Source organism: Podarcis raffonei, chromosome 7 (genome assembly GCF_027172205.1).
Source record: "Podarcis raffonei isolate rPodRaf1 chromosome 7, rPodRaf1.pri, whole genome shotgun sequence".
Lineage (NCBI taxonomy): Eukaryota > Metazoa > Chordata > Lepidosauria > Squamata > Lacertidae > Podarcis > Podarcis raffonei.
In genome coordinates, this window is record NC_070608.1 from 23,346,888 (window position 1) to 23,567,970 (window position 221,083).

Below are 221,083 nucleotides of genomic sequence, written 5' to 3' on the forward strand. Positions count from 1 at the left end.
GAAATCTTACACAGAAATGGGAGTGGACAATGGAGAACACACTTTGACCAGGGTTTTGACTTGGGCCCCTCAGCCTTGCCAATCCCATTCCTCATTCAACTCCTAATCCTTTTCCCATTTATGGTGCTTGGTACGAATCCCTGGAACAGCGGATGGATTGGGGTGGAGTGGAGGAGCATGCAAAAAGCAGTTAGTTAGAACCAAGTCTTGTGGCCACAGATTCCTTGTACCTGGACGAGGGAAACGTGCATGAGATCTGAATTGCTGCTAGAGGAATAGATTAAATACGTTTATAAATATGTGTCCCAGTGTGTGTTTTCCATTTTAATACTAAGGTATTTATTAGAACTTGAACTTTATTTACAGCTGTTTTGAAATAGGGCCATATTTAAATAATGTCAGCTGATGCTTCTTAAATTCTGCCTTCGCTTTTCTTTAGAAGGGAAGGCAGAATCCATTAGATCTTCTTTTGATCTGTTGATCCCTCAGCTAAACATGTGAATCATAGGCTCTACAACTGAGCTACAGTCATTCTCTAGTCATTCTAATGGGCTTTCATCACAGGGCGACCAATAAAGCAGAATAAATCCATCACTAGCGCACTAAGGTAAAGGTAAAGGTACCTCTGACCATCAGGTCCAGTCGTGTCCGACTCTGGGGTTGCGTGCTCATCTCGCTCAAGAGGCCGGGAGCCGGCGCTTGTTCGCAGACAGCTTCTAGGTCACGTGGCCAGCGTGACTAAGCCGCTTCTGGCGGACCAGAGCAGCACATGGAAACACCGTTACCTTCTCGCTCCCCACCGGAGAGCGGTCCCTATTTATCTACTCGCACTTTGAGATGCTTTCGAACTGCTAGGTTGACAGGAGCTGGGACCGAACAACGGGAGCTCACCCCGTCGCGGGAATTCGAACCGCCGACCTTCCGATCAGCAAGTCCTAGGCACCGTGGTTTAACCCACAGCGCCACCTGCGGTCCCTCACTAGTGCACTATTATTGTGTTAAGAAGATGTTGGAGAACCCACCTGCAATAAAACACAAGTCTGGAGGAACTCCTAAGATTCCAGGTTGTCCTTCAGGAAATCTCCAGTCCCAGGGTATGGTGTGAAGGGACACGTAAGGCCACAACCCCTCTGAAGCTAAGCAGGTCAGAGTCCAGTCAGTCGTCTGGATGGGAAACAACCTGGGACCCACAACTGCAGTACCTTGGGCTCCATGGTGGAAGGACATGTGTATGAAAAAAAAGAATAAAGAAGTCTGAACTCTGCTCTGAACTCAGTAGATAGTGTTAGGTGAGCCTCTCTTTCTCTCAGGCTCGTTCTCTACATCTGCAGTATGGGAGATACTGCCTTTGTTGTAAGGACTGCAACTCTCCATAATGTATGCGAAACGCCTCAAATATTTGCTTAAAAGCCCTACACAGGTACAAATGCTACTGCTATTGTTGTCTATAATGGCCCACCAAGTCGTAAGGAGAATTTTATCACCCCTGCTTCCCCAGATTTCTGATCAGGTGCAGATGTGTAGTAAGAAATATTTCATCAGCACTTGGTAGGGATGGTCAATGGCCATCTGGTGATGAAGAACAGACAGTTGTCTGTCTTGCCTGTGTATGTATGTATGTAGCTAGCTAGTTGGCTGAGGGTTCTGTCCTCTCCCCCATGCTTTTCAACATTTACATGCAGCCACTGGGAGAGATCATCAGGAGGTTTGGGCTGGGTGTTCATCAGTATGCGGATGATACCCAGCTCTACCTCTCTTTTAAATCAGAACCAGTGAAGGCGGTGAAGGTCCTGTGTGAGTGTATGGAAGCGGTTGGAGGATGGATGGCGGCTAACAGATTGAGGTTGAATCCTGACAAGACAGAAGTACTGTTTTTGGGGGACAGGAGGCGGGCAGGTGTGGAGGATTCCCTGGTCCTGAATGGGGTAACTCTGCCCCTGAAGGACCAGGTGCGCAGCCTGGGAGTCATTTTGGACTCACAGCTGTCCATGGAGGCACAGGTCAAATCTGTATCCAGGGCAGCTGTTTACCAGCTCCATCTGGTACGTAGGCTGAGACCTGATCTGCCTGCAGACTGTCTTGCCAGAGTGGTACATGCTCTGGTTATCTCCCGCTTGGACTACTGCAATGCGCTCTACGTGGGGCTACCTTTGAAGGTGACCCGGAAACTACAACTAATCCAGAATGCGGCAGCTAGACTGGTGACTGGGAGCGGCCGCCGAGACCATATAACACCGGTCTTGAAAGACCTACATTGGCTCCCAGTACGTTTCCGAGCACAATTCAAAGTGTTGGTGCTGACCTTTAAAGCCCTAAACGGCCTCGGTCCAGTATATCTGAAGGAGCGTCTCCTCCCCCATCGTTCTGCCCGGACACTGAGGTCCAGCTCCGAGGGCCTTCTGGCGGTTCCCTCACTGCGAGAGGCCAAGTTACAGGGAACCAGGCAGAGGGCCTTCTCGGTAGTGGCGCCCGCCCTGTGGAACGCCCTCCCATCAGATGTCAAAGCGATAAACATCTACCTGACATTCAGAAGACATTTGAAGGCAGCCCTGTTCAGGGAAGTTTTCAATATGTGACATTTTAGTGTATCTTTCATCTTTGTTGGAAGCCGCTCAGAGTGGCTGGGGAAACCCAGCCAGATGGGCGGGGAACAAATAATAAATTATTATTATTATTATTATTATTATTATTATTATTATTATTATTATTATTTTATTTATTATGAGGTCTGTGTGGTAAATTGAGTAAGGGGCTCCAAGGAAAAAGAAAAAAATTAATCTGTACTCTGCCAAATTTCTGTCTTGTGAGGGGCATCAGTTGTCCCATGGAGGACAGAAACTCACAAGTTATTTGCCTTTCTTGCATCTTTCTTGAATTGCCCTGTCCTGGGCCAGGGGCAAGAATGCACATGGTCAGCCAGTATTTCAGTTGTTATTCTTCCCCCTGCCCTCTCTCCCCACTGTCCTTTGTTCAACTTAGGGCTGGGAGACAAGTAGCTGCAGTTCACTCTCTTTCTTGGCTCAGAGAGGAGCCTAGCAACACAGCCTGAGAAACCTCTCAGTAAAGCTAGCGGCTCCTTTTTGTAAGGGAGAAGTAATAAGCACTGCAATACTACTGTACAAAACAATAGACTTTGTTTTTAGCTTGCCCACCCTATGTGTTTTGAGCCAATAGTGACAGCGTGAAACAAAATTCATGTCAAACTCTTTGTTGCAGTCACCACTGATAAATATCCAGGGACTTTCCAGGAGTTCACCGCCATCACATAAATGTGTCAAATTTCCTTTCTTCTGGAAAGCAGGGAAATCTGTTCTAGCTTTGGGGCAGGGAAAGGAAAGGAAATGTGATGCATTGCATCATCACCATTATTTTGTATTATTTATCTTGCCCAGAGGTTTCTTTTATATATATATATATATATATATATAATTTTTATTCATTTTAAAAACATTTATATTGTTATACATTTTACAAATTTCCATCTCTTATACAATCTTTTGGACTTCCGTCAGCTCCTCTGATGATCTCCCATCTTTAAGATTTCTCCTGCATTTCTTACCTTTAACCTCATAACCAATCTCATCCTTTTTGTTCAGTAAGGCAATAATTCAGATTATTCCCCCTACAAGACTTCCTGCAAACCTACAAATGTAATCACATCATCACAATTACTTTTCATATATAGTCCGTAAATTTACGCCAGTCTTCTGTAAATCTCTGGTCCCGCCGGTTTCGAATTCTTCCCGTTAATTTGTCCAGTTCTGCATAGTCCATCAATTTCATCCTCCACTCTTCTTTCGTCGGTAATTCTTCTTGCTTCCATTTTTGTGCCAGTAAAATTCTTGCTGCCGTCATTGCATACAAAAACAACTTACAATCATTTCTATTTATATCAGTTCCTACAATGCCTAATAAAAATGCTTTGGTTTTTTAATAAATGTATATTTCAACATTTTCTTCATCTCATTATATATCATTTCCCAGAAGTTCCCACCACATATGGTAAAATGTTCCTTCTTTTCCTTTTCATTTCCAACATTTATTGCTTACCTTATACATTTTTGCAAGTTTAATGGGTGTGATATACCATCTATAAAACATTTTTATCACATTTTCTTTTAAGGCATTGCATGCAGTAAATTTTAAACCTTCTTTCCATAATTTTCCCCAATCATTCAGTTGTATATTGTACCCAAAGTCTTTAGCCCAGTTAATCATAACCGACTTTACCTCTTCATCCTTTAAATGCCATTCAAGCAGCAATTTGTACATTTTCGGATCTTGCCCAGAGGTTTCATACAGCTGTTAATCGGCATGGGGGAACCAGGTGGAATTCCTGCAGGACACTATAGGATGTGGCCCTCCAGGTGTTAATGGACTCCAGCTTCCATCTGTCCCAACCAGCATAGTCAATGGTCCTGGATGATGGGAATTGTAGTCCAACATCTGGAAGGCAATGGGTAAGCAAGTCCTGCCCTAGGCCAAGTATAGAACAGGAGTCCCCCCCCACAACACCTAATTTCCGCCAATTTATTGGAATATTCCCATATCAGATAAATTCAAATTTACAGGAGACAGGCATCAAGATTGGTGTTAAGGGTAGCACCATGTGGAATATGTTGATTAAATGGGAACGCAAAAAGCTGCAAACACTCAGTAATTTCTGGTGTGGACAAGTCCTTTTTATGCCACAAATGTTCTGGTTTTGTTTGTCTTTTGTTCCAGTTTTGTTGAGCTATAGCACAAGAGAGCCCCTCTGGACAGCAACAAAGCAGTATCATTGGAGAAGCATACGGAATGATGTGTGGATGCTCCGGCATAAATCCACCACTATTGCATGATTATTGCATCAAGGACTTGTTGAAGAATCCACCTGCAAAAAGACCCTTACTCTCAGGTACCCATGCATAGCCTTACAGTCTGAGCAAAGTACAAGAATCATTCTGTTCACCAAAGCTTTAAGAAGCAATTTGAGAAATAAATTCCCACTCTCTCCCACTCAGAAGCATAAGCTAGAAATCAAGGTTCAAATGACTTTAAGGAACAGGTTTTTGGTGTGACATGCTGTGTTTCCAAGCTGTGTTTTTCATCAGAAAAGTAGGCCATCCAACTATAATGTTTGCTTCTATTTTGGGGCCAAACGAGAAATCAGTTTTATGTAACAACGTTCATCCTTCGTGTATCACAGCCTGCCTCCTGCAATCTGAAGGCAATGCTGCTTTTTTCTGTTCCTGAATGTGGGGAGGCAGTAATTGTGGGATCAATACAGTTTTGAAACTTCAGGTAGCATCTCTTATCTCAGTTAACAGCTGTTTTTGCAGTTCAGGACCTCAAATCATCCACCCTTATAGCTGGAAAAAGAATTCCCTTATGCCTTTAACTTGTGTGAATCGATTTTGAATATCAGTCTCAAAGCTGATGATATGTGAGCCTCTTTTAGAGATGGAATTTATATAGATCCTGTTTGATCTTCAGACAAGATTTGCCCCTGATGTGACTTACAGTTAAAACCCGCACAAAGGATTTTACATCTGGAATGCGTTATATTAGGGGTGAGGGCGACTGACAGTCTTTTTTGACATCTTGCAATTGATTACACAGGCTGTTACTATTTTGGAGTAGGATTCAATCTTTTATTGGCAAATTTTAGTTGATTTGGAGCTCTTCCAAGGTGACCAGCTTCCTTAAAAAAAAAGGACTTTAATAAAGACAAGTGATCAGAAAATACACTCGGAAGTGTGGGATAACATTTGCTTGATGCCATCTAACCTCTGTAATCTCCCTGAAAACACATCAGAATTGATACTCAATAGAAAGCTGATGTTGTCTAACCTTCCCAGAAGCCTTGTGCAAACAAATGAGGATGGATCCTCAATAAATAGTTAATCTGGAAATCCAGGTTCTCCCCTCTAAATGAAGAGGGCAGGAGCTGTAGTTGGAATCAAAGGTTGACTAATACGCTACTGACTTAAAATGCTTTTTCAGAAATTACAAGAGGCACGATAAACGACCATCCCAGAAGGCAGGACCACCAACCTGTCAAAACACCTGGCATCATAATGAGATCAGGTGACCCGTTTTTGCCTGCATGATATTTGAACTCAAACCATGCAGACAAAGGTACAGGCCACAAAGTGCTGATTATCACTTGCAATGCCCCTTGCAAAACACTCCACCTGACCTGACAGTTAGCTGATGGTTGGGTCTTACAAATCGCTGTGCACAGGGTTTTGCAGGCACTGCACAGAACCTCCATGTCGAACCCAACTATTTGTGAGCGACTTAATTTTATTTTAAAAACCGCACAAACACTGAAAGCAAAATGGATAGACCATGTGCCATTGGCACCAAGTGTGCTAATGGGATTTCATCTAGTATGAGAGCAGTAGGAATGCAAGACATGCAGATTTCTTCATCTGCTCTGTTGTCTTCAAAGAAGTACAGACTAATTGACAGAAGCCCTCATTTCCCATCCTATATCGTACAAATCATTTTGCATGGGACGTCTCCACCATTGACTCAAGAGTGTGCATTATTCCCATTTCCATTCCTGCTGAAATGAAATATAGCCTGCAACAGCTTGATCACTTTGCAGATGTCTTACTTGGGTAAAGAGGCAGAGGGGAGAATGTTGGGAGCACTTCTACAATAAGAATAATTCATTTTGTTCCTCGCCGCTTACCGGGTTAATGCGCTCAAGACTAGAATTAGAAGGGCTGCCTACATTTTGCAAAAGTTTTCCCTCCTTGAACACTAACAGACCTTAAAGGCTAGCCAAATTCCTTCCACTTGCCATTGATCTACCTGGCTCTCTGCCTGGGATAAGAGCAAGTTCTGCTTGCTGAGTCATGCTTGTTTTCTCTGAGCTACTCTTGAGAAAGGCTCAAATTGCTTGTTTCTAGACCAGGGAAGCATCACCCCCACCCCGTCTAAAAATGTCATGCTTTTCTGTTAGTGCAGGTGAAGTGTAAAGAACAATGAGTACAGTGTACAAAGCTAGATTCATGGGGATGGCACTGACAAGAGTCCACAGTTGATCCAGGACCCAGGAACCTGGAGCCAATTCTGCAACATGCACATCTTCAAGAAAGACTGGTAGGTCCAGGATTCTCAAATTGTCAGGCAAACTTTCTTATGGATGCTGCAAAAGCAGGTGAGACTCTATCAGAAACCTCTCTTCCATTTTATGCATACATTTCTGATGGACAGATGCTCTTCATGACCACAACATGTGAAATGGCCATCTCCAACGCACCCACTTCGGCTTAACTGTGGGTTAAATTTCCAAACTGCAAGGCAGCTGGTTTGAGAGAAAACACATGAAACAGCAGTGTTTCTCAAGAAGCTACAGGACAGATGCTGTTGCACATCACCCCAGTCTCTGAGCAGTCAGACTCACTCAGTAGAGACTGTGGTGTCTTTAGGATATATGGTTTTATTTACACATATATACAACCTGAGCATAGGATGGAAGGGCTCACAGCATTGGCAGCCCCAACAGATCTTGCTTCCCCATTCAGTTCCCAGCAGAGCCCCAGCACAGAGCAGCACAAAGCTAAATATGTGTCTCTGCCACTTCTTACATTCAGCTTTTCCAGCTCACTCACTCACACAACTCTCTAGACCAGTTCCCCTTGGACTATTGTTTTCCATCACTCAGCTGTAGCTATTGCAACCTCTTTGGACGTGTAAATCATGTTACTTAACTAGTCAGCCAAAGCCATTACCTAGACCAGAGGCTTTCAACCTTTTTGAGTCTACGGCTCCCTTGACCAATTACATTCTTTCTGTGACACCCCTGTGGGGCCCAGGAGCCCAGTTATGTCACCCCTTGCCTGCAGAGCCAGCAGCCTCTCACCTTTTTTCAAACACCCTCCCTTGTGGAGTGTTCCCTCAGTCTCCTCTCAACTTCTCCTTGGGAGTCCTCTGAGCAACCACAGCTGCCACCCCCTGGTCTCTGAGCTGCTCCGCCTGCCCCAAAGAGAGGTGCCTCCTCACCATGCCCCACAGGGGCTTGGGAAGCACCCCCTGGCCAGCCCCAGAGGTACCATTCACCTGGGGAGCTTGTAGCCAGGGCTGCTGCCACAGACAGCTGTGCAAGCCTTCGGGAGGCAGAGACGCGAGAGGCACTGGCAGACGAAGGTAGGGGCGGGGGGGCGGATCACCCCGGGTGCCATCCAGGAGGGGAGATGACATTGTGGCCACCCCTGCCCCCGCCCCCGCCCCCTGGGATGCTCAACGCTCGACGTGACCCCCCCAATGCACACCATTTGCTGCGCACACCCACCCCCCCCGCTGTGCACCACACCCCTGGGATGCGCGCCAGCCACACCCCCAGATGTTCGCCACTCCCGGTGCTGGAGCAGATAGCTTCGCCACTGGCGATAGGGCATCAGAGGAGGGAGAAAAAGAAAGAGGGACAGAGGCCAGTGTTGAAAACCACTGACCTGAACAAAGGAACTGGTTTGGCAAGCTTGGCCTTATACATTTCTTCCTTACACACACACACACACACACACACACACACACACGCAGGATCACAGTTTTGGAAGGCATGCAGGGTATCATCCAGACTACCCTTGCCCAGAAAAACTTCATAACACAATGGACTGTGGCTCCAATGTGCTCCCACTGGTAGTGTTTGAAGCTTTGTACGGTACATGTCATGTGGACAAAGCTTCAAACACTACCAGTGGGAGCACATTGGAGCCAGAGTAAATGGTAATGTATACTCAGCTTAGTAGATGTGTACAGCAACAGCTAGCTATCAGCCATAAAAGCCCACTAAAGAAACCTATTCAAGCTACTAGTTCTCACCGAGGACACTTCTTTAATTATCAACTAAACAACAACAACAACAATAATAATAATAAGGGCGTCTCATCCCTTTGTGGCCTTGGCAGTATTATTAAAGAAGATCACAGTAATATGGGATAATGTCAGCTCTGGCATAGTTTCCTTCAGAGTTCATTATATTGAACAGAGCAGGCAGTTCCTTACAAACAACCAGGTCTAGGTATATTTTGAGCTAAATTGCTGGAACATTGCCAAGATGTCTGCACAGTTCCCAGGACGTCTGATAAATACAGGAGACTTTGTTCTGGGTGGTGCCAGTGGCATTGGTTTTAGAGCATACAAGCTACAAAATATGCGGAAGTCCTTGCTTCTTGGAAAGAGCAGAACGTGGCATGTTGCCTCCTCTGACTATTTTTTAAGCCATGCATGAACTCTCACCTGCTTCTGAACTGGATGGCAATTTATAACACGGTCAAAGCCTCTGTTTTTGGTGTAAATGATTAGGATTAAAGTAATCACAAAACATTTAGCAAAGCCAACTAGAACTGATGTCGTGAATCACGTGAAGGAAATGTGACCTCTCTTGCTTAAAAGAGAGCGATTTCGTTCGGCCTCTTTTAAGCTTGTGCATGCAAATATGGGGATTATGGTGAACATAGTATGCTTGCCAAACCATTAATTCTCAAATGCGGGATGGGATCCATCAGAGGGTCATGGTGAGGCAGCGATAAACTGTTGAATCGGTCTCAGCTGTTAATTAGCAGTTCTGTCTTTTTGGGTGCTGATGGGTGACTGAGCCATTTTGAATGTTAGAGCTTCCTCTAACACTATTTATTCTGCTGGTTGGCTTTTGTACTGACCATCAACTCAGGTATCATCACAGATTCTTTGTGGCTTGACCGTATCAGATATTACGAATCGGCATGTCTGAAAATGCCTCCAGACTCTCACTATTTTGTGGGTGGAATTCTGGCACCTACTAGACTGTTAGGTTTCTACAAGTGGACCTAGTGCAACAAATCCACTTAAAAATAGATCTTTTCTTTCCCCCAGCTTGGAAACTTATGGGAAAATGCATTGGAAAGTGTGTGATGAACAAATCACTAATTGGAAGATGTGTGAACACCCCACAAGCAAATCATAATAAATGCTTCGTTAAACTCCAGATTATAATCTAACCTCCATGTAAACTTTGTGCAACCAAATCGGGTTGAATGCTCAACAAATAAATTATCTGGAGGGACTCTCGCAGTTGCAAATCTGGAAGCATGTTATCCGATTATACTTTCTGTCTCTCACTCTCTGTGCTTTCTGTCTCTCTCCTTGTCTCTCTCTGTCCTGCCACATCTTCTATAAAGAAACCTCATCATACTGGGTCTATGCCCAGACAGCAGCCAGGGCTTCCAGCTGTGGAGTCCCTTCTCTGCTGAGTCATGGTTGTCATTTCCCTGCAGAAACAGGCTGAGCAGAGTGGAGTGATGATCCATGTCAACCATCAGTGGATGCTAAGCTGGACTTACAGCCTTCCCGTTAATAACAATAATAACGAACAAATAATTGAATAATAACGTTCACAAATGAAGTACACTCCTTCTGGGATCCAGTACTTCCTTAAATCAATACGCTCGTTATATCAGTCACATGATCAAGCAGAAGGTGATTTAAAAAAACAACAACCAACTCAAATTCTGTTCAGTGATGAGGGAGAACTGTAGATGTAATGTTTGGAAGTAGCCAAAGATTGAATTCCTACTTTCTTCATTCCAGGAAACAAAAACTGGGTGGTAAGTGTGTGTGTGTGTGTGTATAACAAGTTATGATTTTATCCAACAAGCTGGCCTCTGCTGGGGGAGGGTATTCAGAGGCTTTGGGGAAGAGAGCAGAGAATTACCAACACGGCCCTTTTTGTAATTTCTCTTTTACCTTCAAGTTGCTGTGTGTGATTTACACATGCACACACACACACACAGTGTTCAGGAAGCTTCATAAATCAATTAACAGCATACTAATGAGAAGGGGGAGAATTTGGACTACCTTCAAAAGTGTAATAGAAACTTAGGCAATAGAAACTTTTATGCTGTCTTGATCTGCTCTCCACTTGCATTTGTTTATTCGGAAAAAATCCTGGAGCATCCTGTTCTGGAATGATTCTTATCTATTGTTCTTATTTATAGTTTCAGCTGAATGACCTGCAATTGAATCTGTGTTCTTCCAGCTCTGTTTCCCTTTAACTTTGAGAGAAAATTGAATCCCCTGTGTATTTAAACAAACAATGGGCTGGTTTTCAGACATCTGATTTCCGAGCAGGTAAAATGAGTTTACGGTCTTTACCTCTTCAATTTCTGTGTGCTTGTGTGGAGCAGGGCAATCCAGTGCCACATGCAGAAGCCGGAAGTTTCCGGCAACTAGAGAGAACGATCAGCCTCTCTGTCACGATGAGCCATTATTTCATGCCTGTGCGAGGCAAACATTTTCCCACACAAAACTGAATAGTGAAATAACCAAGTTGGAAGAGCTTTAACGGCCTCAGAAATCATCACAAAAAAGCAAAGAAAGAAAAGAAAGAAATCATCACTGAGACTTGGATCTCACATTATTTTACCACAGGGTGCTGCCAAAAACAGCATGGTTTGGTAAATTACCCATTTCTCATATTGTAGCCTATTACAAAACTCTTACTATGCAGAGTGAAGCTGTCATACAATGAGTTCCCCAACCCCATGAATGCACAACATGATTCCTGCACTCCAGCTTAATAAGTACATTAAAATGGTCGCCTCTGAGGAGTGCTGCTTTCTAAGGTCAGCACTGGCCCAGATATTTGAAGCTGCCATTCCTCTCCAGGACTTTGGTAACTGTAGCTCTGCTACAGCTTCCAGTATTCTTTGGGGAAAGTAGCATGCTTTCAAGTGCTTTAAAATATATGGTGTGTACTCAGCCTTCATTTCCTCAAAAAGGACTGAATGTTATGCTTTGTCTTGTATCTGTCGGTCAAAATGCATATTAAAATAAGAGAGGACAAAATGAAGGCAAAGCTTTGTCAAGACGCAGGATCTATTGGCGTACATATTTATTTGTTAACAGAATAACCTTGCCATCCAAACCAGTGCTTAAAATGACTTACAACCAAAGACTTAAAAACAACAGTACTAATCTCATAAAAGTCACAATAAACATCAAAAAAACCTCAAACACAATTTTTATTTTTATTTTTCAAAAAGGATGATTTTAAACGGTTAAGAACTCCTGCGGCATAAGAACACACGCAGAATGTTTTAGGAAAATTGGTTTAATTTTGTGTAATGTTGGGCATGCTCCAAAATGAAAGACAGATCAGAAACCAGGCTCCGGGCTAAACTGGCGGCCGTCTCTTCATGGAAGGCGCATGTTAAAATAGCTATTTTATTTCCAGCGCTACTGATGAAACGAGATCCTGATCCTGCACTTGCAGGGTTGGGCACGTGGCCAGAGAAAACTCTCTTCAAAAAAAAGGCGTTCCAAATAGGATGTGTGTCAGATCATCTGCGCTGCAAAGAATGGAATGCAGACCTCCGGGCCTCCTAAAGGAGCGGCAGGATTAAGTGGACCCACATTGCAAAATGCAGACAAATAAACATCCACAGGAGCCACTCCGGGACTCTGCAACTTGTGACCCACCAAGAAGAATGGTCAGCTGGCTATGTCTGCAGCCTGCCATGTCGCGGCCAGTCCTTCTGGCTTTAAAGTCTCAAGCAGGCACCAAAAGCTGCACATTTATAGAGAGCCATACAGTCGCTGGGGAACATACACGGGAGAGTGGGCCACCCTCAGTACAGAATGCAGGACTAGATTGGCCTTTGGCCTGATCCAGCAGGCCTCTTCTTATGTTATGTGCCCATGATGAGACTGGCATCAGTTGCTAGTTTCCAGTTCCTTATTCCTAATTCAGATTCCTAACTGCAGATGGTGACAGCAGTCATGAAATTAAAAGACGCCTGCTTCTTGGGAGAAAAGCAATGACAAACCTAGACAGCATCTTAAAAAGCAGAGACATCACCTTGCCAACAAAGGTCCGTATAGTTAAAGCTATGGTTTTCCCAGCAGTGATGTATGGAACTGAGAGCTGGACCATAAAGAAGGCTGATTGCCGAAGAATTGATGCTTTTGAATTATGGTGCTGGAGGAGACTCTTGAGAGTCCCATGGACTGCAAGAAGATCAAACCTATCCATTCTGAAGGAAATCAGCCCTGAGTGCTCACTGGAAGGACAGATCCTGAAGCTGAGGCTCCAGTACTTTGGCCATCGCATGAGAAGAGAAGATTCCCTGGAAAAGACCCTGATGTTGGGAAAGATTGAAGCTACCAGCATGAGTTTGACCAAACTGCGGGAAGCAGTGGAAGACAGGAGTGCCTGGTGTGCTCTGGCCCATGGGGTCACGAAGAGCCGGACATGACTAAACGACTAAACAACAACATTCCTAATTCACAAGGGACCACAGGAACATAGTTCCTTATACCAACTCAGACCAGTGGTCCATCTAGATTACAGTGGTACCTCTGGATGCGAACGGGATCCATTCCGGAGCCCTGTTCACATCCTGAAGCAAACATAACACACGTCTGCGCGGGTTGCGTTTTGCCACTTCCGCGCATGTGTGTGACGTCATTTTATGCGCATGTGCAAGCGGCGAAACCCAGAAGTAACACGTTCAGTTACTTCCAGGTCGCTGCGGAGCGCAACCCGAAAATGCTCAACCTGAAGCGTATTCATCCCGAGGTATGACTGTAGTATTGTCTGCCCTGACTGGCAGCAACTATCCAGGGTTTCAGGCAAGGGACATTCCCAGTCCTACCTGGAGATGCCAGGGGTTGAACCCAATACCATCTGTATACAAAGAAGGTGCTCTGTGACCCTTCCCCACAGTAATAGTAGTAGTAATTTATTGTTTGTACCCCATCCATCTCACTGGGTTGCCCCAACCACTCTGGGAGGCTTTCTGAGCAGTAGAAGGGAGGATATTATTTGTGCTGGGTAAGGATTTCTATGAGCAGAGAAGAGCCAGCAGGAATGTGTGGGAAGACATTAAAAATTGTCTTCAAAATAATTTTATTATTAGGGAAAAGAAGAAAAACAAACAGAACAAAAAACCAACAACAACCAAAAAACCATCCTCCAAGATTAGACCAAAGCCAAACCTGAACTGCTTCCAAAACACTATGAAGAGAAAAACGTCCAAATTTGTCCATGCTTATCGACTTTGTCTTGTTTTCTATAAACTGTTCTTTCTTTACTGATAAACCAGCTATTTGCAGTAGCCACTCTTGAGCTGCTGGAATGTAGTATGGACATTTCCATTCCCTAAAGAGCAACCTCTTAGCAACCAGCAGAGCAGTTTAGGTTACAAATACTTTCTGCCTTTGTTAAAAGGCCCCGTAAAAATGGTAGAAAACCTAGCCAGTGCTGAATTACAAAGGTCTCCATTTCTTTTAAACCTAGTTTGCATCTTGGCAATGGAAAAAAACCACCACCATACTACCCTCCTCTTTCTTGTTTCTCATTCATGTCTCTTAATTATTCCTGATTTTCCCATACATGGATTTTGAGTTCCTATTATAGGAAAGAAAGGGTGAATAAGGTAATTAGGATTTCATACTGTCCAACTTTTTCTTACCTGAAATTGGGACACACATCGGGTCACATGCCCCGCATTTTTGGGGGTGAGAGTAAGGCATGGGTCGAGAGAGCACAGCACTGGTGCTCTGGGTTTGTCAGAGGGTCGCGCCAGCCAGACTGCTGTATCTTCAGCACTCTGGCGCGACCCTGCTCACAAGTGCCAGACTGAGAGTCTTTTGGTCCCATGGTGCAAGGACTCGCACCAGAGCACCGGACCAAAAAAATGGGACACCCAGGAATTGAACAGAAGCTGGGATTGGCTTGTATGCTTCTGGGGTGTCCTGCTTAAAAACAGGGAAGTTGGTGGGTAAGTGATTTGCATCCTTCCAGTGTTGAAGGCAGTATGTCTCTGAATCCCAGTTGCTGGGAGTCACACATGGGGAAAGTGCAGGCTTCTCAGAGGCCTGTGGTTAACCATTGCGAGAACAGAATGCCGGGCTAGAGAGGCCTTTTTGTCTGATCCAGCCGGACTCTTCTTACGGTTATATGATTTTGACTTTTTAAAACATGGTTAGAGTTAGGAGACTCTGAGTCTAGCCTTGGCATGCGGTGTTTCCTACCCTAGCTAGACAAGAATGGGTTTGTTAGATTGCTAACGTATGCAGTGAGGGGTTATGATTTCCCCCCTTCCTCACAACGAATGCATACATTGGTGCCCTCCATTCCGCTTATTTGGAAATCTTGTCAAGCTGGAGCTTGAATGTTAACGGAAATGTTAAAAATAGTCTATTGTTGCTGGGCAACTACAGTGAATATTAAGTTGTAAACTGAGCTGAACGCAATAATGTCCTGTGGTATGTTTAGCAACTTTTACCCAGTATGATAAGGGCCTACGGATCTAAGGATTATGTGATGCAGCAAGAGGTAGAGGGAAAAACCAGCAAAAAGGTCAAGCTTATACACCAGCTGAAACATGGAGCCATTAGTAAAACAACAACAACAACCCTCCTTTGTGTGCACCCTGAAGAAATTAAAACTACACACCAAGGAAACCCAATTTGTGACCGAATGAATAATAAATGAGTTCTGCGATGTATATAAATGGTGCAAATGAGGCATGTTCTCTATTTTGCTTATTCTCCACCTTGTGAGATTTCTCACTTCTGATAACTAAGGAAAAGGGCAAGAAGACTGCAGCCTTGGGCCTGAATGTCTAGAATTCCTGCTGAAGTCACTTCTAGTTTTGACTATTTCATCAGATGTTGCTAAACCCATTTCAATCCCACCTTCCAGTGACGAAGGCTGGAAACATTCTTTTTAAAAAAATGAAAAACCACTGAGATTTCTCAGAACTTCAGGTTTTGCACTCCTTGCCAAGTTCTACATGACTTTTGTGCTTCTGTAGAATCGCAGCACGCACCCACAGCTATTCTAAGGCAACATGCCTTCACTTGTTCAGCAGGTAATATTCTTGAATGTCCACTGTGGGCAGAAGATGGGAAAGACTGCCAACTCATTTTGGACCTGAATCAAACTTCCCACTGTATTTATCTATTGAAACTCACATTTTGCAGTTTACACAGCCCTGTGATCTGTTATTACTAAGTTTTATGAGCTTGTGTGTGGCCAAGCTATTCATGAGACACACAGTACATATTTGGGGAACTATCCTCAGCCTTACATTCCACCACGAGTTGAGTCACTGCAAGGCGCTGAACCCGTTCCACAGCCTGGAAAGGATATTTGCAATTAACTGTGTGGCCACCCAGCCCCAGCAGGATGGTGACTACAGGAACACTTTAAACCCTGGCATTAGAGCAGCCTGAGGACATGCACCCATAGGGTTCTGGTTGGGATGGCACAGGGGCACAAGGGGCATTCTTTCAAGCAAGGGAATCAAAAGCTTAAAACAATAGGAGGCTACAAGGATGTAAACATGAATGTGAAATGCAGTTGGTTAAGTGATTCAGCTTTTACTCAATTCTGCCCCAGTCCTATTTGTATAGGTGTTAAAGAAAGCTCCAGTAGGCAAATGGTGTTTATTACAGAAATGTTGCTTCAACTGATACACACACACTCACTATTTTGATAAAGAAAAGGTGAAGGGGAGCTTTCTGAGCCACTTGGGCTTTCCTATCGGAAGGTCAGTGGTTCGAATCCGTGTGACGGGGTGAGCTCTCATTGCTCTGCCCCAGCTCCTGCCAACCTAGCAGTTCGAAAGCACACCAGTGCAAGTAGATAAATAGGTACCGCTGCGGCGGGAAGGTAAATGGTGTTTCTGTGTGTTCTGGCTTCTGTCACAGTGTTTCATTGTGCCAGAAGCGGTTTAGTCATGGCCACATGACCCGGAAAGCTGTCTGTGGACAAACACCGGCTTCCTTGGCCTGAAAGTGAGATGAGAAACAGTTTCCTTCAAGATCCACAAGAATTCTCTCCAATCCAAACAGCTAGGCTTGGCGTGTTTGTTGTTTCACAATGCTCTTGACCATTGCAAAGAAGGACCTGAGGGGTGGGGTGCAAATTCTAGACTAAGCTTTGGGCTACCAAATATAATACACTCCCATCTCCAGAAAACTCACATCAGCTGGCTCAGTGGACACACGCCTCCTATCCAAACCGAATTTCAAGATACATGAGGATTTCCTGGGCAAACTGTTTTGCTGTGCTGGCTGGTGTGGGTTGTCTGCCTGCTTGTGGGGTAAAAAGGTTGAATTGTGCAGAAATGTTGACGAGGAGTGTGCTTGTTGATAGCCCATGTCTCTGTAGTCAAGCTACAACAGATAGAAGGTCAACATAACACTGAGTCGTTAAGCCATAGCTAAGCCTCCTGTTGACCACGACTGACACCCCATATCTCCACATTGTGAAAATGAAGGAGATAATAGTACAGCAAACACTGCTTTGACTCCCTGCATGCAGTGATAAGGCCAGGAACACAGGTCAAAGCTGCCCACCAGGCCTGACTCATCTCCTGTGCAGGGAAGTGTTGGGTGCAAGGCATATAAAGCAACAATAAGGCAAAGCCTGTCTGTTCAGGCTCCATTATGCACTGAGTTACAGTACAGTGGTACCTTGGGTTACAGACGCTTCAGGTTACAGACTCCGCTAACCCAGAAATACAGTGGTACCTCGGGTTAAGTACTTAATTCATTCTGGAGGTCCGTTCTTAACCTGAAACTGTTCTTAACCTGAAGCACCACTTTAGCTAATGGGGCCTCCTGCTGCCGCCACGCCGCCGGAGCACGATTTCTGTTCTTATCCTGAAGCAAAGTTCTTAACCTGAGGTAATATTTCTGGGTTAGCGGAGTCTGTAACCTGAAGTGTATGTAACCTGAAGCGTATGTAACCTGAAGCGTATGTAACCCGAGGTACCACTGTACCTCGGGTTAAGAAATTTACCTCAGGATAAGAACAGAAATTGCGCTGCGGTGGCAGCGGGAGGCCCCATTAGCTAAAGTGGTACCTCAGGTTAAGAACGACTTCAGGTTAAGAACAGACCTCCAGAATGAATTAAGTTCTTAACCCAAGGTACCACTGTACTTCCCAATTCCTAGAATCCTCTGTAACATGAAAGGATTCCTCACAATGCTTCTCCGGGCATGATGGCCCTTGGTGAGTTGTGAGACCTGCCCACAATACAGCTTTTCCCAAGACATTGTGGGAAGTTTAAATGGCAGCTCTCAGATCCAACTGATCAGAGTCCTTCTGTTGCCTGACAAGCCTGATGAGGTTGGAAACTGATGCTGAACAGCCAGAATCCAAATAAAGGAAGGTTTATATGGTATTAAACATTAAATAAAATAATGTCAAATGTCCTAAAAGTTAAGAATAAGGGCCTAGCGCTTTGTGAGTAATCACACTGCCTCATTTGTACTCACTGGGCAAAATACTGTGAGCAAGTTTAGGCGCAACAAAAAAGCCAAGAGACAGAAGTTTTCTTTTTGTTTTCTAAATGAAAGCTGAAAATTCACAGAGGGTGGACTGAGCTACGGGACCGACCCCCCATGGGCCTCCAAGGGGTTACAGTCCAGAGTTTAGCCCTGTCCCTAACACAAGAGGGGAAATTGATAAAAATTAAGTTGTTTATTTAAAGGAAGTAAACATCAACTTGACCATTTTTTCACCCACCAGTGCCTAACATGGACGTGCTGAATATAGCTACATCTTGCTAGAGCAACTCCATTTCTATTATTCCCACTCCTGGCAATGCCATGAGGAATGGCTCATTGCTTGCGCTTTGCTTCCTGCTGTGCTGTCTTCCTTTAGCAAGCCCTTTCTTCAATGACTTGCCATTAGTTTGAGAAAGCAGGGGTGTTTTACAAAACCAGGGCGCTTTTGATGGGCTATTGATTGAGGACAAGCATGCCTGATAGTTTACTCAATGGGGATCAAAGAGAAAGGGGATCCGGACATAGGAAATTCTGGGTGGCCTTGTTTGCGTCTGGGTACTTAGAAAGATAGCTAGAAATTGTCCCTGCATAATTAAATCTGTTGTCTCTTCCTCCACCAATCAATTTCCCAATGAGAACAAATCCTCCACAGCTGTCACAGCAGCGACTTCCTAGATTCTTGAAGGAGAAACGCTCAATATTGTCTTTAAATAGTAAAACAAGTGACATGGGAAGCAGCATATACTAGCTCTGCATTTTTGGAAATGCTCTCCTTACAGAATCATAGAATTGCAGTGTTGGAAGGGGCCCTAGGGGTCATCTAGTCCAACCCCCTGCAATGCAGAAATCTCAGCTTGAACCCAGCCAGGCTGTACAATCTCAAATGGCGAGTGGAGTCTGAATGGTTGACTTCCTATAGTGCCTTCAGTACATATGGAGGTTTCCCCCCCGCAAAGCAGGACACTTGCCCTAGGAGCAAGCAATCAGAAATTTGAGAGAGGAAAGAGAAGCAGTGGTAGCAGTAAGAGAAAATATTTTAAAAATTAATTATGTTTATATTCTGCCTTTTATCGTCAAAGGAATGCAAGGTGATGTACAGAGTTCTCCTCCCCGTTGTATTCTCACCACAACCCTGTGAGGTAAGTTAAGCCGAGAGTGCATGAGTGGCCCAAGGTCACCCAGTGACCTTTATTGCTGCTTGTGTTATGCACACTTAGGCTTTGTTTTACCCTGGAGGGGAGGATTGGATATGTGTGGAATTTACCCATCATTTTTAGCAACAGAGTGAAGCTACTAGAACAGGTGTGGTTCGCCTTTTGCAATGCCTTCAGGGCAACCACTGAAGGGTCATGTGCCAATGGTGAGCAGGGCCAGCAGCCAAAACCAGCAGAACAACAGAAGCAAATAATAATAATAATAATAATAATAATAATAATAATAATAATGCAGTGGTACCTCTGGTTGCGAACGGGATCCGTTCCGGAACCCCGTTCACAACCTGAGCAGAATGCAACCAACGTCTGCGTGTTGCGATTCACCGCTCCTGCGCATGCGCGTGATGTCATTTTTGAGCATCTGCGCATGCGCGAGTGGCGAAACCCGGAAGTAACCTGTTACGTTACTTCCAGGTCGCCACGGGACGGAACCTGAAAACGCTCAACCTGAAGCGTCTTTAACCCAAGGTATGACTATAATAATAATTTTATAATTTATATGCTGCCCATCTGACTGTTGCCCCAGCCACTCCGGGCGGCTCCCAGCAAAATAGTAAAAACACAATAAAACATCAAACATTAAAAACTTCCCTAGTCAGGACTTCACTATACATGCCCACACCTCCCACTCTCTGTATCCTCCCTCTAAGACAAGCAAGAAGCAGTACCAGAACTCAAGGACATATTCCAGCCAGGCATAGACACCCAAGGACTGTGTGAAGCAGGGCCGGTGAGAGGGAGAGTCCTGAGGACCAGACAGAAAACATCCACATTTGGCTCTCAGGCCTGTGATTAGCCACCCGAGTTAGAATGTAGAGCAGCATTAGGAGACACATCTTACACTTCAGATGCCATCAGCCCAGCCCGCATGGCCAATGGTGGTTGATGATGGAAGTTGTCACTGTTGGCATCCGCCTGTCTTAGGAGACAAAAGAGGAGTGCACCTTTGGCTGGAGAGTTACAGCAACTGCTGTGCTGTAGGGACTGATATGAGAGAGACATGTTTTGTTGCAGCTGGGGCAGATGAAGGTGTCCAGTTGTGCTGCTGCAGATGCACCATGGCCTTTCTTCTCTCTGTGCTCCTCTCAGCGGTCGTTCCTCCTCTGGTCGCTGCTATGGAAGCATGACCTGACTGTCTGTCTCAGGCACTGCAGCCGGTTCCAAGGACTTCCCACATAGCACGGCCAATGTTGCCAGCCTTCATGTCTTGTTTGCAGACATCTTTGCAACGTAGAGTTGGTCTGCCAATGGACCTGGTGTCTGAAGCCAGCTCCCCAAAGAGCAAACCGTCTTCCATTCTGTGGACATGTCAACATGATGGAAGTTGAAACAAACTAAAAAAATTCCTTCCAGTAGCACCTTAGAGACCAACTAAGTTTGTTATTGGTATGAGCTTTTGTGTGCATGCACACTTCTTCAGATGCACATGAAAGCTCATACCAATAACAAACTTAGTTTGTCTCTAAGGTGCTACTGGAAGGAATTTTTTTAGTTTGTTTTGACTACAGCAGACCAACACAGCTCTACCTGTAACTAGAATGATGGAAGTTGTAGTCTAGCAACATCCAGAGATAAATGGGCAATCCGGGTTCACAGAGTTGTTGTAATGATGGGGGCAGGGGAGAACATTGCATGAACATTGCCATGAGCTCCTGAGAGAAAAGGTTTAAAAGCATTTAAAAAATAAACCCTGCTTAGCTGTGGTGAGGCTGGCTCTCAACCTAACCAATCTCACAGGGTTGTTATCAGGCTAAAACAGGGCTCTTTTGTCCTTGGAGAAAGGGTGAGATACAACTGGGGCAAATATTTTCAGATGCTGAGAGCTGGGGAAATGTTAAGCTGTAAAAAGTTAATTCATGCAATCTCTGTTAATGTAGTTAATCAGATAATGCACACAATCTCTCTCTGATGTTTACAATACCCTTCCAAATCTCACCGAAGATCTATCCTGTAATGAGCTTGTCTGGGTTTCTGATCAAACTTTATTATGAGTAGACACATGTACGATGCACCCTTTCCTTGGTTTGATTTTTAATCATGTGAGCTACTTGCAAGAGAATCCCCCTGGCTTACAGCCAATTGTGAAAAGCAGCCCTTGTTAAACCAGTCCTGCAGACTGGAGACTGTCTTTGGTATTCAACTGGGCAGAAAGAGTTCTTAGTTAACCAGAGTGAAACCAGATATTTTGGAGAAGGAAGTGATAAAGTGGGGAACTTTGGAACAGAAGGTCACATTCTAGTCTCCTATTAGAAACCAGAACAACCTGTCACATATTTTCTTAATTATCATACTGTGGAAATATTAACAGGCTAGTTCGGCAGAGAGGCACTCTTATTCTTTCTAAAATGAATGCTCAAGTCAATGATAGCTCTCTCTCATGTTCAGATCCAGTGGAGAGCTGTTTGGCAGTAGGTTCTGAGCTGACAAAGGGAAGTACTCCCCCCCCCACTAAAAGTTATGAGGGTGCCTCCAGACTGTCAGTATTTTGCAAGAGGGATTCAAGCACATTCCACAACTTTAGGATTTAATGTTTAAAGTGGATTAAAGTGCTCTGTTGCCTTAGCACAAAAATGAACCCACTTTTTTTAAAGACTTTTTTTTGCAGTTTGGAAAGTGATAGGGGAAAGTGTGGGATGAATGACTGATTAATGGGGAGATGTGTAAACACCCTGCAAGTATTTCAGGATATGAAATTCAATTTTAGTTCTGTAATTATATTTCAGCTTTCAAATTGCTTTGCAGTTGGAGTCTTTTAGAAGTTTCTGCTTGCAAGCTTTCCACAGGCAGGTGTGGGTAGCTCAATCGGTAGAACACAAGACTCTTAGCCTCAGGGTTGCAAGTTTGAGCCCCACGTCGGCCAAAAGCTTTCTGCATTTCACGGGGTTGGGCTAGATAACCCTTTGTGCTCCCTTTCAAGTCTACAATTCTGTGATTCTAAGCTCATTGTCATAGAACCACCCAGTAAACAAATCAGAATGCATGCTCAATAAAGACTGGACATAGGCTGTGTATATACACCCATTTACTCTGAATGCATTGCATTCCCATCACTGGTTTGCGAAGTGGTGTATAAATAACATTAGCTGCAATCCATAGCTATAATGTTATTTCTTATGCTGTCCTGCACCCCACCCTCAAAAAACTAGCTTTGATCTGAATTGTTTTAAAAGTTGTACACTGCCTTGATATCTTTTGATGAAGGGTGGTATATAAATTGTAACAACAACAACAACAACAACAACAACAACAACAACTCTGGAATTCCCTCCCACAGGAAGTAGTGATGGTCATCAACTTGGATGGCTTTAAAAGGCTTATCTTCCATCTATCTGAATGGGTGCATGTGGATGTTGTGTGCAGGGCATAAAGGTAAAGGGACCCCTGACCATTAGGTCCAGTTGTGGCCGACTCTGGGGTTGCGGCGCTCATCTCGCTTTACTGGCTGAGGGAGCCGGCGTACAGCTTCTGGATCATGTGGCCAGCATGACTAAGCCGCTTCTGGCGAACCAGAGCAGCGCACAGAAATGCCGTTTACCTTCCCACTGGAGCGGTACCTATTTATCTACTTGCACTTTGACGTGCTTTCAAACTGCTAGGTTGGCAGGAGCAGGGAGCAAGCAACTGGAGCTCACCCTGTCACGGGGATTCGAACCACCGACCTTCTGGTCGGCAAGTCCTAGGCTCTGTTATTTAACCCACAGCGCCACCCATTTTGCATTGGCTCCTCCTGCACATTGCTGGCATGCAGCCCCAGGAAAGTTAGCCATAAGGGAATGCAGTGCAGCCCTTGTATTAAACCACTTAAAGTCTCCACTGTAGATATGCATATTCTCTTATTAAAATCACCCCAGAGCAGTTCATCAGTCTTTGAAATATCCATCAGTCGCTAACAGATGAAAGATGGCCCTCCCAGAACAGCAGGCTTATTTTCATCTCCAGTGAAACACTTCTGCATTCTCAGGCTGACTCATCTCTCCTTACTTCATCTGCAAGAGAACTCTTTCAAAGGGAGCTAATTGTCACTCTATGATGAGGGTCTGCCACCTTGCCTGTGTCTGGTGGATTGGCAGAGAGTAAAATGTTCCCATTGTCATCTCTGTCAATACATAGTTCCCTCGTAACCTGCAAGGAAATATTCTGATGGGTACCTGTTAAATACTCCAGACTGGGGTCTGCATTGTGCTGACAGATGAAAGGCAGAGGCGTTGAGGTGCCTTTTTCAGAGGGAAGAGACAGAGAAGGGAAAGCGCTGCAAGCCATTTCATTCATTCTCAGCAAAGGGACTGTGTACACCAGGAAGAAAGGTTGCCTGCTGTAGCCCAAAGCCAAACAAAATATAAAAAAGTACACAGCTGGCAGTGTGCTAGAAAAAAAATGAAAAATATATAGAAACACTTAGCATTTGTATTTCATATTTATGGTGCACAAAGTGCTTCAGAATGCATACACTGGTCCAATGTGCATTCCACAATAAACCAGTTTCAAACAAACAATGGTTTTAATGTGAACAAGCAGCACAGTGCACCCTGACAAAAGATTATGCAGTGATCTTTTTCTGCTTCTCCTTGCTCTGCAGCTGCACTGTTGATGAAACAAACCAGAGTTTGGCTTATTGTGTCATCTGAATCCAGGTTTTGATTTGCCCCCCCAAAACAAAGCAAGAACAAACCTTGGTTGCTGGTTGTGATTTGTCTGGAGGAAACAAACCATGGGCCCTGGGTTCAGATGAAACATCAATTTCAATTCAGGCTTGTTTCAACCATGGCGCAGCAGTAGTTGGGGACAGTCTAGCCTGATCACCCCACTTTCTCCCGCTTTGAAACCATCCCATTTCCTTCAAACCCATTGTCTTCAAACCCAAGTGGACTTCAGACATCAGCTAAGATAACGTGTGTCTCTTTGTATCAAAGAACAGTGTCAGGCTTGACCTTTGGGGAAGGACCATAGCTCAATGGTCGTCCAGTGGTACCTCGGGTTACAAATACTTCAGGTTACAGACTGCGCTAACCCGGAAGTAGTACCTTGGGTTAAGAACTTTGCTTCAAGATAAGAACAGAAATCGCGTGGCGATGGCGCGGCAGCAGCAGGAGGCCCCATTAAGCTAAAGTGGACCTCAGGTTAAGAACAGTTTCAGGTTAAGAACGGACCTCCGGAATGAGGTACCAGAGGTACCAGTGTATAGTGCATGCTCTGCATGCAAATGATCGCTGGTTCAATCCCTGGCATCTCCACATAATTCTGGGTAAGACTCCTTTCAAAACACCCTGGAGAGCCACTGCCAGTCAGTGTACAATGCACTGCACCAAACATATTAAACGATAACGAGTGTCCTGAAGTTCAGATTCAAAGAATACATGGGTTTTTCTTTTCTTTTTTAACTTTATAACCATTGGAAAAACCACAGGCTGCTTGATATATATATAAATATAGTGATTAGCACCTTCTCAATCGCTCAATAAGCAGAGCGGTTTTGATGTAATCTTTGGATGGTATCCAAAACACCTATATAAATTGCTGTTGCTAAGGCCTGGCAGCATTTATTGCTTGCGAGATAGCCTTGTGTCTGCTCCAGCTTTTAGAAAGTCTTAGCAAAGAATTTAATAGTCGTTGGAAATGTGCATCTAGATTAGATGCGGCCAGTTAAGGTACCTAAAAGGGAAAAACCATGAAAGTACTTGTCCAGTTTGTTGATTTAGTATATACAAAGCAGATTGGCCAGGAGTCAAAAATGACTGCTCTTTTTCTTTGCTTGTTTCTACAAGATCAGCTGGCTTCTCATGCCTCAATATTCTTAGGAAGAATGTTTGTGATGTACACTGTCAAATACAGAACAAACATATGCTGTATAGCTGTATACAGATAGATACAGATATCTTTTTTAAAGACCCCCGCTAAAAAGTTTTTGAAGTGTATTCTTTCTTAGCAAGAAATAAACTCAAGAGTATGCAATCCAGTTCGGGTTGACTTTTTTTATTTTTTAACGAAAGCAAAAAATAAATTCAGTTAATTCCAGGAGGAATGTCTGTAGTTTAAGGGTTGTCATCTTTTTGTTACAGCTTCAGCCCTGTGCCTTTAAGAGCAGCCATTTTGCAAAGTGTGGTGATTAGCAAGTGGTAAGACCTCACTCCACAGCTTCTGCTACCAAGACACAGGATGCAGGTGAGATCTTTCTTGTTTTATCTTTATGCCTCAAAAGCATTTCCTCTATCATTATCGTAAACTGCTTGGAGCAATCTATAAATTTTGTTAAATAATAAATACATACATTGGTTTGCATAAAGCACAGTGGCAGGGCTTTCAAAAAAAAAGATTGCAAGTCTGATGTCTGATCACATACCTTTCAACATATCAAGGCAAAAAACGGGATGCCGCTTTGTGGGGTTTCATCACATGACCCACATGAGATGAAGTGAGATCTTGGCGCCCAAAATGGCTGCCATGCAAACCCAATGGAGGGGGCTGGTTTTGCCTGTTATAAGAATTTTAAGGTCTTAGATATATAATAAATGTTCATAAATGTACCAAGCAAACACGTACATAAATATATAAACCACATGTCTGAAGCAGAACAGGAATACAGTCCTCAAACCATTTTGACTCCCAAACTGACCAAATGGTTTCTCCTTAAGGAGGGAGGAGGTGAAAAAACCTTCCCATTGTCTCAGGAATTAAGTAATTACCATCTCAAAGGAATGGCCAGACTACCAGGAAAGGCATTATCAGATAACCTGGCAGACAGGAAAAAACAACATTCAAATTTCTATTGCAGACCGCCTTTTCTGTGATGTAGTTGTGATGTTTATGGGGTCTTGGGCTACACCCCTTCTGTGATGTATGTATGATGTATAGAGGGGTGGTCTTCAGCTCCAGGGCAGGGAATTTCAAAATGGCTATACGTACAGTATAAGGACAAGTGAACACGGTTCCTGGTCCTCCTCCTCTCTCCTGCGTGTGGGGGGAGCACCCTGTTGCAACAGTTTAATAAAGCTGAGGATTACTAGCTGCTTTGCTTCTCAATAGTCTCTGGTTGGCCTCTGTTATTTTCTCCTACCGATGGAGACCCTACAAAGGACTCTATAAGGGCTCTTGTGTACCCCATAAGGGAATAAGGGCAGATTTTGTTTACAACATGCCCGTTAACCTTTTCCTTCCAAGCCCCAATTTTATCAGCTCCAATCTTTCGGAAGCAAGCAGAAGGCCAAAAGTTCAATCTCCAGGTAGGCCCTGGACAGATTCCTAGTCTAAAATCTTAGAAAGCTGCCATTTGGCATAATAGACAATACTGAGCCAGGTGGACCAGTGGCCTGCCTTAATATAAGGCAGTATTCTATGTTTAGAATCAGAATAAATGAGTTGGAAGGACCCTGGTCTTCATCCAATCCAACCTCCCAGGCTTAAAACAGTAATAAGAAATAAACAACCCACCCATTAAGCATTGAAGGCTACAGGCAAAAGTGTCTCCCAGCTAGTGGCGTCTGTCTGTGAAATGCTTTCCCTGGGAGAGGCTTGCATGGTGTCAGGTATTTTCTCAGACTTTTTAATAATATGTACATTGCCTTGGTGCTGTAATTTGAGTTTTAGTGTTTGCTTTTAATTCTGCTGATGCATTTATACTGCTTGGTGTGTGCTTTTATACTGTGATTGGCTGCTCAGAGCCACCTGTCAATTATCTGGGTCAAGAGCACTGAAAAATGGAATGTTGCCAGCATTTCTTCACCCATCCCTCATCCCTCTGATCATCCAGGATGCTGTGTGACTTATGAGTGTGTGTGTAAAAGCAGCTGCAGAGGGCAGGTAAATTTGAAAAGTTTATTTTCTTTCATGCACTGTTCTGCCTTTCCCCCTTCGCTCTCTTAAAACCGTGCTCTTAATAAACACTCTTAAAACGGGCTGCTGGGGTTTGCTGTGCATTTGTGACCGCTCATGGGAGATTGTATTCTCCCCGCTGTGCTTAGATCCCTTTGAACTCACACTGCACATTTGTGTCTAGGGAGAATTGGAGGAAAGCATGCTGCCTTGTCTCCCAGAAGAGGAAGAGGAGCAGGCTGGATGCTCCTCATCTCCCTGACTAATATAAATATTTTGTGGCCTTGAGAATTGCCCTGGGAAGGGCTGGTGACAGCATACCTAATGGTTGGAGATGTGAGCTACTCCTGATCCTATGCGGGGAGAAGGGAATTCTCAGGGTCTCTGCTGAGAGTACTTTCAGAGGTGTACTTATGATGGGATGTGTTCATGCATGAAGGTGTTTCTTTTCTTCGTCTTTTTGCAATGTTCACATGACGTCAGCATCAAAAGTTAATCTTATCAGGAATCCAAATTACCCATTTGCGACATTAAGCCCCTGTCCGGGAGTAACCCTTCATTAGGCCATTGGTCTATCTAGCCCAGGGGTCAGCAAACTTTTTCAGCAGGGGGCCGGTCCACTGTCCCTCAGACCTTGTGGGGGGCAGGCTATATTTTTTTGGGGGGGGGAAAATATAAACGAATTCCTATGCCCCACAAATAACCCAGAGATGCGTTTTAAATGAAAGGACACATTCTACTCATGTAAAAACACGCTGATTCATGGACCGTCTGCGGGCCAGATTGAGAAGGCGATTGGGCCGGATCTGGCCCCCGGGCCTTAGTTTGCCTACCCATGATCTAGCCCTATATTCTTTTACAGTGACAGATAACAGGTTTGGGGCTGGAGTCCTTCCCAGCTGTATTCAAAGATAATAAGAAATGAAACCGGGACCTTTTGCATGCAAGGCATGTACTCTGTAACTGACCCACAGCCCCTTTTCTTTTGTGACTACATAATGTACCTTTGTTAGAGAAAGTACTTTGAGAAGGGGCTCTGTGGAAGATCTTGAGGCACAGGCGGTCTGGAATGGGAAGAGGTGTTACCCATGTGGTGTTATGTGGATTCCAGGCCATTTTAATGTGTTGCAGTGTGATTTTTAATATTTTGTAAACTGCTCTTAGGAGCATTGAAGACAAACAAATAAAAATATAGCATCAGAAATGGGAGGTTCTGAAAACTGGAGGGGAAACATTTTAGCCTCCTAGATCACTCTGTGGCTGCATTCACATGATAGTTAATTCCATTTCCCTAACTTTTAATTTTTCCATTATATTTCACACAATGTAAAAACCAGTGTTCAAAACTCCCCTTATTCTAGGCGCATTTTGTGACAAGGAATTTCATTAGAGCGAGCAGTTTCTGAGCTCTGGGCGCAGTACTAGTCTAAGATTTCAGATTAAAACTGCAGAGTGGAAGGAAAGGAGGACCTTTTTATGCCTTCCCACTTCCAGCTACTCTCTGAAAACTGGAGAAGAGGCCCTAAAGAGTGGTAGGGGGTGGGCAGTGGAAGGACTAGATCAGGCATAGGCAAACTCCAGCCCTCCAGATGTTTGGGACTACAATTCCCACCATCCCTGACCACTGGTCCTGTTAGCTAGGGATGATGGGTATTGTAGTCCCAAACATCTGGAGGGCTGGAGTTTGCCTATGCTTGGACTAGACCATGTGAAAAATGAACATAATATTTTAGCTGCAGTTCATTCATTATCAGCTTTGTATTCTTGTTATTAAAAGTGTGCTTAGATATTCCGTTGTGGTGTCATTTAGCGCCTAGCTTTCATATCTCAGTTTCTAACACTGGTAAAAGCCCTTCCAGAAATGTAGCACAAGGTTAGTGCTCATTATTTGCTTCCAGAAAAAGTCCATTTGCAAATAACACGGAAATGAGCACTAAAGTTGCACTATTGGGTTGGGGTTTTTTTGGGGGGGGGGGAGCGGTTGGCATCCGCCTGGAAGTGGTGTTTACATCATGTGGCTCAAATACCATGTGGAAATTAACAATTGGGGAAAGTCAGGGAGATGGAAGAAACTGCTGTGTGAATTCAGCCTGTGATTTCCTTTCAAGCCACCATTCTGAAACGGCAACCAAAACGATCCCGAAGATAGAGCATCTCTATTAGTTCGGGGGGCGGGGGGAGGAAACGCAAGTAAGAAGGGACATGGAAGAGGTTATAAGATTATCCATGATATGAAGAAAGTCACTAGAGAGATGTTCTTCTCCCTTTCTCGTAATACTGAAACCAGGCTTCAGCCAATTAAGCTGAAAGTTGGGAGATTCTGGACAGACAAAAGGAAGAGTGCTTCTTCACACAGCTATGGACTTGGCCCCCCACAACGTGGATGGCTTTAAAAGAGGATTAGATGGATTCATCTTGGATAAGGCTGTCAATGGCCATTGACCATGATGGCTATATTACCCCCAGTAGTGGAAGTAACGTGCTTCTGAATACCAGACGCTTGGGATCGCAACCAGGTTGAGTGCTGTTGGGCTTGTGTCCTTGCATCCCATAGGCATTGGGGTGGCCACCGCGAGAAAAGAAATGTCGTGCTACAGGGGTCTTTGGTATGATCCAGCAGAGATCCTCTTATATTCTAATGAACAATGGAACGTCAAAGAGAGACTGCCCTAGGAAACCACTGAATCACAATTCATCAAAAGGCTCAGTTGTACTTTTTTTTGCTTGACACTGGAGAAGGATTTTTTCCCCATTGCACTACATGTGTTAATTAAATGCCAAGGTGTCTGTGTTATCACCAACAACTGTTTTGTGAATGGCCACTGTTAATAACTTAATTATCACTCTCTCTGCTTTCTGCACTTCATTTTCTCTGATTTCACTCTTTATAGTGTGTGTGTGTGTGTATTCAAGATAACAGTCCATGTATCTGATGAGGTGGACTGCAGTCCACAAAACCTTCTGCCGTAATAAATTTGTAACAGAGAGAGATACATTCCTATAAAATTCAGCTCCAGGGCAAGGATTTTTCTGTCTCTAATGATCTTCCTTTTGCCCATATGCACTTCAGTTTTGTGTTTTCAACACCAAAATCTGCAACGTGATTAAAATTCAGGAGAGTAACAAAGTTAGATTTAAGTAATAAAGGGTAAATTGTCCCGGGAATGCCTGAATCCTACTTACATTCTTCTCTTGCTTTGTGTATGCTGTTGCTCCCTCCACCCATACTGCCAGTTATAGCCCCGAAAACTGTGGATTATCTTTCTGCCTGTATGCTTGTTTCGTCCTTTGCAGATTTTGCATTAATGCTGTTAAAAGTATTTACATGAACTGCTTGCTCCTGGCTGCTGAGAGTAAACCACTTGCGTCGTCTTTAAAGCCTCAGTTTTAAATCTGAAGCAAAGAGCTTTTCCTCCCCTCTGCTATTTTTTGCTACAAAGCACATCAAATAAGCTCTTCCTGTTCCGGGGGGTGGGGGGGGAATGCAATCATTAATTTCTCTTTCTGTAGACCTCGTCATGTGCTAACATCTTGTACGTGCAAAACAGCATTTGGCTTAGGCTTACTTCACATCATTTCCCTCTGAGCGACATCTGACTTGGAAGCTGCCATAGGTCCATCTAGTTTAGAATTGCCTACACTGGTTGGCAGCAGCTCTTCAGTGTTTGAGGCAGGAGTCTCCCCAGCACTGACTGGAGATGCCTGGGATTGAATTTGGGGTCTTCTGTCCGCAAAGCATGTGATGTGCCATTGAGCTATGGCCTCTTCCTGTTAGAAGAAGCAGTCTCCAGTTTTGGATTAAGAAATGGTCAAGTGAGGTTTTCACTATAATGCTAATAGCACAGTTACATATGACCCAGCTGTTCCGATTTTCCAGAAGTGGCCCCTGTTTCCCTGCTGTCTTGATTCTGGTGTCTCTTTTGTCTCTGTTTTGCCTTTCCAGGGATGTTTTGGGGGTACCTGTTAAAACTTTTGTTAGTATGCACACTGGCACATCAGCTTGTGGTCGTTTTGCTTCGATCTCCCCATAACTAGCAATTGAAGTAGTAAATGTGTTGGCTGTTGCTGCCATTCTGCAATCAATACAACCGGATCTGCTTGGTGATTAAATAGGCAATTGAAAATTCCTAGGTGGTTGGGTTTTTTAAATAAAAGGAAACTGTTATGCTTCAGAATCCAGCAAAAGATGGGTTATTTCAGAGTCAATAAATACAGGGAAGAACATCCAGCAATTCATAGTAGCTGGGTGTGCGGAGTTAAGTGGTGGTTTGGACACAGGGATGTTACAGGCATACATGGCTAACCTTTTTTCGTCTGTGAAATGTGGTGGTGAACATGTAATCACAAGCCATATGATCCTCTTCTTAGGTAGACTGATGGTGACCTGTTATCCTAAATCTCTGGGTGGATTGTGCAGTGAGTGGCATGTGATTAAGTCAACCATGTGGTTTCCATATGCTCACTTTCACATCTGAGCTGTTTCAGTGCACGGCCAAAGTCATTATTCCTGGTCTGTTTCCTCTAAAGAGTCAGCAGAAAACTGTAAAGCAAAGCCCTATGTGGGTGTCCTCCCTCATATGACTAACAGGATCGTAAATCACAAGGTTGTAAATCACGGAGAGCCTGTGTGCCGTACAGCAGGTGTGTCCTTCCAGTGTGAGTAGCAGGGACATGATGTTTCAGCACACATCAGGGCCGGCGGGTGCTGCCTCCGCTCTCACCCCCTCTGCTTACGTGTTTGTTAATTGTGAGAGGGAGAATGCCCAAATAGGGATAATATGGGAACAGACTGTCGGACTGGGAAGAGGTGGCAAAAGAAGGCAATGTGAATATTGGGTGGAAGCCTGAGGAAATGAATGCTTGATTGGCAAACTGCATTATATGGAAATATGAGCAACAAAGCCCTGATATTTAAAAGAATGAAAAGCAGATTTGGGTGTTTGAGATTCTGAAAGAGAAAGTGCATTTAACCCTTTCCCCCTTTCAGTCATTTCCCCAAAGTTGTTTTCACTTGTTTCACTTTTTAATATATATTTTTAAACGCACATCATTTGCTCTTTAATAACTTGAGATAGGAAGCTAACTGTATGTCTGTAGGGCTCTATGCACATCTGTAGCTGAACATGTGGAGGCCATGGGTGGATGAAACTCAGGGCATCACCCTGATCCCCTCCCTGCTCCACATATTAGCTGCATGCATGATTTTCACATGAAGAGGGCTTGGATGTCGGGGGGGGGGAGAATAAATATCCCTGACAGCTAGTTTTCTATGCAGGGGGCTTGTTTGTCCGTCTTGAGGAAGCCAGAACTCAGACACAACCAGGGTGGAAGGAGGGTTGGTCAGTCGACTGGGTGCTGGAGATAACTGGGATCAGCAAACCAGACAGTTCAGCAAGGGTAGCAAGCAGGCAGGCATGTCCAGGGCCTGGAAAATAAGGATGATCAGACATAACACTTGCAGGATCACGCACAGATAACGGGGAGTGAGAAGTGAGTTGTTCCAATTGAGGCCTTTCATCTGTCTTGCCCCAGGCTGCCATGCCAGGGTTTGACACCCTTGCTGAGAAATGGAGTTCCTTGAAAGCATAGTCAGGCTATGGGCAGGCAAACTAAGGCCTGGGGGCCGGATCCGGCCCAATCACCTTCTAAATCTGGCACATGGACGGTCCAGGAATCAGTGTGTTTTTACATGGGTAGAATGTGTGCTTTTATTTAAAATGCACCTCTGGGTTATTTGTGGGAGCACAGGAATTCGTTCATTATTTTTTTTCAAAATATAGTCTGGCCCCCCACAAGGGGACTGGCCCCCTGCTGAAAAAGTTTGCTGACCCCTGCTCTAGATTCTCTCCCCTCTTTGCTGCTTCTCACCTGGTGGCTCCTTGCACTGATGCGTGGCTATTGCAGATAGGATAACCAGATGTAAAAGAGGGCAGGGCTCCTGCAATTTTAACACAATTTTTAATGCAACTATTAGAGGTGCAGGAGCCCTATCATTTTTTTTGCATCTGATCCCCAGGTCTGACATAAGATCCCGCCAGCTCATCCAGCTCCTTCCCCTCCATCATGCTGGTTGAATCCTGGCTGCTACTTGATGCTGAGATTGTGGCAGAAGCTCATTCGGTCTTGCGACCTCCAACCAGCAGTCTAAAGTGGCAGAGACCAGACACAGCTTTATGCCCTCCATGAGAGCTAGGCCATAAATATGGTCGCAAGTGTTGCTGCTGCAGATTCATCTCTTGCATCGTACGCAGCTGACGAAAGACATTTCAATTCTTATACGGCAAACCAAACTATGTTAGGCCACATTTTGAAAATGACTCTTTAGCTTCTTCAGCTTTTTAACATAGTACTGCTATATGCGTTCTGTGACATGGGATATCCTCTTTCATTGCCGGCTAAAGAGGATGACATGGTGGCACAGATGTTGGGGCCCTGAGGCCAATGGGAGGCGCACTGAGTGGGCCGAAGAGCCACAGGCTTGGCAGCAGAGGGTTGGTGGCGCAGGCCTGAATAATACTTACGTACCCCTTCTTCGGTGAGTAATGAGAAATTCCAGGTCTGCAGTACTTATTTACTTTCAAATAGACAGGTTGACTATAAATAGAGGCAAAGCTTACGCACCTCTGTAGACAAACAACTGGACATTGCACCCATATAAGATTTGAGCCAGACCCTTACAGATCCCTGTCTCTTTGTTTCTGACTCATACCACACACACAGCCTGTCCTTTGCACACAGACACCTGGACCGCATCAGCCTTTCCTGGAAAGTGGGAATGTCTGCTCATTTTGAATATTCAAAACATTCCCCAAAAGATCCTGTATCAAGAGGCAGTTGACTAACTGTTTGGATCCAGTGGTGATGTATCACCTGTAGTTTACCTAACCAAAGGATACAATCAGCCAAATGTGGCCCCTTATCAATCTCTTGTCCACATCCCTAGGCTCACAGCAATATTTTAATGTGCTCCCCATGTTAAGCACACCTGATCCCACCTGAATGTGTTGCTGCTTTTTGCCACTCTCTTAAAAGGGTGATTGTGAACAAGGTATATAACTTCCAGCTTGACATTTGATGTCCCCTTCCTAAGAAGAAGAAAACACCCATGAGTTGCCATCAGTGGAATAAAATGGACACCTGGAAAATTACTACAATGCAGTTAGATCTCTGAAACTGTATGGTTGGAAGGAATTTAACTTCTGTGGACCTGCCACAGAAAGGACTGAGTTTCTAGCGTGCTTTTGCAAGCCCTCAAAAACTGCATCAGACTGGTCACGTGTTCCCAGTAGGTTGCTTTGAAAATCAAGGATTTCAATTCTGAGCACAACTCAGGGTGCAACCCTAACTCCTACCTGCTACCAACAGGGGATGGTGGGGAGGTTGGACCACTGCCACATCTGTAGCCCTTTTGCTCACAGTGGCTGCAATAGAAGGTGCAGGAGGATCAGGCCTGATCTGTACCCAGTCAGTTAGATTGGGCCTGATGCCATTGTATGGCAGCTGTGAAACTGGGATCCTGCAAATCCTGGGCCACCTCAGGCCCACCCTGTCCGCCCTCAAATCACCCCATTGCAGGACTTCTTTCTGCTAACACCTATTCCTGTATTCAGGGAGAATCAGGAGGCTGAAAGGGCTTGGCAGAGGGATACCACCACCTACAGTGGTACCTCGGGTTACATACGCTTCAGGTTACAGACTCCGCTAACCCAGAAATAGTACCTCGGGTTAAGAACTTTGCTTCAGGATGAGGACAGAAATTGTGCTCCAGCGGCATGGCAGCAGCAGGAGGCCCCATTAGCTAAAGTGGTGCTTCAGGTTAAGAACAATTTCAGGTTAACAACGGACTTCCAGAACGAATTAAGTACTTAACCAGAGGTACCACTGTATTTCAACACACACAGCATCCCAGGCTAAGGGAAGGGGGGTTGGATTGTGCTGCCCGCCAGATACTACAACACACACTGTGTGTTACAGAATTGCTGACCTTCCCAGGTGCCCCCCCCTTTTTTTGCCACTGCAAGCATCTATACAAGAGCAAAGGTATCATTTATTCATTGAGAGAGAATCTAGTGAACTTTGAAATAATTGTAGGAGAATGCAGCAGCCTACTGAAATAGCATTTCAAAAAGACTCTAATCTGTGGAGTGATAACCTCCCCAGGAAAGATCAGCAGCAGCAGGTACAGTGAGGATTATCAGAATTTCAGTGCTTCAGCTCCCTCGACATTAGAAAGAGAGAGGGGGGAAATCCATGAAAACATCTGTGATAAGCAGATTATTCGGACCTGTGTCATATATAACCAACATGGTTTTCGAGTATGTTAACTCCTTCAAGAGAGGTAAATGCTCCCAGGTGGTTGAAAGAGTGTCCATTCTGCCATCTGCGTCTGCTTTAGAAATGCATTTCTGCTGTTTTCTGTGGTTGCTGAGTGCTTTTTTTGTTTGCTGTTGTTATTGGACGTTGGCTTGCTTTTGCCGTTGGCTTGCTTTTACATTTAAATTAGACCTGTAATGTGAACATGGTTTGTTGTATTTATTTTTGGAACATTTTACTGTTGAGACGCGGGTGATTTTTATAGAGGAAGTTCACACAGCAATTAACAGAGGGGAAGCTTTGAGCAAATGCATATTTCTTCTTGCTATGCACGAAGAACTCGGAAAATCTAGTGACGTGCCCCATGTGGCTATTATTTCAAGCACTCTGCTTGGAAGCTGCTGGCATGGGGAGCATTTGTTTAAAGAGAGAGGCTCTGATGCAACCACCAGCGGTTATTATACCCGGGTGATACTCTTCTTGCATTACTTTTCCAGGTCAACGCTCTCCAGAAGTCATCTTCTCCCTTTCTGTCCACTGTTCTACAGTAACTTGGAGCAGGGCTTTCAGAGTAGCTGGCCCCATTTTGCAAAACAGCATCCCTGTTGAAATGCGACAGACACTCGCTATTTGTCCTTTCTGAGAATTGCTGAAGGCCTTTTTGTTTGGACACACTTCCCAAGCTGGATGAAATGGCCTTGGGTGTTATTTTTGTAGTGTTTTAAGACCTATCTTTAGTTGTTGCATCTGCACTGTTTTAAAAACTATTTAATCTGTTTTGATAATGTATTTGTAAATGGCCTTGAGACACATGTAAAAGGTCTCTCATCCTCACCAGTAATGAAGGAGAAGAAGACAGGCCCGTGTTTCTGCTCTAAATATGGGATACATTCTGCTTCCACCTGCATGTGCTTTGCAAGAACTGATAGCGGGTGTTAGCATCTGATTTACCAGCCCCTTTGCTATGAATTGGGGGTGGGGAGTTCAGTAAAGATTTTGAAGAGCTGCCCAGCTAAGAGCACTCCAAGGACCACTATCTGGGAAAAATGGGCTTCTTTCTTATACACACTCTCTTAAATACCCAGCCTACATTACTGTCATAATCTCTATGTGGGGCTGCCTTAAAAGACAGTCTGCAAACTTGAGCTGGTGCAAAATGCAAGCCTGTTTGATTATATCACCCCAGTTTTGCATCAGTTGCATTGGTCGCCCATTCATTTCTGGGCTTAGTTTAAAGTACTAGTAACTAACCTTTGAAACCCTGAATGTTTGGGAACCACATTATTTGAATGTTTCTCTACACCCATATGAATCTGCCCAGGTCCTCAGATTGGTCTTAAGAGTGCCCTGCTATCTGTTGTGCGCCTCTGATAAAGCGATCAGCTTAGCAGTTACCAGGAACAGGGCCTTTTTCAGTGGTGGCCCCCACACTTGTGGAATTCCATTCCTTGAGAATTCTGCTTAGCTCCCTCTCTTTCAGGTTTAAGTGGACCTGAAAGAATGGTTGATCCTGCTAAGCACACACACATATATATGTATATATATATATCTATTTGATAAAAGTTTGATAAAAGTATTTGATAAAACTATTTGATAAAAGTTTTCTTTAGTATGTTTGTCCGTTGTCTTCTAACATTTTTTGTGAGCTGCCTGAACAGTTGGGTAGAAATAAATTAAATAAACAGTATGCAAAACACTTTGAGTTCCTTGGAGAACTAATAGGATATAAATACACCTTGTATGTCTTGATAGACATATACCTTATAAAGCTGCCCCAGTATGTATGCACATCTACCTGCAATCTCACTTCTCTGATGCCTGATGCACTTGCTCAAAGAGGCTGTTCCCACAATGGTCCTCTATGAAGTTGCCACCCACCATGACATGAGATGAGTAGAACTACATTATATATGTTGGGAGTCAGGGTGGGGAGACTGTAGCTCTCCACATGCTGCTGGATTACACCTCCCATCCGCTCAACTAAGCCAACAGGGCTATTGGTCAAGGATGATGTGAGCAGTGGCACCTGGGGCGGCACAGCCCGTACGGACTGTGCATGTGCGGCATCCCACGCATGCGCACTCCATACGGAATGCCGCACATGCGCAGTCCATACCACACATCTTTATGTGGCGGTGTGAGCGGGGGTGGGGTGCACCTGCACATTATAATACTGCATTGCTATTAGGGAGTACTTTTTATTCTAGTTGCCTTATTTCTTAGAAGATGTTATTCGATACAACGAAGCACTCAGCAAAGGAGCCATTTGGAGCAGAGGCATCTGAGCCAAGGTCCTGCTCCTGCTGGCCTTATCATTTATTGATCACGGGGGTTGTTTTTAATACATAGCATTTCTCGATCTTTCTTTCAAGAAGCTCAAGAGCAGCTTGTGTGGGGCTTCCAGGAAGTCTCCTATCCAGGTGGCAGGTGCCAATATGAGATATGCTTATGCAATAACAACGTGCCCTTGGAAACTCTCCATCTCATCTTCTTCTGGCTTATACGAACTCGAACAAACAGTATGCTATAGAGGCATCCTCCATCGGTGCTGTCCTGACCCCAGTGCATACTGCAGTGGCATAGCCAGGGATGCACCAGAGAACCACATGCTCTCTCCTTTCACATATTCTCTCTCTCTGTAGCATGCTGAGAAATAAGAACGCTTTTCTAGTGCACAGAGAGGAAATGCAACAAGAAGCCCACGGGAAGCAGTGATTGCCACCAACCTAGAAGGCTTCAAAGGAGGATTAAACAAATCCATGGAGGAGAGAGCTATCAGTGGCTACTAGCTATGATGGCTATGCTCTAATTTTCTTGCTGCCTTTCCAGTAATGCTAACAAAATTCAGTTGCTGGAAACCACAGGAGGGGAGAGGGCTCTTGTGCTCAGATTCTTCTTGTGGGTTTTCCCAGGCATCTGGCTGGCCACTGTGAGAACAAGCTGAACTACATGGGCCACCATCCTTGGCTGGTGATGATGGAAGAGATGGTCCTCACCACCAAACTCCACTCCTTCCATAGGACTGTTTTCAGCTGAAAAGCAGAAGCAGAGCAGCAGAGGAGATGGTGCTTATGAAGAGGCTGGCAGCATACATGTCAAGTGGGAAGGAGGAACAGTTGTGCACGCAAACACACACACTCTCTCTCTCTCTCTAGATGAGCCACACCCCCTCCCCAATTCTCAGCTTTTATTTGGAGGAAAAACCCCAACCCAAGTCTCTAGCCCTTGTAGAATGCAAGTTATGAGACACACATTGTGTATTCACCAAATTTGTTTTGGGGGAAACTAGGCTATACCTGCCTGTCTGCATTTTTAGTCAATGAGTGAAGTCTGAGCAATGCCTGACATTTAGGAAAGCAGCTAATTAGACAAAGAGAAGGCTAGAGTGGAACACCCGTTGTCCAGACTCTAGAGAAGGAACTTCCTGGTTTGTTTTTAAGCCTTCTGTGCTGGTGGTGAAGTGATTGCCACCCCACGGAAAACAACTGAGGGTTTCAGTTGTGACTGGAAAGATGTCTAGATGCCAGAGCTATGCATAGATGGGCAGCAGGTCTACCCACTAAGAAACTATGTAAGAGGTAGATCTGGAATACAAGTTTCTCAAAGGCCATGTTTAGCCAGGCCTTGGCACTGCCCATTCACCAGATACACTGCTCTCTGGTGCTTATTATTATGTATGGATGTCTGTATATTTACCTATTTGCAATATATACTTAGCCCCCACCCCCGGGCCGGCGGGGAGGGGAGATCCTGTGGGTGCTCATAGCTGGCAGTCCAGATTGGTGAGGCCTGGCAGGCCAGCTTTGACCAGCAGTCAGGAATTCCCCACCCTTGTCTTGCCCAACAGATCCATAGAGCACTGCAGGCTTAGGAACCCTGGGGGGAAACAGCAATGCTAAGAGTTCTTGAAACCACCAGTTGATCTACTCTGAGTAGGGCTAGCATAAAATGCCTCTCAAAGATGTTGATAATAGACAATTGCATAATACTGCACATTTCTAAAATGTTTGAACTAACAGATGATAAACGTGTTTTGTATTCCCTGGCACAGCTGATTTTCTCACTCATTTGAGGTCCAAGAATCCCCAAGTGCGAAACAGGCTAGTAGCAAATAGGTGTAAAATTGTGTAAATGTGAATCATGTGCTAGGATCAGGGTTACGACCCAAACTGGGGGTTTCTGAAGCTGGCATAGGAGTAACCACATGACCCAGACAATCCACATAATTAGTGCTTTCACATTTTATCAGAGTGATGTAGGAGCCTGGCCATGGGAAGGCATCTTCTTGTTAGCTACTGCATCACAAAATAAATTAACTGGGCCCCAGTGGCATGACGGCATTCTTAATCACATCAGGCTGGAATCTAGACATCTTGGCTTAGCTGCACATCAGCACATAGCCAACACGCAATTGTCTCATGATTTGGTGCAGCTTATGAAGGTTGGCTGAGCGCTGGCATTCGGCCAGTATTTAACAATTCCTTCCAGCATTTTTAAGCGGGCGCAGACAGAGCCCAAGAGCACTAATCCATGTTGTTCACAGCAAGAGCTGTTGTAGAGGAGTCAAAGCTGTCACCACCCTCAAGGCTCCTTCCTACAGAATCCCCCCCACCACAGAACTTGTATTGTTCTTTGCTCTCTTAATTACAGCCCTGTTGCCAAACTTACCGTTACCTTTAGTGACAGTTCCGTACTTCTCCTTTTGTGCTTAAAAGGAAGAAGAATAAGTCCTTACTCTCTTCTGCCAGCAGGATTGTTTTGGCATTTCCTTGCAACAGAATTTGTTTAAAGTGCATTTAAAAGGAACGGAACAGACAACTTACTACTAGACCCTGGACCTGATGGGGCAGTTGGAAACAAGCAATGTGAACTACAGAAAAGAAATGATCTAGACAGAACCTACTTCAAACTCCATCTCATTATAGTCTTTATAAGCTGACCCAATTTTTTTGAACATTTCAGGTCAGAAGGACTGGGCATCCCAGGGTAGGCGATTCAGCCATGCCATTAAGCACAGCAAACTCTCATGGCAACCTCTCTTGCCAACCTCTGACAGACTGAAATAAGCAGATGGCATAAATTATCCTTGAGTGCCAGTCTCCTCCTCCATCTCTCTCATTTTTACATTACCATTTTTAGAAAGCTTCAAAAATGTATTTTCCAATGAAGTTCAAAGTTCCAAACTAAACAAAGGGGAGATACTAATAGTTTCAGCTGACTGTTTTTGATGCAAAGTTGTTTTAACTCGTGTAGAAATGTTTCAACTCGTGTGTAGAAACTGGATCAGGAAATTGGCACCTTTTATACTCTATGGGAAACGTAGCTTCATGGGCCAAATCAGACCTCCTGGTGGGCCAGGATTTGTTTGCAAGCCAGAAGTTCTCCACCCGTGTTTTGTAGAGAAGCGACCAGAAAAATCTGCTCTAAAAGGGCATCACTCAGCCAGAACAATAATTTGACAATATTTAGCTCAGCAACTTAGGCTATTATTACATTTGATTTTGGAAAGTTTTCAGATGAAGAATCACCATAGCAGCTGAAACCAACTTTAATGCAATTGTGGGTAAATTGGTAATACAAATCCAAGTTTGTGCACAGCAAACCATGGCAATTTAAATTTCATTTCTCTCTTTACAACAGCAAAGTTCAGGTCTAAATCTGGTTTCACAATTCATGGGAATGTCGAGCAAGTTCCATTGCCTTTGTTGGATTATTAATAATTTCCTTATATTCTTCAAGATTTCTGCCTTTTATATCTTTAGTAAGTTGAGTTAATCTAGAAATCATTCTTTTTAGGAGCTTTCATCTATAGGGGTAAAAAGCAGCCAGAAGGATACAATCTCTGGTAAGGAACTATCTGAATTCTTTTTAAAAAAAATACATTTATTAATAGAAGAAATATCTGAATTCTTCTGAGTTACTTATTTTTGTGCTTGCACTTGCTACAACACAAATTTGTGGAGCTGAATGACAAAGCTGAAACAGCAGGTGAATAAAACACATAGCTTATAGGTTTGTGTGTGTCTGAAATTAGCAGTTTGTTAACAATTGTTAAGAGTTGAGACAATAAGCAGAGCCCACTCTAACTTCAGTGGTTATAAAACCAGCACAAGACCTTAACAGTGCCAGGATTTCCATGTTTGGTACCATTAGACCAGGGGTCAGCAACCGTTTCCAGCTGTGGGCCGGTCCACTGTCCCTCAGACCATGTGGTGGGCCGGACTATATTTATTTTTTTGTTGGGGGGGATGAACAAATTCCTATGCCCCACAAATAACCGAGAGATGCATTTTAAATAAAAGCACATATTCTACTCATGTAAAAACACCAGGCAGGCCCCACAAATAACCCAGAGATGCATTTTAAATAAAAGGACACATTCTACTCATGTAAAAACATGCTGATTCCCGGACTGTCTGCGGGCCAGATTGAGAAGGCGATTGGGCCGCATCCGGCCCCCAGGCCTTAGGTTGCCTACCCCTGCATTAGATCAACAGTTACTCTACATTAGCATTCTTTCTCATGGCAAAGTGCTAGCCAGATTCATCAAGGGGTAGTTTTTCCTGAAAGATGGTTTAAGCAAAATAAGCATTCCTCAGCACCTTGTAGTTCGGGGTATACCGATGCTGAACAGAAAGGTTCTAGTTTTTGCTTTCATGGCAAGCAGTTCATTCTAGTCTTACTACTAGCTAGTGAAAGGTACCAGAAAGGCAATGGCCCAGTGACAAAGTGAATCTTTTGCACACAATTCGTTTCAGGTTGAGCCCCCATGCTAGTGTTGGTGGGAGCAATCCCATCTGAAATTCTGGAGAGCAACTGCCAGTCAGAGTAGATAATACTGACCTTGATGGACCAGTCTGACTCAGTATGAGGCAACTTCTCCGTATTCACCTACTGGTCATCATGGCATTTGTGTCAATTTGCTCTAAAGGTTAATGGTGTTATGTGAAAAACATGAGGTTTACACTCAGGTAAGTAAGTAAAGAATTGCAGCTGGGAGTTTGCAGTCTCCTCTTATATTAAATTTTAAGACTCTGGCTACATGTAGACTTTGTGACTTCAACATCAAGCCAGCTCACCCCTCATTTTGCTCATAATCCAGCCTCTGTGATTACTAGTCAATCCAGTTTAATGGGTTTGCCTTCACAGAGGCATTTCTACAAATCTGTTCAACTGGACTGCAAAATTCTATAGATTTTGCATTCCTATGAACGTTTCATAGGATTTTCATGCCTGTTCCTTCAATGGAGTGTTCTCCAAAAATATTTCATCAACCTTGGTCCTTGCTGGTGATCTGTTTCTATACTTCATCATGCCCAGGAAAAAACCTAGAGGAACAAACTTTCAAGCTACATTTTGAAGCATGATACAGTTATTTGTGAAACAAAAGGTATGGCATGAAAACTAAGGAAAATTGTGTTTTGGCATGTATGGTTTTGAATTTTTCTCTGTTTTTTTTTATCTCTTTGTAAACCACTCTGAGGTTTTTTACAATCAAGCAGTGTATAAATGTTATGAAATAAATTAAATGTAATAAAAATCCAATTAGCAGGTCAACAAGTACATAACAATATTGCTTTATTCAAGTATCAATTTTTCTTCTGTACTTTTACTTATCAGTGAACATGAGGTCCAAAAGTAATTTAACTACTTTGAATTACTGTTGTAATCCTTAAAAAGTCGATATGATACAAGAAAAATATAAATCTGACTGCACAGTTATACATACGGCATGGCTATACAGCCTGTGTTTTCATTACACAGTTGCATCCCCAACTATTGTTTAAGGCTGCATTCCATGTATGCAAACTTACTTCTGGTGTATTGATTGATAAGGAACAACAGAAGGCCTGTGGGGGGTCATACAGTTTTCGGTATGTACATATGGTTAATGCCACAGGTAACAAAGGAAAGTAAATTTAATTTAAATGGTAGTTCTAAGAAATATGACTAATTCAATGATACAGTGATTACATTATTTCCTGTTGCTCTCAACCAGTTATTATTAAAGTTATGCATTATCAGTCACATATCACACTATGTGTTACTTAGAAATGCATAGGCATACAGTATAAATGTTGCTTTTCCTATAGGAGGAAATTATGGAAAGGCAGTTGTCAAAGAACAAAAACATTAAGATTTGAACATGTATTAAACAGGGTCACTGTGTGGTGTCATTGTACGCATGCAGGAAATACAAAAAACAATGAACACAGGCTGGTTTACCAGGAGTCCAGCTTCACTGGGGAAGCTTCACACACCTCCAAGGATGTGTGCAAAGAGTCAGGATTAGCTGTTCATAAATAATATAGTTGGGTATGTGTGTAATTTTAATATTTAGTCCTCTCTACTGGAAGTTGACTTTAATTTAGAATGGAAATTCTCCATCATGCATTTACTGAGGAAACACAAGGTGTGTGAACTAAAATCAACAAGTGGAACAACTTTACAAAATATTTTTGAGACACTTTCACTGTGGGCATGAAGTAGTATGGCCTGTTTGGAAGTATAAAAGAAAATTATTCTGAGATTTACTCATAAATTATGAGTGCGCAGACCAATAATAAATACACTTACTACTGGTTTATAAACTAATTAAAGTGCACTTCTGAGAAAATGTGGGTGTGAGGAGGTGGTTTATGGATGATGGAACTACTGGGTTTTCTGTTGTCTCACCCACATCGACACTCAGCCTTGCAGAGAGGAGAGTAATTACCGTATTTTTTGCACCATAACACTCACTTTTTTCCTCCTAGAAAGTAAGGGGAAATGTCTGTGCGTGTTATGGAGGGAACGCCTACGGGTGGCATGCCTACGGATTTTCCTCCTCTAAAAACTACGTGCGTGTTATGGTCGGGTGCGTGTTATAGAGCGAAAAATACGGTAATTATAGTTGTGTGATTGAGAAAGAAAAGAGACATATACAGTATTTCAAACTATATGCATACCAGCATTTCCAGTTTCCCCATAGCAACCATGGAACACCATTCAAGAAAACTGAAGGGCATTTTCCAAAAGTTGTAAGGTCCAGTAAAATCCATCCAGTAGAATCCAGTGACTAGTACTTGCTGGGAAAAACAGGTAGAAGTTGACTTACTTGAATGCTCTTCTTTAAAACAAAACTCCCTTGTGTGGAGAATGGCTCAGTTCAGCTTTCTCCCTGGCATGTTATCTTTTTCTGTGTGGAGCTGTATTGAAACATAGGAACACCTATCTGCATCCTGGAACACACTATAATCTGGGTATAAACCAGTGGAGAAGGAAAGCGCCTATTTCTTTTTAAATATTTAAAGACCAAAGTTTAACCTTTGTGAAAATGTCCAATTCAACATTATTACTAGAAAATAGGAAAATAACTCTACAGTATAAAGTTTATAAAAGAAACTACACATCATTCTTCAGTAAGATAAGTTTTCTTTTATTCTTCTAATTCAATGTATTATAGGGCATCTTATACTTTACTAGGTTGTTTTACATTGGATTAGATTGCTAAATCCTCCTTCCCCAGGAATACTATAAAAGTTGCATACCAAGCAAAAATCCAGCTTTTCCCATGGATGCCTAAGCACACTTATTAGGGGAAGACGTCTAACTCTGCATAAATATGTTTAGGAGAGCACCCCCCCATGTTTTAAAAGTGCACTAATTTTCAGCTGACATAATGCCGGAGGCAATAAATAAAGCCTAAATTACTATGTAAATAACTAAAAATAATAATTTGGGGGCACCTACCGTCAAGGCTTAACAGACTGTGACAGGAGTGGGTTCCAGTGCCAAAAAAGGGGGTGGGTGGGCCACACGCCGCAATAAAACCTCTTCTAGAGCAATCCTACTCAGAAGTAAACCCCACTGAATTCAATGGAGCTTACTCGCAGATACGTGGAGGAGCTTGCAGCCCTAGTCCTTGAGACTCCGGGTGTGCGAGCGTCAGGTGAGCTTAATCCCCTGGCAGAGCAGCGCGGCTGCTACCTCTCAGGTGTCGGCGAGGTAAAGGAACCAGGAGCAGCTTCCGCCCTCCAAGGCGCGGGGATAAAAATGCCGCCTCCTTCTGCCCCTTTCTCCCCTCACATCCACGAGACTTCCCTCCTCCCCCGCGGGACGGACACCGGGTTCAACCGCTCGGCGGCCCCGCCTCGTCTGTGATCTCAGTAGGGGGAGAAAGAGAGGCGGAAAGAAGCCTCCTCCCGGCCGGGCAAAGCCCAACCCGAGCCCTGCCTGGGGCCTGGTAGCTTCGCTTCGCCTTGCGCCTCCCCCGCCCGCCCGCCCGCCTCCCTCACACGCTCCGCTTTCTTTTTCCTCCTCACAGGCACTTCCTGCGCGGGGCCGGGCCGGGCCCAGTCGGGTGGAGAGGGGGAGACTGCTGCTGCTGCTGCCGCCTCGGCGGAGTTAAAAAGGTATTGGGGAAGGGAAGGGACAGGCGGGTGTCCGTTGACGTTCCGAGGGCCTCTGCCGTGAGGGCTCGAGGTGTCGGCAGTTGGTCGCGGGGGGGGGGCGGAGGGGTCCCCGAAGAAGCCGCCCGTCAGGGAAGCGGGCGGGCGGGAGTGGCTCCCCGAGCGAACTGGCGCCTGAAGCGGGGGGGGGGAGGCTTCCACCGAGGGGTCCCTCCCAGGCCGCCGCTCACGGGCGCTCAGAGGGGATTAGTCGGCGGCGGCCGTTGCTGCTGCTGCTGCTCCTCGCATTGCTGGAGGGTGAAGTCATCGTGGCCATTGTCTCCCCTCAGCTCCCCGGCTGGGCCGCCAGAGGGGGGAGGCCAGCAACCAGCCGTGGGGCCCGCCTTGTTCTCCGAAGCCGCCGGGTAAATTCTCTTTCCCACCCCACCCCCGGGGGGGGGCAGTACTGGACAGACTTTGAAACCCTCATCTACTCCGCGGGCAAAGTCCGAGGAGAAACTCGGGGTGGGGTTCGGGGGGTGGAAACTCCATATTCGATCGCTTCCACACCCCAATAAGTTGTGTTTTTTTTTCTGAGGGAAGGACTTTGGAAAAACGCCCTCTCGTTTCTCTCATACAGCTTCGGAGCGTCTCTATTTGCACTTCCTTCTTGTAAAACAAAGGTACATTCTCCGCCTTGGGGTGGGGTGGGGGGCGGAATCTGTGGAAAAAATAGTAATTTTTATTAAAGACCCCTTTTAGAAGTTGTGACATAGAACCGTTTTCTGTCAGAAATGGGGCTTTCTGTAAAACCGAAAGCGTTAGAAAGACACAGTAACACACGCACAGCCGAAACTACGAGGAAGTTCACTCCCAGGGGAGGGGGAAATTTTCCACATCCACTCCAAATTGGGGCGAGACTAGCTAACTTTTGTCCTATAAAGGCTGCAGTGCTGCTACTGCTGCTGCTGCTACTTCTTCCCTTTCCCCTCGGATTACAGTTTATTGGGAATGTGGATATTCCGTCGTCCTCCCCTATCCTGCCTTTTGGGGCGGTTGAATAAGCTGGGTAGCCTTAAATGTAATCTCTTTAAAGAAGCTTGTGTTCAAAGGGCAGTCTGACATATTTAAATACTTTATTGAACTGTACAGTATTTCTCAGTGGAGGAGTATTTAAAAAACGAAAAAGGCAACTACAATGCAACTCACGCTGTAGGTGGTCACTGGCATTTCACTACTTATGCCAGGAACTCCTTTGAGGCTGACTTGGGTGATACCAGTGTCTGAAAAGTTTTTAATGAATAACAGCACAGCTTAGTAGCTTGCAGAAGTGGGATCCTTTTCATACAAGTGGACATGGGAGCTTTAACAATAAGCCCTGAGAGCTACATAGGCATCAGAAGTACATCTAAAAAGCTTAGGTCTAATGAAAGGAGAGCTGTTGCTGATCAAATGAACTGCAGCGAGAGTTCAATATGAAGTAATGTGGAATTTCCCCATAGTATTTCACCGGCAACCACAACTGTACTGCCTGAGGGATCTTTTTGCTAGTTTCTTGGTTTGAAACCAAAACTTCAGAGTGTGCTTTCAGTGCCCAGATTGGAATGCTGCTGATTGTAAGAGTGTGGGGGAGAACTGACAATAGTATAACTTCTACCACAATCCACCTTTATTTCCACTTGGTGGACACAGAATTTGCTAATGTAAAACATTTTTTTTAGGCACTGGTGTGTCACATCAGTGCAGTTAAAGTCACTGAGAGTTGCACAAAGGTCAGAGGGGACTGTGGAATTGTAGGACTGAATGTGCTAATCTTACATAGCCCCAGAACCTTGTTGAAGTTCTGTTAGTCTCTCTTTAAAATAAAAACTGTTGTTTTTAAAAAGTGCAAGTAGAAGGACTGGTATTTGAGTTTTTACTTTTACCCACTATAAAGTATTTAGTGTTCATGATAAGCAGATTCTGACTAAACAGATTAACTGTCTTAATTAACATGTTAAGAAAGATGGAATAGTGAATGAGAACACTTCATTCAGTCACTATTTCAGTGAATTTGTCCAAACTAACAGGCTTAGTTTAGAAGTCCAGCTTTAGTCTTACGAATTTGAAATAAATTAAAATGAATGATCATAGGCACTGGCATTTGAAGGGGAAGGGATATAGCTCAGTAGTAGAGGACCTGATTTGCATATAGAAGGCCCCAGGTTCAATTCCTGCATCTCCAGGTAGGGTTAGGGGAGACCTCTGCCTAAAATGCAGAAGAGCTGCAGCCAGTCAGTGTGGATAATAGAGCTAGATATACCAAAGTTTGGCATAATAAAAGGCAGCTCAGTGTTGTCTACACCCTGAGGTTTTAGGCAGCAGTTTTAATAGCTCTGCCTGGAGATGCTAGTGATTGAACCTGGGGCCTGCTGCATGCAAATAAGATGCTCGGCCACTGAGCTATAACTTTTCTCTTTTAAATACTAGGTTGAAAACAGAGAGAGGTCTATGATCACTGGTCATCAGTTCAGATTCATAAAAGTAAAGTTAGAATTCTGAACTAAGCCTGTTAAGATAGATTTACTTAAACAGTGAAAGAACAAAGTGTTCTCATTAGCTATTCACTGTACTCCTCGAATTATTTTTTGCATCACTGTTGTCTGCTTGCATTTCTTTTGTCAAAGTTCATGTTCCCTTTTGTTCTCATTTGGAGGGGGGCTTCCATTTTCTGAAGAAAGTCTTCTTGCCTCTTAAAAGCTTCATTGACTCTGCTCATTAATTATGGTGACATACCTTTGGCCTTGATGGTGCCTTTCCTTGTTTGCGGTACTTGTAGCTTGAATAACCCTAGGTGCTCTGGAAAGATGTGATGATCTTCACTTTTCCTTTCAACTTCCTTTTTACCAATCCTCTTTTTTAAAGAAGTTTCCTCTTTTGAAGTCAGCTGTGACTGTTGGATTTTTTTGGCAATTGTCCACTTACATATATATAGAATTTGAAAGCACTGTGTAGTTGCTGTGGCCAGTTGGTTTGACAACACCTATTGCATTAAGTCTTGAGCACTACGTAAAAGTCCAGGCTTGTTGCCCCTCTGGTTCATTCGATGACCGACTATTTTAGGTACAGTCATTTTTGACAATGGAGTGTGTCTCCAGGGGTAAGTAAAGTCAAACTTCTGGACAATCACCGCACCTGCTACGGCTGCAGAGACTGGTGACTTAAAACTGCTGCCTCACACATTGTTTTTGCTGCACTAGTGACCTCTACAGGGCCCCCTCTCAGCATTGTGGATGTGTCACATGCTGACAGCTTCTGGGTACTACTCTTCTGCTGACACCCCATACACCCCACATTACACCTAAACACACATTTAGGGATCTAGAAATTCTACCTCTTTGTCATAAGTGGTACATGCATGTATCCAGTCTTTAGAAGGGTAATTGAAGTTTCCTGTTACTACAGCAAGGTCGTCTTTTAGGGACGTTCTTGATTTATTAGCCACCTGAAGATCATTGTGGGCATTTTGGTCAGGGTTATCATAGTACGTCCCCAGTATTGAATCACACTTTTGCCCTTGGTATTGCTACCCATATTGGTTCTGTGAAGGTGGCCACCCTTTTTGGGGATATCTAGCTTGGTCTCCTTGATGTATAAAATTACACCATCTCCAGTCCACCCTTCCCTTCCTTCCTATGGAATTTGCATCTACTGCTTAAGACATTTTTTGTGTATTGTTAGAGGGGATTCCTTCAATTGTTCATGGCTTAATGCTGTTTTCTCCTTTTGTTTGTATTTCAGCTCTTAAGTTCCACTTTCACTTAGTTGCCAAAAGATATAATGGACTAATTCAACAGATGACAGCATTACAAGATTGAGCATGATCTTTAAGGTTCCCCGGCTTAATATGTACATCTGACTGGCACATGGAGGTTGATTTCCTCCAAGAAGGTAATGACTCTTGAGTTGCATTGTATATATCACTCCATTTTTCCATAAATTAATAAATTTTATTTTCTGTATTGAAAACACATAAACTGTGTTAAATAAATGCCAAGCTTTGCAGCTATATCTTGACATGTATCATTCTTTTGAGATACGATTCCTATTTAAGATATGATTCCTAAGCTACCTGCATTTTGTTCTTTTTCTAGCTGTTCTGCTTTCTTTCACTTTTAACTTCTCAAGACCAAAAACCTCTTATGTCTTTATAGCTCAGTTTTTGCACAGCATTAATGCAATAAACATAATTCCTTAAATTGCAAGTTGCAAGATAAATATGTAAGCCGCTACCTTTTCAAGACTTTTGCTAAATCTGTCATTAGGCAATCTGACCTGGCATAGAATTATTTTATGACCTACAAATGGAACATTCTTAACATGAAGCAAAACCATGTGGCATATATCACCAAAAGGAAATATTGTATGGATATAGAAGTCTCTCCCATCCAGTATTCTGTGTCCTTACTTATGGCAGTGTCAGATTCTGCTGTAGAAGGCGGAAAGTCCTGTGCACATAGGTGAAAGAAAACAAAACTGAATTCACTCTTAGCCTTGTGTAGCCACAACCCTGGAAATGTAAGATGCTTGCAAATCAGTCTAATTTTTAATAAAAATATTTAAATACACAATTCTGTCTTGTAAGTAACTTAGTAGGGGCTTTAATAACACCTTTTCATATGGTGGATTTATTTGCTTCCTTGTGTTTGTGTAACTTCCTTCCCTGGAGAAAAGATACTGTCCTGAAGAGATCCTCAGCAAAAAGACTGGATGACTTCCTTTATGATTTGGGAAATGGCAGCAGAGCCTAGGACTTGTCGTTCGAATCCCCGCGTCGGGGTGAGCCCCCATTACTTGGTCCCTGCTCTTGCCAACCTAGCAGTTCGAAAGCATGTTAAAGTGCAAGTAGATAAATAGGTACCGTTCCGGCGGGAAGATAAACAGTGTTTCGTGTGCTGCTCCGGTTCGCCAGAAGCAGCTTAGTCATGCTGGCCGCATGACCCGGAAGCTGTACGCCGGCTCCCTCGGCCAATAAAGTGAGATGAGCGCCACAACCCCAGAGTCGGCCACAACTGGACCTAATGGCTAGGGTCCCTTTACCTTTACTTGTTAATCATATTTAACTTCCGTGTACATTTCCATAGGGAAAATTTCTAGATAGCAGCTTATTTTATCTACATAGCATAGAGCTATTCTACCAAATTCTTCCTACCTTTTTGGCAGGTATAACACAACGTAAGCCTGCCTTTTTAAAAACTGTCATTATTATGGCCACCTTGCTCCTGTTTCATCCCTTCAATAATTGTACATTTAAAGGATGTGCCCTGGAGGCTGCTTTGGAGAGAAAAGGGGTTGCTTTTCTGAAATAGACACTGCACAGTAAAAGCTACATGTCACAGTAGAAATGTGATGGCAGTATTTTGAGTTGAATGCACCCAGGTTAGATGATATAAATTCCTACCTCCATTTTATCACAACAATAGAAGTACAGTAACTTCATTTATTTTACACTAGAAAAAACTGAGGCATTCAGATATTTAAAAATTACTCTAGCCTAATGTATTGGACAACCAACAGACAAAATTGTCTAGAATTTTTAAAAATAAACTTATTTTGGATTTAGTTCACCTTTTTGTTTCAAGAACAAAGCAGTGTTAGAAACAGATACGAAAGCTAGGGGCTAAATAGCACCTTAAACCTAAGTTATGGGTGCAACAATGGAATGTCTAGGCACACTTTTTTATAACAAGAATACGAAGCTGAAAATGAACAAACTGCAGCTTAAATATTATGTTCATTTTTCACATGGTCTGGACTCTGGTCCTTCCCCTGCCCCGCCCCCCTGATATTCTTTAGAGGGTCTCCAGTCTTCAGAGAGTAGCTGGAAGTGGGGAGGCAGAAAAAGGTCCTCCTTTCCTTCCACTCTGCAGTTTTAATCTATGCTTTTTAGCATATCAGTAATTATCTTAGCTTATTAAAAAATTGTTTCTTGCATCCAGTTATATTATTCAGTTTTGCTTTAACAATTATCACTACTCTCGCAGTAAAAATGGCTTTGTATTTCATTGTTTATGCTCTGAGAGTCACTGCACTTTAAGTGAAATATTTTGCCTTTCCCTAACCCCATAAGGATGCTTCAGTTGTTTATTTTTATTATGCTTGTATTTACATATGAACTACTATTATTGAGGGAAGTCTCTGGAATGGTGTTTTTCTCTTTTTATAGACACTGAAGGCTGTAATCCTATACACTTACCTGGGAGTAACTTGGTGGGACTTAAATTTCGAGTAGACATGTATAGGGTTGTCATGCAAACTTGCTTGACTAATTGATATCCATAAGGACTCATTGGCAAGTCCTTAATGTCATAGAGGTTATTTTTTCCAGATGTTGTACAAAGACCTTGGCGTTCATGTGGCGTTCATGTCCCTAATGACCCTGTAATGAATTGTGAAATTACATGTATGCTTCTAATGGCCATGTGTATAGTACTGTTTCTGTACCATCTTATCTTGGAATATAATGTGCTTATGGGGGGGCAGGGGGATCATTGGGGGAAGGAAGAAGCAACTTTGGGAGGAAGCTCTACATAAATGAAATGTTGCATGGAGGACGCTGCACATTCTGGAAACAGGGTGGATTGGTTTTTAAATCAAGTTTTCCATTTTGAAATTTAACATTTCCTGAACAAACATCTTGGTTAGCTTGTGTTCTTGATATGGCATTTTATTTAATTTTTGGAGCCTCTAGAGAACATGTTGGGCAGTCAAACAAATATAGCAAGTTAATAAATATGGTTGCTATAGCAATTAAAATATATAGAGCTTTTATACAACCCAGGAACATAACCCGAACCTTCAGTCATGTAGTTTGCACACACTGCAGAATTATATTTGCTTAGAGGCAGGCAGATTTTGGTTTGGCTGTCTTTGTGCAGGAATATTAGGCAAAATTATTTAGTTAAAGATTGGGCCCAGAACTTTTTCATAAGCCATATCAGTTACTGTACAAACTGCCATTACTTCATGAGTTGGGAAGTAAATGTTCATTCTTTCTGGTTAGTAGAATCAAACAACAAATTGCAGAGATTAGCTAGTTGAAGGACCTAAAATAAGAATACAGTTGTTCAATGGATTATTCTAGAAATATATGGATGGTATCTCCTGGATCCCAGCACCTGTTACTATTTGCTAATCAGTGGGTCCTATATGAAGCCCACAGTAATACCATACAAAAATTTGGCTCATTTATGCATGTGCTAGTGTGGTTCTGTTAATTGTTGATTTTAAATATTTACCCATGATGCCGTATGTTCAAAAGTTTTGGAAATGGGAGTTCCAAACTTGAATCTCCAAGGGCTTACTGAGTCTAAATATTAAGCAAATTTTACATTTTCATCAATATCTCTTTTCACTTGAGTTTTTTAACACATTTAGTATCAGTGTGTTTATATTATCAAAACCCAGAAAGTCCCCTAAAGCTGCTAGGAAAATCATGAATAAAATATTTAACTGTAGGAAGCATATATCCTTACAATAATTGATACTGTGTTGCTGTTGCCCTGCAAAAAAGTTGCAAAAAAGTTTTTAGTTTTTAGTTCAAAAAATTTCAAATGCCTTGAATAGACTGGGATCTGACTTGGGATAGTTAGATTATTTAGACATTTAGTTTTACTATTCCATCCCATTTCCAGAAATGGGCTGGAGATATGGATATGCAGGCATGCACAAGGGTAGGCAGGCTGTGATTCCTAGGAACCTAAAATATTAAACTGTATGTTTGAAACTGCAACTTTACTGTTATTGTATCAGTTCATTATGTTAAAACAATTTTATGGAAAAAATGTCCTTTTAGAAATGGAACATTTTTTAAAATGGAAAAATATAGTAGTAGAAAACTTCCTACGGAACATTTTTCACCCCATATTACTACATGTTGGTCATAGGTTCCAAGGCATTTTGGGCTTCAGAATTTCATGCTGCTTCTGCTTTGCTCTGATCCCCCAATAGGCCATTTATCCCTTCCAAAAGGTTTGAGCCTTTAGCCATTAATTTACTCCATTTATCAGCTGCTTAATAACAAAGTTTCTCTTGGATGTTGTATATATTTGAAACATTCAGGTAAAATTTAAAACCAGTCAATGGCAACACAAATACACCATAAAACAGAACTTCAGCAGCAATCATAACATAGAGAGCCATAAGAAGAATACTTCTAGAACAGGAGTAGGGAACCTCAGGCCCAGGAGTCAAATGCAGCCCCCTAGCCTCTGTTTGCACTTGGGAATCTCCCCAGGCCACACCTTTTACCATCCCTACTTAATACCCTCAAGTGGTTCCTTCTCAAGGTGGACGATAGCGAAGGGCATAAGTTGTGTGTAGAAACTAGCCTACTGTACAGAGGTAAAATTTACACTTGTTGTCCACCCACATTCACCTCTGGCCCCATCCACCAGTGGCATGTAGGCACTGGAAAGTTGCCTAGAACAGTGCTGCCCTTAAGCTGAAAAAGGTTCCCCACCCCTATCCAGGAGCATCTGTGTTATCTAGGAGGTTACCTTCTATGCAGGTTGTGTAGCTACTTTGGGGGCTTTTGATGAACTGGAAGTCTTTGGAATAAATGAATAATGTTTTGTATCATTTGGTCTAGTATTTTTAGGTGAGCTATGTATTTATAGCTTCCTTGGCTCTGTCTCCTGCCATGTTGCCAACATCCATGGAGCTGATGCACCCATTGACTGCCTCAATGGTAGTCACTTTATAATGTCAATAATGCATTGTAATTACTAGTGTTATACATGTGAGGATTTAAGTAGGTACTAAAATAGTGTTCAAAGTTCAGCGATCACACATAACCCAATATACACTTCTTAAAAGATTAAAGGAATTTGTATGAACTGGTGGATGACATTCCCTTCCTATTCCTTAGGACTTTCCAGAGTGGCACCAATTGTTTCCAGATAAACTGGAATCCACTTATTTAAAAAGATTTAACTTCAGAGCAAAAATATAAAAAAAGGAAATGTATATCTTCCAGTAATAGAAATTGAATTGTAGCAAAGTTTTATTCACTTTGGGCAAACTAGTATTGGCTACTTCTTCCTTAACTTTTCCATATTAGCAACTAGATATTTTTAGTTGTTAGCTTAGCAGCATATATTTGACTCTAGAAGTAATTCTGTTCTACTGACTTGCTTATATTCTTTCTCATGTTCAACACTTGAAGATGAAATTTATAGCACTTCCCATAATAAAATCATTTATTTTCATGGCTGAATCACATGCTTTCCAGTGCATGTGTTTTAACTTTAACAGTTGTTTTTGTAGTCTGAACCATTTCCTGTTATTCAGCTATTACACTGCCAAAAGCAGAAACCAGCTATTTTTCAGCCATTTTTAAATATATTACAAGTAGTTATAAAGGTCTGTTGATTGTGGGGAATATTTCTGTACCTTTTTTATTTTCCAATTTTCAAATTCTAAAAGCACTGGAGCTATGAACCTACCACTCTGAAAATGGTGAGATGAGTGCAAGTAAGGAGGCCTGATCTTTGTTCATCCTTAAGTATTCATTTAACTCCTGGGCTATGAATCTCCTTTATTGGTTCTGCCAGCAGTGTGTCTCAAATTTTAGATACTTTCTTCTAGAAGCTATTCATGCGTGAATAGTTGCATAGTTTTGTGTACATAGTCACAGGCAACAACAGGCTATCTCTGGATTCGGGCATTAGTCCTGTACGACATTAGAAGAGAACAGGATATTACTCACCAGCTTCAAAAGTCATGCACCATAAAATATATAAGAACAAAGTAGCAGTTTAAAATATCCTGGTAGATAATTATCTCTTTGTATTGTGATCCCATTTCATGTTTCAGACGGTCCTTTTTCTCAGAGAGCCTTAGCACAATTGTTTGGCTTTAGTAATAAATAAATACTTGCAAAGCATCTTATAATGTTTTCTGGTAGATTATTTCTTTTTTAATCTAATACTGTTTTCTGATAGTGTTAACAGATTTGTGCTCTGGAGATTTAAACGGATTATGGATGGTCAAAGACCACTGCCACATCTCCCAGACATCTCTTTACCTTGGCCCTTGACACCTTCTCTCTGAATTGTAATTCGTTATTTTAAAATATTGTAACTTTAAATTATTGCAACCAACCCTAGAACCTCATGTTGAAGGGCAAGTAAGAAATCTAACAATTTGCATCAAACTTTAAAGAAGACTATTAAAAAAGGCACATTAAATATAATTTCATATCATGTCAGCTGTAATGTTCAAATACAAATGGCAGAAATGGTTAATCAGTTTCTATATCTTGTACTACATAAGCAGAGGCATAGCCAGCAATGGGACACAACTACCCATGACTTCCTCACTCTATTTAATTGGATACTTTAAAAAATGATTGGACTTAGTTAGTCTATGGAGAGGTAACTTTTTTCAGTCTCACAGCCACATTCAAGATTGGTCAGTCCTCTGTGAACAGCATTCCAGCAGTCATAATGGCCAAAGTGGCCATCAAACATATTGTGTGTGTGTACAAACGTACACACAGAGTGCACATATCTTATACACACAAACACACTCACCACAAACACATGCTGGGACAAGCCATGCTCATTCTCCTCATAGCACTGGGCTGGATTTGGAGATTTAAGCCCCTCCTTTCAGCCCAGCCTCGCTATGGAGCAAGTTCCTCATCACAGCACTAAGCTAGCTGGGAGAGGTTTATGTCTTCACAGGCCCCAGAACTGTAATGGGCTGAATACTTTCCCTCCTTCCCTGCTGTGTGAGATTTCCTCCACCAGGCATTCCTGGGAGTGCCTTTGCACCCACTGTTAACTCGCATAGGATGAGGAAACAATCTCAATTAACTTGTGTGGCACGGGTGGGTGAAAAATCCCCCTGGCCTAGTGCCCTAATGCTGAGTAAAATGAGGGTTTGGGCACCATTTAAAATGGCTTTGTGTGCCTGACCTGGGCTGTGGTTGTTACCCCTGATATAGTTGAATTGCTGAAGAGGTTTCCTGTTTAGTCCTTTAAAACAAGCCTGAATCAACAATTCATGAATATATATTTTTAAATCGACAGTCAAGCTAACTCTTCTAGAAATTACACATATATGCACTTTGTTAGCTACCCGAATTTATGGAAAGCTGAGATGGAAATGTTTAAAATGGTTTCTAATTATACAAAACAATTTCCCCTGGAAAGTTCTTTTTCTGTTTTTCAGCATAAGGTAAAGGTAAAGGGACCCCTGACCATTAGGTCCAGTCGTGACCGACTCTGGGGTTGTGGTGCTCATCTCGCTTTATTGGCCGAGGGAGCCGGCGTACAGCTTCCGGGTCATGTGGCCAGCATGACTAAGCTGCTTCTGGCGAACCAGAGCAGCGCACGGAAACGCCGTTTACCTTCCCGCCGGAGCGGTACCTATTTATCTACTTGCACCTTTTGTCCTTTCGAACTGCTAGGTTGGCAAGAGCAGGGACCGAGCAACAGGAGTTCACCCCGTCGCGGGGATTCGAACCGCCGACCTTCTGATCGGCAAGTCCTAGGCTCTGTGGTTTAACCCACAGCACCACCCGCGTCCCTGTTTTTCAGCATACCTAAGTGGTTTAAAGCTTGCAATGAAGATGTATGATATCCAGTTTTTACCTATAGTGTTGTAGGTTCTTATATATAATTCCCCAGGAAAATAGGAAATCCAAAACAGGACTTGCTCAAATTGTGGAAAAAAACCAGTTCTTCACACACAAAATCATTTAGATGCTTTCTCCTCTTCTTTGCTTTTTTTTGAAAAAGTGCACTTTATCCCTTTCTTTTTATGAGACTGCATTTAATTTTATTGTGTTAAAAATGTGTATGCTTGCTAGCTATTTACCCTCTCTATTGAGATAGTTTTATGAAATGCAAGCAGTTCGAAGACAAGATTGCTAATATGGCCTACATTTTACCCGTTTACTGGAAGTAATTTCTCAATAACGAATATTTTCTTGGTAAGACTTGCTGTATCTTTCAAACATGAAGAATTGGCAGGTTCTTCCAAAACCTTAAAAGCTGTTAGGCACTCGCATCTTTTTGGAAATGTGAAGAGGGTTAAGATTAGCAGAAAATGAAAGGACTGACTCTTCTGTTGACTCAACTGTCTTTCACTTTGAAATACAGTAAATATGATCTTTGCACCAAGCATAACTCCAAGGACAGCATGGGTACAGACCCATCAAGGGAGACTGTGCAAGGGCAGGGGAGTAACAATGTGCTTGTCACAATGCAGAGTGATAGTTGCCCAGCAAATGGTAGTTATCCAGGGGATGCACCAACACCAGCATTATGTGTTTGACAAACAAAATTAATTGTAACTGTAGAAGAAGAGTTTGGATTTGATATCCCGCTTTATCACTACCCTAAGGAGTCTCAAAGCGGCTAACATTCTCCTTTCCCTTCCTCCCCCACAACAAACACTCTGTGAGGTGAGTGGGGCTGAGAGACTTCAAAGAAGTGTGACTGGCCCAAGGTCACCCAGGAGCTGCATGTGGAGGAGTGGAGACGCGAACCCGGTTCCCCAGATTACGAGTCCACTGCTCTTAACCACTACACCACACTGGCTACATTAGACTACATTAACTGTGTGTGAGAGAGAATATATTATTACAAAGTGAATGGAATAAATTGTAGGCTCCTGAGAGTCGGGCAATTCACTGGCTCTGTCTCCTGCAGGGTTAGCAAAAACAAACTTTCTTTACCCAAGCTGTATGTTGCAGCTTTATTCAGCTCACTTTACTCAGCAGGAGAGACCCCCAAAATAAATTAATTGTAGCTATTGATTGTATACTACCTACAGTAGTAATGACCAGAGGTGTATGCATTACCAGACAACAGTGGCAGCGTTCACATCAATCAGTGTTTGGTCATACACGGAATCCTAATGAAAGTGCTTGACAACGTTTGAAATCCTGTGCTCATTCTTTAATACATCATAAGTTAACACACACATTGTTTTTTGTGTTCTCTGAGTTTATGGCCTCTCAGTTAAAACCTATAAAAATACTGTTCAGGGTAAAGATTAAATTCAGCAAACATAGTATAGAAAATATAAGCTAAGGGTGTGGTGATTTCAGTATTGACTTCCAAATATGTAGTAACTTTTATGGTGACCTTCTGAAGATTGTTCAAAATTTTCCATGTTGAAAACCTGTTTTCATTCAGCCATTTTCTAGTGCTGCTTAGTTTACATTTTAAAAATTTTCAACAAATCAGCTAGAATGTGATATCTACTATTTAGCTCAGTTAAATATCAACAAGGTGTTCTTCTATCTCTCCCCATCCTTGGGTTTAAAATGTATATTTCACAAATTAGGTGGGGCTGTTTTCTCAGTTTCTCTTCCCCTTTCTGTGCTAATTTTCTTTTCTGTATGAAGTTGAATAATGCCTTTTGTCTCCTGTACTCTTGTATTCCCTGATGCTTAAATTGATTTGGAGTCCTAGTTTCCTGCCTGGAATATGCAGGTGCTGAAACTAGCAAGGTTAAAAGTTTCAGTTAAGTTCCACCCCCCCCCCAAAAAAAATATCCTACATTCCTTTGAGGCTCTGTAGCAGTTTGTCTGCAATTTGGAAGTCTTAATCCACTCTGGAGGGGCACCTTTGTATATAAATTTCATCCACTTCAGCCAAAGGGGGGGGGAGGACTATGGCCATTTTATAGATTCCACATTATAGTGAATGGGAAAACACAGAAGTTCATTTCATTCAGAGTGGCTCAGAAGCTGAACTACAGAACAAAGTGTGACTCAAAAAAATATCAGACTACAAATGCAGGTGCTGATATATAGGGCAAATCTTTGAAGCCCTTGCACACACCCTAATATCTACTGCTACCCCTGCCTTTTCCTGGCCTTTTGACCCTCTGTAAAAACTATGTTTCCCCCCCTATCTATACCCAGGTGCCCACATGTCTATTTTAAGAGATCATTTCATGCGTCAGCCAAAGTGGACTCCAGATTGTAAAAGCTTTTGTTATACTGTACTAAAATTTGCTACTCTTTATGGTGCCCTGACTCTTAATGTTTTTATTGTTCATGCCAGTGTTATAGTTGGGCAGCATTTAAAAGCTTCTAGGTTTCGGAGCTGTGGCCTATTTCTGCAGGATATATGATGGTGTGGGGGAGGGAGATTCATATTTCACATCATGGAAATAGGTGCAAATTAAATTTTAATATGTGCTAGTTCATACTATATTGTATGAAGTAATAAAGAAAAGTGAGCCTATTGGAATTGCTAACAACAACAACAACAACGGCTAGTTGATGATGCATAAATAGTGGAACTTTCCCTGCTAAGTGCCTTGAAGGATTGTTAATCACAGTTCATGTAAATCATGTTTCATATTTGCATGCATTGTAAAACATTTATTTCATTTTTGCTGAAGCATTAAAAGTGAAAACAAATGCTGTATCTGTAGTAATGCTAATGCCAACAATAACTTTGATACATACATTTACTTTACTAATTTTGTACATCGTTTACCGTACATTTCCAGCCACATTTATTCATTTCAGCTCAATTATTAGATATGGGGGTGGACAGTTAGATGGAATAACTTGGGAAAGGAAATATCAATACTTAAGAGGGGCTTATTTAAAAAAAAAATGTTCTAGGCCTATGCCCTATTAAAGTAATTTACAACACTCCTGTTCAACTGCTTTTACAGAAAGAAAAAATGAAAGTCAGACTTTAAATGTACAGCCAGCTAATTAAAAGTTTTAAATATATGCTTCTGCTTTAAGTAAAGTATGTTTCTGTATCAGCTGGGAATGAGCTCTCTGAGAGGAAGTGTGAAGTTGCCGAATAATTAGTGATGACTGGCAAATGAACTTGTCTAACAGCAACTTCTCAGCTCCTTTGTAGCTGTTGCCTAAGGAATATATAGCACATTGGTGAACCATAGAATAATTTGAGAGAGAGAATTTGGGCCAAGTCCCAATTTAGATTTCTCTGGGCCTTTCCCACTGCAGCACTTTTATTTGGAAAATGCCACTACCAGACCATTTGTTAGTGACAACTGATCTCTTAATAAGAAACTCAATTTTCTTCAGATTTTAAACATTACTTTCCAATGATTTAACAGAATTTTAAAATGTTAATATGTATGACAACACACCATGTGGGTTTGAGTACAGTCTTTCTGGTATTACCAGCCCACTTCAACTGCTTGAAGAATTTCTTTCCATTACCATGTATTCCTCAAATATACAAAGGTAACTTGGGTTGTTGCTATGGCAGCTGTTAGCCTTGAGAATAAAAACGTGGGAACTGTGTTTGTCCAAGGCATAAATTCTCCTTTTTAACTAACAATAACAAATTTGTATCATTGTGCACAAAAGTCAACCAAGCTAAAGAGATAATCAAAACAACAAACAAAGCACTGTGCTCTAAATTTATAGTATTTAATTTTGCATTACAGTCATTCCTCGGTTTAAATATGATTCGGGATGAATATTCTCGGGTTGCGCTCCGCAGCGACCCGGAAGTAACGGAGCACGTTACTTCCAGGTTTCGCCGCTCTCACATGTGCAGATGCTCAAAATGATGTCACGCGCATGCGCGGAAGTGGCGACCTGCGGACGCAGGTTGCGTTCGCTTCAGGATGCGAACGGGGCTCCGGAATAGATCCCGTTCACATCCAGAGGTACCACTGTATTTTTATTCTGAACTGCTAGACCTTAGTCACTTTAGTTACAGGAGTGTTTCTTTCCTAGGATGTACCCCTTTTCCTTCAACCCCCTAAACCAGAGCTTTCCAAACTTTACATGTTGGTGACACACTTTTTAGACATGCATCATTTTGCGACACAGTAATTTAGTTTTACTAGCAAACTGAAGGTTAAACTAACCCCTTTCCAGTCCTGGGAGGAGCGTGGGGAACGTTCATACTATACACCTAACACTGCAGCCAACACACTAACATGTCACAACACACAGTTTGGAAAGCTGTGCCCTAAGCTGAATCTTCTGTTGCATTCCAACTGTCAATATGCTCTCAGAAGTCCATGGCTTAGTCCTACATCAGGAAAGAAGCATTATCATCATTCATTGCAGGGTGTTGGACTAGCTGACTCTTGGGGTCCCTTCCAACTCTTAAGATTCTATGATCTTGATGTTCTATTATGGTCACAGCCAGTGCTATTTTTTGGAAAAAGAGGTGCTGGAACTCACCATGAACGCCTCTTTTGCTCTTTCAGTGGCAACGGTGTTTACCTGAGAGGTGCTGGAATTGAGTTCTGGTGAGTTCTGACTCAAAAAAGCCCTGGTCATAGCTGTTGTAAAGAAATGCCTCCATTCTTTCCTAATAACCAGCATTTTGTCTTCTGATTCCTGTTCAGTTATATGAGTGTTGTTGATTATGTGGCCAAAACGGTAATGTTTAAGAGGGAAGTATTGGAAAATATGAAGCTGTGTGTCTTCTGCTTTTTGGATTGCAAGTTTTTATTTGATAGAGTTATATACCATTTTATACCAAGAAAGTGTCTTAAGGGGGTTACAAAAGTAACAAATATATTTATAAACAATGAAACTGAAGAACTAGAATACAAAATAAAATAATAACTTTTCCCCCTAAAGCAAAACATAGTAGTACTTTTTTTGGAAACAATTTCACTCTTATTACCAAGGGACATATTTACTCATAATAAGCAAAACTCATCCCAGTAATACATGCATATTCACCTCCAGATTCTATTTTAAATGTATTCTCAATTTCCCTTCTACAGAAATACAAATAATGTACTACCACCTACCCATCCGTATCACTCGTCCCATTTCACTTCCACAACTCACACACATCCATCATTAAAAATACATTATCCACTCCGTTACTCCAATATCTCCCTCTCATTCGCCACATTGCTGTGACCAATCATTCTACTGTGTCTGCTAAAAATGTATGCAGAATCACCAGGAGTTGACTATGCACTGTCAGAACTGTAAACTATCAAAAGAAATGCATAGCAATCTGGCTCTCACCCATTTTGTTATTTCTCACCCAAGGATAGGTGGAACTGCACACACCCTTCCCTGGTACTCCTTCCTCTCACCAAAGAATAACCCCAGACATTTTCTACCCACATCACAGACACACCACAGAAAATAGAAACCCAACCAGCAGGAGGGCACCCTTGTTGCAACCCCAAATGCACAGGCCAAAGGGGAGAGTTCTCTTTCGGTGTCTCCCTATCAGGAGTGCCCTGCCAGTGACACCCACTGCAGCTTGCCTGTGCTGGTTTTGTAACTGGATGTCCATTATTAGCTACAGCTGGTTCTACTCACTTTCTCCATGGTCCTGCCTGAACAAGACGACACTCAGGGTCAGTTGGGCTATCTAACGGGGGAGTATGGTTGTTCTTATTTTTCTCCTTTGCTCTTTATCAGCTTTATCAATAACAGTATCTCCCTTGTAAGAGTTCAATAAAATACTGGATTTAAATGCATCTATAACTTGGGAGGATTGTCAGTGTGATTAACAATCATTTTCCAGTTCTCCCCCCCCCCCTTTTGTGCACTTCTACCACCTGTATAGGATATCGCCTTTTGGCATATTCAGCATTTGTGTCCCTTTGTCTTACATTCCCCCCCCCCAACTCAAAGCATATTAAGCTGCTACGATAATAAAAGGATTCTAGCTTGCCATGAAGTTATGTTGCTTTTTTTCCTTAGTTCTTAAATAATGCATCAATTTCACCAGAATGGAAAACTCCCAAGGAATTCTCCTTGTTAGATTATTTCTTTTTGTTGTATATATCTCATTAAACTGTAGTATAATCATTAAACTGTAAAAAAAAAAGGTCCACCCCTTGATTATATCTTGCTAATTGACAGAAGTGCACAGGTGGCTGAAGCAAACAAGGTGGAGGTTTAGTTGATGAGGTAGCTGTAATAGGAGTTAGCAGAGTAATACAAGTCCTCTGAAAACAACAAAGAACCTGAATATATGTGATGCTAATCTGTCTCTTGTCTTTCCCTTTCATTTGTAGAATTGCTGTGAAGAGTTTCCTGGAATTGTATGTTGTGAAGAATTTTGTATGTGAAGAAGACAGACCCGACCATGTATAACATGACTTAGCCCCCTCCCCAACATGACCTCTAAGTTTGCTGCTTCTCAATAGGCATTTTTTCCTTAAAGTGATCAGTGTTGTACACATGCTTTGATCCATTTCTGATGAATGTTTTAGCCATGAGTTTACATCGGCAAATGGGATCTGATAGAGACTTGCAATCTTCTGCCTCCTCTGTAAGCTTGCCTTCAATTAAAAAGGCACCAAAGAAAAGAAGGATTTCACTGGGGTCTCTCTTTCGAAGAAAAAGGGATACAAAACGCAAGTCCAGAGATATAAACGGAGGTGTGGATGGCATTGCAAGTATTGAAAGCATACATTCGGAAATGTGTATGGACAAGAACTCTATTTTCTCTGCCTATATGTCTTCTGACAATGGAACAACCATCATCAGCAAACAGAGCGGAGACTTCATGGAGTGTCCCTTGTGCCTTTTGCGACACTCCAAGGAGAGGTTTCCGGAAATAATGACTTGTCACCATAGATCTTGTGTGGATTGCTTACGTCAGTATCTCCGGATAGAAATCTCTGAGAGCAGAGTTAATATCAGCTGTCCAGAGTGCTCTGAGCGATTCAATCCCCATGATATTCGATTGATATTAAATGATGACATATTGATGGAAAAATATGAAGAATTTATGCTTAGAAGATGGCTTGTGGCAGACCCTGATTGTAGGTGGTGTCCTGCTCCTGATTGTGGGTAAGTTATTATCTCCAGCCCCCCCCTTCCTACCCATTCTAATGAAGCACATGGATCTTGTCATCATTCTGAAATATATTATTCAGCTCATTAAATTGCTCTAATTGTCTACTAATTTGTAACTATTTAAACATTTGAAGTTTTGTGCCTCCCTCATATTGCTCAGGTTGTGCTAAGTAGTCCTTATTGTTTCATGGCATAGATGAAACAAAGTAAAAGAACAGACAGGCAGATTTATTCTGGTAAACACTGTTATTTCACACTGTAGAGTGTTTAAAGGAGTGACTTTAGTTCCTTTAAAATAAAATAGAAATATTTTAATACACTTTGAAAAGAAGCCTAGCAGTTTCTTGAGTGTAAATTGTGAAAGTTTTTATAAAATAAAGAAGTTAACTTTGTAGTTACACATCCTGGCATTGGCAGTTTTAATACCCCAAATATTGGCGGCCAGTAGAAATTCAGTATAAGAGAGCATAAACCAGTTTGTTGTTGCTGCTTGATGCTAGAATACTTTTTCCTAAGCTGCAAATGTTTTAATATTCAAGGAAACACATTTAATTGTCATCATTAAGCCAGAACAAGTGTACCCTTTGTCATATTCTTTCCTTTCCAAGCCCACTACTTGGGAGGAGCAAGAGGGTACTTTTCATTCTAATCACTGTTTTGCTTGGTAAAGCTCCTCTCACCACTCTCCCCGCCTTCGGTTGCCTTGTTCGGTTCCCAGCTCTGGGTTCTCAAACTTCAAGCAATCTCCTAACTGCTGTTATTCTGCTGCTATCATATAAACACCTATCTCTGACTTATTTTGTCATAGCTGTGATAACTTGGCCAAATATGAAATGTGATTGGAACAAACAAAACTTCATTAGTATAGTAAAAGCTGAATATAAAGGGTTTTTATGGGATTTGCTTTAATAACGGTGTTCATTTATTTTATGTTTTAACATGTGCTTATACCTCTATTCCTAACTGTATCCTATCCAACCTACTCTACCCCTTACTCCTCAGCACCCACACCAGCTACTCTCACTTCCTCCAAAACCCAACTGTCACTCCCCAGACACATACCTATTCTGTCATAAGCTACCCTGTCATTCAGCACACAACACACACAAACATTCCATCCCTCTTTCACTCCCCCCTGAACTTGCCTTATCTTAAACCATACAAACCTTCCTACACAAAATTTACACAACAGTATGCCAACCAGCACAAATTAGATACAATGACAAATACCACGTCCTCTGCTGATTTTTAGATGATTTTAATCCTTAGCAAAACAATAACTTCAGCTTAAAGGTAAACGTAAAGGGACCCCAAGTCCAGTCGCGGACTCTGGGGTTGCGGTGCTCATCTCGCTTTATTAGCCGAGGAAGCTGGCGTTTGTCCACAGACAGCTTCTTGGTCATGTGGCAGCATGACTAAGCTGCTTCAGGCAAACCAAAGCCGCGCACAGAAACGCCGTTTAGCTTCCCGCCGGGGCGGTACCTATTTATTTACTTGCACTTTGACATGCTTTTGAACTGCTAGGTTGACAGGAGCAGGGACTGAACAACAGGAGCTCACCCCGTTGCGGGGATTCAAACCGCCAACCTTCTGATCGGCAAGCCCTAGGCTCTGTGGTTTAGACCAATTTAAGCGTTCGTGTTTATTGTATACATGGCATTAGTATCCATGAAGTCATTAAGCCAAGCACTTTTTGCATTAAAAGTATATACTTATTCTGTGACCTGAAGTGCTGCATTATCATGTTAGCAAGAAGATTGTGTGTAGCTAGGAACAGGTGGCTGGTGAGAAAAAGTATAGTGATGTTGTAAATAAAATAGCATGGAAAATGAGCTGGTAGTAGGGAAGTAATTGGTTTTCCATGGAGAATAACAGATGAGTATGTTTTTTCACTTCTGCATATGTTGGATAGTAATTACTAAATATCTATTGATTGACTGAATAACTAAAAAAAAATTCAGCTCTTCAGTAGTTCAAATGACAGTAATTGCATGTTCTCCAGTATTGGCTTTGAATCAAATTTGGATTGTGGTCCTATTTAGAAAGAAACATTGCAGAAGCATGGTTTGCTTTTCTTGCTTTGCGCTTATCATCTTGTTCTTATCAGTCCAAACCTAGACCAAAAGTATGGAGCATAAAATTCTTTTAATTTGAGATGTTGCCAGTTTTCTGGACAACGTTGTAGCTATTTTGAATGTCCTTCTCTGCCCCACTACAGCATTTATGAACTTGGAAACCTATAGATTCCAAACCATGTGTTGGAACATGTTCCAAGAGAAGACTACACATCTTCAAGAAAATACTAAAATTATAGGAGGCTAGATTTTGGTTAAACAGTAAGAGGAACTCCTTGAGAAATAGAATTGATAGAATACATTAGGTTTTTGTTCACCACCCCTTTCCTTGATTCACAATGCTATGGATTTATTTGAGTGACTTTTCATTTTAAATGATTTTTTGTTGATTGTACCTTTTATTTTATTTTTTAATCTACTGAGTCCTGTGTAATGTTCAGATTCAGTTTTGTGTCCTAAGTTGAGGCTTCAATCTTGCATACACTTTTCTGGTAGGTAGCTTCATTGAACACACTTGTATTTACTTCTCAGTGACCTTGCATATAGATTCCTTTGTTAGAAATGATTCATGTGTTACAAGAGTGGTGAGGGAGCTGGTTTTGCATGGCTGGGTTGCATGTCACTCTGGTCAAGCCTGTAATTAAAGGGCTCTGCATCATCATTGTTGTTGTTATTATTAAGCCACTTCCTGTGAAACATCTCAAAGCTATTTCACAATACAATAAAAACATATATAAAACACTTGCACATATAAGAACAATTACATATCCAATACAGATTGGGATAAAAATATCCACTTTCCTTCTTGAAAGAGGAATGCCGAAAAGACAATACATGCATTAAAAACAAAAAACTGCCAAGTCTAAAAATATTTTAAGATATAAAGCAAGATATTAGATGACAAATAAAGCAATAATATAAACCAGGGATGGGGAGCATTTTGCATTGTGAGAGCTACTATATGGTGACCTTCTGAGGGAAGCATGTAATTGGTGGGCCAGAGACAAAACATGGATGTGGCTATGGATGACTCTTACTTCTTTGAGCTCAGCTACATTCCAACCACACAAAAACCAGCCAGGCAAAAGGTATCAAGGTAGGCATAGAGTAGGGCTGGTATAGTCTGGGGAGGTGGCATGAGCTGGGCTTAGTCCCAAGTGTCAGATAGAAATGCTTGGAGGGCTGCATTTAGCTCCTGGACCTGAGGTTCCCCACCCCACCCCGATATAAACAGTCTGCACCCAGAAGTGTGCTGATTTTTAATATACGGTGCATCAGTTCTCTTTTGTTGACTAGTAAGTTCTGTGAGTGGCCTGCTTCATATGTCATGCTAAGCCAAACCATGGCTTGGCACAGTTGCACAGGCTCCCAGGGCAAAGATCAGAGAACTTTGCTCCTCCCCGTTGTTGTTGTGCTGTGCTGTTGCTTAGTATGTTGAATCTGGGAATGACACAGCCCCACAGACCTTTCGCACTGGCCCTTGGGACTCTCCCTAGGCTATGCCTCCTTTCCAAGTTAAAGTTTTCATCAGCCCTGCTCTGCATCCTCCTTAATTGCTGTTGCCTGGCTGGAGGATGGGGTATGTGTGTGTGTGTCTGTGGAATCCTGAAGTATCTGTGTAGCTGGAATGTAGCCTAAAGTACAAAAGTGCCACTGTCCCTCCTCCTCTCTCTCCTCCCCCCCCATATATCTTTAAACAGCCTGAGGCTTGATGCTTCTAGATACTGAGGATTAGTTTCTAAGCATGTGAGAAGACTGAAATGCAGACGCCTAATGTTTTATACCTCTGTTCTCTGATTCTGCCAGCAAAGCCCCTATTTCTACACAAAAGGGCAGAATCCCTGTTGGTCTATTGAACATGCCTTCCCTTCTACAAATGGCATTATTGCATTACTATTATTGATTAAAGAATGTTCACGGGGAAAAGCTGGGATTAACAGCTTAATTTCAGAGTCAAACCTCTTGTGTATTATAAGAGACATTGTTAACTCTCCAGTGCTCACTGATTTTCTGTCACATATGCACTATGTCTGTTTGATACAATGTGTCCCACTTCTCTCTGGTAGTTGTTGGGTTGGAATATGAAAATTAAGATTGCCATCAACTTTGTGCTCTCAGAAATATTATTTGAATCTAAGCTTGTTTTCAGCTGGACCTGGGCCCCTGGGATTTTACAGATTATGAAATTCAGAGCAAACCTTGGGCTTTCACATTCCTCCCAATGCTTCCACACCATGGAGGGGAACGTAAAGGGTGAACCAGGAGATAACATTTTGAATGCAGGACCAGAAACTGCATTTTAGGGGGATCTTCTGTTCCAGTCATTGGCTGCCACTGTGATGATGAGGAAGCCTGAGATGGTCCTTATTATATTAATCGCATTTTATATAGTAGACAAGTCACAGAATTGGAAGTAGTTTTTTTAAAGTTATATTAGTTCATGCTACACAACATTGACCTTTTGTTGCTTTTGAGGATAGTAGTTCCCTATAGTTTGGCTTTAAGAGGTTTTGAGAATAACTAATTTTATTCTCACAACTCAAGTTACTATATAAAATGGCTGCAATGGTGGGTACTCCTTTTTGCCTTAGTTTGATGAGGTGGTTTGGGGAATTTAAGATTAGACCTATTGATTACTTATTTGTCATTTGTAGTGTCTACTGTGGGCTTCACTGAACACAAGCAACTGCAATTACATAGACTATTTGGGCTAACTCTTAACCACTAAAGTGTGTATAACTTTGAAAGACCTTAAAAAATAACACAATTATTATAGATGGCTTGAGGTCAGCACCAAGCATTTAGAAATGTGGGAATCTGGAATGTACCATTCTCATTGTTAAACTTGGGACTTAGATCAAAGAGTACATGCTACACAGACTGTGAAATACAAGGACTTAGATTGTTAGGTTCAGATCTTCAGAGTTTTGTTAGCTAGATCACAATCACAATGACAAGGGAGTTTTGTTTTCAGAATAAGGGATATTTCTTAATTTATCCCCAAAAGTCAGTTTTTCTGCTTGCCACTGTGCAGTACTGAGAATAACAATCTTCCTCCTACTTATTCTTGAACATTTTAAGGTATGCTGTAATCGCTTTTGGCTGTGCAAGCTGTCCTAAACTTACATGTGGACGTGAAGGCTGTGGAACTGAATTTTGCTATCATTGTAAACAAATTTGGCATCCCAACCAGACTTGTGATGCTGCTCGCCAGGAGAGAGCCCAGAGTCTACGCTTGCGAACAATTCGTTCTTCGTCCATTAGCTACAGCCAGGAGTCTGGAGCAGCAGGTATTTATTACCTGAAATACTAGGTGTCTTTAAAACATGTTAAACTATCAGATAACTGTTTTGTTCACTGATTATTGATGTTTATTAAGAAAGGAGCGCTGAGTCCAGTAGCCCTTATTTTAGCATTATGGAAATAGTGCAGACTTTCATAAACAGATGATCCAGAAGTCGACTGATAATGGTTGACTTAATAGAGGTTAACCAATATCATTGTTGTTGTTATTATTTATTAAATTTCTTTACCGTACTTCATCCAAGGATCACAGTGCAATGAAACTAGACATTTTCATGATTGTCTTGGTTTGAGATTCCATTCATGAATTATTTTGTTTTTATGATTACTTTTGGGGAGACCTTCAAAATAGAAGCAATGACTTAAGTAGAAATTGAAGGACAGAGCTTACTATACTAGATTTTTTTTATTTTAAAAAACTGCCCTTGTGCTTATACTTCTGCAGCTGATAACCATGCCTATCCACCTGTTTTAAAGGCAAAAGATTTATACAATATGAAGAGAAAACAAGGCTATCTGTTGACTCACCTATGATAAGCTCCTTGGTAACCTGTGCAAGAGGACTGACTGCATATAATGCTTTGCTTTGTCAGTGAACTTATTTCACACTGGACAGCCAGAAACCTCATCAGAGTCTTGGGCAAGGGGGAGGAGTTGGCATCGCTTAATTACTGACTTGATTTAGAGTGAAAAACTTCACTGTACTCTCTGTTGGATTTTTATTTGGATATGGATAGTCAGAACATCTGACCCAGGTGCTTCTTTGTTATACTGAGTTACAGATGTTGACTTAGAGCAGGGGTTGCTAACTTTTTGGGACCAGTAGACATGGGCATAGCTGGGGGCAGGGACAGGGAGGGACATCTGCCCCCCCATTAAATAAAAATGCATAGCTAACTGAGGTTCTGCCTCCCTAACAAAAAGCCTGCCCCTCCTAAGAAAAATCTTGGCTACACCCATGCCAGTGGACATGTTTTGCCACAAAATGGCTGCCATAGGAGCATGGTATAACACAAAATAAGAGAACATGGTCAACCTCCTCAACCTCATGTTTATCATGAGAAGATCTGTGTCCTGCTGGTCTTGATTGTGGAGATGCAACTGTTAAAGGCACAAAACCCCCATTTCCCCCAGCATCAATTCTAAACCAAAGCCAAGGCTGCTATTTTGTACCCACTTACCTGGGAGTAAGTCCCATTAAGCACAGAGACTACTTCTGAAGGAGGTATGGGTATTGTTGAACTGTAAGTTAAGTATACATTGAATTCTTAATGAGTGCCTGGAGTGCTCCTAGACTGCAAGAGACACGCCTAAGCCACTTTTCCAAGTGTTCATGTTTTGCATTTGCCATATGGAAAAGGGATTATTTAGCTTCCACTCACGCTTACTGTGTAGTAGTAGTTGCAGAAAATAACTTCTAGAGAGTACCTGATTGCAAATGAACTATCCATAGGATATATGTATCCTGGTTGCCATGGGAAAAGGAGGAAAACTATGGAGATTCCAAGGACTACTCAAAATAAGACAAATGCAGGAATAATTCACTAAAAGGGAGAAGAAAACAGATCTTTAGGATCCCACGTGTCCAAACAGCGCTGACTTTCCTTGCTGACTGCAAATGACAGGCTGAAGCAACTGAACTAGCTCATTGCACAAAAATTGCGTAAAGGGTACCTGCATGTACCTGTTATTATTTCTTAATTTTGTATACATCCACAGATCTCCCGGTCCTCCAGTTAAATTTTTCTCCCTTTAGGTTAATTCTTTATTAAGTTAGGCTGAACTTGGAATTGGTTGCAACCAGTTAAAATTTACAAACATTTCCAGACATGATTTTCAGTGTTGGTTGTTCTCATAAGCAGCATGGGTTTATTGGGTTTCTTTTTAAACAGCTGATGACATAAAGCCATGCCCACGCTGTGCTGCTTATATAATAAAGATGAATGATGGAAGCTGCAATCATATGACATGCGCGGTCTGTGGATGTGAATTCTGTTGGCTATGCATGAAGGAGATTTCAGACTTGCATTATTTAAGGTATGTATTGAAAGAGTTCATGTACCTCACTTCATATTGTACCCCACTAATTAACAGCAAGCTAGGCTATAAATCCTTTAAAAGGAATGAAAGAAAGAATGAATGAATGAATGAACAAGTGACATTTGTTTTGATCATGCACATTTGATGTAGTCTTTAGTTTGAGGTGTAATTCTATTTTCATACCCGGTTCAATTTTTATATATATATAAAACTGGTCTGAGAGGGAGTTTACTGACATTAGATAAGGCAGGATTTTCCATTGCATGGGTGTCAACTACAGGAAGTGCCTTGCTTTCTATAGCTTGGTGCACACTGAAGCTCTCTTCAGAATATGATAAAGTGATGGGGAAACCCCAGGACTTACTGTGGGAGATTAGAAAATGGACTTCCTGCAGTAAAGATAGCAATGGAATCAAATTTATCATAACAATCCCCGCCTCCCATCATATGTCCTACATGCTTGGAGAAGCCTCTTGCAAAGAGGACATTCTGTTTGTTATTGTGTCTAGCTGTGTTCAGAACAAGTGGGGCAGCTGCTGCCATAACACTTCATCAACAGGCCTTAGAGCTTTTGCCTAAGTAAAACTCACAATTCCTAGAGAAAGACAAAACTTGTCAGATGTTTCAGTTAAATTTGAGGAAGGTAAATTTTCCGCATTCATAGTAAAAACGTTCATTTAAAACGTAGGTGGAGAAACTTTGTTCCAAATCCTGAGTTGCACATTTTAGCATCAGCCCTGGGAAGAGCCATGATCTGATGGAAGCAAAAAGAAAATGCACTGGATATAAATGTTGTACTGCTGATCTGGTACTATATTAGTTTCAGATTACTCTCTCCACAACCTGAAACATTACATTACGTTAACACTTTTAGCAGCATTGCAGATTCAAGCATTCTTGCTCTCTCTGTTAGAGAATGTTATTATAAAACTGATGGTTAGTTAAGACTATTCACTGTGAGTCATAAGTTTGCCTTACTTACGGAAAATTTCTTCAAATAGTCCATCAGGTTGTACATTCTGGGGGAAAAAACCATGGAGTCGGAAGAAGAAAATACTGTGGCAACTAGGGACGCTTGTGGGGGCACCTGTGGGAATCGCCTTAATAGCAGGCATTGCTATTCCAGCTATGATTATTGGAATACCTGTATATGTGGGACGTAAGGTAAGGTGACTGTGTGTTTAGAGTCTTCAATTACATAGGACTTGGATACTTTTGTACACATGTTTAAGGCTTGTTCACACAGCAACATGTTGTACTTTAAGATATTGTAGTAATATATATATATATATATATAGAGAGAGAGAGAGAGAGAGAGAGAGAGAGACTGCTTTTAATCAACTTACATAAAGAAATGTACCTAGATCTAGGAAAAAAGTATAATTTTTTTAAAAACACACTTAAAAAAAAGTATAATGCAGCAGCATAGAATTAAATAAGCTAGTAATATTTGCAAACAGTTTCTGTCTATAAATCTATGGCATTAAGACGCTTCATTTAAGAAAAGGCAGCTCAAAATAAATATATATATATATATTTGCAGGAAATACTTCTCAGTTTTGTGATGTGCAATGCATTCTAAAATGCTCTTTTTCTTAAAGATTCACAATCGCTATGAAGGTAAAGACATTTCAAAGCACAAGAGGAACTTGGCCATTGCAGGTGGCGTAACCTTGTCCGTAATTGTTTCACCGGTTGTAGCTGCAGTAACTGTTGGTAAGTAAAGGTGCAGGTAAAAATCAGGAAAATCCTTTCAGAATTAGTTATTTGTACTGATTTATAAAATGCTTTGTTTACACTTTGCTGTAAAGGTGGGGCACAAAGAATTGATATTATTGATGCTGCTAGCCATTCATTTTGCAGCTCTGAACCCTATTTTCAAAAATGCATTACTAGCTTATAAAAGTATGTGGAGCTGAAACAATCCCTGTGCCCTAAGCATTCTTCCCAATTATTGTAGGTTTGGTAAGATTCTCTCTGAAAACCAGGGCCTCAGTACAAGATACCTGTGTGTGTTCAGATATGTATGTGAGCCCTGGGGTCAAGCCCCATCAATTCCAAGGGAAGAACCACACCCAGTGGTACAAAACAGTGTACATACAGACCTGATTCATCAGTTGAAATGAATGGAAGAGGCATTAGAAGCAGAGGATCTCCGTGTCACATAGAAACTCCTGGCATCAGGAGGTGTTTATAGGATTGAGGGGGGGTGTCTTTTTCATTTATAGTAGTAATTCAGCTTTTATTTTCTTTGCCACTTTTTGTGATAGCCTATTAAATTGTATAATAAGGAGATATTTGGTGATCTCTCTCTCTCTCGTGTGTGTGTGTGTGTGTGTGTGTGAGAGAGAGAGAGAGAGAGAGAGAGACAGACAGACAGACAGACAGACAGACAGACAGACAGATAGAGATATCACACAACATGACAACTTTGTACTGATTATAGTGTTCTACATTTTCATTGCAGGAATTGGTGTCCCGATTATGTTGGCCTATGTGTATGGAGTAGTTCCTATCTCTCTCTGCCGAAGCGGAGGTTGCGGGGTATCGGCTGGCAATGGAAAGGGTGTCAGAATAGAATTTGATGATGAAAATGATATAACTGTTGGTGGAACAAATGCAGCAGTAGGTAAGGGAAGTCTGTTCCAGTCTCTTCTCAATGTCTTCAGTTGATGGCTGGAGTTGATAGATGATATACACGCTCTCTTCTTGCAGACATTGTAGCTATATTGGTCTAGGACCAGCACTAACCCAGATTCTTGGGACACATGGAAAAGCATAGCAGCAACCCTAGTAGTCACTGTTCCAGCTTTTCCAAGAGCAGTGTCTTTCTCTACATTGAAGGAGTTTCAGTGAAATGCTTTTCCTATTAATTTTAAGTACCACCCTTTTCATATTTAGATCTTCTTCTTTGGCAATCACTCGTACCCGAGTAAGATTGTCTTCCATAAACAAAGTTTTAACAATGAGTCCGTAAGAGACTGTGGAGGCCAATTCTGGATCCACACGTCCTTCCACAGTGGGGACACTGGTTTCCGGGCAGGAGTTGATCACGGTGTGGATTTGCCAACCGTGCTTTCCTCTTAGCACGTTTCTCCCTTGCGTCCTGAGTTAGTGTCTTTACCTTTACCTTTAATATTTAGATACCACATCAGTAGCAGAGGCACGTAATAACCCCAGCATAGGGGAAGAAAGTGTTGGAGGATTGACTGGAAGCCTGAGTGCAAGTGGCAGCCATATGGACAGAATGGGAGCAATTCGAGACAATCTGAGCGAAACTGCCAGCACTATGGCCCTGGCTGGAGCTAGTATAACAGGGAGTCTGTCGGGAAGTGCAATGGTCAACTGCTTTAACAGGTAAGATAATATGTGTCCAAAGTTCAGCTTTTCTGTCTGCTTTTGTAAACAAACTACAGTTAGCTCTGAGAGGATGAACTTTTTCATGTTGTACATTCTGATGTGATACTTTTTTATTTTGATCTTATATAGTCTCAAAACAGTTACTTTGTTTACATAGATTAAAGAAGATTTCTGATCCCTGATTACTCAATTGCAGTTAAAGGAAGGGAAGGAAGTTCAGGTGCTACAAATTACATAGGCCACTTTGAAAGTTTCTGGCAACAGAATTTAGTGCAGTGTGTTTGGTGTGTCAAAACTGTTGCTAAAAGGGGGGGCTTTGAGAGAAGATTCTTTTCTGAAATGAGTTGGGCTCATAATAAATGATATTTTATGCCCCTCTTTTTTTGGGCCAAATAGTGCTATTCTTCTGTAGTTGGTTTTCTGTCTCAACTACAGTGAGCAATGTACCAAAATACCATAAAGAGTTCTACCTTCTACCATGCGTATGGCTTCAGGGGCAACAGGAAAATATTGTCTAAACATGGGTCTTTTGTAGTCTGGGAAGCTTTTGTTCTGACAGTAGCCAACTAGATAATAGAATCATAGTATCGTAGAGTTGGAAAGGACCATTAGGTTCATATCGTCCAACCCATTGTGGGGCTCAAACCCATGACCCTAGGACCCTGAGTCTCATACTCTAGCCACATGCCTGTGAGTAGCTTGCAAGGAGAAGCTTCTAAAAGACTCCCAAGTGATATGAAAGCTGAAAGATAATAACAGAACTAAAATTGAATTTCTCCCCAAGGTTGGAAGTTCAAGCGGACGTGCAGAAGGAAAGGTGCAGTTTGAGTGGAGAGTCGGGCACCGTTAGTTTAGGAACAGTTAGTGACAATGCCAGCACCAAAGCGATGGCTGGATCCATTTTAAATTCATATATCCCGTTGGACAGGTAAGAATTAAGTAGTGGAAATGTGAATAGAAATGCAGCTTATTCAGCTCTGTTAATTGAACGATGTTGTATTCAATATGCATACCTTGTAGTAGTCTGCAAAAGCAGCATTAATGAATTCTCCTTCTTTGAAATTTCTGGTATGATTGTTGTTGGATGTAACAATATTTTTTATCTATTTATTATCAAATTTCTGCCCCACCCTTCTGAAGTTCAGTCCTTCAGAGCCAGGGAGGTGGTGGGATTTTTAGTTTCTTCTTGGTTTGAGCTGCTATTACTCAAATATAATTTTCTTGACCTGCAGATACAAAACCTTGTTAAATTCATTTTTTAAAAAAGCTTTGGATCTCTGCTTTTATGAAGTAACTTTGTCAATCAGATTTCTTGCTAGAACTATCCAAAATCTTCACTGTCCACTTAGTGCATCTGTTTCGCCTTGAAATAAAAGCTCTTGGCAGAATTTTTCCCCTGGCTTGGTTTTAAAAATTTTATTTGCACATTTCTTTTTTTATTGACAAACTGGTGTGAGATGTCTTTATATCTCCCCAGCTCCCACAGTTTGCAAAGCTTGGTAAAGGTCGATCCAGCTTGGCTATCCTGTGAATTTCAGACTTATTCCATTCACAGAAAGGACTGAGGTCTTGTAGAGACTCTGTTGGACGGGAGCAGTGATTCCCACCAATTCGTCCTGCAGCCCACCCCACCCCCCATGCCTCCAGGTAGTCTCTGACTCTTGAACTGCTTTTGGCAGGCTGAAGGAGGAAGGAAAATTGCTGAAAATTGCCTCTCATCCTTTTCCATTTGGCATGTCTGGATCCAACCCTGTATGGTTTTCTTTCTGGATATCTTTTACAAATGGTTGATGGGCTTCTGGAATGTATGCTTGTGGATCCGTGGCACATTAAAGTTAGGAAGAAGTTCTCATAATGTGCTTTTAGATATGTGTACTAAAAACAGTGGAAAGTCCTTTGACACTTCAAGGACTAAAATGGATTGTGACAAGAACTTCCAAGGCAAAACCCTACTGCAACTGATCCATGAACAGTGAAGATAATGGATTACGTGCATAGGTCTAGTGAGAAATCTGATATGTTAATTATTTTCTTAAAGCAGAGTTTCAACACATAAATCAGTTGCAGTTCACAAGGCTTTATATCTGCAGTTCTAAAAAGAAAGAAAGAAACTAAACTTATATTTGAATAATAGTGGCACATTTTTCCTTAAAGGGATGGGTAGAGATAAATAGAGGCAATGTTTCAGCACCTGAAATAGTTGTGTTTGTATTGTATTACATCATTTTATTAAAGGCAATATTAGCAGAATGAGTCACCAGGCTTTTAGTGCCATTTTTTCCTAAAGCTATACTGCATTGTGTTAAAATGCTTTTAAATTGCATTTTTCCATTTTTAATTTCACAAATTGAAACATTTTTTTAATGAATACTTCTCTCTTCCCCCCCTTCTAGAGATAGCAGCAGTATGGAGGTGCAAGTAGACATTGAATCAAAGCCCACAAAATTCAGACACAACAGTGGCAGCAGTAGTGTTGACGATGGTAGTTCTGCAGGTCAAAGTAACGCTGGTTGTTCGGCAGCCTGCTTGTCAGAAAACAAATCTAGTGCCACCAAGTGGTCCAAAGATGCATCGGCAGGGAAAAAATGCAAAGGTAAACTAAGAAAAAAGAGTAGCATGAAGATAAATGAGACCAGAGAGGACATGGATGCTCAGTTATTAGAGCAACAAAGCACAAACTCCAGTGAATTTGACTCTCCCTCTCTCAGTGACAGTATCCCATCTGTAGCTGATTCCCACTCAAGTCATTTTTCTGAGTTTAGTTGCTCTGATATGGAGAGTATGAAAACCTCATGTAGCCATGGTTCCAGCGATTATCATACCCGGTTTACCACGGTTAACATTCTCCCAGAGGTAGAAAATGACCGTTTAGAAAACTCTCCACACCAAAGTGGCAATTCGTTGCTGATTCCAGCTGCTCCAAACTCAGAGGCTCCACAGCTGAGTTACATTGCTGAAGAATGTGTTTATAATGGGACCTCAAGTGTTGCAGATATGGGTACTGGTGAAACACTGAAAGAAGCAAACAACAACCATTCACAGTACGCTGTGGAGTTAAATGCTGCAATTCAGACTGAGATTTAAACCTGTAAGTGCTGCAGAAATGTATTTACCACTAAAGAGCCCTTTTCTGTTAGCTGGTCAGGTAACTTTCAGCGGCCATCAGAAGCAAAGCTTCAATGCAATTTACATTTTATATATCTCTATTAAGGCAGAATGCTTTGCGTGGAACTCTGTTGCAGAACTATGTGAAGTGACATGAAGGTGTAAACAAGTGCATTACAACGAAATGAATATGTTGATGTTTTGTATTATTGCCATAACTTTGCTGAAGGTCTGCATTTGGGCAGGGGCAAAAGCTGACTCGTGTCAATTGCAGAAGTGACCACTTCTTAATAGATATCATGAAATAACTCAGTAAGTGGTTTCAGGCCCCCAGCAGTAACTTAACTTCAAGCTCTGGTGAATAGCACCTAGCAAAAATAAGTTGCATTAACCATACCAAATATTTCAGTGCTGTTAATATTGTCTGGGACAGAATGTAATCTGTTCTAGGCAATGCTGAGACACACAACGTTCCTTGACCAAGGTTATGGCATTTAATATAACTTTTAAGTATGAAAAACTGGTACTTGATATATGATAGGTAGCAAGGTGACGTCTCCTTATCAAGCAAGTGGGGGTAATTTAATTATATTTGCAACTGACAGCAGAAGGTAAGGTTATGATATGCTGTATAAAAGTTTTTGTAAAATTTAAGATCATTTTAATTTGTAATCCATTATAGTGAAGCTGATATAGTCGCCTTTCACCCAGGGGACTTCAGTTATGCTGTTTAATTCTTGGTGCCTTTGGAAAAGACTGGGGGTTTAAGTGCCTGGTCTGTTGATGCTTTCACTGTACAGTTTTCCAGAATGTTTTCTCTTGCCACCTTTTTGGAAGCTAAAGGAAAACTTCAGAAAATCAACTGACTGTGGTAGATTAATGGGTATCATAATACTGAAGTATTAGCCTACCAAAGACTCACTCAGGCTTTTAGTGGATAACTTTTCTGACAACCCTTTTGCGAGACACATGCACAGAAATAAAGCACAGTGCAGAGCTTGCACATATAGAAAATTTGGGCTTCAAATTTGGCTGGCTTTTGGGGCTTTCCCACATTATCCTCCTTATGGAAGATATTCAGCTAAACATAAGCTGAAGCTAGCTCAGGCGTCTGCACTGTTAGATGTTTGCTACACAATCCATAATGATATGTGCCCTCTGCCCCTCCCCCAAAAGAAAAAAAAAGATTATCCTTGGCATAATAGCCTCCAATTTTTGTTCTGTGTTTTTTGTAAGTATTGCCATTATGGTGCTACTGAAAGTTTGGTTGTATGAGAAGACGGCTGCTGTGAGCTGCAGCCCTCTTCCATGACTTCCCTTCACCAGTTTCTTTAATCGGCTTATAACACTAGTGCCAGATACGTCATTTGGTAACGCTTGTTACAATATTTGTATATTTGCTCTTTTCTTTTGCTCAATGATGTGTGTAAACTGCATACCTGAAATAAATGTCTGAGTACTATTTTGGTTGTCTTCTGTCCATTTGAACAATGAACCTTTAGCCTGGAGATCAAGCATATACAATATTGGTGTGGGATGAAATAGCTGTTTCAAAGAATGGCCTCCCAAAGTAGTGTGTCTTCCATTTTCACCTCTCCCTTCTCAGCTACTTAATCAAGTTGGGCTGAGGCCATCAGAAATAGTTTATTGTGGTGAATATAGGACAAGAAGCATAGCTCAGCTGTGGAGCACATACATACCTTACATGCAGAATGTCATGTTCAATCTCTGGCATTTCCAGTTAAAAAGATCTGGTAGCAGGGAATGTGAAGTTTGTCTGTCTGTCAGACCTTGGGGAGCTACTGCCAGCCAGAGTGCACAATACAGAACTACATGGGCAAATAATCCTGTGATATTTCACAGAAAATATTCAATATAGCATCTTTTTTATTTCCAGTAAGTATTAACTACATTAAAACTGTTTTATGGCACACAGTGTGTAATATAATTTTGTATGTCTTATCCTACAGATAAATGTAAACTTGGAAACGAAAGTTTGGCATGTTTTGCCTTTTTTTTTAACTTTAATTGGAAACCTGACCTGAACATTTTATTTAAAGAGTGTTTTATAATTTTGTTTTATTTGTTTTTATAATTGTATATTCAGTTTGTGTAGCACCCCCTGGGATCTTACGATGGATGGGTAAGAAGACTTAATAAAAATAATAATATGGTAGGAATTTTGTAAAATTCCTTTGCTTCCTAGTCAGATACTGCAAAATGGTCAAAACATCCTTAAAACTGCTTGATGTAGGAGTTCCTAATGGGTAGTTTCACTTCTGATAGCATATGAGTGGTGATGGCATAAGTCAGGTTTGGTATAATGGTATGTATGTGCTCCCAGTTATTTCCTTTGCTGCAGAAACCATATATTTACTGACGCAACTATTATGCAGTACCTTATGAAAAATAAAAGACTGAACTGTTAGGAACTTTTTTAGTTTAGGAAAAAAATACTAAGAGGGGATGTTTATAAAATGTATGGTTAGGGTAGGTAAACAAATTATTCCCTTTTGCAAAGCATGAAGACCTTGGGAGTCATCCACTAAAAGTAGATTCAGGATAGACAAGTACTTCACATACCACATAATTAAGGAATTCACTGGTACAGGATGTGATGGCCACGGACTTAAAGGGGAAATAAATAATTTCTCCATGAATCTTGTCTATCAGTCAATGTCGATTAGCCAGCAAACTAAATGGGAGTCTCCTTGGTCAGAAGTAGTGTACTACTGAATCCCAGCTGCTGGGACAAGCTCCTGAGGGCTGGGGCCAAACTTGAAGGTATTTAAGAAATGTCTGGTTGGCTACTGTTGGAAACAGTCTTTTGCTCTGATCTGACAGTGCTGTTAAGAAAGATCACAGGTTCCACATATTATAAAGAATTAGCTTTATGAACCACTATAGCGGAAGAAACTTGCGCAACAAGGTTTGTAATGTGTAGATGTCATCATTTTTGAATCTTTTTAATTCACTCATACTTCTGTGTGACTGCAGGGCCCAGGCTAGGAAAGAAGCTGCTGCCAAGATAGAAAAAAGCTCATGCATTCTCTTCGTACTCCACACCTGACTAAATGTAAGGAATTATGGAATTTCCTTTGGAGTGCACTAAGTTTTGAGTCTTGCAGTTCTTGGTTTGGATTCTTTTTAAGCAACTATGAAAGCTCAGTATTTCTATTACTCGATTTTCATACCTGTACAATTAAAACTGTGGTTGTGAATCATCCTTCCTCAAATGGGAAGACAGTGTTAATACAGGGTTCATTTGCATAGCTTTTGGCTTCCAGGGTCTATGTCTCCATTTAAGCTCTGCTTGAAAAGCCCATTTAAATACACCCTCTTCGCTGTAGAGTGTAATTGTTGCTATCTTTTCTCCAAACTCACTTTCAACCAATCAGTAGCAGTGGCTGAACTTCAAGCAGTGCTGTTAATTCACCTCACATGGGAGGTTAGCTGAATATCTGCAGGAAGGTGGATGGGCTGTGCTGCAAGAACCATGGGCGCAGTACTTCCAGAAACCAGCATATGCATGCCACTTTTTGGCATTTAAATATGTTGACAGAATCAGTAAGTTATGCATGTGTGCACCTTTGTCTATATTTGCATACTGGTGAATGGGGAATAGGTGGACAGATAGGCACTGGAAGCATGAAGCAAGGATCTGTGACTGACACTGGACTATTAGTAGCCATCTCTAAATCCGTGTTCTCTATTGGCAGCAGGATTCAAAGATTTTTAAAATTTTAGGAGAGTCACCTGCCAGACTCTGTGGAACAAGCCCATGGAAAACTGGAATATGCATTGCCTTTACGATTCCATAGAATATTAGATCAACTGTGAGCTTTTAATACTATAAGCCCTTTCTCACAGTCTTTGCCAGCTCCTTGAGGCTATTTCTACTGACCTTGTTTTATTTCTGTTACTTTGTGGAAGACTTCTAAACAAGCTTTCAGAGAGTGGGTCTTCTCTGGAGTTAGGGCTTTTTAGCCTGCTACAGCATTCCTGTGTAGATGACATCTAAATATAGGACTTATTCCTCTTAATACTGAACTCACAATCAAAAGTGGGGCTACTGAGAAATGAGAAATTAGCAAGCTCGGGGAAGCCAGAGGTTCCAGAAGTACAAAACACCTAAAAAGCAAATACCCTAATGGGACCATCTTCCTTAAACAGCCCAATGAGAGTTGAGCTTCTTCAGTGATCATTGGAAGGAGCCTCTTAAATGCTGTATAAGTTGGAAAAGCCAAACAAAGTTGAAGGTCAGGAATTTGGCTGGCTTCCTTTAGTTGTTTACAGTACTGTGTTCTGGAGGAAGGCATGGACATCTGCCTGGATTCCTGAAAAGGAGCACTTCTGTTACTGGGTAAGGATATACTGTAATAGGTCTCACTTGTTTATCTACTGTAATTGCTGTAGGTATTCATATACATGGCTATGCTAAATATATAAGTAGCAACCAGTAGCATTTTTTATTCTACATACAGCAATTTTGTAAGAACTCTCAATGTGCTAGCCATCACATGAATCTTGACTTCAGAGTGGACAATTTGCTGTCCAACCTTGAGCAAGTTGCAGGATGTTTAGATGACTGTGTTGCTGCAAGTCAGGATAACTTGCTGAGCAAAGGAAATAGGCTCCTTGTCTTAGTCTAATGATTGAGTTAGAAGAAAATACTGAAATTAAATGTTACTCTTTGACTTTCTAAGAAAAAGAGGTTCTCTATATGGTGAAATAGATATCTGTTTAGGCTGTACATGAAATATTCATCTCTATACTTTTAAGAACCACAACTTACATATTTTTGAAATATTGTGATACGTAAAGGCTTTTAAATAAATACCAAATCAAGTGAGTGTTTGTGTTAATTAAAAAGCACATCTTAACTATAAGACTGCAATGATGAGGTTAATTCAGTTTAAGATGAAAATGAACAAGAGATCAACGGATGAGTAAGCTAAAATTACTTAAGTTCTAAATTAAGAACAACTAGTAGCATTTTAATGTAAACCTATTAGCATTCCAGGAAGCAAACCATACCATTTAGGTACCCTGCACCTATCTGCAAATCAGTGTCCATGGAAGAGCCCTGAACAAAACTAGTTTAGGGTTGACAAGGTGGTCAAGTGACAACTACCAAAACACTGAAGATGGAAAATGATTTTTGAAGTACTTTTTAAAAGTTTCATATGAATGTGATCTTGGTAAACTGCGTCTTTTCTGTCCTCAGTATTGTCAACCTTTGACTGAACGAAATAATATGACTTATAGGGCTATCAATGGCTAATAGCTGTCAATACCCTGAGAATTTTGTAATCAGACCTATCAAGGCTATTAAGTAGGTAAAATACAAGATGTGTGTGCATGTGTCTTGTGTAGGATAGGGCTTTTTGATAGATTTGTCCAAGAGATGAGACATTATGGACAATGCAGCTTTTTGTTTCAGTTAAAAAGAGTAATATTTAATAATAATCTACCCCACACATAAGGATATAGACAATATATAATATGAATAAATGAAACCTAATAGGGAAAATAACTAATTTCACGGTACTAGGATAATGTTCAACACTATACATTAAGTTACAAATCATTCAGGTACAGAGACCCTTCAAAATTAAATCTGTAGGTAGACTTCTTCTGTTGTCTGGTATAAGCAAAACACTTAATTTTGGTTTGAACTAACGGTGGACAGTATTTTATTAACTAACATCCGCTGAAACCATGGTTCAGGTTGCTAAGCTAAGCCTAGGCCCCAGAAAGCATATACAAGGAAAACAAGAAAATACTGCTTGTAATAAATGGCAGTGAAAAACTGCCTTAAGCATGATTTACTTGGAGCAGATGAACTGCTACCCTGAATTTTTTGTGTATATGGGCTTATAGGACACAGCCTTGCTTCACCTCACAAATAGGTTTCTAATGTGAATCTGCCTATAGAAGCTGTTATGCAAGAGAGCTGTCTTTAGAGAGTTTATGCCTCTTCCTACTTAAGAATGCAACTGAAATGTAGTATCTATTCTTTGTTATTACTTGAATTGAACTCTAAAGATGAGCTAGAAACTTATATGTGACAGAGAACAGAACTGAGGTAGCCAGTTATCAGAGGATACCAAATTATTACAGAGGACATTCCTACATTTGGACTGGGCAACTAACGAGTTAAATTAGGAGCATAAAAGTCCCCATTTCATATTTACTAACGATATCTAAATTATTGCAGTCTTCTAGAAAGTATCTTGTCAGTGTGGAAAGCATCCTAAAACTGTTGCCTTGCTACGCTAGGGGAATGAAAAGGCAAAAACACAAATATGCCAAATATATTTATTTTTAAATATTTTCTTGTAAGGGTTCTTCAAGGAAACAACTTTCAACCAGGTTAAAGTCTTAAGGTAACAGAAATGTCATACATAGGTTATTTAATAATGTGGAAAGTCACTGACTAACATCACCTTCAAAATAGTGCAAGTACCTGAGCAGTCCCTCCCATAATAAAATTTGATATGCACACTAACAATAAATTACGAATCTCTGGTTTAAAAATATAACAGTTCTATTGCTTTAAAACATTTAACAACATAGTCTATCCTGCTCCCGTTTTGCTGTTCACCAGTAGTCCACAAGCCATATAAAATGATTTTTGCATACCTAGAACACACAAAGTAGAAGACAACCAATTGTCCCTTCTTGGAACCTGCTTACCAAAGTACGGATGTAACTTTACACATTCAGTGCCATAAAGCATTTTACTGCATATATTTAAGTTAGCATTGAATTTTAAGAAGTGTGCCAGTGTTTTCCTTTGAAGCCACACAGAATTGGAGCTAGATGCAAGTGTTTGTCCAAGTGCATCGGCGACTGATGGAAAGAAAGGTAGGTTTCAGCTGCACTGCAGTTAGATGTGACTAGCAGGAAAAAAATGAAGGCTATAGGCACAAATGCAGTAGGATTGTTTTTCAGCATAAGCCCCACTGAAAGATAATGATGCACAATTTCCATTCTGTCAATGGGACTTTTGTACAAGATGTTCTCCATCAATTCTGCTACATGTCCAAAGACATTTCTGAAATAGTAGCATCTTTAGAAGACTCTCCTGTATTACAAGAAAGGGAATACAACATAGGTGGCTATATTCAGCCCCATTAATACAGCTTGATGTCATTGAATACATTCTGATTATTAGATAAATATACTGTTATATATGGGACCCACATTTTAGAAACTGTTGATTTGTCCCAGAGAACCATGTCCTCACTGGCTCGTGTGTTCTCTCCCCTCTGAAGAGAATGTGCAAGCCTGAGTCCTGTGCTCCCGATCTCAATGTATAATTGCAAGAACAAAATGGTGAGTAAACAGGCCCATTACTTATAAAGCCATGCGTGTGTACTCTGTAGGATAAAATATATACAAGACGGAAGAGCAGATTTTTCAGTGTGCAAGTACTGTAAAAAAAAAATGTACAGCATATTGAACAGTCCAGGTAAAAGACTGACTTTACCTCATGCAAGCCTGCATAGTTTATATGCCCGTCCTACAAGCATTAAGGGAATGCATGCTAGAGGCAGTTCCAAAATGAAGTTGTTTAAAGTTCAAAGTCTCTCTTAAGGCTCTTCAGATCATCTAAAGAAAATTGTTGGTTTTCCTCTTTGGAAAGAGAATCAAACAGTTGTTGAACCTGTTCTACTTCATTCTTACTAAGTAGTGTTAGCACCATCTGAAAAGGGGAAAAAAATGTGTGGTTAGCATTTATAAGTGGTATCTGCAAATGGCATTTGTCTAAATGCCTAGTAAGTGCTAGCATTTCATAAACATGCACATTTTCAGAAATAATTGACAGCAAATGCCATAATTTCTTACCTTAAACCTTTCTGCTCTACTCAGGTGGACAAGATGCTGGTACACCAGTCCAGGGTCTTGACAAAATACATCCGACTGCAGGGCTTGGATAAAGAGCAGAAAAATGTCTCCTTCTAGTTTGTTGCTTAAAAGGGCTGGTAAATCTTTTGGCTCAATCGCTGTCAAGAGCTCTGCACAAGCAGCGATGTCCTTATTGGCATTCACAACATTTATAATCTGACCAAATTCATAGGCATTAGATGGCTTTGAAATAATGAGTTTTTCTGAACTATTCATTGGCACTGCGTCAGTCTCTCCTTTAGCGCTGTCATGATTTGATGTAGCCTTCTCTGAAGTACAGGTCTCTCTAGCTTCCTCTTCCTCATTCACCTTCACAAAGAAATAACCACATGCCCAGTTGGTTTTGATATATGTATGCAACATGTAACATTTCATAATTGTGATAAGCAGGAGCACAGTCAGAGAAATTATTATTGCCGCCTGAGTAAAACTTATGAAAATCTTTCTCCCAAGAGACATTTTAATTCTGTCCTAGACACCATCAAAATGATATATTTAATGTCTGACCCTGTTCACATGTGCAGCTGCCAGATTATAAGATAGGTGAGCTTGATTGTGGTGGCTCCATCCCTCTCAGTGGGGTGCTGACTGCATGGTAAAAAAGGATGTAAAAAATTATGCCTGGCTTCGCCTATTTGCTCATGTTCATCCTCTGCATGCCCATGCCGTGCAGGTGTCTTATATGTTTAACTGACTTCCACATAGCTGGCTGCACATATGATGGGGTGTCTGCGATCAGAGCAGCGTATACTAAAAGCAGTAAACAAACTGCTGCACTTACAAAATCAGAGAGGTTGGGTGAGGGAGGGACTATTAACAGTTTCAATGTTAACTCCAGCATCAAAACTTTTGTTCAGAACCGAGAGACTGGGCTGAGTCTAGGATAAGAGTTACCAACCTTTGGAGGCCTGTGGGCACATCTGCAAACCAGAGAAACTGCCATGGGCATCACACCCACACTGTAACACATTCTACTAGCTACAACAGAAAGCTACTTTCAGACCTACCATATTGGCCTGGATATAAGTCTCACTTTTTCCCCAAATTCCGACCATGAAAAGTTAAAAGTGTGGCTTATATTTGCGACCTTATGGTATGCATCCAGAGAGCGGCAAAGCAGTGCCCGTCCTGTGTGCAGTCCCCCGTCCTCTCCTCCAAGGCTGGGAAGGGAGAGAGCGAGAAAGGGGAAAGGTCGCTGGCAAAGCAGCACGGCTCCGCCGCCGCCCAGTATGCAGTCAGGAACACCTTATATTTTGGTTCTTTTCGTCCCCACTCCCTCCAATTTTAAAGGTGCAGCTTATATTTGGGCCAATACAGTAATTTCAGTGGAGGAGAGGAGACCCTGCAGATGCCAGGAAAGCCCTTGGTGATCACGTGTGCACCTGCAAAGCAATGTTGGTGGCCCTTGATCCAGGGCATTTCCCTCTAGCTTCCACCCTGTCCACTTGCTGATTTGGGCTTTTGCTGTCCCTCAATCACTCGACAATAATCTTGACTCAACGGCAAGTGCATAACAATGTTGATAGTTAAAATAAAGTGCAAGTAAACACTAATGTGCTACTCATTCCTATTTTATGGTTATGTTTTTCATCTTTTAATCTGTTAGGATTCTCTGTTTTAGATACATTATAAAATTAAATAATAATAATAATAAAGCTTCACAGAAAATGAAAATGGGGAATGAAATTAAACCAGAGATTAATGAAATGGAAATTAAGATCAGAAATTATATAGAGGCAAAGATGACAAAGAACTGGCAGGACTGAGAGATGAAACTATGGCAAAACTAGAAGGAACAACTGATGAAATGGAAGTACCCACTATACAAGTGTTTGGAGAAATGAAGGTAAGATTTTGGAAAACAAAAATGACATAAATGAAGAGAGATCTGGATAATCTGACATCGATGGAATTGAGAGAGAAAGAATTTGACCTATGACTTGGAGTGATCCTAGGGATAAAGCAATTAAATCTCTGGCATTCTTTTTGGAAAGAGAAACACAAAAGGAAGAGTCAGTACTAGATAAGGCTGAAAAAACATGGCAAATACAACAGGAAGTGGAAATTGAAGATACAGAACTGGGTGTGGGCCAATGGATACATAATAAAAGGATTTTGGAATATTATCTCAATATACGATCATAGCAGATAGATTCTTATATGCACAAAGGAGGAAATTGGTGGCAAAGTTTAAACATTTAATTAGAGGGGGAAAAACATTCTTGGCATTTATCATTAACTGGGAACCCCTTTTTGAGTGAAAAGGAAAATGAACACATAGTTAATATACCACTCTTCATCATAACATCTCAGGGTGGTTCATTTTCACATTTATAGTTTTTTTTAAAGAAATTTTGCCAAGCACATAAAGCTGAATGCAAACAAGTTGTGAGTTACCTGTAATATAGAAAAGGAAGCAATGGGACTAAGAGGGCATTTTAAATTCAAATATAGCATCAAGATTTTAAGCATTACAAATACTTTGGCTGTAATAAGTAGCATTCTAAACTACCTTACTTTAGTACTGTAATGGGATTCTCTTTATGGCTGCTGTATAATAAGCAATAAGTAAGCCAAAACTATTTATTTTAATACGGTGTTTACTATGTGATAATCAGCAGGTGGCTAGCCACATTTGTTTATAACATCAAACAAAACAGGTTCCCATTAATAAAACACAAGTCCAGAAGACCCTAAGCATGATCTGCAAAGGTATAGACTAGCTGGTCTTAGCCTTCCACTATTTTCTCAGAAAAGAGTCCCCACAACCAGCAGGTCTACAACTGCCTTGCACAACTTACTTAGCTTGCCAGTTACCACAAAGTGCTTGAGCAGCTCAATCCAGACATTTCATAAGGAGGTTTGAATCTTACACACTTATAGGCCCAGTACATGATTTTTTTTTAACTGAATACCTCTTGGATTTCAATTTTTTTCCTTTGCTTTTGTTGCCCGTTGACTGTATGGTCATTTTTCAGTTTTAGCAACTGTGTTGTTTCCTGCAGCTCCTTCTTTGCTTCTTCAATATTTGAATCTATTAGAAGAACTTTCTTCAAATCATCAATACTGGCTTTGTAGTTCTGAAATGTTTAAAAAGTTAATTATTGGCCTTATAAACTGAATAGCTGGAAATATCACAAAATTTACAAATACTCAGAAATATGAAACATAGCAAAACATAGTAAGAACTGGCATTAAGACTAGGTCAGGTGATGCTGTGACTACCACAAAGTGTTCCTCCAAATCAGCAGTCAGCAGTTTTTTCATTTCTGTTTCTTCAAACAACTGGAATTCTCCCTCCTTCAAACTTGTGATAATTTAAATGTTATCATTTATGCTATAACTAACACTGAGCAAGTTAAGAGCTAAAACTCTTTTCTTACCTGTAATCCTTTGTATGCTAGAGCTCTTCTGTATAAAGCTTTTATGTTAGAGTCATCAATCTGAAGAACATGATCACAATCCTTTTTGGCTTCTTCATATTGAGACAGCTTCAAGTAACAAAGGGCCCTATAGAGTAAAAAGAAAAAAAGAAAAAGCACTGTAAGAACATAGGGTAGCACCCATAGAACCCTGAGGCCAATTCTCAAAGTCCCATTATTTGTATATTAAGAAATGTGTATGGTTGTAGTTATAAGACTGGCTAAATGGCCAACCTAAGTTTGATTCTGATATACAGTCATACCTTGGTTTTCAAACAGAATACATTCCGGAAGTCTGTCCAACTTCCAAAACATTCGGAAACCAAGGTGCAGCTTCCGGTTGGCTGTAGGAGTGTTCTGCAGCCAATCGGAAGCCGCACCAGACGTTCGGCTTCCAAGGCAAATTTCGCAAACCGGAACATCTACTTCCGGGTTGGCAGCATTTGAGTTCCAAGTTGTTCGTGAACTAAGCTGTTCAAAAACCGAGGTATGACTGTACTAGTTGGAAAGGCAATATGAGAATTGTGTGCCCAGATGTTTATGGTCCTCCCTGCATAGCAGAGTATAAACGTCTTAATATAAAGGCATAGACTTTCATATAACAGAACTGCAATGAAACTAGCTTTCAATTACAAAATTAAAGTTTGACAAAATCAATTTCCCACTAAAATGAATGACAAATGCCTGCTGATTTGAATAAGCTGGGTTGTATCTGATAGTGTTTTAAAATTCTCCTTACCTGTTAGTGTAGATAGTCTGTTCCTGGGAATTTAATTTGATGCATTCATTGTACTTTATCAATGCTTCTTCATAGTTACCCTTTTTCACAAATTCATTTCCTTTATTCTTAAGTGACTTGAACATTTCTTCTGGTTTTTCATCTATTTCCCCAAACAGATAAAGAGATTGTCAGTCATCGGCAAACTTGAGTAGGGAGAACACTCATGCACTAGATTTGCGGCATTCAGAAAGCAAGGCTGGAATTCATAGAGTATGGATCTATTTCTTAAGAGCAAGTTCATACCATCACGCTTTTCACTGGATAATCCAGGCTTTGGGGGAACAAGAAAGTTGTAGAGGAAGCAAAAGTTAAGAACTCCCTCCCCCAGCCCATGCAAGGACACTGCAGTGAGAGTATAAAAGCTATATATTCAGCTCTTTTGTTACTAGCAGGAATTTCCCAAGTATTAAGCTTTCTCAAATACAACATTTATCAGCAATCATGTTACACATACTAGGAAAATGTGACTGTTGATCTCCATGCCTGGCTGCATTTTTCTTCTGCTTTGGCTCTGCAGTAACACTTCCTCCATCCCACCAATGTAACTGAGCAGAAACTGGAACAACAGGAATCGGGGACAGCTTCTCCCTCCAATTTGGGCCATCCTCCTCTATTAAAGTTCTTGTTATCCTAGAGAAAGACAAGGTGGTTTTTTTCCACCGATGGCAATAAAATGCAGTAAACTAGGTAATTAAAATACTGCAACAATTTAAATGGTTTGCATTCAAGTTTTTAAAAATCTTTTTAAAAATCACATTAAGCTGTTTTTATTTATTAGCCATACCCATGTTATCTTTAGAATGCTAGTAACAATAACATCTATTGAATATGTCAACTAAGTACAAGCATGAAAGCCACATTGAACTGTTTTATCTCTTTCAGACCCAGTGAGGACCACTTGCATATAGTACACACAAATCAGCCCCAAGATAATCAGATTCTGTTTATTTTGTATTGCTAGGAGCATTCCACTAATATATTTTGAGGTATTCAATAATTACTTCATAGGAATCAAATTCAAACCAAAAGAGTATTTTTTCAAACCTCAGGTTTTATAATACTATGTCAACTTAGTTTAATTCTATTTCACATAGTGCAGAAACAAATACTTTGCAAGCTGAAAATGAATTACCAGAAGGAGAAGGAAGCAGCTGAAATAAGGAGATGGGTTGCCAGGAAGAGAGCAATAAGCAGTGAAGCAAAAGCATAAGTAAGACCTAGAGAGGGGCTGGGGAGTCCATGTGTTCAGAATTACGCAGGAGAAGCCATCATAAGAAGCAAGAAAGTAGAAGGTATTTGGAGTAATTCTTAAAACATCTAAATGCAAATATAAGATGAAAAGAATGGAAATCCTAAGTTTATGACCTCCAATTTCTACTTCATCTATTTCACATGACAGAAAACACCTGAATATACATAGCCCCAATTAAATATATTCAGTGATATTTGATGTCAGTCATATTCAGAGCAGGACAACTGAAATCAATGGGCAAGTTATGTTAAGCCCAAGGTTTTCAGTGGGTCTATTAACACTGGGTGCTTCCCACCATTTCTCAAAGCAAATATGGAATAAAACATTTTCTGTTTAACCAAAGCGAGACACAAATCTCTCAAGCACTTTTCAAAGACTGATGGACATGCCATGAACACTGTTTATTTCTTTAAATATCACAAGATTTAGTTTCAAATAGTTTACATCTGCAGCCAGACCACCACAGTACAAAAGGCTATCCAAGCTAGTCTAAAATACATTATATGGCCTACAATGTTTTGTGTAATTCAGTGTGATGAATACAAGATAAAATGGAAATATTGCACATATGATTTAGTGTTGGAATGTTAAACTCTTACAAAGCTCCAACTGTAAACTCATTAAAATTCCAGTGTTATGAACCTAAGCTCTTGTTTGGAGAAATGATGGAAAAATAGTATCTTGAGAAATCACAAGAGCCATCTTTAATAAAACTTAAAACATGAACTAAAATTGATAGCACTTAAGAAACATGTATAATCATATCAGGTGACAAAAATAAAAGGGAATTAGTTATTATATATAAGCAGTTTTATAACTTGAAAATTATTATTTTTAATTACCCCCTTTTTAATAACTGGATGTTATTAAAGTGGGCTAGGAAAGGGGGAAAAAACTTTACAGTAGCAGATCTTGGTAGATAGCTGCCTAATGGGCATGTCAGTTCAGTTTCCAAGTAGTGTGTCCCAAAAGTGAAGTGGGGTTATTATTATGGTTCCTCAAAACTAATATTAGACTTTCAGTGGTGACAGACATATAGATATATTATGTACATTAATAACTGGCCTTTAGTGCAAGAAACACTTAACTGAGTGGTCAACAACAAACCACTTTTCTTAAAGGCTCCCTATTAATACAGTAATGTACAGTACAGATCTTAAGATTAAATCTGGCAGTACACTAGAGATCAATTTATGGGAAAACTAAAACTGCACTAAATTTATTGTGCCAATACAGTTATCACAGCAATAAAATGAACTTATTAGTACATTAATCAAGATGTTTAGGCCAAATAGTTTCATTTTGAAAGCTACATCATAGCAAACCTCTGCAATGGTATTCTGCTCCAATACATGCAGACTTCTTCGTACAAATATACCCAGCAACATGGGAGTTACATCCACAGAAAAGGATGTTGCACAAGATTATATGCATATTTTATTTAAAAACATGTACGTATATATCACTTAGTATTTTAAAAAAACTAATGGTATACAGTCTAAAAAGGAACAATATTTCATTAAAACAAAAACACAACCTAAACCCGCAAGAAATAGAAAAACACATAAAAGCAAATAAAGCAGAAATCTGGATGATTTGTAAAACTTTATGAGTCAGGGAAAGCCTGGGCAAAAACATAAGTCTTCAGCAGTCATTGAAATCATCTGTCCAAGAGGGACACCATTTGCTTATTCAGTTCTCTATGAAGCTCACCTACCAGGACAACCAAAGTAGTCTCTGTCCCAAATCCAAACAAGAAACCAGACTGAAAAGGATCTAAATACCCTCTACCATCTAGAAATATAAAGAATTTGGGTGTCATTTATGCTGGTTTACAACCGTAATAAATATTTGTTGCTGCTGGGTGCCATCACTAGCACTTTGCCCAAAAATGGTATGCAGGACACAGACGACTAATTGCCCAGACTGGTGGGATCTAAGAAAACATTGCCAGTCACCTTTTCACCATAACTTCCTTTCCTGCCTTCTTTCAAAGAAGCATTTACTGATTCATCCAACCAATCGTTCCACCTCTTGCTGCAAGATCCTTAGAGGTATAAGGCTATTATGTGTACAATCTATCCTTGCCTGTTGTAGGCTTCAAACCTCCAATGATGCGCAAGCTGAAGTGTATCCATAATAACAGGGTGAGCAAGAGTTCTAAATGCACATAATGATTCTGCAATTACTATGGCATTCAAGACAGAGTGGATGTGAGCGACTTCATGCAGGAAATGTCTTGTAAACAAGCGTAGACAACAGACCAGTTGTTAGAGCATAACACTCTTAATCTCAGGGTTGTGGGGTTCAGCCCCACATTAGGCAAAAAGATTCCTGTATTGAAGGGGGCGTTGGATGAGATGTCTCTTGTGGTCCCTTCAAACTTTACAATTATATGTTTATAATATTCTATGAAATCAGTTACAGTAAGGGTAAATGCCCTTTCACCACTCGGAAAAGCTACACTTGCCAAAATCACACGGACCAAATTATGATGGAACAGTAACATTTAATAGCCACCATCACTACTACCACTGAGTACCACCAAAGAGTCTGAAAATGGGCTCTAGTCCATGTTGGGTTGGATTCACTTTGAATATTTCACCACTGTGTGTCTAGCTGATGTATCTGCTATTTCACTGTTTCAATCATCCCAGAAACTGTGGAGCTGGGCTTTAAGAAGTGAAGTAGAGATTTAGAAGCAATCACGTCAACTACCCTAGTCACTTCCCCATTCTGGAGGTAGGCTAGGGGTCCAACAGGACTGCTAGACACTGGAAATAGAAAACTCCCAAAGAAGCACCAAGAATCCGTTTGGATGCATCCATTCCCAGGCAAACTGTTCTAAATCGGTTCCCCACCCCTGCAGAGATTAGAGGTCGCAGTGAACCTTAACGCTGTGAGGCAGCAATCTGTTCATTATAAGGGGACCACATCAAGTTCCCTAGAACCCATCATTCTGTCAAGTACAAAACACCATATCAACATTTTAACCTGCCAGAAGCATGAAGCTCAATAATGACTGAGACTGACCCATGGTGGTCATGCAGCCATGAAATCCTTACATTCTCCAGACAAATGTATAATTAATTCCCTCAGGTTCACCAACCTGGGTGACTCCAAACCATTTTACATCAAAACCACTACTGCTAAATAAGGCATATTTACTAAATCACCTTCCACATATATATCGCAAGGTAATGTACAGAACAGAATAAAAGCAACTAAAAACAGCACAAAAAATAATAGATAATTTTAAAAGGAGGGTATGCAGTAAAGGAAGCAGTATACAGCCCCCATTTTTAATTATTTCGACCCATCATATGGCTATATATATCCAGAATTAGATTATCACTAAACAGGCACCTGGCCACAAAAGATTTTGGTCCCCATTCAACAGATCAGTATATGAAGTCCATTTAGATGAACTGACACTGAAGCTTGTAGTCGGTTCCACATTGGTATGCTACAATTTTATGTTCATGTTATAAATGGTTTTACCTGTTAACACTGTCATTTGCTACCTGGATTCCACTGTCTATTTGTAGTACTGTTTTATAATCAACATATGCCTGCCGATATCGTTCCATAGACTCATAGGCCATTGCTCGACGCAGAAGAGGTTTCAGAGAATATGGATGAAGTTCTAGTGCACTAAGGACAAATGGCCAGAAGTTATTACAAATACTTGAAAGAAAAACACACACACAAAAATGCAGAATTTCGATACGCTTATAAACATGTATATTTCAGATATGGGTCTATCCTAAAATAAATCGAAGGAAAAGGAAATAATGTACCAAGCCGTCTATTGCTATTTTATTATATTATTTTTTTATATTGGGACAATATAAAGGAAAGTCTATTAATCATATAGATAAGAGACAGATTTAAACTGAGTGATACTTATTAGCAGAGAAGCAACTCAGAGGATTAATGGTTATCGCGCTTAAAGTAGTATCTAGGTCAGGAGTAGGGAATTTATGGCCCTCCAGATGCTACTGGACTACAGCTCCTATCATCCCTGACCATTGGCCATGTTGGCTGAGGCTGGTGGGAGTTGGAGTTCAACAACTTCTGGAGGGCCACAGATTCCCCATCCCTGGAAACCCAGCCAGATGGACGGGGTATAAATAATAAATTGTATTATTATTATTAGTACTAGTAGTTGTTGTTGTCATCTGTATCTATATCTATATAGCTTGCAGATTGTTATAGTTGCATAACATTCAGTATGTACAGGTACAAAATACAGTGGTGCCTCTTGTTGCGTTCCACTCTTGTTACAGACTTTCAGCTTACAACGCGGCAAACCCGGAAGTGTTTACTCCGGGTTCACCACGTGTGCATGCCCAGAAGTGCTTGATTGCGCCGTGATGTGCGGAAGAGGCGCTCTAGTTGCAGACTTTTGGGGGTGTGAACATCACCCTGAAACGGATTAAGTCCATAACTAGAGGTACCACTGTATACCCAGAGCCTAATAGCTGAAAAAAGTATTTATTTATTACTGTCTCCTTGCAATATACACAACTGCCAATTACTTGGTCCAAATTATCTTTACAAGTAATATTACCTGAATTTCACCCCTACATGAAGATACACAATACTGATATATACAGAATTTACCTACAAATGGTTCATCCCATATGATGATGAACTCTGTAGCTTTAATAAAGATATCATAAAAGAGTAACATCCAACATTTTGGAATTTTTATAATGGAGGGAGAAGCCCTTGTTCTGAGAATTCTAAGCATTTATGTAATAATATGAACAATGCTAGGTAGGACTTCAATTCAAATCAACATTTTGAATCAAGAAAAGCTGAGTTCTGTGGCTTATATAAATTATGCAAATTAAGACTGTTTAGAATTATTTCCCCTGTTTGCATAATTTATTATGTGTCAGGTAATCATAGGGAGGGACAAGAGTTATACAAAACACCAAACCAAGGTTCTTAGCTCTGGAAATCCTGCTGTGCCCACTCTCTGCCTTCTAAGACTTAAAGCACTGCACACAACTTTCAAGCCTATCTTCATAGTTTCAGTGGTGAGGAACTTCAGCAGGTGGGTGAGTGGCTCAGCTGAAATTTCTCAAAGAATTTTCTGAGAATTTTCTGGTGATTTCCTTTTTTGAGCCCCTCCTGAAGGATCAGATAATTCCATTCCTCCCCTGGAGAATATTTAGAAAATAGACTCGCCAATCACACCATTCAGTAATTTGGGATACAGTTTTAATATTTAAAACTGGTCCCTACTTCTACCGCTCATCCTTCTTAGCTCATTCAGCATTAAGTAACAAAAATTTCTCAGAAAAGAATTTTATGATTACACTATCTGTCCATTATTTTCAAGGCAGAGTTCTGAGCAGTGAGTAATGACAGAGTTAAGCACTGTCTCCAGTGTTATCACTACCCATTACTACAAGTTCTTTGTAACTTCTAAAACTCTCAAATTTCTAAACCAACTAAAGTTGGTGCAATTAAAAATGCCAACCTATTTTGTACTTATTTTTATATAACAATGATTAGTTGTCTTGGACAACTCTGACACCTGAAAGCTTGTGTGAGTTGCCTAACAATTATGAATTATATGTTGCCTGTGAGATTCAAGAGCTATTAAAGAAAACTGATCCAAAAATGCTTATTAAATCAGAAATTTAACTATATTAAAACAGAAATTAAATCAGAAATCCTAACATGGCATCCTCCAGAGTCCAGGCGTTATTGGATTACAACTCCAATCATTCCTCATCATGACCATGCTCCCTGAGGCTGACAGGTAGTGCAGTCTAATAACACCTGGAAGGCTACCCTGTATAAAATACATTGACCGTCTAATGTCTACATTTAACAAGGCAAGGCCTGGACAGCTATAGCTCTGCTGCTATGTCTAACTCATTATAGATACTGATTAAATACATTCACTGTATAAGAGGATACATTTTAGAAAAGCCAGCAGCAAGTTAGGAATATATGAAGCTGCCTTGTATTGAGTAAGATCATTAGTCAATCTAGGTCAGTATTGTATACACAGACTGATGACGACTTCCCTAGGTTTCAAACTGCGAACATTCCCACTCCTATCTGGAGGTGCCAAGAACCGCACCTGGGACTTTCAGCATGCAAAAGCAGATACTCTATCACTGAGCTACACCCTTCCCCTCATGTTCTAGATGAGAGAAAGGATTCAAGACATTTGCCTTCAGAACTATACCCTATACTGCACCATACGTAAGAGACCAATAATGTGTTTTCTGGGAACCACTGCAACACAATTGCAATCATGTTGCAATTATGATGCAACTACTTAAAAACGTTCTGGATAATATCAAACATAATTCTAGGCTCAGGTATCAAATGGAAAATACATTAATAGCTATAGGAACTAACATACAATTCTGTAATGAACTTGCTTTAATTTTACATTCAAACCAACCTTACATGTTTATGTAACTTGGAGAAATATTAACTGTCTTTCTCATCTTCCTCCCTCTTAGCAAGGAAGTGATTTCCAACACATTCTGACGAAACACATACTATCATATTCATAGGGGTTACACATTTCAAACTGTTTAAACTCTTTAAAGGAAGGTTAAATGCTTTTTTAATCATGGGGGGGGGAATTGTTTATCTGCGTAAGATTGGTATTTACCTGTTACAGTCTTGAATGCAGTCAACACAGTTTCCTTCTTTTAGGTAACATGCTGCTCTGTTTGAATACAAAATACTTAGATCCTCTGGACTTTGGATTCCTTAAATTACAAAAAATTACAGTGGATTATGATCACTGAAATCAAGTTTTATTAGTATAAAATACTTCATTAGATTGTAAGTTGCATTGCAGTAGTGCAATTGTGCTGATGAAGCAAAGCTTCAAGGATTTTTTTTTTAGTGGATCACCTATAAATACATCCTACTGCTTTAATATGCAGCCATAACTCAGTTACAATGAAATTCTACACAATAAATCTGATTCTCATGGCAACTGTATATGAATATTTTCACAACTACATAATTATTACAGAGAAATTCAGCTTTCTCCTAGAAATATATTAATTGAAGAAAGGATACATTTTAAAATCACCATAAGAACTGTATAAAGATATAACTCACCAGAACTAATTACATCTTCAATTGCTTCTGAGTATCTGAGGACGGCCTCTCCAAATTGTCCATTTTTAAATAATTCATTTCCTTCAGCTTTCAGTTTTGCTGCAGTGGAAGGGAGCAAAGTAGAACTGTTTTTTCCAGCTGCTGAAGATTCTGCATTTTTCTGTATTACTTCCTTGTTTTCACTATTATTTTTGTCACTGCCCAGATAGCCATTTACTTCATTTTCAGAATCCTGTAAAACCTTGGCTGTCTTTTTTTCAGGTGTGCCTTTTTTAACACTATTCTCCAAAGGGTCTCTGAGCTTCTGTGCTTCCTTGTGTTCCCATTTACAGCCATCTCCTTTGCTGGGAAACTTCTTTTGTGCATTCCCCATTTCTGTCTTCTCAGTTGTGATCTCTCCTCCCACTAGCACAGCAGTTTCTACAAGGAAGTTAATCGGCTAGGTTAGACTGCATCATCAGAAGGAACCATTGTAAAAGCAAAGGAGGGGTGGATTAAAAGCATGTACCAGTATATCACACATATTAGCTTACTGAAATGAATTCAATGAAAGATAACATTTTCTGCAGTCTTTTTAGACTGCACAGCTAAGGATAAATGGTTTGCCATCGTGGGAATTTAACACTGTCAAATCAGTATTTTTTAAGAACTGGCACTACTCTCTTCTGAATGGTATACAATCACCTTGAAATTAACCTTTTAAATACTAGATGCTCAACTTAAAATTTGGCCTGACAAGCAAATTAGACAGCAAATCACAACTGCATTTCAAGTCAGAGTTGCAACCTACCTTTTTGAGACTATATCAAACATATAAAAAGATTAAGCCATGTTCTGTATTGTGAAGTTTCACATACAGTTTCAGGTCCACTAAAAGGTAAGGATAAATTCTTCTACCCTTTATTTCAAAAAGGCTTTCTATTCATATCCAAATGGTCTAGAATAGATAGCAGGGGCCAAAATGGTACTGGATAAACCAATTAACAGTTTTTATACTAGTAGAGCTGTATTCACTTGCTACTATCTGAAAAAAAGGAATAGATTGCTTAAAGTGAACAATTTGGAGATCAGTTTTAGAAACTTGATGAATATTCAATATATAAAATGTATAGCAGATAAACAGATTTACCATATGCTGTATCTCTGTTAGCCCCTATAATAGTATGAAATAATCATCTTAAAGAGAATGACATTTTAAAGAGATCGTAAAAAGATGAAATAATCATTTTGCAGCATCTTCCTAAAACAAGTAAAACTTGCAATATTGAACATGTTTATTTCTTACTTATCTAAACACAAAATATTAAACAAAATTGTTTAATACCATCTTAAACCAAAAATAGAAGACCACAACTTTATGAGAGTTTCCCTCATAAAATAGCTCCAGTGTCTGCAAATCTACTGTTAAAAGACATATGAAAAACAACTGTTCAAGGTTATGCTATGAAAACTTTTTAAAGGAAAATTGGAGTGGGTGGGGAATAATGTGCAATATTACAGATTGAAAGTATGTCTAAGTACTGTACACAAACAAGTTGGGAAGCTGGTGAATCAGAGAGATATTTGATTTCTGTTTGAATTCCAGGCCACAGCTATCGGGGAAGCAAGACCCTCTTGGGATGTTAATGCTGTGAACCCCTCCATCGTAGGCTCAGGTATACATATATATGTGTAAATAAAACATATATCATAAAGACACCTCAGTCTCCACTGTGCCTCATTCCGAAGGGTGCCTGCAACCCCTGGAATCTCACACTACTCAAGACTGGGATGATGTGCAGTACTATCTTCCAGTGAGGTGACACTACAGTCAGCTCCATGTCCTTCCATTAACAATTAACAAGTTAAAATTACTTTTATCTCCACTGCCATTTTCACATTCTGCTTCATTTCCTCCTAGTTCTTCATCACCATCTGAGTCTTCTATATCTTGAATAAGTATTTTTTTCCCCTTGCTATTAGTTTGAGAAATAGGTTCCAACTCTTTCAGCTTCTTCTCAATATCCAACAAGTTTTTCTGTAGTAATATAGCAATATTTATTTATTTTAATTTTAATAATAATTCTTCCACCACTGAAAGATACACTCAACATTTTCAACATTACATAATACTGTAATTGCAAAAGGAGAAAATTAGAGAACCTAGTGTCAGAAGTGAGATCAGAACCAAAGTACTTAGAACTGAAAGTACATATACCTCTATAGGAATTTCTATTTAAAAAGAACCTGTTCAGTACAATAGTAGTTCTCGAATAAATTTAAGTAATACAGTTGTAAATGTAGGAATATTATATTGGGAGTGGTGCTTTAAATTATCTGTAGTGGGAGATTGTTAAAGTAGAAATGTATAAAATTCTGAATAAGGCAGCTGGTTTAGTACCACAATTGATATTACTGAATACAGTTTGTTTGATGCTTTCATTACTATCAGTCTATCAAGATGGCCTTTGGAACCAGACTGACTATAGCTCATCATTAGAAATCGGCTCAGGATTTCTCTCTCAGTTTGGCACAAAGATCATTCACCAACTGAAAGGGCAAGAAAAACTAGACTCTGTTTTAGAATATCTTCTATATTAAATTCATCATGTGTAATTGGTAAACCACCCTGTAATCCTCAGACAAAGGGTGGTATAGAAATTTAATAAATAAATTGTGTGGAGCAATTATACGTTACCATACTTCTCCTGACATGTATGTGGTACTTAGGTCACCTGCACTAAACCAGAGTGAGGAAAATAGGCTGCAGGCTGACATGCCTTCCGTGTCAAGAGAAACACTACCAAAGCCCACCAATCAGGGACGGTGCCAGTGACAACACCTACATAGGGAGCTAATGAACTCACAATACCACATCCCCAGCATACACAATACCAGATTGCCCCACTCATTCTGCTGCAAATGGCTCAGCCAGCAATCTTGTACTCCACTGGTTGAGGGCTACAGGATTTATTGAAAGCCATGCTATGCCACTGGAACTTGAGATACTCATTCTGGAAGGAACTGGGCTGCAATTGGCCAACTCAGTGTACAGAACCATAGCAATATCCACAACAGAGTGGCTACAACCACAGAGGTAATCAATTGCTCAGATCTCTCTTGAACCCTCAAAATGTGCAGATTATTTCTGTGTGACATTCCCTCCAAATCAGATAACTTAGCTTGCAGAGCAGCATCAAAATTGGGAGAAATATGGTATTGTAATAGTTGGGTGTGTGGTGGACTCTCCACTCTGGATCAGCTGATGGAAACTTATTGCTTTTTTTCCCTTTTGAAAAACCAGTTTAACCTGCTGTCATCTGTGGGATGGCAGTATTTGTATCAAATACAGTATTTGTATTAGAAATATTTCATTGTGTACCATCTTTCAATAGTAAATATGTCTAATACAAACGGTATCCATAGTTTACAATACATCCATGAAGTCAACAATTAATACTTACCTTAGCAATAGCATTTTCTGGCTCAATATGTAACACTTTCTTCAAATCTTCTGCAGCTGCTTTGAAATTATGTAGATTAGTGTAAACAGTGGCACGGCGCATAAAAGCTGCAGATCAATAAAGAATGCATTATTTTATTGCAATATTCTAAGTTACATAATAAATATGTCAATATAATGTGAAATAGTGGAAATGTAAAATAATTCTGCATTAATTATATAATAACTTGCAACTATTGCAATATAACTTTGTAATAAAGAGGAATGGTTTAAAAATAATTTCAATTTGACGCAGACAAACCATCTTTACATATAAGGATCCATTTTAGTACAGGCATGCAGAACCTCAGGCCGAGGGGCCAAATGCAGCCCTCCAGGCCACTCCATCTGGCCCCTGAGGTTCTCCCCAGGCCAAACCCCCTCCTGAACCACACCCATCACCAGTCCTTCTTTACAGCCCACTCTAGTGTTTTTGCCTGGCTGGAATGTGTCCTTAACTCCGATAAGGCTTCTTGCTTCCTCAATGGAGAATATAGAGAGATGTGCGAGTGTGAAGAAGCCAACCTACAATACACAAGGCAAAAATGGCAGTAGTTGCTTAGCCCACTTTTGCCTCTGGTTTTGCCCATCAATGGCATGAGGTCCTATAAGGCTGCCCAAAAGCGAATGAGGCCCTCAGGTTGAAAAAGGATCCTCAACCCTTATTTTAATACTGTAATTATTCCACTAAATTTCTAGTCTGTCCCAGTCTCCCATCAAAGTATAATCTGTTACCAAAAATTAACCCACTAAAAGAGATGTGATTACAGCTGCAATAACCTATATAATGTAACATGGCATTGTTTCTTATTTATTCATTATATTTTTATGCTGTTCTTCCTCCAAGGACCTTGGGGTGGCTTATGTTACTCCCCAGTTTTATTGTCAAAATGATCTGTAAAGTGGGCTAACCTTGAAGCCAGGTTTCCCTGGTCCTAGTCCAACAACCACACTATAAAAAGTCTCCCACATGGTATATGCATGTATGATAATTGCATGGCATGGACACATAAATTAAAAATGTTGTATCTGTACACAATCACTTGTCATGGGAAAACAGAGCAAAAGAGACAACAGTTGCTGTGAGTGGGAGAGGCCAACTATCTCTTAAAGGTGTAAGCATAATTCCAGGAGGAATTCTACACTCCCAGGAAAGGCAGCTGCGGAATCCTGAATCCCTTCCTCACCAGGTGGAGGAGTTCCACTCCTGGATGCCTCTTCATTGCAGTAGTGGCAAGTTTTATACAAATTATGCCAACACTGGAACTAGCATAACTTCCCTCCTACTGAAACCAACTGGGGATAGGAATAAAGGAAATAAGTCCACCAGCACCACTTTATGTCCTATTTTGTGCTTAGACTCTTGTGCTTCCCTGGATCTCTGTAGGATTGCTCTGTTATTCTCCCTTTTTATTTACTTAGTTTGGTGCTAGGAAAAGGCAGTACCTAGACATGTGGGGACTTCCCTTTTACATTGTATAGAAAAAGCCAACTTTTCATCTGTCAGGATTGCAATAAATTGCTTTAGACAAAGTAGACTGAACTTCCTTCAGCTGATTAATAGTTGGAAGGGGAACTCTTGTTGCTTGGAATAAACTTTTCCCACCATCGCCTGGCTAGCCCTGTCTCGGAATTTACCTTGAATTGAAGGGATACAAGCTTTTACAGTGAATATTGGAGATGAGTGGGAAAATATTCAGGGTTCTAATAGCAAATTCACAGATACTGTACCCCCATAAATTCCCTTCCACTAAACCATGTAAAGCACTTAGCATGGGTACTAAGCCACTATGTGCTGAACAATTCATTTCCCACTATAGCAGAAGTGGAAAAATAAAAAACTGAGAGCGGTTATTCCACAGAATGCAATCCACAAATTTCAAAAACCAGTGTTTGTCACCTATGCTGATTTTGCTCCATTAATTTAACAAGATTTTTTGCTAGCATTAATTTCTCAAAAGTGATTTCTTTAATTTTACCTTTTATGTTTTCAGGGTCCATTTTTAACACTGTCTCACAATCCTGATGAGCAACATGCCAATTCTGAAGTTTTATTTCTGCCTGAGCTTTATTATTGTATGCAGCCACAGTGGGAAAGGCAGATATGCTCCTGCAAAATACTGAGGCATTAGGCAGGCTGAAATGAACACAGACACTTCAGAAAAGAGTCAGGTGATTCCTTAAAGCCTAAGGTGCGGGGATGTTGTTACAAAGTAAAGCCAGAAGACCCAAGAATGAAAAAGATAGAAGTGTTACAGTACTGTACAGAGTACAAATGAAAACAAGTACAGGTCAAAAGAGTAAAAGATCCAATCAGAGTGGGTGAGGCCTCCCATCTGCTAATGAAAATGGCAAAGGAAGATAAAGAATACACATAAAGGCCTAAAGAGGGACAAATTATTTTCCGTAGTTACCTAACCATTTTCATTCTCTATTGATCTCATGCAACTCAGTGCAGAAAATTGACTACAAGTCATAAAGCTATTATAATATGAAGACTATATGATAAAGCATGTAAGAAAGGCCAAGTGATCTACAATTCTGCCTGTCACCCTTGTCATCGCAAAAGTTACATATGTCAACGATGATGAACTCTCCAGCTTAGAAGTGAAGGTAGAGCTGGGATAATCCCCTGCAGCTGCACTGAGTTACAGAGCAAACTAAGTTGCACCCACCCCCAACTCCAAGCTGAAGACGAAGGCTGTGGCCTGCCATGTTGGCCTTGGTCAGTTAAAGATTCACAAGGTGCCTCTGCTGCCTAGTACCTAAACAAGCACAAGTTTTCTCTCTGGCTTTGGAGGTGAAGGTTGGCACAGGCTCATTTGGGTAATGGGCAGCAGGGGTACATCAAGTACACCAGCTGTCCAGTGCCAAAACAAATTCTAGTTCTCCACCTACAAATTTGGAACTGGAGGAGGGTGGGAGTCATCCCCACAGTTATGCCGGGTTTCAAACCTCCAACAAAGCCCAGCACAACTGCAAAGACCACCAGTAAGAAGGCATCTATATATAACATATTCAATACAATCAGGATCAGTCTAAGCCATTTTTGCTGCCTAATAGGATAGGATAAGAAGGCAAAAAAATAGTGTCATGTCGCACTTTCAAGTTCCTGAGGTTTTTGTCAGTACACAGTCTCAGTCTAGAATGCCTTATTGTGAGGGTTACTGTGTGGCTAAACAACATATACACAGAAAAATGCATACCATAAAACTGATATATGTATACTAGTACAAATTTTGTTTAAACCACTTTTAAACAACGAAGTTGATAGTGAAGCAGCTAAATGATTTTTTAAGTGAAAGTTGTAACTTTTAAGACTACATATTAATGCCTGCCTTGCATCCAGGTTGCTACTGTATTTTAATATTTTGCTGGAAGCCGCCCAGATGGGTGGGGTATGTATGTATGTATGTATGTATGTATGTATGTATGTATAAATAAATAATAATTATTATTATTATTGCTACTGGAGCAGGCTAATAATTACTATGGATGACTCACCGAGTATAGTAGATAACGGCTTCTTTGTAGTCTCCTGTAACAAATGCTTCATTTCCTTTTTCTTTTTCACGATTAGCAATGAAGATTTTTTCCTTTGTAGTCAAACCTAGAAAATATCTATTACATATTAAAGGAAGAAAAATTGCAGGCAAAACCAAAATTTCTCTTTAACACTACAGAGAAATAATAAGAGAGAGGGAATATTGTAAAAGACAAGTGCTCTGTTGTGTTGATTTGAGTCTCCACCCACTTCAGGCAACATGCTATATCTCAATAGTTGAACACATACTTTGTGTACAGAAGGTAACAAATTTAATTATTAGTCTGTCCAGTTAAAAGGAACTCCTGTAACAAGGCTGGGAAGCACCTCTGAGATCCTGAAATACTAGTGGCAGTCAAAGTAGGCAGTTATACAGTGGTTGAAATTACACTTTGGAATTTTTTGCTTTATTGTTTAAGGGTATACTATTTTTTTCAAGGTAAGGGTTATAACATTTTAAAACCCTGTTTACAAAAAAATGTTTTCTAGCTATATTGCTGATTTATCTACTACCTTAGCAGAATTATGCAATCAAAAATACAGGATTTTTAAATACTGTAATCCAGCAGTACTGACTACATTACTGAATTTTGAAGTAACGTGGTAAAATGGGGGTAAATGTTTCTGGGAAAGGATAGGCAGACATTGGATATATAAAGGAGTTACTGACAATGCATACAATACTGATAAACAAATTCATATAAAATTGTCATAATTCTATATGAGCATCAAGTCACAGTATTTTTGAAAACAGGGATTCCTATGAGTAGCAGATTTCTTATTTTTCAATAAAAGGCAACAGCAACCAAAATCACTGTAGTATTGAATGAAAACCTACCTGTTGTGTCTATATCAGATTTTGGTAACCCTTTGTTAGTAGTTTTCAAGCTGGGTTTACTCTTATTTTCCTCATAACCATCAATTTTGGAACATTCTTTTTCCACATCAAACCTTAAAAAATGGAAAAGCATTTAATATATTTACATTATAATAATAAACATCCATAAATTATACAAATGTATGTTTAACTATAGCAAGACTTCACACCTACATAGTTTAAGGATATGATGGACCATTAATCTGCAATGTAGGAATATGCAGGTGGCCCATATGGGGATCAAACCCATGATCTTGGCATTATCAGCACCTCACTCTAACCAACTGAGCTGCAGCAGTGGGCACGTTCTACTCTTAAGTAGGAAGAATCAGCTGTACAAATATAAGATGTGGGAAAGGCTCTAGGTGTCTTAGTAGACCACTCATTTAATGTGAGTCAAAAGTGTGATGCAGCAGCCAAAAAGGCTAATGCTATTCTAGGATGTATAGTGCCCCTATCAAATGAAGTAATAGTACTGCTCTATTCTGCCTTGGAAAGACCATACCTGGAGTACTGTGTCCTGGTCTGGGCACCACAATTTAAGGAGGATATTGGCAGGGCAAGCAAGATGTTGTGCAAGGAAAAATTATTGCACAAATCAAATACTTGCCTTAGCATGATGTTGAATACAACTCATCATATTTAGAATGCTTTCTCCCAACATGCAATTTTTGTGTAAAGTTCTCCATTAATATTAGACTTTCGAATACCATTTGTCTATAGTTAGCCCTCTGAGATTTTGAGAATTTCAAGGGAACGTTAACATAGAAACAAACCTTCCTTTTTCAAAACCAACCTAAATAGAACATTAGAAAATAACTGAATTAAACAATATGCAGAAGGTATCTGACATACTTATCCCACTCTCTATAGTCCCTTGGTACATTTTTATTCTTTACTACACCATTTCTTGAAGTTTTGCTCTAGAATGAGAAGATATAAAAAAATAAGCTTCATCAAAGAATTTGTTTTGTTACTTTTCATTTCATGTAATATGAGCATTATAACATGTTTTAGCTACCTCAAACTGAGGTTTTGGAGTTCACATATGTTCAGTAAGTAACTCAATCACTTGCTATCCTTTCTACAATCATGTGCTTATCAACTAAGAATAAATGTCAATATTTCGATATTAAAAATTCTCATATGGGAAAAAATGAGAATTGCAAACATATCATTTGCAAACATACATAACCAAGTGGGACTTGCAATTAAACATTGCAGCATAGAGTGCTATCTCATCAAGAATCCAGCCCCTCCCCCTCCAGCTTTCAATTCCTCACCTCCAGTTTGTGGGCATGGAATGCTCTGCCATCACTGGGCTGATTGGGGTTTGTTTGTCCTTTTTTCCTACTTCTGCAAACCTTTGAGATGCCCTGAACCTACTGATAGCTTCCTTTTACACGATTGGCACTCACAGAATTTAAATGTAGGGTCCTGAATTGAATTGAATCAAGTAGGGTCCTGTGACAAAATGTTCCATTGTGGAGTACTTCTCTCCAGGGTTATTAGATGTTTCCCCCCTCCCATTTGATATATGACCAAGTCATACTCAGAGTAGACCTACTGAAATAGGGACAAGTTGGCCATGATTTCAATGGGTCTCCTTCTGGGTATGACTTAGTCAGATGCCAACAACACATTTTTAAAAAATCATATATAGATATTGAATATTGTATAGAAACACAGATTCCCACCTGTCTAGAAGGAAGAGAGCTATCTGAACTACGAACTGGTGGCAAATTTTCCACTTTCTCCCTGAATACTTCCGTTGTAGCATACCGCATTTTATACTCATCTTCTTTCATTTCGGTAATCCAGCTCTGAAAGAAATCGAAAACATAAACATATTTCAAAATCTGAAATTGTTTTTTTACCAGGCAACAACTATTTGTTATTTAAAAGTCACATACAAAATTAGCATGCTACAGAATGAAGAAGTGGAATACCTTCATTTCATTCTCTATTTCTTGCCATTCCTCAGTAGTAAAATCAGAAGCAGTGGCTGCAGGTTTATCTCTTCGCAGAGCTCTGCTATTTGGAGCCAAAGACTCAATGCGTTTTTCACAAAATAATACAAGATCAGGGTAGAAGCCTTCTTCACCAGATCTAAAAATTAATAAATGTGACATTATACGAGCTTCTGTAAGCACAACAGGAATTCTCTTCTGTCTCCTGTAGCCCCTATGCATCCTCAAAATATGCTATGACAGGTTAGGGAAAACTCAAGAGAGAGTGCAGAGAAAGAATACCGTATTTTTCGCTCTATAAGACGCACTTTTTCCCTCCTAAAAAGTAAAGGGAAATGTGTGTGCGTCTTATGGAGCAAATGCATGCTGCACAGCTATCCCAGAAGCCAGAACAGCAAGAGGGATCATTGCTTTCGCTGCGCAGCGATCCCTCTTGCTGTTCTGGCTTCTGGGATTCAGAATAATTTTTTTTCTTGTTTTCCTCCTCCAGAAACTAGGTGCATCTTATGGTCTGGTGCGTCTTATAGAGCGAAAAATACGGTAAGTCCTGCTGGATGAGTGGACCTCCGCACATACAACATTATATATCACTAATAGCAATTTTTAAAGCATAAACCATAAATATTAACTTCAGGAATTGTTATAACACCCCCCCCCTTCTGAGATAAAGACTTCCACTATTTTTGTTTGATTTGCTCTAGACTTGTAAGTAGTTTACAGCTGACATTGCTACATTTTGTATTGTTTTTGTATTGCTTTTTTAAGCTCAATAACCATTCAATGGCTCAATTCTGCATGACCAAAAGGTCTGTAAAATCTTAAATCTGAACATCCCAGCCTTAGCTAGTATAAATATATCACCTTCTCAGTCCAAACAACCAATTTATGTTATACTAATGCCATGCTAGCAAGACTAAACTATTTTCACTTATTTAAAATTATTACAATATTTAGCTTTTAAACAAGTTTTCTGACAAGGTCTACAAAAGAAGTGGTGGCCTTGTTAGTTTCTAGTTAATATGAATAAAAATATGTAAACCATAATAAAATAAATATGTAATTTAAATGTTTACCTTAATATCTTAAGAATCTTTTCCAAATGTTTAACATCTTTGCATGTTTCAATGAATTTGTAGTCCAGATGCTCAATAGGAATTTGATATGTTTTTGTTGTTCCTTGGCTTAACAAGCATGAAACTTGGTCAGCACTCATAACTAGAAATATAAAAGGTAATATTTAAATTTTCCCAGTGTTCATATATATTTTGAAATTGCATAAGCTCGCTGAATAATGTGTTATAATCTCTTATGTTACATATGCACCTGTTTTAAATCCTTCTATCTTCAGTCCATTGAAATGGAACAATTTATAGGACCAGGACTTTCTGTGTGGGTAGTACTTTATGCACCATGAATGCTTATATGTATAAATAGCTACTGCTAAAAAAAAACATGATTAAGTGAAAAGAATTTCCTCAGCAGAATTTTTCACATATATAATTCTGTTTTTGTTTCTAAATCTTTGCAGCCACTGTTTTTTTATTTGTATCTGCAATAACAGTTGCTTTTTATTACAACATGCCAAATGCAGACTTCATAATGTTTATGTTCATTCAGATTTGGCAGCCATCTGAATGTCAAACTTTTTTCCATAATACAGACTTAACTGAACATAATCCTATTTGTGAGAATTCTTCTCAGATCCTTCTGTATATAAATAAATCCATTGATTGAATTTTGTCTGCAAATTATGTGACTGATGATCTTAGAGAATCATAGGTTCAGAGAACATTGTGTATTTGTGAATTATCTGTTGTGAGAGATTTTCCACATTATTTACCTTCTGTTCTCCTTATGCAAATCATACAGAATACCTACAAGCTCATTTCTTGAACATGGTTTATAATGCTACAGTTTATAAGAAAACTGAGTATTTTACTGTGTACTGGCTAACAAATGCAAAATGTCAGCATCTATTAAAAAACAAACAAACCCTGTAATTTCCCATGAAAATGGAATGCCAGAAAATTTTGACCCATCCCCATTTTGAAACATAAAAAACAAAACAAGAATCATTTAAGCCTACAACGTAGCATCAAAACACAATTTCAGCACTGTAATGGGGAAATACGTTTTTTATAAAGAATAATTCAAGGACAATGCCCTCTACAGTTAAAAAAAAGAAACAGGTTGCAGCAAATAAATAAATAATCCACTAGCAACTGTTGCTATGTACTGAAGTGAGCCACAAAGCTCAGAAATTTCAGATCACCATCTCCTGAAATTAGGCCCTGTCCTACGCAGTTTCACAACACCATGGAGGCAAGCCTCACTTTTTCAGTACATGCAGCAAGCTCCCAAAATAACAACATTTTGAAGGTATTCTGCTTTATTCTATATGAAAGTCTGAAATGACTGGATCATTTGTGTTGGGTCCCCGATCTCCTTCCCTCTCCTTTTTAAAAAATAAAATAAATAAATAAAATGCTTTTATTTGCTTACAGGGCATCTGGGCATAGATGTAAAGCACAGAGCTGGCAAGACTCCAACCACCAACCATCTAAATGTGCCCAGAGGTCTAAATTTGTATCTATCTGTATAAAGCAGCACATACAAATTTGTGGTAGGGACCTGTACCATGAATATTTTAAGGGCCTAGCCAGCGCCCCTTTATCAAAGTAATTTCTACAGCCTTAGCCCCAATTCACACAAAAATCAAGAACTGACCTTAGCAACAGCAGTCACACCCCTATGTTCACTCTTAGAGCAATGAGGGTGGGGGGGGATGGGCATAGCCAGGATTTTGGTTAGGGGGGCAGGCTTTTGTTAGGGGGGGGCAGAACCTCAAATTTGTATTGATTTTAATTGATTGGGGGCCAGCTGCCCCCTTTGGCTACGCCCATGGGGGGGTAGGAAAAGGAGCATGAAAGATAACAGCTGTTCATGTATGCTGCCCATGTAATATATACCGTTGAGGCTTTTTGCAGTTTCAAATGCCCATGTGGTTGAGCACAGGCATAGCCAGGAGTTATGTTGTGGGGGGGCAGGATTTATGTTGGGGGGCAGAACTGAGCTCCATGTGACACGATTGGTCAGTTACTTGAGTATTTTTATTTATTTACTTGATTTGGGGGGTATCTGGCTACACCCATGTAGCTGAGTGACTTCAGGCCAATTGCCACCACAATCTATCCTACCTTACAGGGTTGCTGTGAAGACAGTCAGAGAAAAGCATACCCTGAACTTACTGGAGAGAAAAATCAGAATTAATTTTATTTTAAAGAAAGAAAAACATACATTGACACCCCCACCTGTTTGCCCCCCTATGAAGCCTGTTCTACCAATTATAGCTGCCTCTAGCATCATCGCACCTTCCCCGTTTGCGTCACCCTAGACTCGCCCCCCCCCCAGATCTCCCACAGCCCTCCCCATCTATCCTCCGCGATTCCTCGCCCTCCCTCTTCCTCCTGCCGTTATCCTCAAACGGCCACACACAGCATCCCCTGCCCGGCACCGGACCCTCCTACCTGCTTCCTTCCCCAACGAACGCCGCCACTCCAACGTCCTTTTCCACAGGAGAGAGACCCCAGCAACGCTTTGCCGCCGCCCCTCGCCGCTCGGAGCGGCCTTGAACCGGCGCCGCTGAGGGAAACCCTACAGGTGGCCCCGCCGAGAGCCACTTTTTAAATAGAATTCGTTCGAGCAACAAAACGTACCCCCTCAAGCGCATGCGCAGAAGGCGAGCGGCCCACCACCACCACCTCAGCGCCGTCGCCCGAGGAAGACCGTCTCCACCGAGGGCCGCGCGGGGCGGTTGCTAAGGAGACGCTGCTTCGCCGCCGCTCTGGAAAGGGCGGATTGCCAACGTTGTGAAGGCAGGCGCTCGTTCCCCTCCTCCCGCACTTCATTAAAGCGTACATCTAAAAACGGTTTAACGTTTCGTCTTCTTGTCTATTGAATTTGTTCTAAATATATCCCAATTCCACCGTGTTTTACACTCGCCGAACAAAATCAGCGGGCAATAAAAACAATGAAGTTCAGCAACTAAAAAGCATCATCATAATTAATTAAAAAAAACACACCCAGGACCAAACTTCTGCTATAAAAACAGTACAACCGAAATGCCGCCTTAAAGGTGGCTTTTCATTAGTAGGCTCAAGGAGGCAAACAAGATACCTGCACAATGGAATACACAAGTAGTAGCACAATTCTAACCCTGTACACAGAGATGAACATCCTATTTAAATCAATGGGGCCTCACACTACTAGGTGGAGTTAAGAGTTGCAGCCTTAGCCTAAACCTCAATTAAATTCAACAGGATTTATTTCTTAGTAGATGTTAGGGTTACACTGCAATTTAACACAAAATAGAAAAAAAGAGATCCAGCTTTCTTCCATCTGCTTGCTGGAAATTGATGGCATAGGAATAGTAAATGGAGACAATCCTTGGTTCTTCACTCAGCTGGTAGCTAGCAATTTGTATTATTTCTGCAACATCAGATGGCAGGGCATTTAGGACAAGTTATTAGGTCTCTGCAAAGTACCCAAAGCTAAAGAAAAATAGGTCTGATGCCCTCAGAGAGCTTCAAGGTCAAGCAAGCATTTGAAGATCTGATTCTTTTAACCATTACACTAACCTGGTTCTGAACCCACGATCATCACCCCATGCTTCTTTCCATCCCTTCAAACATAAGAGATTCTGGACTTCCGGGTTGGCGCCATCGTCTAATGGCGGATTCCCTCTGAGCTCCGGAGGGAATCTGCTCAACAGGGGTCGGGTTCTGCCGCGGCGGTGACGCGGGGACCCTTAGAAACCACAGGCGCTGAAGCCTGTGGACCTGGTGACTCGGTGGGCACCATTTGCGCGCCCCCCCGACCCGCAAAGAAGCCTTTTTAAAGGCTTCGGAACGGGGGACGGAGGGAGGTGTGGTGCTGAGAGTTCGACTGCTTCCCCTGCTGAGTGAAGCCGCATGCCATGGACGGAGAGCGTTAACTTCTTCTTTTGAACTTTTGGATCAAAGTAACGACCCATGAGTAACACGGTAATTGGACTTAAAAGGGAAAATGACTTCTGGGAATTCGGCAAGATCGGGTAAGGTGCTAAAAAGGAAGTCAACCTGCCCGCCTTGTAAACATCGTAAAGCAAGGATTTTATTACTAAGGTTGTGTGAATGTCTTTTTTTTTGTGGAAAAGCGCAATTAACTTTATATTGGGCCAATTTAAGTGACTGTGCTGGAGGATAAGAGAACAGAATTCACCCCTCCCCCAAAACCCGGGAGCGATCGGGCAGAGAGCCTGTGGAAGAGGTTTATAGACTTTGACAGCTGTCAAATTAGCTGTCAAAGCTGTAAAAAAAAAGGAGAACTGTGTCTTTGCTGGTTACATTTGATACAATTTGGTAACAAATTGTTAAAAACAAAGAAGAAAAGGTTAATTTGTCATTAAGTAACTAGAATCCCTCTAGAGGGGGTTCAGGACATTACAAAAATGGCTGTAAGTGGAAAAATACTGGCTGAACTGGAAAAGACCTTTCGTCTTTTGGGAAATCTACAGAAGCAGACAGATGTTTTGACTATGAGTGTAATAACAATGAAGGGAACAGTAAACAAAATTGCTGAACCTGGAAAGGATATGATTCAAGCTCCTGCAGATGAACAGGGAAGTGTTGTTGCTGATACAAAAATCCTTATAGCCAAACAGGAGAAAGAGTCTGAGTCATTTGAGATGCCATTTAAAGAATATGAGAAAGAAGGAGGCGCTGGGATGTTGCAGATGGCTAAAGAGAGCCAGAGGCCTGTTAAGTTGGAAACAATTGAAAATAAGAACATGACAATGAAAGTTTGGCTGGAAGTGAAGAATGGAATCTGGAGAGATCTCCTCTTATGGGGATCTGAAGACATATGGAATATAAATATGGACAGTACAGAGTCTGGAGTCTTTGGGACATTTGAACTTATGAGAAGCAAGAAACAAGATTTTGGCTCCATTGTTAAATATGGAGGTCTGGCTGGAAGAAATATGGATTTTACTGGAACAGAGCCTCTTCGAGATTCGGAATTTAAAATAAAGGACTATCAAGAAAACCGGCAGAGAGAAATTGAGAGAGGGTTAAGTGCCTCGGATGTGAGATCGCCAGGCTGATTTTGGATGGACTGATGGACTTTGGTTGGGGATCGAAACCGGGAAAGGGGGTGGGAGGGCTTCGGGAATTTAAAGGGTGTAAAAATATGATTCTGTTTTAATTAAGTTGGCTTTTGCCACTAACATAAAAATGGGGAATTTGGGGAGAGATTTGGGGCCGACCTTAGCAAAAGATTATGAAAAATAAGTGTTTCGTGTATAAAGATTGGGATTTTTAAGTTTAAATAGGTTAATTAAATTGATGGAGGAATTTAGGGAAAGTATGTTAAGAATAAGTTTTGAAATACAAAGATAGAGGTTTAGAAGTTAAAATTTGTTTAAGATAATTGAATTAGAGGAAATAAGGTAAAGTGGGGGGGATAAAAATTGCTGAGCTAAAAATTGGAATTGGAATACAAGAAGGGTAGGTGTGGGGAAGTCAAGGAAATTGGGTATGGAATATAATTATGGTAAACTTTTTAAATTGCTGTTTTTCTTTTTCTTTTCTTTTTTCTTTTTTTCTTTTTCTCTTTTCTGTTTTCCTTTGTATTCTTTTTTGAAAATGTTAATAAACATAATTTAAAAAAAAACAAACATAAGAGATTCTAACAACTAGATTTAGCCACCTGTTTGACTTGGATGCTACAATCACATTAGACCTTAAATGATTTTTTAACTATTTTAATTGGTTTTTCAATGATATACATATCGTACAAAGTCACAAAATAGAAATTGACTATAACAAGAAACAGGTAAGTAATCATGTTCATTCTTTTATATAGTGATTGTTGCCTGTGTTGTTCTTACAGAGTATATTGCCAAGATGTCACCATTTCCTTCAGCCAGAAGAGATTGAGATATCCAAGGATAAATTTCAGAGCAGAAACATGGCATACAAATTTGTGATGATCTGGTGAGAAGTTGTTTTGTAAACCCGATTTGTTGGCCAATGTAATAAATGACCGTCAAACAGCATAAAATGTGTGTGTGGTTTCTTTTGCCCTTTCATAACCACTGCACTAAGCAGTGAAGTCCACATGATCCTGGATAATTTGTGGTACTTCCAAACCTATTGCCCATCGATAGTCCTGGGCCATAGGGAAAGACAATCACAGGGGACATGTTTCCTGTGATTGCATCCCTCCCAAAAGGTAGGTGCAAATCCGTATGTCCTATGGGGTAATTGAACCAGTGTCCTATACCATCTATGGATTATCTTGATAGAATTTTCCCAAACATATGCTGAGACAGATTTAACTGGTTTGTCTACAGTTGTGTACAGTCATATTCACAACTGTCTCCCATACCCTCCCATAATCCCTCTAGAGGGCCTATCAGATTGCTTACAAATCCTCCATAAATTAATGACACCATACCCTTACACGGTCACACATAGATATTAAATTCTCAAACCATGTTAATGGCTGACAAGCCTGTGTTTTCAGTCATGGGTCCAATAACAAATGTTGTCATTGGTGTATCTGGAACCATGCTAAATTCAGATTTCCTGTATTAGTTGCCAGCTGTTCCAAAGAAACGGGATCGTTATTAACATAAAATAGTATCCCTTTCGTTCCCAGTTAGGAAGAGAATTAGATTTTAGAGTAGTGGGTGATATTATAGAACTTTAAAAGATTTTTAAAAGTTTTATCAGATTTCATTACTGGCAAAAATGTCAAGCAAGTACTGGAATAAAACTTTATTGTCATAACAGAATAATTTACACACTGTCAGAATGAAAGAATGCATTTGCCCATAAGAAAATCAAAGTCTAACATGAATAAAATACATTGCAATAAACCAGATGCATCTTCTGTTTTCTTCATCGGGCATCAAACACAACCACTATAGTAGAGTTAAAGAAAAAAGCTGGAGAGCACAAGGGAAAAAAACCGGTTAGTTATAAGAATTATGCAAGCAATTATTTCACGCTCCTAACACATTTCAACAAGAGGCATAAGCAAGAAGCAGAAAGTTTGTGCTTTGTGCTTCTTTCCAGTGTTCAAGGTGTAACTTTCACATCTCCCTCTGCAATCAGCTGTTCTATCTATTTCAGGGGTAGTCAACCTTTTTATACCTACCACCCACTAATGCATCTTTCTCGATGGTAAAATTTCCTTACCGTCCACCAGTGCTCAATAGAAGGAGGATTCAGCTTGTGCCGTAGAACCCCCCCTACTGTCCACCTAGAATCCTGAAACACCCACTAGTGGGTGGTAGGGACCAGGTTGACAACCCCTGATCTATTTAAACACCACTGAATGCAATGGCACTGGCATGCAAATAAAAGCAACTAGGGTACAGTATATACATATGCACAAGTATGGTGCTATGTGCTGAAAATATTTATGGCTGACCAGTTTACACATTACACTTCACAATATGACTAATCCACCCAAGCTGTGTATAATGAAAGGCAGGCAAAGAACACACTTACCAACCAGAGTATCTGTATATGAAATGTAATATATAAAGTGGATCAAAGTATTGCAGCACAAGTATTTTAAGTACTGATGAGATTTGTAGACCTTTATTAGTGTAAAATTACGCCATCACATTACAGCAACTCTAAACAAATTCTAAAACTTCAGGTAGTTAGGATCAGCATGCAATAATCAAGCAATGAACAGGCCCACATAGAAGGATACATCTTTTTGTTCTTTTTTTGTACATTATTCTGTATCCACATTCTCTGCATCTGATGGGATCTCTGGCTTTTATTTCATTTTCTGTGTGACATTCTGAAAATATATTAAAAATGAAAATTGAAACAAAACAATGAGAACAAAGCATAGCAACCTGAGAGAAAAACTGTCCTTTTATTATAACACACAAAATATTATAAACAATGTCACATTTTATTGAAAAGAACAGAGTCTGGCTAACTCATTTTACTAAAATGTTAGAGAAGTTAGGCTACAATCCAAGTCCTGAGGGGTTAAGGAGAATGTTGGATTGAGTGGAGGTGTCCCTCCGCCTAGCCCTACCGGCCTCTACTTGTGGAGTAATGCATCACTGCTGGCATACAACTCTCCATTCCACCCACTGAACATGTAGGTGGAGGTGCTAATGGGGGGGGAGTTCTGCCACCAGCACCTGACAGAAAACCCTGAATTAGAACATTCCAGGTAGGGGCTGAGCTGGCCTAGGATACTCTGAATCCCAAACTGACCCTACTATCATCATAATACGGCATTGACATGATCCAGATTTAGGGGGCAATCCTATGGCAAGACATGCTGCAATTAGCAGTTTACAGTGCAGATTTCTGGTTCAGCTGGCTAATTCTTAGCTCAGCTGAAGATAAAACAGTGTAACTTGCTCATCTTGGTTGAGCTGGAGCTGAGCCGAGCCGAGGCCCATGTAGGTTCAAAAACAGAGGTGTTCCAGGTCTGCAACCAGAAAAAAGGGGTTAGGCTGGATCCTAAACTTGCCCACCTTGGTCATGTGACCTGGCAAAGCAGTGTAAAACACCATTTTAAAGGCTTGTTTCCCCTCTGTTTTTGACAGAGCAAAAACAGCCCTGCTGCTGAACAGGGTTTGGATCTGGTATAACTACAACAGCTTATTTTATACCAGTTTTGTGCACATAGGATTGCTCCCTAAATCACAGTTGTAGCTCCAGCCCTGGCACTCTGTTAAACCCATCTACTCCTCAGTTATGCTTTAGATTGTGAGGCCAGAAAACCTATATTCCCACTGTATTTTATAAATTAGTTTACACTAGAATTATGAAAGTTCTTAACATTCCATATTGGGGTTTGTCAATTTATATAGATGATTTATATTTTTATTTTTCATCAGTGGCCTCATTGGCCTAGAGCATTTATAAAGTACAACAGATACACCAAGAACCACCCAGTCAAAATAAAACTACCGGTAATTCCACTGGAATCGCCGAAGAATTGATGCTTTTGAATTATGGTGCTGGAGGAGACTCTTGAGAGTCCCATGGACTACAAGAAGATCAAACCTCTCCATTCTTAAGGAAATCAGCCCTGAGTGCTCACTGGAAGGACAGATTGTGAAGCTGAGGCTCCAATACTTTGGCCACCTCATGAGAAGAGAAGACTCCCTAGAAAAGACCCTGATGCTGGGAAAGATGGAGGGCACAAGGAGAAGGGGACGACAGAGGATGAGATGGTTGGATAGTGTTCGCGAAGCTACCAGAATGAGTTTGACCAAACTGCAGGAGGCAGTGGAAGACAGAAGTGCCTGGCGTGCTCTGGTCCATGGGGTCACGAAGAGTTGGACACAACTAAATGACTAAACAACAACAAATTCCACTGGAGCACAAGCTAGGATCTGATACTCCTTTCCACAATGCAGCTGGTAGCAAATGGCCCTGTGGTGGGGAGCAGAGACCCCAAACAAAGCAGCAACAGGCACTTTGTGTCATCTCCCTCTCCCTCTCATTTAAACCTAAAGAATTCTGAGATGCAATTAATGACAGGCTTCATGAACCTGAGACAAAACTCAATCTCCGCAACACTGTGTGGCACAGTCACCTTACCAAGAGGCTATACATCACACACTCCTAACAGTTAGGCATGAAAGGATCTTACCTCCACAGATGTATATCATAGGTTGCTGCTTTGGAGGAGGAGCGTCTTTCTGGGTGTCCATATTCTGTCAGTAAAAAGAAGACAAATCATGCACATCTGTTATGTGTTTCGTATGCATAGTTCTCTTACAAGTCCACTTCAGGCTTGTTGTTAAATAAAATCGGGTGATGGTGCTACAGGCTGGAAAAGGGAAGGTTTCTACCTGATTTCTTTATTACGCCGATTTTTTACTTTTAAAACCAAGCAAGAGTGTGCCAAAAGAAAAGAGTACTCGACACGTGGAAGACACTACATTATTTACCCACTCCCCCAACCAACCCATGACTCAACCCTCGCGGGTCGATCTATAGTCTCACCCCGGAAGGAAGGAAACTGCACGAATGAGCTACAACTTTTGGGGAAGGACCTGATTAGGGAATTTATCACCTCACCTTTCAACAGAAACAATCCCCCCAAAACAGATTTTTAAAAACCAGCTCCGTTACCAGTTCGTATCTCCCATGCACGGCTCTAGGGCGCAGCCTAATAAGCACTACTCCTGGGCGCAGGCTGATGACGTAAGAAGCACACACAGCAAGCCCGCAAGTCCCGCCCCGCTAGTTCAGGCGTGTTGTTAAAGAGCTGGGTGGCAACCCTATTTAGGGCTTTATAATCTTTCAGAATTACTCAGTAACCTAAGAGGCTGCAATCCTAATCGCTTTTACCTGGGAGTAAATCCCATTGAATTCAGTGGGACTTACTTCTGAGAAGACATGTTTTAGGATTGCGCTGTTAATGGTTTGCTCAGCAAATACTTTGTTATAGGAATTCAAAGGAGCAGTTTTTCTTATAACAACTTGTTCAAGTTTTAACTTCAGTACATTAGCTTCCAGTATTACACTGCACTGCAACGTACGTTTTGAACATTTATCATAGGTAAAACTTGAACTGTGGCTCGGAGCTCAGACCCAAAATCTTTATCGGGTTGTGTCTACTTCCTTACTGTAGTCTACTTCCCGCCCCCTCCTTTTCTCTCTCTTAAAAGTTTATAGGCTGGTTATGATTAAAAATGGATCTGAGCGTTTGCAATGTGTATTTTTCTCATGTCAAGTAGCCACGCCAATTCCCACCTCCACCAAGAAAAAACGAGTTAGGAGGCAGCGTGTCCTGTCACAAGGTGTCTTTTAATGCAAAATAGTTATGTATCTTTCAGATAGGTTGGGTGCCCTTAAGGCTATAATAAACACTTTCCTGTAAGCCCCACTGAACGTAGTAGGGCTTGTTTCTGAGTAGTTACCGTATACACAGAATTAGACTCGCTAGGGGTAAACCAAATACAGTAGGAGCAAACCAAAAAACAGAGAAGCAATGAGTAAGAATACTACAACAGTACTAAGCTTTTAAGTAGTATACAGTTGTATTTTAGACTGTTCTGTTCAAAAATGTACCAAGCAAACACGTACATAAATATATAAACCACATGTCTGAAACCCCACAGAAAAAAAGTCCTGAGCAAATTGACCTCAAATATTTCTCTGCAAGGTCAAAGTGGGAAACCTCCCCATTGTATCTTTCCTCACAAATCCTGTCTTAAGGCCACATTTAAGATATGAATAGGGTGTGAGCCTGTGACCTGGCTCAGGAACTAAGTATTTATCATTACAAAAGACTGGCCAGGCTCCCCAGGGTATCCAATCAAGTAAGCATTAATAGGTAACCTGCCAGACAGGAGATAAACAACGCACTCAGATTTCTGCACCGCCCTTTCTGTGATGTATTTATGATGTTTCTGGGGGTGGTCTTGTACTCCAGAGAGGGCAATTTGAGATGTCTATATTAGGGCGGACACAGCTGGGTTCTGGGTCCTCCTCCTTCCCTGTGTGTGAGGGGAGCACCCTGTTGCAACAGATCAATAAAGATCAGGCTTACTAGCTGCTTTGCTTCTCAATATTCTCTGGTTGGCCTGTTATTTTTCTCCGACCGATGGAGAACCTGCAAAGGGCTCTACAAGGGCTCTTGTGTACCCCATAAGGGAATAAGGGCAGATTTCCGTTTATTACCGTTCAAAGCAATTCACTTCCATTATCTTGCAATGTTTTGTAATAATATTTATTATTATTATTTTAATTTTTAATGTATTGATTGCCCTTCACCCTAACGTCCCAGGGCAGATTGCCATTTAAAATACACTTTAAAAAACCTTATAATTAAAAACTCACAGCTAGCCCACACTACACTTAGTCAACACTAGTCAACATTGCAGGTGGAGTGAGGGAACTGCAATTTGTGGTCCTTACAGGATTTGGACCTTGGATTTCCTGGCTCATTCTTAACATTAGTTCTGTCTGCTGTGAAAGATGACATTTCTCTTCTCCTTAATAGCGGGGGAAGTGGAAATTCTAATCTACCATAGGGAAGGGGGGGGAGAGAGAAGGTGTACATCCACCTCAATTAATACGGAGTATATAATGTGTTCATGTGTGGTTGAAAAACACCGAAGACGGCCAGAGAAATCCAGTTCTTGTGAAAGGAAGTGGGTCATGGGGTAAGGAGGTCAACTATAGGAAATCGACAGGCGAAAGCCCTCCTTCACACGCCCCCAGGTTATAAAAATGCACACGCATCGACGCGTGTTAGCTAGCACGCCTTCAGAGAAAAGCTCTGCAACTTGCTCCTTGCCCAGCCTCAGTTCACGAAACTTTCTGTCCTTTGCAATTAATGCACAACTGCAACTTCTCCCCTCTGCCTCCCTCCCTCCCTCCCTCTCTCTGCCGGTCTTGCGCGTGGCGTCCGTTTTCAGCTCCTCTCCTAGGAAGCAACGCGGAGGAAGAGGGAGCGGAGGAGAGAAGCTGCAGCAGTTGGGAAAAGGCGGGTAGTTCAAAACTGAGCGAGGGAAAACCACGGCAGGCGCACGCGGGCAGTGCAGCGGGAGGCGTTTCTCTTTCTCGCTTAGGGCAACGCTCTGGGGCTGAGGCGAGCTGGAGCGGGGGAAGCCCAGAGCTGCTGCTGCTGCTGCTGCTGCTTTTTCTCCAACAGGCAGAGAGACGTGCTCTTTCTGCATAGATCTTGCGCGCAGCCCCTGCCAGTTCTTAGGATGGGTGCGAATTCGTTCCCTTTTAAAAGCCCTCTTTAATCACTCTTTCCAGCCGCCGCCCCGCACCCATCTCTTGCTCCACATGTGGGAGCAGCGCCCTTTTCACCGTCTCCATTGACTTGTGCGAGGATTTGGAGTGTGTGGAACTGCTGCTGGTGGTGTTTTGCACTCAAGGTGACTGAACCCCTCAAAGTCCCGTTTCTGTCCCTGTTATTTTAGGCCATTTACTAAAAGAAAACAGAGTACAGTTAATTAACTTTAATGTTAATCCATTCATTTGAACATACTTTGACTCTAACCATACCTATCAGTTTCATGATTAAGATTATATGTTTGGTAGAGTGCTTGGCTTGTTTTGTTTCTTTTTTTCCATCTTGGACGCCTTTCCTCCATTTCACCGTCCCCTCCTCCCCATGTTAAAAAGGTATTCTGATTTTAACAATAAGGAAACCATGAGAAGCGGCTCCTGCCTTTCAAATTCACAAGGTAAGTAGGGCTGTTGTGTGTTTTGAGGGAGATCTCACACAGCCACTGTTCTCCCCTAAATCAGTCCTGAATGATGGAGTTAATGAAATCCTAGCTGGAAGAGAAAGTGAGAGAAAGTGTTCTGTAGAGGCTGTACACAATTATCTGGGAATAACAATGGGAGTTACTTCTGAGTAGACACCTGTAGGATTGTACTGTTACTGTGGTACAGGTGATGGAAAGATGGGGGTGAAGAAAACACACATTTGCACTAGAAAATCCTGCTTTTCTAATGCTCTTGCTTAAAACAGACACATTGACAAACAGTTTTTTATATTCAGTATTTTTAAAAGTCACTATAGAGAAAGCTATAAAGTTAAGACTTTACATTTGTAGTTTTGTTTTTAGGCACAATTATTCTTTTTTGCATTAATTTGCAGGCCACTTAATTAGAGCATACTGTGGATGGTGCCTTAAGAAATTATGATCCCAACCTAGTTGTTTCCAGAAACACACATTATTGCCTTATGTGTCTTCTACTGGCTCTGCATTTATACTAATAACTGTTTCTTTTCTTACTTACTTAAAGCAGAGGATCATAGTTCTAAATTCTAAACATCTTCCAAGCAAGTGAGGAAGATGACACTGGTATATTGTGTACAGGTGATAATTTCCTGTTTGCTCCATATAGCTGGTAATTACAACTTGCCACCAATGGAGGTTCCATTTTGCAATTTTCCTAAGCAATAAACAGTGTGTATATATCTAAGCCTTTAAAAAACAGTCAGTTTCCACTTTCCAGGTCTCGTTTGAAAAGCTCCTCTGTACTTTTAAGCCCACCACTGAATGAGACTAATCATGCATGATTTGCAGCTGATCAGGAGTGTTTACTACCACAGAGGGACAAGACACAAGGAAAAAGACAGGGAAATGGGGAGAGAGAAATTAACCTAGTCTTCTGATTCAGTGTTAGATTAAAAGTACAGGGGGAACCTCTGGGTTGTGATTTGACAACCCTAAAGCCATCTGTGCAAGTGGCTATAGCAACAACTGTGACAGTTGATTCTCTAGGTAAATGTTTGTATTGTTTGAAGTACTTCCATCTCCCTAGTAGCAAGTTCAGAACAATCCGTTTTGTTAGATGACCCTTGGTTCTCCTGTGTTGAGAACGTGAATAACACTTCTTCTAGTTACTTTCTTTATATTGTTCATGGTTTTTATAATCCTGTGTCATGTTCCTTCAGCTGTCTTTACTTTAAGCTAAAAACTCAGCTACTTAAGCCTTTTTTTTTTACAAGGAAGACACTAAAAATGTCAGTTTGTTCTCTGCGTCGTTGTGTTAGTCTTGTGCCTTAAAGAGTGAAACATTTGTAATTAACAATACCTTTGTAGATTTCACTTCATCAAACACATGAAATGTTATTCCAAGCACACAGTACAAACTTAACTGGAGGGTGGAGGTAGTAACTGCATTACAAATGCATTTTAAGACTCTATAGGTCTACCTTGGAAGGCAGTGCAGGACTTGGGAGACCTCATTTATACTGTCAGCTGATAACCTACCATGGGATAGGTTGCTGTGTTCTGCACAACCTGTGATTCCCATACAATCATAAGAAACTTTGGCCCACCATATACTAAAGTCTAAGAAAGTTATGCTATGTTTTGTAATAGCAAATGTTTTTGTCCCTCAGCATCCTAGGTGATGCCTGTACAGTTGTGGAGTATTTATTTAACTTCAGCCTCCTTGTGACTCCATCAGGGTAAGTACAAAATCTTAGTTTGTTGAAGAGTCATTGCAAATACAGGGGTACCTCAGGTTACTTACACTTCAGGTTACATACGCTTCAGGTTACAGACTCTGCTAACCCAGAAATAGTACCTCGGGTTAAGAACTTTGCTTCAGGATGAGAACAGAAATCGTGCTCCGGTGGCGCGGCGGCAGCAGGAAGCCCCGTTAGCTAAAGTGGTGCTTTAGGTTAAGAACAGTTTCAGGTTAAGAACGGACCTCCGGAACGAATTAAGTACTTAACCCGAGGTACCACTGTACTGGCCAGGATCCAAAGAACTGAGCAGCTAGTTCTATTATACCATGAGAACAGGATTTGTTTGTTTTTTGAACAGCTCCTGAAAGGTGCATGGCAAACCACTTGTAAGACTGGGTGGATTTGCAAAAATAATTTGTGATCTTTCATGAGAGTCAGCGGTTTAAATAAAACGAACAATTCCATTAGACTAGCAAGCCTTAGGGAGAGAGCGGAGTGTTTCAGGCCCAGCCTATTGGCGAGGCAAGGTGAGGTGCCCACTTTGAGCGGCAGAATACAAAAAGGCAGCACCCACCTCTCCTCCACTGCCTGTCTCTCTGCCTCCACTGGCAGTGCTGCCGGTATCCAATGAGATCTCTCCGAAATCTCACGAGATCTCATGGAAGCCAGCGCTGCTGCTGGTGCTTTGTGGGTGCCGCTGCACAACACAGGTAAGTGTGGTATGGCGAGGCAGCAGGAAGCAGCAAAACAGAATGCACCCGGAGTGGATTGATTTTAAATCACAAAAAACAGACCAATTTAAGCTAATGTTTAAAATCATTTTTACTAACCAACTGCTATAAAAATCAAGACACATTTGCTTGCAGTTAAGCAGAGCCTTTATACCACATAGGAGCATAATCCGAAATCTTTCTAATGCCCCTCATGCTATTTGCAGTACAACATTTTACTGCTTATTGATAAGACAGATTTTTGTTTTGCTCTGTCTATATATGCAAGGTTACTAAGCCATATCACTCAAATGAAGGCTATGACTGCATTTCTAACTGTACTTACCAGAGGGGGAAGCCCTATTAAATTAAATAGGACTTCTGATTAGATATGGTTGAGATTGCATGGTGGGGGCTTCCGGTTACTTCAATATGAGCTTTTTGAAAAACTATAACCCTTATTTGTGAATGTGTAATGTCATGATATTTTTAAAGGAGGCAACTGAATGGTAAATGATAACTTGAGTGACCTCTTACTACGAACATAGTGGAGCATTTTTCCTTTAACTTTATAATAGGTACATAGGCAATCCATATTCTAGCAGCATTCAACTGTGGTGACTGGCTTCCTTCTCTGATGAAATAGCTTCATATAAGTGTTTTGTTTGGTACCCAGAGATTCTAGGTATGGTGTTATTAATTGTAAAATGCTGTTTCCACTTTACAGATCATAACCAGTTCCAAGCACAAGATGTCAGAAAGCCACTCAATTCTATCCAGTATTCTTAAAAGAGGCAGACTGACCTCTCCTGGCAACAGTGCAAGATACTTCAGCTTTAAAGATTCTTGCTCCCCTTCCATATTTCATGACAGTGGATACAATGGATCATTAAAAGACCCAAGCTTTGATTATAATGATGCAGAACATAAAGGCGAACAGAATGAAACAGGCCTGCCTGAATATTCAAAACATGCACATTCTAGTTTAAGCACTTCATTGTCTCCCATTGACCATGAAAATGTTACCTTTTTATCAGAAAGAAAGGAACCAATTACACATACAGACTTATATGAAACACCAAAAGTTGTTAAAAAAGACTTGTCACTCCGCAGAAGATTGCTTGTGTCTAAATCAGCTTCTGTTGGTTCTTTGGGGTGTTCTGAAAAACAAGTATCTTCAGGGAGCCGTCAGAAAAAAACATGTTTAGCTCACTTTCTTAGTCTTGATGAAATAATTTCAAAATGTGCCTTGGATTCTCCAAGAGAGAAGAGCTACAAGCCTTTGGCTACTAGTACTTTAAAAAGTGAGGACCCTATTTCTGGTTGTCAGAAACTCAGGCTTGTTTTCTCTCAGCAGAGGACATCTACAATAGATGATTCAAAATCTAAAGGCGGCTGCTTGTCCGAGCCAGGTTGTTTATCTCCAATCCAGCCTAAATCATCTACAAATACACCTAATATTTTTATTGACAATGTTCTTAATAGTTTTAATGATCAAAGCACTTGTCCAGAATTGATTGAAACTCCTAACTGTACATTGTCTGAGACAAATGATGATAGATTTATCACACCCATCAATAGTCTTGTAGAAGGATTTAGTCTTAATATATCTGAAATAAATACCCCTCCAGTTAAAGAAATAAGTGACTTGAGCCTATCAACCCCTGGTAGCAGCAGCTATAATTCACTTAGTTTAGATAAATCGGAGGAGTCCTTGTCAGAACATGAGGGATCTTTCCAAGAACTACTTCAAAAACGTACAGAATCATCTAGCACTCTAAACTCTAAAAGAAAGGTAAGAAAGCTACAACGCTCAAGAAGATTATCCACACTTTCAGAATGTGGTTCCCAATCAGAAAAAGAGGAGGACTGTGATACCACTGTGGCTCATTCAAAATGCATACTAAAGATAGCTGGCTCTATCACCGAAAGCAATGAATTGGTTTTTCATGAGGATGACAAATGCATGGCTCCAGATTTTGGCAGTCTGTCAAGAACCCCTGCTTTGCAGATAGTGCGTGCACTATTTATGCAAAACAGAAGTAAAAGAACAAAACAAGATGACCTGCTGAAGAAAATTGATGGAGCTGACATATCTGCGCTGAAGTGTATTGTGGCTCAACTCATTGGCAGGAAAATGGGCATTGAGAAACTAGATATATTAACAGAATTAAGAATCAGAGACTTAAGACATGTTCTTACTTTGATTTTAGATATCCTGACTGTGGAAAGCCTATGCAGGTAAAAGAAACGACTTCGGGACTTTCACTGGGTGCCCCCTAATGACATTGTACAAGTGTAACATAATTGAAATTCTGTATACTAGTAGTGAATTCAGTTATCTGAGTGCTTATGTAGCCAAAATGGCACCATCTACACACATGGGAGGCACCATGAGGCTTGTGGGAGCATCATAATTTGCAGAAGAACAAAAATTATTTGGAGAAAAATCTAAGCAAAGCCCAGAGCAGGCCACAGAAGACTGAACATCCTTAGTGGGCACAGGTGTTAGCTGCCTGGGGTGGGGGATGAAAAACGGGGAGGGAAGGAAGGAAAAATGGGAGGGAGTGGCTATAAACCTGAAGCACTCCACGTTTTGTTGCAGTTACAACTTCACTCCAGTTTTCCCGTTTGGATACCCTGTTTTTGTATTATAACCTTTTACAAAATGACAAATCTTTTGGCTTCCTCCATTAATTAAGGTTTGGGAATTTGGCATGTAACTATTAAGCATAGCAAGGTTGAAGCATAAATAATATTTAAAAATGCTAAGTATTAACGGTAAACATTAGCAAATAAAATAATATTGTTGTCTGTCCCTCTGTGACGAGAGGGTATGATGATTAAAAGTGACCAATATATATGTAAATATCCCTATACTTGGATGTATGTCAGCTTCACAGCACTTGTCGCCTTGATCCTGTGCTGCAGCTATCATTGAAGTTCATTTATTCATTCTTGGTGAAGACATTAATGCAGATCAGGTTCCTTGAGGACAAAGCAGCCCCATTCTGAATTCTAGCAAAATGTTTGAATTGTGGCTGATAGCGATTCTTTCTTTTAGTATGTGGAAAGTAAGCAAGAACTGGCGAGAAATTGTTATACAAGATAGACATGCGAATCGGAGGAGAAAGTTGTACATAAAACAGCTGGCAGTTGAAGCTAAGGTAATATACCACTGCACGGGCATTATTGAGGGTGTTTGGTGAGACAGTATGGGTTGAAGAGGAGGAAAAGCAGAAATAAAACTCCGTATCTAATAGACATTTCATCAGATGAAATTGTACTGCTTACATGTGCTACTTATTGATTAAAAGATTTAGGCTGATAACCAACAAATTCATACTGAGAATAGAAATGAGTCTATAAACTAGATTCATAGTTTCTTGATTTCAGTAGGCCTACTCAGGATGACTTAATTGGATATAACCCACTGTCTTTAGTGTCTAGCCACACATTTGCACATTTATTTTTAAATAGTTCTTTCAAGACCTTTTGGGGGTTTGTTTTGATTTTTTAAAATGCTTCTGGCAGATGGGTTTTGGATTAAACCTGGTCCTTTTCGTAGTCGTCTCCCTTTGACCCATACTCGAATCATCTTTATTTGCCAAACTATTTTTTCAAGCTGTATTGTAACAAAGGTGGCACACAAACCCCCAATCTCTGCCAAGCAGTGCACAAAATTCTGGGGGGTTTCCCCCCCTCACCCAGAGTTGTGCTTCCATTGGGAGTCAAGATGTAGTGTAGACTGTAGTGAATTTAATCACATATATACAACCTGAGTGTAGCTGGAGGGAGCTGCAGATCTTACAGCATTGTCCTCTCAAGAGTGTCTCTCCCTGCTTCTCTCATGGCTTCAGGCAGCTTGAGTCTAGAGCAGCCAGCCATGCTCCCCAGTCTCTGTGTTACCACCTCTCCAGCCAGCACCCAAGATGGTTCTGACTGCATGGCATCCCCTTCTTCCCAGTATGGGCTTCTGCTACAAGCCATGGCTGGCATTAAGTAGTAAACAGCACATTCAGTTTGTTCTTTGAGGAAGTAATTTGTGGTGTTTGGTTATTTTACCAGAGACACCTGCCAGATACTGAAGATGCTGCCACTAGACTTCTGATGACCAGATTTGCACTACGATCAGTCCAGGCTCAAGCAAAACCTGCTGTATTACAAATGCGGCCCTCTTGTGACGAGTCTTTGACACCTCGTGGATGCAGCCCTGTTCTTCAGTCAGCTAGCAAAGAAGAAGTGTGTGTAAAGGTAGGAAACTGAAGTATGTGTGAGAAAGATTCTTTTAGTAATGAATGTTGCCAGATACAAGTTAAGCGAAGGCTGCCACAAGAAGTATGAGGGGAAAGTGACGGGGCTATCTAAATAGTTCTCCTAGTGCAAGGACTTTTAGCTGGACCTTCCTCACTCTGTCCTTTCCTATGTGACCCCCTAAGTTGGCCCCGGAGGGCTGGGGAAAACCTCATAACAGATTCAGGGGTTGCACAGGGAGAGAGGAGATGATGGGGAAGTTCCATTTTGCAGCTAAAAGTCCTTGCAGTAGGGCATGGGTAGGCAAACTAAGGTCCAGGGGCCAGATCCGGCCCAGTCGCCTTCTCAATCCGACCCACGCACAGTCCAGGAATCAGCGTGTTTTTACATGAGTAGAATGTGTGCTTTTATTTAAAATGCATCTCTGGGTTATTTGTGGGGCATAGGAATTCGTTCATATTTTTTTCCAAAATATAGTCTGGCCCCCCACAAGGTCTGAGGGACAGTGGAGTGGCCCCCTGCTGAAAAAGTTTGCTGACCCCTGCAGTAGAGGAACTGTTTAGTTGGATACTGCCCATAGGCCCATATTAGTAACATTTACCATTTGTCTCTTTTGCTGTATCTTGTCATCTGGGATAAAATTTTATTGACTCTTCTATCTTGATATATTTCTGTTAAGTTGTGGGTGAACATATCAGACGACACAGCGATTCTTCAAACAGCTCTTGTTTATTCAGAGGCCAGAACAGAACTGAGCTGAAGGGCTCAGTCAGCCTGCTTATATAGAGCTCCAGTATGTTACTGTAGCAACTTTCTAAAACTATCCAATCACTGAACGTCACTTTCGATCCTTCATTTGCATAACTATCTACAGTATCCCCCTGCTGGCCCAGGGTGAGAACTTCAGTACATAACAATTTCTATAGTGAAAATTAATTTACTCATTCCGTTACAATTCTCCAGAAATTAAAGAAACAGGATAGGGTAGTTAGCAGCCTTATAAAAATGAATGCATGACCAAATCTTAAATATCTCTTCCCCTGATGTAGGTTGCCCGATCCCTTTTCAGTGACGAAGCTTTAAAACCTTGTCCAAGATGTCGGTGTCCTGCAAAATACCAAGCCTTTCAAAAAAGAGGACTCTGTAGCCGGGAGGACTGTGCGTTTGACTTCTGCACTTTATGTCTTTATGCCTTCCACGGATCAAGAGACTGTAGCAGTCCATCTGCTAAACGACAAAACAGAAAAGATGCTCTGCCAGGAAGTGCAAAAAGCAAGAGAAACTTAAAACGTCTCTAAATATCTTCAAATGAATGGAACGTATTTCCCCTCCCCCTCAATTCTATTTTGTATAGGTAGCACTTTTAAATAATTATGCATTTTGAAAGTATTACATATTGTAATTTTGACCATTAATCAAGTTGATAATTTAATTCTCTGTGTAAATATCATAAACTTGACTTTTGATACATTTCAGAAAAAAGTGAAAACATTTTAAACTCTTTGTCTTGGTGTTTGTCACTTTGCCAGACACATTCAATGAGATTTCAATAAAGTACTTTCAATGTAGTTTTTACTACATCTTACAACCGTGTTCTGAGATTTTAAATACTGTTCTTGTCACAATGTTAAATTAAAAATAATTAAATATTTGTTACATTTTAAGGAGTATTTTATGATAAATGTGAGGAGATATTGCCATAATAGTACATTAAAACATACTGCATAGATCAAGCCAAAATTATTTTATTTAATATCAAGCATCACTATTATTATTTTTGAAGTCTTATACAGAGATCAAAAGATAAGACTCCCTGCTTGCCCAAGTTAACAATCTAATAGACACACTGCAAAATGAAAAAGGTGTGGGTAAGGAAGAGAAAACCAAGTAAATTTAGGTAACAGTTCTTGCAAGTTAATATTTTTTTTTTTTGATAATATTTTTATTAAAGAATTTTTTATAACGACAAAAACATAACATAACAATACAACAAACACAACAAATACATAAACAAACAAAAACACAAACACAAAACACAAGTACAATTTCATTTCTTAATTTCTTTTACCTTACTTCCCCGACTTCCTCGTGCCTCCCTTTTCTGTATTCCAGATTCTAATCAATTAATCAGCAAATCTTCCCTTATTTTATTTTAATTTAATCCTCCTTATTCTCCTTGTCTTAACCGTTACTAATAGTAACCGTTTACTTTCTAATCCAACATCATTCTAACTTTCATTAATATTGTAATATTTCTTTAAATAGTCCTTAAATTTTTTCCATTCTTCTTCCGCTGCTTCTCTTCCCTGGTTTCGGATCCTGCTCGTCATCTCTGCCAGGCCCATGTAGTCAATCACCTTCATCTGCCATTCTTCCAGAGTGGGTAGATCTTGTGTCTTCCAGTACTTTGCAATGAGTATTCTTGCTGCTGTTGTAGCATACATAAAAAAGGTTATATCCTTCTTTAACACCCCTTGGCCGACAATACCCAAGAGAAAGGCCTCTGGTTTCTTAGGGAAGGTATATTTAAATACCTTTTTCAATTCATTATAGATCATTTCCCAGAATGCCTTAATCTTCGGGCACGTCCACCAGAGGTGAAATAATGAACCTTCCTTTTCCTTACATTTCCAACATTTATTATCAGGGAAATGGTAGATCTTTGCAAGCTTGACTGGGGTTATGTACCACCTATAGATCATTTTCATAATATTTTCTCTTAAGGCATTACATGCCGTAAATTTCATCCCGGTGGTCCACAACTTTTCCCAATCAGCAAACAAAATGTTATGACCAATGTCCTGAGCCCATTTAATCATACTTGATTTAACCGTTTCATCTTGTGTATTCCATTTCAGCAGCAAATTATACATTTTTGACAAATTTCTAGTACTGGATTCTAACAATTCAGTCTCCAGTTTTGATTTTTCCACCTGGAAGCCAATTTTACTGTCCATTTTAAACACTTCATTTATTTGATGATAGTGCAACCAATCTCTCACCTTCCCTTTTAGTTTCTCAAAACTCTGCAATCTCAGTCTGTCCCCTTCCTTTTCCAAAATTTCCCAGTATCTTGGCCATTTAGACTCCATATTTAACTTTTTAACTGCCTTAGCTTCCATTGGCGACAACCACCTTGGAGTTTTACTTTCCAGCAAGTCTTTATATCTAATCCAGACATTTAATAGTGCTTTTCTGACAATATGGTTTTTAAAACCTTTATGTGCTTTAACCTTGTCATACCACAAATATGCATGCCACCCAAAAATATTATTAAAACCTTCCAAATCCAAAATATCTGTATTTTCAAGAAGTAGCCAATCTCTTAGCCAGCAGAAAGCTGCCGCTTCATAGTACAGTTTAAAGTCTGGCAGGGCAAACCCCCCTCTTTCCTTTGAATCCGTTAGTATCTTAAATTTAATTCTGGGCTTCTTGCCCTGCCAGACAAACTTAGATATGTCTTTTTGCCACTTCTTGAAACAATCCGTCTTATCCATTATTTGTAATGCTTGGAACAAAAACAACATTCTTGGCAATACATTCATTTTTATAACTGCAATACGACCTAACAAGGAAAGCTTCAAGTTTGACCAAATCTCCAAATCTTTTTTCACTTCTGTCCAAGTTTTTTCATAATTATCTTTAAATAGATTCACATTCTTAGCTGTCATATTTATTCCCAAATATTTCACTTTTTTAACCACAGTCAACCCTGTCTCATTCTGAAACCTTTCTTTTTCAAACTGTGTTAGATTTTTCTCCAATACCTTAGTCTTTAACTTATTCAATTTAAATCCTGCCACTTGACCAAACTCTTGAATTATTTCCAAAACTCTTTTCGTGCTAGCTTCTGGCTCTTGTAATGTAAGTACCAGGTCATCTGCAAATGCTCTCAATTTGTATTGTTTAACTCCGACCTGAACCCCTTTGACCAACTGGTCCTTCCTAATCATATTAAGCAAAACCTCAAGGACCGATATAAAAAGTAGTGGGGAGATAGGGCACCCCTGACGTGTCCCTTTTTCAATCTTGAACTCTTCTGTAACCACATTATTTACAATTAATTTTGCTTTCTGTTCAGAATATATTGCACCTATACCATTTTCAAACCCTTGGCCTACCCCCATCCCCCGGAGGTTCTTCAGCATAAAACTCCAAGATATATTGTCAAAGGCTTTCTCGGCGTCCACAAATATCAAAACTGCCTTAGTGTTTATATTCACTTCCAACTTCTCCAAAATGTCAATTATATTCCTTACGTTGTCCGACAAATGTCTTTTCGGGAGAAAGCCCGCTTGGTCCCCGTGAATCTCCTCCATCAATACTCTTTTCAGTCTCTTTGCTAAAATATCAGCAAAGATTTTGTAATCCACATTTAGTAACGAGATGGGTCGGTAGTTCTTAAGTTGGGTCTTTTCAGTCTCTGTCTTTGGTATAAGTGTAATGTAGGCCTCCCTCCACGTGTCGGGTGCCCTTCTCCCCTCCATAATCTCGTTGCAGACTTCCTTCAAGGGTTGTATTAACCCTTCCTTCAAAACTTTGTAATATTTGGAAGTCAGTCCATCCGGTCCGGGAGATTTGCCCAACGTCATACTTTGGATGGCACCTTCTATTTCTTGTGCTGATATCTCCTGATTCAAAATTATCTTACTTTCCTGAGAGATCTTTTTCAGCCCATTTTTCTCAAGGAATTGTTGTATATCCGTTTCTTTCTGCGGCCCTTGTGTATACAATTGTCTAAAGTAGCTCTGAAAACAGTTTCTAATCTCCACTGGATTACATATGTTCTTTCCATCCACTTCTAAGTTTGTTACCGTGTTGAGTTTTTGTCTCTTCTTTATTTGCCAAGCCAGTAACTTGCCACATTTATCTGCAGATTCAAAAGTCTTTTGTCTCATTTGTTTAATTTTCCATTCTATTTCTTGATTCATCAATTCCATAAATTGTGTTTGATATAATTTGATTTCTCTTAAAATCTCTTGCGATTTTGGCTTCGATCTTAGTTTCCTTTCCCCTTCTTTTATCTTTTCCAGGATTTTCTCTTTCCTCTCATTTTGCCTTCTTTTCTTTAATGTATTTTGTTGTATCAAAAATCCTCTCATCACGGCTTTACTTGCGTCCCATACTATTCTTTTTTCTACTTTAGTCTTCAAGTTAATTTCAAAATAATCTTTCAAAGTTTTTTGGGCCCTCTTGCAGATCTCCTCATCTCCAAGTAAGGTGTCATTCATTCTCCATCTGAAGGAACCAGTTGTTGTTTGCTTCATCACCATCTTTACTGCGTTATGGTCGGAGAAGGTTTTTGGGCAGATTTCCACTTTCTTTATGTTCGACGCCATACTGCTAGTCACCCAAATTTGGTCAATCCGTGTCCATGTCATTTTGGCTTCAGAAAAGAAGGTTCCCTCTCTTTCTAATGGGTGTTTTATTCTCCAAATGTCAATCAAGTCCATATTGTCAGTCATTTCAAAGAAAGTTTTTGGCAGTCTTCCGTCTTTTGTAACTACCTGTCTTTGTGCTTTGTCCATATTTGTTGAAACTACTCCATTCATGTCTCCCATCACAATTAAGTTGTAATCCATGTAGTCCATCAAAGTCTCATGCAACTTCTTAAAAAATTCAGCTTTCCCCTCATTTGGTGCATAGTTTCCCACTATCAAAAACTTTGCTCCTTGAGATTGAATTTCAATTGCCAAATATCTTCCTTGATCATCTTTAAAGATTTGTTTCGGTTGCAGACTTTCCTTTGCATAGATCACCACTCCTCTCTTTTTTACTCTGTCTGAAGATATAAATTCTTGTCCCAATCTTTTATTTATCAATAATTTTCTATGTGCTCTTGTCACGTGGGTCTCTTGTAAACAAATCAAGTCCAATTGGTCTTTCCTTAAAGCATGAAATATATTTTTTCTTTTTCTGGGGATATTTAGTCCGTTACAATTCCAGGTTAAAAGTTGCAGGGCCATGATGGGGCTATTTACTCTTTCCTCCTACAGCTCCCAATTGTTGTTCCTCTTTTGTCGATGATTCCGTATCCGTGTCTAGTGGTCCCTTGCTTGAAGGATGCCCTTGTCCTGGAAACGCCTCTTTCTGTAGGTCTTCTTCGTGTTCTCCTAAAAACTTGTCTTTATCACTCACTGACTTTATTCTTCTTTTCTTCCCCTTGTATTTAAAAGACAAGCCTTGAGGAAACTCCCACCTGAATGGTATGTAGTTCCTTTTCAACAGTATCACCAAGTCCTTGTAAAAACCTCTTGCATCTAAAATGCTTTTGGGAATATCTTTAAAAATCTCAATATGAAAATCTTCAATTTGAAGGGTTGTTTGGTAGTGCAGGTTCAGTATTTTATCTCTCTCCTCCTTTGATCTCAAAGTTATTAAGCAATCTCTGGGTCTGTTCTTCCTCTGCCTTGTTCCCAGTCTAAATGCACTCTCTATCTTAAATTCTTCCTTGTCCAGCTCCTGCTTCCAGAAGTCAGAGAATTCTTTTGTCAAATAGTCCACCAAGTTATCTCCTTCCTTTTCCGGCACAAGTCTGATCCTTAAGTTCCTCTCCTTCCGTTGCATATCCTGCATAGAAAGTGCCAATTCATGCTCATCTAGTTTCCTGTACACCGGTGGAAACTTTTCCTCAGCAGCCGTTGCAATTTCTTTAGCTTCCTCAGCTATCTTTCGTGTTGTAGATGAGTCCTCCAGTAGTTTCCCAATTGCTTCTGCATTAGAGTTCACTTTGTTCCCAAGGTCAGTTATACTTTTTGTATTTAAATCAATTTTCCCAGAGATTTCTTCAATTTTCTTGTTTGTTTCAGCAACTTGTACTTTAGTTTCTGCACCTTGCTTTTTTAGTTCCTCCAGAGAATCATTTATTTTCCCCAATACCTTAGCAAATGCTTCTTCTGAAGACATTGTTTTCACTTTTGCCTTTGAGACAGCTGCAGTTCCAGAGGCTCCTGATACAGAAGCCCTTCTTTGCATAGAAAGATCGACTTTGTATTGTCTGCCAGATCTCAGAGTTGTTTCTTGTGAGTCCTCTTTCTCTTTACCATCTGCCATAACAAAATCTTTCACTCAAGGTCATTCCCACACTCTTAAGCTGTCAAACAAAAGTTCTCAAGTTTTAAATTCCACTTGTTGCTGAAACTATTCACAAGTCCTCAAGAGGGCCAAAGTGGCGCCTCTTTGGTTGCTCAATGGCTCTCAAATTTGAACACCAACGTGGCAATGAAGAACATTACAGAGCTGTGGGGGCAGAAGAAGAGGTCAACTGCCAGAACAAATGCCCTTTGGCAAACAGAGAGTGAGAGAGGACTTGAATGACAGGGGGCTGAGAGCAGTTCAAGTGGGGGACCTCTTCACACTCACAAAGCCATTTCGTATAAAAGCTTTAGAGAAGCTTTTTAGAGAAACATCCTCAATGTATTGTCCAGTTCTTGCAAGTTAATAAAATTTGTTACTCCTTAAATTGATAATCTCAGCAGTATCATCTGAGCTGGACAGAGGTGCAACACTCACTGCTTCTAAGTATGCAGAAGCATGCAGGCAGCCCATAGCCTTATGCTTGATGGCTATTGCTAGAGCATCATTTCACCCCCTTCCACAGTTCCAAGGCAACTGGCAGTCGCAGCTGAATAATAAAATCACAAGAGATCAAACATAAGGCAATCTGGCAGATATACAAATACATTAAAATAATCAGTTTAGAATAAACAAATATAATTTCTTCATTCACAACTGCTTTAATTCCAAGCTGTGTTTATATTACATCCTCCTCCTAACAAGGAACAGAAATTGATTGATAATATGCATTTCCTCCTAATCATCTGTGCTGCGAATGCAAGTGAAGCTCTACAAGTGAGAATAGAATCATAGAATTGTAGAGTTAGAAGGTATCTCAAGGATCATCTAGTCCAATCCCCTGCAATGCAGGAAACACCATCCAACCTGTGCTTAAAAACCTTTAAGGAAGGCAAGTCCACCACCTTTTGAGGGAGTCCATTCCACTGTTGAACAACTCTGTCAGAAAGCTCTTCCTAATATGTTTAGTTGGAGTATCCTTTCTTGTAGTGTGAATCCATTGGTTCAGGTCCTACCATTTGAAGCAGGCAAAAACAAGCTTGTTCCATCTTCCATGTGACAGCCCTTGAAATATTTGAAGATGGCTATCATATCTCCTTTCAGTTTCCTCTTGCCCAGCTCCTTCAACCATTCTTCATAAGGTTTCCAGACCCTTGATCTTCTTGATTGCCTTCCTCTGCACATGTTCCAGCTTGTCAGCATCTTCCTTAAATTGTGGTGCCCAGAATTGGACACAGTCTTCTTTCTTTGGCGATCACTCGTAGCTGAGTAAGATTGTCTTCCATGAACACAGTCTTGTCTGTAAGTGACTGTGGAGGCCAATTCTGGATCCACACGTCCTTCCACAGTGGGGACACAGGTATCAGAGCAGAAGTTGATTACTGGTGAGGATTTGCCAAATGTGTCTTTCTCTTAGCTCATTTCTCCCTTCCGTCCTGAGTTTGTGTTTCTTCAAAGCCCTTGACGTGTGTGTTTCCTCTTCTGCAGTCACATAGTCGGTGGCAATTTGTCCACAAACCAGTTGTTGCATGTGGAAATGCCTTGGTGTGTGTGTTGGTGTGTGTAAAAGAGAGCACAAGAGTGTTTACCTAAAGAAATTATGGATCAGCAGCATAGATGGGCATTTGTAATGGGCATAAATAAGGGCACAGTGTTTCTAAAATACATAGAAAGAAGATGGCAACGTTAACTGTTTCAACATGAAGTATGTTGAAGCAGATAATGATAAAGTTAATACGAGATTTCATAAGAAAGGGGCAGAGAGAACAAGCCAGAAGAAATCTTTTCCAAAAAAAAGTTCTGTCACAGCATGGTAGTATGGTTCCAAATTGCCTGTGCTTTTCCATTACTAGAATGAAATTAATTACAGCAGTATCCATGCCATACGAACCCAAGTGATATAAACCAGACACTAAAACGCCTACTCTCCCCCCTTCTGAGTACTTTAAGTTGCTGCCAGATGATCTTGTGAGAAACAGAGGGCATTCTTTCTTTGTTGAATTTGGATCTTCAGGGGAGCCTGTGCTAAGAGGCGTGTAGGAGGGTTTGGAGTGAGTAGGTTCAGAGTACCAAACATCTTTCTATTCCCTTGGTGTTTGATATCTGAAGCTCTTCTGTGCATTGTTCATTGAAATATACTCAATTTCACCGCTAGGGGACATCAAAGATTCATCTTCGAAAAATACTTCACAAAAGCTTTGGGGGGGGGCGAACCTGAACTAATGCTTTTAGGCTATTCAGTGCATCTGTAAACTTAGCATCGTAGGTTCATGCTTCAGCCTTGCCTGCCAACTATAGCCAATGAGTATTTAATATTTAAAATGTGTTTCCTTTGGCTATCAGTTATAACTTATGGCTCTGAGAAGTCTTTGTTTGTTTCAGTGAGATCATGTTAAAGACCTGGAAGGCAAGAAGAAGCTGGCTCATCAGGACTAAGTTATGACTTCTTTCTTGGTCTCCCTAGCAGCTCAGCTGGCTTAGCGCACATAGGAGGACATTTGCTGGAAAAAAGAATATTCAGCATAGCTCTGGAAACACAAGTATTCCAATAAGTTGGGGTGTCATTAGGTTGCTGACAAATCCCAGGCTTGTTGCTTCCTTGTGGTGATAGGATGATTAGAATAGCCTAACCATGGGCCTCCAGAACTCTGTGGAATATATCCTCTCATTTAATGGACGTTTTGTTGGTCTCTTAGAATTATGAAATAATAATACACTTTGGTCATCAGTAAAGTCAGGTTTCGATATCAGTTTCATTGTAGTGTCAAAAGATTTGACTTTGTTGGAATCATTACGTTTGTAAAGCACTATTCAACAGAGCTAGTATAGGAAGTGAATGGGCTTCTTAACCTGAGCTGTATCTTGATTGCAGTGATAGTTTTATTTGGGTTGACTCTACAGTGGTACCTCGGGTTAAGTACTTAATTCATTCCGGAGGTCCGTTCTTAACCTGAAACTGTTCTTAACCTGAAGCACCACTTTAGCTAATGGGGCCTTCTGCTGCTGCCGCGCTGCTGGAGCGCGACTTCTGTTCTCATCCTGAAGCAAAGTTCTTAACCCAAGGTAATATTTCTGGGTTAGCGGAGTCTGTAACCTGAAGCATATGTAACCCAAGGTACCACTGTAGTTGTCTGGTTGTTTGAATCTGAAGCTGGGATTTGAGGCATTTAGAGGCTCAGTACTGTTCATTTATGTTGATTAATTTCATCATAATCCCCCACAGGTACGGAAGAAGGGTGGGCAAGAAGGATGCCAGACTGGATGAAGGGCTTATTTTTTCCTCTGAGAGAGCAAGCCCCCTTGAATGGAGTTGGGCTACTTCTGAATAAACATGAAAGGATTGCACTGTCAGCCTCTGCTAACAATAAAATAACATCTGATTTTATTTTTTACTACCAAAGTGTTAACATGCACAAATCCACGGGGATCTTGGACATTCAATTTCCATTTTATATGGAGAAATAAATATAAATTATGGCTATTATGGCCACTATGAAAATTAACTTGAAGCAAATCTACTATTCTTGGCTCAAAGGAGACTGCATGAATTAAGAAAATAAATGGCAGACAGCCAACCCATGAGCAGAGATAGTAATAAGGGCATAATCAGGAGCAGGGATTCAGAATTAATACTTTAGTGAGACAGTGGAACCCTTTGATACGACTTACTATTCAACTCTCACTTTTCCATAGCCCAAAGTAAGTTTCTACAGGATTAAATTATCAGCTTTTAAACCATCCGTATTTTCACATATCGCTAAAGGAGAGGCAGAGCCTGGAAATCCTTAAAATTAACTCTCAAAGTTGATGACATGTGGAGAAATTAACTCTGATTACAAATGTCACCAGCACCGTTTCTTTTGCAGAGATATTTTGAATCTCAGCTGTTCTAGGCTGAATTGTTGGAGGTATTTATACTGAATCAGTCAATCCGGGGCAACTAAAGGCCATATACCCTTATTGCATTCAAATTATGCCATGCCTCTTCAAGTTATGGAAAAAACCTTTTGCTCCTGTTTAACCCTAAACCTGATGGCATCTGCACCATCTGATTAAGAAAAGCCTGTTCCAAGAGCAACTCCTCCATGGAAATGGAATGTACGTGCCCCTGCCAGACTGGTCGACGTTACTTTGAAGCCGAGGGGGTCATGCCAAAGAGTTGTTTGCTTAAAGGAGAGAGGGGGGAGGCTTGCCAGGAAGGGCAGATAAGAATTCTACACAGCACAATCGTCACCAAGGCAGCATTACGCGTTGCTAAATGCATCACAATATCGGCGAACCAACCCCCTCCTCTTGCAGGTGATGGGAGCTGCAAGCAGCGTGGGCAACACCTGAAGGGTCCTATCACCAACGCAAATCTTTGCAGCCGATAAAACGCAGCGGGCTTTTTTTTGGGGGGGAGAGGGAAAGACCCTCAAGCTGTTTCCTAACGGGCTAGAACTGGAGAGGGCGCTGTCGTTTGCAGACCCGGCCGGGCGGTCCTGCGCCTCGCCTGTCCACCGACGGAGAGATTTTCTCCCCCAGGTTAAACCACTTGTGTGCTCGTTGCTTCCGCGCGCCTCGCTTTATCCGGCTGGCTAGCCAAGCCGAGAGAAAGCCTTCGCCTCCAAGAAGACAAATGTTTGTTCATGGAGTCAAGGAGCCTTGTTTCCCCTGTGCACGGTCTGCAGCAGCTCCATAGCAACCCAGCTCGGCTGTGATAGCGCGCAATAACTAGGACAAGTTGTAAACGCCGAGCAATTCGTGCGTGCCCAGGCTTAGGCCCGCTGCAGTCTCTTTGCCCCGGGCCCGGCAGAAGTTATTTCCCCGGGCTCCCCTGAGGACCATGAGGCTTTAGCTCAGGCGCTTAGGCGGGATCACGAGCTATACAGAGGCAGTGCGCCCATCCTCACCATGCGGGAGAAGAAGCTCACCACGGGTATGTACTGCGGCCGGAGAGCATAGCAGGCAATGAAGAGGATCGGATGTGCTCCGCTTTCATCCCGTCACAGTTCATGTTTCAGTGGGAGGGAGAGGGAGAAACGCTGAAAGGAAAATACATTGTCAGCCAGCCAAGCCGCACAACCCTAAAGGGCATGTTCAGAAGTGATGCTCAGAAGCGCTTTTTAGATTGGAATGCGTCACGTGTGAACATGCAGCCCAGGTGGAAACAGCAATCTGCTCCCATGTTCCAAAAGCTCATGCAAACGACAGAGGACTTGGTTGTATGTATTGTCCAATTAGTGTGTTTATGGACTCCACACTATTCCACAGGGGAAATACCCTGTTCACTCTTTAACACATGTCACTGAAATCAGTAGATTTTATGTGTCCCAAATTCTGGGATTGTTGTACACAAATTTGGTAACATAGGCCTATCTTCTTTTTATAAAGGTGCACAGTCATATATTTATTTACAAGTGCTAGCGTGTGTAGCCTTCATTTTCTAATCTACATGGTAAACTGAGTTGTACAGATAGTGACTTATTGCACAGGGTCAGATACTGAGGCTGTGCAAGGAAAAGTCTAGTTACCAGGCATAACTAAGGCCCTACAGGTGTTGTTGCACCCACTCTCATCATCTCAGTCATCATGGCCAATGCTCAGGGATGTTGGAAGTTGTGGCCCACAGGTTAGCTGCACCTGTGACAGGTGTCTGTCTTAAAAGTTCCTGGATTAGAGTCCAGTTCTGTATCCATTGTATCAGCCATTCAGGATTGCTTCTGTTAGCAGGATTCATCCAGGAGTTGAACCCATTAGATTCTGAATGCACTAAGTCCTAGACAAGGATTTAGTGAGTTCATAATCTATGGTGCTTGAAATGACGATCATTCAACGTGCATTGGCAAATGTTCTTAAAAGTCTTCTGCTTTTAATTTTGATGCAACAACTCAAATTCTAGAGTGTCTGTGCATCTTATAGGTGGATACTGCAAACTCATAAGTTGGCTGATTCAGTTGTCATTTCCTTAAAGTATATTTCAGGAAACTATTGTTTTTAAAATCCCAGGTTTTTTTATTGCTTAGGCCCACTACATGTTTTCACTTTTGTACATCAATTTTTAGAATAATTAATTAGAATTGGCCACTGGCTAGAAAACAAACTCATTCAAAATAGTTCCTTTGCTTTTAGCAGTAGCTTCATATGCAGGAATCAGCAGGTGAAACTTTTTTTGTGGGTGGTATATAGAGCTAATAAGCAGATGATATGTTAATATTTGCAAAACAAGCTGCTCTTACATATGCAAGAAATGAGCTGATGACAAAGTTACCAAGGCTAAACTTACAGACCCAAACATCCTGAAAAGGGCCCAGTTAGGTCCCCAATATGGGATTAGCCCCCCCCCTCCAATGATCTATATCTCCATCTCCTCCTTACTGTCCTTTACAAACAAGTATATCAGTCTGTATCTTGCAAATAATATTATCTGGAATATATTTATTTTATTGTGAAATAGCTGCTTTTTTGGATATGCAAATGGGTTCTTGGTTCTAAAATGTACATTGTTCTCAATATTTACAACTACATTTGCATAGTTAGTGATCACTGATTTCTGGTAAGATTAAAAACAAATGAAAAATGCTTTGGCTTTGGCTGAATTTTATTCCCTTTCTCTTTTTATGTTGTGTTTCAGTGCCTCCCAGCATAAGAGATGATGAGTTTGTAAGTAAACTTTTCCCCCTCCTGCCTTCAGTTTATAGATGAATCAGGTAGTAAATATAAATATGATATAAATATAACTGCTGTATGTCATGCAATTTCTTAAGTGAAACAAGAATGAAACAGAGGAGCAAGAATGCCTCACACTCTACTCCCTATTAGTTGTCATCCACTCAACCAAGGAAATTAACTTCTTATATCACAAGACAGGGGTGGAAATTGGAAAAGATTTTTTTAAACATATTGTTTCAAAATTATTATTATTTTCTTTATAATGGTGCACCTTTTCCTATGCATATTTTCCTGGAAGTAAGTCACATTGTGTCCAATAGAACTTACTCCTTAGTAAATTTGTATAGGATTAGACCCCAGACGTAAGAAAATTCAAATTACAAAGCAGAGGGGATATTAATTTCAAAATTAGGACAAATTTCAAAATTAGGACAATAGGATAAATTGCATTATGGACTAATTAAACTAACAAAAGCATACTAATTTTTATTAATTAAAGGTTTGCCAGATATGCATTTAATTACTAGACACATACCTGCAGTGCATTCATATGCTTGTCGATTCAGAATTTCAGTGGGACTTATTTCCAGTAAACATGTATAGGATTGCAACCGTAGGCACACATTTTTTTTAATTTTTAATTTTACCTGCCCTTCACCAGCAGGTCCCAGGGCAGGTTACAGCAGTTTAAAGTTCAAAATTAAAAAGAGTTAAAACAGATTACAATCACAGGAATAGGGTGGGCCCTGAAATAAGATAAGATAACAAAGGTTTAGGTTGTAACTGCCGCTGAAATGCTGCATGTTAACCTCATCCATCATTTCCCTGAAACATGTAGCTCTCATACTGTTATTACATTGTGGCTTTAAGAGCTTGGCCATGTCAACACTATCCAATTTTTCTTTTACCCACCCACTTTTTGTACAGGCTTAAATATAGTAAGGTTTTTTTTTTTTTATAATATTTTTTATTAAACAATTTTTATATTAACACAAACAAAACATACAAAAACAAACAACAAACATTAACAGAACAAAAAACAAGTACCATTTCATGTCCTAATTTCTTAAACCTTACTTCCTCGACTTCCTCTTGCTTCCCGTTTCTGTATTCCAAGTTCTTACAGTTATTCAGCGAATCTTCCCTTATTTTATTATAAATTTATGTTAATCATCCTTCTTCTCTCTGTCTTAACCATTACTAATAGTAACCATTTATTTTATTTTAAGCCCAACATCATTCTAACTGTCATTAATTTTATAGTATTTCTTTAAGTAATCCTTAAACTTCCATTCCTCTTCCGCCGCTTCTCTTCCCTGGTCTCGGATTCTGCTCGTCATTTCTGCCAAACCCATGTAGTCCATCACCTTCATCTGCCATTCTTCCAGTGTGGGTAGATCCTGTGTCTTCCAGTACTTTGCAATAAGTATTCTAGCTGCTGTTGTAGCATACATAAAAAAAATTGTATCTGTCTTTAACACCCCTTGGCCGACAATACCCAAGAGAAAGGCCTCTGGTTTCTTGGGGAAAGTATATTTAAATACCTTTTTCAGTTCATTATAAATCATTTCCCAGAATGCCTTAATCTTCGGGCACGTCCACCAGAGGTGAAAGAATGTACCTTCCTTTTCTTTACATTTCCAACATTTATTATCAGGCAAATGGTAGATCTTTGCAAGCTTGACTGGGGTTATGTACCACCTATAAATCATTTTCATTATATTTTCTCTTAAGGCGTTACACGCCGTAAACTTCAACCCGGTGGTCCACAACTTTTCCCAATCAGCAAACATGATGTTATGACCAATGTCCTGAGCCCATTTAATCATACTTGATTTTACCATTTCATCTTGTGTATTCCATTTCAGCAGCAGATCATACATTTTTGACAAATTCTTAGTACTGGATTCTAACAGTTCAGTCTCTAATTTTGATTTTTCCACCTGGAAGCCTATTTTACTGTCTAGTTTAAACACTTCATTTATTTGATGATAATGTAACCAATCTCTCACCTTCCCTTTTAGTTTTTCAAAACTCTGTAATCTCAATTTGTCCCCTTCCTTTTCCAAGATTTCCCAATATCTTGGCCATTTCGACTCCATATTTAACTTTTTAACTGCCTTAGCTTCCATTGGCGATAGCCATCTTGGAGTCTTGTTTTCCAGCAAGTCCTTATATCTAACCCAGACATTTAATAGTGCTTTCCTGACAATATGATTTTTGAAACTTTTATGCGCTTTAACCTTGTCATACCACAAATATGCATGCCACCCAAAAATATTGTTAAATCCTTCCAAATCCAAAATGTCTGTGTTTTCAAGAAGCAGCCATTCTTTTAGCCAGCAGAAAGCTGCCGCTTCATAGTACAATTTAAAGTCTGGCAGGGCAAACCCCCCTCTTTCCTTTGAGTCCGTTAGTATCTTGAATTTTATTCTGGGCTTCTTGCCCTGCCAGACAAATTTAGATATATCTTTCTGCCACTTCTTGAAACAATCCATTTTGTCCATAATTTGTAATGCTTGAAACAGAAACAACATTCTTGGCAATACATTCATCTTTATAACTGCAATTCGACCTAACAAGGAAAGCTTCAGATTTGACCAAATCTCCAGATCTTTTTTCACTTCTGTCCAAGTTTTTTCATAATTATCTTTAAATAAGTTCACATTCTTAGCTGTCATGTTCACACCCAGATATTTCACTTTTTTAACCATAGTCAACCCCGTCTCATTCTGAAACCTTTCTTTTTCAATCTGTGTTAAATTTTTCTCCAATACCTTAGTCTTTAACTTATTCAATTTAAATCCTGCCAATTGGCCAAACTCTTGAATTATTTCCAAAACTCTTTTCGTGCTAGCTTCTGGCTCTTGCAATGTAAGTACTAGGTCATCTGCAAATGCTCTCAGTTTGTATTGTTTAGCTCCGACCTGAATCCCTTTAACCAACTGGTCCCTCCTGATCATATTAAGCAAAACCTCCAGGACCGATATAAAAAGTAATGGGGAGATAGGGCACCCCTGTCGTGTCCCTTTTTCAATCTTAAACTCTTCTGTTACCACATTATTTACAATTAATTTTGCTTTCTGTTCAGAATATATTGCACCTATACCATTTTCAAACCCTTGACCTACCCCCATCCCCCGGAGGTTCTTCAACATGAAGCTCCAAGAAATATTGTCAAAGGCTTTCTCGGCGTCCACAAATATCAAAACAGCCTTAGTGTTTATGTTCACTTCCAGCTTCTCCAAAATGTCAATTATATTCCTTACATTGTCCGACAAATGCCTTTTCGGGAGAAAGCCCGCCTGGTCTCCATGAATCTCCTCCATCAAAACTCTTTTCAGTCTCTTTGCTAAAACATCAGCAAAGATTTTGTAATCCACATTTAGTAAGGAGATGGGTCGGTAGTTCTTAAGTTGAGTCTTTTCAGTCTCTGTCTTTGGTATAAGTGTAATGTAGGCCTCTCTCCACGTATCGGATGCCCTTCTCCCCTCCATGATCTCGTTGCAGACTTCCTTCAAAGGTTGTATAAGCCCTTCCTTCAAAACTTTGTAGTATTTGGAAGTCAATCCATCCGGTCCAGGTGATTTGCCCAACGTCATGTTTTGAATGGCATCTTCTATTTCCTGTGCTGATATCTCCTGGTTCAAAATTGTCTTACTTTCCTGGGAAATCTTTTTCAGCCCATTTTTCTCGAGGAATTGTTGTATGTCTTTATCTTTCTGCGGCCCTTGTGTATACAATTGTCTAAAGTAGCTCTGGAAACAGTTCCTAATTTCCACTGGGTTGCATATGTTCTTTCCATCCACTTCTAAATTTGTTACCGTGTTGAGTTTTTGTCTCTTCTTTATTTGCCAAGCCAGTAACTTGCCACATTTATCTGCAGATTCAAAGGTCTTTTGCCTCATTTGTTTAATTTTCCATTCTATTTCTTGATTCATCAGTTCCATATATTGTGTTTGATACAATTTAATTTCTCTTAAAATCTCTTGTGATTTTGGCTTCAGTCTTAATTTCCTTTCCCCTTCTTTTATCTTTTCCAAGATTTTCTCTTTCCTCTCATTTTGCTTTCTTTTCTTTAATGAATTTTGTTGTATCAAAAACCCTCTCATCACGGCTTTACTTGCGTCCCATACTATTCTTTTTTCTACTTTAGTCCTTAAGTTGATTTCAAAATAATCTTTCAAAGTTTTTTGGGCCTTCTTACAAATCTCCTCGTCTCTAAATAAGGTGTCATTCATTCTCCATCTGAAGGAACCAGTTGTTGTTTGCTTCATCACCATCTTTACTGCGTTATGGTCGGAGAAGGTTTTTGGGCAGATTTCCACTTTCTTTATGTTCGACGCCATACTGCTAGTCACCCAAATTTGGTCAATCCGTGTCCATGTCATTTTGGCTTCAGAAAAGAAGGTTCCCTCTCTTTCTAATGGGTGTTTTATTCTCCAAATATAGTAAGGTTTTTCTTGCCCCTTTATCTTTGCAAGGCATAGATGGCATCACAAGGCGAGCAAGGCCCCATGAAAATTGACTTCCCTGTTCTTTGAGCCCTTTCCCCAGTTAGCTAGGGATGTCGGAGAATTCCAATGAAACTGGAAAAGGACATGGAAATATCTACAGTTAAGAAGCTCGTCTATGGTAAGGAGTGGAAATCAGTCAAGTGAATATGATCAGTATTCACTCACATGGTTGTTGTGGTTTTTCTGAAGTCTGCAAATGATGCATAATTAACAATTAAGTCATTTTTTATGTTGTTTTGATGTTTCCTTTACATGGAAATGAATATGTTACATGAATAGTTATGTAACACATATAATTTATGTTAAATAGCAGAGAGTGAGATGAGTATGATAGCGTTTGGCACAAACCCAACTGCAGCGGAGGAGAAACAGTACTGATTAAGATGAATACAGGTCAGAATGGAAGTCTCTGCTGTCTTACATCCCTGAAGCTAGCAGAAGACACAGTCCATTTCTAGTGCTTTTGTTTGTCTTGACTGCTAGCTCAAACTCAGGGCTCAGGCAAAAAATAGCATAATTATTTGGGAACAAGTGGTTGGTTCACCCCCAATGTTGATAAAATGGTACATTTTGCCTCAGTTCTAGAAAGTTGGGATGGTTCCCTGTAGGCACAGCAAGGACCGATCCAGAATGTACTAAGTGCTGTATTATCAAAGGGCTCAAAGCACTCTGTTATTAAATCTGCCTGAGATGAGGACACAAAGACCCTTGGATGGGTTTTTAGGCAATAGGGAAGAGAAGGGAGGTAACAGTATCCCAAAATGCAGTCACTTCCAAATGACCTTTTTATTAAGCATTCATTCTGATTTGCAGAAAGATTAGATGACCTTATGTCAAAGCAAGTGCAACTCACAATTCCAAGTGTATTTCCTCATCGCTTTTCTTATTGTAAGACTCCAGTCTTTTAGGGAAATGGATTTGTTGCACAAGACTTCCCAGGGACGTTTCCCATCAGTGTAACATAAAGTGTTAGCAGTAACTTCCTCCTGTTGAATTTCTGTCATACAATTGTTAAAAGCAAACGTACTCCTACAAGATGGATCAAGGTTTCCCAGGATTGTTCTTTAGTCAGAAAAAAAGATTTGTGTTTCTACCAGCACCAAGGGACAACAACTAAATCCAAAGATAAACAGAACCTTAAATTAGAAGTTTCAAGGCTTCAATTCAAAACATAATTGCTCAAATCTAATTCTTATGGAATTCAGAGTAACTTGTGAAACACATTAACGTGATATCTACAGCTGTTTTCATCGGAGAAGATTAAGCCTTAAACTGTAAGATGTGAATTGGGACTGGCTCCCTCCAAAATCTACTTTATTCCTTCTCTCCCCTTCTCTCTATTTCCCCCCCCCCTCTGATGCTGCCATTGTTGCAAGGGGAATAAAGGTGGATTTTTAAAAGGGGAATAACAATTAACAATCTATGAGGAAGTTTTGTTTATATTAAAAAGATAATTCCATTAATATGCTAAGTGCATAAATAATGTAGTAAAATATCTTAATTGATACAATTTGTATATATTTCTTACCCCTATTTTAGTCCCCCAAATAACATGGTTATGGTCAAATAAAAGCACACGTCTGCATATTTCTAAAGGGTTTCTAATTCCTCTATTAAGAAGTCATTTGCTTTATACAGTTCCCTGGGGACAGAAAAATCTGCAATTCTTGTTAATTTTTCAAATCCAGTCATCTGCAATGGGGTGATTGGAAAACTATCTGCATATGATGACTGAATAAACGTGAAATATGTCAGTTTATTGACTGTGGCCTGTTTCTAATAATTTTTCATGCAAAACACAACTAAACATTTAAGACTCAGATCATTGCCTGTGTCAGTGGGCTGCTGTGTGAACCCCATTAATCTCAGAGGTTTACACAGAGATTGTTACGGTTTGAGATCATCATTATCTAATCACGTGAGAAACTGTTTGCAATGGGGATGTCAAGGCCAGGATGGAGCAGTGGCGATTGTACCTAAATCCAGTTCTTGACATTCTGAAGTCAGTGGCCTGAGCGGGAAACTCCATGCTGAAAAGCATGAAACAGAATGTGCTGCTCTGTCTTCTACCAGGCTTGATCTCAAGACTAGACCTGGCTGAGCCAGGCTTTTTACTTCCTGCCAATCACAGGCTTATGCTTCACAGAAGCTCCTGTTCCCTTCTGAAATTGAAAGAGAGTGTTGAGAGAGCTACACATATGCAGCTCACAGTAGCTCACCAGGGCAGTGGCAGACTTTGGGCACTCAAATTTCAGCAGTGCCTGTGTGACGCCAAAATTTGGCCCCCCCCCCCGCTTCTTGCTCTACATACTAAATTATAGTTGCGGTGCCCCCAAGGCTTGACACCCAGTGTGACCGAACCAGTGGCACTCCCCTAAATCTGCTTCTGACCAGGGTAGGCCCTATCCTCAATCTTAAGATTTCTAGTTTGGGAACTCCCTGTGCAAACCTCTAAATCCCAGCATCTGGCACCATTGTGGTCCAGATGTTTTTAGGTAGGTATGAGAAATTGAAATAGGAAGAGGAAAAGTTGCCTTCTGATATTTTAAAGGTAGTTATTTTCAGGTGGAGGTGGGTCATTTCTCTGAACGGATTGTCCGGAGAAACATGCCTTAATTCTAGTCATTGGGAGAAAGACTGTTGGTTGGGTAGTAGAACACATGCTTTGAATGTAGAAGGCCCCTGGAGAGCCCTGATTCCTTTTGTTATAAGGATCAGGTAGCAAGGACAGACCTGTGCTAGAGACCCCGAGTATTTCCAGATGTGGACAGTTTAGCAGCACTCAATTATTTGGGCCAGCCAGTCCAAGGCATTTTGCTGCCTGAGGCAGAGGACAAGATGGTGCTAAGAGAGAGGAACAGCTGAGGGGCTCAAAAGGGATTGGGGCTGCTGCTGCCCCCCTCCCAAGCAACCCTAACCTAATGATCAAGCCATTTCTGGCTTTTCTTCTATTAGCTGAAATAGGAACTGTTCTGTAGCACTTCTAATAGTCACCAAGTGGGTAGGCCTCCCCCCCCCCATTTCCTCAACCCCAAATGTTTGAGGGAGGCATGATTTTCCTTGAAAATGATTTTCATTTTCATTGAGACCATTGTGTGTGGGGAAAGGGTATTTAAATACACCTGTCTCCCTCACTCCCATCACAATTGCCCCCTACTTCAGAGGGGCAGAGGAGGAAGGTATCAGGGCAATTCTCTTTGAAGAGCGAAGAGCTAAAGTGATGGAGCTGATTCCTAGAGAGGAGAGGCAGACCACAGAGAATGAAAATGGCTAGAGCAATCTATGCAACAGCCGTGTGAGGGAATTGCACAGCTACTGCATTGAGTTAAAAATGGAAACAGAAGATGGAAACCATGAGAGGAGAGGCCACAAATGGAAAGGAGAAGTCACAGCGAAAGAAGAATGGATGCAAAAGCTTATGGAATATGCAGAAATGGCAAAAATTACCGGGAAAATAAGAACTCAAGATAACAAACTTTTTATAAAGGAATGGAAATGGTTTATTGAATATTTACAAAAAGAAAGTTAAGAACATTGGCAGGATTATTGTAATCTGCAGTTTTATGAATATATAGTTAAAGTAGATGAATAAATGAGCAAATTTGGATATGCAGAAAATATTAAAAATAAATTTAAGGAACCACAGAAAGAGGGGGAAGGAGGTCAAGTTTTGAAATGTTAAAATGACTATAAAATTATTGAAATGTATAGAATTGAAAATCATTAAATAATTAAATAATAAAAAAGAAACCATGAGAGGAGAATCTTTCATAAAATGTGAGCGAACAAGGTAGTAGTAAATATTCCATAGTAAATGTCCAGTAAGCAGCTGCTGGCCTTATATTAGGCCAGATAATTTATCCTTCTAATTTAGTATGGTTTAGTCTGACAATACTGAATGGACAAACAGTCTCACCTGGTGTGACAGCCTCCTATGTACCTGTAAAGAGAGTTGAAAACAATTCACAAACAGCAAACTGACAGTATGGAAACTGCCAACCCCTCTAAGAAGGCAGCAATTTCCACTCCAACCTACGTTCATCACAGTTGGCACTGTTTCTGTTGAACCAAATTTTACGTTATTAGAGCCAGTGTGGTGTAGTGGTTAAGAGCGGTAGTCTCGTAATCTGGTGAACCGGGTTCGCGTCTCCGCTCCTCCACATGCAGCTGCTGGGTGACCTTGGGCTAGTCACACTTCTCTGAAGTCTCTCAGCCCCACTCACCTCACAGAGTGTTTGTTGTGAGGGAGGAAGGGAAAGGAGAATGTTAGCCGCTTTGAGACTCCTTAGGGTAGTGATAAAGCGGGATATCAAATCCAAACTCTTCTTCTTCTTCTTCTAGTTTTGCTGCCAACTGCTGAAAGTAAATTATATAACTTACATTTGTTTCGTAGACATCTGAAAGCAGCCCTGTTTCCGGAAGCTTTTAATATTTGATGTTTTGTTGTGCTCTTTTATATTTTGTTGAAAGATGCCGAGTAGGACTGGGGCAACCCAGTGAGATGGGCAGGGTACAAAAATAAATTATTGTTATTGTTATTATTCAGTGTAAAGGAAATGTAAAAGCAGTTTTATAAAAATAATTAACCGCATGTAGTTTGCAGATTTCAAACAACAATGTGAACAAATGCAAATCATATTTAACTGATTTCCATTCCTGACCACAGAAGAACATGCACGCTGCAGCAATTTCTGCTACCTTTTAATTCTCCAACATCCCTACTCCTGTTAGATGTAAACTGCTCTTTCTTCATCACATCACATAGTTTTGTTCTTTTTGGCTTTTGTAGGAGGATTATTTAGCAACCGATGATATGCTTGTAGACTTCTTTAATGAATTCTTGAATCTCCCCGTAAGTATGTTGATATAAACTTTTCCTTAAACACTTACTGTGAATATTAAGTGGTTTATGAGATAATATAGGGTAATGGGGTGACGTCTGTATTCTTGAAGTGGAATAGCCCCTCCTGCTTGCCTCCAGGTCACAGCAGATTCTAAACTGCATTTCCGAAGTGTGAGCACACATAGTTGGTTGCCCATGAAAATATCGCAGAGAGAATGTTGACTTTGTAAGAATTATCTCATGCAGGAAACCCCAGTGGGTTTCGAGGTCGAGAGAACAATGCTACAATACATGTCAAAGCAACAAAATGGAAAGTGGCTGTTGAGAAACCCTGACCTCATCATAATTTGATTTTCTCAGGAGAGTTTTCTCTTGTCAACATTAATGTGGTTAATGTGAACATTTTTATATTTCCAGTTTGACTCTCCTGCAGCTCATCACACGAGTGACTCGGGAAGAATGTGACGCCCCTGTTAAAACACCATTACAATTTGGCCTTTTATCTTTGTTGTGCTTATGCAGCCGTTGCCTAGAAACAGGGCCCAGGTGTAAGCATTACTATGTAGGCAAGAGGTTAAATTAAAGAATAGCATTGGGCTGAATGTCATCTATCCCAGGAAGCATGTGCTTAAGGAGAAAGAATTGTTGCTAGCCTACATAGATGCTAGAAGTGTTCATCTGACAAAATTAACCATTACATTGTGGTTTTTGTATAATGGGGGATTTCAGTGGTATGGTGGTCGTTAGATGGCCTACTTCTAAGGGGCAGAAGAATGGCACTTCTTGCATAGAAATTACATCAGAATGTAAATAATAATAATAATAATAATAATAATAATAATAATAATAATAATGTATTATTTATACCCCACCCATCTGGCTGAGTTTCCCCAGCCACTCTGGGCGGCTTCCAATCAAGTGTTAAAAACAATACAGCATTAAATATTAAAAACTCCCCTAAGATAAGATAGCTGCTCATTTATTTCACATCTGAAGGAAGGGCGTTCCACAGGGCGGGCGCCACTACCAAGAAGGCCCTCTGCCTGGTTCCCTGTAACCTCACTTCTCGCAATGAGGGGACTGTCAGAAGGCCCTCGGCTCTGGATCTCAGTGTCCGGGCTGAACGATGGGGGTGGAGACGCTCCTTCAGGTATACATATAGATCTTTTTAGTAAGTTTATTCATAAGCGTGGCTTGACCATAATGCTAAGACAGGGTTTGTTTAGCCAGGTGGCTTAACTGGGGAGGAGATCACAGCCCTTTTGCTCCTCCCTTGGTTTTTGGTTCATTGGGGCATGTCAGCTAAGCCAAGGTTTGTTTTAGTGTGTTGTCTAAACCTGGGATTATGGTTAAGGTCTCTCTTCCTTAACCACAATCTGTACCCAAGGTTCCTCCTATGTTTACTGGTCATAATTAAGAAAGGGAGACCTTAACCATGATCCCATGTGTAGATGACACAGTGAGCCAAACCTTGGCTTACCTGGCATCCCACACTGACCTAAAAAGCCCGGGCAGGAGGAAAGTGAATGTGAGCTCCTCTTTGGGAGCCAGCATATTCATGTAGTCACAGTAAGCCATACACCAGGGGGCAGAGATGGATTTAGATCCCCCAACTGTCAACCAAGTGATCAGCACTGTTCTACTCATATGTTCAGCCGTGCTTGTGCAATGCTTTGGGATGCAAAACATGAGTCGTCTCCTCCAATACCACTGAACCCTTTTGCATGTGTGAGGCCCAGTTCAGAAGAGTGAAGTCAGTTGCTGAATTTGAGAATGTGCCTTTGATTAACTTAGTAGTTTGGTGCTAATCATACTGGCGAAGGCAATTGGTTGTTTCATTCCATTCCTGTATATATCGTGTAAATGATTGGTGGTGAAGCATCCAAAATGACAATACGATTTATATTTAAAATATTGTTATTGGCATCTTTTTTACTACATTAAAGGAACCAGATGTTTTCAATTTAGCTAATTGGAATGCATGTTGGAAAATGGGCCCTTGGGCTCTACAGCTAGGGACTGAATTAAAAATAGATACAAGTGATTAATTAATGTTATCCTTGGTTAGTTTTCTATGTAAATATTGTACAACTAAAATTATCTAGTGTCTATTCAAATAGCTCCAGATTATGGAATTTACGTGCTTCATTTGCATGCTCATATAAACTAGCAAGGGTTCAATGATTTGGAATTAGAAGTTAATCCTTTATTGTTATTGTTTGTGTTTCCCTCCTCTTTAAATAACTGCAGGAAACTTTAAATTCTTACGTTGCAAAGACTGTATAATTAGGTTCCTGCTGACCCAAAGTTAAGAAATGTCAAAATAACATAAACAAGAAGGGAGGGAAAGGAGGCTCGAAGCAGCCGCCTACTGGTGGCAGAACCAGGAGGTAGAGGAGCCAGAGCCACCAGCCACCAGATGACCATAACCAGTAAGGTTTCTATGTTGACAGTGCATGGAAGATCTTCCTAGTAAGTTTAGAAGGTGAAAGGCAGGGGGATGTGGAATCTGTGGGTCTCCAGGTGTAGCTAGGCTCCAGCTCCCCTCATCCCCAGCCATCATCGTGAAGGGTCAGGGATTTTGGGAACTGGGGGTGTCCAGCAACATCTGGAGGCCCACAGGTACCATATCCCTGGTGAAGGGTCACAATCTCAGAATGTTCCAAAGCAAAACCTAATGCAATCAACAAAAATTCAGCAAGAAACCCATCCAGAATGCAAATTATTACATCACACGGGTTGAAAGGAATAGAAAGAAAGTCCGATCCTATACAAGGCTACTCAAATGTAAGTCCCGCTGAACTCCAGAGAACTTGCAACCAGGTGTGGAAGCAGCTGGACTTCCAGCTTCAGGAACATCCACCAATACACAGCTGTACCTATCAGTGCTATGATAATTATTATATTTTAGTCTTTACGTTTTGTTGTTGTAGACCTTTGCAGAGCCAATTAAGTTCAATCCTGACTTTGGCGTTTTTGAAGTTGCTACCGATGCCCCACAGCGTCTGGAAAACCAGCTGAAAAAGATGTTGCGTGAAAAGAAACCCCGGAATCCCATTTACGAGGTCATAAGGCCAGCAAAGCAAGAAATTCCAGACCTCAGACCTGTTCCCCCTCCCCCACCAGTGTTAAATTTTGACCCAACTTATTCAACAATGGTAAGTTGATGATTGGTGCTGTTATTTTTATTATTGTTCTTATGCATTTAAGAGGTGTTAACCCAATATGATGTGCTATATATTAGCAATTCCAAAATGTTTATCCAGTTGGTGGGGTCCCGTGTTTAGCCAATTGGTGGCTTTAGGAAGGCAGGGCTGGGGCTGGGGCTGGGGCATCAAATTTTGACCTTGCACAGGGTGCCATATTACCAAGAGCTGCCCCCGGCATGATTATAGAGCCTGCCTTTTCCTGACCGTATTATGTTTACAGTTTTATGTATTAAGCTTTGCACACACCACTGGAGGAATGCATGGAAATTAAAATTGGCACTGGTGGACACGATCTCGCCCCCTCCTTTCAAGCTTTCATATACATTTGCTGCGTGATAAGGGCTTAGGATTTCTTCAATAGGATGGCTGCCCTTATAATCTGCTTAATAACAACAACAGCAAAATACTTCCAGTGCAATGCCAAATATGCTTGCAAAGGAATAGACCCCAGTGAACACATAAACATGCATAGTATTGCCGTATTATTAAATTTAGAACATAACTTTGGACGTTTGTTTTCCCTTAGCATGATAAATCTGACTTTGGCATATCATCTTTTCTCAGGAACACTGCAGACAAAAGGCTGGAATTTGTTTCAGCTGAACATAAATAATTGCAAATTTATTTTCTTACATCCAGAAAAATTGGCCAAAATAAAGAAGCGGTCTTCAGTCTTTCCAGAAACCATTATCAGTAAACCATAGGAGGCATATTCTAACAGGAGAAGAACGGCCATCCTTTGCCTCTGCAAAAAGTATTATGTGATCCATGGCCAACATCAGCATTCATTATTCTGGGACGTTGTTTAGAGTGAGGCTTCCCCCTCTTCTCTGCAGATGTTCAGGGGCACCAGGGAACATGCTTCCCACACAACCCTATAGAACCAAATGAAGGTTGCCAAGTAGCAGGGCTTCTTGGATTTCACTATTTCCTTTGGGAACAATTCCTTGCCACTTAGAATAGACACAAAGAAGCAATTTCAGGCCGATGCGGTGACTATTAATGAAAATATAAAAGTGCTTGTGGTGTTTGTGTTTACTTACAAAGTCCTAGACAACCTACCAAAGTACCTTAAACACTGTCTGATTCCTTATGCTCCATCTTGATCACTGCGATGCTCTGATGGGGCACTTCTGGTGGTTCCCACACACACAACCGAGGTTTCGTTGGCCTTTACTATGGATGGAGCCTTTAATGTGACAGACCCTGCTGCCCTGTGGATCTCCCTGTCAGTAGAGGTTCAGGAATCAGCCCTGCCTTATTTTGGATATCTTCTGAAAACTCTATTGTTTAGACAGGCCTTTTTTTATTTTTAACTAACCCATATTCACTGATGTTTTGTTGATATTTTTAGTTAAGCTTTTACTGGTTTCATTATATATATGGGAAGCTATATGCCGCATTGTTATACTTTTATGAAAGTGCAAATTAGAAATACTTCATTAAATAAAAATAAATAAACACTCAGCTGAAGAGTGGGAATGAAATCCTGCTCAAAGTCTTGCAGAGAGCAGATTCAAAGTCTTCACTCATCAGCTGATGAATTGAGACTTCAGTCCTGCTGGGTACTGCTTCGGAATCAGTGTGGGGCTGTTTGAAAGCCCTTTTGCAAATATCCCTTCATTGCTATTTAAAAGTCTGGCTTTCAGAGATTCAAAAAGCAGCATGGATCTGTTTCCAAAAGGGCTTTCGAACAGCCCTGTGTTGTGCTTTGAAGTCTTGACAACCAGGGCTTCAAAGTGAAGTATCATCAAGTATCATGGTGACATTAGATCAGGCATAGGCAAACTTGGCCCTCCAGATGTTTTGGGACTACAACTCCCATCATCCCTGACCACTGGTCCTGTTAGCTAGGGATGATGGGAGTTGTAGTCCCAAAACATCTGGAGGGCCGAGTTTGCCTATGCCTGCATTAGATGACTGACAGGTAGGTGGGCCCAAGCACCTGTCATATTTGGCCTGCCAGAGTTGGGAAGATAAGGATCTGGTCCAGCAGCCAGAAGATGTCCCTGCTCTAACATGTATTCAGCTCACCCTGGATTTTAAATAAGGCATGCATGATTAACTGCAACATCACAAAAGAGAGGACAATATACTCCACCAATTTGAATGTGGTGATTTACATATAGAGATGCAAATTTAGAAATGATTACTGTAATTCAAATAGGAATGTTCTCTATCTCACTCTGAGCGGGGAGACTTGTGACTTGTGTTGCTGCTCAGTCTGCTGTCCTGGTGTTGCTAACTGTCAATGGGCAACTTTAAAGCTCCTGCTCTCCTTTTTTAATTTCTCTTTATTCTTAAATCAGTCTTGGACTGGACAGCTGTCAAACAGAAGATGCATTCAATTAGACTGCTGTTTCAGAGCTTTTGGCAGGTGAAAGAGAGGGAGCTCTGTGCCAATAGGGGGTGTGTGGCTAGCAGGGTGGAGCAGAGGTCCACTTCTCCCCATTCTAATCTCCTCCCCAGACCATCAAAATGTGGGGTATGGATTCCTCTGAAATCCAGTGATTTTCAAATTATACCTTTGGATCTCAAGCTGTCTCCACTGCTGCCAAATTATGACTTGCCCCCTCTTCCACCATGGCTTCACCGTTTCATGAAGTCCTGACAGACTGCTGTAGTTAGGATTGCTGCCTTAATCTGTAAGCAAATCTGTTTGTTGACTACATGGCGTATAGTACCTGAAGTGAAAGATAATTTACAAAGGTTTTTATATGTGTGTGTATGTGTGTTAGTGTCTCAACCGAGAGCAGGCTATTGCGTGGATTAAGAAGGAAAGATTCCCATCGTTTTTAGAGAGCGACTGTTACTTTGAATACAGGTACTGCAACTTCTAATTGGAACGCAGGTTTTTAAAGCTGTACATTTCCCTTGAACAAATATGATAATAATTCTCAGATACTTTTGGCCTAGCTTATATAAGTTTAATGACTTATGTGGATAATGAAACTGATGCTATTTTTATGGCCTCTCATTCTGTAATTTTTACAGGCAGTCCTAATTTATCGCCTGTACACGATGTTCCACATTTAATCATTACCGAACTTTACTGGTATGCATGTGTTTAATCAATAGATCTCTCCCACAGCATTCCCATTGTGGCTCATTTTGCCTCATCTCCTCCGTATATCTCTGTGCCTTTCTTTAAAACACAAATTGCAACTGCATCTGAGTCAGAGATGGGGAACCTGTGGTCCTCCAGATGTTGTTTGATTGCAGCTTCCATCTTCACTGATGTTGTCTGGGGCTGATGAATGTTAAGAACGTGAGAAGATGCTGCTGGATCAAGGCAAAGGACCATCTAGTCCAGCATCCTGTTTTCACAGTGGACACCCAGATGCCTATGCAAGAAGGATATGAACACAACAGCATCCTCCCCTCCTGTGGTTTCCAGCAACGGGCATTTAGAGGCATACTCTGGAATCTAGCAATTTATGGCAGGCCACAGGTTTCCCTGTCCCTGATATAAGAGGTGTAGACATAATCCGGGGAGGGAGGCTGCTGTAGCTCAGCAGTAGAGCATGTGTTCTATCATGCAGAAAGTCCCAGCTTCAGACTCTGGCATCTCCAAGTAAGACTGGAGAAGACTCCTGTCTGAAACCCTGCAGAGCTGCTATCAGTCAATGTTGGTAGGACTGAGCTAGGTGGACCAGTAGTCTGACTTACTATAAGGCAGCTTCCTTAACCATGGTTAAGAGAAGCACGAGTGTACCATTGGGTCATGGGCTTCCTCCCTCAGCCTCCTTCATTTTGTGGCAGATCCTCTTTGCATGGTTTACTGATGCTTAATTGTTACGTCTGCACCAAAGTTAACCATTGTGGGCAGAGGCTGCTCCTAATTTGAAACCAAATTCAAACCCAGGTTTCAAAGCTTAATTAAGTGCTAACCCTGTTTAGTCTTAATCCCGGGATGATTCAAGGTTTGGATGGTTTAGCAGCACCCGATCATTGTCATTCTGCTTTAAGCTGCAAGAAGAATAGCAACTCTGATCCCAGACTTTAGAAATCCAGATAACATTCTGCAGCCAGGTGGGCACTCCTTTCTCCACCTCCAAATGTGTGTGGTGGGTGGGTGGGGTTATTTAATGCTGTATTGTTTTTAACACTCAATTGGGAGCCACCCAGAGTGGCTGGGGAAACTCAGCCAGATGGGTGGGGTATAAATAATAATAATAATAATAATAATAATAATAATAATAATTATTATTATTATTATTATTATTATTATTATTATTATTATTATTAAATTAATTATTGCCACAGTGGGGAGACATTAAATACCCTCACCTATTATCATGATTCCCCCAGTTGCATTGTTGTGGTGGTCGGTGGAGGGAGAAGAAGAAGTGGATATAAAGGAAAGGGTCGGATTATAGTGATATGAGACTGATTCCAAGCTATTTTGCAGGTGGTTTTCAATTTCATACCTGCAAATTCAGATTGCACAATTAAAGTTGATTTGTCACTCTTCTGCAGCAAACCCATTCCCCACCAACACCGTTTGTGGTCAGGAAAATAGCAGGAAAATGTACTGCAAAGTTGGAATATCAGTTGCTTGATGAGATGTCATATACCTCCCCACAAACAAAAGAAATGAATGCTCAATAAACACTGAATGTAATATAACTTCCTTTCAAACACTGCAAACAAATCAGTCTGAATGCTGAATGAACGGGTCTTCTGGAAGCAACCCAAGTTGCTTCCTAGGGAACAGTGATGGGCTATAGGGAAGGAAATGGGTAGAGCAATATCTATACAGGCCGAAATCAGCCCCAGAACCTACTCAATAGTTGTGTTGAGGAAATTGCAGAACTGCTCCACTGTATTAAAAAGTTGGATTTTCTGAGCTGTTCTGGGGTGGGAGGGAAAATATGGAAGTCGAGGGGTGTTTTGTTCATGACATGCAGATGCTCTTTTGAAAAGAGAAAAGAGCAAACAAAATGTAGCTATTCTATGGGAAATGCCCAGTGTGGAAGGAGCCCTGATTAACTCTAGTAGGGAGATGGCAAGGACATTTGTCCAAGAGACAGAAAGTACTGGTGAAGGAGCCCCACCACCAACTCATCCTTCTCCAGACCTCCTTCTCCATTAAGGTATTGGGAGCGACACATCTATATGAACTCATAGTGTTTTCATATATGAAGCTTAAATTGGCTTTGGCTTTGATTTAAAACAGGCAGTAATATGAATATAGAACCTACAAGGCAGATGATCAGCAATTGTGTGCACGTACCAGGGGCAGCAATGCCTCTAACCTACTATTTTCTCGGGGGGGGGGGATCTAGCCACTGTTTGTTTAATTGTTTAAAAATATTTCTATACTGCCCTTCACCAGAGCTTCCAGGGTAGTTTACAAAAACACAGTCTGTAGCCCAGGGCGTCAAGAAAACTATAGAGGAAATGGAAGTGATTGATGGCAGAAAATACATATATTTGTTTTACAATAAGTACAAGGAGATCAAGGCAAACAGAACAGCTGCTTCCATGTGGTTTGGCGTTGGTTCTGCCCGCCTTGATTTCTAAAGCTGTTTTTAGTGAGGAGGAGCTGTTATTTTTAATGTTTTAATTTGTTTTAATTTATTGGGTTTGTTTTATTTCGCTTTGAACATCTCCATTGAAGGGGGAGAGTGGGTTGTCCAATTTTATTGTAAATAAAATAAAAAATAATTAATAGTGGCAGTTGGGTGCTCCAAAGGTTTCTAAAAGGGGACTCTGGCAGGCAGGGTCCGAGTGTCTGACTCAGTGCATCAGCAGGGCAGCTGACAAGCAGAGGGAAGCATAGGCCTATACTCTGGCACTACAGCTCCATCAGAGGACTGGAGGATGTACTGCAGCTTTCAGCCTAAGGGGGATCAGGTGACATGAGCCATTGGGGTTCCAGCTAGCCATAAATACTGACTGATCCTGGTTTGACTCCTTAGTCTGTGCTACCTGTAATTTTGTTTGTAAACCAGTTAGAGCCCAGATGGAATCTGCCAACTTGCAATCTATCTCCAGAATGACCTGAGGCTAAGGTCATGCTGTATTTATAGGGTATCCTTCTGTCACTTTTAACAACTTCCCAGAGATGCAAATTAATGTGCACCTGCTGCTTTTCCAGCCCAGCAACCCTCCATGTCTTTGCACCTAACACTTCTTCTTAGTCTGCTATAGTGAAAAACAATATCCCCTGCTTTCCCTAGCAGATAGGAGGAATGAGCGACTGGGCAGTAGACTGAAATGAGCATTGGGGTTGTATCTGGGTTGTATCCTGACAAGGCCATTTGCTAAAGTACCCTTCAAAACACTTCAAACTTTGAATAGGATTAAAGATAAGAGTGGTAGATTCATAAAGTGTCTTCCAACATTTTGTTTTCTTTAAGAGAACAGTAATGCTGTTGCTAAAACCGGTTAGATAATCTAAGTGACCATATGATATTTGTCACCTCACTGTAGGTTAGCTAAACTGATATCGCAGGTGGAGTGGAGCAGAACTGGCGTCAACGTTGTTATAGATAAAACGTACTATCCTTGGTTCACCAAAAGCCTACCACCCTCAGAAACCTCTGAAGAGAATGAAAATGACTTAATTATGAGAAAGTTCTACGTCTCTCTTGGCCAGGTAAAATAGATGCTGTGTGACTTAAACAGGTCTAAGATAGCCTTTTCTCCTTGAGTTCACATGAAATTTGGCTAAGACTTTGGACCACAGGTTGATTATCTGTGTCTTACTATGTTGCATTTATTGTTTTTAGAATTGTGTAATCTATTTGATCCCCCCCTTTAAAAATAGTTTTATTTGCTGATTATTTGTCATTTGTATATGTGTATTGTTCTGTTCCTTATGTTAGAGTCTTTGACTTTGGTTCCACCCGCACTCTACATTTAAAGCAGTATCCTGAGAAAAATCCTGAGAAGTGTAGTTTGTTAAAGGTGCTGAGAGGTGTTCCCCTCACTGGGCCACAGTTCTCTGAGTAGTTTAACAATCAATCCCTCCTGCTAGGGAACTCTTGGAATTTCAACTCTGTCAGGGGAATGTAACTAGATTATGTTTTCTCAGCATTGCGATACTGGAAAAGCTTGAACGTTTTCTAGCCGCGATGATGTTAAAGGCACAAGAGCTATGGAATAATACAATTGTGCCATCCCTAATGCAGATTTAAGGACATAGAATTGAATGCCCTTCACTGGTACATATACAACATGCTGGGGTACAGTTAAGAAGATGAGTACAAATATTCAGGTCCCTATCATCACAATGCAGATCTATGTATTTTTGTCGGATAGACATCTTAGTAGTGTTATTTATTGCAACCTGTAGCTATCAGTGACCACTTTCTGTATGGTTTAATTGGCATATACTGCATATACACGACTTTACCTGCTTAAACATTCACATACAGTGATACCTTGGTTTACTAACTTAATCCGTTCCGGAAGTTCGTTGTTAAACCGAAACCATTCTTAAACCGAGGCACGCTTTCCCTAATGAGGCCTCCCACCACTGGTGCCCTTCCACCGTTCAGATTCCATTCTTAGACCGAGGTAAAGTTCGCAAACTGGGACACTACTTCTGGGTTTGCAGAGTTCATAAACCGAATCGTTTGTAAACAGGACTGTTCTTAAACCGAGGTACCACTGTATTGTGTTGTGTTATCGGGCTCTACAATGTGTCATCTCAGCTTTATAGACCTCTGCTTTTATTATTCACACAAGTGTCAAAGGAATGAAGATTTTGCAAATCTGTTCCTCTTTTTGAACCTATAAAGGTTTGCACTGAAATAAACTTTAACCATTGAATGTTCTATTTTATAGGCTACTGTCACCCAGACACGGGATTGGTTTACTTTAGCCAAGCTAAGTCAGCGCATGATTACTACGGATTCTTTTACTCATCCAGTGGCATCTTCCCACGTTCATTTTTCTCCTTGGCCTTCAGAGCCATCTTCTTCAATCCTAGGTAATGTCATCAACATAGATAAGTATTAAGCAAAACATGCAGCCGCACTCAGGTGAACTCCCCCATCCCCCAAGCATTAGCAACTGGGAGGGGTGATGCGGAGAGTCAAAAGATACCATAGTCTTAAAAAATAGACTGCTGCACATCCTGAGTTTCTGGTAGTAAATTGGACACCACTATGATCGTGACCATATAGGGCATCATCCTATCCATGCATCTCTATGGTGAGAATCATATAATACCAAAAGTTTCAATAAGAATTGTATATCCTTGGAATTTACTTCCTACACCTATCTGCATTCCTGACTACATAGGAAGCTGTCATACTATTTGTCCACCTAACCTGATCTCCACCGTGACCGGCAGCCTCTCTGCTGGGTATCAGATAGAGACCTTTCTCATCTCCTGCTACTTGTTGCTTTTTAAACTGGGATGGTTGGGACATATCTGGGATCTTCTGCATGTTGCAGCTAGGGATGGAAGGAGCTGTCCATTTTTGTTTTCTCCATTTTCCATTTTTCCAGTATTAAGTTCAGTCTTCCACATTTGTGAATTTCTGTTAAAGAAAGTTCGCATGAAAATTCATCAGCATTTTAATGCAATTTTCTCCTAATAAATACATTTTTCTATGTACTTTTGACTATTGTGCACATTTTTGCAAGCAGTTTCTCCTAATATAATGCATTTTGTATGTTATTTTCACTAATGTCATTTTTTTGTGCTCACTTCCACCTAATATGAGCATTTTTGCAAATGTCGTTTGGTTGGAGAATTGCTTTGCAATTTCGAAGGGTTCTTGTGTTTGGTTTCCATATTGTCTTGGAAACAGAGAGTTTGAATGATCTGGTTTTAAATGCTTGCTGAATCAAATTTCTCTCAATTCCCTATCTACCATTAAGCTATGGTCCCTCCTGTATGGTTGAGCTGCTCCATATGGAACATGTTTTATTTTGGTAAAGGGTTGATATGTCTTTAAAGTCATATTTGATCCCCTTTGTAAGACATGGTGTTAACATTCTATTTCTTAATTCTTTCTTCCCTGTCTTCTCTACACGCCCCCCCCCAGCCCACAAATTGCTTTAGATTATGGGTTAGTGAGCCACTCAGGGATGGGAACTGATATAAAAATAAGATGTTGAGTAATCACTATTACTCCTCCAGAGCCTTTGGGATTCTTTGAGCAGGGCTAAATATGTACACTGTCAGTGTCTGACACTTTTATTGGAACCATGACAGAAGACTAGCATTGGCTGAAAATCAGAATGCCTTTAGGCTACTGTGGTCAATAGCGCCTTGGATGCATATCGGATCCTGTCAAAACCCTGCATTTGTTGATTAATGCCTGTTTGCGTATTTATGTTTGCCTGTTTTTATTTGCAGCACAACCCTATACACGCTTACTCAGAATTAAGTTGCTCTGTCTTCAGTGGAACTAACTCTTAAGAAAGCGTGCAGAGGATTGCAGCTTTTAAGATCCATATTGGATGGGGAACAGGATCTGGCCAAGGAGCCAGATTCTTATCTCCCCACCTCCATGGGTCAAGTTTGACAAGTGGGTGAAGCCACTCACCTGTCAGTTCACCTGATGTCAGAATGATGTGTTTTGCCCTTCAGTAATGCCACTCCTGGGGCAAGTATAAACCAACCATAATAAAAACCAATACAGGTGGCAACCATTTTGCGTGGGGGTTCTGTTCCACCCCCCCCATTCCACTCCCAATCCTCCTTCTTCCAGATCCAACAGGACCCATGTGTCAGTGGTCCATTGAACTCTCCTAAAATGGCCGCCACCCGTAGTTCAAAAACAAGCACTAGTTAACAGCAGCAGAACAGTTAAAACAAACAGCAATGACAACACAGCTTCCCAAAAGTGGAAGTGGAACCAGCTGAAGCAATATTTATTTATCTGGAACACTTCTGTACTGCCCTCAGCAAAAACGGTTCCCAAGACAGTTTACAAACAAAACATAAAAACAATAAAAATCTCAAGAATAGAACAGAATAAGATAGCATCACAATAAAACCCGTCAATTGAAAGCAGAAGTTCAAAGAAGTTCAAACGCAGAACTTAAAAACTAGAAACAGCCTGGGAAAATAAGGTTACAATCCTATGTGGGATTTACTTGGGAGTAAATCCCACCAAACTCAATGGGGCTTCACTTTCAAGTCGACATGTAGAGGCTTGTGCTGTAAAAATGACTTTGCTTGGTGCTGCCAGATGAAACTCCTTGCAGAGGGAGTTCCATAAGCAGACCTCCACTACAAAGGCTGGTCCTTCTCAGATGCGGCGTGTAGGGATGTAAAAAGACATTGTTTTCCATTCCACCCCATACCTGTTTCATGCAGCGTTGGTTTCGTTCTGCTACAGTTCGGATTCTGCAGGGTCTGATATTCAGCTCACTGTTTGCTGTGGCCAAATTTGATTACGGAATTCATTACCTTATTATTATACGATTTCAGCGGGGGTAAGGAACGAAAACGTAATGACAGAGTGAAAAAATAAAAACTGTGAGCTGCAGACTGGGTGGGAAATGGTGATAGCAAATACCAATCATATTTGCCTCCCTGATTTCCTTTCCTGTTTGTAGACAGACACATGAACTTATGCAGTTTCCGGTACTATTTCTTATCTCAATGGAATTGTCTGACATTTATAGTGGTCTGACTCATCTCAGAAGGGGAGAGCATCTGAGATTATCTTAATGCCTAGGCAGGTCGAGGTGGGGGAACTTAGCAAACACTTTCAGTTTCCACTGGTGTCATCCACCTCCCCTTTAACAAAATGCTTAGTATGGAAAGAGTGAACTAGCACATGGAAGAGTTTATCTTTGGGACATCAAAACATACAGTCAAACCTCTTGTTCCAAATTTAATAGGGTTGTTAAATGGGGGTAGAGGAAGAATCAGAAAGTACCATCAAAAGAAACAAAACCAGTCTACTTTCTAAATAATCTTACAATAGAAAACTTCCACCTCACAGGCATTCCAAGAAGAGAAAGAGGGGTCTGAAGGGCTGGCAGAAAATAATAGGAATATAAGATATATCAGGTCAAAGGCCAATCTAGTCTTTCACCCTGTTCTCACCGTGGGCAGGTTTTATATGTCCTTCAGTTCAGATAACCGAGTGGAAAGACCAAGGTGGATGCTAATAGTTTTGAGATTCACCTTGTGATTGTTTTAATGTTTAATTTCCATTGCTTTAGATTTCAGGGCAGTACAAAGGATGCCTAGTGTTTCATCCACCGTTCTCCATGCTGTTGCCCTTGGAGGTAAGCGGCATTTATCGTGTAGGAGCCTTCTTTGCATATAGACCTGGGATAAAGCAGAAATGGATAAAAAAGAAGTACCATGCTCCCCACTTCCCTGAGTGTGAGGAATTTTGAGAGGAAAGTGGCTTGTAGCATCAGACCCCTAGCAATGGTGGAATATCACCGAATACTTAAAAACATTTGTGTTTGTGTAATAGATGGCTTCTTTTTAATGAAGAAGAAAGCCAGAGTGGTGTAATGGTTAGCCTGCTGGACTAGGACCTGGGAGACGAGGGATCAAACCCTAAACCAACTATGAATGACCTTGGACCTGTCACAGTATATCAGCCTGATCTCTCTTGCAGGGTTATTCTAAGGATGAAATGAAAGGGGGGATAAATTGTGGGATATAAATACAATAAAAATAATAAATCAAAACTTAAACAGAAGGAGCAGAGGGTAAGCAAGCAGGCAAACGGAAAGGCATTGCAGCATTAGTTTCCAAGCAATGTCGGCCCCTCACACCAGTGTCTTAAGCAAGCTGTTTGGGATTGCCAGAAACTTCATGGCAATCTGTTTGAGGAACTTCAGCATTGTGACTCTCTTTTGTGCACACGTAGGCGCTGAGGGGAAAAGCAACAACATCCCAGGTAAGTGAGAGGTGGCACAAATTCCAGTGGCTTGTGGTAGCCCCAAAGTCCATAAATAACAATTCTACTCATTGTCAAGTGCTAGGTTATGCAAAGACCTGGGGTGGGGCAGGGGGCTTTGCAAAACTGACCTTCTCTCTCTCTCTTTTACAAAACACAGTAAAAGTAATAATACAAATAATGCAAATGAATGCAGAAATAGAAAAATAAAATAAAAGACAGATACAATGGGGAGAAAAACCTGAAAGCAATTGAGAATGCAATACAGCATTCAACTATTGCATATTAAAAAAGGGGTGGTGGTGAGTCAGTTAAGTTCTCAATAAGGCCTTTTGTTTTTAATGCAGAACCGGAAACCAGGATGAGGAAGAAGCGCACCCAATCTGGTACATCACTTCTTCAGAGGGTAGTAGCTAGAAGAAGCATAGATGAGGGCCACTCTATGTCTCTTCCTGATACTCCTTCAAGCACTGTCTTAAGAGCATACGTAGGGCAGGACTGGGATGTTGCCCTCCAAGCAGCAAAGAGCAAGGAACTTGACCAACCACCCATGTATTTTCAAACAGTAGATGAGTTTTCATTAGCCTATGCTCAGTATATCCTTAAAAGCTCTGTAGCACAGGTTACTGGGCAGCCGCCCATAGTCAACCCGACTGCTATCGACTTCGACAGAACGTCTAGAGTGTTTATAGTTGAGATAGCAAACATTCAACCTTTCATGGAGCCACTCGAACCAAAACCTCCACTTCCTGCGGATGATATACCAGATAAGGGGAGCGAAATAAGCGCTAGTACGAAATCTGAAAAGGATAACACTGAAACCAGGGCTGCCTGGTGTCTTAGCCACAAGACTTATGATATTGGCAACAGGCATGAATTCGAAAGGTTCAAGAGGTTCATCAAAGGAACTTTGGGAGAAAGGTACTTGCGGCTTTGGATGGACATTGAAAGACTAAAGGTTCTGCGGGATCCTAAAAGACAGAGAAGGTATTTCCCTTATTTCCTGTTTTGAATATTTATAACTTGAGCCTTTCGGCTGTTCCAAAAGAGGCTGGGGGTGTTGAATCAGTTTATCCAGTCTTCGTCAGCCTGGTACCCTCTGGATGGGGCTATACTCAGTTGCCCATCATGCTTGTGCTGGTTGGGGCTGATGGGAGTTGGAGTCCAACCAGCTTAGGAGGGCACCAGATTAACGAAGACTGGATTTAGTTAGCACCTAAGAAGATCAGTGGAAGAATTATTTTTGAGTTAGTAGTAAACATCCTAGCTAATACACATCTTGTTTGATTGATTGATTGGTCCCTATGTCATGACGGGCTATAGCTCCAGCCATCCCCATGATCGGTCATGCTGACTGTGTGTAGCTAATGGGAACTGGGGGTCCAACAACATCTATAAGGTTGCAGGTTCCCCAGCACTGCCCTATACTGAACTATTTGAAACACCTAATTTTTTATTTTCTTTTGGGGAAGAGAACTATTCTATCTTCTGCTGTGTGGAATTTTATCTGAAAATATAGTTAGCTTCTTCTCAGTTGTTAGCTGCAGTGCGTTTGTGCATATTCTGTGTGAATGTTTTCCTTCATTCAAGACAGCTTGATAAAATGAAAAAAACCTACTTAGTGAGCAATGGAGATTATTTCCTTACCACTGAAGTTTTGATGAAGCTAAACCTGATTGATGGGGACCAGTGGAACATGTTTAACTTGAGACGTGCTCAACCTGAAGTAGTGAAACCTTTGCTTCTTTACTGGTAAGAGGATGAAAATCAAAGCCATTCAATCAAATCCTGTTTTGTCTCAACACTTTGTGGGGAGTTGAGGGGGAGGAAAGAGAAAATTATGCCACTAAACATTTGCTACATCAGCAGCTAAATGCTGAACATGGGAAGAACCAAACTGTTTTCTCTTGAGATGTCATGGTCTGTTGGCTTGAAATTATACTAGTATTTTATGCTCCTTTTAATGGGGTGATGCTATATATTGCTGCTTCATTGGTGGCTTTTGGTGCACAGATTTTTGTTGTTCTTACATTTTTATGCAAGCTGCTTTGTGACTTTCGCCCTTAAAGGTAGCTTAAAAGTTAACGAGCGAGTGAAGATTCTTGCGTGTTGTTATTACTGTTAGGAAGGGGGCTGTACATAGATGTAGATATATGGTATGTCAATGTTTATATGATTTTTCTCCTTTTCTATTCTATTTTAAAATATGTGTGTGCATATATATATATATATATATATATATATATATATATATATATATGTTCTTCAGTGGTAAGTTGCTTGGAGACCTGTTTGGTGACAAGCAACCAATAAGTAATAAATAATAATAGACCAAAACAGTGAGAACCTCTCTCAGTTTCTGCAGCAGGACATATTTCCTGTCATCCTTCCCATTTCCCTGCTACCACTGCCAGGTGGGGGCAACAAGAGGAATGGGTCAAGGGCTCTCTCTGACACAAAGAGAAACAAAAGGCAGTATTGTTTCTCTTTGTTTACCTGAGCCCACTTACAACGTCCATCTAATTACTTGATCCTTTATATCCTCTCCAGGGGTCCCCGGTTTTGTGTTATCCATACAGGAGCCACACAGGCTGCCAGCACCAAACTGAAAATCTGGCATTCTCGGCAACAGAAGCCACGTATGGATGTGGATCCGTTCCCACAGATGGTATCACTGTTGCCACTGAGAGCTAAATCTTGCATGCCAAAAATAGCACAGCCCCAGGTACTGCTACTGTCACTCTTGGGCTTTCATCCATAATATATGATGCCTGTACCAGGTGGTGAAGAGGGCAGAACCCCATTATATAACTTGATCTGCAAGAACTGTGATAGTGGAGGCCTGGTCGAGAAAGATGGTGCTGTAACTTGTAACATGCTAGTGGGAAATTTGCCTCAGCTAGTGGATCAAATGCAGCTCCCTTGGCCTACAAAAGCTAGCCTTCGAACCATCATATTGTTTTGATGGTTTTATCAAGTAGAAATATATGGCATTCATAAGCCATGTGAGTTGGGCATGTGTACTTAAACGTGTCTTTTCAAGAGCTGTCCCTGCTATAGAACCACCAAACTGATCTTCAAAATTGTCCTGAATTGAAAAAGCAGTTCATGGTTTCGGTCTGATGCTGTAGTTACCTTTAGTGCAAAGAATTTGGGGTTATTACAAAAGATTTTTATTTTTTTACTAAATCTAGACTGTATCTATTGAAAACTGATATGCAGTAGATGGAACAGGACAAGTTAATTCTGAGAAGTTCTTTCTCTCTAGAGAGGAGAAACGGGATCATCACCACCACCAAAAGGAGCTACGGTAGATCAGCAGATGCCTTCCAGACTATTATCAGCAGTCCTGCCCCGGAGCCAAAGTGCTATTCAGGAAGCTCCTGCCCTCCTCTTGAGTTCAATGGATGTTGACAAGAAGCGGTAAGCTTCTCCACATATAAAATATTTTGCATGCACCCTTTTGAATGTGTCTAATTGATGTGTGACGCATGTGTGTCATCTTCAGCCCCATCAGGGGGCAGAACTGGGCGGGGGCGGAACGGACTTACGGATGACCGCTGACGCATCCAATGATCCAGAATGCAACACCCGCGCAAACAGGGAGTTGCCTGTATGCAAAAAGCTTTTATTCTTTTCATTCATAACATGTTCCACCACATTTTAGTTTCATTCATTGCCTGCTTATTCTTCCGCTGACAGCATCTTCGTTTAATATTTTGTCATAAGCACCTGTCATAGATCCTTGCCTGGAAATGGTGAATGTGTCTTTTAATGTTCAGAGGCACCGAGAAAGGACACCATTTTGGTGGCTCTCATTCTCTTCCTTCACCAGCCCCACTGCCTGTCCTCCTCTACTCTAATGCTGTTGCCAGCAGGGCTCTAATTATGCTCCCCAACAAGTGTTGGGAAAGGGTTAGGCAAGTGTGGGGAACTTCTGTTCCTTCCAATGTAACTGGACTACAACTCCCATCATCCCTGGCTATTTTCCATTGGCCATATTTGCTGGGGCTGGTGGGAGCTGTAGTTCAGCAATATCTGGAGGGTCAAAGGTTCCCCACACCTGGGATGTAGGGCAAGAGCTGGAGAAGGAATAAGTTTGGCGGTATACTGTCTGCATCTTCTCCTTGCTTGAAACGTTTAAAGGTAAGGACACTGTCTCCAGGAGTAGAACTCAATAACCCTAACTGTGAACTCACTTATTTTATCTCCTTTGTAACACATGACATAGTCTCCATAGATCCTCAAGCATCTTTTGAACCTATTTCTTCTTCATGGGTCCAGGCCAGCAACAGCTGCTCATATGACAACAATTCCTGACAAAACAGATTATCTGATGCCAAAGCTGGATAGAAAATACACCTACGCGGAAATGATCCCTGTGAGTAGCATTTGGAATTCCTGGATCTGCTGAAAATGGTTTGGTGACCAGGTGACTATGATACTGCCCTCCATACCAGAGTGGAGGTATGATTGCTTCTTGTTTGGGCTTGCCCTGTGGTAGCCACCTCTTGAGTCCCCACCGTCTTGATAACATCAAAACTGGCTACAAAAGGCAAGAGGCAGCTAACTTTGTTCTCCAGACCATGTTCTGAGGTCTGAATTGTATATTGTGCTGCATAAAATTCACCCCATAACTACCATGATCAGACAAGCTGCATAATGAATTTGTCACACTATAAGGGCTTCACTATAATGGACCACATGTGACCAGGCACAGCATTAACCACACGAATGAGTACACTTGCATATTATTTATGTTACATGCAAAATAAAAAGGAGAGAGGGAGAGATGGCATCAAACTGTGAAATATCTTATTTCCACAATTTCAAAACCTCCTTTTTATTTTGTTCTGTTTTGTTTTCCTTAGAAGTGAACCTGAGGCAAACCTTTTTACCATGCCTCGATTAAAAACTGGCAGAGCTACCAGCAGTCACATGAAGTTCCTACAGGGGCCAGAACTGTCCTACTGGCCATTTCTGTTTCAGGCCAAAACCTTGATGTTAAGGCACTACAAATGTAAACCAGTGCCAAGCTTGCTTAAGGGGCAAACTGCAGAAAACAAAGCCCCAACAGTTTTTTAGAAAAGAAAAGAAATAATGAAAAGCAGTCTCAGAAAGTTGTCATTTTGGCTGAGGAAGCTGTTGGGGAGCTTTAGGGATATTTAACCCTTCCCAAAAAGTCATTTTCTCTTCCTTTTCCCTCCTGTCAACTTTCCCCCCCCCACCCTACAAGCTCCCAGATGCATACTCAGTTAATTTCCCTTCTAAATGCATATTGAGAATCCCACAGGAGGGAAGACAGTTGATGCGATGCTACTTCCTTTTAACCAAACATCACCCAAGATTTCCCAGATTCTAGATACCCCTAAGGACCCTGTCAGTCCTATCACAAAGCAGTAAAAACACACGAAAATGTTTAAGTCTGCAACATCCATTTCATTATTAGTATATATTTATGAAATGCCACCATGTTCCACAGTGCTTCACAGGCACACAGGGGAGAATTAAACTATTATTTCCTAAAATTTGATAGTACAGCAAGAACTGAAGAAGGGGACGCATGAGAGAGGCAAGTGTTGCAATGTGTCACTATAGAGATAAAAGTACCACATTCAAGAAATTTGAGATTATAAAACAGGTGACACCATTCAGCTGGCTTATTTGGCTGCCGCTATTTAAATCTGAGACAGAATGAGACTTTCATGCCTTGCTGAAGTGTGCTTTCTGTGATCCTAGGGCACAACGACTGCAGCCGTTTCAGAACTGGGAAGTTCTGTAATGGAAAGAATGCTTCAGTCCCTTAATGTGGAGAGCAGATCAGGCTACATCTTTACTGAATTCTGTGAGAAGTCGGAAAATAAGGTATAAGGATTTTTTTTATCAAGGTATTTTATTCTTACGATGGGCACTTTGCACCTTCTTCTTAGGAATATGCAGAAGCATTTTGGCCTCTCTCCAGCCCAGTGAAGATGGCTAGGCTAGAAAACGTTGGCTTGCCCAAGGCAACTCATTGAACTGAGCAGCTAAGGATGGTTTTGAACCTCAGAGGCCCAGAGACACATTCGCTATCTTATCGTGCCTAAATATTTATAATCTCCCTTTAAATAAGGTGATGCTAGATTGGGCTGGGGATCGGGAAATAGCTGATTGGTAAAGGAAGATGCTAGAGAAGGTATTTCTAAAAAGTGCCTGCTTAAAAATATGGACAAATGTAGCTGCCTTATTCTGCTCCATCTAGGTTGGTATTGTCTACACAAGCCGTCCCCAATCCTGTGCCTTCCAGATGCTCTGCACTGCAACTCCCATCAGACCCTGCCATTATGGCCAGTGGTCATGGATGACAGGAGTTTTAGTCTGGAACTCATCTGGAGGGCATTGTATTGGGGAAGTCTGGTCTACACTGACTATCAGTGGCTCTCCAAGGTCTCAGGCAGAGGTATTTCCTGTCACTTGCTACCTGAGATGTCAGGGATCAACCACATTGGAGGATTTTAAAAGCAGGATGTATCCGTGGAGGACAGGTGAGAGAATCAAGCATTTGAAGTATCCCACCCACTCCGGTCCTCCAAAGCCTATGTAGGATATTCTGTTCTGGGTGGACTGAATGTGAGAAAAGACAAGAGAATTGCCATCCTGAACTTGCTTACTTGGAAGTGTGCCCCATTGATTTCTGGGATCTTATTTTAAAGTAGGGGTTGGCAAATCTATCAATGTTGGTTTCTCTCTGTTTCATATTTTTTCAAACTTAAGTTCAGTTCTCCATGTTTCCACATCAGTTTGGGTTTTGTTTTTTTAAAACCATTCATGAAAATTGTATTACACACCTTTTTGTATGCAATTTACTCATTTTTACAAAGCAATTTTTTGTATACTATTTTCATAAATATATGCATTCTTATGCATGCTTTTCCCTAGCCTAAGCATTTTTGTACACATTTCTTGACCGGAGAACAGCATTGCAAAATTCGGATTGTAAATTCAGAAGGATAGCTTTGTTTCAGCTCACATATTGTTTAAAAAAAGAGCAAATAGGTTGTTTTTTTTGTCTTTGTATGCAAGCTGAATTGAATTTCTCCTTCATCCCTACTTCCAAGTAGGTGTGTTGTGCTTTAAAATTTCGTTCTAAAGTTAGAATCTTAACGCACACCTGGGAATTAGGGCCTAACAACAGGGGACATAAAATGCATTGTCCATAGCACTCTCTCTCTCTCTCTCTCTCTCTCTCTCTGTGTGTGTGTGTGTGTGTGTGTGTGTTTAATAGGAAGGCCAAAGTCTGTTTTGAATTGGAAACACAGCACACATGGATGGGAGGTTGGACTTTTACCTCCAATTTACCTGGGGAAAGAATATTCCCCATTCTACAAATAGCAACAGGAAGACGCTCCCATTGGCACCAATGGAAGCTTTCTTTCATGTTGCTAATTGCTACCCCAAGGAGTGATTTTTGTCTGCATTGTGGTGGGGAAGATAAACGTTAAACTTCTGTCTGGATGTTGTGATTCCAATTCAAAGCAGCCCCTGTGTTTACTATTAAGTAGAAATACCTCATACAATATTTCCAGGTGATGCTTTTAACATTAAACGTAATCAAGCCCTAGGCTCCACTGATATCAGTGGGACTTACCTATAGACCCTGAACAGGTTTATTTGGAAGTACTCTTCATTGTAGTCATTTGGATTAATTATCCAGTTAACAGACACAATTCAGAAAGTAGTGTTAACATTTAATTCTTCAGAACATATATAATAATTAAGAATCAGAACCGCCCCCGGGGGATGTATAACTCCTCTTGAAGGAATCAGCTCTGCAAGAAGTGCCACGTGTGAACTATGTAATATTGACTTTTATATATACCGTATTTTTCGCCCTATAGGACGCACTTTTCCCCCTCCCAAAATGAAGGGGAAATGTGTGTGCATCCTATGGGGCGAATGCAGACTTTTGCTGAAGCCTGGAGAGCGAGAGGCGTCGGTGCGCACCGAAACCTCTCGCTCTCCAGGCTCCAGGAAGCAACCCGCAAGCCTTGCACGCCCGGGGGGAGTTCCCCCAGGCGCGCAAGGCTTGCAGGCGGCAGCCTGCAGCGCGGAGGACGGGGCACCCTCCGGAGGACATCCCGTGCTTCGCGCAGCTGTCCGCAAGCCTTGCGCGCCCGGGGGAACTCCCCCTGGGCGCGCACAGCTTGCGGGTGGCAGCCTGCAGCGCGGAGCACGGGGCGCCCTTTGGAGGACGCCCAGTGCTTCATGCAGGTGTCGGCAAGCCTTGCGCACTGGGGGGAACTCCCCCCGGGCGCGCAAGGCTTGCGGGTGGCAGCCTGCAGCATGGAGCACGGGGAGCCCTTCAGAGGACGCCTCGTGCTTCGCGCAGGTGTCCGCAAGCCTTGCGCGCCCGGGGGGAGATCCCCCAGGGTGCGCAAGGCTTGCGGCCGGCAGCCTGTAGCGCGGAGCACGGGGCGCCCTTTGGAGGACGCCCCGTGCTTCGCGCAGGTGTCGGCAAGCCTTGCGCACCGGGGGGAACTCCCCCCGGCGCGCAAGGCTTGCGGGCGGCAGCCTGCAGCACGGAGCACGGGGCGCCCTTCGGAGGACGCCCCGTGCTTCGCGCAGGTGTCCGCAAGCCTTGTGCGCCCGGGGGGAGATCCCCCAGGGCGGGCCTGGCTTGCGGGCGGCAGCCTGCAGCGCAGAGCACAGGGTGCCCTCCGGAGGACGCCCGTGCTTCACGCAGGTGTCGGCAAGCCTTGTGCACCGGGGAGAACTCCCCCGGGCGTGCAAGGCTTGCGGGCGGCAGCCTGCAGCACGGATCACGGGGCGCCCTTTGGAGGACGCCCGGTGCTTCGCGCTAGTGTCCGCAGCCTGCTGCCCGGCGCGTGGGGCGCCCTGAAGCAGAGCGCCCCTCGCGCCGGGCAGACATTGGCCAGCCCCACAAGCTCGGGGGACAGCTGGGAGGCGCAGCGCCGCCATCCCACTGTTCCCCAACCTGGTTTTGGGGGGGAAATAAAAGGGGAAAATTTTTTCCTTTATTTCCCCCCCAAAAAAGTAGGTGCGTCCTATGGGACGGAGCGTCCTATGGGACGAAAAATACGGTACTTCAATGATGTGTAATTCTTAAGATGATAATATGTTATGGTTGCTTGTTGATTCTTCAGAAAAGGTTATAAATCAAATTTTTAAAAAGGGAAATAAATTAAAAACACAATCCAGCAAACTAGCACACTTACTAAAATATTCTCTATCATTTCACCTACAGTGCAGACTTCATAGTCAAAATTTACATTTGTCTTGGCTCCGGCTGGCCAAAATCTTCAAACCTAAGTGTCAAAACTTGGGGCACTGATGCCTGTTGTAACATTTCAGAATAAATTCCCTTGATTTTGTTTCAAAATGACAAGAGCCTCTGAGGTAATGGACTTCATTAAGTGCTTTGTCCCTGTGGAAATACTTGGCTCTGCGCAACAGCACCAAGTTTTAGTGAGGGGCGGATGAAAGGCGCATAATTAAAAAATGTAAGATGGTCAGGATAAAAACATTTCATGATCTCAGCAATTGCAGAAAAATGCTGTCCCAGCACAGCGTAAGTTTCAGATGTGCATTATGAGCCCATGGCTTAATTCCATTCAAATGTGGGTTAATCTTCGAATGTTAACCACTACACTAACAATTTTAATAGCCAATTATTTGCAAGAGGATACAATAAAAGATAGAGCACGTATTGGAAATACATGTATTACAGTGGCAGCGCTTTTACGTGAGCTCTCCTTCTGCCAGCATGGAACACATGACTCAAGCTCTTTTCAATTAAGTGTGATTTATGGTGAACCCCAAGGAGCTGTGCAATCAACTAACCCTGGAAATGTAAACTACTTCTTTTCTTTTTTGGAAAACTTCACAAAAATTGGGTAGCAATAACTTCTATTTCCCCCCTTCCATCTGTAGCTGTGGAAGAACAGCACGTATTTTTGGTTTGACCTGCAGGATTATCACCAGCTTTTCTATCAAGAAACCATCCATCCTTTCAAAGTGGGCCAGCAAGCTCAAGTAAGTCATAAATATAGAGTAAGACTGCTTCCAAGTATGTCTGTCCCCAAGGAAATTATTCTGGAGTCACTGTCAGCAAAAGATGCTTTAAATGGTTTCTGTAGATGATCTAAACATTAGCTGGGCATGGTGTTTGCTCAGATATGTATCTGGGCTCCAGGCATTTTGTGTAATTCTTGTGCAGTCGCTGTGCTGCTTGTTATTTGGAAATAGCACACTCTTATATTTCTGCATCAGTGAAAAAGTCAGAGTGGTTGAATAATAATAATAATAATAATAATAATAATAATAATAATATAATTTATTATTTATACCCCACCCATCTGGCTGGGTTTCCCCAGCCACTCTGGGCGGCTTCCAACAGAATATTAAAATACAATAGTCTATTAAACATTAAAAGCTTCCCTAAACAGGGCTGCCTTCAGATGTCTTCTAAAAGTCTAGTAGTTGTTTTTCGCTTGGACATCTGGTGGGAGGGCATTCCACAGGGTGGGTACCACTATCGAGAAGTCCCTCTTCCTGGTGCCCTGTAACTTGGCTCCTTGCAGCGAGGGAACCACCAGAAGGCCCTTGGCACTGGACCTCAGTGTCTGGGCTGAACGATGGGGGTGGAGACGCTCCTTCAGGTATACTGGTTATTAGGTCCAACAAGGCCTCCCCCATTTCTGTAGCACAGGCTTCAACAGTTAAATTTATGCCTTGAAAGTATGTCCTTAGTTAGTCCCTGTTGAAATGGAGCTTCAGTAGCCATTACTGCATTTCCTTGCACCCATTTTGAGTGAGAATGTTGTCAATTACAAGCACGATAATTAAAAGGGAGTGGGGGTCATGATTAAACCAGCCTTCCCAAAAGCTTGATCCCCTGTGTGGTTGAACTCCATGATCCTAGCCCCAGCCAGCATGCTGGTCATTGATCAAGAAATATGAGACAGATGAAGACATCTGGTCGTGTCAATGCAAGTGTACCATGGTGTTTCTTCTTTCTGTGCTCACTTCCATTTCTCACTTCTATGCCTTGCTTCCACAATGTACTGTGCTTAACATGCAAGTGGTCCTGAGCCATTTAAGGCTTTATAGGTCAACACCAGACATGATGCTGACAATTAACTTGGAACCTTTTGCATGCAAAGCAGGTGTTCTGTCACTGAACTAGAACCCTAGTCTGCCTCTCTGAAGAAACATTCCATTTAGCCATCATGCTTGTTTAATTATTTTTTTTAATATTGTGTAAGTTAGACCTGTCAACCTTAGTTCAAAGAAGGAAGGAAGGAAGGAAGGAAGGAAGGAAGGAAGGAAGGAAGGAAGGAAGGAAGGAAAGAAAGAAAGAAAGAAAGAAAGAAAGAAAGAAAGAAAGAAAGAAAGAAAGAAATTTTGTTAGTACAATTTCAATACTGCTTTAAACTTGGGCATTTGGAGCATATGCCCGGCAGTGCATGAGTATATGTTGAAGCTGTGACTTTCCTCTGACTCTTTTTCTCCTTCTTAATCTCATTTCCATGCTGGGCCTGGTGGTGACAGCAGAACATTGCACAAAGAGTGTAACTAGGAAATTGCAGAAAGCGATATCCGCATGATCATTAAAAGCAAATACATCAAAATGCAATATGTGAAACTGTTCCATTAGCATAACTAACAACCCAAATGTAACATAGCAAATCAACACATGTGCGGCAACATTTGGTATCATTCTTGAGTTTGCTTTTTATGGCAGCATGATCATATATACCAAATGATACCAAATATATATAACACGATTGGAACGCAGATGAGTCTCAAGCTGCATCCAATCAAGAAAAGAGGCTGCTTTTGGTCACTGTGCTTTTCCAAACTCTGCCCTCACCATTGGCATGGAAATTAATATGCTTATTCTGATTATGCCCATGAACAAATGAGGGGAGATTTGAAAAGCATATTGTGTTCTTTGTGCTTCTATTTCAAACATTTATTACTACTCAGTGCTATGTGTATTCTGCAGTTTTCTGATGATACAGTAAATGACATTGGAGGCAGAATTCATCAATCTTGAGAATTTCCCTTCGTTGAGCAAGTTTCTACCTCAACTCTGTTCAAAGATAAGCTTGAAAATGGTTATCAGAAGTGGGCTTCAATAGAATGTTCTGTGGTTGGGGGGGGGGATACTGTTCTGTGAGCTCTTTAGCCCTCCCCTTGAATAGCAGAAGCAGAATAAATTGTCCAAATTAACCAAATGCATGCAAAGCAGCCCAATTCACATAAAATATATGTATACCAGCTCCTGCATACCAGCTCCGGCATAGAATTACCTTGGTGCAGTTGGTAAATATTTAATGGAGAGGCGCTGTGGGTTAAACAACAGAGCCTAGGACTTGCCGATCAGAAGGTCGGTGGTTCTAATCCCTGCAATGGGGTGAGCTCCCATTGCTCGGTCCCAGCTCCTGCCAATCTAGCAGTTCGAAAGCTCGTCAAAGTGCAAGTAGATAAATAGGTACCACTCTGGCGGGAAGTTAAACGGTGTTTCCGTGCACTGCTCTGGTTTGCCAGAAGTGGCTTAGTCATGCTGGCCACATGACCCGGAAGCTGTAAGCCGGCTCCCTTGCCCAATAAAGTGAGATGAGCGCCGCAACCCCAGAGTCATCTGCGACTAGACCTAATGGTCAGGGGTCCCTTTACCTTTCCTATGCACAATCCTGTTTGTTATTATTTTAGTTTGAAAGCTTTAAACTAGAACAAATTATGTGACTTGTTCCCTGGAGATATCTTAAGAGACTGACTTATCCTATTTTTATTTTTATTTTATTTTTCCACATACTGCCAACAGCTAACAACAATAAATAAAGATATCACAATACAATAATTACAATTAATATAAAAACCAGCATAGCAAAAAGTAAATAAATAAGGCACAGATAAAAGGCATGCACTGACTCTGCTGTGCTTCTAGTGCACGCTGAAAACCTATGTGTTTATCCAGGCTTTTCTTGGCTAAATTGCCAGTTACCGTTGCCCATATTGCCAGTTACTGTGGTCACTGTGAATTTTACATTTTTGTGAATTGTGCATTATAGTTCCACAGTGCTTTTATTTTGGGCATTTGTTGTCTTTGTACACCACTTTGAAATTTTAAAATATAAACTGTATCAAAATATTGTAAAATGAAATAACCAAAAGCTCCAAAAATCTATGTTAATAGTGACATTTGAAAGAGCCCACTGAAGCCAAACAATATTGACTGAAAAGCAAGAAGTCCTGGGGCAAAGCATGCCAGCCTAGAGGCTATGTACATAACTAGTTCCGGGTCAAGGTGAAGTACTTGAAGACAGAACCTCTTCTGTAGATATGAATGGGAGAAGGAAGCCAGTCTGAGCCTGGAGACCTAGGAGTAAGCAAGGCTCCCTGTCTGCTGTACTTCAATAAAGCTAGTCATGTTTGAGTATTCAGAGGATGTTTCCAAGAAAGGTAGCCCTGCTAGGCAACAACACATAGGCCGATCCAGATTTTTAGGCATTATACCACTCATGGGACGCGGGTGGCGCTGTGGGTTAAACCATGGAGCCTAGGACTTGCTGATCAGAAGGTTGGTGGTTCGAATCTTCGCGATGGGGTGAGTTCCCGTTGCTCGGTCCCTGCTCCTGCCAACCTAGCAGTTCGAAAGCATGTCAAAGTGCAAGTAGATAAATAGGTACCGCTCCAGCGGGAAGGTAAATGGCATTTCTGTGCACTGTTCTGGTTTGCCAGAAGTGGCTTAGTCATGCTGGCCACATGACCCGGAAGCTGTACGCCAGCTCCCTCGGCCAATAAAGCGAGATGAGCGCCGCAACCCCATAGTCGCTCACGCCCATAGGGGTCCCTTTACCTTTACCTTTACCACTCAAAAAGGGATGTTTGAGGAACTTGATATCTGTGAATGCCTGTGCAAAACAATCTATCCACACCTCATGTGTGGAATGAAACTTAGCTAATCCATCAGTTTTTGCACTTCTCTGAAAGTGGCAAAATAATTTGGTGTAGCTTAAAGGTATCAAACCATGCATGTAAACACATGCCTTGAGACCAAATCCACATTTAAATGCTTATTTTTTAAAGTGTTTAATTATGTATTTTAATACATTTAAAGAAATGTAGAAATGGCATTTGCCTACAGAGGAAAAATGGCAATTTGTCAGTGTGGTTTGGATTCAGCTGATTGGTGGTTATAGCAAGCCCATTTGAATATGTTGTCTGATTGGGTACAGCCTTGGAAGCTGTCTCCTGATGTCATTATGGCATCGTGCTTGACAGGTGGGCGAACTCACCCCTTGTGTCAGAGCCAAAAGGGATCTGGCCCTCTGGCTGGATCAATTCCCCACTCCACCCCACAATAGAACAAGGCGAATCAGCCTGGTGCCCTCCACATGTTAAGGATGACAACAGCTGCTATTTCTGCAACTGGCCATGTTGGCTGGGTCTGATGGAAGCTGGATTCCAACATCGTGAAGGGTACCATATTGGCTGCCCCTGCCATAAGCCCTGTCTCACAAATCTCCATGGAAAGCATTAAAGTAATTTCGTTGTCCCTGAGAGGGGGCAATGACAATAAAGATATTATTATTATTATTATTATTATTATTATTATTATTATTATTATTATTATTATTAAAGAACTTTCTATTTGGTTTGGCTTTTGGTGGTCAGGGTTTTTAGTTTATAATTGGGCACAAGGTTTTATCCTATTGTTAAATGGATGCTTTGGTGCTGTAACTTTCCTTGAGCCCTATGAATGGGATTGATTTTCTTGTACAAGCGAATTGAATGCTTCACAGGGCTTGACATTATAAAACTCATTCCTTCCTTCGAGGCTTGCATAGGACAACTTCTGCATGAACTGTGCCCAAAGCCTTTCATATGTGCTATGTGGGTGTGCTTGTTATGCCACTGAAAATAAGCACAAAATTTGATTTTTTAAAAAATAAAAAAAGCATTTATAATTTCTTTGATTATTCCTGTTCAAGCTTTGTGATATATTAAAGAAACGACAGTGCATTCCAGGGGGTTGTGTGTGTGTGTGTGTGTGTGTGTGTGCCACTGTATGCACAGCGAATGGAATGCACTGTGGTTATTTTGCTAAAAGTACATATAGTAAAGTGTAAAATGAATTGGAAAAGGAAAACGACAAACACATGTGGAAATCTGCTTGGGGCCGGAGGAAGAAATGCTATTTAGAGGTAGAAAAATGTAATGCTGTTATAGGAAATATGCTGCTGTTATGCCAGGGACAATTTTAGATGAAAAGAGCTATCACTGTTTTATGTACAGAAATTAAATTGCTTGAAAACAATGTTGACAACTTGAATTGTGTGTGTGTGTGTGCTCGCGAATATATCTCCTAACTTTTGGACATTTCATTACATTACGTGCTTAACTTTCTCATTTACTTCAAAGGAATTTAATACTTAATTCTGGTTCAACCAGGATACTTGGGAGTTTAGAAATAAAGACTCGAGGACAAGTTTTGTCTGTACTAAGCCAAGACAATGCCCAATTTACTTTCTGGGGTCAGGGTATTATACCTGAATGCTGACCTGATTTGGGAATAGGGGGAGGTGCTGGATAAATTTACTGCCTCCAGATTTTATCTTTATAAATAGTATAAAGATGCAAACACTGAACACAGTCCACATCTGGAATTTGCTTTTATATTATTGAGAAATTATATAGAGGCAATATAGGGAAATGCATTCTTCTTTTTACTGAAGAAAAAAAATCGCTGAATAAATGAAGTCTGATATGCTGTTATATGTACTGTGACTTTTCTCTGAACTTTTCAGGCGTTTATAGATACCCCATTAAAACATTTCCCCCCATGTAATGGACGGTATCATACTCTAATTGTTCAGAGCCCTATCCTGTACAAGGGGCATTTAGAAGTTTGACTACCCCAGAAAAAATCTGGAAAGCATAGATAGAGTGGGAAATAAAGTGATATTTAAAGGAGAATCTTCACCACTGAGAGTGAGAACAACATTGGCAATTGTTGCCATCATATGTTCAAACTTAGGTTTGCACCAGTAAAAAAGCTGCATTATTAAACTGTAGATAAACTACGTGGATTTGTGTGTGTGTGTGTGTGAATTGAAATTGAAAGTTGTGTGGTAGAAATATGGTTACCTGAAGTAACCATATTACTTCATATTGTATCCTGTGATCACCTCTGGCTTTGTGTGGTGCTGCAACACTTGTTGGACCATAGATGTCTGTGGGAATGTGTGTACCAGGGGAAGTGATGGAGAGGCATGCCACCTTTTATGCATAGATTGATTTTTGTTTTGTATAGTTTTGACGGTACTGTTTTACTTGCTTCTGCTTTTAACAGAAAAGTGGGATACTAATGATGACGATGACCCCTTTAAACAGGCTGGGAGAACATGTGGCCCTCCAGATGTTGATGGACTACAACTGCTATCATTCCAGACCATTGGTCTGATGCTAATAGGGGTTGGAGGCCAACATGATCTGGAGGGTCACAGGTTCCCCAGCCCTGCCCTACATACTGTCATTTCCCAGTCAGTATAAACAGTACTGAACTGGATAGACCAGTGATCTGACATTGAGTAAAGTTGATTCCTATGTTTGTGCCACTCAGACATTTGTCAGATAAGCAAAGAACCTTTCAGGAAGAGCTGTGGCTCAGTGGTAGAACATCAGCTTTGCATGCAGAAAGTCCCAAGTTCAGTCCCTGGCATGTCCAAATAGAGCGGAGCGGGACCCTTCTTTGAAACCTTGGAGAGCTGCTAAGTATTTGCTTGGTATAAGGCAGCTTCCCATGTCCCTATGTTTTTCTGCATCAGAATGAAGTACGAATATGGGTTGCTTCCAAATGGCCAGTTTATTGAGCATGTTTATTGATTTGTTTTCAGGGAGATCAGACAAGGCCAGCTATTTATTGAGCATTCATTCTGAATTGTTTGTGGGAGGGTTGGATGATGTTGTGCCTAACGAATGCTACCCCAAACTTTCCAGTGGTGGAGTCCCCTTCATTGGAGGTTTTTAAGCAAGAGTTGGATGGCCAACTGTCATGGATGCTTTAGTTGAGATTCTTGCATTGCAGGGGGTTGGACTAGATGACCCTCAGGGTACCTTGCAATCCCACAATTCTGTGATTCTATGATTCCCCTCACTTTACTTATTGGAAAAAGTATAATATTTGGGGGAAGTAGGTTTGTGGTGCAAGCGCTCCAATTCAGTGTTAATTGTGCAACCTGAATTTTCTGGAGTGCAACTGAATCCCAACCCAGCCGTCCCAGCAACAGCCTAAAAGCCCTCTAAATTTAAGCTTTTCAAGCAGCCTTGTTTGTATCAACTGCTATGCAAAAGGTCATGTTCGTAACGTAACAAAATTTAAGGATTACTGTTCTGTACAGTGCACATGAATGCCTGCAGAATGGCTTTGTAAATAATGGACACACAGCTTCCACCACTTTTCCAATGAGTAAAACAAAAAGATGACATTTGAGCTTCTAAAAACGCACACATTGGTGAGAGAACATTTCCAGCGAGGCAAGGAAAACTAACTTACTTTCTTTCATCCTTTCCTATTCTCAGCTCCTATGTGTTAATTTATGAGTCAAAGGAGAGCAATCAATTTAGCCTTGAAGCGGCCCAGCTCAGTCTGAATAAAATAGCTAATCCCCTTCTAAGAAAAAGCGTTTATAGATATTGCATTGTTTAAAATCTTTTTTCTGTTCTTTGCTAATGTAGCTTTTTTACATTTGAACAGTGTAGATCATATTAAAATTTGATGTAACTATAGCATTAATTTTCCATGACGTTTCCAAGTTTTGGTAGTATTGTTGTGTATCTGAAAATTGCATTTTATTTTGCAGCCAGGTAGAACACAATAAGAGGTGGGCTATATCATTCCATTTTGCTTTCTGTTAGCTCTACTTAGTTTTGTTAAAACAAATCTTTTAGTGTTTAAACTGCAGAGTTCCTGTGTTGTGCTAAAATAGTGTGTGTCACAAAAGCCAGCCAAGAGCAAATCCACATTGTACATTTAAAGCATATTCAATGCACATTTAAAGCACATGACTTACCACAGAGTATCCTGGGGACCTGTAGTTTCCCCTTCACAGATCTTCCATTTCTAGCAGCTTTAACAAACTTGTAGAGGAAGCCAAATATTTTTGATAAACAGCATAACAACTGACAGCAGATACTGAATTTTGGAATAATTAATAGCAGGATGAGAATAGGAAACGAGAGCTAATGTTGCAGAAAACACAAATTACAAATATGTTTTTTTTAATATTTCCCCCTTTTATATTTCATAAAATGTATACACTACTTGATTATTTAAAAACAACAACAACAACCTCAAAGCGGTTAGACAAATGAACTTATTGTGTCTGTTAGGATGACCATCTAACTGTTTGCTTCTCTTTTCACTGAACACAGTTTCTTTATGCCAATTACATTGCCCCTTCTGCTAGCATGGATATTGGACTACAACAGATCACAAAAAATGAGATTTACCAGAAAATTGAGCCACCATTTGAGGATCTTTTCGACTCAGCAGAAGAATACATTCTCATCCTTCTTTTAGATCCATGGATGAAGATGGTAGAACAAGACAGAAAAACTTATGGGCAGGTAATTTAAGGATATATGGTAAGGAGTGAGAAAGAAGTGGTATTGTTTTTAACTCACCATTGGCCCCTTCTGTTGGAATTGCTAAGCTGTTGCATCTGAAATCCCTGCATTTGGAGTCATGCAGTGTTGAACTGGTTGTTGGCTTGTGTAAGGAGGCTAGCAACCCTTAAGCTACAAAATAATTAATAGAACTTCATCCTCTTTTCCCCCCTAATTGAGTGCCGACTCTTAATTTATTGTCTGTGCCCTTAAAGCCCTGGTATTTTCTAGCATACTGGGTGTTCATTGGCTTTTTGAGGGCTCTAAGCAACTAATAAAATAGGATTTAACCTTAAGCCTGTTCATCTTCTTGCCTCGGATCCCTTGCCTGTAATTTCGATGCCCTGTGGGTCATAGATGTTGTTGTTTGTCCAGGAGAGAATGGTCATCACGCCCTTCCCAATTGTACACAGAGAGGGCTAGACAAAATTCTCCAAGACAAGACATCCAGATCTAGTTTTCTAGTGAAACTTTATTACATAGCATGACAAAAATCTCTAGTTCTATCAGGACAAGTAGTTCGCTGTTTACTGGTTTAATAATTGTTTTCTCAAAATGTATCTTTTGTACCATGAAGAACAAATAAAAACATTATTAAAGGAAGAAAGAAATCCAGGTCAGCGTGGCTAACAGGATGCTACACTGTCCAGTTTTTATTATATAGTAACAGCCGTTTGAATGTTTGGTCATCACAGGTGGGACCTGTTGCTTCTGAGCGTGCTCAGTCCATGTTGGGCTGCATTTTAGATTTTTTTGCGCCCTTTGTTTGTTTTTGTTATCATTCTGGGTATTTTGCAAATCTCAGGGTTTCCCCAAGGATGCTAATATCTACTTTTGCTTTCCTTGTTTCCTGTTTGGGCTATAATCCTGGCAGCACTAGCTTCCTGAGCTCGCTATTAAAAGGAGTGGAGTTCTCTGTGCCTCCACCATCAAGATAACTCCTCTGTACATATATGTATTTGTTATTTATCTGAAAGTTAAAACAGTATCCTGGATGAGTTTAAATAAAATTGGTGTGTTTTCCTTCTGAATGCATATATAAAATAAAATTAAAAAAACCAGTCCTTGCACAAAGCTCGCAACAACTTTATCATGCTTCCTTTTTCACTGGTGCATTCACCCCCAAGGGAGAAGCCTCAGCACCGGTGGGAGGGAATTTCCTTTTAGCTGTTTCAGCGAATCCTCTCCTTGAACCATCTGCTCCAGAGGATGCAACTTCCAGTGATATGCCTCCTAAACATCTGTCTTGTTATTGGCAAATGTGGTTCTTTTCTACCCACTGTCACTGGCAGGCTGCCTCTCCAACCCCTTCATCTTCCTTTCTATAATGTGTACTGTGCGGATGACATAAGATATTATTTTTATTAGGTGGAGCTGGTGGAAGAAACTCGACAGCTGGACTCAGTGTACTTTAGAAAGCTGCAGGCTTTGCATGGAGACAGCATTTCCAAGAAGGATGAGGTAAGACAAGCACCTATTAACAAAAACAAGCTCTTTATTTTTGCCTAGCACCAGGAGGTTAACTCTTTGTATTTCTCGGGTGGGATAACTTGTAGACACTTGTAGACTTTTACACACTGTGGCTCGGCATCACTGGCTTTTGAGGGACACACTACCCACGCTAAGGTCCAGCTCATGGCAACAAGCTACAGCATGTCATCTCCTTGGAAAACTTAGATAGGAAGTATCTCATGAGAAGTGGCCAGCCACACAAATCAGTAATAGTCATTATGCAAACTACAAAAGGAGGAGGAGGAGAAAGACAGAAACAAGGTCTATGAAAAGTCATGAGACCCAAGTGGTGTTTTGACGCATGGGACAGCCTCCATTTGCTTGCATTTCAAGTGGTGTGGATAGGCCCAAAGTCTTTACACTAGGAGAATGCACATCACTTTTACATCCAATTGTCTAGGTGGTGAGGATTAATCCATGGGGTGTTGCCTCAGAACAGGGTTCCTTAAACTTTTGCCCTCCAGATATTTTGGACTACAGCTTCCATCATCTCTGACCATACTGGATGGGACTCATGGGAGTTGTAGTCCATCTGGAGGACACCAGGTTGGGAAAGGCTGCCTTAAAGGACAGAGCCGCATCTGCTCTGAATATTTTAATCAATAGGACATACTTGATTGTAGCCTCCAGTTAGCGGTCAATGCTTTAGTTTGCATAGCACATGTTTTTTTAGGCCACTTTCATTCCATTCATTTAGAGCACCATGATACCGCTTCAAGAGCTACAAGAGTGGATTAACAACCCCTCTTCCCAGGGAAATCTGGGAATTGTAGCTCTTTGAGGGGGAATAGGGGTCTCCCAACATCTTTCAGCACCCTTAACAAACTACAGTTACCAGAATTATTTGGGGGAACCCATGACTGTTTAAAGTGGCATCTTAGTGCTCGAAATATACTGAGTGAATGTGGCCTTAGTTAGCTGATCTGGCAATCCTACTACCCTTGCTGGTGCCTTTCCCGGGAAAATCAGAGGCTCACTATGTCAGGTTCCTATTGGAAGACCGGAGAAACGCTAGAACATTAGCAGTGGCGAAGTTTTTATCGGTGGTTGCAAGAACCAATGATCCCTATCTTTAAGTCTGAATAAAATGCTTGTTTAACCTGGAGGCAAGCTGTCTGAATTGTGTATTGCTTTGTAACGATTTGTTGGGTCTCTGGACCGTAATAAAGATTGATTGATCTGGCAATCCTTCCTTACATCAGGGCCCCCATTTTAATCAGTAGTATTCTGAGGGCAGCAATTAAACTGGGCCTACCAACTTTTATTTTTCTACCACAGCGTCTACTTTCAGCCACATCCATTGCCTGCATGCAGTCCCAGAGGGTTGGCCAAGCATGAATGAGGCCCTTGGGCCAGAAATGTGAGCTAAAGGCTTTCTACAGTCACATCATAAGCCTCATCTCAGAGATAAGGAAACATTGATTTCAGCTCACATCTCCATCTTCTCTTCATCAGTGCTTGACTCCCATAGAAGCCATTTTGTAATAACTTTCGGTCGCTTGGCAGTCATCCTTGGTGGAGTGCACCCTGTATCATATCTTGATACATGTAATTGCCCCTTCATGTTTGGTCCTGAAATGCAATTCCATGGAGAAGCAGAAAACAACAGAAATCTGTAGAAAGTAGGCAGAGGAAGGCAGAGGAAAACCTATAAGGCTTATGAAAATGGGTTGTTAATTAGATTAACTAGAGTGCTTGGTACAATTCTATCATTAGGTTTCGGCTGTCAAAGAAGAGGAGATCCCATTGCATCCTGAACCTACCGTAGTCACAGTACCCCCAAGTCAAGCACTTCCTGAAGAAGCTACGTCATATAGCATTCACGACCTGTTAAAGAAGAAACTGGAGCTGGAAGCTTTCCGGACCTTCCTTGAACAGCAGTATGCAAGGTATTTTTTCCTATGGTAGTATGTCCTTGCAATGAAAGTGTGTCTTCTTAACCAGAGCCTGTGATATTTGGTATCTTGTCTCATGATAAAATTATTGCTGCAGTGACTAGATCAGCCTTCTCCAATGTAGTGCCCTTCAGATATGGCTGGGGCACATAGGTGGTGTAGTCTAAAACATCTGGGTTAGGGAAGGCTGAGCTAGTTTTTTTGCAATGAAAAAAGTCATTGCCTTCATGCACCCAGAAGGAATGAGCCTCTCAGCTATTTCTCAGAATTCCATCTCAGGAATGGGTTTTGTAGGTATGTGGTGGTGCAGGTGTATCACAGACAATGTGTTCCAATCCAGAGCCTTATGTATGCTCCCGGGTATACGTGGGGCACCTTCCACTCTCCTCTGGCCTGCTCATCAGGTCTTTCTCATTCATGTCAGTGGGGGAGGCACATGGCGTTTATATCCGCAGATGTAATTTCTCGCCAGAAAGGAAAATATAACTGAAAGGAAATATAAAAGCTGTGCAAGGCTGGTCCAAGACATTTTGCTGTCTTACTCAGCTGAAGCTTTCCATGCAGAATCCCTTCCCCTGGCTGGCTTTTCACAGGAGATTCGGGGATTATAGCCATATATTTAAAGTACTACTGTCTGAATGGCTTCCTCCAAAAAATCCTGGGATTCCATGTGTTATGTACTGAGTTGAATAGGATCCAAACTGCAGCAGTCTGATTGGTCCTAGAACAATAGGATCCAAAAGGCAGCAGTCTGATTGGTCCTAGAACAATAGGATCCAAAAGGCAGCAGTCTGATTGGTCCTAGAACAATAGGATTCAGAATGCAGCAGTCTGATTGGTTGGCAGGAACCACCCAATCATGCTCCAGATATAAGTGAATCCACAACCTGATTGGCTTACAGTAGAATTCCAGAATTAGCCAATCATGTGCAGCCCATTGTGTAAATAATGTATATAAAGCAGATACTTTGAGGGGACTTTCATTCATTCCTCCTCACCACTATGAGCTGAATAAAGAGCATGAAATCACTTTGCGACTCTGAGTATATTTCACCATGGTTGGTTAAGGATGCTCAGTCCTTCTTCCCAGGGAACTCTGGGGTTTCTGTGAGTGGCCCTTAACAAACTGTGGTTCTCTGCATTCTTTGTGGGAACCCATGGCTGTCAAAATGGTACAGTGGTACCTCTAGTTGCATTCCGCTCTGGTTACGACTTTCAGCTTACGAACGTGGCAAACCTGGAAGTGTTTACTTCCGGGTTTGGCACACGTGCATGCGCAAAAGCGATCTGCGTGCTTGATCTTGCCGTGCACATGTGCAGAAGAGGCGCTCTAGTTGCAGACTTTTTGGGGTGCGAACGGCACCCCAAAATGGATTAAGTCCATAACTAGAGGTACCACTGTATAAGGGTGCTTTAAATGTAAGGTACAGATGGAGTCAAAGAGTTAGAGACTCTAAAATATGCAACAAAACAATATACATATACAAATGACATCTAACTATCAGATAAAACAATTCCCAGAGTGATTTAACAGTCAGTACCTCTTCCCCGGGGGACCTCTGGGGATTGTATGACTGTGAGGGCAACAGGAGTCTCCTAAAAAACCCCCAGCTCTTTTAACAAACTTCCCAGAATACTTTGGGGGAAGCCACGACTGTTTACTGTGGTATTATACTCCTTAAATGTGTAATGAAGATAGTGTCTGAGTTGTTAAACATCAAGGCGCTAGAAGATTCTTTGTTGCTCTTACCATGCTGTTGCCAGACTTTCTTCATGACTGCTGTGAAGGTGTGGGAAAATAATTTTGTCTGGCTGGTAAACTACTTGTGGTGTACAGTGTCTCACTGGTGTAATCCTTTGTGTGTTTACTCAGGAGCAATTCCTCCTTGTTTTTCTGTTGAAGTTTGTAGCCTTCATATGATAATGGATATTTGATTTTTAAGGACCTAATTTGTTAACTGGTCAATGGAAATTGTAATGCGATGGAAATAAGTACTCTTTTACCTTATTTTCAGCATCGACCTCACGTGCTGGCTAGACATTGAACAGTTCCGTAGGATGCTTCACAGAAATAAAGAACTGAGAGAAGCAAAATCTAAGGATATTAAGAATAAATATTTGAATAGGAAATACTTCTTTGGGCCTGACAGTCCAGCTACAAAGATGGAGCAAGAGCAGGTAATCAGTTGCTATTAAGAGCTTAAGATTTGACAGTGTTGGACAGATCAGTTCTCGCATTGCATTAACGTTTACTTTCTCTAGAGTAGGCCACCTCTCATCCATCCAGGGAACTGCCCACTAAGAGTGCTTCAGTCTTATCTGGACTGAGCTTCAGTTTACTGGCTCTCATCCAGTCCATTACCAAGGCATGACATTGGTCCAGCATATCCACCGCTTTACCTGCAGATGTAAAAAGAGAGCTTTGTGTTGTGTCAGTAGAGCTGTGTGTCATTGGCATATTGCTGAAAATGTACTCCCAAGCTCTGGATGGTGGTGTCAACAGCCTGAGCCACTTGCACGTTCCAGAGTTTGGCCAGGGCTTTGACAGGACTGTCAGTCAAATCAGCCGGAAAATCCCCCAGAGCCATCTAGAAGCCCACTGGATCCATCAGCCTCCTAGGGCAGACCATCGAAATAGGTGCTGAAAGCCTCAATCTCAACAGGAAGTGATCTGACCATGACAAAGGACTGAGGTCAATGTCCCTCACTTTCAGATCACTCTCTTCCTATCCAGCTGAGAAAACAGTGTGAGGCAGCCCCATGGTTGTCATGGCAGCCATGGCAGCCTTCACAGCCTGTCGCTCCGGTATGGATGTTGAAGTCACCAGAAACCAGCAATCTCAGAGTCTTTAACACTGTCTCTAAGACCAACTGTCAGCTCAGGCAGCGAGACTACTGGGCAGCGAGGCAGGTGGGAAACCAGCAGAATCACTAAACTGTCCCGATTGCCCAACGCCAGGATCACATGCACTAGATCCCCTCCCCCCCATAAATCGGACAGAGCCTGTAGAGAGAGAAAGAACTTCTATAGACCACAGCAATTTCTTCTCCCCGTCTCACAAGTCTGCCCTGATGCTGCACCAACTACCCAGGTGGGCACAAGGTGGGTGAGACCAACTCCACCTTGTTCACCCACCCAGGTCTCGGTGATGCAGACCAGATAAGCCCTTTCACCCACAATCATATCATGGATGAAGGAAGTCTTACTCAGAGCCAACCTGGCGTTCAGCAGACCCCGAGGCCTGGCTGATGGGACAACAGCAATTCCCCAGGTTGGAGGAGGAGCTGGCACATGGCACACTCAGTAACGGCCTGTGCCACCTGCCCCTTGCCCAGCTTGCTGCAAAATTTGGAGAAGTGTGCATTTCAAAGGATTGCTGTGCTTTGGTTCGTGTATTGTTTTGGAGTGTGTGAATGTAGGTAGGTTCAGCTTTGAATGTGAAGCGATTCTCCCCCATCCGTACTAGTTACAGCATTCAAACTGTGCTGCAGTGACCTGTTATTCTGCAGCTAAAACAACATTCCATGCTTGGTGTGTGTGTGGAGAGTTTGGCTGTGTCCCCATGACTGGAAACTCCTGGAACTCCATGACATAAAACTGACCTCCATCTGGTGGACTGCTGGTATTTACATTCCCAAGGATGTGCTTCTTTCTCAGGTTTAATTTATAGCGTGGTTCGTATCATCAGCTGCCACTGTTTGTGCGCACGCATTTCGGTGGTGGCAGTGGGGAGAGGGGTAAGAAATGCAGAAGACTTCTGCATTGGTAAGAACTTGATATGTTGAAATAATCCCTCAATGGCTTTACCACAGTGCAGAAAAAGATTAGACTTTATGGTGTGTCTTGGAGTCAGGGAACTCTAAGATTAGCCTTGAGACGAAGGGAATTGAAGAAAAACTAGCCAAGATATTATGTGAAAACAGCCAAGAATTTTCCCACTGCCTAATGAGCCAAGACCTACAATCAACATAAAAAAAGAGAGAGAAGTTCAAACCCATAAAGTATGAAACATAAAGAACTGAGTACTTACTCTGTGTGGCTTCTGTTATATATAAAATCCCTGGTATAAAATCATTGAAGGTGACAAGATATATACAAAAGTATTCTTCCACTAGGGGTGAAATTTGTTCCGTCTGCATTTCAAACCCAGCATAATTCACCAATGTAATTCACCTGGATTTATATGTGGATTGGGACATAGCAATTAATCCAGTTATGTGTGCGTCCGAATTTTGCAATCTAATCACTGTTAAAAATTTAAAAAAACCCAACCCAACCGCACTAAAATCCCTTGCTTTGCATGGAAAATACTTATAAAAACATACATATGAGGGAATGAATGCCTTGAAAAGCATATAAGCTTTTAAGAGAGAAATATGTTTTAGGGCAGATACACTGATATTGCCTTCTGCTGATGTGTCTGTTTGAATACTGTTTCAAAGTAAAGATTAAGGTTTTCTGTTGTTTTTAGTTGAATTACTTTGCTGTGTTTTCTAAATCACCCTGGGATCTTCACCAGTGTAGGGTGGTTTAAAAATGGAAATAAATAAATAAAATTAGGGGAATAATAGTAATAATTATAATAAAAGTTTATTATTTATACCCCACCCATCTGGCTGCATACGAAAGGTGCACACAATTTATATGCAGCTCTTGGGTGTTTTTTAATTTTTAAAAATCCAGTACAGAATGATCCAGGTTGAACAGAAATGAAGCCAACACAGAACAGCAATAGGCTGAAAATCAGGGAATGAGCAGGGCAAGCATACAGTCCCTTGTGCATTTTGGATTTTTGAGGAGATATTTCCTAAGATAATTTCACAGCTACCATGGGAGGACTAGTGAGCACACAGACACCCATGGGTGTCATACTGGTGACCCTGTTCCACCGTACCATCATCCTGGTGTCACTGAGTTTAGCTATGTCTGCATAAACAATTATTTGATAGGAAAGAGAATTTCTAGATTGTACTTTGCACAGTAGCCAGGCTTCGTTTTTCATAGAAATTATTCATGCTTTTCTAGTTGTTTTTGGACTATGGCTGTGTACACACTATACCTTTAAAGCACATTCGAAGCACATTCTCTCCCTCAAAGCATTCTGGGCACCGTAGTTTAGCCCTCACAGAGACACAAATTACAGCGCCCTTGAGGTGGGCAAACTGGGGCACTTGCGAATTTGAGGAGGCGTTGCATCACGGCTGGGGGGAGAGAAGAGGCACCAGGATGCGGGCACCTATTCCAGCTCCTTGCTCTGTCCCCAACAGCTGCAGCAGCATAAGAGCCCTGCCAACTCTTCTCAGAGAACCTCCCCCTGCTCCCTTCAAGAGACACTAGCGAGATGCTGTTTTCTGGGCCACTGCAGCTGGAGACCATGCCAAGGGTGTTGCACTGGCAGTGACACTCGAAGGGTAGTGTGCCTCAATTGAGGCCCTTTCCTCAGAAGAGCCTCCCCACCACAGCCCCCTTTGATAGATACCAGCTGCGTGCCTTCCCTGAAGTGGCTCTTGGGAAGGCTGCCACCTCAACATCGGAGACAGTTTTGTGTGCAGCTCTCTCTCCTCAAGGGCAGCAAATCTTTCTGCCCAGAGGTGTCAGACACAATAAATACACCACTGCTTTGAGAGGGAAATGTGCTTTGAACGTGCTTTGAAGGTATAGGGCAATATATTTTGCTGATATATCCACAATTTTCTTAGATAATGAAATCAGGTGGAGGCTGGGGGTATTTACTTCACGAACAAGTCGTCCCTGTAATCCTGCTGGAGGTTCAAAAGTGCGTTCAGAGGAGACTAGAGAAGCAGTGGCTGCCACTATTTTATACAAGTGAAGAATCAGGACCACAGACAAGGGTAAAGGTAAGGCTTCACCCGCCTGCGTTGCCTCGTTATTATTTCTTTGTGGTGGCCTGTCGTTTACTTGCTAGTGAGGCAGACACACAGCAGAATGGCCAATTAGCTCGGAATCGGTTGCAAACAGGAGAATATGTGAAGAAAGCCAAATAAGGCTCATAGCTTTGTATGCAGTTTTGCTTCTCATGCACCCCATCTAGCAGTTATTCCCATTAGCAACCAAAGACATGTTGAAGTCTGGCTCCACATCTGGCAACTTTTGAAGTGTGTATTGGGGAGTGCTCTGCGTGTGCACAGATCTTGAATTTTGCTGTAGAATTCCAGCCTCTATACATGGTTCCTCTCTCTCTAGAGCACATAAATGCAATCCAGCCACACATTGGAAGCTGGAAGTTGCTGAGTAGCACAGAGGAATATGAGCCCGAAGAAAATGAGCTGGCTTCCCAGCACCCCGCCCCGTCTGTTTCTCACACTGCTCCCTCCTCATCCTCCCATCTGGGGCTGTCTATTATTTTAAAAATGGTTCTGATCCCTTCTTCTCCTGCACAATTGTTAAGGAAGGCAGTGTCAGTGACTGGCTATCAGCCAGGCCTTTGACAGACTGTGAAAGAATTATTATTTGCTACATTGCACAATGAGTCTACTGGGTGGGATGAGCTTTGGAGCCCGGTGCCACATCAGAGAGGAAAAACTAGTGAGTTTGCATAGTCTTCACTTCACTGATTTTTATGGTAGTGCTGCTGGCTGTTCACACACTTGCCAGAGAAAGGAACGAGCGAAACCTGGTTTTGTTTTTGTTTTCCAGGATTTCTTTTATATAGTTGAGGGTTTTTGACCGGGAAAGATAATCACTTTTGGCAAGAGCATCTGCAGATATATGGGCAGCTGTACTTTTTCAGCAGTGGTCTGTTCAGTTCAGTATTCTCTCTCTGAAAGCGACCAGATTCAGATTATTTCAGGAAACAAATCCTTGTGGTTTTCCCACATACCTGTCATATTTTAAGGATGACTCTCACACAACCTCCTGCCATTACAAGACAGCTTATGTGGGAGAGTGCGTATGTGTGTTGTATATCTGCAAAGTGTGTTCACGTGCATTTGTGAGAGAGATTGTGAGCTGGCCCTGTAGGCTTTGGCTATACACACCTTTTTGGCTCTGCCCACAATTCACATGAGGTTCGCTACAAGGCAGTGTTGTCCTCAGGTTAGAAAAGGTTCTTTTTCAGATGACAAACACAAGCAATCTGCACACGCAATGTTACATTTTCCTAACTTCAATGGAAACTTGTCACCTGCTTTTCTAGGGACAGAACAATCAATCTTAATTTTTACCAGTCCTCTCCTTGCCCCCGGAATTCGTTGTCCACCAGTGTACATTGTTATAATGAGCACTCCAATAAAGTATGAAGGTGCACATCCACAATAACTACTGTGTTGCTTCCTACTCCCTCCTTGCAGCCACACTTCCAAGATGCAGCAGAAGATATCTTAATTCAAAGACTTGAGAAGAGAGCGGAAGCATGGAAGGCAAGCTATGTTTGTTACCTCTTGTCCTTGATTGTATTCTGGGTTTACATACCTCTAAGGCTGCAGTACTAAGGACACTTTCTAGTGAGTAAAACCCATTGAACTCTGTGGGATTTACTTCTTAGTAAGAATGCTCAGTACTTTCAATGTAAATCCTTGCACATTTGGGCACAAAGACTTGGTGCTGGGCACATGCAATCATTATTCCTTTCGTGATGCTGTGAACCAGGGTTGGCTAACTCACAGCCCTCCAGATGCCACTAGATTAACACTTCCATGTTCACATTTGCATGTCAGTTTGCAATTTTTAAAAAAAGTTATTGTGAGAGTAAATTTTAGTGAGAATTTCTCCTAATATAGAAATCATTAAAAACAATTCTGCCCAATAAAATGCATTTCATGTAATTTTCGCTAATACAGACATACCTCGGGTTACAGACGCTTCAGGTTGCGCGTTTTCGGGTTGCGCAGCATGCCAAACCCAGAAGTACCGGGATGGGTTACTTCCAGGTTTCAGCGCTTGCGCATGTGCAGAAACGCTAAATTGCGCTTTGCGCATGCGCAGAAGCGCCTAATTGCGACCTGCACGTGCGCAGATGCGGCGCTGCGGGTTGCGAACGTGCCTCCCGCATGGATCATGTTCGCAATCTGAGCGTCCACTGTATATGCATTTGCACAGACACTTTCCCCTAATAACTATGTTTTTCTTCACATAATTTGGTTGGAGAACGACCTCACAAAATTTGGAGGAGTAAGAATTTTGAAGGATAGTGAGAATAGTGTTGATTTTTTGGGGGGGGGAGTGGGAATTGGTTAGGTTCACATTAAAATCCTAACCAAACTGAATTTCTCCCCCTTCCCTAACCTGGATACATGCTTATGTTTACCAGTATGCATCCAGAAAACAAGACAGTATAGCAGGCATTCAGTGGGAGAGTATCTGGAACAAAAGGCAGTTCAGGCAACATGGAAAGGGGAGGGGCTGTGAGAAGGAAAAAGGGAGGTGAGGAGGAATTATTACTTTCAGCACCATACTGAGTGATGAATAATTCCCAGAATCCAGCATTGTCTAATTTATCAGTCTGTGGTTATTCCATCTTAAACTCTTATGGCCTTCAGATCATGGGGAAGCCATAGTGGTGTCATCCTTCAAAGTAATTGTTGCCTTCTAAATTAGTCATCTTGTCCTTAAACGTTTTCCTTATGCCGAAACCCTGTTTTCCCACGCTGCTGATATCTACAGGCACTTATATCTCAAAACAACCTGAGCTGCAGTGTATTGCTTGGAACCCACGGGAGGCAAATAAATCAAATAGACAAGATCACTTCCCCCCACCATCAACTGAACCAGAATTGCCACCTACCTCAGCTTGTGCATTCACCATGTAGAAGCTCTGCTTCACACATTAACATACCTTGAAGGTGGCTCCTGTCTGGTCAGCATGGAGTTCCAAGGCTAGTTCCTGAATAGCTGCAAAGCTCTTTGCCGAAGTTCCTTGTTTGCCCTTCACTGCCTGGTTTGCCAGCCCCTGCCACGCGAGCCTTGTGTTTGTTAATGCGGTACAGTTTGATAATGGAGCACCACAAAATGTGGACAGGAGGTCATGGTTTGGATGCCAGTCTTCCGGTCAGTCATTCCCATGGCATAGCAGTACTCTCTTACATCACTCCTGCATCTGAAATGGTAACTTAAGAAGGATGTAAGTGAGCCCAGGGGACATGATCTGAAAGCATAAGCTACAGTAACCACTTCTGAAGCTAAGGAAGTCTTGGTCTGATTATGCCTGGATGGGAGACTACTTGGGTACCATATGCATGTTTTGCCATGAGCTGCAAACATGGCTACAAATATATAAATAAGTCAAGTGGTACCTGCAGGATAGCAGATTGCTCCTGTTCAGGTTTCTAGCCAGCTAGTCGTGCTCTCTTCCAGGAAACTCCATTCCAGCACACCCACTCTTGCAGTTTTCTATTTGCTTATTTCTGGCTCCACTAGCAGTTGGCCAGCATTCTGTGGCTACTGAGCATGCTCACTAGGCTATTTTCAGGTGCCCTGCCCTTAGGAGTCCCTCCCCCCCGCAACCAAGTTCTTTTTTGTACTCTGCAAGCCTTAGGGTTCCTCTGAGCCTGGCGATAACCTCCCTCTTCTGCATGGATGGTACTTTGGCTACAGAGGGAGCAGCAGCCAGACAACTGAGTTCACTACAAGTACATATGATTTAGATGTATGCATTTTTTAGAATGCTGCAGTCGGTGGGAGAGTTTTCCCTGCACATTTCTTCAGAGATACCAGAAGCAGTAACTTGGAGCAGGGCTTTTAGTGTAGCTGCCGCTGTTCTGTGGAATAGCATACCTGTTGACATATGACAGGTGCCTGCTAACTGCTCTTTCCAGGAACAATCAAATACATTTTTGTTCCAACTGGTTTTCCCAGCTGGATAAATGGGTCTTTATCATGAATATTTACTTTGCATGTTTTCAGTTTTGTTTTCAATGTATTCACTGTTTTAACTGTTTTTATTTATCTTCTTGACTTGAGACAGTTGTTTAGAAAAAGTGATTTATAATAAATGTGGAAGCGACTTGCAGATGCATATATTGTATTATCCAACACAGGAAACTGCTCATGGCGTAACTGGGCATGTTAATGCTTCCTGAGGAGATAGGCACACATTTTTAATTCCAGGGGAGCTAGACACATCCCTTTCTGTGCAAGCCACAGTGTTCCCTCTTGAGCAAGGGCAGACTCTTGCAAAGGCATATTTAGTTCTTTGCTTCATTCCATTGCCTTCTGAGGCAGATGCGGGCAGTTGGCAGACTGGGGTTTGGATCTGGACCATCATTTCATGCCAGCAAAGCTGCGGTACATGAGGAAACTGTTGCATGTGCAAGAAGACAACTGGGTTCCGGACAACTCCACTGCTGCCATAACATCATTATTTTTTTGGACTTCCGTGAAATGTAATTGTTTGCCATGACTGTAAGGTCAGGGATTAATGTGGTAACCTTAATGCACATTTTCAGTGCTTTGCATTCACTAGACTCATTGGGACAAGCTGTTCACTCCAGCATCTGGAAGATAATTTATGATTGAGAGCGATTAAATGCAGTCACCAAAAAAGAATCCGAAGCATGTAGCAAAGTGGGCAGGATTAATCATATCTCACAGTATCTGTTTCATTTAGAACTGCATTCTAATGCAAAGATCATATCAATTGTTAAACATCTTAAAGCACTGTAGCATGTCATCTCAGGAGGGCTTTTTGCCTTTCTGTTCTATTTTTCCTTTCTTTGTCAAAGAGCAGCAAGCTCTGTATAACACATGTTGTATACATTATGCAAGGGGTGGGGGACTTTTTCTTTTTTGTCTGGGCTCCATAATGCCAGTGCCAGGAGCCAGCTGAGATATGAATGCAATTTGCTAGATCAGAAACAGAGAGGTATATCTTGGCAGGGTCAGGTGTAGGAAAACCAGGGAATACAGGCAGAGGCAGGACTGGGAAGTACGTCATAGCAAGAGCCAAGAGCCAGGTTTTGCAGGGTCCAAAAAGTACCAGGCAAATTCAAGGAAGCAAAGCTTGGTGTCTCCTGGACCTCTGGATGTTGTTGGACTTCATAGAATCATAGAGTTGGAAGAGACCACAAGAGCCATCGAGTCCAACCCCCTGCCAAGCAGGAAACACCATCAGAGCACTCCTGACATATGGTTGTCAAGCCTCAACAGCTGTCAGCCTCAGCTTGATGGTCAATGGTTAGGGATGATGGGATGATGCTCCAGAAACATCAGGAGGACCACAGCTCCCCCATCCTTGGTAAAATGCAAAGCCAGTGTGCTCTCAGCAAGAACCAACCTACAAACCGAAGCTCTTTCTGCTTCCTACTGTAGGAGCTGAGGTGAGCTGAGCAGTACCTTCTTACAGTCAGTGGGCTACATCCAAAAATGCACACACTATGTGCCCTAATATGCAAGTTGTTTTTCTTCATTTTCCACTTTCAGCATCATGGGCAATGGGGCATAGGAACCAACTCCTAGGTGCCATGGGGGTTTTGCCCCCCACAGAAAATATTTGAGGAAGTTGGGTCCCGACAAAGTTGATGGACATTCCTGTTCAAATGGGGTGTGTGTACTGTGTCATGTGATTGATTACACAGGGTGGGGCTTACCTGGACCACCACAATATTTTATCCAAGATAGCACCCCTGCAACAGGGAAACCTATTCATGTCCCATCCCCTCGTAGGAGGTATGGGACGCCTGGAGGCAGGCACACCTCACCCATGCTAATGGGTGAGATGTGTAAGTTTGCACATTGCTCCAAGAGTGCCCAATGGAAGTGTGATAGATATCTCCTCTAGCATAATGATGGAATTCTAGTGTGTCGCATAATGCTGAGGGACGATAGTGCTTGCTAAAGCATTTGCAGTGTGGAGTGCTCCTGCTAATTGTTCCAATCCTTCTGCCCCCTTCCCCTCTTTTTGCATCCCTCCTGCCGTGAAACAGTTGGGCAGCATTCTGAGACCACTGATTATGCTCATTTCTCACTGGGCTGCTTTTCAGATTCCCCTTTTCAGGGTTTCCCCCCTAATGATCTTTTAAAAAGATACTTCTGCAAAATCTGGTGTTCCCCCAAACCTTTATCTTCTACATGGGTGCTGCTGTTTTGACTGCAATAAGCATTGGGATTCACACCTTGATCCTGAGAAATAAAGAAAAGTGTGTGTGCATGAATTCTAAAGAGGGTTGAGGCAAGTGAACCATGTGAAGCCCCCTCTCATTGCAACTGCTCTGTTATCTCTGCTTACTTCATTTCCCAGCTGTCTGGGCTGTTTCAGAAAGGCAGGAAGTTTCTTTAAAAGGTGGGCTCAAGTCAAGACTTGATATGGGAGGTAAAGAACAGCCTGGAAACAGGGAACAGAGACTTCTATTCCCTGTAGTAACTTCCTGTCTTATAATTGCTGATGGAGGAGGGCAATAGCATAATGTGCTTATGCTATACAGTGGTACCTCGGGTTACAGACACTTGAGGTTACTTACGCTTCAGGTTACAGACTCCGCTAACCCAGAAATATTACCTCGGGTTAAGAACTTTGCTTCAGGATGAGAACAGAAATTGTGCGGCAGCGGCATGGCGGCAGCGGGAAGTCCCATTAGCTAAAGTGGTGCTTCAGGTTAAGAACAGTTTCAGGTTAAGAACAGACCTCCAGAACGAGTTAAGTTCTTAACCCGAGGTACCACTGTATTTGTGAGAGCTCCACGTTCAAACGTAATTTATTTATTTGTTTAACAGAATTCATATACCGCTTAATTGTAAATAAACCCCTTAGTGGTTTACACCTTGCTGTAAGATTTGCACTGCAAATTACTGCTGCTGGTGATGAGTGACCTAAAGGTGATTTGTTGGACTGGAGGAAGGGAAGCTTTTTGATTCTGCAGTCATTTGTGTCTTTTGTTGAATCCCCATAGATTCTCTCCATTTCTTTCAAGTTTTATTTCTGAGCTTTCTCCTTGTTTACACCTGCTTTACACGCTCCTATTTTCTCAGTGTGAAGATCCTCCAAATGTCTTGATGACATTCAATCGCGTTTTACTGTTAGTGAAACTGAGTTCCAGCAACAACAAATCTCCAGCTTCCGTTGTGATTGTGGCAGAGGATTTCAAAGCGGCTTTTATTAGTGAGGTTGCTGTCAAGGGGAGTTTTACATGTGTAGGCTGTGTGGTTTGCCCTCTTCTTCGCAGCTCTTGTTTGTTTCCACAAGATCTCAAACTGATCTTCTTCCCCTTCTCTTCATAACCCCTTCCACCCCGCCTGCAAAAGAAAAAGTAAAAAAGAGTTTCTTTGCCATAATCAACAATGATGGCTGTTTCCATACTTACACTATGGAGTCATATGTTCTAAATCACTGTTAGTCATTTCCTTTTCCCTTTCATCCCTTCCAAAGAAATGTTGCCCAAATCAAACAAAAGAATAGGAGGGAGAAAATGGCTGCCAAGTTCTTATTGTGTCCCTGTAATAAACTACTGAAAGTTGGGGGTCATTGCAAAGATAAGTATCAGGCAGTTTACCCTAACTAATGCTTGTAGTATTGCTTTTCAAAACAGAGTTTACTCACCGTGCTTTCTCCCTTTCCTTTTGACAGCATTTGGACAGTAAGTGGGTTTCTTCATCTCGGGAAATAATTACTTTCCGCAAAGCCCTGTTGAATCCAATCACAGCCTATCAGTTTCAACGCTATGTGTCTCTGAAAGGAGATTTACTGGAGAATGGAGTGATCTTCTGGCAGGAAGTGCAGAAATATAAGGTACAGGGCTATCAAGGAATGGAAACAACTCAGTTTCTCATAAACTGTGGCATTTATGTCTGCAATGGTATTTCTCTGGGATAGGGGAAAGCTGGGGCTGACCACTTGATTCCTTGAGGCTTGTTGGAGTAAGAGGCTCCCCACACCAGGTGGATGATAGTTACGGATCCTCTGATTTGGAGCTGGATATCAGAACACACATTATCACTCTGAGCTTGCCAGATTCAGTATGGGACAGGCTAGTGTGGCTTTAGCTAATGTTTTGTGTTGTTTTTGTAGGGCTGGGTTTTTGGTTTTTGGTTTTTTTTACATTACAGTGGTACCTCGGGTTACATACGCTTCAGGTTACATACGCTTCAGGTTACAGACTCCGCTAACCCAGAAATAGTGCTTCAGGTTAAGAACTTTGCTTCAGGATGAGAACAGAAATCATGTTCCGGTGGCGCGGCAGCAGCAGGAGGCCCCATTCGCTAAAGTGGTGCTTCAGTTTAAGCACAGTTTCAGGTTAAGTACGGACCTCCAGAACGAATTAAGTACTTAACCCGAGGTACCACTGTATGTGGATAACTTGTCACTCATTTTATTGTTTTTTAAGTTGCCTTGAGTCTTTTTTTAAAAAAAAGCTACTAACAGATGTTAATAATAATAATAATAATAATAATAATAATAATAATAATAATATAGTAGCCAAATAGATGGAAGAATTTGACACGGTACAAGGGTCTAGTGGTGACTAGTGCTCATCAGGACTGGTAGTGTGGGAGGCAGGGACAGCAACTGTAGGTTGGTGACACAGTCCGTTGAGCTGGTAGACTGGCTGGATTTCAGGAGGCCCAATTCAGCTTATGGTTGCTGATGGGCCATTGCTTTATTTCTGCTGAGACTATCGATGCAACCCATTGTGAAGTCCTCCTCCTTTTCTCCCCCCAAAATATCATTCCTCCAGCAGAGTTGAGGCAGTAAGTATGTGGCCGGAAGACCAGAGGGCTTGAAGCTCATTTTCACATTTTGTACACAAAAAACGCCTCACATTGTTCGTATAAGATTCAAGCGACTGTGTCAAAGATGTTGAATTCTTCCGTGATGACAGTCGCGTGGTTCTTAATGAGACACATCCCTCCAGTTGTAGGGAACAAGGAGCCCTTGTTTGGATGACCACAAATATTCAACATAAGTCTGTGCCCACACAATAGTTTGTCAAGGGCAGGTTTGGAATTGTGCATTGGTGAGGGTTAAACTGTAGAGCCGGGAATGATTTGAGGGAAATGAGAATGTGCTTCCAGTGTGCTGTAAAGGTATACTGTGTACACAGCCATAGAGATGAGGCATGTTTGAAATCCATTTGGAGGCTCATCATGCAACTATAAGCCTTGAAAAATTGTTCTGTTTTCAGAATCCATCTTTCTGGTAGCCAGACGTATATATACAGAAGGCTTGTCTGAGCATTCAAGTAGGCAAGTGGGACCTGCAACAGAATATTGCAGTGTGTGGAGTGCTTCTGTTCAGAGTTTCAGCCAACCTGGCAGGCCTCTTTCCATGATACTCGATTCTATGCCCCAACTCCTGTTTCACCGCCCAACAGACGCTCATCATTTTGAGCATGCTCAAAAACAGAAAAGAGTCAGTCATTGTTGGACTATTTTGAGTTTTCCCTGCTTTGTTTTATATATATATATATATATATATATATATATATATATATATATATATTTGTGTGTGTGTGTGTGCATGCATGCATTTCCTCAACCCTTGGTGCACCACCAAGCCTGCTTATCTCATAGATATCTCAAAGAAATCTCATAGAATCATAGAGTTGGACGGGACCCTGAGGATCATCTAGTCCAGCCCCCCGTAAATATGCAGCTGTCTCTTACGGGAATCGAACCTGCAACCTTGGCATTGTCAGTTCCACACTCTAACCAACTGAGCTATCCAGCTGCTATAGACCTCACTCCTGGGTGTGGTTAGAGTTTAATACAACTACACAATACATTTAACGTGCATGGCTTCCCCTAAAAAGTAGTGTGCAAAGGGTGCTGGGAATTCTAGCTCTGTGGTGGGCAAACTACAGTTCTCACAGTTCTTTGGGGGAAGCCATGTGCTTTAGTATATAGGATTGGCACATCTCTCTCAACATTGGGAAATGCTCTGTACATGCAATGGAACTGAACAGATGGAGTGTTTTTCCAACACTGACCTGAAAGGTGTACACGTAGGTTGATCTGTATAGTAAAGACCCCCTGCATGTGCTGTAGAGGCACTGGACCAGGGCGGATGTGTATCCAAACAGCTGGATAATCATGGAACTGAGGTGGTAGAAAATGCATGTGGCTGTGGCTATTAACCTGCCTACAAGCTAACTTTCTTTGCCATTTTGGTAATTAAGTGGATGTCTGGAACAATGCATAAGTGACATGGTATGGCTAAGCTATGTATTTGAACAAGCCTTTAAAAGGTCTTCAGAGAATGATGGAATACTCTCCCCAAGGCAGCTTATCTGACACTGAGTCCAGTGTATTTTTAACACCAAGTAGAGCCTTATTTGCCCCATCTTTTTAAGAAATTGGCTTCTATATTGCTTTAATCCGTTTCTCTTTTTGTTGTTGTTGTTGTTGCTGCTGTTTTATTTTGTGTTAATGTATTTATTGTATTGTGTTATTTTTCATTTTTGTTTGTTGCTCTGAGAGTCTTTACCCTGCCTGTTGTACTTTTCCCTTCCAGGACTTGTGCCATTCCCACTGTGACAGTGCTATCATCCAGAATAAGATCACGACCATCATCAACTGCTTCATAAATTCTGCCATTCCACCAACTCTTCAGATTGACATACCTGAGGAGCAGGCCCAGAAGATCATGGAGCACAGGAAAGAGCTAGGCCCTTACGTGTTTAGAGAGGCACAGGTATAATAAGAAGGATGAAAACCCTGGGTTTAGTTGGGAGGTATTGAGAATGAGACTTAGAGGTAGGTTCTGGTTTTCTGGGCTGAGATTTGTGCCGGAAAATTTTATAGAAACAGCTTTTCACCCACCACAGTTATTTACCGGCACAAATCTCAGCCCAGAAAACCAGAACCTACCTCTAAATCTAATCAGATTTTTAGTGTATGAAACTGGATTTAAGGAGCCATAGGCAAGACCTTTACTCATGGGCAGGATCAGAATTTAGTGTACACTGGTACCTCTGGATACGAACGGGATCCTTTCTGGAGCCCCGTTCACATCCTGAAGTAAACGTAACACGCGACTGTGCGTCTGCACGTGCATGGGTTGCGTTTCGCCACTTCCACGCATGCGTGTGACATCATTTTGAGCCTCTGCGCGAGCGGCAAAACCTGGAAGTAACACGCTCCATTACTTCCGGGTCGCCGCAGAGCGCAACCCGAATATACTTAACTTGAAGCTACTTCAACCCAAGGTATGACTGTATTAAGTAACGAATATGAAAGATTCAGATTGAAGTAGTCACTCATAGACTGACCTTCTAGCCATGCACAGAAAACTCTGCCCATGTTCTGGCACTGCTGAAGCCTCCTTTCCATTGCAGCTTCTTGTGATCCTTGTAAAACTACTCCAGAAAGTCAGGGGACTCTCTCTCTCTCTCTCTCTCTCTCTCTCTCTCTCTCTCTCTCTCTCGACCTCCAATGTAGTTCATAAAAGCTGCTGCCAATATGAAAAATCAGTGTATCCCGCTGTGTGAGTGCAGACGCCTAAGGATTTTTGGATCTGTGCTAGGGATTTTGCAAATGTCAGCAATGCACAAGGGCAGCTTAACTTGATCAGATGCACTGCCCTTTTTCTTTAGATGAGTGATGTTATTGGATGTGGTTGTAGGCTCTTCCCCCCCCCCTCGCTTTTTTTTTTAAATAAAAAAAGTATGCCTATTCTGCTGTACTGACCAAATAGGGTCATCTGTACAAACTAGTACTGTTGACCACCAGCAGTTACTACCTTTTATGCTTCTGTTTTGAAAGGCCATTTAGCTAATTCTTCACTTCCACAAAATACCACCAACAGTTCTTCCCTACCAACATCCCTCACCTTTTAAACAAATATTAATATGAATCCATAAAACATCCCTGATTGCAAGAGTCGGAACAGATTGTGGGGTAATAAAGGGCTCCAATGTATGAATGGAAAATGCAGCTAAACCCAGAGATGGCGGATACTTTCACCAGGCTGATATGGATAGTGGGTAGCCTTGAGTCCAAGAGACCTGGATTCAAATGTCACCTCAGCCAAGAATTCATGGACAGCACCAGGCACAATGTGTTCCCTAGCGCTTTGCCTCAGATCTCCCTCTTTAAAATGGGACTCAATGTGTTTATTGTGAGCACCAACAATATTCTAGTGGATCATATGCCATTAACATCATTAGAGGCAATCTGCATGTGAAGAGACTTTCCCTGCGTTCTGGAAAGAGGCCGAGGTGTTGGAGTAGGCCACAAAGCTTCATAACAATGGCTGCTTACAATGCTAACAATGACATAGTTTCTCCCAAAGAATCCTGGGAACTGTCATTTGTCATAGAAACTTAAAGGGCACACCTGTCAGGGAGCTAGATGGACAGTGACTTCCAACTTCACCCTGATATAACTAAGTCCAGTGCCACCTATTGGCTAAACTATATAATGGTATATATACGCAACATAGGTTCATGCGTTAATGCTTTAATTGAGACCAGCCTTTGAATACAGTATTGGTCTTTACATTCAGATTTGTGTGGGTTTTTTCTCCCTACTTTAAAACATACATTGCAAAAAGATTATATCTCTTGTAACATTTCCTGTCAGCTCTGTTCTTTCAGAACTTATTCAGTGATGAAATCCCTTTCTCTTAAAGAGCAATGTGCTGTTGTTGTTTTTAAAAAAGCTCCCTTCCCTTTGTAAATAGAATATTCTGGAAAATAGTTGGGTTAAAAGCAACCATTGTGATTCATTCTCTCTCTCTCTCTCTCTCTCTCTCTCTCTCTCTCTCACACACACACACACACACACACACACACACACAAACACAAACATTTTTTTAAAAACCAAAACCTGACATTCTGTGCTTTTATTAATGCAAACAATTATTTAGGACATTCTTTTAATGAAATGCTTATTAACTGTGGTTTTAGGTAGGTTTCTCATCGGCAATAAAGACATACTGATTAGAAGTATGTGCAGGTCTGAAGCAAAATACTGGGCAACAATATGGAGGAAGGTGGTGGTTTGTGCTGGGCATTAGGAAAGAGAGATGTGCTTTCGTTTTTATGGCAAATATCCCAATTGTCTGCAGCACCATCAGTTTCTCTCTATACGAGGGATGAGCAGACACCAGGCTTGTTGGAGCTACTTTGGTTTTTACTAGAACTCCCAAGATCTACTAATCAGAGCCAAGTGTAAAAGAGAGACAGCTAGAATTTAGGAACAGGGTGTCTCTGAGCACATTGTAAAGCTAGGAACTGGAGCTGATCTGAACTCCAAGTCCTTTCACACTTCCAGGCTGTTCCTATTTTTAGGTGGGATTCTTATTACGTACTAGCAAATTCAGGTTTAGAGGTGATTTGGAGATTTTGCTTCAGACCTGCACATACTTCTGAACTCCAAGTCCTTTCACACTTCCAGGCTGTTCCTATTTTTAGGTGGGATTCTTATTACGTACTGGCAAATTCAGGTTTAGAGATGATTTGGAGATTTTGCTCAAGTAATCCACTCCCAAATTGAAATTTTTGTGAGAAGGAAATTGATGGGGAAACATACTGCAAAGGTGGGATAATGCTTGATGAAACATGTAACACAGTTCATCAGGAAGAGACCCTTCTTAGCTTTCTCCATTTCAGCAGCCCAGCTTAGGTGGGGAAAGCTGTTTTGCATTTGCTGTTATTGAACAGTTGGAAGTCAGAACCCCGGTCAATCTGCTTCAGATCAGCTGGAGATCTTCTAGTAGATTTTGATCCACCTTCTGCGTACTTCTTCTATATGCTGTTAAAACAAATAAAAGTCCTCTCTTCTTTTTCCTGCTCCAGATGACTATTTTTGCTCTTCTGTTTAAATTTTGGCCACAATTTTGTGAGTTCCGAAGCAATTTGGCGGATGAGAAGATTTTGCCTCTTCTGGAGAAGCGAAGAGAAAAGAAGCTGAGAAAAACAAGAGAAACAGATGGCGTGGTGAGAAAAGCTAAGAAACAAAAGAGCATCACCAACTTTAGGCAGGCGGGACAGTAAAAACAATTTTGATATGGATCGGACTCAAATTCTGCTGAAGTCAATAGAAAGATATCACTGTCCAGATTTTTTTTAAAAATAGTGTTTCTTCCGCTCTGTTTCTCCCCCTCCCCCTCCCATAAATGCTAATCTAATTCATTCATTACGTTTGTTTTCAGCCCCCCTTGGAACTTGAAGCAGGTACAATATTTTAATATAAAGCATACATTGAAATGTTGCTGAAATGTAACATTGCAAGCTAAAGCTTAGTCTAAATGAAAGCAGCTTCTAGCGATGCCAGAACACCCTGGGCTTTCAAGCATCTCCAGAGAAAAGGTGTTCCATCATTTCAGAGAGTTGCTTCCATATGAACATGGGCCCACTCATCTAAATATACATGTAGTAGCAAAGTAGCTCTGCCACATCTGGAATGCTGGGAGTCCCAGCAGAAGGGGAGGTAGGGGAGGTATCCAGGCAGGGTCTTTAGCAATAGCAGATAAAAAACCTTACCCATACTGGATGGGAAGGCAGATTAGAATAGGAAATCTACTAGCAGTAGAGATTATTCAAGCTGCAGCCATGGGTGGTGCATGTACCCTTCTTGGAATACCCCTGGGCAGCAGGAGGCAACATGCAGATGATAGTTCTGACCAGGATCCAGGATTAGGATGGGGGGTTAACTTCAGCCTTAATAATAATAATAATAATAATAATAATAATAATAATAATAATAATAATAATTTATTTGTACCCCGCCCATCTGGCTGGGTTTCTCCAGCCACTCTGGGCGGCTTCCAACAAAGATTAAAAATACATTAAAATGTCACACATTAAAAGCTTCCCTAAACAGGGCTGCCTTCAGATGTCTTCTAAATGTCAGATAGTTGTTTATCTCTTTGACATCTGACAGGGCGGGCACCACTACCGAGAAGGGCTTCTGCCTGGTTCCCTGTAACTTTGCTTCTTGCAATGACGGAACCTCCAGAAGGCCCTCGGCGCTGGACCTCAGTGTCTGGGCAGAACGATGGGGGTGGAGACGCTCCTTCAGGTATACTGGGCCGAGGCATAAGGACCAGCAAATGCTCTCCTCTTCCCCAAAGGTTGTTGAGGGGGAAAAGGAGGCTGAACACCCTCAAGTGATTGCAGAAGGGATGGGAAATAGGTTCAGACAGTGGCAGTGTGCTGTCTCTGAGCCCAGTCTCTCCCCATAGTAGTCACCCTGAAGGTGGAGACTGAGCACCTGAGAAGGAGGAAAGATAAAAGCCTCACCCGAAATATAAATTAATGAACATTTGTGTGTTGTCTCTGATCCGTGCTCACATCATGTGAATGTTAATTTGAAGTTCCTTTCCAAGCTCTTGGTTCTTTTGTTGGTGGTGTCTCAAGAGCTGCTTAAAACGGGTCTCATTGATTCGTAAGGAATGAGTTATCTCACTGAAGGGTAGGAGCCAAAGACACTTCTGCAACTCCTCTAGCTCTCCAAACAGGTGGTATTACTGAGAGGTTGCTCTAACTGGCTTTTGGGAATTTGAAAAAAAAATATGAAAGTATAAAAGGGTGTAGAGCAAAGCTTTAAAAATCTCAAGAAGCATATAAAGTACAGTGCTTTAACTCACCTTAAACTGAGAATAATCAAGTTTTATTTTTATTGCTAGGTATCTGGGAAGAGAACTCCCATGTCTGTTAAGATGGGTTCTGTTCTTGAGAGTAAAATGAGCAAAAGTGAGCTTTCATCTACGCCGAGCTTTACTGAATATGGCAAACAGGTGATTGGTGATAAACTATGTAAAGTTGTTCCTTTATGTGTCAACGGGAGGTTGAAGCTGCTGCTGTTACTGGCCCCATATTTGAATTGGTTGCTTGATATTTGTACAAAGGCTAAGGCGGTGGACATGCCTATTAGTTCTTCAATTTCTAATTGCATTTATCACAGTCCGTTATAGATCAGTGACATTGTTTAGAGCAGGTTGCAAGCAGTTTCTGATCCAACTGATTTCATTCGTACAGTACATGGAACTGAAATAAAGCTTGCCCCCACGTAACTGCACTTGCTAATATTCTTTCTCCCCCTTGCTACTCGGTAGTTTCCTTCCCTCCTTCCACCTTTGTCTTCCACTTTGTCAAAATATAGATTGTAAGCTCTTTCGGTCAAGGACCCATCCTTTTAGTTGTAGCTCTGTTTACACTAACAATGATACCCTGGATATTTTTTAATGTTGGGCATTGCAAAAAGAAGGAGGGGCATTTTCCTGTTTTGAAGGGGTGCATGTGCAAACAGATGGATAAACCCCAAATGTTTTCACCTTCTTAATTGAAAACACAAATACACACACAAAAATTCAGAACTTCCCCCAGAGGCAAAACTAAAGGGAGGGACACCCAGTGCAAGCTGTACCCCTTGAGTGTTATGACAGTAATACCAAAACATGCACTTTCTTCTATTGCATATGGTCCTTATGCTTGATGAAGGAGGAGACACAAATAGGCCTTTGAAAATAAGAGATCAAACACAGGATTGCTAGACCTGTGTAAGGGACATGAGTACTTTTTTTCAGATCCCTAAGAAAGCCCAAAATGTGGCCTAGCATATTCCACACATATTGAAATATTTTCAGCTGATAAGCAAAGGGACTGATCCTCCAATAGCTATTAATATGCCATAGCAAGGTATAATGATCATTTATATGGTGGTACTTATCAAATTTAATCTATTAACAATCAGAGAAGTCAGAGCAGTAGAAATGACTTTTGATTTCTCCGTTATTGAAATTGAAATACTTTATTGTCACTTGTACAACTTGTATACAGTGAGATTACACGAGCACCCCCCATTCAGCTCTCTCAGTCTTAATTCCCCTCGTTTACTGATGCACACCCACCAAACCCGAAAGTCAGTTGCCCTGTTGTTATCTTTTCATTCAGCAGCCTAACAGCCCACGGATAGAAGCTGTTCTTTACCCTGTTGGTAAATTATTGTTATTTATTTAACAAGATTTATATACCACTTAATCAAGATTTCTAAGCAGTTTACATAATATGGGACTGAAGTGGGAATGATAGTTCAATGTCAAATCCAAATCAACATATTTTAATGAAAAATTACAGGTTTGGGCCCAGAGTATATAGGGAATTTGCCTTTCCAGCATATTTTACTCTGGCACCCTGATCTAGAGACCCTTCTTATGTTTTCTTCCTAGTTTCATTCATGGTAGCTGCAGAAGGAAGGTTTGTATTTTCGCCTCTTAGAGGGACTTGGATCTGAGTCAAAATATACAAGACCTCACAGGACTTCTCGTAGGTGAGCCCCACTGAAATGAACGAGGCTGGTTCTTATGTATTTCACTGGGGATTGCTCAAGAGAACTGCCTGGTGGGATTGTAGATTCAATAGGCATGTGAGATACATCTATATGTTCCCCAAAGTGGGAATTTGGAGAACATACAGCACCACATGGGACAGCTCCATGTCAGTGTTCCATCTGACTGCATCTACAAAGTGCAGCCTGCTGTGGTTTTCCTACTTACTCCATTGTGCAAAATAAATCAGGAGAGGTCCAATACAGGCAGAAATTGTGGTTGGGGGATATGCATGAATCTCAAAGATACGCCTTGCTGGTCACAGGTGGTTATTAGTGAGCTGCAGTAGAGAAATTGGTTGTCTGTTTTACCTGTGGTGCTACAGCATGATAAACCTTTTTAGAGCTTCATTAAAAACAAAACAATGTTTTGCGTCCAAAAACATTAACATCTTACACAGCAAAACAAAGGCCCACTAAACCATTGTGCCACAATTAATTTCTTGGTGTTGTTTTTTAAAATGTAGGTTTCCTGGTCTTATTCAAAGTACCTAGAAGCTCTCCAGCAGGAAAGAGTTCTTCTGAAAATCCAAGATGACCTGGATAAAAAATCAATAGCGTCATCTGCGTATACAGGTCAGCTTTTCATCAGGTTCTGTTGCTAGAGAGAGTTCACTGTGGATCTAGTTATGAATCATTTTCTCACTTAAATGTATGAAACAGCTGCATATGCACTTCAATGGAATACTTTTCATGGAGCTTCTTGGGCAGAGCAGGGTGGTTGTTGGTGGTAGCAGTAAGATTCCATGGTGGAGCAACTGCATGAATCTCAAAGATATGCCTTGCTGGTCACAGGTGGTTATTAGAGAGCTGCAATAGGGGTTTTGGTTGTCCCTTTTGCCTATAGTGCTACAGCATTTTAATCTCTTTTACAGCTTCATTGAAAACAAAACCCTGCTTTGCTTGCAAAAGCATTGACATTATCTTACACAGCATAACAAAGACTTGTTGTGGCTTAGCAGGAGAAGGGAGGAAGCTTCCCTCCCCTTTTTGGTTTTCCCAACCCACATTGTAGCCAGTGGGAGGGAATTAACTACACCAGTTCTAGAGTTGTCAAAGTTTAGGGCCCCTTTGGGAGTGTGGGGGGATGAGAGTGCTTAGAAGAATGAGAACAGTCATCTGCCCTTGACATGCTTCTGAAGTGCTTGATCTCCATTTTCTAGAGGGAAATAGCCTGGGCATAGGGAAATGTGTGTTTTCCCCTCTTTCCTGGAGAGTTGTGGGAGGGGGCCAGAACATAGTAATGCAGAGACAAAGCAGGAAGACAGGCAGAATACGATTGTGATGCAGGAGAAGGGCAGAGGGAGAGGGGCCACTGGGTGGGGGAACTGGCTGCTGTTGGTGGTTTGCTCCCCCTTTTTCCTTTGTGGGCCAGCCTCTCCTAGTCAGTTGTATAATCCATTCCTGCATATAACTGAGACAAGGAGAATTTCCATCCAAGGACTGCATGTACAAGAGAGGGTCAAGATGTAGCATATATCGTGCAAGAAAGTACAGATGTTATTCTGGTACTGTACCCAAGTACAGTCTAGTACTCCCAGCTTATACCCACCCACCCCATTTGTAATTTTGCTAGAGTATCTCACTGTTTGTCCTACAGATCATGACAACAGTTGCCTTCCATGTATTCTGCTGGGCCAGCTATAAAACATAGCAGCATTTCTCAACGCTGCATTGCTTGAAACGTTATGTGCTTTTCCTGCAGTTTTCGGATTTTCTTTCTTTCTTTCTTTCTTTGGCATTCAGAGCTCTCAAACCTTCTCACGCTGAAGAGCGATCCGTCAGAAAAACCCATGATCACAACAACTTACAGCTCTGCTTTTGTGAAACAACGTCCATTAAATCCCAAAGATGGTGAAAGTAGGTTTCAAGGGGGGTGGGGTCGTAATTCTCCTGTTTGAATTGTGTGATATCATCAGATGCTCAGTAAACTGTGTTTTCCTATTGCTCCTTTAAACAAACTGAAATACTGTTGATGCTCTTAGGTGATGCTCAAGCCAGAGGTGTCATCTGGAGGGCCTCAGACTAGGGAAGGCTGTTGTAGGAAGTAAATATATAACTCAAATGTTGTAGCTGTTCTGCATGCTTCATGGACCAATACCTTGCTAATCCCTTGGTGCTTCATTAAGTTACCTTTGTCTTGTTGCATACTTGACTTGCCCCAGTTATGGGAAGGGCCATAGTTTAGTGGTAGAGCAGCTGGTTTGCATACAGAACATCTTAGGTTCATTCCCTGGCATCTTGCTGGGGCTGTGATAGACCCTCTGTCCAAAACCATGGAGAGCTGCTACCAGGCAGTATACACAACGCTGAGCTTGATGGAGCAATAGCCTGATGCAGTCTTAAGTTGTATTTGCAGACTGGCAATGAAAGCCCAGGTACGGCTGCAGCCTGTCCACCAACACTTTCTGCGCCTCCATCTGTCTCACCAGAGTGGTGTATGCTCTAGTTATCTCTCGCTTGGACTACTGCAATGCGCTCTATGTGGGGCTACCTTTGAAGGTGACCCGGAAACTACAACTAATCCAGAATGTGACAGCTAGACTGGTGACTGGGAACGGCTGCCGAGACCACATAACACTGGTCTTGAAAGACCTACATTGGCTCCCAGTACGTTTCCAAGCACAATTCAAAGTGTTGGTGCTGACCTTTAAAGCTCTAAATGGCCTCGGTCCAGAAGGAGCGTCTCCACCCCCATCGTTCTGCCCAGACACTGAGGTCCAGTGCCGAGCGCCTTCTGGCAATTCCCTCGCTGCAAGAAACCAAGTTACAGGGAACCAGGCAGAGGGCCTTTTCAGTAGTGGCACCCACCCTGTGGAACGCTCTCCCACCAGATGTCAAAGAGAAAAACAACTACCAGACTTTTAGAAGACATCTGAAGGCAGCCCTGTTTAGGGAAGCTGTTAATGTTTGACGGACTATTGTATTTTAACATTTTGTTGGAATCCACCAAGAGTGGGTGGGAAAACCCAGCCAGATGGGCGGGGTATTATTATTATTATTATTAATAATAATAATAATAATAATAATATAATATAATAATTTATTATCATCATCATTATCATTATCATCATTATCTGTGCTGCTCTGACTTCATGCTCTTGTCATTCTGCCTGCCCTGTGGAGAAGCTGCTCCTGCTATGCTTGATTCCTTCGCCTTTTGCTTTGCCAAAGTCCACTTTCACAAGAAACACTGGCATTGGGGATTTAGTTTGTCTTATTGCAGAACTTCCCATCTGCACAGTGGCGTCGTGCCAACACAACAGGGTTCCTGTTCACAAATAGTAGTATTTTCACACTCTGAGGGTGTTACCCAGCCCAAAGTTAAGCCCCGTTGGTCTCAGTGGGGTGTACTTAGGCATGCACTTAACATTTCCACTGATTTCGTTTACCCTTTGGGCTCTTCGGCTGCATACCTGTGAACTCCCACCTGCAAGTAAACCCCACTGAGCAGAATAGGGCAATCCCAAATAGACATGCATTGCATTAGGCTGTAAGACTGCAATATTGTGCACATTAACCGGGGAGAAAGTCAAATGGAATTCAGTGGGGCTTTCTTGAGAGTGAACACATGTTGAATCAGATTGCTTTCTCTGCTACAATGCATATTCTTCTTTATGATCCTCAAGCCCCCTTGGTTCAGTGTAGACTGCCATCCTACAAATGTTTACTTAAGTCAGTTTGTTTATTTATTTACTTTAAAGTGGTACTTATTCTAAGTAATCACACATAGGATCAAGCTGTTGCAGAAAATCAGTTTTCTTCCACCAGAGAGACCATGTTCTTGGGAGGTGTTATTTTTCTCTGTGGTAAAGATGGCAATCAGCAATTTATAACGTCTTTCACCATATCTGTGCACAATAAACATGACGACATGCAAACTCATTCCAGTTTGAGTAGAGATATTTCTAAGCTCTATAATTCAAATAAGATCATCTCTATAGTATTGAGTTGTGAATTATTTAAATTGGGGAGCCTGTGAGCCTCCATATGTTTTGTTTGACTGGAGTTCCCATCACCGCTGACCAATGCTGGCTAGGGTTGATGGGATTTAGAATCCAGCAGCTTTGAGTGGGCCACAGATTCCCCAGCCCTGCTAAAGTGCAAAAAGTGTGATGTAACTTTTCAAGGCCAATATGTGGTGTTATTGTAGGATTAGGAAATAAAGCTCAGTGGTATTCCAGGGTCTCACATTCAGTCCCTGCCACCAGTATTTGATGGAAATAATGCACTTCTTAGCATTAGCTAAAGGATCAAAATAGGTATAAACATTTTTTGCCTAGAGTTTTTTTAATCACAAGTGCATAAGCTCCTAAATTATTTGCTACTTTTCTTCCTTACAGGTTTGAGTTGTCACCTTTTATTTCATGTTGTATTAATGCTCTGGTTTGTTTTCCCCTGCCCAGGAACTCCAAAACTTTAAGCGTGGAATGTGATGAAGACATGATGGATTTGCTGCTACTCTGGGAGCAGTCCAGTGCAGAAATAAACTATTGTGGGCAATTTGCTTGTACCCCGGTTCCTTCAGTGGCAAGGGGGGCACTGGCCTTATTTATTGTGCTATTATGTACTACAGTCCCCCCCCTTTGGGGGTGGAGATTTTGTCCATCAACACAACTGTATGAAGTATGTGTAAGGGAATGGCTATAGTTCAACAGATGCTTTGCATGGAAAAGTTCCTTGATTAGATCCCTGGTATTTCCAGGTAGGGAAATGCTCATTGCTAGTCAGTGTAGACAATACTAAATTATATGGACTAACAGCCTTGGTTTAAGATAGCTATCTGTGCTCAACTTCCCTTTGAAATATAAATCTTGGTGTAGCTCAGAGCCAAAGGGGGAGGGATCCAGATGGCTTGTGAGTCTGCTGATGGTTGGGAATGATATTAGCAAGAGGGTCTGTTAGTACCATTCTTATTCTGATTATCAAGATACAAGGAAAATCAAGGCACTTACTATTGCTTTCTGGCATGTTGGAGTATCAGTAGAAAGAGCTATCCTAAGGACAGAGGCCGTTGCTCAGCAAATGCTAGAAATATATGAAAAACCCACTATGTGAAGATTCCCGAGGGACTGTAATTCCTTGTAAGGTCTGTGCTGGTGTTTATCATACTGTTTTTAAAGCTACAGCCTATTCTTTCTATAGGTTACAGGTGATGTGAGGTGGGGTGGGAGGACCCACACATATTAGATATTCCTTCCCTTTTCACCATTCCAGTTAAATGATGAACAATTTTACCACTGATAATTTGGTTCAGATCCATTTCTTGGCAGACTGCTTCCTTAGGCATGTGATAAACAACTGCAATCAGGATCATTTCCTTTCTCAGTAGAAATTACAGTAGCAATGGGTCAACATCATATATTAAAGAGCCTTCTAGGTAGCTTCCGTTTTTTTATTTTTACAATAAAAAAGTACAATCTAAAATTATCTACACACCCAACATTTGGTTTACCCATGTCCAAATGTCCACCAGTTCATTCTTCCATGTTGTCTACTGTATTCTGAAGAACTTAATAACTAAAGACCCTGCTGTATATCTTAATTGGTAGCTCTGTTCTGAGTCATACTAGGTGGACTTGTTGTATGAAGGATATTATCCAGATACATGTCAGAGAGGATAATATGTCATATGAATGCTATCCAGCCTTTCAGAATTATATCCACCCATTCAGTTAAATGACTTGTTTCCCTTGTGGTCTTGATGGAGGTGGTGTAACTGGATGTCTTATTTGCCTGTCATAAAGGAGCTGGAATTGCTTTGGTGCATAGGTAGAATTTTGCACGACTGGCTGTAATTCATTCATTCCTTTATCAACATTAAGTCTTCCAGAAGACTTCACAAATTGATGTTGATGTTCATATATCCAGCTAACAGTTGGGCCAAGTTATGATCCAGCCAAGTTAAACACTTTTGAATACAATTGATTTTAATGAGAAAGTTTATCATGACCTCAAGTCTCTTCCCTGCAAATCAGTTGAACTTAAAAAAGTGTTCTACTTCTGATCGTGCCCCATATGTTTTGTTCCTAACTGGCTATTTAAAATAAAAAACAGCATTATTGCACCTAAAGACTAACAGATTTATTGAGTGGTAATGTTTGGTACAGAGGAATATTGGAAGCTGCATTATACTGAGTCTGGCCACTGGTTCAACTAGCTCAGAATTACCTACACTGACAGGCAGCAGCTGTCTAGGGTTTCAGAGGGGATTCTCTCCCACCCCTGCCTGGAGACGCCAGGGTTTGAACCTGGGGTCTTTTGCATGCAAAGCAGATTCTTTGCCACTGAGCTACGAGCCCCTCCTTGGACAATCCATTCTTGCCCCTGCAGCCCTCTGTGCCTCCCCAAATCTACTTCAGAAGACTGGCGGCCCCGTGGTGCAGTTTCCGAAGGGTGCACAGCTGCAGGGGGTACCGCTGAAACTTCCCTCTACCCGTTACTCTGCACTGATTTCACTCTGCACTAATTCCAGAGATCAGTGGACGGACACCATTTGATATCACTCTTTGTGACTATTTAAAGAAATGGTTTTATGTTAATTCCATGAAATAGTATTATTACCTAGTTGTATCTTTGATGTGTTTTGATGCATTGGTTTTTTAAAAAAAGTGTTTGCAGGAGCAGAGGTGGATGTCGAGAGGAATCAAACGTTTGGTAATCAGTTCTTTCTTATTAAATGTTCTTAATGTGTTGCACTTTGCTGACATTTCTCTCAACGATACCTGATGCTAGGTCATTCTACTAATCTAAGTTGTCTGTTTACATAAGCAGTTGCTACAAGCAGCTCTTAAATTGCTATTTGCATTTCCCACATCTGCAAAATTTTGCATTGTCTTTAATGTGCATTTGAATGAACAATGATTATTTCCCCCTTTAGATCCAGTATTAGCGATATCTTCACTTCATCCTTTCCGTGACTTTGTTAGTGGGCTAAGATTACATGTGGCATACACACAGTACACTTAAGTAACTGGGTACTTCTATCATAGCTCCTCTTAATCACCTTTTAAATTTTTTAATTAAATTAAATTATTTTATTTTGACAAAGTAATAATCATAAATAAATAAGAATAAAAATGTGCACCCGACGACTGAGACCATTCCATTGTAACTATCCAACCTCCCAAAATTTCAACACCTCTTGCAATGGTTTGATCCCTTTCCGTTTTAACAGTGCAAATTCTACAAAACACCTTCCAGATCTCCTCAAAATCATTTTTCCTGCATATACCCCATCTAACCTTAATGGCACATGTTAATTTATCATTAATAGATATATCCCACACCTCTTTATACCATTCTTCCATTTTATATACTGCTTGCCTCTTCCACTTCCTAGCTATTGTAATTCGTGCAGCTGTCAATAAATTTGTGTGCAAGTCCTTACTCACCTTTTCTCCAAACTGAAAAGTGCCAAATGTTGTGGCCTTTCATTAAAAGAGAGTTGCTCCCTCCCCTTGACCATTTTCGTTGCTCTTTTCTGAACCGTTTCCAGCTCCACAATACAGTGGTACTTTGGTTCTCGAATTTAATCTGTTCCGGGAGTCCGAAACGGTTCGAAAACCAAGGCGTGGCCTCCGATTGGCTGCAGAAGCTTCCTGCACTCAAGCGGAAGCCATGTCGGATGTTTGGCTTCCGGAAAACATTCTCAAACCAGGACACTGACTTCTGGGTTTG

The 221,083-nt window shown here is 41.2% G+C and overlaps 5 protein-coding genes and 2 long non-coding RNA genes across 19 annotated transcripts; 5 read left to right on the forward strand and 2 right to left on the reverse strand.

Moving 5' to 3' along the window:
* The first annotated feature begins 16,969 nt into the window (after positions 1-16,969).
* On the forward strand, positions 16,970-37,135 carry LOC128417196 (uncharacterized). 2 transcript variants are annotated; one of them, XR_008331406.1, is made up of 5 exons: positions 16,970-18,118; positions 19,359-19,418; positions 22,768-22,862; positions 25,550-25,652; positions 36,110-37,135. It is a non-coding gene; the product is annotated as an uncharacterized LOC128417196 (long non-coding RNA). The 2 variants fall into 2 exon arrangements; XR_008331405.1 differs by lacking the exon at positions 36,110-37,135 and having other exon boundaries at positions 25,550-25,781.
* Positions 37,136-45,659: 8,524 nt separating this feature from the next.
* RNF19A (ring finger protein 19A, RBR E3 ubiquitin protein ligase) lies at positions 45,660-81,769 on the forward strand. 7 transcript variants are annotated; one of them, XM_053395538.1, is made up of 12 exons: positions 45,660-46,006; positions 49,763-49,912; positions 63,992-64,772; positions 69,935-70,143; positions 72,049-72,193; positions 73,198-73,360; positions 73,798-73,912; positions 74,664-74,825; positions 75,340-75,553; positions 76,341-76,484; positions 77,950-78,149; positions 81,659-81,769. In XM_053395538.1, exons 3-12 carry the CDS (start codon positions 64,177-64,179, stop codon positions 81,691-81,693), a joined length of 1,983 nt encoding a protein of 660 aa, XP_053251513.1. In that variant the 5' UTR covers positions 45,660-46,006; positions 49,763-49,912; positions 63,992-64,176; the 3' UTR covers positions 81,694-81,769. The 7 variants fall into 7 exon arrangements, with proteins under 7 accessions (XP_053251513.1, XP_053251508.1, XP_053251507.1 ...); XM_053395533.1 differs by lacking the exon at positions 81,659-81,769 and adding an exon at positions 46,581-46,665 and having other exon boundaries at positions 45,664-46,006; positions 77,950-80,123; XM_053395532.1 differs by lacking the exon at positions 81,659-81,769 and adding an exon at positions 46,586-46,665 and having other exon boundaries at positions 45,664-46,006; positions 77,950-80,123.
* Positions 81,770-84,970: 3,201 nt separating this feature from the next.
* SPAG1 (sperm associated antigen 1) lies at positions 84,971-112,755 on the reverse strand. Of its 2 annotated transcripts, none has more exons than XM_053395529.1 (19): positions 112,543-112,755; positions 110,089-110,230; positions 108,995-109,154; positions 108,743-108,868; positions 107,901-107,968; positions 107,007-107,119; positions 106,129-106,234; positions 104,604-104,734; positions 102,587-102,693; positions 100,998-101,160; positions 99,144-99,563; positions 98,683-98,782; positions 95,532-95,684; positions 91,227-91,408; positions 90,737-90,878; positions 89,959-90,085; positions 89,491-89,655; positions 86,516-86,884; positions 84,971-86,372 (listed from the first exon to the last, which is right to left on the reverse strand). In XM_053395529.1, the coding sequence occupies exons 2-19, from the start codon at positions 110,226-110,228 to the stop codon at positions 86,241-86,243; spliced, it is 2,904 nt and encodes a 967-aa protein (XP_053251504.1). In that variant the 5' UTR covers positions 110,229-110,230; positions 112,543-112,755; the 3' UTR covers positions 84,971-86,240. The 2 variants fall into 2 exon arrangements, with proteins under 2 accessions (XP_053251504.1, XP_053251505.1); XM_053395530.1 differs by having other exon boundaries at positions 91,233-91,408; positions 112,543-112,751.
* Positions 91,504-100,866, forward strand: LOC128417197 (uncharacterized). Its single transcript, XR_008331407.1, has 3 exons — positions 91,504-91,764; positions 91,873-92,070; positions 100,729-100,866. It is a non-coding gene; the product is annotated as an uncharacterized LOC128417197 (long non-coding RNA).
* Positions 112,756-116,820: 4,065 nt separating the features above from the next.
* POLR2K (RNA polymerase II, I and III subunit K) lies at positions 116,821-120,274 on the reverse strand. Of its 3 annotated transcripts, none has more exons than XM_053395557.1 (4): positions 120,187-120,274; positions 119,702-119,765; positions 117,785-117,877; positions 116,821-116,981 (listed from the first exon to the last, which is right to left on the reverse strand). In XM_053395557.1, the coding sequence occupies exons 2-4, from the start codon at positions 119,760-119,762 to the stop codon at positions 116,959-116,961; spliced, it is 177 nt and encodes a 58-aa protein (XP_053251532.1). In that variant the 5' UTR covers positions 119,763-119,765; positions 120,187-120,274; the 3' UTR covers positions 116,821-116,958. The 3 variants fall into 3 exon arrangements, with proteins under 3 accessions (XP_053251532.1, XP_053251530.1, XP_053251533.1); XM_053395555.1 differs by having other exon boundaries at positions 120,133-120,255; XM_053395558.1 differs by lacking the exon at positions 120,187-120,274 and adding an exon at positions 120,058-120,082.
* A 2,135-nt stretch (positions 120,275-122,409) lies between these two features.
* Positions 122,410-131,557, forward strand: FBXO43 (F-box protein 43). 2 transcript variants are annotated; one of them, XM_053395540.1, is made up of 6 exons: positions 122,410-122,948; positions 124,934-125,002; positions 126,443-127,956; positions 128,780-128,882; positions 129,784-129,969; positions 131,019-131,557. In XM_053395540.1, exons 3-6 carry the CDS (start codon positions 126,467-126,469, stop codon positions 131,265-131,267), a joined length of 2,028 nt encoding a protein of 675 aa, XP_053251515.1. In that variant the 5' UTR covers positions 122,410-122,948; positions 124,934-125,002; positions 126,443-126,466; the 3' UTR covers positions 131,268-131,557. The 2 variants fall into 2 exon arrangements, with proteins under 2 accessions (XP_053251515.1, XP_053251514.1); XM_053395539.1 differs by lacking the exon at positions 122,410-122,948 and having other exon boundaries at positions 124,752-125,002.
* Positions 131,558-141,821: 10,264 nt separating this feature from the next.
* Positions 141,822-220,412, forward strand: RGS22 (regulator of G protein signaling 22). Of its 2 annotated transcripts, XM_053395528.1 has the most exons (28): positions 141,822-141,961; positions 143,657-143,685; positions 153,001-153,063; positions 155,988-156,212; positions 159,002-159,087; positions 162,702-162,867; positions 164,061-164,205; positions 167,409-167,474; positions 168,451-169,090; positions 169,694-169,855; positions 170,654-170,828; positions 171,372-171,526; positions 172,388-172,484; positions 173,843-173,968; positions 178,034-178,135; positions 186,545-186,739; positions 188,147-188,239; positions 190,007-190,179; positions 192,201-192,363; positions 195,886-196,044; positions 197,497-197,565; positions 203,703-203,864; positions 206,586-206,765; positions 209,872-210,012; positions 211,704-211,814; positions 213,871-213,979; positions 215,150-215,263; positions 217,810-220,412. In XM_053395528.1, the coding sequence occupies exons 1-28, from the start codon at positions 141,937-141,939 to the stop codon at positions 217,824-217,826; spliced, it is 3,948 nt and encodes a 1,315-aa protein (XP_053251503.1). In that variant the 5' UTR covers positions 141,822-141,936; the 3' UTR covers positions 217,827-220,412. The 2 variants fall into 2 exon arrangements, with proteins under 2 accessions (XP_053251503.1, XP_053251501.1); XM_053395526.1 differs by lacking the exons at positions 141,822-141,961; positions 143,657-143,685 and having other exon boundaries at positions 153,001-153,067; positions 217,810-220,410.
* Positions 220,413-221,083: the final 671 nt, after the last annotated feature.

Excerpts from the sequence above, each read along its gene's own strand:
- RNF19A (XM_053395533.1), top strand. The coding sequence starts at position 64,177 with ATGAATGTTTTAGCCATGAGTTTACATCGGCAAATGGGATCTGATAGA. Across the intron at positions 73,361-73,797 it reads CTGTATATGTGGGACGTAAG|ATTCACAATCGCTATGAAGG; the intron begins GTAAGGTGACTG and ends TTTTTCTTAAAG. Across the intron at positions 75,554-76,340 it reads ATGGTCAACTGCTTTAACAG|GTTGGAAGTTCAAGCGGACG; the intron begins GTAAGATAATAT and ends TTTCTCCCCAAG.
- SPAG1 (XM_053395529.1), bottom strand. The coding sequence starts at position 110,228 with ATGAGTGCTGACCAAGTTTCATGCTTGTTAAGCCAAGGAACAACAAAA. Across the intron at positions 107,120-107,900 it reads GACTATAGAGAGTGGGATAA|GTTTGATGTGGAAAAAGAAT; the intron begins GTATGTCAGATA and ends CCATTTTTTAAG. Across the intron at positions 86,885-89,490 it reads AAAAAATTGAAATCCAAGAG|GTGAATGAGGAAGAGGAAGC; the intron begins GTATTCAGTTAA and ends TTCTTTGTGAAG.
- POLR2K (XM_053395557.1), bottom strand. The coding sequence starts at position 119,762 with ATGGACACCCAGAAAGACGCTCCTCCTCCAAAGCAGCAACCTATGATA. Across the intron at positions 117,878-119,701 it reads TATGATATACATCTGTGGAG|AATGTCACACAGAAAATGAA; the intron begins GTAAGATCCTTT and ends ATATATTTTCAG. Across the intron at positions 116,982-117,784 it reads CAAAAAAAGAACAAAAAGAT|TGGTTGTGTTTGATGCCCGA; the intron begins GTATCCTTCTAT and ends ACTCTACTATAG.
- FBXO43 (XM_053395540.1), top strand. The coding sequence starts at position 126,467 with ATGTCAGAAAGCCACTCAATTCTATCCAGTATTCTTAAAAGAGGCAGA. Across the intron at positions 127,957-128,779 it reads ACTGTGGAAAGCCTATGCAG|TATGTGGAAAGTAAGCAAGA; the intron begins GTAAAAGAAACG and ends TCTTTCTTTTAG. Across the intron at positions 128,883-129,783 it reads AGCTGGCAGTTGAAGCTAAG|AGACACCTGCCAGATACTGA; the intron begins GTAATATACCAC and ends TTATTTTACCAG.
- RGS22 (XM_053395528.1), top strand. The coding sequence starts at position 141,937 with ATGCGGGAGAAGAAGCTCACCACGG. Across the intron at positions 190,180-192,200 it reads CTTGAACAGCAGTATGCAAG|CATCGACCTCACGTGCTGGC; the intron begins GTATTTTTTCCT and ends CCTTATTTTCAG. Across the intron at positions 196,045-197,496 it reads GACCACAGACAAGGGTAAAG|CCACACTTCCAAGATGCAGC; the intron begins GTAAGGCTTCAC and ends CCCTCCTTGCAG.